Here is a 247293-nt window from a genome sequence, read left to right as displayed (position 1 = left end):
AAGGACAAGGTGTTTGCTCCATGCGCCTGCACGCACAGTAGCAGCTTAAAGGAGATGCATGTGCGTGATCCCAGGGTAGCATGACTGAAATATCCACTTCCTCCTCAAGATGAAACCTGAGAGCGAGTTTCCTGTCCTACAACCTGACTCCTCTGCTCCTCACGTTCAGACAACATCTCTCCCCATCAATGTTTCAGCAGGGGCCTTGTCAGATCAGCAGGGGCCTTGTCAGATCAGCTGGGGCCCGGGTCTGGTCAGCTGTGGACAGGTCAGCATGGCAGTAGTCAAGAGAGAGAACAGGAATCTGTGTTTACAGCAGGGGCTGTGAGCAGGGTTTTCTATGTCATTTGACAACCATATTAATCATTTGGAATTGATAGGAGGGCTTATTTTAGGTGTTTAGTGTTGTTTTTAAGGGCCCAGTGTCTTTTAATTGTTGTAAGTGTCTAGCGTAGCGTTGTAGCCTATTTTAAAGTGTCCAGTCTATTCTATTATTTTAAGTGCCTACTGTCTGGTGTGTCTAATTCTTCCCCTTTCTTTCTGTCTCTCTGCCTCTGTGCGAAAGAGGATAATTCATGTGAGTCTTCTGCATTCATGTTCTCAATTAAACAATGAAACCTCAACAGCATAACAATTCATCATGTTTTTCTCATGATTGTGCCTGAACTTCCCTCCAGCTCTATCCTGGAACCTGCAAGGAAAACAAAAAACAGTGCACCGAAAAAAACACCTGGAGGCAGGAACTAGAAGCAGATACTAAAAGATCTGACATGGGGTGGAAGTCAGTAAAACCTAAGTCAGTAAAACCTCCCCCCAGCCAATAATTACTGTATTATGGTAATTACTTACCTCCATTTGGAATGAATGGCAAATGCTTTAAATGATGTATGACACAAGTATACAGGTGATAGTACTGTGTGTTACTTTGTAAATACAGTGTCTATGTAACCCAGAGCATACACTTCGATGGACAGTAATCTATTTGATAAAATGTACACAGAAACACAAACCTGTAACATCACAAACCTGTATCAGCAAAATACAACAGACAAGGAGTTAAGTTGATCTAAAGAGTCAAAGCTTTATTAAATCTTCACAGTGAAAATGTAAGTCAATTACACCCTTCATTTAGCAATGTACACCCAGATTTCAACACACCTAAAAAAGACAACAACCCAACACCTAACCCCCCCAGCCCACAACAGAGGAACATGAAAAAGTGAAGTCCCCTTTCCTGACCGGTGGTAACTTTCCACAGGTTTATTTACTGTTGGACCTTCCAGTGAGCATAGTCTCACCTGCTGAAATTAGATATATAAGACAAAATAAAATTCCTGTGGTTGCCATACAGAAAGGAAAAAATAGTAGATTTTCTGTATCAATGGTGAATCATTGCCCACTGGGCTCTAACATGAAGCTAAATCTATCAGTCACTACTCCACTTCTGACCACTCCAGATAGAAAAAATACAGGTGTGCTGTCTCTCAGGAGTGTCCTCCCTCCCATCAACAAAGGAAGCATGGGGGAGACATGGTGTCTGTGCCACTATGTACTGGTTTGTGTGGAGACGTAAAGGGGGCTCATCCCCAAATGAATTGTAGCTCCCAATGGGGGGGGGGGGGCTCTTAAGGTGCCATTATCATCCAAATCTTTTAATGTTAGGAGTAATACGTCTGCGACGAAAGCAGGAAGGCAAACATCTCCTGTCTGACTTGGTCGGAGAACCAGGTGGTGGAGGAGAAGATGCTTGCTTCCTGAAACACAAGAAGTTTGACCAGTCAGAGATCTATAAATTGAGGTAATAATTTAACATCTACATCCTCTAAAATATTCAGAAGGTGATTGTTTTTTCATTCAATTGACAAAACAACTTACAAAACAACTACACTCTTAGAAAAAGGGGTTCCAAAAGGGTTCTCTGGCTGTCCCCATAGTAGAACCCTTTTTGGTTCCAGGTAGAACCTTTTTTTCTCAGAGTGTATCACCTACCCCGAATATAACACATTTTGACAGTGCTAGATGATACAGTGCATTCGGAAAGTATTCAGACCCTTTTAATCCACATTTTGTTACGTTACAGCCTTATTCTAAAATGTATTCAATAAATATTTTTCTTCCTCAATCTACACACAATACCCCATAATGACAAAGATTTTTTTTAAATATCATTTTAGCAAATGTATATATTTGTTTTAAACAGAAAAACCTTATTTACATAAGTATTCAGACCCTTTGCTAAGAGACCCGAAATTGAGCTCCATTGATCATCCTTGAAATGTTTCTACAACTTGATTGGAGTCCACCTGTGGTAAATTCAATTGATTGGACATGATCTGGAAAGGCACACGCCTACTATATAAGGACCCACAGTTTACAGTGCATTTCAGAGCAAAAACCAAGCCATACGGTCGAAGGAATTGTCCGTAGAGCTCCGAGACAGAATTGTGTCGAGGCACAGATCTGGGGAAGGGTACCAAAACATTTCTGCAGCATTAAAGGTCTCCAAGAACACAGTGGCCTCCATCATTCTTAAATGGAAGAAGCCTGGAAACACCAAGACTCTTCCTAGAGCGGCCCGCCAGGCCAAACTGAGCAATCGGGGGAGAAAGGCCTTGGTCAGGCAGGTGACCAAGAACCCGATGGTTACTCTGAAGGAGCTCCAAAGATCCTCTGTGGAGATGGGAGAACTTTCCAGAAGGACAACCATCTCTGCAGCACTCCACCAATCAGGCCTTTATGGTAGTGTGGACAGACGGAATCCACTCCTCAATAAAAGGCACATGATTGCCTGCTTGGAGTTTGCCAAGAGGCACCTAAAGACTCTCAGACCATGAGAAACAAGATTTTCTGGTCTTAGGAAACCAAGATTGAACTCTTTGGCCTGAATGCCAAGAGTCGCATATGACACCTCCCCATCTCAATCACCTCTGGAGAGACCAGAAAATAGCTGTGCAGTAACCCTCCCCATCCAACTTGACAGTGCTTGAGAGGCTTTGCAGAGAAGAATGGGAGAAACTCCCCAAATACAGGTGTACCAAGCTTGTAGCGTCATACCCAAGAAGACCTGAGGCTGTAATTGCTGCCAAAATGTGCTTTAACAAAGTACTGAGTAAAGGGTCTGAATACTTACAGTATGTAAATGTGATATTTCAGCTTTTAATTTTCAATAACGTTGCTAAAAATGAGAAAAACCTGTTTCAGCTTTGTCATTATAGGGTATTGTGTGTATATTGTTGAGGGGGAAAAACAATTTAATACATTTTAGTATAATGCTGTAACGTAACAAAATGTGGAGAAAGTCAAGGGATCTGAATAATTTCGGAATGCACTGTATATGCTACCTACACACACAGGACTTGAAGAGAAATAAGACTGATAACAGTGCATCCAGAGAGATGTTGCACTGTAGTACAGCAGTGGGATTTGGCCTCACCTCTTGTTGGCTGCAGCAGCAGCCTCATAACGCATCACACACAGCATTCTGTAGATCTGACGTAGGGTCAACTTAGGGGTATTGCATGCCAGACGCGGGTGGGGGTCATTACGAGGGCCGCGGTAGGCGATGAGGGACATGTAACCACACTTGGGGCCCTTCCCAAAGAGTTGGAGAGGCTGATGGAGAGTGCTGTTTCCATAACAGGAAGCAAACTGGAGGAGACATGGGGACAGAAAAATACAGGTTTTTGCTCAGCATTCTGAAGCAACACAATGTCAAGTCTATTTTGTGGATTTAAGTGCCAAAATAAAAACAAATTAGGACCCTAATCATTCAAAACTTGTTTTCAAAAGCACAAAAATAAAAAAAAGTTCTGTTCATTTTTGTTTTACACAGTGAACATTGTTTCATTCATTTCCTAATTTTCACACAATGCAAACTGTTTTGTCTCTGTCCAGAATTTCAGTAAACAGTTTGAGAAGTTGAGAAAAGAATCCCCCTCTCCATCAGAAACCCAAGACCAGCACTCACACACAGACTGGATCCTTCTTTCTACCTCACAGTGAGACTCCAGGCAAACAGATTATTTTACTTGACACCTGATCTTCATGGAGAACATTGGCTGAACATCCTCACTCTGACTACCAGACAACCTAGTCTGCTACAGACACACAGCTGAACTGAAGCCCCTCCATGGGTACAGTGACACATAGGAGTTTATCAACTGAGGCTCCTGTCCAACATTTCATATTTATTTCCCTTTGTCTATTTAACATAATAACCATCATTTCATAAAAACTTTTTTGCTGATCCAGTTCTGTTGAGGATCGTTTATAAATTCCCCACATTTTCACAAACCACTATTATGACCCAAACACATAAATAAATACTCACAGGCACTACAGTTGCCATGGACTGAGATGGAGAGGCTGCTTGATCTGTTTAAAGTGCTGTAGTTCAGCTGAGAAGGTAACTTTGAGCCACTCTGCGGACATGCCACCTTCTTATAGCTTTCTGAGACAATGATGCCGAATAGGGCAGGGCCAGTTACATTCCAGTCAATACAAAACAGACCCGACCACTTCTGACATCACCCAGTGAGCTCACTGCTCTTTATGCACCCACACTCCACACACAGAACACAGCAAAGAGGATGTCTCATGTTTCAGAAAATCAGCACCACAAAGCTTTTAATTATTAAGAAGGCTTTTGTCCCTGGGGGTAAATTTAGAAGCAGAGGGGTGTGAATTGAAGTGTAATTCTGGGAATGATGAGGGAGAAGCTTAGTAGCAGGTGCACTTTGTGTCATACTTTAATGGTTTGAATGGGCCCCTGGCACTCATTCTTGACTCTAAGTTAGAGGACTCTGTCATTACTCTGTGACCAGGGGTGCGATTCCACTGAGCCTCTGCATATACACTGCTCAAAAAAATAAAGGGAACACTAAAATAACACATCCTAGATCTGAATGAATGAAATATGCTTATTACATACTTTTTTCTTTACATAGTTGAATGTGCTGACAACAAAATCACACAAAAATTATCAATGGAAATCAAATTTATCAACTCATGGAGGTCTGGATTTGGAGTCACACTCAAAATTAAAGTGGAAAACCACACTACAGGCTGATCCAACTTTGATGTAATGTCCTTAAAACAAGTCAAAATGAGGCTCAGTAGTGTGTGTGGCCTCCACGTGCCTGTATGACCTCCCTACAACGCCTGGGCATGCTCCTGATGAGGTGGTGGATGGTCTCCTGAGGGATCTCCTCCCAGACCTGGACTAAAGCACCCGCCAACTCCTGGACAAGTCTGTGGTGCAACGTGGCGTTGGTGGATGGTGCGAGACATGATGTCTCAGATGTGCTCAATTGGATTCAGGTCTGGGGAACAGGCCCGTCCATAGCATCAATGCCTTCCTCTTGCAGGAACTGCTGACACACTCCAGCCACATGAGGTCTAGCATGGTCTTGCATTAGGGGGAACCCAGGGCCAACCGCACCAGCATATGGTCTCACAAGGGGTCTGAGGATCTCATCTCGGTACCTAATGGCAGTCAGGCTACCTCTGGCGAGCACATGGAGGGCTGTGCGGCCCCCCAATGAAATGCCACCCCACACCATGACTGACCCACCACCAAACCGGTCATGCTGGAGGATGTTGCAGGCAGCAGAGCGTTCTCCACGGCGTCTCCAGACTCTGTCACGTCTGTCACATGTGCTCAGTGTGGACCTGCTTTCATCTGAGAAGAGCACAGGGCACCAGTGGGGATTTTGCCAATCTTGGTGTTCTTTGGCAAATGCCAAACGTCCTGCACGGTGTTGGGCTGTAAGCACAACCCCCACTCTGATGACGTCGGGCCCTCATACCACCCCCATAGAGTCTGTTTCTGACCGTTTGAGCAGACACATGCACATTTGTGGCCTGCTGGAGGTAATTTTGCAGAGCTCTGGCAGTGCTCCTCCTGCTCCTCAATGCACAAAGGCGGAGGTAGCGGTCCTGCTGCTGGGTTGTTGCCCTCCTACGGCCTCCTCCACGTCTCCTGATGTACTGGCCTGTCTCCTGGTAGCGCCTCCATGCTCTGGACACTAAGCTGACAGACACAGCAAACCTTCTTGCCACAGTTCGCATTGATGTGCCATCCTGGATGAGCTGCACTACCTGAGCCACTTGTGTGGATTGTAGACTCCGTCTCATGCTACCACTAGAGTGAAAGCGCCGCCAGCATTCAAAAGTGACCAAAACATCAGCCAGGAAGCATAGGAACTGAGAAGTGGTCTGTGGTCACCACCTGCAGAACCACTCCTTTATTGGGGGTGTCTTGCTAATTGCCTATCATTTCCACCTGTTGTCGATTCCATTTGCACAACAGTATGTGACATTTATTGTCAATCAGTGTTGCTTCCTAAGTGGACAGTTTGATTTCACAGAAGTGTGATTGACTTGGAGTTACATTGTGTTGTTTAAGTGTTCCCTTTATTTTTTTGAGCAGTGTACAATGCTTCTTCATTCACAGTCTTTTCAGCCCAGCAAGTGAGTTTATGAGCTGTAGTAACAAGTGACTCTGGCATTGGCTTACATTACATAGGCACTGCACTGAAGGCTGGAAAGTCCCACCTATTTCATTGGCTGAGAGACCTGTCAATTTAACTAGGCTAGTCAGTTAAGAACTTATTCTTATTTCACAATGACTGCCTACCCCAACCAAACTGGACCAAGTGTGCGCCGCACTATGGGACTCCCAATCACGGCCAGATGTGATACTGTCTGGATTCAAATCAGGGACTGTAGTAACACGTCTTGCACTGAGATGCAGTGCATTAGACCACTGCGCCACTTGGAAGCTCAGGAGTAAAAGGTTGATGTAGCGGAATTAAAATCACTGGCAACCAGAATAAGTATGTCTTCCTTTTTGTTTATAGCCTTGTATAGTTCATTAAGTGGCAGCTTGTTATTTTTCTTGTCCTGAGGTGGAATGTATACGACACAGTCACAATAACAGCTGATAACTCCCTCTGGAGGTAGATGGGTCGTGCTTCAACCGTGCTCGAGTCAAGAGGCAAACCCCTCCCGCTCTTGATTTCCCTGACTCCACTGTCAGGTCCGCATTGGGACTGGAGAATCCATCAAATTGGATAGCCATGGGGGGTATCAAATCTGAGAGCATTTTTTCAGAAAAGCAGAGAATATTGCTGTTTCGAGAGTCCCATTGATAGCAACTCCACGATCGGAGGGCATTCATCTTATTATCAAGTGTTGAGGGAAGAGGTGCCCGGTTTTCCCTTTGCCTTAATCTCACCAGGATCCCCCATTTCTTGCCTCTGTAACACCAGCGTTTCCTCTTGGGTAGCCTGAAAATTGGATTGGAATTAAAGAAAAAATCCAGGGCAGATGAGTCGACGACGAAGTTGAACCCGGAATTGAAGTAAGTAACTGGCGATCTGATGTTCAAAAGTTCTTGTCGGTTGTAAGAAATGATAGCGGATACATTTAGTGAAAATAAGTCAAAATAATTGATGAAAGAATCACAAAATAGCTAAATTGGGTTGGAGCTTGCAAAACGGCGGCCATCCAGTATGGGGCCATCAAGGGCCATCTATTAGGCGTTTATTCACTAATCTTTCTTCTTTATCTAATAATTGTGTTTATTCATTCACAACTAGGATGCTGCTGGGCCCAGCACAGGCAGTGTGGTCCCCTGCTCTTCTGGTACCAGCGATGTGGGAAAGGATGCTGGGCTTAGCAGAAACAGCTCAGAGGTGGACGCACACACACACACACGTTACATTGACAAATGGGACACCTGCTCTTTCCAATGTATCATATGTATCTACAGATGTAGGATCTTAATTTGATCACCCTGTTGCGGGAGAGCTTTCCTGAAATGCAGGAAATGTAAAACTTGTAGTGTATTTGAGGTTTAAAAAGACTTCTGAAGTTTGTAATTTCCACTTTGAAATTTCAGACTTGATTTTCCCATACAAACAAATCTATCAACCCTTACAAATATGTTCAATAATTATAATCCACATAATAATTCACATTTCCTGTTGCTGCAGGATATTTTAATCCTTCTATAGGAAACTGGCTTAAATTAACCTCTTAAGGATCCACCACTTTTCGCCCGGTTTGGACAGTGTAGTTAGATTAACAAGAATTTAAGCTTTCTGCCAATGTCAGATATGTCTATGTCCTGGGAAATGTCCTTGTTAATTACAACCTCATGCTAATCGCATTAGCCTGTGTTAGCTCAACTGTCCCGTGGGGGACCCACCGATCCTATTTCTGTGTGGGTGAGGAAACAGCTTCTGATCCTCTCCTCTTCTTCTGCCACCTACTGGGAGACTCTTGAATTGTTATGAAACTGACTGCATGGAGTTTTCAGAGTGCAATGCCCCCTCCATGTTTATAATTAGTTTTCACAGCTCCATTTAGAATCAAAAAGATCATTGTTAAAATGGAATAGTCATGACGTGTGTGTGTCTAGTGGGGTGTTGTGTTGTAGAGCTGGAGTATGTGTCTCACTGTTTCACCAAGCGTAATAACGTGTGCACTGTGCAGCTGTAAACCATGCTACCGCTTCAGAAGCAGTGGGCCCTGTCTGGACTGTGAGAAGATCCCCAGTATGACCACACCACGCCGTAGGGACTTATTATTAGGCAACTCAGGCAATTGTTTGGGGCCTCACATCATCAGTGGCCTTGTGAACTTGGCATAGATAAAGGTAAGGACACATACAGTAAGTTACAGTGCATTCGGAAAGTATTCAGACCCCTTCACTTTTTCCACATTTTGTTACGTTACAGCCTTATTTTAAAATGGATTATAATATTTTACCTTTCTTCTAACTTTGAAACAAATATGATCATATTTAGTGACAGTACAAAATTGGCAACATTTCATATAACTAATGACAGAGTATTTTCTGCCCAGATGCCATTCAAATACCTGCTGACTAGTTACAACTTCAGCTTTAAGAAGAAGGTGATTTCGTCCCTCTGTGACCAAGAGAAAGTAGTCTTATTTAAATTCTATGACATTATTTAGTATTTTTTCATGTTGAGATCTCTAAATCCATCTGAGAGTATCACAGCGAGATGAGACTGCTTTAATCACAAGAGTCTCCTGTTTCACATGCCATATTGTAAGCCGAGCTGTGAGGTTCACAGACAGGGGATTTCAAACCTTTGTCTGGATAGGCCAGAAAATGTGACGTGTTGCTCCCTATGCAAATGAGGTGTCAGATTTCATAAACTGCAAGAACAGAATGCGAAGCCTGACAATCAGAACTGTCAAGGAGTGCACAGCAATTAATGTTGCACCCCTCACAGAGCGCTCTGTACACACAAATGTTGTTCGGAACCGGTCTAGAACCGCTCAAAATCCCCTAAATAGAGGACAACATTCTATATCCATCTCTGCTGTGTTTTCCAGGGCAGCCAAAGTGTGCGTGACCCATTCTCTGGAGATGTGTCAGTGTAGGTTGGGGCCGGACTACCAGGACTGTGCCCAGTCCCTCAACAATCTAGCTGCCCCACACACAGAGAGGATGAGAGCCCTGTCCCCTGACCACCCCTCCCTGGCCTACATCCTCAAACACCTGGCCAAGCTCCACAAACACACAGTAGGTTGAGGAGATGGAAGGTTTCTAACAAAGCTCTACAAACAAAGAGTAGGTTGAGGAGATGGAACGTTTCAAACAAAGCTCTACAAACACACAGTAGGTTGAGGAGATGGAACGTTTCTAACAAAGCTCCACAAACACATAGTAGGTTGAGGAGATGGAAAGTTTCTAACAAAGCTCTACAAACAAAGAGTAGGTTGAGGAGATGGAACGTTTCAAACAAAGCTCTACAAACACAGAGTAGGTTGAGGAGATGGAACGTTTCTAACAAAGCTCTACAAACACAGAGTAGGTTGAGGAGATGGAACGTTTCTAACAAAGCTCTACAAACACAGAGTAGGTTGAGGAGATGGAAAGTTTCTAACAAAGCTCTACAAACACAGAGTAGGTTGAGGAGATGGAAAGTTTCTAACAAAGCTCTACAAACACAGAGTAGGTTGAGGAGATGGAACATTTCAAACAAAGCTCTACAAATACAGAGTAGGTTGAGGAGATGGAACGTTTCTAACAAAGCTCTACAAACACAGAGTAGGTTGAGGAGATGGAACGTTTCAAACAAAGCTCTACAAATACAGAGTAGGTTGAGGAGATGGAAAGTTTCTAACAAAGCTCTACAAATACAGAGTAGGTTGAGGAGATGGAAAGTTTCTAACAAAGCTCTACAAATACAGAGTAGGTTGAGGAGATGGAAAGTTTCTAACAAAGCTCTACAAACACAGAGTAGGTTGAGGAGATGGAAAGTTTCTAACAAAGCTCTACAAATACAGAGTAGGTTGAGGAGATGGAACGTTTCTAACAAAGCTCTACAAATACAGAGTAGGTTGAGGAGATGGAAAGTTTCTAACATAGCTCTACAAACACAGAGTAGGTTGAGGAGATGGAACGTTTCTAACAAAGCTCTACAAACACAGAGTAGGTTGAGGAGATGGAAAGTTTCTAACAAAGCTCTACAAATACAGAGTAGGTTGAGGAGATGGAACATTTCTAACAAAGCTCTACAAATACAGAGTAGGTTGAGGAGATGGAACGTTTCTAACAAAGCTCTACAAACACAGAGTAGGTTGAGGAGATGGAACGTTTCTAACAAAGCTCTACAAACACAGAGTAGGTTGAGGAGATGGAAAGTTTCTAACAAAGCTCTACAAATACAGAGTAGGTTGAGGAGATGGAAAGTTTCTAACAAAGCTCTACAAATACAGAGTAGGTTGAGGAGATGGAACGTTTCAAAGAAAGCTCTACAAACACAGAGTAGGTTGAGGAGATGGAACGTTTCTAACAAAGCTCTACAAACACAGAGTAGGTTGAGGAGATGGAAAGTTTCTAACAAAGATCTACAAACACAGAGTAGGTTGAGGAGATGGAACGTTTCTGACAAAGCTCTACAAACACAGAGTAGGTTGAGGAGATGGAAAGTTTCTAACAAAGCTCTACAAATACAGAGTAGGTTGAAGAGATGGAACGTTTCTAACAAAGCTCTACAAATACAGAGTAGGTTGAGGAGATGGAAAGTTTCTAACAAAGCTCTACAAATACAGAGTAGGTTGAGGAGATGGAACGTTTCAAAGAAAGCTCTACAAACACAGAGTAGGTTGAGGAGATGGAACGTTTCTAACAAAGCTCTACAAATACAGAGTAGGTTGAGGAGATGGAAAGTTTCTAACAAAGCTCTACAAACACAGAGTAGGTTGAGGAGATGGAACGTTTCTAACAAAGCTCTACAAATACAGAGTAGGTTGAGGAGATGGAACGTTTCTAACAAAGCTCTACAAATACAGAGTAGGTTGAGGAGATGGAAAGTTTCTAACAAAGCTCTACAAACACAGAGTAGGTTGAGGAGATGGAACGTTTCTAACAAAGCTCTACAAATACAGAGTAGGTTGAGGAGATGGAAAGTTTCTAACAAAGCCACCAGAGGGCTGTTGCATATAATCCCATTAAGACAAGTCCTAGACAAAACATTTTTTTAAAGTTTATTTTTAAAGGAGAAGTTAACTTTTTTTTTACAACCAAATCTGCATTTTTGATGTAAATGGCATGCTATAGAAGGGTACAGACAGTTTTTTTTTGCATTTTCACATGTTTTCGCAAAACCTACCCCAACCAACCTACCCCAATGTTGTGCAAATGGGGGTGTCAAACAGAACATGAACAAAGGCCCCAAAAATACCCAAATATGTAATATTTTTAAATGGAAATGCTCTCTTTACAGTGATGCTAGTCTTAGATGTTTGTCACATGAAATTGGGTCATTCTTAACTTATCCGCAACATTATATTCCATTTTGTGTGACTCGAACGGTTTAACACAAACACACACACACACACACAAACAAAGTATTATTATTCATACAGTATATACAGTACTATGAGCTTATCCCCATATCTCTTTATGATCCTTATTTTCTCTATTCTCTGTCCATCTTCCTCTCCTGCCTCCTCCCTCTCTTTCCTCCAGCTCTGAGGAGGGGGACTTTGAGAAAGCAGAGGAGCTTGTCACGAGTCCGACCGAGGGTGTTTCCCCTTCCCGGGCGGGTGGCGCTCGGCGGTCGTCGTCACCGGCCTATTAGCTGCCACTGATTGTTTTTCCTCCCCCTCCTTGTATGTTTAGTGGTAGCACCTGTTCATGTTTAATTAGTTTGTCTTTATTAGACAGCCGGCCCGCCTGGTTGTTGTGCGGGATTATTTCAATGTAACCTTCGGCTCTGTTGTAGAGGTACGTGTTAGTGCCTGGTCGTGATTTTTTCCATTGTACTTTTTGATTCCCTGTGGTTGGGAAAGTAACTTTTGTGAGCACCCTGTGGTGCGTTGGTGCTATTAAAAGACGCACAGCATTGAACTCTGTCTCCTGCATTTGACTCCACACCCACGACACCCGGAGCATTACAGAGCTCTACAAGCCAGCCATGGACATCAAAGAGGTGGAGCCGTCTCAACACTCGTCCAGTGGGGTAACGTTTAGCCTGCAAAGGCCCGCCCCTCTCACACACGCCCCCAGGTGAACCCGCCCTCTACCGCCCCTCCCACGAACACAAGTGGTGGATCTCGTTTTGTCTTTCCTTGATCCCGTGTGTCCATTTCCTTGTCTCCTTCTAGAAATGCATTGGTGGAGAAGGTCTGAGGGTAGGGACATTGGATCTTCTCCTCTAATGCACTTTGAGAAGGAGGAAAAGAGAGAGGACATGAGGAATCAAGGAATTACAACTGAGGGTCACCCAGGGTTCACAATCTGCATTCCTGAGAAGAACAAAGTCAATCGCACTCACAATGGTTCATTATGCTGCTTTGAGATGGAACAGTGTAGTGGTGGCACCTGTCAAGTGTTCTGTAGCTGACTGCCTTTATGGAAATTTGAAGTATGCTTTATTCAATAATGTCTGTATTGTTATTTTTTTATAAGAAAAAAAATACATATTATTAATGTAATAATTTATTATTATTATTAAATAATGTGAAATTACGTCAACACCTGGTTATGAAGTTTTTTTTAGTCCGTATTCAAATCAAGTTTATTTGTTACGTGTGCCAAATACAACAGGTAGACCTTACAGTGAAATGCTTACTTACAGGCTCTAACCAACAGTGCAAAAAAGGTATCAGGTGAACAATAGGTAAGTAAAGAAATAAAACAACAGTAAAAAGACAGACTATATACAGTAGTGAGGCTACATACAGACACTGGTTAGTCAGGCTGATTGAGGTAGTATGTACATGTAGATATGGTTGTGACTATGCATATATGATCATATATGATGAACAGAGAGTAGCAGTAACGTAAAAGAGGGGTTGGTGGGTGGTGGGTGGTGGGACACAATGCAGATAGCCCGGTTAGCCAATGTGTGGGAGCACTGATTGGCCGGCCCAATTGAGGTAGTATGTACATGAATGTATTGTTAAAGTGACTATGCATATATCATAAACAGAGAGTAGCAGCAGCGTAAAAGAGGGGGGTGGCGGCGGGGGGGTTGGCACACAATGCAAATAGTCTGTGTAGCCATTTTATTATGGCCTGGGGGTGAAAACTGTTGAGGAGCCTTTTTGTCCTAGACTTGGCACTCCAGTACCGCTTGCCATGCGATAGTAGTGAGAACAGTCTATTACTGGGGTGGGCCTTCCTCTGACACCACCTGTTGTAGAGGTCCTAGATGGCAGGCAGCTTAGCCCCAGTGATGTACTTGGCCGTACACACTACCCTCTGTAGTGCATTGCGGTCAGATGCCGAGCAATTGCCGTACCAGGCAGTGATGCAACCAGTCAGGATGCTCTTGATGTTGCAGCTGTAGAACCTTTTAAGGATCTCAGGACCCATGCCAAATCTTTTTAGTTTCCTGAAGGGGAATAGGCTTTGTCGTGCCCTCTTCACGACTGTCTTGGAATGTTTGGACCGGTCTAGTTTGTTGTTAATGTGGACACCAAGGAACTTGACGCTCTCATCCTGCTCCACTACAGCCCTGTCGATGAGAATGGGGACGTGCTCTGTCCTCCTTTTCCTGTAGTCCACAATAATCTCCTTTTTCTTGGTTACGTTCACAAACGTTTCCAAATTACTATGGTTCGCTGGTACTATCTATGGATGCATGTAGCTGTCAATGTCATTTGCATTTCAAAGACCAGCTCAAATAAGCAAAGAGAAACAACAGTCCATCATTACTTTAAGACATGAAGGTCAGTCAATGCGGAAAATTTCAAGAACTTTGCAAGTTTCCTCCAACGCAGTTGCAAAAACCATCAAGTGCTATGATGAAACTGGCTCTCATGAGGACTGCCACAGGAAAGGAAGACCCAAAGTTACCTCTGCTGCAGAGGATAAGTTAATTAGAGTTAACTGCACCTCAGATTGCAGCCCAATTAAATGCTTCACAGAGTTCAAGTAACAGACACATCTCAACATCAACTGTTCAGAGGACTCTGCGTGAATCAGGCCTTCATGGTCGATTTGCTGCAAAGAAACCACTACTAAATGACTCAAATAATAAGAAGAAGAGACTTGCTTGGGTCAAGAAACACAAGCAATGGACATTAGACCGGTGGAAATCTGTCCTTTGGTCTGATGAGTCTAAATTTGAGATTTTTGTTTCCAACCGCTGTGTCTTTGTAAGACGCAGAGTAGGTGAACAGATGATATCTGCATGTGTGGTTCCCACTGTGAAGCCCTGGGTAGATGGTGTGGGGGTGCTTTGCTGGTGACACTGTCTGTGATTTATTTAGAATTCGAGGCACACTTAACCAGCATGGTTACCACAGCATTCTGCAGCAATAAGCCATCCCATCTGGTATGTGCTAAGTGGGACTATCATTTGATTCTCAACAGGACAGCGACCCAAAATACATCTCCAGGCTTCCGTAAGGGCTATTTGACCAAGGAGAGTGATGGAGTGCTGCATCAGATGACCTGGCTTCCACAATCACCTGACCTCACCCAATTGAGATGGCTTGGGATGAGTTGGACCGCAGAGTGAAGGAAAAGCAGCCAACAAGTGCTCAGCATATGTGGGAACTCCCTCAAGACTTTTGGAAAAGCACTCCTCATGAAACTGGTTGAGAGAATTCCAAGAGTGTGCAAAGCTGTCATCAAGGCAAAGGGTTGCTACTTTCAAGAATCTAAAATCTAAAATGTATCTGGATTTGTTTAACACTTTTATGATTCCATATGTGTTATTTCATAGTTTTGATGTCTTCACTATTATTACACATTGTAGAACATAGTAAAAATAAAGAAAAACCCTTGAATGAGTAGGTGTGTCCAAACTTTTGACTGGTAGTGTATATGGTTGAGTCATCAGCATACATGGACACACAGGCTGTTTTTAATGCCAGTGGCAGGTCATTGGTAAAAATATAAAATAGTAGAGGGCATAGTGAGCTGCCTTGTGGTACACAACATCCTACATGTTTGACATTAGAGAGGCTTCCATTAAAGAAAACCCCCCGAATTATATTAGATAGATTGCTCTGAATCCACGATATGGCAGAGGTTGAAAAGCCATAAAACCTACGCTTTCTCCACAAGAGGTTATGACCAATAATATTATAGGCTGCACTGAAATCTAACAGTATAGCTCCTACACCCTTTTTATTATCAATTTATTTGAACCAATCATTCATCAGTCATTTGTGTCAGTGTTGAGTGCCCTTCTCTATAAGCATGCTGAAAGTCTTGTCAATTTGTTTACAGAAAAATAGCATTGTATTTGGTCAAACACGATTTTTTCCAACAGTGTGCTCAGAACCAGTAAAGGCCGCTTTACCACTCTTGGGTAGCGGAATGACTAACTTCCCTCCATGCCTGAGGACAAACTCCTTCCTCTAGACTCAGAATAAAGATGTGACAGATAGGAGTGGTCATATCATCCTCAGTAGCTTTCCATCTAAATGATCAATGCCAAGAGGTTTGTCATTATAGATTGATAACAATCATTTTTCCACTTCTCCCACACTAACTTTACAAAATTCAAACTTACAATGTTTTTCTTTCATTATTTGATATTTTTTGCATGAATATGATGGCTCACTGTTCGTTGTTGGCATTTCCTGGCTAAGTTTGTCCACTTACACCACATACACACATACATATACAGTGCCTTGCGAAAGTATTCGGCCCCCTTGAACTTTGCGACCTTTTGCCACATTTCAGGCTTCAAACATAAAGATATAAAACTGTATTTTTTTTGTGAAGAATCAACAACAAGTGGGACACAATCATGAAGTGGAACGACATTTATTGGATATTTCAAACTTTTTTAACAAATCAAAAACTGAAAAATTGGGCGTGCAAAATGATTCAGCCCCTAAGCTTGTGTGAATGGAACATTTCTGGGATCTTTTATTTCAGCTCATGAAACATGGGACCAACACTTTACATGTTGTATTTGTATTTGTTCAGTATAAGTAGGTATAAGGGCCACATGCCTGCACATACTCTCCACTACACCACTGCCCTCCAAGAATGACTTGAATTGTCAGGCCCAAACTTACTCAACTTCAATTGCTCACATGGGCCATAACGTTAAAGATATCAACAAATGCAGTTAAAGATCTTGCAATTTATGCTGTACTACAAGTTTTTGAGAGATCAGTTTAGTGGTTTCTGAGAAGATGTTTAAAAATGTAGAAAAATGTACACCATTTACCATAACTCAAACATACTGGCCTCTATGAGCCAATGTGCTTGCATTAATGTTTCTCCTGCCCAACAGTGCCACCATGCGGCCAAACTTAAGCATACGTTTACAGCTTTACTGAACTCATATCTCTGAGCATGTGTGACAAATTCCAGCATTCTGAGTCAAACCGATCAAGATATATAAATATGTCTAATTTATAGCGCCACGGTGTGGCTGATCTGAATGTGCTTGCATTTGTTGAGTCTTGACAGCATTTCGATATAACCCGTTTTGTTACAATATGAATATTCATGTCTGATTTATATGTGTTTATGTGCCAGACCACGCCCACGTTCATTTTTATTGGTCAGTAGCGGCCATGTTGTTCGAGGTAATAGTCTGGAAAATGCGTTGAGAGAGCTTGGTCCATAGATGCCACATATCAAGTTTCTTGCAGATTGGTCATTCGGTGCTAGAGGAGTAGAATATTATGTAGTTTTCACAAAATAAAATATCGTGGAAAATCCATCATGGCAGACCTTATAGGTGGTCCTTGAGGCAAATTACTTCCTTGTGGAGAAGGGCCGAATTTCTGGACTATATGTCACACCGGGTGGGGCGTGACCTTTCAAAGTTTGCATTTTCAATTGCTTGTTATAGCACCACCATACAGCCAATTGGCATGGCATTTGCATGAGAGAATACGGCCAATGGCCCTTTACCATCATGCGATTTTGCATCATCATAGAAATGATTTTACAGGAATGTTCATGTCAGTTTTCCTTGGCAGAAGATGTCTAATAATGAACGCCAACAAATGCAATATGGTTTCACCAGATATTCTGCTTGAACCCCAACAACTACAATAGCGTTTCACCCAGCTACGCTGGCTTCAACCCCTAATTAACGTTGGAATAATTATATTAGAGCTGTAAACATTGGAGGTAAAAAGCTAGCGCGCAACAGGTAGATCAAATGCTGAGTTTAGAGCAGTCTTGAGCAGTGAATAATTCATGATATGTAAATTAGTTGATCGGGTAAAATCAGTCAGTGCTGAGATGAGCTAGAAGTCAGTACGCGGTCAGTCGGCATGCCAAGGGGGCTTGACCCAATTCCTTTAGTTATTTTTTTGTGTGCATACTTCAACATCGAAATGTCTCCATCGGAATCACCTCGGTTTTTCTCTGAGAAGGAGGTAGCCAATCATTCCACCAAAAACTCATGTTGGGTATTAACGGGGACGAGAATTTATGATGTGACGGGATTCCTTCGTATTCACCCGGGTGGAGAGGCTCTAATATTAAGCCAGTCAGGGAATGATATCAGGATGGAGATGGCGGGACCCCCACACCGGCACTCGGAGAACGCAAGGCGGTGGATGGAACAGTACTACATCGGAGAGCTGGACACAGACGCTAGTGCCGATGAAATACAGGTGCAGCCTATATGCCAATAAAGAGCCTTCAAAGAGAATAACAAGTATATCTCAGATACTTTTAACTCCAGCATAGTTTATTGTCTGTGACTGAAAGTAGACTACAGTAAAGTAGGATATGCTTAATCTTCTCATGGTAAAACGGAACTTGCTGCACATGTAGGTGTGATTTTCACATCTGCTTTGAGACGCATTTCCTGTTTGCATCTATCATTCTCTAATTTCTCCTATTTGTAAACCACATGCATGTGTTTTGTAAACATTAATGTTGATTGAACGTACAGTACATTAGATGAGTAAAGACAGTATTTTATAGGAGTGGATTTTCACAAAAATAAGTGAATTTCCTGAGTTCCAAATATATATATATATATTATTTTTGTATTGTCACTTGATGTTTGACCTATTGCATTTCTTTAATTCCTCCTAGTTTTCTTCTGTGAGGAATAAGAGCTCTGTGTAGCTCCACTTGTCTCACTCTTGGCAGGGGCAACTTTGGATACTTGGGCTTTTCTTGAAGGATAAAATTGCCTGGCTTGCTCTGCCAGCCGCAATTGCTTTCTATTGGCTGCCCGTTGAACCTGAATAAATAGAGGAGAGGCTAAGTTTGTCATTCATCATACTCTCTAATGTGGAGGCATTAGGACATGATGGCACAACAATATGTTTGTGTTAAGAATGTGAAGGAATATACTATGCCCATATACAGTGGGCATAGAAAGTCACCAACCCCATTCAAAATGTTCACATTTTGTTGCCTTACAGCCTCAAATGAAAACACAAAATGCGACTCCCCCAGCTTTATTTACAAAACAGTAAGCCACAATATCCAATTGTTAAAAAACCCCTCACATGATTTACAATTCAAACATTAAAATACCCTACTTGGATAAGTGAACACCCCCCTGAGTTAAACCTTGGTGGAACCACCTTTTGCTTGAATTACAGCCATGAGTCTCTAAGAATACGTCTCTACTAACTTTGCACACCCAGACTGTGTAATATGTGCCCATACAGAATTGTTCAAGCTCAGTCAAATTGCACAGTGACAGCTCATGGACTGCACTCTTCAAGTCATTCCACAGATTCTCGATTAGTTGGGGCTCTGACTAGGCCACTCAAAGAACATTCACCTTCTTGTCCTTCAGCCACTGTACAGTTGCTTTGGGTCATTATCATGCTGAAACGTGAACTATCTTCCCATTTTCAACTTCCTGGAATATGGCTGCAGGTTCTCCTCAAGAATCTGTCTGCATTTTGCACTGTCCATTTTCCCTTCTATCCTGACAAGTGCTCCAGTCCCTGCTGAAGAGAAACACCCCCACAACAGGATGCCGCCACCACTGTGCTTTACTTGAGGCATGGTGTTCTTTACTGTAGACATGGTGTTCTTTACTGTAGGCACGGTGTTCTTTACTGTAGGCACGGTGTTCTTTACTGTAGGCATGTTGTTCTTTACTGTAGGCACGGTGTTCTTTACTGTAGACATGGTGTTCTTTACTGTAGGCACGGTGTTCTTTACTGTAGGCACGGTGTTCTTTACTGTAGGCACGGTGTTCTTTACTGTAGGCACGGTGTTCTTTACTGTAGGCATGTTCTTTACTGTGTGTTCTTTACTGTAGGCATGGTGTTCTTTACTGTAGGCACGGTGTTCTTTACAGTAGGCATGGTGTTCTTTACTGTAGGCACGGTGTTCTTTACTGTAGGCACGTTGTTCTTTACAGTAGGCATGTTGTTCTTTACAGTAGGCATGTTGTTCTTTACAGTAGGCATGTTGTTCTTTACAGTAGGCATGTTGTTCTTTACTGTAGGCATGTTGTTCCTTACAGTAGGCATGTTGTTCTTTACTGTAGGAATGGTGTTCTTTACTGTAGGCGCAGTGTTCTTTACTGTAGGCGCGGTGTTCTTTACTGTAGGCGCGGTGTTCTTTACTGTAGGCGCGGTGTTCTTTACTGTAGGCATGGTGTTCTTTACTGTAGGCGCGGTGTTCTTTACTGTAGGCGCGGTGTTCTTTACTGTAGGCGCGGTGTGCTTTACTGTAGGCGCGGTGTGCTTTACTGTAGGCACGGTGTGCTTTACTGTAGGCACGGTGTGCTTTCCTGTAGGCACGGTGTGCTTTACTGTAGGCACGGTGTGCTTTACTGTAGGCACGGTGTGCTTTACTGTAGGCACGGTGTTCTTTACTGTAGGCACGGTGTCCTTTACTGTAGGCACGGTGTGCTTTACTGTAGGCACGGTGTGCTTTACTGTAGGCACGGTGTTCTTTACTGTAGGCACGGTGTTCTTTACTGTAGGCGCGGTGTTCTTTACTGTAGGCGCGGTGTGCTTTACTGTAGGCGCGGTGTGCTTTACTGTAGGCACGGTGTGCTTTACTGTAGGCACGGTGTGCTTTCCTGTAGGCACGGTGTGCTTTACTGTAGGCACGGTGTGCTTTACTGTAGGCACGGTGTGCTTTACTGTAGGCACGGTGTGCTTTACTGTAGGCACGGTGTTCTTTACTGTAGGCACGGTGTCCTTTACTGTAGGCACGGTGTGCTTTACTGTAGGCACGGTGTGCTTTACTGTAGGCACGGTGTGCTTTGGGTGGAAAGATTTATTGGGTTTTCGCCAGACATATCGTTTTCGTTCAGGCCAAAAAGTTCAATTTTGGTTGGTTATACCTCAGCAAGTTTGTAATTGCAATTGTAAGGTGGGGTGTTCACTTATCCAAATAGTGTGTTTTACTTTAATTCATCTTCTGAAGGTTTTTTAGATTATTCTTTTCACTTGGTTAATGTGTGTAAATAAAGCTGTGAAAAAGTCTGATTTTAGTTTTCATTTCAGGCTCGAAGGCAACAAAAGGTGAACATTTTTGAAAGGGGGTGGTTACTTTCATTACCCACTTTATAACAGAGATTTGTTGCTATCATAACAGACAGTCTATTAAAACATCCATTTGGAACGATCAATGCTTTCATGTTCTGGGTCTGATCTCATGGAGAAGGAGCCAAATGGCTCCCTATTCCCTATATAATGCACTACTTTTAACCAGGACCCATAGGATTGACGTATCTTCTGTATAGTGTTTAGTGTCTCTGTTTACGCTGTATCTTAGTTTTTGTAGACTGCATACAAGCCAGTGTTTCTTATGAGTTTACAAAAGTGGAGGCTGGTGGGCGGAGCTATAGGAGGACGGGCTGGAGGTAACGGTTGGAATGTAATTATTGGAACGGTATCAAACATATGGAAACCACACGTTTGAGTTCTTTCCTTTTATTCCATTCCAGCCATTACAATGAGCCCGTCCTCCTATAGCTCCTCCCACCGGACTCCACTGGTGTACAACACTGAACTAAACTCAGAAAAAAAATAAACGTCCCTTTTTCAGGACCCTGTCTTTCAAAGATAATTCGTAGAAATCCAAATAACTTCACAGATCTTCATTGTAAAGGGTTGAATTAAACACTGTTTCCTCTGCTTGTTCAGTGAACCATAAACAGTTACTGAACATGCACCTGTGGAACGGTCAGTAAGACACTAACAGCTTACAGACGGTAGGCAATTAAGTTCACAGTTATGAAAACTTAGGACACTGAAGAGGCCTTTCTACTGACTCTGAAAAACACCAAAACAAAGATGCCCAGGGTCCCTGCTCATCTGCGTGAACATGCCTTAGGCATGCTGCAAGGAGGCATGAGGACTGCAGATGTGGCCAGGGCAATACATTGCAATGTCCGTACTGTGAGACGCCTAAGACAGGGAGACAGGATGGACAGGTGATCGTCCTCACAGTGGTAGACTACGTGTAACAACACCTGCACAGGATTGGTACACCAGTGGAGTCCGGTGGGAGTGCTCTTCACTGACGAGTTGCGGTTTTGTCTCACCAGGGGTCATGGTCGGATTCGCGTTTATCGTCGAAGGAATGAGTTACACAAGGCCTGTACTCTGGAGCGGGACCGATTTGGTGGTGGAGGGTCCATGATGGTCTGGGGTGGTGTGTCACAGCATCAATCGGACTGAGCTTGTTGTCATTGCAGGCAATCTCAACGCTGTGTGTTACAGGGAAGACATCCTCCTCCCTCATGTGGTACCCTTCCTGCAGACTCATCCTGACATGACCCTCCAGCATGACAATGCCACCAGCCATACTGCTCGTTCTGTACGTGATTTCCTGCAAGACAGGAATGTCAGTGTTCTGCCATGGACAGTGAAGAGCCCGGATCTCAATCCCATTGAGCACGTCTGGGACCTGTTGGATTGGAGGGTGAGGGCTAGGTGCCTTGGTGGAAGAAGAGTGGGGTCACATCTCACAGTAAGAACTGGCAAATCTGGTGCAGTCCATGAGGAGATGCATTGCAGTACATAATGCAGCTTGTTGCCACACCAGATACTGACTGTTACTTTTGATTTAGCCCCCCTTGTTCAGGGACACATTCAATTTCTGTTACTCACATGTCTGTTACTCAGTTGTTGAATCTTGTTATATTCGTAAATATTTTCACGTTAAGTTTGCTGAAAATAAATGCAGTTGACATTGAGAGGACAGTTCTTTTTTGCTGAGTTTATTTAAGCTATCAGTTATCAGTGCGGAGTTGATGACATTTTAAAGAGCGTTGTCAAAGTAGAAAAAGACTCTCAGCTGAAGAGTGGAACATTTTAAAATTCAGGCATGTTACCATGACAACATAATCAAAAGAGCGAAAGATGGTGTGTGTTTTTTAAAATTATTTTTTATTTATTTAAAAAAAATGTTTTGTGTGTATTACTTGCAACAAAGGTTTTGTCAGAAAGGCAATTCCTTTCAGAATCTCACTGTGTTTGTATTTTAAAACTGGTCAATCCTGTCTGTTTGAGTCAGATTTGACCCACTATGCAAGCAGAGTACTGTATGACCCATAACATAGTCAGCGAATTTGAGAGAAACTTTCCATCACTCTAATGATGGTAGGTGACATGCAGGTTTAGTTGGAGACTGAGTTGAAATCAATGTCTTCCAGAAAATGAAGATAGGATAAAACAGATTCTCTCCTCCAGTACCTAGTGTGGGCAAAGGGGGGGCATGTGGTTTTGTCACTGTCTTGATCCCGTTTTACCACAGTTAAACACTGTGTCACTGTCTTGATCCCGTTTACCACAGTTAAACACTGTGTCACTGTCTTGAACCTGTGAACTAAAGTCAACACTGTCACTGCCTTGATCCTGTTAACTAAAGTTGAACACTGCCACAGTTACACACAGGGCTCTATTTTCGTCTGCCTTTAAGCTTATTGACTAAGGAGGTGCTTATTTACTACGTTTGGCATGTCTGTGTCCAGACTGCAATTTACAGTAGGCCTTGATCCTGTTAACCACAGTTGAACACGGTCACTGTGTTGATCCTGTTAAAGGGGCAGTGCAATTAAACACTTGATTTTCCTGTTTTTTTTATATTTCCAAACGATGAGGTCAAAATAACACTCTGAAATGTAGATTTTGTGTGTGTGTGTGTGTGTGTGTGTGTGTGTGAGCTGTTTGGAAAAAAAAAATGCCTTGCATTTTAGCCTGTTCAGGTGGGATGGAACATTCAGCCCACATCATGATGTCACAATGTCATCTGATTTATAATAGACCAATGACTGTTAATCTGGGTAAGGGGGTGGGCTCTCAACTATCCTATCAGGCAATCAGGGCGGTGTATGTAAATATCTTTAAATTTGTTTGCTAATGCCTACATGGTCAGATTGGCCCTTGAAATGCTCAAAGGAGGGCCAGGGAAATAAATGATAAAACAATATACTTTTTAGTTATTTTCATTAAACGAACACACAGTGATTTGAGACATACAGTGATGATTAAAAAAAAAAAGAATAAATAACTGCATGGGGGTTTTAACCACAGTTAAACACTTTGAACCGTTCCCTTGTGCTCGTCATTAGTTATGCCTTAGTATGTCATTTCAACCATGTTCATCTCACTGTGAAAGTCTGATTTTCTCACTTCAATTCAAACCATCGGGTTTAGTTTCAATTGACAGGCTTCTGTTTCACATGTTAACTTTCACTTGTGAAAATCTGATATTCAGTTTCAAATGTAAAAAAACATTCACATGTGGAATTGCAAGTACACATGTGAAAATCGAATTTGCAGGTTCAGATGTAAGAACTCCAACTGTGACAATCTCACTTTCACATGTGGAATTGGAGATTCACATGTGGTGTTGGAATAATGTTTTTCTCCTCACATGTGAAAAGATGGTGTTAGCATGTTGCAGTAGCAATGTTTTCACTGGTGGAATTAGGGGACCACATCTAAAATGTACATGTGTAACTTCACAAGTGTCCAAACCACGTGTCTTACTCATGAAAATAATAAATATACAGTACCATTCAAAAGTTTGGACAAACCTACTCATTCAGTGGTTTTTCTTTATTTTTTAAAACTAATTTCTACATTGTAGAATGGGTAGTGAAGACATCAACTATGAAATAACACACATGGAATCATGTAGTAACTGAGAAAGTGTTAAACAAATCACATTACTTTTTTTTGTTGGAATGACCAGTTTTTGCCCAGTGGGGGGTCCGCCATCCTCAAACCTATTGTACCAGTGATTAAGAGACTAACATCTTATGCTGAGCTAAAAGCACATAGAACATATAAAATCATCTTTCTATGCCTACTTCCTGATATTAGTGTTATTTAGGTCTACAAAGGCCCAGCATTGTCCTGGTAATTTATGATGTTCATGTGTGCTAAACTGTATATGCAGACTGGTCACAGACTAGACGTAACATAGTAAACTTAAACCCGGGAAACTGAAATGTAGTATGATAAATTAGGTTTGGTATTGTTACTTAAAGAAAAAATGAAAGGAGGGGTGGTTGGTTGGTGTGGATGGGTAGACGCATAACATGAACGTCTAGCAACCGAAAGGTTGTGTGTTTGAATCTCATCATGGACAACTTCAGAATTGTTTTTTGTAATTAGCAACTTGGCAACAACTTATTACTTTTTTGCTGCTTTGCAATTACTTTGCATATTAGCAAATCCTTCCGTTAACCGTAAACCCCAAGCCTAGCTAATGTTAGAAACCGAGCCACTTAGCTAACCTTGATTGTAATCTGTAACATATCATACAAATTGTAATTAGTAACATACAAATGTAATGATGTAACATCCACAAATGAATACATACCATACAAAATGTAAGATATACTAAATGGAGTGTCTCGGATTTACGTACAGAATAATACGAAATGCTGAGAACATGTTGGTTTACGTGGAGATACCCTTACACCTGTCTTTCCCAATCTATGAGCTTTGAATTTTCTACCTGCTAAATATGAATCTGTATACCGAAGAGTTTAATTTTTTAAATGTACCTTTATTTTACTAGGCAAGTCAGTTAAGAACAAATTCTTATTTTCAATGACGGCCTAGGAACAGTGGGTTAACTGCCTGTTCAGGGGCAGAACGACAGATTTGTACCTTGTCAGCTCGGGGATTCGAACTTGCAACCCTTCGGTTACTAGTCCAACACTCTAACCGCCCCAGTTTCCACTGCAAGAGATTTTCAGTGGTTGCCTGCTGCTCAGACTGAATCTAGCTCAACTCACTGGTCACCATGTCCATATCGTGTTTGAAATCTATAAGGGCTTTTCTGGGATATTGTGGGAACATAATGTCAGTGTCTTGTCTAACTGTGCACGTAGTAACATGATACCAAGTCTCAAACGTCTCCAGCTACAGTTTCTCTCTCTGCTTGTAGTACCATCCCTATCCACCCAACTGAAAGAAACCTCATTTGTGTGTTTGTGAATGAGAGTTAACTTGATTTCTTGCCAGTCAGGTTTGACTGGTTTTATTAGTGAGAGGAGCTGAGTTATCCTGCTATCCTAACTTAAACCTCTGTGTGTTTGAGGAGAGGGAGAGGGCTCACACCACCATACCCTGTTACTGTTTCTCTCCACAATGTCTTCCACAAGGAAAAGTCACACTTTTATAAAGACATCTTACTCCCCTAAATGGAATCATTGTTATATGGCAGACAAATTCCTAAAATTTGAAACACCCTGCCTGGGACTGTTTTTACACTTTAATAAACAGCTGAGGTGACATTTGTGCAAGGTGACTGTTGTCACTTGAATGCATGTGCCGTAAGTTACTTTAATTGTGTAATTAAGTCAACCTTAATTACTTCATTACCCACTTGCTGCAATTAGAAATTTGCAGCCGAGATGTGACAAGGTGGTAGTTTCATACCCAATAGGCCCAGGGTTGAGAAAGCGAGAGAGTCTGCTCATACACATTTCAACAGAGCCATTTCAACTGATGTGAATGAGACTTATCTGACAATGAGGTCAGTGGCGGTTGGTGCCATTTTACAACCTAGCCTAGAAATGCAAGTTTATAACGTCGGTGCACAGGTTGAGACAAATTGGAGTAATCAAGGTGACAGACAGTGAGGCATTCCATACTGCCTTGTAAACTCTTGCTTGCATCTAGCTGATCTGGTGTGTGATCATTAGTCCAAGCAGTTGAAAAATGTTCTGTTTTGCAACTTAAACTAGAGTTTCCATTGGATTTTCATTTTGCAACAGAATCGGCTGAATGAACACACCCCTGATCACCTTCACACACAGTTGACTTTCATAGCAGGCACATACAGCATCGTCACTTTGCTCGTTGTGTAGTTCCTTCTGATATCAACACACTCTCCTCCTCTCACCTTTTCCCTTTACTTGTGGACTTCAGTGCACTACACAACAGCTGTTTGTCAACAGGTGGAAAAAAAACTCCAAGCCAAATGTTCATACATCACCGCTACACAACCTACATCAATGTCATCATATTAGCTAACGTCATAGTCAACATAGCTACTAGAACTAATGTAAACTCACTCACTTTTGTACATCGCCTTGGTCCTTACAACTGACCTTATTTTAGCGCCCCAAAAACGAAATACTTCCAGATCAACTGTAATGTCAATACCATTGTAAAGCACAATTTCTCCCCTTTCCAAAATAATCAATTAGATGACCTAAACACTGCCCGTTTCTGCATAACTCAACAAGGCAATGAGCTCCGTCAGGTCTTTTTAAAAATGGTGGGCGGGGAAGCGAAATTAATGCGTGATAGTGAGGAGATATGTTGTGTGGGAAAATAGCTTTTTTTTCACTCGAGCTGTCCAACTTATCACCTAATTGCCTCTAAAATGTAAATAAAACACTATAAAGAGTTGAAGGTTTGTCGAATTTGAATCAGATTTTGAGGGCGGTGCTAAAGTGATCTTCAGAAGTAAACCGGCTTTGAGAATGATGATCACATGCAGTGATGACGCAAAAAAATGACTAGGTATCCCCCCCTTACCCCCGTCACTGTCCATTTCTTGTTTTTAAACGATGAGAGAAGTGCTACACCTGGTGGAGAGCGATTGTATGACAGAAATAGTTGCTTTATGCGTGCTGTACGTTACGACATGACACGTCACGATGTAACGGAGGGTCAGTTTAAAAAAAAAAACTTTTCTCCAATACTATAGAGCCATTACCATGTCGATCAATGCTTGAATAGAAACGTAGTTTATACCCCAGATATTGAAGTCAACACAGTCGCTACAGTCCCATTAGTTTTCTTTGCAGCGTCGTTTGAATGTTGCGGTTGCGCACATTTGTACGGAATGGGGTGAGTTTACGTTCACGGGTTAGTAAACCCACAAACCAATCCATGTGTACAATCATGCAGTACAGTGTATAGCTAGCAGTTACACCGGCGGGCCCTGGTGGCATTAAATTAATAAAACCGAAAGCTTACCTTAAGTTGGAAGAGTTGCGGTGTTGGATAGCCAGTTAGCTAACATAAATAGCATCCTCTCTGTTTGAGTCAGGTTGTTGTTTAGGCTAAAATACTTGCATTAGCTAGCTAAGTAAGTGAAATGTAAACTAAGAAGGAAAAAATTAAATGAAAACATATATATTTAAAAAAAAATGAATTAAACTGTTCTTTCTTTCTCTTTGAGTCAACTACTGACCACAGTTTAAGCACTCCAGTGCCAGTAAGCTGTAGCTTATGCTTTCAGTACTAGATTCATTCTCTGATCCTTTTGATTGCACGGACAACTTTCAATTCTTGCTGCAAGAGCTCAGATAGGTTGGATGACATTTCCGGATGTCATCATAATTACTGTGTAAGTCTATTGAAGTGGTTGAGAACCATGAGCCTCCTAGGTTTTGTATTGAAGTCAATGTACCCAGAGGAGGTCGGAAAATAACTTTCCTCCGGCTACACCATGGTGCTACCCTAGAGTGCTGTAGACCTTCATTGCAAAACAGTATGTTTTAATCAGTAATTTGGTGACGTGAATATACACTGCTCAAAAAAATAAAGGGAACACTAAAATAACACATCCTAGATCTGAATGAATTAAATATTCTTAACAAAATCACATAAATTATCAATGGAAATCAAATTTATCAACCCATGGAGGTCTGGATTTGGAGTCACACTCAAATAAAGTGGAAAACCACACTACAGGCTGATCCAACTTTGATGTAATGTCCTTAAAACAAGTCAAAATGAGGCTCAGTAGTGTGTGTGGCCTCCACGTGCCTGTATGACCTCCCTACAACACCTGGGCATGCTCCTGATGAGGTGGCGGATGGTCTCCTGAGGGATCTCCTCCCAGATCTGGACTAAAGCATCTGCCAACTCCTGGACAGTCTGTGGTGCAACGTTGGTGGATGGAGCGAGACATGATGTCTCAGATGTGCTCAATTGGATTCAGGTCTGGGGAACGGGCGGGCCAGTCCGTAGCATCAATGCCTTCCTCTTGCAGGAACTGCTGACACACTCCAGCCACATGAGGTCTAGCATTGTCTTGCATTAGGAGGAACCCAGGGCCAATCGCACCAGCATATGGTCTCACAAGGGGTCTGAGGATCTCATCTCGGTACCTAGTGGCAGTCAGGCTACCTCTGGCGAGCACATGGAGGGCTGTGCGGCCCCCCCCCCAAAGAAATGCCACCCCACACAATGACTGACCCACCGCCAAACCGGTCTTGCTGGAGGATGTTGCAGGCAGCAGAACATTCTCCACGGCTTCTCCAGACTGTCACGTCTGTCACGTGCTCAGTGTGAACCTGCTTTCATCTGTGAAGAGCACAGGGCGCCAGTGGGGATTTTGCCAATCTTGGTGTTCTCTGGCAAATGCCAAACGTCCTGCACGGTGTTGGGCTGTAAGCACAACCCCCACCTGTGGACGTTGGGCCCTCATACCACCCCCATGGAGTCTGTTTCTGACCATTTAAGCAGACACATGCACATTTGAGGGCTGCTGGAGGTCATTTTTCAGGGCTCTGGCAGTGCTCCTCCTGCTCCTTCTTGCACAAAGGCTGAGATGGCGGTCCTGCTGCTGGGTTGTTGCCCTCCTACGGCCTCCTCCACGTCTCCTGATGTACTGGCCTGTCTCCTGGTAGCGCCTCCATGCTCTGGACACTATGCTGACAGACACAGCAAACAGCTCTCATTGATGTGCCATCCTTGATGAGCTGCACTACCTGAGCCACTTGCTACCACTAGAGTGAAAGCACCGCCAGCATTCAAAAGTGACCAAAACATCAGCCAGGAAGCATAGGAACTGAGAAGTGGTCTGTGGTCACTACCTGCGAACCACTCCTTTATTGGGGGTGTCTTGCTAATTGCCTATAATTTCCATCTGTTGTCTATTCCATTTTCACAACAGCATGTGAAATTTATTGTCAATCAGTGTTGCTTCCTAAGTTGACAGTTTGATTTCACAGAAGTGTGATTGACTTGGAGTTACATTGTGTTGTTTAAGTGTTCCCTTTATTTTTTTGAGCAGTGTATTTAGCATAGTTTCATCTAAAAATTACAACTTTATGTTTCATTATTAAAACAATTCTGAAGTTCCTTGAGTAGGATGGACCACTAAGGAGCCTCCACTAAATTAGATGTATAATGATTTAGTTAACACTCAATTAAGTGTGTGTGTGTGTGTGTGTGTGTGTGTGTGTGTGTGTGTGTGTGTGTGTGTGTGTGTGTGTGTGTGTGTGTGTGTGTGTGTGTGTGTGTGTGTGTGTGTGTGTGTGTGTGTGTGTGTGTGTGTGTGTATGTGGCTTATTGCTCTCAACTATGTCGCAGTCTGACTGTTTACCCTGGCACATATATAATGGTGATGGTTAACAATTAACCAAGATGAGTCACATGACCCCAGACGACAACTATTGATGTCTGGGGGACACCTTTTTTAATGTGATATAATGATATAATGATATGCTTAATAGAGGCTTTGACTGGGTCCTCATTGCTCCTCAGATGTGCTTAATATCTTGAGGTATATGTTTATGATCTTTTTCAAGTACTCATGTATTTGAGTAATACTGAATTTGTCTTGTTACCTCTTGTTAACAAACTGCTCAGCTCAAGGACTCCAATAGTGTGAGTGTAAACTTTGAACCTGTATCCATTGGAAATGACTAAACAGCCCAACCCAGCAACTGTTTGCAAACACTTGAATAATCTGCTTGATACTGTTCTAAGAAACTCCCTGCTTTCTCTTATTGCTCCTTTAAACAACAAGCTATCCATCCATAATCTTTCACAACAGCCTGGACTTAGCATAACTATTAGTCTGTTTGTGTGATATTTTATTTAATTTTTTATTTCACCTTTATTTAACCAGGTAGGCTAGTTGAGAACAAGTTCTCATTTGCAACTGCGACCTGGCCAAGATAAAGCATAGCAGTGTGAACAGACAACACAGAGTTACACATGGAGTAAACAATTAACAAGTCAATAACACAGTAGAAAAAATGGGCAGTCTATATACAATGTGTGCAAAAGGCATGAGGAGGTAGGCGAATAATACAATTTTGCAGATTAACACTGGAGTGATAAATGATCAGATGGTCATGTACAGGTAGAGATATTGGTGTGCAAAAGAGCAGAAAAGTAAATAAAGAAAAACAGTATAAAAACAGTATGGGAATGAGGTAGGTGAAAATGGGTGGGCTATTTACCTATAGACTATGTACAGCTGCAGCGATCGGTTAGCTGCTCGGATAGCTGATGTTTGAAGTTGGTGAGGAGATAAAAGTCTCCAACTTCAGCGATTTTGCAATTCGTTCCAGTCACAGGCAGCAGAGTACTGGAACGAAAGGCGGCCAAATGAGGTGTTGGCTTTAGGGATGATCAGTGAGATACACCTGCTGGAGCGCGTGCTACGGATGGGTGTTGCCATCGTGACCAGTGAACTGAGATAAGGCGGAGCTTTACCTAGCATGGACTTGTAGATGACCTGGAGCCAGTGGGTCTGGCGACGAATATGTAGTGAGGACCAGCCGACTAGAGCATACAAGTCGCAGTGGTGGGTGGTATAAGGTGCTTTAGTGACAAAACGGATGGCACTGTGATAGACTGCATCCAGTTTGCTGAGTAGAGTGTTGGAAACTATTTTGTAGATGACATCGCCGAAGTCGAGGATCGGAAGGATAGTCAGTTTTACTAGGGTAAGCTTGGCAGCGTGAGTGAAGGAGGCTTTGTTGCGGAATAGAAAGCCGACTCTTGATTTGATTTTCGATTGGAGATGTTTGATGTGAGTCTGGAAGGAGAGTTTGCAGTCTAGCCAGACACCTAGGTACTTATAGATGTCCACATATTCAAGGTCGGAACCATCCAGGGTGGTGATGCTAGTCGGACATGCGGGTGCAGGCAGCGATCGGTTGAAAAGCATGCATTTGGTTTTACTCGCGTTTAAGAGCAGTTGGAGGCCACGGAAGGAGTGCTGTATGGCATTGAAGCTCGTTTGGAGGTTAGATAGTGTGCAATGACGAGCCGAAAGTATATAGAATGGTGTCGTCTGCGTAGAGGTGGATCAGGGAATCGCCCGCAGCAAGAGCAACATCATTGATATATACAGAGAAAAGAGTCGGCCCGAGAATTGAACCCTGTGGCACCCCCATAGAGACTGCCAGAGGACCGGACAGCATGCCCTCCGATTTGACACACTGAACTCTGTCTGCAAAGTGACCAGGCAAGGCAGTCATCCGAAAAACCGAGGCTGTTGAGTCTGCCGATAAGAATATGGTGATTGACAGAGTCGAAAGCCTTGGCAAGGTCGATGAAGACGGCTGCACAGTACTGTCTTTTATCGATGGCGGTTGTGATATCGTTTAGTACCTTGAGTGTGGCTGAGGTGCACCCATGCCCGGCTCGGAAACCAGATTGCACAGCGGAGAAGGTACGGTGGGATTCGAGATGGTCAGTGACCTGTTTGTTGACTTTGCTTTCGAAGACCTTAGATAGGCAGGGCAGGATGGATATAGGTCTGTAACAGTTTGGGTCCAGGTTGTCTCCCCCTTTGAAGAGGGGGATGACTGCGGCAGCTTTCCAATCCTTGGGGATCTCAGACGATATGAAAGAGAGGTTGAACAGGCTGGTAATAGGGGTTGCGACAATGGCGGCAGATAGTTTCAGAAATAGCGGGTCCAGATTGTCAAGCCCAGCTGATTTGTACGGGTCCAGGTTTTGCAGCTCTTTCAGAACATCTGCTATCTGGATTTGGGTAAAGGAGAACCTGGAGAGGCTTGGGTGAGGAGCTACGGGGGGGGGGGGGGCGGAGCTGTTGGCCGAGGTTGGAGTAGCCAGGCGGAAGGCATGGCCAGCCGTTGAGAAGTGCTTATTGAAGTTTTCGATAATCATGGATTTATCGGTGGAGACCGTGTTTCCTAGCCTCAGTGCAGTGGGCAGCTGGGAGGAGGTGCTCTTGTTCTCCATGGACTTCACAGTGTCCCAGAACTTTTTGGAGATGGAGCTACAGGATGCAAACTTCTGCCTGAAGAAGCTGGCCTTAGCTTTCCTGACTGACTGCGTGTATTGGTTCCTGACTTCCCTGAACAGTTGCATATCACAGGGGCTATTCGATGCTATTGCAGTCCGCCACAGGATGTTTTTGTGCTGGTCGAGGGCAGTCAGGTCTGGAGTGAACCAAGGGCTGTATCTGTTCTTGGTTCTGCATTTTTTGAACGGAGCATGCTTATCTAAAATGGAGAGGAAGTTACTTTTAAAGAATGACCATGCATCCTCAACTGACTGGATGAGGTCAATGTCCTTCCAGGATACCCGGGCCAGGTCGATTAGAAAGGCCTGCTCACAGAAGTGTTTTAGGGAGCGTTTGACAGTGATGAGGGGTGGTCGTTTGACTGCGGCTCCGTGGCGGATACAGGCAATGAGGCAGTGATCGCTGAGATCCTGGTTGAAGACAGCGGAGGTATATTTGGAGGGCCAGTTGGTCAGGATGACGTCTATGAGGGTGCCCTTGTTTACAGAGTTAGGGTTGTACCTGGTGGGTTCCTTGATGATTTGAGTGAGATTGAGGGCATCTAGCTTAGATTGTAGGACTGCCGGGGTGTTAAGCATATCCCAGTTTAGGTCACCTAACAGAACAAACTCTGAAGCTAGATGGGGGGCGATCAATTCACAAATGGTGTCCAGGGCACAGCTGGGAGCTGAGGGTGGTCGGTAGCAGGCGGCAACAGTGAGAGACTTGTTTCTGGAGAGAGTAATTTTCAAAATTAGTCGTTCAAACTGTTTGGGTATGGACCTGGAAAGTATGACATTACTTTGCAGGCTATCTCTGCAGTAGACTGCGACTCCGCCCCCTTTGGCAGTTCTATCTTGACGGAAGATGTTATAGTTTGGTATGGAAATCTCTGAATTTTTGGATAGTTGATATTGTGTCCTGATTAGGGATGCAAAGGGTCTGAAACTTTCTGGTAAATTTCCAGAATTTTTCAGGACATTTTCCATGGAAAGTTAAGCCCCGGTCTTTGGGGAATTTTGCTTAAATTAATTGAAATTAGCTTATAACATTGAGGCTTATTTGTGGGATACACAAGGAAATTCTAGGTCTTGTGACATATTTTGGTTAAACTATCCCCAATTCAATGGAATTGCAACCCTCTGCATGCACAGTGCATTCTTCCATCACATGTACAGCTGATTTTCAAGATCTTGCAGACTGAGATGCTATTGAGCCCACACTATTTCACTGTCTGAGCCAAGGACTACATGCTTTCTGGTACGTTTTAATTACAATACTGGGTGGGGTGAATATATTTTATGACATACACCATTTTTTTGTTAAATAGTAGCCTACAGCAAAGTGTGTTTTTAAATCAATTCTAACTTGTTAACTATTTCTGCTCGTTAGTTTTTTGATACCATGTGGGTTTTAGCTTACTTGAGCCTGCTACCTGAGGAGTGTTAACCTCTTGGATATATGGGGCGCTATTTAAATTTTTGGATGAAAAACGTTCCCGTTTTAAATAAGATATTTTGTCACGAAAAGATGCTCTACTATGCATATAATTGACAGCTTTGGAAAGTAAACACTCTGACGTTTCCAAAACTGCAAAGATATTGTCTGTGAGTGCCACAGAACTGATGTTACAGGCAAAACCCAGATAAAAATCCAATCAGGAAGTGCCGCATTTTTTGAAACCGCCTCATGCCAATGACTCCTTATATGGCTGTGAATGAGCTACGAATGAGCTTACGTTTTCCACGCATTCCCCAAGGTGTCTACAGCATTGTGACGTCTTTTTAGGCATTTGCATTGGAGAATGGCTGTAAGGGACCATATATTGCGAGTGGTCACATGGTGTCTCCCGGAGAAAATCTTGCGTAAAATACTGAGGTAGCCATTTTTCCAATCACTTTTATGAGAAACCAATTGCCTCAACGGATATATTATCGAATACATATGTTAAAAACACCTTGAGGATGGATCCTAAACAACGTTTGCCATGTTTCTGTCGATATTATGGAGCAAATTTTGAAAAAAGTTTGGCGTTATAGTTGAAGTATTTTTCAGTCGATTTCTCAGCCAAGTAGGATGAACAAACGGGAGCCTTTTCGCCTACAAAAATATTATTTTTGGAAAAAAGGAACATTTGCTATCTAACTGGGAGTCTCCTGAGTGAAAGCATCTGAAGTTCTTTAAAGGTAAATGATTTAATTTGGTTGCTTTTCTTATTTCCGTGAAAAGATTGCCTGCTGCCAGCAGAGCCTAGCATAGCATTATGCCATGATAAACTTACACAAATGCTTGTCTAGCGTTGGCTGTAACATATTTTGAAAATCTGAGATGAGCTTGTGTTTGAATATATTTATTTCATTTGCGATTTTCATGAATAGGAAAAGTTGCGTTATGGTAATGCGTTTCATTTTAAAACATTCTTACGAAGGAGTTGTTTTAATCTAACTGCTTAAATATTTATCTGTACATGGAATTGTTTTTACTAATTTTCTAATCTTTACAGGAAAATCCTCCTGGAATCAGAAGTTTTTTTGACAATGGAACGTAGTCAGAGAAATACTGATGAATTTCTTGCTCGAGCTGTGTAAGCAACTGGTTCACCTCTGATGCTCACAGGCAATGTGTATTGGAAGAGATTTATAATAATAATAATAATATATGCCATTTAGCAGACGTTTTTATCCAAAGCGACTTACAGTCATGTGTGCATACATTCTACGTATGGGTGGTCCCGGGAATAGAACCCACTACCCTGGCGTTACAAGCGCCATGCTCTACCAACTGAGCTACAGAAGGACCAATGTTCTTCGCCCAGCATACACCCCAGCAACCATACATGCTTTATCTACTCATTTGCTGGATGCAGAGATCAACAGAATTCAAGTGAAGGTCAAGCAAATCATAGAGAAAGCAGACTGTATTGCAATCATCTCTGATTGGTGGTCTAATGTTTGTGGGCAAGGAATAATTAACTACATAATCTCTGCCCCTCAACCAGTATTCTACAAGAGCAGGGACAACAGACACACCAGTCTCTACATTACAGATGAGCTGAAGACGGTCTTCAATGACCTTGGACCACAGAAGGTATTTGCACTGGTGACAGACAATGCTGCGAACATGAAGGCTGCTTGGTCTAAAGTGGAGGAGTCCTACCCTCACAGTACACCCATTGGCTCTGCAGCTCATGCATTGAATCTGCTCCTCAAGGACATCATGGCACTGAAAACAATGGATACACTCTACAAGAGAGCCAAGGAAATGGTTAGGTATGTGAAGGGTCATGAAGTTATAGCAGCAACCTACCTCACCAAGCGAAGTGAGAAAAATAAGAGCACCACATTGAAGCTGCCCTGCAACATCCATTGGGGTGGTGTTGTCATCATGTTTGACAGTCTCCTGGAGGGGAAGGAGTCTCTCCAAGAAATGGCCATAGCAGTTTGCAGATATGGACAGCCCCATCAAGAAGATCCTCCTGGATGATGTATTTTGGGAGGGAGTGGTAAACAGCCTGAAATCTATAGCAGTAGCCATTGCATGGATTAAGGGAGGAAATGTCATCCTGTCTGATGTTCACTTCACTGTTGCAACAAGCAGAGGATACTGCAGTTCTGAAATGCATTAAATAGCGTGAAGACTTCTGCCTGAAGCTCATACACACCACAGCTGTCATGTTGGACCCCAAGTATGCTGGCAAGAGCATCCTGTCTGGTGTAGAGATCAACAAGGCCTATGGTGTCATAACTACCGTTTCTCGCCACCTTGGCCTGGATGAGGGCATGGCTCTTGGCAGTCTGGCGAAGTACACTTCCAAGCAAGGGCTTTGGATGGAGATGTAATATGGCAGTCGTGCCAACATCTCATCAGCCACCTGGTGGAAGGGACTTTGTGGGTCTTAGGCTCTTTCCCCTGTTGCCTTCATCATCCTCCAAATCCCATCAACATCATCCGCCTCAGGGTCCTTGTTTGGAAACACACACACCAAAGCACGCAACAGGCTGACCAATACAAGGGTTGAATGATTGGTAGCCATCCGGGCAAATTTGAGTCTTTATGAACCTGACAAGGAGCCATCCTCAACAAGATTTGATTTGATTTTCAAGAGGTGGACATTGAGGAGGTCCAAGGAGAAGACATGGAAGCCTGAGAGGAAGACAACCAAAAATATAGTTTCTAGACTATCATTTTACAGATGAATGTTGAAAATGTTTTTGGGAGATACAATGAATCATTGGGGATCATTCAATGTTCCCTTTCTTTTGTTGTTCAGGGAAATCATCCCATGTGAAGAGTCAACTCAATTAAAGTTCAGTTAGTAACTAAATTGTCTTTTTATTTAATCATTTGAAATTATTTCTACTTATAAGGTAAATATTTACCATATGATATGGTAAATATATCCAATGTAAAAAAACATCTACATTTAAATGGTATTAATATGAATTTGCATATATTCCCATTAATTCCCATATAGTCCCATTAATTCCCACAGAAAGTTTCCACCTCTGAATATTCCCCAAAATGTGCAACCCTAGTCCTGATCACTTTTTTTTTTGCCAGTTACTCATCCCACTCATTATCAGAACTGCTCTCTGGATATGAGCGGCACTAGCCTGTTATGTGGTGGGTTAGCTACAGTTGAAGTCGGAAGTTTACATACACCTTAGCCAAATACATTTAAACACAGTTTTTTTCACAATTCCTGACATTTAATCCTAGGAAAAATTCCCTGTTTTAGGTCAGTTAGGATCACCACTTTATTTTAAGAATGTGAAATGTCAGAATAATAGCTTAGAGAATGATTTATTTCAGCTTTAATTTCTTTCATAACTTTCCCAGTGGGTCAGAAGTTTACATACACCCAATGAGTATTTGGTAGCATTGCCTTTAAATTGTTTAACTTGGGTCAAACGTTTCAGGTAGCCTTCCACAAGCTTCCCACAATAAGTTGGGTGAATTTTGGCCCATTCCTCGACAGAGCTGGTGTAACTGAGTCAGGTTTGTAGGCCTCCTTGCTCGCACACACTTTTTCAGTTCTGCCCACAAATTTTCTATAGGTTTGAGGTCAGGGCTTTGTGATGGCCACTCCAGTACCTTAACTTTGTTGTCCTTATTAAGCCATTTTGCCACAACTTTGGAAGTATGCTTGGGGTCATTGTCCATTTGGAAGACCCATTTGCGACCAACTTTAACTTCCTGACTGATGTCTTGAGATGTTGCTTCAGTATATCCACATAATTTTCCTCCCTCATGAAGCCATATATTTTGTGAAGTGCACCAGTCCCTCCTGCAGCAAAGCACCCCCACAACATGATGCTGTCACCCCCGTGCTTCACAGTTGTGATGGTGTTCTTCGGCTTGCAAGCATCCCCCTTTCTCCTCCAAACATAACAATGGTCATTATGGCCAAACAGTTCTATTTTTGTTTCATCAGACCAGAGGACATTTCTCCAAAAAGTACGATCTTTGTCCCCATGTGCAGTTGCAGACTGTTTTGACCTGAAAATGTTGTCTGTCCCTGCTGGCTTGTCATTTGATTGCATGGCTTTTAAAATGATATCACCCAGTTATCTCACTGTGGTACTCATGTGTCACTCCCCTTAAACAGTCTCTTTTACTACAGAGTTTTCTGAGCTGATCAACTCTCTGTGTCCTACCCTCTCCAATGTTGTTATCCCAGGTCAGGTATTCTCAAACTGGGGTATGCGTACCCCCAAGGGTACGTGCAATGCCGTTGGGGGTACGCCAAGTACAAATGTGATTCACACTTAAAATTTAAATAATTTAAAAAAATGTAACTTTTTTTCTTCACATTTTCAAGCAGTCCATTTATATTTTCCAACGGGGCTGTCCATTTGGGTCAGGTTTGAGTAGCCTCATTTCACTGCCAAAAATAAAATGAAACCATCTAGTGTTCAGCGAAATAACACCGTGTCAAATACAGGTAGCCTAGTCAAATAATTAACATTCAATTACGTTAACCGTTACTCTCTTGCGGGAATTCCACTAACGGTCCGTATGTAGCAAAGCTGCTGCTCATGTTGGTATCTGTACTGATGACGCAAAAGCCATGACAGGGAGACATAGTGGAGTGGTAACGCTCATGCAAACAGTTTCTTCCGATGCCACTTGGGTACACTGCAGCATCCACTGAGAGGCTCTTGCTGCCAAGGGAAGGCCTGACAGCTTGAAAGACGTTTTGGACACTACAGTGAAAATGGTTAACTTTGATAAAGCAAGGCCCCTGAACTCTCGTGTATTTTCTGCACTATGCAATGATATGGGCAGCGACCATGTAACACTTTTACAACATACAGAAGTGTGCTGGTTATCAAGCGTCAAAGTATTGAGAGACGAGCTGAAAGTTTCCTTTTACTGACCATAATTTTCACTTGTCTGACCGCTTGCATGATGACGAGTTTCTCACACGACTGGCATATATGGGTGATGTCTGTTCTTGCCTGAATGATCAGAATCTAGGATTACAGGGACTCTCCGCAACTATATTCAATGTGCGGGACAAAATTGAGGCTATGATAAGAAGTTGTAGCTCTTCTCTGTCTGCATTAACAAGGACAACACACACAGGTCTTTACATAATTGTACAATTTTTTTTTGTGTGCACATGAACTCAAGCTTACGGACAATGTCAAATGGGATATAGCGAAGCACCTGAGTGAGTTGGGAGAGCAATTACACAGGTACTTTCCTGAAACGGATGGCACAAACTGGATTCTTTATCCCTTTCATGCCCTGCCTCCAGTCCATCTACAGATATCTGAACAAGAGAACCTCATCGAAATTGCAACAAGCGGTTCTGTGAAAATTGAATCAGAAGCCACTGCCAGATTTCTGGATTGGGCTGAGCTCAGAGTATCCTGCCTTGGCAAATCGCGCTGTTAAGAAACTGATGCCCTTTGCAAAGATGTACCTATGTGAGAGTGGATTCTCGGCCCTCACTAGCATGAAACTAAATATAGGCACAGACTGTGTGGAAAAAGACTGAGACTCTCACCAATACAACCCAACATTGTAGAGTTATGTGCATCCTTTCAAGCACACCTTTCTCGTTAACTTGTGGTGAGTTATTCACAATGTTTGATGAACGAATAAGGTTTTATATGTAAGATGGTTAAATAAAGAGCAAGATTATTGATTAATAATAGTATTATTTGTGCCCAGTCCTATAAGAGCTCTTTGTCACTTCCCACGAGCTGGGTTGTGACAACTCACATACATTCATTAAATCTAAGAATGAATCGTATAGTGTGTGTGTGGCAGGCTTACAATGATGGCAAAAAACAACATTATGAGAGTGCGCTAACCTTTGGTGCTAGAGGGGGTATGCAGCTGGAGGTTGAATGTTTTGAAGGGGTACAGGACTATGAAAAGTTTGGGATCCACTGTCCTAGGTGATTTCAACATTCACATTGATTCATCAAAATGTTCCTCTGCTACGGACTTCCTGAACATGCTTGACTGTCTCAATCTGGTACAGCATGTCAACATCTCCACACACAATCATGAGCATACACTAGATGGGTGTACCTGGCCATGAAAATGTCTGAGTACCCCTGCAATTCAGCTCCGTACCAGGCACACTATTAAATTCAGAAACATGAATTCCCTTGACACATCCTATTCCAGGAGTCTGTTTGAAAGATTAAAACAAACTCTGAACCAACTATATTAATTTGGGGACAGGTTGAAACATTCATGGACATGTAGCTTGCTGTTGCTAGCGAATTTGTCTAGGCATATAAATATTGGGTTGTTATTTTAACTGAAATGCAAAATGTCCTTTTTTTCTGGATCTTTGTAGAATGTTGAGTCACACGCAATAAATAGTATGTTCTCTACTCTGACATTTAATCCACTGATAAAAGGGGAAATGAATAGTTTCTAGTAACCACACCTCCTTCAGTAGTATTCCTTGTCTTCTTCTGTGGACTTTATATTTCAGTTGGCAACCAACTTTAAGGTGCATTATCACCACCGAGTGTGGACCTAGTGGCAACTACACTTCAGTCACACCTCGGTGCTAACCAGCTTTGAGACTCTATGTTAGGTTCTATCCTCTTCCTGCTCTACATGCTTCCGCTTGACCAGATTGTCAGACTACACAGTGTCTAATTCCACTGCTAAGCAGACTACAGGTGTACATTAAAACAAAGCCTGACACAATAACTGCCCTGTCAACATTGTCTGGAAGAGGTCAAATCTTGGATGCAGAACAACTTCCCCCAAATCAATAGCAGCAAGACCCCCCCCAGCAGATCACCAACTCCTGCAGCTTCCGCCCTGTCATAGATGGCCACGTCATCCCCTTAATTTGAATGTGAAATTTGACCCTGCGGTCTCCTTTTAATTGCCACATTGATCACGTCTGAAAAACGTTCTTCAGGTGAAAGAATAACATCTCCCGCCTAAGTCTCTCTCTCACCACATCGGTGAAAAGCTAATCCATGCATTCATTTTCACAAGAATTGATTATGGGAATGCAGTACTTGGGGGGGGCCTGCCTGAAAATTCAATTCATAAACTACATCCAAAACAGTGCCGCAAGGATTCTGACACAAACAAAAAAGTCTGCCCATATCACCCCATCCTTGCTGATCTCCATTGCCTACCTGTTCTTAAATAAAATTGACTATAGAATGTATTATTATTAGAGGGTAAGTGAAACCATCTCGTAACACACTCATAACTTGAGCTACTGTATGTCAATAACCTTTTAGAAATGAGCATGGGTTTCTTATTGGCATATTCACCTGACATTTTACAAGAATGAATGAAGAATTCAAAAGTAGTTGTTGAATAGTAAATGATGGCAAGTTCAGTTGTTGCATATTGTCATGACGTTGGCCTGGGGGTAGGTTTATGACAGTCATAAATAACTTTTCCCCCTTCTTCCTCTCTACCCTACTGATGTGACATTTGAAAATCCCTTGGTTAACATAGAGATTCTGGGAACATCAGAAGGTGGGGGGAAATGAACTATATTCTGCTAATCCGACCAATTGAATTTATGCGGTGGTACTTAATGAATATGATGTCAGTTCGGTTGTCATCTGAGACATTCTCATCAATGATAGGATGACAAACTCTACAGTGGAAAGTCTGCACATTGTAGTTTTCGGAATTGCTATCGGAATTGTTGTTCAATTTAAATGTTTGAATATAAAATTATTGGTGAAGAGATTAAATGTAATTTTAGCTTCCAAATGAGAGATTTGGGTTTTCATAAGGTTAGGGCTCTGCTCAATCAGTGGCCTGCCCCTGTGAAGAGACCTGGGTTATAAAACTTTTCAAACACACCCTTCTCGCTCCACTATATAAAGCCTTGATGAAAATGTAACCTCCTGTTCCAAGTACGTGAGGTCTGCAGCCTCTGCGTTAAAAGGACTTGTCACATGTCATCTACAGAACTAAGCCAACCTCAGCGTGAGCTTTGGTTGTGAATGGTATGAACTTTGAACACTTATTCACTACACAAGTGATACATCCTAGCCATTGAGATAGCAACAGCAGCTGCAAACGTGGGCTAGGAAAGAACAGACAGTGTATCCCGTCTACCACACAACGACGTTACTAGAACGTATATAATTTACCACCAGAGACATTCTTCAAAGGACTTGGTTGGGCAATACGGCCTTCCATCTACCACCAACCTACCGAAGCGCAGCTCAGAGTAAATATTGATTGCATTTTCCTTTTCCAAATGGACGGTAATTTAGAATGCATAAGATACTGTATTTACGAAAGAGACATCGCTTCTCCCTTTGTTCCTCAGTCTTCCCGCTCTTTCACTCAAACACAGCCCCTTTTCTTTGTGTAACCAGCTGTCATATCTGTTCCACCCGCCAGGGACGTTTTCCTTTAGGACGTAATTTGTAATCAAGGTATGATTCATTCTGTGTATATGTAATTCTGTGTGATCAGTTAGGTATTTAGTAAATAAATAATTAAACCCAATTTTGTATTGCTGATTCTTGCAACTTGTTAGCCAGGGTTTGTGAAGACAACCAAGAATTTACAACTTTCAGATGAGACTGAAATAAGGTGACGATTAATATTGACTGCTATTGATGTAAAATATTACTAGGTCTTTAAGAGTTTATTCGGAAGACACGACAATATACTGTACTTTGTTGCTTTGTTTTAAATAATCAACACTTTTAAACGTATGCCATTGTGTAACAAGCTGAGGCATGCCTCACTGCCTGGTCGTATTAATTGTACAAACTCCTCATGTCACATATCTACAAGCTTGACAGCCTGGCTATCCAAGGATCTAGTTATCCCTCACCTCTGTAATTTTCACCCACTTAGTTTTAAGGACAACCTAGAATATAGATGATCAGCTAATAGTACTCCACTTAGAGGAGATTCCCTGGTCCTGGAGCGGCGCACAATTGGCCCAGCGTCGTCCGGGTTTGGCCGGGGCAGGCCGACATTGTAAATAAGTATTTGTTCTTAACTGACTTGCCTGGTTAAATTAAAAATAAATAAATGGGCTTGTTGATCTGGACACTTCTGACAAGTTATAAATGGCTCTTGAAGGCATGCAATGACTAACATGACAAGAGGAACTAATGGTGCACTTTGTGCATTCTATTATTACAACTTTGAAGAGTGAATAATAATAATCTGAAGTACAGCCATGAGGATGTGCAGAAACAAATACCCTGCCATGATTAGCCACAGACAAATCTTACCCACATTATATCCCCATGGTAACATTATATTGTGAATAGGTTGCTTTAATGGATATCCTGACCATGTTTTCCATTTGATTTGGAGCTCACAATCCCTTTCATTGTCTCCTGTTGTTCCACAGATGGTGAGGGAGGGGACGAAGACAGTGGATGAGGAGACTTCACCCATTAACAAATGCAGTCAAGTCAACCTGGACACGGTGAGAGAAAAACACAACCAGAGAAAGAGAGTGGGAGAGAGAGAATCAGAAAGAAAGTCTTTTTTCTTCCGGTTAAGGGACATCATCTAGATCTTTCTAAGCATTAAAACCCAACCACTGCATCAGACCAGTGATCTAATCAGGGGATGTTCTGGGGTATAACTACAAGTCAAAGTAGAGCTCAGATGCCAGAGCCGTATTGTATTTGAGACTAGTTGGCCCAACATTGTGGCACTGCGTCTCTGCTCTGTAGGAGCTGTCATTGCTGCAGGTAGGCAGGGTTTTCTACCTGTGTCTGGTCCAAGGCCCTTGAGTTCAGCGCTCCTCTGACTGAGGCCTGTGAGCTACAGTACACTCCTGCATTGACACACAGAGGGAGAAGATCGAGAGGTGACCACTTTTACGGTCATTCACCCAGCTCTGCTAAAAACTGTGTGGTCACCAATTTTCACAGCTACTCATTGGAGACCGTGTGGGAGTGGTTTCGTGGGCATTTCTGTCAGTCTATAGTAGATCGACTATGTGGCATGTTTATCCGTGTTCAGTAGAGATAGACAGCGAATGGTATGCACAGAGTGATGTCATAGTGTAAAAGTGCCATATCTCAGGGGAGATATTGCTATGTTTTCAATGACAGAACAAGGGCAGTCTTCCTCAGGCTTTAGGAATATTTTGGGATTGACTAGTGGATAGCAGCCAGTCACCTTTGCTTTGCAACAGAGGGCCGTGTGTGTGTGTGTGTGTGTGTGTGTGTGTGTGTGTGTGTGTGTGTGTGTGTGTGTGTGTGTGTGTGTGACACCTGTGTGTGTGTGTGTGACACCTGTGTGTGTGTGTGTGTGTGTGACACCTGTGTGTGTGTGTGTGTGTGTGACACCTGTGTGTGTGTGTGTGTGACACCTGTGTGTGTGTGTGTGTGTGTGACACCTGTGTGTGTGTGTGTGTGTGTGTGTGACACCTGTGTGTGTGTGTGACACCTGTGTGTGTGTGTGTGTGTGTGTGTGTGTGTGTGTGTGTGTGTGTGTGTGACACCTGTGTGTGTGTGTGTGTGTGTGTGTGTGTGTGTGTGTGTGTGTGTGTGTGTGTGTGTGTGTGTGTGCCACCTGTGTGTGTGTGTGTGTGGGACACCTGTGTGTGTGTGTGTGTGACACCTGTGTGTGTGTGTGTGTGTGTGTGTGTGTGTGGGACACCTGTGTGTGTGTGGGACACCTGTGTGTGTGGGACACCTGTGTGTGTGTGGGACACCTGTGTGTGTGTGGACACCTGTGTGTGTGTGGGACACCTGTGTGTGTGTGGGACACCTGTGTGTGTGTGTGACACCTGTGTGTGTGTGTGTGTGTGTGTGTGTGTGTGTGTGTGTGTGTGGGGACACCTGTGTGTGTGTGTGTGTGTGTGTGTGTGTGTGTGTGTGTGTGTGTGTGTGTGTGTGTGTGTGTGTGTGTGTGTGTGTGTGTGTGACACCTGTGTGTGTGTGAGGGACACCTGTGTGTGTGAGGGACACCTGTGTGTGTGAGGGACACCTGTGTGTGTGTGTGTGAGGGACACCTGTGTGTGTGTGTGTGTGTGGGGACACCTGTGTGTGTGTGTGTGTGTGCCACCTGAGTGTGTGTGTGTGTGTGTGGGCCACCTGAGTGTGTGTGGGCCACCTGAGTGTGTGTGGGCCACCTGAGAGTGTGTGTGGGCCACCTGAGAGTGTGTGTGGGGCCACCTGAGTGTGTGTGGGCCACCTGAGTGTGTGTGTGTGTGTGTGGGCCACCTGAGTGTGTGTGTGTGTGTGGTGTGTGTGTGTGTGTGTGTGAGTGGGCTGTGTGTGTGTGTGTGGGCCACCTGAGTGTGTGTGTGTGTGTGGGCCACCTGAGTGTGTGTGTGTGTGTGGGCCACCTGTGTGTGTGTGTGTGTGTGGGCCACCTGAGTGTGTGTGTGTGTGTGGGCCACCTGAGTGTGTGTGTGTGTGTGTGTGTGGTAACTAGCCTTGGGCCACCTGAGTGTGTGTGTGTGTGGGCCACCTGAGTGTTTCCTCTAGTGTGTGTGGGGACCACCTGAGTGTGTGTGTGGTGGGCCACCTGAGTGTGTGTGTGTGGGCCACCTGAGTCTGTCTGTGTGGAGAAACTGTGTGTGTGTGTGTGTGTGTGTGTGTGTGTGTGTGTGTGTGTGTGTGTGTGGGCCACCTGTTTGTGTGTGTGTGTGTGAGGGCCACCTGTGTGTGTTTATCATTGTGATACATTGGGTGAAACAAAAATGTAAACACTTATTGCACACAGTGAGTTAATGCAACTTTATGAATACTTATTGAACCAAGACATTTCAGCTTTTCACTCTTTATTAATAAAAAAAAATGTCTATAAACATAATTCCACTTTGATGTTATAGGGTATTTTGTGTAGGCCAGTGACACAAAATGTAAAATCAATCAATTTTAAATTCAGGCTGTAACACAACAACCTGGGAAAAAGTCTAGGGGTGTGAATACTTTCTGAAGGCACTGTACCTAGTGCAGCTTGTCTCCTCCTAGCTCATTCAGCCCTACATACTTACACAGTGGAGGGAATATGTGTCCTGAATACAATGACACTTGTCACTCATTGTTATCTTTTGGGGTTTCAGGTATGTTTTGAGAACCATTCTCCACTTTTAACCTACTCTCCAAGACAATCGACGTCCCCAATGAATGATTTTAGATTTCTGTTTGCCTCAATTCATCCAATATTGTCAACTATAGCAAAAAGCTATTCCATGCATGGCTCTGTGGTCTAGTTAATATAGTACCCGCCCTATAATCTATGATAATGTATAAGAGACCATGACTCTGAGAACAAGCCAATCTGTCTGCCTAGTCTTGATCTAAGGTCATGGTGAAGGAGACATTTAGTAAAAGGTATGGACAGAGATACAATCTGCATATCCTTCACAGAAATTGGGATAACTCCTTCCTCCGGCCATATGTTTCTCTACCGCCACCTGCTGGACAATTACAACACCTACAGAAGGGCCCAGACTGATTGATCACCATGTCACATAAAGCTATGACTGAAATACATTTTAGAGTCCAATTTCCATTTATCTAGATTCTACAAGAACAATATGTCCTTTGACAATTGAAGGTTTTAGGCAGAAGCAGTACTGATGAGGTTATGACACTCTACAGACATCTTGTAATGAACTGTTGTGTGCTGTAAGGCTTAAGCTACTGTATGTGCAGTGTTGAAACCTGAGCTGTGTCTCCCCTGCTATGCCTGCAGGACCTGGTGGACTGGCGGAAGCCCCTGGCCTGGCAGGTGGGAAACCTGGGAGAGAAATACGAGACCTGGGTGCACCAGCCTGTGAATCAGCCCATTCGCCTGTTTGGGAATGAGTTCATGGAGGCCAGCACCAAGACATCCTGGTAAGAGAGATGATATGTACATGCATCCCAGACACAGATTAAGTCCTGGACTTAAAGGCATTTTCAATTGAGCCTCTTAAACTCTGGGGAGGTCCCAGACATTCCCTTTAAGCATGCTTTTTATTCCAGACTAGGTTTAATCGCTGTCAGGAAAACCAGCCCATACAATGTAGGAAAGCACTTAAATTTACATAATTTAGCAGAAACTCTTATTCAGAGCCACTTTCAGGAGCAATTGGGGTTGAGTGCTCAAGGGCACATCTGCAGATTTTTTTTCATTTAGTCTGCTTGGGGATTTGAACCAGCGACCTTTTGGTTACTGGCCCAACAAGCTTAACCGCTAGGCCACCTGCCGCCCTCGCTACCTTGTTACCTGCCACCCTAACACTTGCATGTTACCTCAGAAAGTGCTGGTTGATAAGTCCCTATGATTGTCTGCGTGTAGGTATATGGTCCCTGCTGTGTGGATGCCACTGGTGTTCTATCTCAGCTGGTACTGCTACACCACCTTGGCTCAGGAGACAACCAGACTATTCGCCAGCACAGGTAACAAAGACACAATCATCAAATCTGGGTTAAAATACTATTTAGGGTAGTAAGTATTTGGAAATAAGTATTTGGGAAAATATATTTTTTGAAAATGTAAGTAGTTCAATATTTGGAAATACACATGTAAAGTATTGGCGTGTATTTGAAAATACTCAAATACACAGTATTTATACAAATTCTTAAATACACCCATGCATTTGGTATTTGAAATAATGTATTTGGAAATAAGTATTTGAAAATACTTTCAAATAGTAGACTATTTAAAACAAATCTTGTACAGTAAAATGATTAACATGCAAGCCCTATCCAACAGTGCAGTATTCAAACTCAAAATAGTATAACTAATAAAATAAAAAAACATGACAAATAAGAAGTAATAGAAGTAGTTGATTTCGGCCACATTTATTTGTTAATTCATCTGTCCAGCAAATTCATGCTTGTTCCCATGTACAGTCTAGTAGAAATATGATTCCTGTTTAAGCCTGTATCTGTCCCACCCACCTCCTCTGCAGACTATTCCTTCCTGGTGCACAAGTACAGCTTTCCGCTCATCTTTGTGATGGGCATGGTCACGTGGACCTTCATCGAATATTGCGTCCATCGCTTCGTCTTTCACATGCGCCCGCCCGCCCACAACTATTACCTCATCACCATTCACTTCCTGCTGCACGGACAGCATCATAAGGTGAGATATACATATACAGAAGAGAGTTCCAGAGCATTGTTCACTAACATTTAAAATGTATTGTCTTTTTTTAACTGATGTGTGCTCCTATACTAACACCATGGTGATTTCTCCCCTCCAGTCTCCCTACGATGGCTCCCGCCTAGTCTTTCCTCCTTGCCTGGCCTCAGTGGTGATAGGCAGCTTCTACCTGCTGCTGACCAAGTCCTTCCCTGAGGCCTTAGGGGTGTCCCTGTTTGTGGGGGGGCTGTTTGGGTACGTGGTGTACGACATGATCCATTACTACCTTCACTACGGCTCCCCCCAGAAAAACTCCTACCTGTACAGCCTCAAGGCATACCACGTCAAGCACCACTTTGAAAACCAAAGAGCAGGTGAGGAGGACCAATAAGATGGCGCCGACAGACATGACCGCTCTGCTTCTAGCTCATAAGCAACTTTGCAGTATTTTGTTGTGTCTGTTATTTCTTACATTATTCACACAGAATGTTTTTTGTGTTATTACATACAGCCAGAAAGATATCAGAGCGATGGTAATGCATGCACCAGCATTCCATTCAGGAATACCACTTTCCCCAATTGGATCCTTTGTTTGTACCCCAGGGCAATTGAACTTAACCCAGAGGCTGCTCTAAGACGCCGCCGGCGGAGAAGAGTTGTTCGGAATAGACTTCTTGTCCAACTCAGGAGGCGGGCACACCGTCCACTGCTTCCGAGTATATTACTCGCTAATCTTCAGTCTCTGGACAATAAAGTAGATGAGCTCAGGGCGAGTATCTCCTTCCAGAGGGACATCAGGGACTGTAATATACTCTGTTTCACTGAATCATGGCTCTCTTGGGATATACTGTCCCCAGCCATACAGCCAGCTGGGTTCTCAGTACATCGCACAGACAGGAATAAAGAACTCTCCAGGAAGAAGGGCGGTGTTTCATGATTAACTACAGATGGTGTGGTTCTGATAACATAGAGAAAGTCTGACGCAAACAGGAAGTACCCATGCTAAGGTCTATTCAACGCTGCTCTGACCAATCGGAATCCATGCTTCAAGGATGTTTTAATCAAATGGACTGGGATATGTTCCAGGTAGCCTCTGAGATTAACATTGACGTGGACACGGTGACTGAGTTCATCAGGAAGTGTGTAGGGGATGTTGTTCCCACTGTGACTATTAAAACCTACCCAAACCAAACACCACAGATAAATTGCAGCATTCGCGCAAAACTGAAGGCGCGACCCACCGCATTTAAGAATGGCAAGGTGACTGGGAATATGGTTGAATACAAACAGTGTAGTTATTCCCTCCATAAGGCAATCAAACAGGCAAAACAAAACCTCAGTACAGAGACCAAGTGAAGTCGCAATTCAAAGGCTCGGACGCAAGACGTATGTGGCAGGGTCTACAGACAATCATGGATTACAAAGGGAAAACTTGCCACATCGCGGACAACAACGTTTTGCTCCCGGACAAGCTAAACACCTACTTCGCCCGCTTTGAGGAGAACACAGTGCCACCGGTGCGGCCCGCTCCCGTGGACTGTGGGCTCTCGTCCTCCGTGGCCGACGTGAGTAAGACATTTAAGCGTGTTAACGCTCGCAAGGCTGCCGGCCCAGACGGCATCTCTAGCCACATCCTCACTGACCAGCTGAATGGAGTGTTTACGGACATATTCAATCTCTCCCTATCCCAGTCTGCTGTCCCCACTTGCTTCAAAATGTCCACCATTGTTCCTGTACCCAAGAAAGCAAAGGTAACTGAAATAAATTACTATCGCCCTGTAGCACTCACTTCTGTCATCATGAAGTGCTTTGAGAGGATAGTTAAGGATCATATGCCCTCTACCTTACCTGACACCCTAGACCCACTTCAATTTGCTTTCCACCCCAATAGATCCACAGACGATGCAATGTCCATCGCACTGCACACTGCCCAATCCCATCTGGACAAGAGGAATACCTATGTAAGAATGCTCAGCCTTCAATACGGGTGTACCCTCCAAGCTCATCATTAAGCTTGGGGCCCTGGGTCTGAATCCCACCCTGTGCAACTGGGTCCTTGACTTCCTGACGGGCCGCCTCCAGGTGGTGAAGGTAGGAAACAACATCTCCACTTTGCTGATCCTCAACACAGGGGCCTCACAAGGGTGTGTGCTCAGCCCCCTCCTGTACTCTCTGTTCACCCATGACTGAGGCACGCCTCCAACTCAATCACCTACTACAACAGTAGTAGGCCTGATTATCAACAATGACGAGACGGCCTACAGGGAGGAGATGAGGGCGCTGGTGGAGTGGTTCAGGAAAATAACCTCTCCCTCAACATCAACAAAACAAAGAATTATTTGTGGACTTCATGAGATAGCAGAGGGAGCATGCCCCTATCCACATCGACGGGGATGCAGTGGAGAAGGTGGAAAGCTTCAAGTTCCTTGGCGTACACATCACTGACAAACTGAAATGGTCCGCCCACACAGTGTGGTGAAGAAGGTGCAACAGATCCTCTTCAACCTCAGGAGGCTGAAGAAATTTGGCTTGTCACCTAAAACCCCCACAAATGTTTACATCACCGTATCACCGCCTGGTACGGAAACTGCACTGCCCGCAACCGCAGGGCTCTCCAGAGGGTGGTGCACGCACCACCGGGGGCACACTGCCTGCCCTACAGGACACCTACAGCACCCAATGTCACAGGAAGGCCAAAAATATCATCAAGGACATAAACCTCCTGAGCTAGGGCCTGTTCACCCCGCTATCCAGAAGGCGAGGTCAGTACAGGTGGATGAAAGCTGGGACCGGGAGACTGAAAAACAGCTTTTATCTCAAGGCCATCAGACAGTTAAATAGCCATCACTTACTGGTTCCCACCCAGTTACTCAACCTTGCACCTTAGAGGCTGCTGCCCTGTATACATAGACATGGAATCACTGGCCACTTTAATAATGGAACTCTAGTCACTTTAACAATGTTTACATACTGCTTTACTCATCTCATATGTATATACTGTATTTTATTCTACTGTATTTTAGTGAATGCCACTCCGGCATTTCTTGTTAGATACGACTGCACTGTTGGAGCTAGGAACACAAGCATTTTTCTACACCCGCAATACCAGCTGCTAAAAATGTGTATGTGACCAATACGATTTGATTTGAATATCTTCGTGTCACCATACTTCTGTTACAGTGACTTCTGATAAAGAGGATGGGGGACGAACAAGATCAAGGATTATATTCCGTGCTTGTCTTGGACTGAAATAGGTGCTGGTACTTTTGAGCTAATATTCTAGAACAGGAGCAGGATCTCAAGCAGTAGAACATTTTGAGGTGCTGGTACTCATCTCCGCTGAGCTCCTGCCCAAGTCAAGCACTGATTATATTACCTCAGACTGTCCATATGTCTCTGTAATTGCCTGTAGTTCATCTTTGTGTATGGTTCTCATAAATATTATACCTGGATTCCTGTATGTGTGCAAAAATAATTCTGACTCACTGATGGCATAAATTGGTTTCCCTCTGCAGGCTTTGGAATCAGCACCACATTGTGGGACTATCCGTTCAACACACTTATCCCTGAACAGACCTTTCAGAAGACTCAACTTACTCTACTCTCCACTGGGGGGCGACCTTCACCCATCCCTCTTAGACCTGGCAATCAACCCCTTCAATGACGCCACACCCTTTGACCCCAGCCTGTCCCTATAGTCTGTCTGTCTGTCCTTGTCTTTGTCTCTGGCTGGCTCTGGCTGCTTCGAACAAAACAAAACACAAAAACACACACTTCTCCAATATGTTCCACCTGTCAGTCAAAGAAGAAAGCTATCTTTTCAGAACTGGAGAGATGGAGGTTCGGGGTGATTCTGTACGTTTTGTTTATAATCGACAACATTATCAAATGAAGATTGTATGACTATAATGCAGTAAGGAGGATGATACATGCAGTCACAGGATATAACAGTCAACATCCCGCCAGAGACCGTATAGCATTCAAACTCAACTCTGGACCTTGAAGTCAGTTCCACTGGGTTTTTAATTGTTCCCCTCTAATAAGGGACTGATTTAGACCTGGGACACCAGGTGGGGTAAATTCATTATCAGGCAGAACAGAAAACCAGCAGGCTCCAGACCTCGTAGGGTAAGAGTTTACCAACGCTGTAGTAGAGAGAGAATAAGTGAGAGAGGGAATGTGAATGTGGAAGAGAGGATAAAGAGTGATGTTTAGGAGGGTGAAAGTTAGAGATTATAGTTGTCCTTATATACAGTTGAAGTTGTAAGTTTACATAAACTTAGTTTGGGGTCATTAACTTGTTTTTCAATCACTCCACAAATGTCTTGTTAACGAACTATAGTTTTGGCAAGTCATTTAGGACAACTACTTTGTGCATGCCACACGTCATTTTTCCAACAATTGTTTATAGACAGATTATTTCACTTATAATTCACTGTATCACACTTCCAGTGGGTCAGACGTTTACATACACTAAATTGACTGTGCCTTTTAAACAGCTTGGAAAATTCTAGAGATTGATGTCATGGCTTTAGAAGCTTCTGTTAGGCTGATTGACATCATTCGAGTCAAATGGAGGTGTACCTGTGGATGTATTTCAAGACCTACCTTCAAACTCAGTGCTTCTTTGCTTGACATCATTGGGAAATCAAAAGAAATCAGCGAAGACCTCAGGAAAAAAACTGTAGACCTCCACAAGTCTGGTTCATCCTTGTGAGCAATTTCCAAACGACTGAAGGTACCACACTCATCTGTACAAACCATAGTATGCAAGTATAAACACCATGGGACCACACAGCCATCATACCGCTCAGGAAGGAGATGCATTCTGTCTCCTAGAGATGAACGTACTTTGGTGCGAAAAGTGCAAATCTATCCCAGAACAACAGCAAAGTACCTTGTGAAGATGCTGGAGGAAACAGGTACAAACGTAACTTTCTCCACAGTAAAACGAGTCCTATATCGACATAACCAGAAAGGCCGCTCAGCAACGAAGAAGCCACTGCTCCAAAGCCGCCAGTAAAAAGCCAGACTACGGTTTGCAACTGCACATGGGGACAAAGATTGTACTTTTTGGAGAAATGTCCTCTGGTCTGATGAAACAAAAATAGAGCTGTTTGGCCATAATGACCATTGTTATGTTTGGAGGAAAAAGAGTGATGATTGCAAGCCGAAGAACACCATGTCAAACGTGAAGCATGGGGGTGGCAGCATCATGTTGTGGGGGTGCTTTGCTGCAGGAGGGACTGGTGCACTTCACAAAATAGATGACAATATGAGGAAGGGAAATTATGCGGATACATTGAAGCAACATATCAAGACATCAGTCAGGAAGTTAAAGCTTGGTTGCAAATGGGTCTTCCAAATGGACAATGACCCCAAGCATACTTCCAAAGTTGTGGCAAAATTGCTTAAGGACAACAAAGTCAAGGTATTGGAGTGGCCATCACAAAGCCCAGACCTCAATCCTATAGAAAATTTGTGGGCAAAACTGAAAAGGTGTGTGCGAGCAGCGTAGTCTAGTGGTTAGAGCGTTGGACTAGTAACCAGAAGGTTGCGAGTTCAAACCCCCGAGCTGACAAGGTACAAATCTGTCGTTCTGCCCCTGAACAGGCAGTTAACCCACTGTTCCCAGGCTGTCATTTAAAATAAGAATGTGTTCTTAACTGACTTGCCTGGTTAAATAAAGGTCAAATTAAAAAGCCTACAAACCTGACTCCGTTACACCAGCTCTGTCAGGAGGAATTCACCCAACCTATTGTGGAAAGCTAGTGGAAGGCTACCTGAAATGTTTGACCCAAGTTAAACTATTTAAAGACGATGCTACCAAATACTAATTGAGTGTATGTAAACATCTGACCCACTGGGAATGTGATGAAATAAATTAAAGTTGAAATAAATCATTCTCTCTACTATTATTCTGCAATTTCACATTCTTAAAATAAAGTAGTGATCCCAACTGACCTAAGACAGGGACATTTTCCTAGGATTAAATGTCAGGAATTGTGAAAAACTGAGTTTAAATGTATTTGGCTACGGTGTATGTAAACTTCCGACTTCAACTGTACATCTAAGCTGTCCAGGTTTATACCTTTTAAGAAAATTCAGGAAAGTCCCTTCTCTATCCCTGGAGTGTTTATGCAGCTAGAGGTCAAGAGGTAGTAATACTTTTAGTAACGCTTAGTAACATTGTTATGGGGACTTAACCCCATTCTCAACATTATATCGCAGCTATGCTGTTTTGACACAGAAAATTGCTGTTGACAGCGTGTGCCCACTGAATTCACTGATGGGTAGTCTGTAGTGTCTTTCTTAAACTGGGGCATTTCCTTTTCAAATCTGTGGGAAGGTATGGAGGGAGCTGATTTAGTCTTTCACTATGTTCAGACTCATTTATATTTCAACAATGTCTTTCTATTCAGTAATGGTATGAATAAATGTATAGAAATATTTGTACAAACAAAGGGAGACTGCATCTTTCCCTTTCCATCTCTCTCCTATACACTCTGGTTTGTTGTTGACATGACAAATGAAGCGTCAGAATGAGTTGATGTTTTACTAGGTGGAGAGAGATGGAGTGAGAGGAAGATGGATGTGTGTTGTCATGGATACAGAGACAGAACACTGAGGGCATGAGGCCAGTCTATCAGCCCTCCTGCTGAAGGGAGGAGCACATGGCTACAGAATGGAACTGATAAGGACTCCACTATAGGTTCCTGTGCCCCTCTCTGCATGTAGGATGACGATCTTGCATCAGACTAAACCACAGGGGAAGCTTTCGGTTCAGTTCCAGGCCGATCCTCGACTGTTCTGACTAGTTTTATATCCTAAAGTTTCTAGCCTTTTTACCATCTTCTGCAATCCATATGTTTTTGTTCATTCCCTTATCCCCCCTTTTAATTTGTCCTTTGGGTGAAGCTGCTAAAGATAAGCCCAAAAACTCCTACATTTCCTCAGGGGACCATGGAGAGAGGAGACTGTGACAGGGGACTGGGGCCTCACAAAGTACATGCGTCTCACAGTGATTTGAACCGTTAGGTCATAACGTAGTGTGTGTGTGTGTGTGTATATATATATATATCTCAGTGAGGGGGAAAAGTATTTGATCCCCTGCTGATTTTGTATGTTTGCCCACTGACAAAGAAATTACCCGTCTATAATTTTAATGGTAGCTTTATTTGAACAGTGAGAGACAGTATAACAACAAAAAAATCCAGAAAACGCATGTCAAAAATGTTATAAATTGATTTGCATTTTAATGAGGGGAATACTTATTTCACCCCCTCTCAATCAAAAATATTTCTGGCTCCCAGGTGACTTTTATACAGGTAACGAGCTGAGATTAGGAGCACACTCTTAAAGGGAGTGCTCCTAATCTCAGTTTGTTACCTGTATATAAGACACCTGTTCACAGAAGCAAACAATCAATCAGATTCCAAACTCTCCACCATGGCCAAGACCAAAGAGTTCTCCAAGGATGTCAGGGACAAGATTGTAGACCTTCACAAGGCTGGAATGGGCTACAAGACCATCACCAAGCAGCTTGGTGAGAAGGTGACAACAGTTGGTGTTATTATTCGCAAATGGAAGAAACACAATAGAACTGTCAATCTCCCTCGGCCTGGAGCTCCATGCAAGATCTCACCTTGTGGAGTTGCAATGATCATGAGAACGGTGAGGAATCAGCCCAGAACTACACGTGAGGATCTTATCAATGATCTCAAGGCAGCTGGGACCATAGTCACCAAGAAAACAATTGGTAACACACTATGCCGTGAAGGACTAAAATCCTGCAGCGCCCACAAGGTCCCCCTGCTTAAGAAAGCACATATACATGCCTGTCTTAAGTTTGCCAATGAACATCTGAATGATTCAGAGGACAACTGGGTGAAAGTATTGTGGTCAGATGAGACCAAAATGGAGCTCTTTGGCATCAACTCAACTCACCGTGTTTGGAGGAGGAGATATGCTACCTATGACCCCAAGAACACCATCCCCAATGTCAAACATGGAGGTGGAAAAATTATGCTTTCCGGGTGTTTTTCTGCTAAGGGGACAGGACAACTTCACCGCATCAAAGGGACGATGGACGGGGCCATGTACTGTCAAATCTTGGGTGAGAACCTCCTTCCCTCAGCCAGGGCATTGAAAATGGGTCGTGGATGGGTATTCCAGCATGACAATGACCCAAAACACACAGCCAAGGCAACAAAGGAGTGGCTCAAGAAGAAGCACCTGGCCTAGCCAGTCTCCAGATCTTAATCCCGTAGAAAATCTGTGGAGGGAGCTGAAGGTTCGAGTTGCCAATCGTCAGCCTCGAAACCTTAATGACTTGGAGAAGATCTGCAAAGAGGAGTGGGACAAAATCCCTCCTGAGATGTGTGCAAACCTGTTGGCAAACTACAATAAACGTCTGACCTCAGTACTTGGTGGCAAAACCCTTGTTGGCAATCACAAAGTCATGTTTTGCAGAGGGGTCAAATACTTATTTCCCTCATTAAAATGCAAATCAATTTATAACATTTTTGACATGTGTTTTTCTGGATTTTTTGTTGTTGTTATTCTGACTCTCACTGTTCAAATAAACCCACCATTAAAATTATAAACTGATCCTTTCTTTGTCAGTGGGCAAACGTACAAATATATATATATCACTACAGCTAAGGAGAAGTCCTGAGTCCACAGTCTCCTATCACCTCCATTGGGGCTTGATGGGGGTGATTTATATGCCAAGAGAGTAATTCTTCATCACATAAATATGTGTAATCCAGCATTTGCTTTACTGTATAAAATCCTCCTCCTTGCAGTCCTTTAAATGGGGGTGGGAGTGGTCTGTTTGGAACTCAGGTCAGGTTTGGGGTCAGGACTCAGGGTCTGGTCGTGTTCACGTTGTGTTCGGACAGAGAACTGTCAGTGGAGGATCAGTAAGATACCCTGATTAGCATCAAGAACTCATCTCACAGTAGTGACTATGCACGTTCAAGACAATATTTGTACCCGTGCTTATGACTTTTGTATGATGAACTTTTCATGACTTGATGAAGAACCAAATATTGTTATGATATGATAATAAGGATGATAATAAGGATGCTGATGGTGTTGATAAAAATGATAATAATGGCATCTGAGTTTGGCATGCCCCTCCCCCCTCCTCTGTATCAACACCCACCCGAGCCTTTGACTGGACCAAGCATCTTGCTGAGCAGGAGGCTGCCACCTGTTGTGTTAAAGTAGTATCGGCCTGTAGATACATTTTTCTAGATTTATTAACAACTTGTAAGCTTTGATTCTGACAAATGAAATTCTCTGCTCAATTATGCAATAATATTGTAAAATCGGTTTAGCACATGTTTTGCCTTTTGTTTTGGAATTTCAAATGTCTATGCAAATGAGGAATTATCAGTAAATGAATGTCTTTATATTTCTGATCACTTGTCATGTTTTGTTTTCAAATCAAATTTTATTGATCACATACACATGATTAGCAGATGTTATTGTGAGTGTAGCGAAATGCAGATTTTTACTCTAAACCTACAATTATTTATTTTTTAATAGTCATGTTGATGTACTGGACTGTAGGTCATTCTGTTATTCTTTGCCTTACTAATGGCTACTAATGAAGGTGATTTCCTACAGCATACAGTGCCGTGAAAAACAAGTTTGCCCCATTTCTGATTTTCTCTATTTTTGCATATTTTCGACACTAGTTTTTAGATCTTCAACCAAAACCTAATATTAGATAAAGGGACCTGAGTTAACAAATACAACTTTGGATCATTTTCATTTATTTTATACAGTTATGCCAAACTCAAAGGTTGTGCCACCTTTAGCTGCAATGACTGCAACCAAACATCTCTCACATCACTGTGGAAGAATTGTGGCACACTTCCATGCAGAACTGTTTTAACTCAACAATATTTGAGGGTTTTCTAGCATAAATTGTTTTCAGTCCTGCCACAACATCTCAATGGGGTTTAAGTCTGGACTTTGACTAGGCCATTCCAAAACATTACATTTTTCCAGGAGTCTTGACGATCATCCAGGTGCTTCCAGGTGCTTTTTTGGCAACACTGCTCACGTTATGTTTGGTGAAAACCAAACACTGCATTCCACAGTAAGAGCCTCATACCAACGGTCAAGCATGGTGGTAGTAGTGTGATGGTTTGGGGATGCTTTGCTACCTCAGGATCTGGGCGACTTGCCATCATTGAAGGAACCATGAATTCTGCTCTGTTTCAGAGAAAAATGTATTACTTACTAAACAAAATCTCTTTATCTGAGCAATTGTATTAGTATAAAATAATAGAATTTCCCAATTTTGGAGGGCATACAATATAGTATTGTATTTGAATGATTTATTTTATACAGTCATTTTTGCTAATCTTTATCAAGGGTGTCAATTTCAGACCCCACTGCATATGCAGCCTGCTGTGTGGGAGTAGTTCAGTACTGTGGTGGCTATGGTCTGTGACTCAGAGCTCTGTGGGACAGTAGGACCCAGGGCTGCAGACAGACAAAGGCAGACAGAGATGGGAGGTGCCTGTCAGGGAGGAAAAATAAACGCAGTGAGCAGAGCTCCACACCCTGAAGGGAAGGAGAAGTTTCACTGCATTCCTGTCCTGCAACTCAACTTTGAATCAACCATCTGCAAGGGCAGATCCGTAGTGTGTAAGTGTGTGTGTTTAGGTCTGTGTTCAGGACCCCTGACCAGGCCCCACCTTTATTTCAGGACAACTGTGTGTGTATGTTCGTGTGTGTGTTGTCTGTGCTATTGTGTGTGTTCAAACATCACACTGGAGGGGGTGTGGGCCAGCTATCCACATACGCCTATTGACCTATACCTCAGCGCCCTGTCAGGTACCGTAAACTCCTTCATACACTCATTATTCTTTACTTCCCTCCCTCCTTCCTCCTCTATCTAGCTTTCACTTTCTTCCTCTCGGCCTTGATGTTACATGTTATATATATCTCTGTTGTCAGAGGCAGAGCCCATAGGAAGCTTATCTGCTCAGATGCTGCTACCACACTGCCGTTGCTCTCTGCGGTTCCTTCTTGACGCACAACATAATTAAAGAGACAGTGAGGTGAAGCACTTAGAGCCAAGCACAAAGAAGACTATGTACTGCAGCCGGCCTGGCCCCTTGTTTCTGTTGATAACGTCTATCTCTGGCTACTGCTGCCCTCCTATGTTGACTCAGTGTTCACAACTTCAGATCTCTGCCATCTGGTCATTCCTCTCTGTCCTCTCTATGTTTTACTGCTTCCCTGCCCTCTCAGCATCACATGCAAATTGGCCTGCTCTCTAACCTACAGCCACAAACCTCTATGGCCATTTCAACTCTCCATGTAAATGTGTGGATTACAGGGTGTATAAATATATCACAGATGATGAACCAGGTAACACACACTGCCTCTCTACAGGGAGATGATGACATCACTAGGTGATAAAGGTGAAGGCCACAGGGAGACAACAGCATTGCTGGGTAATGAAGATGAAGGCTCCGTCCAAACCCAGACGAAGGTCCTGAACCAGGGCTCCTGGACGCAGGTCAGCTGTCCCTGCTGTGTGTCTGAGCAGGTGGAGCCCCTGGTCCTCATTCAGCTTTCAGACAACATCCAGCCCGTCACCAAGAGGTGGCTCATCTCCCTGATCGAGGTGTCCGAGAGAGACGGAGGTGAGAGGTCAGGTCAGATAGGATCAGCAGCAGGTCAGACGTCTTCAATGTTTGTTGTGTTTTGTTCCAGCTCAGTACTATTGAGTAATATTAGTTTATTAGTTGAGTCTCTTGTTACAAAGGAGTGTGCGTACATCCAGTTACTGCTTTATTAACGTGGGTTAAGCCTGACGAAGACCTTTGAGTCAAAACGCTGCACATTACAACTGCGGGAGCATTCATCAGTATCTAAGTTTATTAGCTGAATCAGGTGTCAGTCATTACCGGGCTGAAACTGAAGATTGTAGGACTACACCCTCAAAGAACACTGCAGTAGAGGCAATGATAATATGGTTGAACCTCTCTCTTCCTCCCTGGACTAGGCGCAGCGTTGCTGGCCCACCCTGGAGAGGATGAGTGTGGGGATGTGATCGTGGTGTCTGCTCCTCGCTGCACCCTCCTCAGAGCCACAGAGGACTTGGGGCTGTGTAAGAAATACCACAATGAAGACATGGTTGCTTTCTCCTACAATGACAGAGACAACTTCAGAAATGTTGGTAAGAATGTTGGTAATCAGCAGGGAAAGAGTAGAGGGATAGTTACGGTAATAACAGTTACTAACAGGACTAGGCAAGTTGAAATTGAACTTGTTGTGTAGATATTCAGCACTCAATACACCTTCTGTTGGAATACAATCAACACATTCACTGTGGTAATAAACTGTAGTAATAAAGATCAAATACAATATGAAATGTAATATATATGACAGTCTTGGTTGACGCCTGTCCTCTGTGTTACCAGATGACATGCAGGAGTTCCTGACGCTAGCGGAGCGTCAGTACATAGTCAAGTATGAGCTGGACTTTCTAAGGGCCCAGAAGGGGCAGAAAATCCCTGGAGTCCCTGAGTCTCAGGGGGTCCTGAAGGCCAGGGAGAACATATGTGAGTCTCTACTCTGTCTGTGTGTGTGTGTGTGTGTGTGTGTGTGTGTGTGTGTGTGTGTGTGTGTGTGTGTGTGTGTGTGTGTGTGTGTGTGTGTGTGTGTGTGTGTGTGTGTGTGTGTGTGTGCGCGCTCGTGCGCTGTTTTAAATATTCTGTTTACCTCAGCATTTTCGGTTCTCTTTGTCATTATTTTGCTTAGCTAAGCTGCTCTGCAGCAGGGCAGAGCTCCACCTCTGGTTGATAATTTCTGTGCTCTCTCCTGTCCTCCCTTACTGCTCTGAGAACTACAACACACTGTCCCTTACATATGCTGGATAGCGTTAACAGTGTAATGCATTTCTGCCGAGCTTCTGCCTATGTTACCTCCTCTTCCCTGTCTGTATGTGTAGTAATGGTAGTTGTATTGGACAGCTCTCTGTCCTGTCATAGCCTATCCCTCTTGTTTCTATATTGTAGGTCAGAAGCTAGAAAAGGCGGGAGTGATAAAGGACATCTTCCCTCTGCATGACAAGCAGAGACTGACAGACCTGTGCAGAAACTGGTACTCTGGGAAGCAGATATGGGGACAGCCTCTTGGTAAACAACAACAACATGAATATAAACATAGACACACATACCCAAACTTGTATTCCTTTATCCTACTAATGGTCTCTCTGTCCTTTATGCAGACTCTATCCAAGCCTACTTCGGAGGCACCGTGGGGTTTTACTTCAGCTTTCTGGACTTCTACACCTGGGCTCTGGTGCCCCCTGCTATCCTAGGCCTGGTGCTGACCTTTCTGCTGCCTGGAGGTGGATCAGGAGCTGGAGTTGTGAAGGAGCAGGCTGGGGGGGTGGTAGAGGTGGACGACAGCCCCTCGGTCAGCGGTCACATGGTACAGGCCGTGTTCAGCATGTTGTGGTCCACGCTGGTCATGGAGTTCTGGAAGCGACGCAGCTCCTCCCTCTCCCACCGATGGGGCTTGCTACACCTGGCCGAGCGCTTCGCTGAGCCCCGCCCTGGTTTCCACGGCACCCTGGGGATCAACCCTGTGACCGGGCGGCTGGAGCCCCTGTTCCCGGAGTGGCAGAGGCAGCTGCGTGTAGGCCTGGTGTCTGTGCCCCTGGTGGGGTTCTTCCTGGGGATGGTGGTGCTGGGTATGACAGGGTTCTACCACGGAGAGGCACTGGCACAGGGCTTCCATCAGGACAGCGGCTCCCTGTTCTCTGGAGCTCTGCTCTACCTGCCCTCTGTGGCTCACATCGTCTACACCAACATGCTGGGGAATGTGTACCGCACTGTGGCCATGCAACTCACCGAGTGGGGTGAGAAAGGGCACTGGGCGATGGAGAGGTAGATGGGTTAGATAGGGAGGAGGTGAAAAATAATCACATTGAGAAGAGGGAGAGAGACAATACGTTTGATGTTGATGAATAATTGTGGTGGGGGGTAAAATGTTTGGGAAAACAGAGCTAAGTTCACCGAAGGGCATAGGCTAATAGAATCATACAGTATGCAATTGGATACAAGGTGTCACAGATTGTTTGTCTGTAACACCTGAAAATCTGTTTATTTTCTTCTTGTAGAAAACCACAGAGAGGAGTCCTCCTTCCAGAACCATCATACCACCAAAGTCCTCCTGGTCAGTCCCACTTGTCCTTCTCCATCTGTCAGTTTATTCCTCTCCTCCTCCTCCTCTTCCTCCTTCTTCTTCCTCCTTCTCCTCCTTCTCCTCTTCAACCTTCTTCATCCTCCTCCTTCTCCTCCTCCTCCTCCTTCTCATCCTCCACCTATCCCTCTGGTCCTCCCTCTCTCTCTGTTCTTACTGAATATCTAAATCTGTTGCATTAGTCCCTGGTGCAGAGCTAACTGTATTCTGATACAGGTAGGTTTAGTGTGCAGATGGTATCATCTGTGTATGTATAAGCAGATGTGGGAGCCATTCCTTAGTCAGAGGCAAATCAGATACAGTAAAACAGGATATGTATTCAGTGTTTCTCACATGTGCATTTAGCAGCGGCGGTGTGCTATTTTACCATCCCAAATAATTTTCAGTAAAATGTTTTCAGTGTGAACTAGAACTAGATATAAAGTATGTAGAAAATATATTGGAGCAATATATTTAAAATTTAGATCACCTCTGGGAACTAACAATCACCAAAATAAAAATGTAGTCATGGCATGAGTCTCCCATTGATTTTGTTATAATGTTTGAGTCACCCAGATAGCATAAGAACATGGCATAAGCCATGGCAAAAATGTGTACTATTGCAGAAAGCTAGTTTTAAAACTGCAACTTTTCTCTCAGCCCCATGTCAAAATGTGTAAAATTGTAGGAAACTAGCTTTAAAACTGTAAAATGTTCTTTCCGCCCAATGACAAAATGTGTAGAATTGCAGGAAATTAGCTTTGAAACTGCCATTTTTCACTCAACCATATGACAAATGTAAAGATTTGCAGGAAACTAGCTTTAAAACTGTTAAATGTTTTCTCAGCCCTATGGCAAAATAAGTAGAGTTGCAGGAAACCATCTTTAAAACTGTCAAATCTTCTCAGCCCCATGACAAAATGTTTAGCATTGGTGGAAATTAGCTTTGAAACTGCAAATGTCTATTTTTCAGTTCACTTTCTTCAACTACTTTGCTGTGCTATTTCACATTGCCTTCTACAAACAAGACCTTCCACTTCTAAGGAAGGTAAGAGATTTCAGTTGGGCAGCACTGTTTGTTTATGACTGACCAGAGGAAATTAAATGACTTAAATGTAATTTACAATGTAACAGTAAAAATCGCTAATGTAAATAAATGTTTTCTTGAGCTGTTCAACAGAACACATCATGATCTCTCTGTGTGCAGTATGTACTGCACCTAAAGTAGTTGATCACAGCCTGTGTGTGTGTGTGTGTGCGTGTGCGTGTGCGGGTGCATGCATGAGTGCGTTTGTATACAGCAGGTAACTATTTGTGTGTGTTAACTATCTGTCTGTGTACGCAGAGGCTTGCGTCTCTGCTAATCGTGACCCAACTGGTGAACCAGTGTACAGAGGTGGTGGTGCCGTTCATAGTGGACCGCTTCTTCAGTGCTCCTCAGAAGAATCAGCAGGAGGATGACCCAAATGTGGACAAACTCAGAGCCCAGAGAAGCCTGCCCCCTTTTCCAGTAAGTCCATGTAAAATGTGTTTGTGTTTGAACGTTTTCCTCTGTTTCTCTTCATTGTGCTCTTGTCTGACTTTCTTTGTATCTGTATCTGGGGTTGAATTAAGGTTGAGTGTATTTGCACTGTATTTGTACTGTATGTGACTCAATGTTATGTTTTGGTGTGTAACTTATCGCATCTGTCGCTATGTTTCAGGGCCTATTTGCTGAGTACATTGAGTTGCTGGTGCAGTTTGGGTATTTGAGTCTGTTCTCCTGTGTGTACCCGCTCACCGCCGTCCTCCTGCTCCTCAACAACGTCACAGAGATCAGAGCAGATGCATACAAGATCTGTAAACTGTTCCGAAAACCCTTCTCAGCCCCTGTGTCCAACATAGGAGTGTGGCAGGTCAGGTGGTTTTTAAGAGAGGGAATGTGAAAATGTGAACAAACAAGGGAGTGCATTTTACTGCAGATGGAAATGAGCTATGTAGCTAAATCTGGTGAATAAATAGATGTGGTTAATGTCATTTTCAAATTGGTGCCAATCCATGTTGCTGTACACATGTCTGTCTTTGCTCCTGTAACTATACTTATGTATGCCTTTGTATATTTCAGACAGCGTTTGAGGTTCTGGGGTTCGTTTCAGTTATGTCTAACTGCTGGCTGTTGCTACTGTCTCCTCGGGTCCGGGAGTTCTGTCTGGAGGGAGGGATCAGCGGCAGAAACATCATTCTCTTCGCCATTCTGGTCGAGGTACAGTATGATTATAGTACAGTTCAGTATCTTGCTCATAACAGTTGTCTTATTCATAGCATATTACTCTGTCATTATCTACCCAACTGTTCATATGTTGTATGTACACTGAGTATACCAAACATTAGGAACAGCTTCCTAATATTGAGTTGCTCTGAAGTATAGCCTCAATTGATCTGTGCATGGACTCCACAACGTGCTGAAAGCGTCCCACAGGGATGCTAGGCCCATGTTGACTCCAATGCTTCCCACAGTTGTGTCAAGTTGGCTGGATGTCCTTTGGGTGGTGGACCATTCTTGATACACACAGAAAACTGTTGAGTGTGAAAAACCCAGCAGTGTTGTAGTTTTTGACACAAACCGGTGCGCTACCACCTACTAACATACCCTGTTCAAAGGTACTTAAATGTTTTGTCTTTCCCATTCACCCTCTGAATGGCACATACACAACCCATGTCTCAATTACTCCAAACACAACAGGTGTAGTAGACCTTACAGTGAAATGCTTACTTACAAGTCCTTAACCAACAATGCAGTTTTAAGAAAATACCTAAAAAAAGTAAGAGATAAGAAAAACAAATGATTAAAGAGCAGCAGTATATAACAATAGCGGGGCTATATACAGGGGGTACCGGTACAGAGTCAATGTGCAGGTGTACCTGTGTCGAGGTAATTGAGGTAATATGTACATGTACAGTTATTAAAGTGACTATGCAAAGATAATAACAGAGGGGGGCAATGCAAATAGTCTGGGTAGCCACTTGATTAGCTGTTCAGTAGTCTCATGCCTTGGAGGTAAAAGCAGTTTAGGAGCCTCTTGGACCTAGACTTGGCACTAAGGTACCGCTTTCCGTGCAGTAGCAGAGAGAACAGTCTGTGACTAGGGTTGTCAGTCATGGAAAGAGCAGGTGTTCTTCATGTATTGTATACTAATACTTAGTGTATATGTGTGTGTTTGTTTGTCAGCATGTCCTGATCCTGGTCAAGATGATTCTTGCTTTTATGATCCCAGACGAACCAGACTGGGTCAGAATCAAGAGGGAACAGATTGAGTTTCACTCCATGCAAGCTCTTGGGCAGCAGGTGAGAGAATAATCATTATAGAAAAGCCCTGACCTTACCGTAACAATCAAGTGTCTGACAATCAAACATCTCCCTTTGACTTTACAGAAGCTCTAAAGGTTGTGGAACCCCCAGTGGTGGAAAAGTACTTGATTGTCATACTTAAAAGTAAAGATACCTTAACAGAAAATGGCTCAAGTAAAAGTTACCCAGTAAAGTACTACTTGAGTAAAAGTCTAAAAGTATCTGGTTTTAAATGTACTTAAGTATAGTGGTAGAAAAAGTACTACATTGTCATACTTGCGTAAAAGTACAAAGTAAAAGTAAATGCTGTACAAAAAAATCCTTATATTAAGCAAACTAGTTGGCACTATTTTCGTGTTATTTTTAATTACGGACAGAAAGTGGCACACTTCAACACTTAGACATAAATTACAAACACAGTAGTTGTGTTTTGTGATTCTGCCAGATCAGAGGCAGTAGGGATGACAAAGTGTTATATTGATAGGTGCCATAATTCTGCTTGAGCATTCTAATTGTAACGAGTACTTTTGTGTGTCAGGAAAAATGTAAGGAGTAAAAAGTATATTATTTTATTTAGGAATGTTGTGGAGTAAAAGTAAAAGTCGTCAAAAATATAAATAGTGAAGTACAGATACCCCCAAAAACTACTTAAGTAGTACTTAAAAGTATGTTTACTTAAGTACTTTACACCACTGGGAACCCCTGAGGGGAAGTCCATAATCTGTCTCCTGTTGCCCTTCAAATGTTGGTCTGGACCTGGGGGCTCATTAGAATCAGCTGCCATGGTGATGAGGGAGAGGAGGATCCAAAGAGATGTCTGTCTGACCTCTAAACCTAAATCCTGGAGCCTGCCAGAGTCTGCCCTGAGAAGCTCTGTCAGTCTCAGTATCTCACCCTGGAGGACTGCTCAAGTCATAACTAGAGAAGTCTCTCATGTCAAGGGAGATGGCAGGGGTGTCAAACTAATTTTGGTCCGGGGGGCCATTTGGTCTTCATCGAGGTCCGGAGAGCTGCACTGAAAATGTGCTATATTTCCTCACTGTCAAAAAGTGCAAAAAATACTTCTCTATTGTTTTTGAAAATGTTACTCCTTGTCTGTCTAGCTTTCATTTCGGTGATTTTTAGGATGCTGGACACACTCAAGAAACTGTAAGAATGTAGGGTCCATTAGCATTTCTACACAGTTTCAATGTTGTTTTAGTCATTTTAAAGTATAATGAGTTTGATTCCCCCTTAAAAATGTATAATAATAATTTAAAAAGTAATATATATACAGTACCAGTCAAAAGTTTGGACACACCTACTCATTCCAGGGTTTTTCTTTATTTTTACTATTTTCTACATTGTAGTATAATAGTGAAGACATCAAAACTATGAAATAACACATATGGAATCATGTAGTAACCAAATAAGTGTTAAACAAATCAAAACATATTTTATATTTGAGATTCTTCAAAGTGGCCACCATTTGCCTTGATGACAGCTTTTTTCTACAATGTAGAAAATAGTCCAAATAAAGCAAAACCCTTGAATGAGTAGGTGTGTCCAAACTTTTGACCGGTACTGTATATATATATACATACATGCAGTGGGGCAAAAAATTATTTAGTCAGCCCCCATTGTGCAAGTTCTCCCACTGAAAAAGACGAGAGAGGCCTGTAATTTTCATCATAGGTACACTTCAACTATAACAGACAAAATGAGAAAACAAAATCAAGAAACTCACATTGTAGGATTTTAATGAATTTATTTGCAAATGATGGTGGAAAATAAGTACTTGGTCAATAACACAAGTTTATCTCAATACTTTGTTATATACCCTTTGTTGGCAATGACAGAGGTCAAATGTTTTCTGTAAGTCTTCACAAGGTTTTCACACACTGTTGCTGGTATTTTGGCCCATTCCTCCATGCAGATCTCCTCTAGAGCAGTGATGTTTTGGGGCTGTTGCTGGGCAACACGGACTTTCAACTCCCTCCAAAGATTTTCTATGGGGTTGAGATCTGGAGACTGGCTAGGCCACTCCAGGACCTTGAAATGCTTCTTACGAAGCCACTCCTTCGTTGCCCGGGCGGTGTGTTTGGGATCATTGTCATGCTGAAAGACCCAGCCACATTTAATCTTCAATGCCCTTGCTGATGGTAGGCTTTGTTACTTTGGTCCCAGCTCTCTGCAGGTCATTCACTAGGTTCCCCCCGTGTGGTTCTGGGATTTTTGCTCATTGTTCTTGTGATCATTTTGACCCCACGGGTTGAGATCTTGCGTGGAGCCCCAGATCGAGGGAGATTATCAGTGGTATTGTATGTCTTCCATTTCCTAATAATTGCTCCCACAGTTGATTTCTTCAAACCAAGCTGCTTACCTATTGCAGATTCAGTCTTCCCAGCCTGGTGCAGGTCTACAATTTTGTTTCTGGTGTCCTTTGGCAGTTCTTTGGTCTCGGCCATAGTGGAGTTTGGAGTGTGACTGTTTGAGGTTGTAGACAGGTGTCTTTTATACTGATAACAAGTTCAAACAGGTGCCATTAATACAGGTAACAAGTGGAGGACAGAGGAGCCTCTTAAAGAAGAAGTTACAGGTCTGTGAGAGCCAGAAATCTTGCTTGTTTGTAGGTGACCAAATACTTATTTTCCACCATAATCTGCAAATAAATTCATTAAAAATCCTACAATGTGATTTTCTGGATTTGCTTTTCTCATTTTGTCTGTCATAGTTGAAGTGTACCTATGATGAAAATTACAGGCCTCTCTCATCTTTTTAAGTGGGAGAACTTGCACAATTGGTGGCTGACTAAATACTTTTTTGCCCCACTGTATGTATACAGTGCATTCGAACGTATTCAGACCCCCTTTTGTTACGTTACAGCCTTATTATAAAATGGATTACATATTTTTTTCCTCATCAACCTACACACATTACCCCATAATGACAAAGCAAAAACAGGTTTGTAGAAATTTTGGCACATTTATAAAAAATGTAAAACTGTAATATCACATTTACATAAGTATCCAGACTCTTTACTCAGTACTTTGTTGAAGCATCTTTGGCAGCGATTACAGCCTTGAGTCTTCTTGGGTATGAAGCTACAAGCTTGGCATACCTTTATTTGGGGAGTTTCTCCCATTCCACTCTGCAGATCCTCTCAAGCTCTGTCAAGTTGGATGGGGAGCGTCTGACACCAATCAAGTTCTAGAAACCTCTCACGGATGGATGATCAATGGAAACAGGATGCACCTGAGCTCAATTTCGAGTCTCATAACATTTCTAAAAACCTGTTTTTGCTTTGTCATTATGGGGTATTATTACTGTAGATTGATGAGGAAAAACATGCAATTTAATACATTTTAGAATAAGGCTGTAACGTAACAAAATGTGGAAAAAGTCAAGGCGTCTGAATACTTTCCAAATGCACTGTATATGTCAACCCCCCCCATCTATCTATCTATCTATCTATCTATCTATCTATCTATCTATCTATCTATCTATCTATCTATCTATCTATCTATCTATCTATCTATCTATCTATCTATCTATCTATCTATCTATCTATCTATCTATCTATCTATCTATCTATCTATCTATCTATCTATATATATATATATATATATATATATATATATATATATATATATATATTACTTAAACCACCCGCAGGCCGGATAGGAACCTTTCGCTGGCCGAATCCAGCCCGTGGGCCATATATTTGACATCCCTGTACTAGAGTGAGAGGCAAGGCACTGATGATGAAGGAAAACCAAAGAGCAAGAGCTAAGAGCTTTTGTACGTTGTGTTAATGCAGCTTCAGCATAAGTGTGTTTGAGACTTCTTGAAATATTGGATAGCTTTGGACTTTATTGTGTGTGTGAAACATACTATGCAAGTATTTAATTTGCTGTATAATCACACAAGTGCAAATATGCATATAATTTTGTAAATTTTTCCCGACAGTGTGTTCCACGTACACTTTTAGGAAGAAAGGTGCTATCTAGCCTAAAAGGGATCTTCGGCTGCCCCCATAGGAGAACTATTTTTGGTTCCAGGTAAAGGTCTTTTGGGTTCTACCTGGAACCAAAAAGGATTCTCCTAAGGGGACTTCCCGAAGAACCCTTTTTGAACTCTTTTTTCTAAGCACGTACTTTATGAGTGTTATGTTATACGCTTCAGGCACATTGCAACACCACTGAAAGCACTTGATATCACATATCTGTGTACTTTTATTTGAAGATGACTATATTTAAACATATGGATTGATGATGAGCTTGATGTTGGAATATGTTATGATATTACATGTGCATTATCTGTATCTTTTAAAAAGGAAGAGTTTTAGAACAGATGCAGTGTTGGATGAATGTAAACAGCTGGGTTGATGGTTGTGTTTGACTAAATAAACGAAACATACCTAATCATCCAAAAAGGTACTGAAATTCATTTTGATGCATTTGTATCATTTGACTGACTAAAAAAGAAAACCATGACTGCTTCAGAGGAATAATTATTGGTTGATCATCTCTACAGCACATACAGTTGAAGTCGGAAGTTTACATACACCTTAGCCAAATACAATTAAACTAGGTTTTTCACAATTCCTGACATGTAATCCTTGTAAAAATTCCTTGTATTTGGCTAAAGTCAGAAATGTCCAAATAATAGTAGAGAGTGATTTATTTCAGCTTTTATTTCTTTCATCACATTCCCAGTAGGTCAGCAGTTTACATACACTCAATTAGTATTTGGTAGCATTGTCTTTAAATAGTTTAACTTGGGTCACGTTTTGCGTAGCCTTCTACAAGCTTCCCACAATATGTTGGGTGAATTTTGGCCCATTCCTCCTGAGAGCTGGTGTAACTGAGTCAGGTTTGAAGGCCTCCTTGCTCAAATACACTTTTTCAGTTCTGCCCACACATTTTCTATGGGATTGAGGCCAGGGCTTTGTGATGGCCACTCCAATACCTTGAATTTGTGGTCCTTAAGCCATTTTGCCACAACTTTGGAAGTATGCTTGGGGTCATTGTCCATTTAGAAGACCCATTTGCAACCAAGCTTTAACTTCCTGACTGATGTCTTGAGATGTTGCTTCAATATATCCACATAATTTTCCTACCTCATGATGCCATCTATTTTGTGAAGTGCACCAGTCCCTCCTGCAGAAAAGCACCCCCACAACATGATGCTGCCACCCCCATGCTTCACGGTTGACATGGTGTTCTTCGGCTTGCAATCCTCCCCCTTTTTCCTCCAAACATAACAATGGTCATTATGGGTTTTTTTCATGGCGGTTTTTAGAATATAGGACTCATTTTTACTGTGGATATATACTTTGTACCTGTTTCCTCCAGCATCTTCACAAGGTCCTTTGCTGTTTTTCTGGGATTGATTTGCACTTTTCGCCAAAGTACGTTCATCTCTAGGAGACAGAACGTGTCTCCTTCCTGAGCGGTATGCCGGCTGAGTGGTCCCATGGTGTTTATACTTGCGAACTATTGTTTGTACAGATGAACGTGGTACCTTCAGTCGTTTGGAAATTGCTCACAAGGATGAACCAGACTTGTGGAGGTCTACAGTTTTTGTCCTGAGGTCTTCGCTGATTTCTTTTGATTTTCCAATGATGTCAAGCAAAGAGGCACTGAGTTTGAAGGTAGGTCTTGAAATACATCCACAGGTACACCTCCAACTGACTCAAATTATGTCAATTAGCCTAATAGAAGCTTCTTAAAGCCATGACATTATTTTCTGGAATTTTCCAAACTGTTGAAAGGCACAGTAAACATAGTGTATGTAAACTTCTGACCCACTGGAATTGTGATAAAGTGAATTATAAGTGAAATAATCTGTCTGTAAACAATTGTTGGAAAAATGACTTGTGTCATGCACAAAGCAGATGTCCTTACCGACTTGCCAAAACTATAGTTTGTTAACAAGAGATTTGTGGAGTGGTTGACAAACAAGTTTTAATGACTCCAACCTAAGTGTATGTAAACTTCCGACTTCAACTGTACCCCTTAAATCATCCACATCACAACACCGTGACTGGTTTAATCCACTTTATTAAATAAATACAAAAATAAATGAATCTCATCGAGACATAGTCATAGTTTAAATCAGGGTCAATGGGCCGACAGACAGATGGACACACCTCAGCTGATTTCAGGCCAGGTGTGGAGGTGGACCAGACAGCCGGTTGGTGGAATCTAAGGCCCACCCCCATCCAATGACAGAAGAGGAAAGAAGACAGGGGAGGTGGAGTTGGCGTGTTCATATCATATATGTGCCAGCTTCTCTTCCACAACGAGGGGGCTGAGACTACGCCATTCATTCTGGTCGCATTCAGTAGCATGGGATTTCCGTGTACCACTGTTCCATGGTTCCTCTGGGCATTCCACTGATGGGAAAGAACACAGCTTTCTGAAGACACTCGTACTGTAACACTTTCCAATAACATTTGTTCCTTGCATAATAGCTAGTTCCCATCTAGACTAGAGTAGGATTTCTGATTTGATGAAGCTGTATCTCTTACAGTAGTAGCAGTACGTTCTCTCAGAAAACACTAGACAGACAAAATGTATACACAAATCACAAGGCAAATCCAACAACATTTTACAGGTATCCTCCCCCATTCAAAAAAATATATACATTTCAATATATTTAACATATGTAAAATATGTAAAATATATTTCAAATACATGTAGATACATTTGCATCTTTACTAAAATGCATGTAATGCCTGACAATATTCCCGGAAATGCATGGCTTCTAGTCTGAAGGGTGTCAAAGTGGTTCCTAATTGGGAAAAACTTTGCAAAAACTTAGGCAGTTAAATAATTTAAATTGTGATGGTGAGTGCAAAAAAACATTTGATTTCACCTAATTATTTCATTCTGTCATAAAGAGCACATGTTCAATTTCATAAAAAATATGTTTTCCCCATAAAAAAAACAAACAAACAGACTTTTAATAAGTGCCTCTCTTCAGCTTAATTAAATAATAAAAACATTGGCCATTAGGCTGTTTTTATTATTATAAAATGTTTTATCAATTCAAACAAAAACGATACATAATACAATGCTCCACAATATGTCAAAGTGTAGGTCTAGGTCTTGTGCTTCCAATGAGTGGTGTTATAATAGAGGCTCTACAGAGGATGGTTAGTGGTGCTATAGCGGCTCTACAGAGGATGGGTGTTATAGCGGCTCTACAGAGGATGGTTAGTGGTGCTATAGCGGCTCTACAGAGGATGGTTAGTGGTGTTATAATAGAGGCTCTACAGAGGATGGTTAGTGGTGCTATAGCGGCTCTACAGAGGATGGTTAGTGGTATTATAGCGGCTCTACAGAGGATGGTTAGTGGTATTATAGCGGCTCTACAGAGGATGGTTAGTGGTGCTATAGCGGCTCTACAGAGGATGGTTAGTGGTGCTATAGCGGCTCTACAGAGGATGGTTAGTGGTATTATAGCGGCTCTACAGAGGATGGTTAGTGGTGCTATAGCGGCTCTACAGAGGATGGTTAGTGGTATTATAGCGGCTCTACAGAGGATGGTTAGTGGTGTTATAGCGGCTCTACAGAGGATGGTTAGTGGTGTTATAATAGAGGCTCTACAGAGGATGGTTAGTGGTGCTATAGCGGCTCTACAGAGGATGGTTAGTGGTGTTATAGCGGCTCTACAGAGGATGGTTAGTGGTGTTATAGCGGCTCTACAGAGGATGGTTAGTGGTGTTATAGCGGCTCTACAGAGGATGGTTAGTGGTATTATAGCGGCTCTACAGAGGATGGTTAGTGGTATTATAGCGGCTCTACAGAGGATGGTTAGTGGTGTTATAGCGGCTCTACAGAGGATGGTTAGTGGTATTATAGTGGCTCTACAGAGGATGGTTAGTGGTATTATAGCGGCTCTACAGAGGATGGTTAGTGGTGCTATAGCGGCTCTACAGAGGATGGTTAGTGGTATTATAGCGGCTCTACAGAGGATGGTTAGTGGTGTTATAGCGGCTCTACAGAGGATGGTTAGTGGTGTTATAATAGAGGCTCTACAGAGGATGGTTAGTGGTGCTATAGCGGCTCTACAGAGGATGGTTAGTGGTATTATAGCGGCTCTACAGAGGATGGTTAGTGGTGCTATAGCGGCTCTACAGAGGATGGTTAGTGGTATTATAGCGGCTCTACAAAGGATGGTTAGTGGTGCTATAGCGGCTCTACAGAGGATGGTTAGTGGTGTTATAGCGGCTCTACAGAGGATGGTTAGTGGTATTATAGCGGCTCTACAGAGGACGGTTAGTGGTGTTATAGCGGCTCTACAGAGGATGGTTAGTGGTGTTATAGCGGCTCTACAGAGGATGGTTAGTGGTGTTATAGCGGCTCTACAGAGGATGGTTAGTGGTGTTATAGCGGCTCTACAGAGGATGGTTAGTGGTATTATAGCGGCTCTACAGAGGATGGTTAGTGGTATTATAGCGGCTCTACAGAGGATGGTTAGTGGTGTTATAGCGGCTCTACAGAGGATGGTTAGTGGTATTATAGCGGCTCTACAGAGGATGGTTAGTGGTATTATAGCGGCTCTACAGAGGATGGTTAGTGGTATTATAGCGGCTCTACAGAGGATGGTTAGTGGTGTTATAGCGGCTCTACAGAGGATGGTTAGTGGTATTATAGCGGCTCTACAGAGGATGGTTAGTGGTATTATAGCGGCTCTACAGAGGATGGTTAGTGGTATTATAGCGGCTCTACAGAGGATGGTTAGTGGTGTTATAGCGGCTCTACAGAGGATGGTTAGTGGTGTTATAGCGGCTCTACAGAGGACGGTTAGTGGTGCTATAGCGGCTCTACAAAGGACGGTTAGTGGTGTTATAGCGGCTCTACAGAGGATGGTTAGTGGTGTTATAGCGGCTCTACAGAGGATGGTTAGTGGTGTTATAGCGGCTCTACAGAGGATGGTTAGTGGTGTTATAGCGGCTCTACAGAGGATGGTTAGTGGTGTTATAGCGGCTCTACAGAGGATGGTTAGTGGTGTTATAGCGGCTCTACAGAGGATGGTTAGTGGTATTATAGCGGCTCTACAGAGGATGGTTAGTGGTGTTATAGCGGCTCTACAGAGGATGGTTAGTGGTATTATAGCGGCTCTACAGAGGATGGTTAGTGGTATTATAGCGGCTCTACAGAGGATGGTTAGTGGTATTATAGCGGCTCTACAGAGGATGGTTAGTGGTGTTATAGCGGCTCTACAGAGGATGGTTAGTGGTGTTATAGCGGCTCTACAGAGGATGGTTAGTGGTGTTATAGCGGCTCTACAGAGGACGGTTAGTGGTGTTATAGCGGCTCTACAAAGGACGGTTAGTGGTGCTATAGCGGCTCTACAAAGGACGGTTAGTGGTGTTATAGCGGCTCTACAGAGGACGGTTAGTGGTGTTATAGCGGCTCTACAGAGGATGGTTAGTGGTCTTATAGCGGCTCTACAAAGGATGGTTAGTGGTGTTATAGCGGTTCTACAAAGGACGGTTAGTGGTGTTATAGCGTCTCTACAAAGGATGGTTAGTGGTGTTATAGCGGCTCTACAAAGGACGGTTAGTGGTGTTATAGCGGCTCTACAGAGGACGGTTAGTGGTGTTATAGCGTCTCTACAGAGGATGGTTAGTGGTGTTATAGCGGCTCTACAGAGGATGGTTAGTGGTGTTATAGCGGCTCTACAGAGGATGGTTAGTGGTGTTATAGCGTCTCTACAGAGGATGGTTAGTGGTGTTATAGCGGCTCTACAGAGGATGGTTAGTGGTACTATAGCGGCTCTAAAGAGGATGGTTAGTGGTGTTATAGCGGCTCTACAGAGGATGGTTAGTGGTATTAAAGCGGCTCTACAGAGGATGGTTAGTGGTGTTATAGCGGCTCTACAGAGGATGGTTAGTGGTATTATAGCGGCTCTACAGAGGATGGTTAGTGGTGTTATAGCGGCTCTACAGAGAATGGTTAGTGGTGTTATAGCGGCTCTACAGAGGATGGTTAGTGGTGTTATAGCAGCTCTACAGAGGATGGTTAGTGGTGTTATGGTGCGTTCGTAACCAATTGGGAATTGACCAAATCTGGGAAAAACACACTTGAATGGCCCTCCAACTGGTAACTACTAGTTAAATCAGCCATAAATCCCCATGTGACAGGGGGATTGGAAGCTTTATTCATATTGAAAATCAGATTTATTGAATTATCCTTGTGGTCTATTTCAAAGGGCACTTAATTTCATATAACAGGCTTTAAAAATTCAATAATGGTCTATAATTTCTACTTAACATATAAAAGGGACGCAAAAAGGCACTATTTTTGTGGAACGACCCAGCACACGTTAAATTCTGCCCGTTGGACATTGGTTGCAATTGCTCTCATCAAGTTTGTTTGTTTATTTGTCATATGCACATTCACTGACCGATAATGTATCATGTTTGCAGTTATTTTTGTAGTCATTTAAATGCATGTATTTTCATGTTTGTGCTTTTGGTATGTGTCAAGTACAATAAATGGATTTTGACAAGATAGATTGTGTAATAGTGGCAGCCTATTAGAAGACTTGTTGGCTTGTTGGGGCGTGGCTAAGTCTTTTTAGTCTCTCATGTGACCAATTGACATGACACTTAATGTGTTATGTTGTGTTCTGTGCTTAAATGTTAAGCTTGTAGAATGACAGTTCTGCAGTCTTAATGAGACTCACATAACTGCATGTGATACCAAAGAGCCTACTAAAGCTTCATTGTTAAGACAGTCACCATTTTGCTGCAATATGATTTGGCATTTTTTTTTCATGTTTTTAATAAAAAAAATATATTTCTTACAAATACATTTAAATGCATGTTGGAATATATTTAACAAAACACTTCCAAATACATGTCAAAATATATTCTAAAATACATCTTTAATGTATTTCAGAGTGCATTTTAAAATACATTAAATACATTTTCTGATGACCTTAACATACATTGTGATATACATTTTATACACATTGATATAAACCTTTTAAATATATTCTGTAATTTATGTTGGAATGTATTTAAAGTGTATTCAATAAATAAAAATGCATTATTTGGCCAATTTTGTTTTTAAATTTCACATGTATCCTAAATAATTTATCAAAACATATATTTGAAATGTATTTTTTCCCCCCGTATGGTCACTCATGAGACTCATGATCACTCCAGATGAATTCTGTCACACTTACAACACAAAACAATTGTTATAATCACACACCTCTCTTCTACAACAACAAAAAATACGTTATGATAAAAGAGTTCAATAGCATTTGTAAGAATAAAGTACATATACACAAACAATCTGGAAGACCTGCATTTACTTAGTTGATACCATATCATATATATACACTGCTCAAAAAAATAAAGGGAACGCTAAAATAACACATCCTAGATCTGAATGAATTAAATATTCTTATTAAATACTTTTTTCTTTACATAGTTGAATGTGCTGACAACAAAATCACACAAAAAATATCAATAGAAATCAAATGTATCAACCCATGGAGGTCTGGATTTGGAGTCACACTCAGAATTAAAGTGGAAAACCACACTACAGGCTGATCCAACTTTGATGTAATGTCCTTAAAACAAGTCAAAATGAGGCTCAGTAGTGTGTGTGGCCTCCACGTGCCTGTATGACTTCCCTACAACGCCTGGGCATGCACCTGATGAGGTGGCGGATGCTCTCCTGAGGGATCTCCTCCCAGACCTGGACTAAAGCACCCGCCAACTCCTGGACAGTCTGTGGTGCAACGTGGCGTTGGTGGATGGAGCGAGACATGATGTCCCAGATGTGCTCAATTGGATTCAGGTCTGGGGAACGGGCGGGCCAGTCCATAGCATCAATGCCTTCCTCTTGCAGGAACTGCTGACACACTCCAGCCACATGAGGTCTAGCATTGTCTTGCATTAGGAGGAACCCAGGGCCAACCGCACCAGCATATGGTCTCACAAGGGGTCTGAGGATCTCATCTCGGTACCTAATGGCAGTCAGGCTACCTCTGGCGAGCACATGGAGAGCTGTGCGGCCCCCCAAAGAAATGCCACCCAACACCATGACTGACCCACCGCCACACCGGTCATGCTGGAGGATGTTGCAGGCAGCAGAACGTTCTCCACGGCGTCTCCAGACTCTGTCACGTCTGTCACATGTGCTCAGTGTGAACCTGCTTTCATCTGTGAAGAGCACAGGGCGCCAGTGGCGAATTTGCCAATCTTGGTGTTCTCTGGCAAATGCCAAACGTCCTGCACGGTGTTGGGCTGTAAGCACAACCCCCACCTGTGGACGTCGGGCCCTCATACCACCCTCATGGAGTCTGTTTCTGGCCGTTTGAGCAGACACATGCACATTTATGGCCTGCTGGAGGTCATTTTGCAGGGCTCTGGCAGTGCTCTTCCTGCTCCTCGTTGCACAAAGGCGGAGGTAGCGGTCCTGCTGCTGGGTTGTTGCCCTCCTAAGGCCTCCTCCACGTCTCCTGATGTACTGGCCTGTCTCCTGGTAGCGCCTCCATGCTCTGGACACTACGCTGACAGACACAGCAAACCTTCTTGCCACAGCTCGCATTGATGTCCCATCCTGGATGAGCTGTACTACCTGAGCCACTTGTGTGGGTTGTAGACTCCGGCTCATGCTACCACTAGAGTGAAAGCACCGCCAGCATTCAAAAGTGACTAAAACATCAGCCAGGAAGCATAGGAACTGAGAAATGGTCTGGTCACCACCTGCAGAACCACTCCTTTATTGGGGGTGTCTCGCTAATTGTCTATAATTTCCACCTGTTGTCTATTCCATTTGCACAACAGCATGTGAAATTTATTGTCAATCAGTGTTGCTTCCTAAGTGGACAGTTTGATTTCACAGAAGTGTGATTGACTTGGAGTTACATTGTGTTGTTTAAGTGTTCCCTTTATTTTTTTGAGCAGTGTATATTTTTAATTCTCCATTATGAAACTCTGTCCAAAAATGTTTCTCTCCCTGGGTGTTGCTCTTACATTAAGTTTAGATCCCAAGCCTTGTTACTGTAACACACGTGATATGAACCATGGTCTCCCACGGGTCCCAACACAGACCCTGATCACGTGACCATGAGCAACCAAGTCTGACAAGTCCACTACATTCACCCCCCTTTGACCTCCTCCCCCACGAGAGATCGCCTCACGTTGGGCGCCAATGTAACATACAGGATATCATCGCGGGTCTCCCTAGGGAGCAACCAGACCATTAGACCAAGAGGAAATTCCCCCATGGTCCAAGGTCAGACACTGGTTTTGAAGTTCGCAAGCGGGGCTACTTCATCACGCGACCAAGAGCAACGCTGCCCGACACATCTCCTCTGCACTACTGTGTACCACTGAGATTCAACAATGCACCCACATTAGTGCACCAACAATGTCATTGACGTAAGTAACCCCCCGCATTAAATGATACCATGCTTCCAGCTACACTGTCTAGAGCATCATCACACCTTCCATCATGCTGCTAGCGGAGCTAACCAAGGATGGCGCCTGAGGCATGGAGAGTAGCTTTCACCTATACAGCATGCATCATCTTACACATTCCAATTATAGCACTGTACTAGCAGGCCTCAGAGTGACAACATACCATATGCTAAAATGGGCTCAGTTCTAGATAAGCTAGTACAAATTGAAAAGCTATGATACAAGGGCAAATAAAATAGCAATCAATTCAAAGCTACAGTATATAGTGATAGTCTAAGAAGACCACACAAAAAGCATTTTCTATAGTCCAGTACATAGCAGCACAATGAGGTCCCGTTTTTGTCTCACAAAGAAAGCAGAAGTAGACGGTAAGTATAAAGAGGTCAGGGTGGGGGCTACACAGGTCTAACTACAATTGGCTGGAACGTGTCTGAGGTCACAGTATGATAATTCCGTTTAGGTTGGACACAGACCGGTAGTTCAGATAGGCTACATACTGTCTGCACCAGTGTTTTGTGTTGAAGTTGAAGTAGATGGAACAGTGACAGGGTCTGGGCCTGGTGTGAGGGTGTCTGGAGTGATGCCCATTCCTACCCCTTGGCAAGGGGACAGAGTGAGTAATGTGGGAGGTATAGGGTATCTACAGGTGGCCCTGCCTACAGTACATGGCAGCAGTTGTACTGGGCGAAGGGCAGAAGTTTCTCCTTGGAGGTGGGCTGGATGTTGAAGGACAGGGCCTTCTCACAGAGAGGGAACTGCAGCAGGCGGTCTCTCAGGTTCACGTTCTTCCCCTTTCCAGGATCCAGTCTGAACGTAGGGTCGGTCCCCGTCTCCCTGGGCCCAAGGCGACCCTGTGGTGCATTGTGGGATCTCTCTAATTGAAGCTCCTCCGGAGTGTCCCCTTCAGACTCCCCACCAGGCCCTCTCACCTTGCGGGTCGTCTCCACCCCGTCGGGGCCCAGGTCCACACAGTGGTTATGGGGCAGAAAGCGGGGTGAGGCGCCTGGGGTGGACCCCCCACCCTGCACCAGGAGCTTAGGCTTGGACTCTGTGGTGTTGTTGTTTTTAAGAATAGCATCTTCCCCTTCTATGATGTCTGGGCTGGGAGTTTCCTGTTGCCCACAACAACACTGCACCCCCCCGAGGCGAGGCAGGTATGGAGGGTGAGCTTTAGGGCTGATCGAACTACCATTGATTGGCTGGTCTGAAGTCAAATGACTACCTAGCCTCAGTTGGTCACATGACATGTCTCCTTCCTCCATGGGCTTCTCCCCTGACTCCATCGTACCCTGTTCTTGTTCCTGTATGGCTGCCAGCTGGTCAGGCTCCATCTCTCTGCTGTGGCTAGAAACCCTGGCCTGCAGCTCCCTGTCCCACTCCCCTCCCTCTGTCTCCAGTGCCTCCTCCACTGAGGTGGCCAACAGGCCTGTTTCCTCTCCCTGAGCTGGGACTACTCTGACTGGGCTCTGTGGAGCCTCTGGAGCTGTGAGCATGGGACTAGACTGTTCTGTAGACACAGAGGTTGATACCAAGCCTATTATATGAGGCAGTGTTTGAATATTATGAAGTCCAACAAGTGGTTTTCCTGTCTCTTCCGCCTCATCTTCCTCCTCTTCTTCCTCTTCACAGATGAGCTGCAGGGCTCCCAGGCTCTTGATCTGTGGAGGTTCGTCAGGGGGTGAAGGGCGCAGGGTGAGCCCCAGGTAGGGCTCTGTGCTGTACTCAGGGAAGGGGCTCTCTGTGCGACTTGGCTGTGGCTGAAGCAGCAGTGGCCTGTGGGTCAGGAAGTCCACAGCATCAGACACCCCTCGGCGGGGACAGCCAGCCAGCAGGCCATGGAGCCCCCTCTGCTCCAGATCCAGGGGCTCAGACCGCGGCCTCCTGCAGAAGAGAAAGATTTAGTAGAGTTCATGATCAGCTAGTTGCATTTTTACTATGACTGACTGACTGCACTGTGTGCCTTTGTGAATCATTGTGACTGACTGACTGACTGCACTGTGTGCCTTTGTGAATCATTGTGACTGACTGTACTAAATGAATGCTGAGTCTTACTGGAGTTGTGATGGTTCAGCCCACGAACTGTCGACTTTTGGGATATCGCTGGGCTGCTCCTGCTTGTCTCTCAGGATGCGCTCCCCCAGCAGGTAATACGTGGCTGTGATGTGGTTGTATTGATCCGCTTCTAGAGCCCTGGGTGTACCACAATGACACACAATTTTGTTTAAATTTAGAATAGAATATTTTAAAACAACCACATTTCAGAACTGCATCCACAAATGCATTTCACCAAGTTATCTTGCTTGAAAAGCGTTCAGATCTGAGGTAGAGTACAAAGGAAGAGGATTGAGAGAAGGAGAATATGGGGAGAAGAGGAAGATATAGGGAAGTCCTCACTGTTGGATGGCATCGCGGTCAGCGATGTTGCCGCTGGTCATGGCGTGGAGGATGATCTCGTGTTCCTCCTGGGACAGGCTGCGGTGGGAGGTGAGGGGGGCGGCACTGTGCCCTGTGGGGGAGGGGTTGACCCCCTGCAGCCAGGGGTGGTTCTCGATCTCCTCCAGGGAGGTACGACTAGACGGGTCCCTCTGCAGCATACGGGAGATCAAACTGGAAGAAAGAGAGAGAGAGACACAGTTGAGAATTCACCTTCCATAGATCAGATACTATATATACCTCTATGGCCTCTTGTTTGTAACACCGGTACACGAGTGAAGTTCTCATGCATACTGATTCAGTTATTGACAGTCAAAGCACATAACCCCATTTATCTGCGATACGAGAGTGAATGAGATCAAACTGTCAATCTAGTTCATCATCAATATTCATGAGCGCTTGCAGACATCAGACAGTCTTTAGGTGTATCCATGCAGGGCAGGTAATTTCATGAAAGGCATGGCTGAGAGGCATGGCACAGCCTGACTCTGTGCATCATCATGCAGGCTCTGACGCAGGATGGGGACTTTGTATTCCTCTCTATATGTCTGTGTGTGTGTGTGTGTGTGTGTGTGTGTGTGTGTGTGTGCAGAGAGGTAATACAAAGTCTGCATCAGACTAATCTATTTGTTATTGTGACTGTTTTAATGCACTGCAGTGAGGCTGAGAGCTGGCTCTAGTCTGGTGTAGAGGAACAAGTTCCTGTGAATGACCACCAGGGGATGCCACTGCTCCCTCTGTTTCACTGGTGTGTGTGTGTGTGTGTGTGTGTGTGTGTGTGTGTGTGTGTGTGTGTGTGTGTGTGTGTGTGTGTGTGTGTGTGTGTGTGTGTGTGTGTGTGTGTGTGTGTGTGTGTGTGTGTGTGTGTGTGTGTGTGTGTGTGTGTGTGTGTGTCATCTTGCTCTTTTATCCTCGTGGGGCCCTAAAATCTCCAAAAGTCCCCACAGGGACAGTAAAACAAGGAAAAATCTCCCTCGTGGGGCCATGGAATATGTTATTTTGAGTTTAGGGGTTACAATTAGGGTTAGCGTTGGAATTAGGGTTAGGGTAAGGGGTTATGTTTAGGGTTAAGGTTAGGTTTAGGGTTAAGGTTAGGGTTAGGGGTTAGGGAAAATATAATTTTGAATGGAAATCAATTTTAGGTCCCCACGAGGATAGAAAAACAATTGTGTGTGTGTGTGTATGTTTGCACACGCCTTTAAGTGGTTTAACCATGCAAGACCAGGATCACCATTCAGCCTAAAGGCTCTATCCTCCTTTAATAATGCCCTATTTTCCCTTATGTCCATTTACACTGTGCAAGTACCCATACTTCTCTGAACCTCCAATAATGCTCTTGTTGTTTGGTATATCCTACTCATACTACTGAAATATTAATACAAACTAATGATTTACACACTGTCTTCCTAACTGACCCATGCACATCTCACAACACTACTACGCAGTAAAGTAGAGAGAGAGAGAGAAAAAGAGCAACAGAGGGACAGCACGAGAGAAAGAGAGAGAGATAGCAGGAGAGAGAGAGAGATAGCAGGAGAAGGAGAGATAGCAGGAGAAAGAGAGCAACAGAGGGGAGAGAGAGATAGCAGGAGAAAGAGAGATAGCAGGAGAGAGGTAGAGAGATAGCAGGAGAAAGAGAGAAACAGAGGGGAGAGATAGCAGGAGAGAGGGAGAGAGAGAGAGGGTGAGAGAGAGAGCAACAGGGGGGAGAGAGAGATATCAGGAGAGAGAGAGAAAGAGAGAGGGGAGGGAGATAGTGAGAGAGAGATTGTAGGAGAGAGAGAGAGAGAGAGAGAGAGAGAGAGAGAGAGATGGAGGGTGGGTGGGTGGAGAGAGGTCTGCTTTCGCTCTGTTGATTGTGCCCACAGGACTGTTCTGTTTTGCAAGGAATCATCTTCCCATGAAAAGAGCTTTCATCAGGGCCTTGGTCATATGACCCAGGTTTTATGTTTGAAACTGTTCCTGAGCCAGTCAGTTAGATGTCTGAGGCTCATTCATCTGACTCAGAACCACAAGGTCTGGGAGGTCTGGACTGCGGTTCAGTGGCCGCAGGGGTGTTCTTGAGTCTCAAACACAAATAGCATTGGTACCAAGGGGCTTAGCTAATTCATCCCCTTTTAACACAAAGACAGTTATGTTCAGATTGAACTTTAATAGATACCAGAGCTGGGGTGAGATCTGGGGTGAGATGTAGAATGGAGTGACTAGGTATCCAGGGATTGATCCTAACCAGTGGCAGTCCAATACAGCACGGATCTGAACCAACTCACTCAGCAACTCTCAGTTTCCTAGAACTCTCATCATTTTTGGAAATCCTGATATAAACTTTCATTTCAGCCATCTCTTTATTCTACCCACTGGTTGGCTGGCCACCTCAAATCAACTTTCAATATTGTATTCCCTATTCAGTGATTGGCTTGCACCCTCTGACAAAAACAGCCAAAGAGCACAGGGTTGACTGTGTCCAAAAGGCTGTTTGCACGAGGTTCTCAGTCAGGCGTGAGGTTCAGAGTTTGGGCGATAGGAGACATGGGTTTAATAAAATCTCACCCACCTCTTTGAAGTCATGTAGATCACATCAATACGCTCCACAAACGTCTGCCTTGCCTAACATCCCTGTTAAGACTTAAAATGACAGATGATCAAGCCCGCTGGTGTCTAGAGAGTTAGGTAAATCAACCTTTCATTTTCTTGCACCTGACTTGTGGAATGATCAACAATTACAACTGGTGCCTCTAGGGCATTTCAGCCGTTTGTCAGGGGTCCTTTTTACTGACGAATGTGTCCGTTTTTTAGGATTGTTTTGCTTTTCATGTATTGTTGTGTATAATAACGTGTATTTTATTGTGCATATGAATGTGTAGTTTGATGTGTATTGTGGTGCTATACAGGGCTCATCTGGAAAACAGACCTCGGTCTCAGCACGGACTCCTTGTCAAAATAAAGGTTGGCTGGGGCTGACTGGGGTAGGGCAGGTTAGCGCCAGGCATTCAGAAACACACAGAGAGCCGACATCTGGCATCGTTGTTATTATGTGTCTGTATGTATCACTGTTGCATAACCACAGTCTATTTCTAGTGCAACTGAGAGAATGATAAAAACCATATGACATATTTAAACTGCATTGTGTGACACCGTGTTGAGGTTACTGCATGGTGTGACACCGTGTTGAGGTTACTGCATGGTGTGACACCGTGTTGAGGTTACTGCATGGTGTGACACCGTGTTGAGGTTACTGCATGGTGTGACACCGTGTTGAGGTTACTGCATGGTGTGACACCGTGTTGAGGTTACTGCATGGTGTGACACCGTGTTGAGGTTACTGCATGGTGTGACACCGTGTTGAGGTTACTGCATGGTGTGACACCGTGTTGAGGTTACTGCATGGTGTGACACCGTGTTGAGGTTACTGCATGGTGTGTGTGAGAGCTGGAGGCCCAAAGAAGAGGGTGATGCTACTCACTCTTTACAGTCTGCGGAGACATGGGTGGGGACGGTGTAGCGACAGTCCATAATCATGGTGAGTGTCTCACTGTCATTGGTCTCCTGGAATGGCGGCTGTCCACACACCAGCATGAAGAGGATCACCCCCAGTGACCAAATATCTGGAACACAAACACCATGCATACAGTCACCATAGATACATAAACACATTGTCAAAGTTCGTAATGTGAGTATGCACACACATACTATTTGATCACTAGGGCCCAGATATTTGTATGTTCAGGACTCCTTGCCCTAATAATCACTGGAACAAACCAACCAACAAACATCTACAGTATAACTGTCCCTCAGTAGTCTGGTTCCAGTGGCTGAAATGAATGATGTTGTTTACAGATCTAGGCCTTTGTCCCAGACAGCTGCTGAGTACATACAGTATGTAACTCTCCCTCCCCCAGTCAGTGTGTCATTGGCAGGGTCTGGAGCCTGGAGCAAACACACAGGCCTTGAGACACTCCGTGAAAACCTCTCACCCACACTGTGAGTGGCCCTATAAGACAGAGAGAGCCAACCTCTCACCCACACTGTGAGTGGCCCTATGAGACAGAGAGAGCCAACCTCTCACCCACACTGTGAGTGGCCCTATGAGACAGAGAGAGCCAACCTCTCACCCACACTGTGAGTGGCCCTATGAGACAGAGAGCCAACCTCTCACCCACACTGTGAGTGGCCCTATGAGACAGAGAGCCAACCTCTCACCCACACTGTGAGTGGCCCTATGAGACAGAGAGAGCCAACCTCTCACCCACACTGTGAGTGGCCCTATGAGACAGAGAGAGCCAACCTCTCACCCACACTGTGAGTGGCCCTATGAGACAGAGAGAGCCAACCTCTCACCCACACTGTGAGTGGCCCTATGAAACAGAGAGCCAACCTCTCACCCACACTGTGAGTGGCCCTATGAAACAGAGAGAGCCAACCTCTCACCCACACTGTGAGTGGCCCTATGAAACAGAGAGAGCCAACCTCTCACCCACACTGTGAGTGGCCCTATGAAACAGAGAGCCAACCTCTCACCCACACTGTGAGTGGCCCTATGAAACAGAGAGCCAACCTCTCACCCACACTGTGAGTGGCCCTATGAGACAGAGAGAGCCAACCTCTCACCCACACTGTGAGTGGCCCTATGAAACAGAGAGAGCCAACCTCTCACCCACACTGTGAGTGGCCCTATGAAACAGAGAGCCAACCTCTCACCCACACTGTGAGTGGCCCTATGAAACAGAGAGAGCCAACCTCTCACCCACACTGTGAGTGGCCCTATGAAACAGAGAGCCAACCTCTCACCCACACTGTGAGTGGCCCTATGAAACAGAGAGAGCCAACCTCTCACCCACACTGTGAGTGGCCCTATGAGACAGAGAGAGCCAACCTCTCACCCACACTGTGAGTGGCCCTATGAAACAGAGAGAGCCAACCTCTCACCCACACTGTGAGTGGCCCTATGAAACAGAGAGCCAACCTCTCACCCACACTGACACTCCGTGTCCCTATGGCGCTGCCCAGAGCCTTCTATATATCCGGCTCTGGCTATGCTCTTACTGACTGACATTCTGTTTTAGCATGCTAGCAGATACCCATAGACTTCCAGTCATTGAGCTAGCGCTAGTTAGCAATGGCTCGCAGAACTACTTCTAACTTCTGTCATACTGGACATAGAGACATAACAATGCTATCCACTGACTCTGGGGAAGTATCCCTTCAAGGTTCAGTTAATGATGTGGGGCAGCAGGTAGCCTAGTGGTTGGAGAGTTGGACTAGTAACCGAAAGGTTGCAAGATTGAATCCCTGAGCTGACAAGGTAAATATCTGTTGTTCTGCCCCTGAACAAGGCAGTTAACCCACTGTTTCTAGGCCGTCATTGTCAATAAGAATTTGTTCTTAACTGACTTGCCTAGTTATATAAAAGTAAAATGTATGTGAGAAAGCCCTGTATGAGGATAGATTTGACCCATGTGGAATCCCAGTGATTATTCTCCTGTTCTGTCTCTGTGATCTCTCTCTATATACTGTGAATACACTGAACAAAATATATAAATGCAACATGCTACAATTTATAAGATTTTACTGAGTTACAGTCAATGTAAATAAATAAATTAGGCCCAATGTAACGAGTGCGCTGAGAGTCGGGAAGCAAGTTCAGGGAGTGAGTGTTTAAATAAATAAAACAATACACGTAACACAAACAACGCACCAACATGAAAACAGAGGCAATAACACCTGAGGAAAGAACCAAGGGAAGTGACAGATATAGGGACGATAATCAAGGAGGTGATGGAGTGCAGGTGAGTGTCATGAGGCGCAGGTGCGTGAGACGATGGTGACAGGTGTGCTGGATAAACAGCAGCATGAGGTGAATGAATGGCATGACAATGGGCTTCAGGATCTCATCACGGTACCTCGTTGCATTCAAATTGCCATCAATAAAATGCAATTGTGTTTGTTGTCCATAGCTTATTCCTGCCCATACCATAACCCCACCGCCACCATGGGGCACTCATGGTGGCACACCACTCACCCACACAACGCCATACTCGCTGTCTGCCTTCTGCCCAGTACAGTTGAAACCGGGATTCATCCGTGAAGAGTAAACTTCTCCAGCATACTAGTGGTCATCGAAGGTGAGAATTTGCCCAATGAAGTTGGTTACAATGCCAAAGTACAATCAGGTCAAGACCCTGTTGAGGATGAAGAGCACACAGATGAGCTTCCCTGAGACGGTTTCTGACAGTTTATGCAGAAATTCTTCAGTTGTGCAAACCCATAGTTTCATCAGCTGTGACTGGTCTCAGATGATCCCGCAGCTGAAGAAGCTGGATGTGGAGGTCCTGGGCTGGCGTGGTTAAACGTGGTCTGTGAGGCCGGTTAGACGTATTGCCAAATTCTCTAAAATGACGCTGGAGGCGGCTTATGGTAAAGAAATAAACATGACAATATCTGGAAACAGCTCTGGTGGACATTCCTGCAGTCAGCACGCCAATTACACACTCCCTCAAACCTTGAGGGATCTGTGGCCTATTGTTTGACATTTTAGTGGTCATTTATTGTCCCCAGCACAAGGTGCACCCGTGTAATGATGATTTCATGACGTCCCTAGGAGGGGTGCGTCACTTGAGTGGGTTGAGTCACTGATGTGATCTTCCAGTCTGGGTTGGCACCCCCCCTTGGGTTCTGCCGTGGCGGAGATCTTTGTGGGCTATACTTGGCCTTGTCTCAGGATGGTAAGTTGGTGGTTGAAGAGATCCCTCTAGTGGTGTGGGGGCTGTGCTTTGGCAAAGTGGGTGAGGTTATATCCTTCCTGTTTGGCCCTGTCCGGGGGTATCATCGGATGGGGCCACAGTGTCTCCTGACCCCTCCTGTCTCAGCCTCCAGTATTTATGCTGCAGTAGTTTGTGTTGAGGGGCTAGGGTCAGTCTGTTATATCTGGAGTACTTCTCCTGTGTCCTGTGTGAATTTAAGTATATATTCCCTCTCTCTCTCTCTCTCCTCCAGTTTCAACTGTTCTGCCTGTGATTATTGTGCTGCTGCTCCAGTTTCAACTGTTCTGCCTGTGATTATTTGACCATACTGCTCATTTATGAACATTTGAACATCTTGGCCATGTTCTGTTATAATCTCCACCCGGCACAGCCGAAAGAGGACTATGCCACCCCTCATAGCCTGGTTCCTCTCTAGGTTTCTTCCTAGGTTTTGGCCTTTCTAGGGAGTTTTCCTAACCACCGTGCTTCTACACCTGCATTGCTTGCTGTTTGGGGTTTTAGGCTGGGTTTCTGTACAGCACTTTGAGATATCAGCTGATGTACGAAGGGCTATATAAATAAATTTGATTTGATGCTGTTTAATCAGCTTCTTGATATGCCACACCAGTCAGGTGGATGGATTATCTTGGCAAAGGACAAATGCTCACTAACAGGGATGTAAACACATTGCATTTTATTACAGCTCATGAAACATAGGATCAACACTTTACATGTTGCGGTTATATTTTTGTTCAATATATATTGTATACCTACCGAATGCTTTCACACACTCACACTGTGTTTTTGTGTGTGTGCATTCGTTCAAGTGTGTGAATATAAGGATCATGTGCAGACAGACATACACAGAGCTCAATGCTGCTAATTATTGACCTGCCCACAGTCTGATGTGTGCAGGTCAATGGAGTGGGCGTCTGACAGCCAAATCTCTGTACTCTCTTTCTCTGCTCTCCCCCTCTCTCTCTACCTGTGCCCCCCTCTCTCTCTCTACCTGTGCCCTCCGCCTCTCTCTCTCTCTCTCTCTGTGCCCTCTCTCTACCTGCGCCCTTCTCCCCCCTCTCTCTCTCTACCTGTGCCCTCCGTCTCTCTCTCTCTCTCTGTGCCCTCTCTCTACCTGCGCCCTTCTCCCCCCCTCTCTCTCTCTACCTGTGCCCTCCCCCTCTCTCTCCCTCTCCCTGTGCCCTCTCTCTACCTGCGCCCTTCTCCCCCTCTCTCTCTCTCCCCTCCCTCTCTCTGCACCCTCTCTCACTCCCCTCCCTCTCCCTGCGCCCTCTCTCTCTGCACCCTCTCTCTCTCCCCCTTCTGTGCCTGCATCTTCTCCTTGTGCCGTATCTTACTCTCCCCCTTCTCCCTCTTCCACTTCTCCCTGTTATCCCCCCTCCTCCTCTCCCTGCGCCCCCTCTCCGCCCTCTCTCTCTAAATATCCCAGCAGATGGTGTTTGTCTCCAGAGGAAATCCGCTCCCTCACTCAGAGGAAATACTTTGTTCTAGAGTACATAATGAGAGCTCTCTCCCATCTACATCTCTCCCTCCCTCTAAACCTCACCCCATCTGTTTATAACTCTTAGTACAAAACTCAAAACAGATCATCAAAAAGGCAGTGGTTTCAAAACTCTAAGCACATTTTCAATTGACAAAGTACAACACAAAATCATAGTCACCTTTTCACCAAACTTAATTAGTGTTTCATCTAGAAATACATGTATACAAATACATCAAATGTACTTGCTCATTTGTTAAAATATATTACTTAATCCTACTGCTCTTAATTGACGATCACTTAAATGTTTGGTAAACCTAGAGGTTTGAGAGATTTTGAGAAATACTGTCACACGAATGACGCTGGAGAGACGTTGCAGGTACGGGGAGTAAAACATTTAATAAATAACGGACATGGAACGAGACAGGAACAGCATCAGCAAACAGGTAACACAAAAAAAAGACAATTAATGCATCAGCACCGAACAGAGCTGGGAACTGACAAATATAGGGGAGGTAATAAACAGATGATGAGTGAGTCCAATATCGCTGATGCGCGTGACGAGGGAAGGCAGGTGTGCATAATAGATGATAGGAGTGCGTGATGCAGGGCAGCCTGGCGCTTGGGGGGGAAGAGCGGAAGCAGACGTGACAAATACATAATGAAAATGTCTGCCTGTGAAGTAGACTTGAATGTTAAGGCAGAACAGAGGTAGACGGACAAGTTCTAATGAAATAGCCCAGGACACAAGACAAGACAGAGGGCCTGAGATGGTATCTGACTATCTGTTCTTCCCCACTCTGCTTGGTTTGGCTTATGTAACGTTAACAGCCATGTGTTAGACACAAAAAACAGACTCCCTCTCCGATCGCCCTGGGTCTGGGACGTACCCTGTGTGACTCTGCACACACAGGCCTCTGATTGTCTCTGCCTCATCATATAACCACTGTGTTCAGACAGTCACACTGCTCTCATAATAACTAGGAGACAGACACTCAGTTCAATGACCCTGGAGGTCCATTCATAGCAGTATGCAGTACCCACCTATACAATATTCCATACAATATACAGTACACACTGTACAAATAGTCAATACATGATTCTACATGTGTGCGGGTGCATGTGTTCGTGTATATGTGTGTGTATGTGTGTATATGTGTGTGTATGTGTGTATATGTGTGTATATGTGTGTGTATGTGTGTGTATGTGTGTGTGTATGTGTGTGTGTGTATGTGTGTATATATGTGTGTGTATATGTGTATGTGTGTGTGTGTGTGTGTGTGTGTGTGTGTGTGTGTGTGTGTGTGTGTGTGTGTGTGTGTGTGTGTGTGTGTGTGTGTGTGTGTGTGTGTATATGTGTGTGTATGTGTATATATGTGTGTATATATATGTGTGTGTGTATGTGTGTGTATTTGTGTGTGTATTTGTGTGTGTATATGTGTGTGTATGTGTGTGTATATGTGTGTGTATGTGTGTGTGTATGTGTGTGTCTCTACAGCTCTTCTTCACCTGGCAGTTTGCTGCAGGGCCACGTTCTGCCCATTCAGCAGATGAAAGTCCAATCTTTCAGGTGTCATTTACCTTCAGAGTGGTTGGAAATTCAATTCACTTTCTGAATTGCCTGAATTGAAATGGAGTTGACCTCAATCCTGTGCTGTATTTTGTTATGCTTTGCACTGTTGCGTTATCATTAGCAGGGCTGTATGGCAGTGTAGTGGCGGCAGGCCTCGGTGAGCGAGCTGTCTCTCTCAGCTGGCACTCTGTCACCGAGGCCTAAAGTGTGGATTAAACCAGCACCTGATCAGTGGACCAAAATAATAGCATGCTGAGCTAAAGAATATTAATTCAGAGTCAGTCATACTGTAACTGTACACCACCAGCCAGGGAACCTGTGGAAATACTACACCACTCTGACTCAGTCTCCATCCATGGAGTTCAGGCGTCATCTGAAGACTACTGAGTCACAGAGACTAGACCATATAATGACATATATAATCCTGTAGTAATAGGATTCCCCCCCACACTCGTCAGGCCTTGTCCGAGCTTGACCTCAACACAGCCTGTCAGATTACATCAGAGACAAGTTGACACTAGACAAAGGTATCTTCTGCCACATTGCTATGTGTGTGTTTCCCAGGTTCTGTTTAGACAGGGCGCTAATCACTGGGTCATCATGACCGGGCTCAAATCAGGTTAATGCCAGAAACCTGTCCCGTGTCGTGTGTTGGTTGGGGAATGGGACCTTTCGCTGGTCAGTTCACACTGTCTCACACACAACGCTAAGGCCACCCACGTGCAATAGGCCCAAAAATATGCGATTTTATTTTATAGCAGTGCCACTGCCGTGCAAGCCAATAAACATGTTTTGATTTTTGTGTGTGTCTGTCGCAGATGTGTTTGTGGATTAACTGATACAGGATTAACTGATACATCAAGCGGATGTATTAACCAGAGGGAATGAAAGCATCCACTACAAATGTAGGTGAACACTGCCCAAACACACATTGACACACACAGGACTGATCAGAGAATATAGATCTAGGGATTCTGTCACAAATCTCCTGGGCTGGCTCGTGTAGTCTTTATTTTGGGGGCATGTTTGAGGTGTGTAGGTGCTCACGCCAGGTCCTGATTCTGCAGGTGAATAAGGTGGTTGTGGTTTTGGTTTTGGTTTCAGTGCACGTGCCTAAACCCACTGCGGTCCCTCTGCAGTGGGCGGCCCCCTTGGCTCTGGTCACCTCGTAGGCTGGTCTGGGTCTGTGTCTCAGAGGAATCTGACCCAGTTAGGGGCTTTCAATCTGGCACACTCCCAGCACAGCACCACATACAGCCCTGTACTGTAGTATTACCAGTCCTGCTTGGGTCACACTGTGCTGAAATATCAACATCAAACCGTCTCAACTAGATTTTCTAGAGTATGTACCCATAGGGGATATACTTTACTTAGTGTAGTGCTGATCTTCATGATTTCACATGGCCAATCCCATCAGCAGTTATGACCAAGGAATGTATAGAACCACACTGTGGACTAGCAGTGTGTCGTGCTGAGATGAGGTGCGAGTCTAATTAGATTCCCTCTAAGCTGTAATCCTGTCCTCCTGTATATGTGTCTGTCTGTGTCATTGAACACTCAGCTGTTCCCTGGCCGGTGGCCATTACCGAGCAGATATAATAGGTTTACTGGATTCCACACTGCTAGGAACAGAAGGAATTGCTCTACCTTCACTCACCTCTTTGGACTGTCTCTTAGTGTTCTGTTAGGGTGATAATGGCACAGCACCATAACACGCTCCACGTGTGTGTGAGGACGTCATGGTGTTTTCACAACAACAGTCCATTTTCTTAGCAACGAGGTCAGGTGAATACGGTGCAGCCAGGTGTTCATATATCTGGGGCAGGATAGAAGTGTATACTTGGGGAATGTTAAGGTCAGGAATTACTGTAGGTCTGGAGACCTAGTACATATCTTCATAGTTCATTCATTCTCCCTGCACTACTCTCCATTTGATTTAATTCGATTTAAATTGAAGAAAAAGCCCATATTACAACCATGTCTGTCTGCGGTAAACAGACCAGATTAAAAACAACATCAGTGTGTGGACACACTGAACTGTAAGTGGCAACCCACAATCTTCCTATTCTGACACAGAGACAACTATCCCCCTGACTGTGGGCTTTAAGCCCAGCATCGGCACAGCTTCAACATCCCTGGCCTAGATTAAAGCCGTGAGGATTGCTATGCCGCCTATCCATGCGCAAATTACATTTCCATTCCAGATTCTCTGCAGCCCAGAGACCATCTGTTCACGTTTGTGTGTTTGTAAGTGTGTGTGTGTAGAAAGTCTACATCCCCTTGAATTTATTTTCACATTTTGCTGCTTTACAATCTAAATAGGGATTCAATGAATATACACTTGTGTTGGGTGAGCTAGAGTAATGATTGCATCATGGACAGACCGACAGACAGTACCACAGATGAACCCATGTTCATTTCTCCAGCTTTATAATAGTCTCAGAGGATTTGTGTCAATTCTGTGGAGCTCCCAGGGTGCACGTTTTCTTTTCTGCCCTAGCTCTACACAGCGGATTCAAATGACCAACTCATCACCAAGCTTTGATTATGTTTAATCAGCTTTGTAGTGCTAGGGCAAAAACCAAAATGTGCACCGGGGGGGCACCAGGACTGAGTTTGGAAAACCCTGGCGTAGAGGGACCAGAATGTGGTCTGGACAGAATTTTTACAAAATCTGTGAATCGTTTGTCTGTAAAATGGATCACTCGCTGACTTTGTTTTCTATGGAGAATTATATAGAACTGTCTTTCCACATACAGCGCCCCTTTTAACATACAGTACCCCTTGACGTTTTACACATTTTGTTACGTTACAGCTTACTTATTTTTGTTAGTTTTTAATACTACTACATTTCAAGCACCTTTGGCTGTGATTACAGCATAGAGTCTTCTTGGGTATGATATTACAAGCTTGGCACAGCTGCATATGGGGAGTTTCTCCCATTCTTCTTTGCAGATTCTCTCAAGCTCTGTCAGGTTGGATGGGGAGCACTGCTGCACAGCTATTTTCAGGTCTCCCCAGAGTTGTTTGATCAGGTTCAAGTCGGGGCTCTGGCTGGGCCACTCAAGGATATTCAGAGACTTGTCCCGAAGCCACTCCTGCATTGTCTTGGCTGTGTGCGTCGGGTCGTTGTCCTGTTGGAAGGTGAACCTTCGCCCCAGTCTGAGGTCCTGAGCGCTCTGGAGCAGGTTTTCATCAAGGATCTCTCTGTACTTTGCGCCGTTCATCTTTCCCTCGATCCTGACTAGTCTCCCAGTCCCTGCCGCTGAAAAACATCCCCACAGCATGATGCTGCCACCACCATGCTTCACCGTAGGGATGGTGCCAGGTTTCCTCCAGATGTGATGCTTGGCATTCAGGCCAAAAAATTCCATCTTAGTTTCGTCAGACCAGAGAATCTTGTTTCTCATGGTCTGAGAGTCCCCGATTGTGCAATCTCCCCCGATTGCGCAGTTTGGCCTGGTGGGCCGCTCTAGGAAGAGTCTTGGTGGTTTCAAACTTCTTCCATTTAAGAATAATGGAGGCCACTGTGCTCTTGGGGACCTTCAATGCTGCAGAAATGTTTTGGTACCCTTCCCCAGATCTGTGCCTCGACACAATCATGTCTCAGAGCTCTACTGACAATTCCTTTGACCTCATGACTTGGTTTTTGCTCTGACATGCACTGCCAACTGTGGGACCTTATACAGACATGTGGATGCCTTTCCAAATCATGTCCAATCAATTTAATTGGACTCCAATCAAGCTGAAGAAACATCTCAATGATGATCAATGGAAACAGGATGCACCTGAGCACAATTTTGAGTCTCATAGCAAAGGGTCCGAATACTTATGTAAATAAGGTACTTCTGTAATTACATTTTTAATAAATGTACAAACATTTTAAAAAAAGGGTCTGAATATTTTCTGAAGACACTGTATATCTTTCTCTCATCTCTTGAGCCTTATGATAGAAAAAGCCATCCAGCCAGCCAGCAAGTCATCCATCCATCCAGAAAGCCAGACAGACAGAGAGAAAGTTAACCAGCCAGACATCCAGATGGACAGACAGACCCCCTGCTCATCCAGACACCCACTGTCCAGGTCCCCCATGTGTCTTACCTACAGCCGGAGCGTCATACTCATCCCCCAGCAGGATCTCTGGGGCGGAGTAAGCCAGCGAACCACAGCTGGTCATCAGCATGGTCCCGGGCTTGAAGAGGTTGCTGAAGCCGAAGTCGGTCAGCTTGACTGTACCCTGCTGCCTGAAGAACACCACATTCTCTGGCTTGAGGTCTCGGTGCACCACATGGAGCCGGTGGCAGTAGGAGATGGACTGGACGATCTGGGCGAAGTGAACTTTAGCCGTGTCCTCGGCCACTCCACCCTCGTGGCGCAGGATGTAGTCATACATGTCCCCTCCATCGCCCAGCTCCAGGATGAGGTAGAGCTTGGTGGCGGTGTCGATGACCTCATAGAGCCGCACCACGTTGGGGTGCTGCACCAGCTTCATACAGCGCACCTCCTGCAGCAGGTGACCCGTTGCCATGGTGTCCAACTTGGTCTTGTCAATCACCTTGACCGCCACCAGCTGGCCTGTGAAGACGTGGCGGGCCAGCTTGACCACGGCGAAGTGGCCTTTCCCCAGAGTGCGATCCAGGTCGTAGAGGCCGGCGATCTTGCCCTCGTAGCCACCCTTAGAAGCAGCCATGTCTGGGTGGGGCGGGGCAAGGGTGGGGTGAGGGGAGTGGTGTGTTGGTGCTGGAGACAGTCTCAGTCTGGATGAGGGGTCTCGGTATGAAGAGAGGGAGGGTCGGGCTGGAGGCTCTCTACTGATGCATTACCTGGACAAATTAAGCGATGGGAAACACAGTCAATACTTCATATCAAACAAGATGGAGGAGGGTTTTTATTATCCAGATTGTTATGGGAGATGTGGTGTTTGAAATACTATAAAAAACACTTTGATCCTAACAACATTGAAATGCACTGCAATTTCTTCAGCCCTGCAGTCTTTTGCAAGCAGCTATGTTCCTTTATTAGAGTTTGATTGCTCAGATTTTTTTATTTTACCAGGCATGTCAGTTAAGAACAAATCCTTATTTTCAATGTAGGCCTACCCGAGACGTTGCTGGGGCAATTGTGCACCACCCTATGGGACTCCCAATCACAGCCGGTTGTGATACAGCCTGGAATTGAACCAGGGTAGTGACGCCTCTTGCACTGAGATGCAGTGCCTTTGACCACTGCGCCACACAGGAGCCCCCAAGTGGTACAAGCAGAGTACTCAGTGGGTGGTCTGCCAAAAATAAAGGCTCCACTGACAGATTTACCATTACAGGGCTGCTATGGTGACAACACACATTACACAACACACATTACAGAACTTTAATGAAGCAATTCATTGTATCGGCCTTATGCCTATAGATCCCAAATACGGGCGATTCCAAGCCAGCTAAAAATATTTTGGGTATCTCAGATTGTTCTGGCAATTCTGAAATAGAAACTGAATTTACATCATATGCTCTTATCCAGAGTGACTTACAGTATTGAGTCCATACATTTTCATACTGGTCCCCCATGGGAATCAAACCCACAACTCTGGTGTTGCAAGTGCCATGCTCTACCAACTGAGCTACACATGAAGAAGGATGTTTGAAATGCTATTTACATTTGTATCACAAACCATTTTTTAACCTACTGTATACTGTATATGCCTCCTGTAAGACCCTATGATCTGTGAAACGTACATGATACAGACAACATCTTGGTGTCAGGATACTCCTTATAGTGTCCTCTAAAATATGGGGAATGTCTAGATTCTGAAATACACATTTTCACATGATTTTCGTCAACATTAAAAATATTTACATTGATATCTCGAAACTACCTTTTTAGATGCATCTTATTTTAGACATATTGTTGGTAACAACACACTCTTCAAATTAGATTTGTCACAATATCAGTGTCGCGATACTACAACACCAGATTTTCCATGGCAAAAAAGAAAACATGAATTAGACTTAATTCTATCCCCATTGAGATCGTTTCTGTGCCTTCGATCTAGATTGGGCAAAATCGCCCGTATATCGCCCGAACAGTATAGTTATTCCCTCCGCAAGGCAATCAAAAAAGCGAAATGTCGGTATAGGGACAAAGTGGAGTCGCAATTCAATGGCTCAAACACGAGACGTATGTGGCAGGGTCTACAGACAATCACGGATTACAAAAAGAATACCAGCCACGTCACGGACACCGACGTCTTGCTTCCAAGCAAACCAAACCCCTTCTTTGCCCGCTTTGAGGATAATACAGTTTCACCGACGCAGCCCGCTCCTCTCCCTCTCCGTGGCTGTCATGATTAAGACATTTAAACGTGTTAACCCTCGCAAGGCTGCTGACCCAGACGGCATCCCTCGCCACGTCTTCAGAGCATGCGCAAACCAGCTGGCTGGTGTGTTTACGGACATGCTCAATTGCTCCCTATCCCAGTCTTCTGTCCCCACATGCTTCAAGATGGCCACCATTGTTCCTGTACCAAAGAAGGAAAAGATAACTGAACTAAATCCCCGGGACCACCCATACGTAGAATGTATGCACACATGACTGTAAGTCGCTTTGGATAAAAGCGTCTGCTAAATGGCATATATTATTATTATTATATTAAATGACTATCGCCCCGTAGCACTCACTTTTGTCATCATGAAGGGCTTTGAGAGACTAGTCAAGGAACATATCACCACCACCTTACCTGCCACCCTGCCATCATCGACTCAGTGGGTTTTGTCTCTGGACCTACACATTGTCACGGTCATACCCTGGATCATACCTTTGTCCCGTGGAATAAATATTGTGAATCTTAATGTTTTTCCTCATAATCCTGGACTATCGGACTGAGTACTGAGACTGCACTCGTGAAGGTGGTAAATTACCTTTTAATGGCGTCGGACCAAAGCATCTGTCCTTGTGCTTCTAGACCGCATTTGACACCATTGATCGCCATATTCTTTTGGAGAGATTGGAAACCCTAAGGAAACCCTAATTGGTCTACGCGGACAAGTTCTTGCCTGGTTTAGATCTTATCGCTCGGAAAGATAACAGTTCAACTCTGAGGATGGTTTGTCCTCTGTCAAATCAATTGTAAGTTTCAGTGTTCCTCAAGGTTCTGTTTTAGGACCACCACTATTGTTTTCACTATATATACTAACTCTTGCTGATGGCATTCGGAAACACTATGTCAACATTCACTGCTATGCAGACGAAACACAGCTGTACATTTCGATGAAACATTGTGAAGCCCCAAAATTACCTATCCTGGAAGCCTGTGTTTCAGACATAAGGAAGCGATTGGGGGCAAATTTACTTTTAAACTCAGACAAAACAGAGATGCTTGTTATAGGTCCCAAGAAACAAAGAGATCTTCTGTTGAATCTGACAATTAATCTTGATGGTTGTACAGTCGTCTCAAATAAAACTGTGAAGGACCTTGGTGTTACTCTGGATCCGTATCTCTCTTTTGATGAACATAGCAATAATATTTCATGGGCAGCTTTTTTCCATATTCGTAACATTTAAAAAATCTGAAACTTTTGTCCAAAAATAATGCAGAAAATCTAATCCGTGCTTTTGTCACTTCTAGAGTAGACTACGGCAATGCTCTACTCTCCGGCTATCTTAGGACCATCAATAGTCGTGGTCCTAAATAAACTTCAGTTAGTGCTAAATAAGGCTGCTAGAATCTTGACTAGAAACAAAGAATCATATTACACCAGTACTAGCCTCTCGACACTGGCTTTCTGTTTGACGCTAACCTACAAAGAATTACATGGACTTGCTCCTACCTGCCGTACATACCTACACATAGGCTATGGTCACAAGACACAGGCCTCCTAATTCTCCCTAGAATTTCTAAGAAAACAGCTGAAGGCAGGGCTTTCTCCCATTGAGCTCAATTTTATGCCTCCGACTCTATTACGGGGGCTGAGTCACTGTCTTACTAGTGTTCTTCAATGCCGTCCCTAGGAGGGATGCGTCATGTCATGCCAGGCGTTTTTGCTCTATACTCAACTTGAGTTGAGTCACTGACGTGATCTTCCTGTCTGTTCTTGTGCTTGTGTGGTGGCGGAGATCTTTGTGGGCTATACTCAGCTTTGTCTCAGGGTAGTAAGTTGGTGGTCTATTGATATCCCTCTAGTGGTGTGGGGGCTGTGCTTTGGCAAAGTGGTGTCATACGGGGCCACAGCATCCCCCGACCCCGCCTTTCTTAGCCTCCAGTATATATGCTACAATGGTCTATGTTTTCAGGGGGCTAGGGTCAGTCTGTTTTATCTGGTGTAATTATCCTGTTTTATCTGGTGTCGTGTGAATTTAAGTATGCTCCCTCTAATTCTCTCTCTCCCTCCCCTCCCAGAGGACCTGAGCCCTGGGACCATGCCTCCAGACTACCTAGACCGATGCCTCCTGGCTGTCCACCTGGTCGTGCTGCTCCAGTTTCAACTGTTCTGCCTGCAGCTATGGAACCCTGACCTGTTCACCAGACATGCTACCTTGTCACGGACTTGCTGTTTTTGACTCTCCCTCCCTCCCTCTCCCTCGCTCTACCCCACCTACTGTCTCGACCTCTGAATGCCCAGCTATGAAAAGCCAACTGACACCCAAAAGAGCACCCAAATGAGAACCAAAAAGGGGTTCATGAAAGGGTTTTCCTATGGGGACAGCCAAAGAACCCTTTTATACTGTACAAAAAAATATAAACACAACATGTAAAATGTTTCATGAGCTGAAATAAAAGATCCCAGAAATGTTCAATACGCACAAAAAGCTTATTTCTCTAAAATGTTGTCCACGCTGGCGTGGAATCGGCCACATAATATTAGCAGAATCACCCTTTACAATCTTTAAACTCATTTTAGTAGTCATAGTGGCCATAGTCACCATATATGCAATAGAGACATTTAGATTCAGAACTGTTGCCAAAATTTCCTGGCTGCATTTCATTCTCATTTCCAGTTTCTCACAGACACAGGCTGACATTGAACCCACGCAGAGGGAGTTCTATTCTTGCACAGTACATAGTGACCTGACAGACAGGTTAGGGAAGTGTTCCTTCCTATAAACATAAGGGACTGGAAGCAGGAGCCAGGTGGCCTCATCGACTTCTGTCTAACAAACACAGCCAGTTGAACAACATAACATGAAAAACTACAACAACAAAAAGGCTTTTTTTGGGTAATACATGACATAAAACAATCTCAAATCCCTTAATGGCATCATAAACATTCCAGCATAAACAGTAGAGGTACACCTCTGTGCCTCAGTTACAAGTTACAACCCACTGGGCAAAAACTGGTTGAATCAATGTTGTTTCCACGTCAATACAAACCAAAAATGTGATGACATTGAATCAATGTTGTTTCCACGTCAATACAAACCAAAAATGTGATGACATTGAATCAATGTTGTTTCCACGTCAATACAAACAAAACATGTGATGACATTGAATTAATGTGAAAAAGTGATTGGATTGGAAAAAGGCATCACCATAAGGGCATTTAGTCTTTTTTTCACCCAACTTTGAACCTCAATCCACTGACATGGTGACATTTTTTGTTAATGTCATGTTGAATTCCCCTTAGTTACCAAGTCAACTACATGTAAATCAAAACTAGATGTTGAACTGACTTCTGTGACCAGTGTGAACTGTCCAAGAATCCCAGAGGACTATCGAAGGAAACAGGAAGGGAGGCAGAAAGAACAACAGAACAGGCGTCACCATAGGTGTGGATACACGTAACTGTGAGAGGATAATGGACAGGAGAGAGGAAGGGCTAGAATAAACAGAGGTAGGTGGGGAAGGACTAAATGGAGACGGGTGGCAGATACAGACAGGGTTGGTAGGAATAAAGGCTATGGATATTGAGTGCGTTCATGCAAAAATGGTATGGATTGATATCTGTAATGGGATATTATAATTTGTTTGTGTGGGTGTGTGTATCCGTGTGTGTGTGTGCTGCTGCCATGCAAGTGTGTCTGTGTCTGTGTGTGCGCTCAAGTGTGTGTTCGTGCGAGTGCTGTAACTGAATGGTTAATGTGCCAAAGAAGCAGAAGGGATGGGGAGAGAGCAGGCCTTCTCACATGTGTCTGAGTGCTGAGTCCTATGAGGAGCATGTGCTGACAGACAGACATAGAGCTCTGTTTATCTGCAGGAATCAATTCTGTGAATTATTGACCTGCCCACAGTCTGATGTGTGCAGGTCAAAGGAGTGGGCATCTGACGGCCAAGTCTCTGTACTCTCTCTGTGCTCTCTTTCTCTCTGCACACTCTTTCTGAGCTCAAGTGGAATGTTTACAAAACACTGTAAAGCTGGACAACCAAGGTTATAGTTATAGCTCATTAAAAAACAAAAAACAATGTTTTAAGTGAAGCTGAAAAAGAAAGGAAATTCAAGAGCACCACAATGCCTACTCAATCCATCACCTACCAAGGTTTTCCAGCACACAGATTTGACCTACTACAGTAGCTATGTTGTTATATTGTATTTCAAACAATGCATATGCAGGTTTCTTAGGATTCAAACCTTCTCAAACAGCCTAGTTTATACTCTTAGAGGTGCTCCCACAATAATGGGCTTCGTACCGCATACAAGTTAAATCATTCTTCACACACCACACTAATCCCATTCCTCTACCAATTCAAGCTTTTTTATTAAGCTTTGCTTTTATAATTACAAGACCATAATGCTTGATTGAGCCAGCTGTTTTGTCTTGTAGAAATGTGGTGCCTGCCTGTATTTCCTTAAATCTTTATTTTAGCTATACATGTCATTGAGAATTAAAAAAATATTTAATAACATGTTTTTTTGTTCAGTATGTCACCATCATAACAACAGGTGGTGGTCTGTTGGACACAGTTTCTCATATACAGTAGAGGTCTATAGGACCTGTCTCTATTCCTGATTTCTGTAATTGTGTAATACTGACATAAGTTCAGAAATACTTGTTTTTTTAAACATGGTCCTGTTTTATCAATTGCTGTGCTGAACAATGGGCAGTTCATTACCTCTATCAAATTAATATGCAGCTTAAAGTAATTTGTGTATTTGTGTTTATTTTTGCAATGAAGAAGGTGACGCCACAATAATACACATTTACAATAGGCCTACAGTACCTTCAGAAAGTATTCAGACCGCTTGACATCTTACGTTACAGCCTTATTCTAAACAAATCATCAGCAATCTAATACCTTGTATTGTCCATGGAAATTGTTAATAGAGCGCCGAGGCAGGATTGTGTTGAGGCACAGATCTGGGGAAGGGTACCAAAACATTTCTGCAGCATTGAAGGTCCCCAAGAGAACAGTGGCCTCCATCATTCTTAAATGGAAGAAGTTTGAAAAGTCACATGACAACTCACTTGGAGTTTGCCAAAGGGCACGCAAAGTCTCTCAGACCACGAGAAACAAGATTCTCTGGTCTGATGAAACCAATATTCAACTCTTTGGCCTGAATGCAAAGCGTCACGTCTGGAGGAAACCTGGCACCATCCTTATGTTAAAACATGGTGTTGGCAGCATCATGCTGTGGGGATGTTTTTCAGCGGCAGGGACTGGGAGACTTGTCAGGATCGAGGCAAAGATGAACGGAGCAAAGTACAGAGAGATCCTTGATGAAAACCTGCTCCAGAGCGCTCAGGACCACAGACTGGGGGCGAAGGTTCACCTTCCAACAGGCCAACGACCCTAAGCACACAGCCAAGACAATGCAGGAGTGGATTCGGGACAAGTCTCTGAATGTCCTTGAGTGTCCCAGCCAGAGCCCGGACTTGGATCCAGTCGACCATCTCTGGAAAACCTGAAACTAGCTGTGCAGCGACGCTCCCCATCCAACCTGACAGAGCTTGAGATAATCTGCAGAGAAGAATGGGAGAAACTCCCCAAATACAGCTGTGCCAAGCTTGTAGTGTCATACCCAAGAAGACTCAAGGCCGTAACGCCTGCCAAAGGTGATTCAACAAGGTACTGAGTAAAGGGTCTGAATACTTATGCACAGTAAATGTAATATATATATATTTTTTTATAAATTAGTTAATACAATTTCTCATAAAACTGTTTTTGGGGTATTGTCTGTAGATTGATGAAGGAAAAAAACAATTGAATCCATTTTAGAATAAGGCTGTAACCTAAAAAAATGTTTTTTTAAATTCAAGGGATCTGAATACTTTCCAAAATTTTTTTACCCCTTTTTCTCCCCAATTTCGTGGTATCCAATTGTTGTAGTAGCTACTATCTTGTCTCATCGCTATAACTCCCGTACGGGCTCGGGAGAGACGAAGGTTGAAAGTCATGCGTCCTCCGATACACAACCCAACCAGCCGTACTGCTTCTTAACACAGCGCGCATCCAACCCGGAAGCCAGCTGCACCAGACACCTAGGTATTTGTAGTTGTCCACATATTCTAAGTCAGAACCATCCAGAATAGTAATGCTGGAGAGGCGGGCAGGTTCGGGCAGCGATCGGTTAAAGAGCATGCAGTTCTACTTGCATTTTAGAGCAGTTGGAGGCCACGGAAGGACTTGTATGGCATTGAAGCTTGTCTGGAGGTTAGTTAACACAGTGTCCAATGAAGGGCCAGAGAATGGTGTCGTCTGCATAGAGGTGAATCAGAGAATCCCCAGCAGCAAGAGAAACATCATTGATATATACAGAGAAGAGAGTCGGCCTGAGAATTTAACCCTGTGGCACCCCCGTAGAGACTGCCTGAGGTCCGGACAACAGGCCCTCCTATTTGACACACTGAACTCTATCAGAGAATAGAGGGTGGTCTATAGCAAGCGGCAACAGTGAGAGACTTGTTTCTGGAAAGGTGGATTTTTAAAAGTAGAAGCTGGAATTGTTTGGGCACAAACCTGGATAGTAAGACAGAACTCTGCAGACTATCTCTGCAGTAGATTGCAACACCGCCCCCTTTGGCAGTTCTATCTTGTCGGAAGATGTTATAGTTCGGGATGGAAATTTCAGGGTTTTTGGTCGTCTTCCTAAGCCAGGATTCAGACACGGCTAGGACATCCGGATTGGCAGAGTGTGCTAAAGCAGTGAATAAAACAAACTTATGGAGGAGGCTTCTAATGTTAACATGCATGAAACCAAGGCTTTACGGTTACAGAAGTCAACAAATGAGAGCGTCTGGGGAGTAGGAGTGGAGCTAGGCACTTCAGGCCCTGGATTAACCTCTATATCACCAGAGAGATAGAGGACGGGTAGGATAAGGGTAAGGCTAAAGGCTTTCAGAAATGGTCATCTAGTACGTTCGGAACAGAGAGTAAAAGGAGCAGGTTTCTGGGCACTGTAGAATAGATTCAAGGCATAATTTACAGACAAAGGTATGGTAGGATGTGAATACAGTGGAGGTAAACCTATGCATTGAGTAATGATGCGAGAGATATTGTCTCTAGAGACGTTTAAACCAGGTAATGTCACCACATATGTGGGAGGTGGAACTAAATGGTTGGTTAAGGCATATTGAGCAGGGCTAGGGGCTCTACAGTGGAATAAGACAATAATCATTAACAAGGACAGTAATGGACAAGGCATATTGATATTAGGGAGAGGCATGCGTAGCCGAATCATCATGCGGTGACGTCGATAGACTAGTCATGATGGATTAATAGGGTTCAGAGTAGCAGAGGGGTCCAAGTGGCAATTATTATTATTTTTTTTACTAGGCAAGTCAGTTAAGAACAAATTCTTATTTTCAATGACTGCCTAGGAACAGTGGGTTAACTGCCTGTTCAGGGGCAGAATGACAGATTCGGGGATTTGAACTTGCAACCGTTCGGTTACTAGTCCAACGCTCTAACCACTAGGCTACCCTGCCGCCCCATAGGTATAGTGGCCCAAGAAATTGGCCGATGGATCTGTTCCGCTAACAGTCCAATATGATCTAGACAGCTAGTGGGCAGCAGGCTAGCAGCTAGCGGGCCGCGGCTAGCAGATGGTCATTTAGGGGACGTCGCGGCGTAGGGACCAGTTGAGTGTTCTCTCGAGCAGGTTACGTTGGTAGTCCAGCCGTGAAGGATCGGCCGGGTTCCGTGCCCGGTACCGGCAGTAGAAGGGGTCCGGGTATTGTAGCCCAGGAGTGGCTGATGGGCCTCTTCAGCTAGCCGGGAGAATGGGCCTTGCATGGGCTAGCTCCAGGCTAATTGGTGCTTGCTTCGGGACAGACGTTAGCTAGCTGCAATGATCCAGGTGAAAAGGTTCAGAGCTTGCGGTAGGAATCTGGGGATATGGAGAGAAAATAGGTCCGGTATGCGAGAGCTTTCCGAGCTAAAGGTTAGCTGATGGCCACTAGCAGTGGTGAGCTGACTACTAGCTAGTAGCTACTGAGCTGGCTAGCTTCTGTTAGGGGATTCCGGTTCCGAGGTAAATAAAAATACTTTAGAAAAAACAGATCCACACCACATTGGGTGAGGCGGGTTGAAGGAGTGTATTTTGAAGTTGAGGTTTAGAAAAATATTTAAAAGATATGCGAAGAAAAAGGTATATAAAGATATATACATGGGACACGACAAGACGAAGGACAAAGACGTCTGACTGCTACGCCATCTTGGATATTGAATTGCATGTGCTGCATAGACCATGCAGACTGAACGCAAATGTCTCGTGGTTGAGGAACATCAAATGCGCTCCTTGAGTGAAAGGGGCGTGGCTAGGTCTGTGGGGAAAGTGGCACGGAGAGAAAGTGCGGAGAGAGATGGATCAAGTAAAAATTGACATTACACATGGCGTATCACATTCAACAAACCAAACAATTCAAAAACTGGTATAGAAGGTAAAGTAAAAACCCAAACCAGTCGCTGCATCAATACCGGTATGTCATAAAATACAGTTTACCATCCAGCCCTAATAAGACGTAGGCGTCACGCAGACGTTATGCAGGCAGTGGTATCACGACATGTCAGTCAATGGTAGGTGACAGACAGTAGCTAATTCGGCTCATGATTGGCTCTTTTCACCAGCGATAATTCATACTGGCGTGACTACTTACTGACTGTATTGTCTCCATGGAGAAATTTTGTTGCAGTATCATGTACAGGTTTAAAGTGGTGTTTAAATACAGTAGAAAACACATTGACAATACAACACTCATAACAGGTACATACCAATAAAAAGAACCTAGCCTGCTGGCCTTACTGGGTTGATAGGAACATTAGACCGAGCTGTTAAGGAGGGATATCACACCTGGCACAAATTAGTTCAAAGTCCAGGTACAGGGGTTGGCTTGGGTCCAAAATAATTGTGTGAGCCTTGCTGAGGGCCCTGTGACCTTAAAGATCTCATCCAGGCCTGTCTGTTTGACTCCAAGTACCTTGCTTGCTGTGGTGATAATCCTTCTCAGCATATTTTTCTGGCTGACAGTGGTTTTGCCAAACCAACAAACAATACAAAAAGTTAAAATACTCTTAATGAAAGATTTGTAAACAGAATCAATATAGTAAAGTCAACATTAAAAGATCCCAGCTTTTTGAGAAAATGCAGTCTCTGTTGACTCTTTTTGTAGATCAGGTCTATACTCCACTGAAGCTTATTGTCCACACACAGATATTTGTATTCCTTTACAATCTCTATGTTCTGACGTAGATGATAGGTGGATATTGCAGAGGTAGGTGTTGTTCGCACCTATGCACATCTCTTTGGTCTTGTTGCTATTGAGGACCAAGTGTGATTCATCACACCACTCTACAAAGTCATTTAGGACCGGGCCATGGTGTTCCTCATCATATAACACAAATACAAATAGAAAGAACAAAGAAAAGGAAAGAAATCCCTCAGTTTAAAATAAGTAATACCATATGAATTTGGTACAGCAAAATAATCACATTGCAGTGAATCAGAAAAATAAGACAGGGAAAAAAGCCTTGAACTGTACATCAAGGCTGTACAGGAGAGGGGACCAAACACATCCCTGTGGGGAGCCTGTGTTGGTGGTGCATATGTCCGACACGTGGGGACCCACCTTGACCCGCTGTGACCTGTGGCTCAGGAAGTCCAACAGCCACAAAACCAGCCCCCCATCTAAGGAGAAGTTCATTATGAGTCTCTGTGCTTTAATGGCCGGATTATGTTGAAGGCAGAAGAAAAGTCAACAAACAGAAACCGGACATGGGATTTAGCGGCCTCTAGATGTCTATAGACCATGTTGAGGAGCATAAGAATGGCATCAACTCCTCTGCTGGGCTGATAGGCAAACTGAAACAGATCGAGGAGCTTCTGGGTGGCGCTGACTTTTCACAATTTTCATTACTAAGGATGTCAAGGCAACAGGGCAGTTGTCATTCAGCACAGAGGGATTAGACGCTTTAGTAATGGGTATAATTATTGCGTTTTTCCACAATACTGGCACATTTTGCTGGTCGAGCAAGGATTGTAAAATGTCTGTAAAAACACCAGCTAATTGTTCAGCACAGTGCGTCAACTCATATTCCACTTATTTTGTCTGGGCCTCAGCCTATTAACAAGTTGTTCAGGTGATGTAACGCACACAATCTACCTGAAACATTCTGGGAATCAATCATTGTTAGTTGAACTATGTATACATACCCTAGTAGTATATACACATAAAGTCTAACTCACATTTGTGCATTCAAATGCACACAGTCACACACACACATGTTTTGTGTATAGGACTTGCAAGATAGGACTTTCCTCAGAATCTGTTCTTGGGATAGAGCTTTTATGTTTCCATTTGAGAGAAACACCAGCAGTTATGCTAAACAAGGTTCGGTGCACAAGCTGTGCTGTGGTAGACTGTAAAATAGAAGAGAGATGTGAGAAAGAGATAGTGGGGAGAGATGAGAAAGGGAAAGAGAACAGAGACTGAGAGACTGAAAGAGAATGCCACCCTCCTATTCACTGTGGCTTTCACTGCCTCTCTTGTCAGCTACCAAAGCAGAACAGGCCTAAAACAGCACAGTGTGAGACCGCTGCGTCCTATAGGGAGCAGGGAGGAAACAACCCTGTTTCCTTCTGATAGTGTTCAAACAGGGACCAGGCTTCCGCTGGGGAGATGACTTTCACTGTTATAAACACACAGACACACACAACTGACAACTAACACATACTGTATATTTCTCTCATGCACATACACACACTCACAGGCACATGCACACAAACATTAATAAACAATGCTAAAGCATCAGGATTTCAGCAAACTTAGCATGTTTGTTTGCTAACATCTTCAGAAAATGAAGTGAGAATATCTATTCTTCTGCTGCATGGAGCTGAGCAGAAGGGCTGAGAACACATTGTACCTAGGTGAACATACCAGACAAACAAGCAATAGAGGTACTGCACTTAACACAAGGACCAGAGTGGATATGGACAAATCCACTGCCACACACGCACGCGCAAACATGCACACACGAGACATGGCGCTTGATTGTATAGCGTTTGTTTTACGTGCTCCTTATCAATTCTGCTATTTTGGGTGTTTCTTTTGCATTGATCGTAACTATTTTTCTACATATTGTTTCCACCATCATTTCTTATGACCGAATAGAGCTTCTGGACATTATAACAACGATCTTTGGATGAAGATTTCTACATCAATGAGTCGGAAGTGGAGGACATACTGTTCACCCCGGACGAGGTCCTAATCCCCAAAACTCAGAGAAGAAAGAACCAGCGTACAGTGAGTGAAGCCGAAGTGCGTGCACTCTGGAGAAACTACGTTGGCGAGGGAATAAACCGCCTCTACCCAGCATTCTATTGGCGTACATACAACCACTGGAGAATAAACTGGACACGCTCCGTTCAAGACTATCCTATCAACGGGACCGGAAGAACTGTAATATCCTATGTTACTCGGAATCGTGGCTGAACATGGATGATATACAGTGCCTTCAGGAAGTCTTCACACCCATCATTTTCTTCTTCACATTTTGTTACAAAGTGGGATTGAAATGGATGTAATTGTCCTTCTTTGTCAACGATCTACACAATATTAACTGCAATGTCAAAGTGGGAGAAAAGAATCTAACATCTGTAAAAAAAAAATGACATGAAAAAGAAAACACTAATATGTCTTGACCTTTGGCAGAAATTGCAGCTGTGATTCTTTCTGGGTAAGTCTCTAAGAGATTTGCATGCCTGGATTGTACAACATTTGCACATTATTCTTAAAACATTCTTAAAGTTGGCTGTTGATCATTGCTAGACAGACATTTTCAAGTCTTGCCATAGATTTTCAAGCCGACCAACTCAATTGTGTATTTGGCTTTGTGTTTTAGGTTATTGTCCTGCTGAAAGGTGAATTTGTCTCCCAGTGTCTGTTGGAAAGCAGACAGAACTAGGTTTTCCTCAAGGATTGTGCCTGTGCTTAGTTCTATTCCTTTTCTTTTTATTATAAAAAAACTCCCAAGTCCGTGCCGATGACAAGCATACCCATAACATGATGCAGCTTGAACGTGGTCTGCGGTTGTGAGGTCAGAGGACGTACCACCAAATTCTCTAAAACAACGTTGGAGGCGGCTTATGGTACAGAAATTAACATTAAATTCTCTGGCAACAGCTCTGGTGTACATTCCTGTAGTCAGAATGGCAATTGCACACTCTCTCAAAACTTGAAACAATTGTGGCATTGTGTTGTATGACAAAACTGCACATTGTAGAGTGTGACACAGACGGAAGTGTGTACGGCCCAGTACATCACTGGGGCCAAGCTCCGTGCCATCCAGGACCTCTCTACCAGGTGGTGTCAGAGGAAGGCTCAAAAAATTGTCAAAGACCTAACCCCCCAAGTCATAGAAATAATCTCTGCTACTGCACGGCATGCGGTACCGATGCACCAAGTCTGGAACCAACAGGACCCTGAACAGCTTCTACCCAGATGGACGTCTGTTTTGTCTTGTCCCGTGTATATATTTTTTTCTTCGTAAATATTTTCAATATCATTTTTATATTTTTAATCTCAATTTCCATCTATGGATTGAACATACTCTTCTGCAACCCGCCCCACCCAACAGGCTCTTCTGTTGCGACGTCCCCCGGATGCCCATCTGCTAGCCTGCTAGCCCCAGCCCGCTAGCTGTCTGATTCGCTGTGTCCAGCTTGCCTAGCTACTCACTGGACCCTATGATCACTCGGCTACACATGCCTCTCCCAAATGTCAATATGCTTTGTCTATTGCTGTTTTGGTTAGTGATTACTGTCTTATTCCACTGTAGAGCCTCCAGCCCTGCTCAATATGCCTTAGCTAGCCCTTTTGTTCCACCCCCCACACATGCGGTGACCTCACCTGGCTTAAATGGTGCCTCGAGAGACAAAACCTCTCTCATCGTCACTCAATGTCTAGGTTTACCTCCAATGTACACACATCCTACCATACCCTTGTCTGTACATTATGCCTTGTATCTATTCTTCGGCGCCCAGAAATCTGCTCCTTTTACTCTCTGTTCCAAACGCACTAGATGACCAGTTCTTATAGCATTTAGCCGTACCCTTATCCTACTCCTCCTCTGTCCCTCTGGTGATGTAGAGGTTAACCCAGGCCCTGCAGCCCCCAGCACCTCTCCCATTCCCCAGGCGCTCTCATTTGTTGAGAATTGAGAATTAAGCATTTTTCTACGGCTGGCCATGCTTTCCACCTGGTTACCCCTACCCCGATCAACAGCCCTGCACCCCCCACAGCAACTCGCCCAAGCCTACCCCATTTCTCCATCATCCAAATCCAGATAGCTGATGTTCTGAAAGAGCTGCAAAATCTGTACCCCGACAAATCAGCCGGGTTAGACAATCTGGACCCCCTCTTTCTAAAATGATCTGCCAAAATTGTTGCAACACCTATTATTATTTAATCTCTCTTTCGTATCGTCTGAGATTCCCAAAGATTGGAAAGCTGCCACGGTCATCCCCCTCTTCAAAGGGGGAGACACCCTAGACCAAACTGCTACAGACCTATGGAACGAAGTGCAAAAATCACTGAAGTTGGAGTCTTATATCTCCCTCTCTAACTTTAAGTATCAGCTGTCAGAGCACCTTACCGATCACTATCCCTGTACACAGCCAATCTATAAATAGTAAACCCAATTACCTCATCTCCATATTGTTACTTATCCTCTTGCTCTTTTGCACCACAGTATCTCTACTTGCACATCATCATCTGCACACCTATCACTCCAGTGTTAATGCTAAATTGTAATTATTTCACCTCTATGGCCTATTTATTGTCTTACCTCCCTAGTCTTCTACATTTGCACACACTGTACATAGATTTTTATATTGTGTTATTGACTGTACATTTGTTTATGTGTAACTCTGTGTTGTTGTTTTTGTCGCACTGCTTTGCTTTATCTTGGACAGGTCACAGTTGTAAATTAGAACTTGCTCTCAACTGGCCTACCTAGTTAAATAAAGGTGAAATAAATACATTACTTTTAAAAAATGACTCCAAGCTGAATCACATACGGCTGTGATTGGGAGTCCCATAGGGCGGCGCACAATTGGCCCAGCGTCGTCCGGGTTTGGCCGTGGTAGGCCGTCATTGTAAATAAGAATTGGTTCTTAACTGACTTGTCTAGTTAAATAGAGGTTAAATAAAATATATCAAATAAAATAAATAAATAACAATTCTGTCTCTTATCAAAGGAGAGTAGATCGGGATGGAAGGGGGAAAGGGGAGGGAGGAGGGTAATGGAATGAGGATAGTGATGGGGAAAGAGGAGGGAGGAGGGTAATGGAATGAGGATAGTGATGGGGAAAGAGGAGGGAGGAGGGTAATGGAATGAGGATAGTGATGGGGAAAGGGGAGGGAGGAGGGTAATGGAATGAGGATAGTGATGGGGAAAGAGGAGGGAGGAGGGTAATGGAATGAGGATAGTGATGGGGAAAGAGGAGGGAGGAGGGTAATGGAATGAGGATAGTGATGGGGAAAGAGGAGGGAGGAGGGTAATGGAATGAGGATAGTGATGGGGAAAGAGGAGGGAGGAGTTATGGGTGATGGAGGAACGGAGTGGGGTTTCCTTATGTAGGATCTCATCTCACTTGTTCCCATCATGCAATATTCAAAATGGTGAGGTCACCGTGAGAATAGGGGAGCAGAGAGACTTGAGAGAGAGAGCACTCTCTCTTCTGAATTCTTAATTCAGTCATTATCACACAGAGAATTCAATTCCACACTCCTTTCCAGCATTTAAACTCTTATCACATATTTAACTCCTCCATTTCTTCTGTCTCTCTCTTTGTATGGAGCAGCATGTTAATATTAATAGGAATTGAAATAGAATTGTAATTCTATTGGAGGAGAAGTACAGGGTTGAGTGAGTTGTGTATAAGAGCGTCTGCTAAATGACTTAAATGTAAATGTAAATGTTGTGTCTGTAGCTGCATGCTTCTCCTGTGACCTGCCTGCTCTCTCCTCTCTGACCCAGGGGACAATGTCCCGTCCTGCTCAGAATAAAGTATGGAGAGTTACAAGCAGTCACATGTACACACATATGCATTGTCTCACTCACACTCACATGCACGCTAGCTATATATACACACGCACTCTGTTAGTTCACTTTGACTTTTCTCTGCTATTCAATCACCCCATCTGTATTCTCCTCCACCCTTTCCATCTCCTCTCCCCCTTGCTCTCTATATTCCTATCTGGTTGGCAGTCCTGTGATGACTCAGAGTTGGCCCGTGCTCCCTGGGGATGGCAAGGATATAGAAAGACAAGGTGCAGGCCAGGAACCAGCTCTTTTGTTACAGTAACGAACAATAGCCTACAGAGTTATGAGAGATGGGGAGTGATCACACACTGCACTGTGAGATGCCACCAAACTTGCTACTCCCTAACAAAGGGCAACACACACAGAACAAATGGGTAAACTTAGACTTGGTCTCACAATCATTGTACTCATCATCCCCTGTACTACAAGCATTATCATCATGTCCCATTCATGGCCCAGTGCAGTCAAAAACGTGATTTTGTGTGTTGTATATATATTGTAATGAAACGGGCAGGGAGCAGGTCTTGAATTCAACAACCTTCTAATCCAAAGTCCAGAGCGCTATCGACTGTGCCCCAAAAGCATGCTCGAGCTATTCGATATCCGCGCTTATAAACCCAGGGTCGTTACAATATATATATTTCCACACTACAAGGTTGGAATTATCCTGTGAAATTGTGAAAATTGTGAAATGTCTGTTTTGGTGGGATGGAGTATTGGCTAGCCCGGTGACATCACCAGGCGGTATATGAATGAATAGACCAATAAGAAAGCTATTTTTGTGTTTTTTCGATCATTTTAATTGAAAAGAATCACAGTAAGGTACTTAACTGTTAACCATAAATGTTATAATATTGCAATGAAAACGGCTGCATTGGACCTTTAATGAATTAAGATATCCTTACCAAACAGTTACACAAATATATATCATTAACATAAACATATCTTTAAATGTATTTTAAAGCATTGTGAAAGTTTTGTATGACAGCGGTATTGGAGAGGATGGATCATAAGTTAGTCGGTATAATTTTATGTAAAAGCTGCCAGCGCATATATCTAGTTATCAAAGTACAAATTATGATCATTCTAGTCTCCACATGGACATGAATACCAGCAGTAGGCTATAACAGCCCATCGTAAACACTTGCTTTAATTTCGACTGGTAACGTTAAACTTCCACTCCGCAATCAGTCCTGAGTTCGCAGTCCCGAGTTCGTAAAATACACATATACTGACTAGCCTACGCATCTGATTAAATGCAAACATAGACTTGTCGTTCACATCTGGCACCGAAATCTGACAATAACATTATACCCAAAAATAGATCATTCTTAAATTGCTAAGAGTGGGAATATAGTTAGCTTAAAGATTTAAAAAAGAAATACTTACCATTGTTAGGAAAATGCGTTATCCTTGAGGCTAGTGGAGCGACCCACCACTGTAAACAGCAATGCACTTCTTTCTATACCAAGAATACTAGCCTACTTGATGTGTTAAAATCTTAATAACGTTATTACACAATATTTTCCCCTCGCCCTGTTGTATTGACTGTGCCAGGTGCGTAGTGTTTGCGTGCCCCGATGTCTCCGCAAATGACGAGGCAACAGGGATGCTCGATGTGAGTGCGTCTCTCTCTGCAGTAGGCTAGCCTATTCGTGCATTCACCTCCGTCTGATCGGCTCTGAGCGCTGGCCTGGGTTGGCCTGCTACTGACGTCAAAGCATTCCAGCTCACTCCGGTCTTATTCGGAGGATGTTCTCTCCTATGGCGCGCTAGGGCTGAGGCAGGCGGAAAGGCCTAGAGGAAAATGTCTGTTCTGAAGTCGAGAGAGCAGAAAACTATTATGGCCTATGCAATTGAACAGCCAGCGTGTCTATAATTAGGTATGCGGAGGAGATGAAGGAGCATAATGGGGAGAATACATTCTTCACATATTTATATATGGGTGAGGCATAGCGGTCTATAGGGGAGGCATTTCCAACCACATCACATTAGGTCAATTGTAGCGTTGACTATGATTCACAACTCCAAAGACAATGCTTTTTACAAATGTGAATTATTTAGAATGCCTTTGGAGGGAAATAGTAAAACACATTCTCTTTAGTCAGTATGGACACAGAGTTCAACCGTGCTTACGTACAAAATACACCCCAAAAGCAGGCATTTATAAAAATGTAACTTGACGTGAGAATGTGCTGACCTCCCCGCAAACTTTAGACCATGCATACGTACATTTTCTAGTGCTTGAAAATTGTATTGCAAGCTGGCAAGGAAGTATTTTGTGCAAATGGGACATATGATGAAAAGCTTTTTCACAAGAATGCAACCATTTGCCATTAGCGAGAAGAGCGAAAATCTGTGTTTTATTTTTAGAATCTAAAATAATTAGACATCGGAATCGTATCATTAGAAATAGGAATCTTTTTACTATTTTATTTTCATAACCATTCCAGAATATATTCCTCCTCTTTTCTGGCTGTGATGGTTTCATATTCCCGAAGGAGCCATACAACAAATTACCATGGGAATCTCTCATTTAATTGGACCTAATAGCCTAGTAAATACACTGAACAAAAATATAAACACAACATGCAACAGTTTTAAAAAATGTACAGTTCATATAAGGAAATCAGTCAATAAAAACATATTATGCCATTATCTATGGAGTTCACGTGACTGGGAATACAGATATGCATCTGCTGGTCACAGAGACCTTTAAAAGGTAGGTGTGTGGATCAGAAAATGAGTCAGTATCTGGTGTGGCCATCATTTGCCTCATGCAGCGCAACACATCTCCTTCGCATAGAGTTGATCAGGCTGTTCATTGTGTCCTGTGAAATTACGTCCCACTCCTCATCAATGACTGTGTGATGTGGGATATTGGAGGGAACTGGATCCAGAGCATCCAAAACATGCTCAAGGGGTGACATGTTGGATGAGTGTGCAGGCAATGGAAGAACTGGGACATTTTCAGCTTCTAGGAATTGTGTACAGATCCTGTAACATGGGGCTGTGCATTATCATGCTGAAACATGAGATGATGGTGGCGTATGAATGGCACGAGAATGGGCCTTAGGACCTTGTCACTGTATCTCTGTGCATTAAAATTGTCCATGCCTGCCTGCCCATACCATAACCCCGCCGCCACCGACACCCTGTTCACAACATTGATATCAGCAAACTGCTCGCTCACACAACGCCATACACATGGTCTGCGGTTGTGAGGCCAGTTCGACGTACTACCAAATTCTCTAAAACAACATTGGAGGTGGCTTATGGTGGACAAATTAACATTAAATTCTCTGGCACCTGCTTTGGTGGACATTCCTGCAGTCAGCAGTCAGCATGTCAATTGCATGCTCCCTCAAAACATGAGACATCTGTGGCATTATGTTGGGTGACCTGCGTGGTTTTGGTACTGGTTTCAACCCACATTTTTGCTTACAATTTGATCTGTGGACACCGTAGATCGAAGTGGCTTGCATTGAGCAATAGCCCAGGTTTCCAGCGACACAGTTGTATATTTTCTGAGTCTGTGTGATGTAGGATGTGAAATCTGAAATGACGTGAAGCTGGAATGTCCCTCCTACCATTTAATTTGCTTCTTACGACTGTCCATCAATTCCTGGCTAAATCCTACATCACAGCCACTGCACATGCCTGCAATCTTTACCCTGTAGCACAGCAGTTAGCACATTCAGAAATCAATTTATAGCCATTCATCTAAAACAATTAATAGAATTTAAACAAAAAACACTTTCTGTTTGTCATAGACACCCAAGTCTAAGGCACTGGTCTAAGGCACTGCATCTCAGTGCTAGAGGCGTCACTACAGACCCTGGTTTGATCCCAGGCTGTATCAGAACCGGCCCTGATCATGAGTCCCATAGGGAGGCACACATTTGGCCTAGCATTGTCCGAGTTATTACGGGAGGGTTTGGCTGGGGTAGGCCGTCATTGTAAAATAAGAATTTGTTCATAACTGACTTGCGTAGTTAAATAACAAAAAAATAGCCGGACAAGAGTAATATGAGATGAAAGGCGAGTTCAGGAAGCCAAGCTAGAGCTCTGTGATACGTTCACAGCAATGGGGGCAGACGTTTTGATCAGAAAATATGCACATTTTCTCTATCACTAAACATACAAATATGTATTTTACAGCTATATATATAAGGTGAAATCTTCTAGTTAGTCATTGTATAAATGGATTATTCTATCTTTAGATGCCATACAAGTCATTTCAAGCCTTATTCATACAGTGTTGTTGAATAGGAAATAAATCATATGCAGTATAATATTTCATGTATGTATGTATCATGTTTGTACTGTGCACCTCAAAAGTGACTACACCTCAGCAATGTATTACACTTTCTTACCATAAAGATGATATTTGAACCTTTCTTGGAGTATACAGCATTACTAGTTATTGTTTATGGCCATCTCATGATTAACATTTCTTTTAAATAAAGCAATTACTTTTGGGGATTAAGTCGATTACATTTTCGATTACATGTAGGTACATTTAACTGCTACTGATACAGCCAATCTTGACTTTGTAGTTGTGGTAACTCGTGGAAACTGAGGTTTGGGGTTCAGAAGTCAATGAGATAAGTGAAAAATAATTCCTTAGTTGTTAACTTTCTTGAAATCTAAAGGCACAACCGAATTTCTAGCCTATGTCTTAAGTAGTTGAACATCTTATTACTCCAACCTCGTGAAACTGACACGTTTTCATTTTAGCCAAAATAAATTTTATATAGGGTGTCCAATCAAAAACGCATATTTTATTTTTCTTATTTTTCTTTGGTAGCATGGCGTTCGCACATTTTGTTTGTGCATGCCGCCACCTACTGTGCGGTAGTGTGTAGTCAATTACGTTCTATTTCGTGATACAAAAATGTTAAAGGACGGGGGGAAAGGAAAACATTGCAACACCAACTAACCCTACGCCTATATACCACTATTCATTTCAAATTAATATCACCACCCCATTCGACTACTTTGACCCTAACTGATTCTACACCAGGCCGACAGCCTGGGAGGGCAGGACCCTTTCGTTCAACACACGTTGTTGCTCTTCTGCAGTAAAACCTCGTATACCCATGTACTATTCTGCAGCTGAGCTAGCTTCGCTGATTAAACAGTACCCGACTTCTTTTCTACCCTGGCCCGAGACTGCATATGGATCAGCCAAAAGGCAGGGATCTACTTTCTCCCAAAATCTCACTCCCACTCACCCCTTTGCATGACCATCAGGCTCGGATTTGGAGGTCGTCACAACACTTGCCACCACAGGTAATTCATCCTCACTCTTGTCAGGTTCCATTTCTGAGCCATCAGCGACAGCAGAATACGTTTTTTACTTGGCGCCATTCTTCCCCAACACACATCTTCCCACTGCATTTGGCTGTTCTCCTTCTTCCTCGTTTTCCATGACCACGTTTATGCGTTCACCACTCTTTTGCCGTGCCTTCTTCCGCTGTACACACTGATGCCGTTTCTCCAAAACCCAACTTCGGTTTCTTAACCCTATTTTTAAGTCTGGCTATTTCTGGCCTCTCTGTGCTTCTCTTATATCGTAAGCCTCATCCAGCAACCAAACGCATCTTTTGACGAATGGGTAAAATAATGAATTAATTGTGTAGATAATAAAGTTATTGGAGTTTTTATGCATGTATGATGGTCAGAATTAGGGTGACTAAATCAATGGAGGCCGGAGAAATAGTTGTCTGTCATGGTTGAAGTGTACCTATGATGAAAATTACAGGCCTCTCATCTTTTTAAGTGGGAGAACTTGCACAGTTGGTGGCTGGACATATGCAGTGCATTCGGAAAGTATTCAGACCCCTTGACTTTTTCCACATTTTGTTACATTACAGCCTAATTTTAAAATTGATTAAATTGTTTTTTCCCTCATCAATTTACACACAATACCCCATAATGGGAAAAAAACAGTTTTTTGCTTTGTTTTTGCTTGGTGAAATAGCTGTGCGTCACTGCACAGCTATTTTCAGGTCTCTCCAGCGATGTTTGATTGGGTTCAAGTTTGAGCTCTGGCAGGGCCACTCAAGGAAATTCAATGACTTATCCCGAAGCCACTCCTGCCTTGTCTTGGCTATGTGCATAGAGTTGTTGTCCTGTTGGGGGGTGAACCTTCGCCCCAGACAGAGGTCCTGAGCGCTCTGGAGCAGGTTTTCATCAAGGATCTCTCTGTACTTTGCTCCATTCGTCTTCCCCTCAACCCTGACTAGACTCTCAGTCCTGACCACTGAAAAACATCCCCACAGCATGATACTGCCACCACTAGGCTTCACCGTAGGGATGGTATTAGTCAGGTGCTGAGCGGTGCCAGGTTTCCTCCAGGTGTAACACTTGGCATTCAGGCCAAAGCCAGAGAACCTTGTTTCTCGTGATCTGAGAGTCTTTAAGTTCCTTCTAGCAAACTCCAAGCGGGCTGTCATGTGCCTTTTACTGAGTAGTGGCTTCCGCCTGGACACTCTACCATAAGGCCTGAATGGTGGAGTGCTGCAGAGATGTTTTTCCTTCTGGAAGGTTCTCCCATCTCCACAGAGGAACTCTGGAGCTCTGTCAGAGTGACCATCGGGTTCTTGGTCACCTCCCTGACCAAGGCCCTTCCCCCCGATTACTCAGTTTGGCTGGCCGGAGCTCTACACACAATACATTCCAATTAATGGCTTGGTTTTTGCTCTGACATGCACTGTCAACTGTGGGACCTTATACAGACATTGTGTGCCTTCCAAATCATGTTCAATCAATTAAATTTACCACAGGTGGACTCCAATCAAGTTGTAGAAACATCTCAAGGATGATCAATGGAAACAGGATGCACCAATTTCAAGTCTCATTGCAAAGGGTCTGAATACTTATGTAAGGCTTATAATAATATGAATACAATGTTTGTCTATGCTGTTTTTTCACCTTTCAACCTATAATGTCTATAGATGCAGGGTATACACTTGAACAATTAAGTGCAGTAAGCCTATGTGGTTTTTGTGTAGTCCCTTTGTTCAATTACGGATTAAATATTATTATGCTATTATTAGCCTAATAGAGTGGTGAGTAGGAGCAGTGATCCCTGCATTCCGCTCTGTGTGTGTTGAAGATGGAGTGTCCTTGAGTGAAGCAGTCAGGCAGCAACATGGCAGAGACGAGTCTGTGCACGTGAGCTCAGCCTTCTGGCACTGAGCAGGTGTGTCCTGTCTCACACACACACACACGCACACACACTTTATTTGAATCCACCAATCAAATGTACATTTAAAAAATATTGAAACATGCATGGTCACTCAAGGGTTCAGAAAGCACCTCCTTTTCCAAACAGCCAGGCTGTCCACGACAGCTGAAATAGAGCAATACCTAGCCAACTGCCTTGTCCTAGTCTTGGTAGGCCTGCAATCTGGAGGCCATGCACTGCAAGCCTGTGTATGTGTCCAAGACTGTAAAATATCAGCGTCGCCAGCCTGCACCTACACCCGATGCTGTCCAAGCGTGCAACGAGGGGCTGTTGTGGGCAAAGGCCTTCTCCATGTAGCCATCAAATGAGCAGCCCACTTCCAAAATGAGCACCTCCCTCTGGCCACCCCCCACAACAGCAACAACATCTGGTGTATTTGGCACACAGGAAAACACATCATTATCAACATCAAACCAGCTTCCTGTTACGCATGAATGTTTATTGATGTGTGCTGTTGGTGACCAAGACTATTCCTAGAGCTGGCAGCCCAGCCAAACTGAGCAATCGGGGGAGAAGGGCCTTGGTCAGTGAGGTGAATAAGAACCTGATGATCACTCTGACAGAGCTCCAGAGTTCATCTGTGGAGATGTGAGAATCTTCCAGCAGGACAACCAGCTATGCAGCACTCCACCAATGAGGCCTTTATGGTAGAGTTGCCAGACGGAAGCCACTTCTCAGTAAAAGGCACACGACGGCCCGCTTGGAGTTTGGCAAAAAGCACCTAAAGACTCACAGACCATGAGAAACAAGATTCTCTGGTCTGACGAAACCAAGATTGAACTCTTTGGCCTGAATGCCAAGCGTCATGTCTGGAGGAAACCTGGCACCATCCCGAACGGTGAAGCATGGTGGTGGCAGCATCATGCGGTGGAGATGTAATTCAGCGGCAGGGACTGGGAGACTAGTCAGGATCAAAGCAAAGATGAACGGAGCAAAGTACAGAGAGATCCTTGATGAAAACCTGCTCGAGAGCGCTCAGGACCTCAGACTGGGGCGAAGGTTCACCTTCCAACAGGACTACAGCTCAAAGCACACAGCCAAGACAACGCAGGAGTGGATTCGGGACAAGTCTCTGAATGTCCTTGAATGGCCCAGCCAGAGCCCGGACTTGATCGAACATCTCTGGAGAGACTAGAAAATAGCTGTGCAACGACGCTCCCCATACAAGCTGTCAGAGCTTGAAAGGATCTACAGAGAAGAATGGGAGAACTCCCCAAATGCAAGTGTGCCAAGCTTGTAACGTCATACCAAAGAAGACTCGAGGCTGCAATTGCTGCCAAAGGTGCTTCAAGAAAGTACTGAGTAAAGGGTCTGAATACTTATTAAATGTTATATTTCCGTATTTTTATTTCTTAAAACCTGTTTTTGTTTTGTCATTATGGGGAATTGTGTGTAGATTGATTTAAATCAAGTTTAGAATAGGCTGTAACCTAATAAAATGTGGAAAAAGTCAAGGGTTCTGAAAACTTTCCGAAGGCACTGTAAATCACTTGGTGCTGATATCCTAGTGTTTTTACAGTCTTTTATGTCCAACAATGAACATAAAAAAATATATTTTTAAGTTAAATAATAATAATAATATTTTGCTCAGAAAACTGGATGGGCCAAATAAAACTGCCTTCGGGCCGCTAAGTTGGGGAACTGATGTCCATGGATATGTTTGTGTGCACAGTGGTGTCTTACGGCTTCTTTCTCTCCTGAGGTCTGATTGTGGGTTATGTTGGAGATGGAAACTTACCCTGTATAATGGTTATGTACCCCTAATGACCAGGATGAGGTCACTAGAGTTCACTGAGAGACTGGCCAGGTACTGTACGTCTCTCTTTCCTCTATATTTTCTCCCTAGTTTTTCCTACCACGTCATTGATCGGCCCCTTGTACCTCACCATGGAACTCATTCTCTCTTATCCCTGTCTTCATATTTCTCTGTTTCTCTCTCACTCTGTAGAAAAGCAGTGGCACTGGACGGGACATGGACATGGAAGCACGGGGTGGGCCTGGGAAACGAGTGTTGCTTCGTGAGGAGATGGGACCCCTTGCCATGGAGGTCATGCAGGGCCTCAAGGCCACTTTGGACCCCAATAACCTAATGAATCCTGGGAAGGTTTTGAAGCTATCACCTTATCACAGAGCACTGAATAAATGAATGAAGTGTACAGTACTACTTAGGGATGCAATACCTCTGTCTGCCACCGGGTGTCAGGCGTTTGGTATTGTAATGACCTGACTCGATCATACATGAACAATTGTCCAGACAGAGGCTTGAGTTTACGAATTGACGGTTTATTACACCAACTTTACACAGGCTACTGTTTGGGCCGTAGCACACGCCAAATAGATGACAGATAACCCACAAGCCAATCGTGACCTTCTCTTGTGAAACCCAGACGTAAGAGAGAGAGAACAAAGGCTGAACCTGGTCTTAACTTCCAATGCTCCACCCCCCTGCCCAACCCCCCTCCACGCCACTCCGCCAACCACCAGGATGCCCGGCATCAGAACATTCCAGGCATTCCCGTGATTGGCAGATAGCAGGTTGATTGACAGGTCGGACCCCGCGAACACCGGGTACTGGTCAGTACAACACAACCACCTCCTAGCCTAACACATAACACACAGCTGTCTGTGCGGGTCGCTACAGTATACTTGTTTTTGTAGCGTGAGTGACTGACTAGTCCCAAGGGCAAATTGTGTATTATTGTCTGTCCTCTGTTTATCCTCTTAAGTTCCTCAGAATAAAATGCTTCTTTAGATTTTACTACAATATAACTGTATGGCTTGAAATTATTTATTGACTACTTGTAATTAACTAAATCCATCGGTTTCATTTGGTTTCTGCTCTATTTTGTGCCGTTGATATGTGCATACTGTACTTCAACTGTAAATGGCCCCTTCTGATAGAGACTTAAGTATTTATTTATATTGCAATGGTGAAGTTGCTCATGTCTCTAAAGATATCTTCTTACAATCTTATTTTCTCAGTGGTGACATGTGTTGAGACAAGCCAATGAGACTAGAGAAAAACAACCCAGGCTTTATGCAACAGAGCAGTAACACCTGTAAGTAGTCACAGGAGTGATCCCAGTTTTCTCCTCAAGATAATCCATCAATCTATTCAGGACTGAAGAGAACACAGCTTTTGCCTTTTAACATTAGCTGATGGGTCAACAAAGTAGCTTAATGACAAGCATTAGCACACCATTATTTATTGAGTAGATTTGTTAAACCTGAATCTAGTTAAGGAAATTACATGAAAAAGCATGTTTATTTTGTCATTTATTTATTATTATTATTATATATATATATTTTTTTAATATATATATATATATATATATATATATTTATATACAGTACCGGTCAAACGTTTGGACACACCTACTCATTCCAGCTTTTTTCTTTATTTTACAAATTTTCTACATTGTAGAATAATAGTGAAGACATCAAAACTATGAAATAACACATATGGAATCATGTAGTAACCAAACAAGTGATGGAAAAAAAATCTAAATATATTTGAGATTCTTCAAAGTAGCCACCCTTTTCCTTGATGGTAGTATTGCACGCTCGTGGCATTCTCTCAACCAGCTTTTCTTCATGTTTTTAATTTTTTTTTAACCTTTATTTAACTAGGCAAGTCAGTTACAAACAAATTCTTATTTACAATGACGGCCTACCCTGACCTAACCCGGACGATGCTGGGTCAATTGTGCGCCGCCCTATGGGACTCCTAATCATGGCCAGATGTGATACAGCCTAGAATCGAACCAGGGACTGTAGTGACGCCTCTTGCACTGAGATGAATTGCCTTAGACAGCTGGGCTGGAGCCCAAGCTTCATGAGGTAGTCACCTGGAATGCATTTCAATTAACAGGTGTGGAATTTCATTCCTTCTTAATGAGTTTGAGCCAATCAGTTGTGTTGTGACAAGGTAGGGGTGGTGTACAGAAGATAGCCCTATTTGGTAAAATACCAAGTTCATATTATGGCAAGAACAGCTCAAATAAGCAAAGATAAACGACAGTCCATCATTACTTTAAGTCATGAAGGTCAGTCAATCCGGAACATTTCAAGAACTTCAAGTGTAAAAACCATCAAGCATCAAATGCTTCACAGAGTTCAAGTAACAGACACATCTCAACATTAACTGTTCAGAGGAGACTGTGTGAATCAGGCCTTCATTGTCAAATTGCTGCAAAAAAAACACTACTTAAGGACACAAATAATAAGAAGAGACTTGCTTGGGCCAAGAAATATGAGCAATGAACATTAGACCAGTGGAAATCTGTCCTTTGGTTTGATGAGTCCAAATGTTTGATTTTTGGTTCCAACCGCCGTGTCCTTGTGAGATGCAGAGTAGGTGAACGGATGATCTCTGCAGGTGTGGTTCCCACTGTGAAGCATGGAGGAGGAGGTGTGATTGTGTGAGGGGGCTTTGCTGGTGACACTATCCGTGATATATTTAGAATTCAAGGCACACTTAACCAGCATGGTTTACACAGCATTCTGCAGCGATAAGCCATCCCATCTGGTTTGCGCTTAGTGGGACTATCATTTGTTTTTATAATAATAATAATTTTCAACTGGACAATGACCCAACACACCTGCAGCCTGTAAGGGCTATTTGATCAAGAAGGAGAGTGATGGAGTGCAAAGCTGTCATCAAGGCAATGGGTGGCTATTTTGAAGAATCTAAAATATACATTTACATTACATTTAAAATATAAAACATATATTGATTTATTTAACACTTGTTTGGTTACTGCATGATTCCATATGTGTTATTTGTAGGTTTTGACGTCTTCACTATTATTCTACAGTGTATAAAATAGTACAAATAAAGAAAAACCCTTGAATGAGTTGCTGTGTCCAAACTTTTGACTGGTACTGTGTATATATCATTATCAGTATTCATCCCACAGATTGCACATCAAAATCATCAAACAATTAGTTGGTACCTCCAAAACAGGCACCCATTCACATCCTTGGAAAAAAAGTCATCTCAAAACATTAAATAAAATCAAGGTATATGGCCCTTTAGCAGAGTCGGGCAGGGATACAGTTAGCAGGAGACATGAATATGTATAGTATACTCTATCATAACTGACTAGTAGTCTGTCTTCCCTGTGTTCCTTGTTCAGTTGAAGCTTGGTGGTTGTCTGCTTGCTAATGAATTGTTTATATTGGCCTCACAGGTACTATATTCTCTACATTTTCACCCTACAGAAATTGAAAAAATATTCACCCATTTGTTGAGCTATGTTCGTTGTTTTCTTCCAGAATAATCATTCTGTTATTCTTTATACACTAGAGGCATTCTGAAGAGTAATGTATGTTCTCTGACAGATTTGCGAAAACAAATCTTGTTAAATGTGAATAAATAAGTTATAACCCCGGAATAGCTCCACGATGTGACTGTCATTTAGGTCTTTAATACGTCCATTACATTAAGTCACATCAGCCAACACAACCAGAGAGGACCTGACCTATTTCATCAGAAAACATGTGGGGCACAGACAGTAGCTTAGACCAAGAGGCATCACACATACACACACATGAACACACTCAAGGCCCTTACAGGGAAATGACTAATTCTGGTCAGCGTTTCCCCATCGCAGCAAAAACCTGGTGGACAAAAACAAGGAGAAAGAGTGTGTATGTCATGTCGATTTTATGTAACTGTAAACATTAGCAAAATAAAGGGAGCAATACCACATTCACACAGGGAAAATGGACATCTAAATTGTAAACATTTCAAACACAGACCAACACATAGTATTGTCTCAGACTTCTATTTGACCCTTTAGCAAATCAGGCTCTCACACTACAGAGATGGCTGCATCATCACCCCAACCTCAACCACACCACATGTATGCTTACGGACGTCATCCTCACAGCCCCAGAACATAGAAAAACATAAACCAACGACCCTCAACAGTCCCCCACGACACATAAGCACACTCACACACATTCACCCACCACCAAGCATAAACGACGTACCCCTCCACACACTAACGCACACAGAACAAGTGTAGTCTGACTGATATTTTCACTGCCCCGACACATATAGAAGCATTGTCTACACCCCTCCCCACACCACCCCACACACACACACACACACACACACACACACACACACACACACACACACACACACACACACACACACACACACACACATAACCCAAACAGAAACCTACATAGACAGACCCTGCCTGCCACACCAATGTTGCACTTCACACATCGCTGCTCCACCTCAAAGTAAAGACTAAGACAAGTGCATGTCTCTTCAACTAATGATTGGGTGGGTGGGTGCTGTAACTGGAGGAAAGCCTTTTGTTGCATTACCAGACAACGTCCTGGGAGTCTACCCTGCCCTGGCACACAGGGTTCATCCAGCCCTATTCTTCATCTTTATCTTCATTATCCTCCTCTGTCTCTTCCTGATGAAGGCCATGAGATGGCTGGATCCAGATTAATGATATGGAGCCAGGCAGGGCCAAACTCAGGAGGCAAAATGGAAGGCAGAGCAGAGCAAGGGCCAGACCCCCGGAGGAGCCCAGAGAGGACCAGGCCATGTGGCGTGGTGACTGGCTGGCTGGGGGCCAAGCAGCCAGGTGAGGCAGTTGGCCTGGAGGGATGGTCAGCCTAGTTGGGCCAACATAGGGACTGGCAGTTAGCAGCCTTTAGGGCTAGGCGGGAGGTGGCAGGGAGGAGGGGCACTCTTTTATGCATGTGGAAGTGAAAGTATAGATTGATAGATCAATTGATAGATAGGTTGTTTTGATTGTTTAGTTTTTTGGTTACTTCAGTGTCCAGATATCCATGATAGGAACATAAAGTGTCCTGATAGATAAAGAGAGAAATGGAGGGGAGATGTTAACCATACATTAAAGTGGATACACAAAGACAGTTCAGAAGGTTATTTCGAGTGCATAATTTACGCTTACAGTATGCTCTAGCTTCAAACTGACTAAGAATGTGAGTTTTATTGAGGGTGGTCGTATGTGTGCGTACTGCGTATGCATTATGCAGCGAGTGAGTGAGCTATGTGGATCATAATGTTCTTTGAAACACCTCGTGTCACCAGTCTCCTGTGTGGAAGAAAAGGAGGTGAGGAGATGCTCTCACCTTGAACAGTAGGAGTAGGAGCACAGAGGTCAGTCAGTCTGAAGGATGCTCAGGGCAGGAACGATTGATCTCAAACCAGGAGTCTATACAGCTGAACAGAAAGAGGAGAAAACCCACCATCATCACATGAATGCACATATCTCTCTGGCCTTAGCTACAGTACATCGCTGGGGCCTAAATGTATTGCCCCACTGAGTATAATTAATCTAGTGGTCATTTCAGGCTGTGTGTAATCCTGTGAGCCTGCGTGCATATTGTACAGTCAGGATCAGGAACTGAGCTCAGTCTGAAGGTGTGTCCTAAAATGGCACCCTATTTCCTGTGGCAACCTACTTTTGACCAGAGCCCCCAATTGACCCTAATCAAAAGTAGTTCACTATATAAGGGACAGCGTGCCATTTGAGTAGTCCCACCGTCTCACCTTTTGTGGTAGATGCAGAGGCACGGCAGTCTGGCGATGGTGTTTCCTTGCTGCAGCTCCTCCAGACAGATTACACACTCCCCGGCATCCCTGGCCAGCACGTCATCTGGAACACACACACAAACACACAAACACAGGCAAGCAGGTACACATACACACAAACACACAAAAGAAAACACAAGACAACCGTGAGCGGCAATGACACATCATCAAATTGTACCTAATATGAAATAGCAAAGGCAGTGAGGCAGTGGCACATCAAGATCAACAACAAATCTGTAAATTACTATAGGCTTTACAACTACAGCAGCAATAGAACAGAAATACCAGAATAGAACAGAGCAAAAGACACACAGCTGGGGACTAGTCAGATGGAAGAGCATCTAGTCGGTGCGTCAGAAAGAAAGAAATAAACAGCAGGGGCAGCATTGAACACAGTCTAGTCTGGACCAACAAATCAAAATCAAATCACATTTTATGTCACATGCACCGAATACAACAGTGAAATGCTTACTTACAAGCCCTTAACCAACAATGCAGTTTTTAAAAAATATTTTTAAAATGCCTGAAAAGAAACAGATTATTAAAGAGCAGCAGTAACATAACAATAGTGAGGCTATGTACAGGGGGGTACCGGTACAGAGTCAATGTGCGGGGGCATCGACTACGCAAGGTAATTGAGGTAATATGTACATGTAGGTAGAGTTATTAAAGTGACTATGCATAGATAATAACAGAGAGTAGCAGCAGCGTAAAAGTAAGGGGGGGAAAGGCAAACAGTCTGGGTGGCCATTTGATTAGATGTTCAGGAGTCTTAAGGCTTGGGGAAAGAAGCTGTTTAGAAGCCTCTTGGTCCTAGACTCAACAAAAACCTCAATTGAGTTCAGATTTCTTGATTTATCTTAGAATAATTCTGACTATTTGAGGAAATCTTATTGGCTATGTGGTTGCTATAGTGCCTCAAGAGGGACAAACAGTAATATTGCTGATTTTTTCTCATTTTTCAAGCAAAGTTATTTTAAGATAGTATTTTGTATTTGTATTTATGGACTATGGATCTATGGATCCCCATTAGTTCCTGCCAAGGCAGCAGCTACTGTTCTTGCGGTCCCAAAAAATTAAGGCAGTTATACAATTTTAAAAACATTACAATACAATTCACAACAGATTTCACAACACATTAAGTGTGTGCCCTCAGGCCACTACACTATGACAGACCTCTCCCTATCTTAGCTACTGTTGCATCAAAATGTTTTGACCATGACCGTTTACAATTCAGGGTTACTCCAAGCAGTTTAGTCTCCTTAAAGTGAACTGTTAGCTAGCCAGCTAACGTTAGCTGGCTGGCTCGCTAGCTAACATTATATGTATGATCTTATTATTCGTATCTCAGTGCTATTTGCTTGGCTAGTTATAGCCTAATGTTAGCTAGCTAACATTGAACCTGGTTGGTTAGCTACCTGCAGATTCATGCAGGGTAGTAACGTCATGAATTGAGATGATGGTTTATTGTTTACCTAGCTAGCTAGCTACATGTCTTAACAAAAGACTCCACTATGCAAGTAACCATTTTGGGTGTGTTCGTAAAGTCAGTCTGGCCACCTACTCCGATTTCAGAGCACTCTCGTCTGAATGTGCCAGAGCGCAGAATATGGCCATACGGACAATCTGACAGCACAGTTGCAGTCACCAATGCTCAGGATAACATAACAACAGCCTAACCAGTTCTGCTATGGAGAGTAATGTTCAGTGAGCTATTCTCTCATTTGTGTCTGGAAGTAGCTAGCAAGTTAGCCAGTTAGCTTGGGTGCTTGTACAGAAAGCCCTGATCATCTTGGCCATGTTCTGTTATAATCTCCACCCGGCACAGCCAGAAGAGGACTGGCCACCCCACATAGCCTGGTTCCTCTCTAGGTTTCTTCCTAGGTTTTGGCCTTTCTAGGGAGTTTTTCCTAGCCACCGTGCTTCTACACCTGCATTGCTTGCTGTTTGGGGTTTTAGGCTGGGTTTCTGTACAGTACTTTGAGATATCAGCTGATGTACAAAGGGCTATATAAATACATTTGATTTGATTTGATCAACCCTTAAAGACATGGGCTGGCTAAATCTTAAGAGGGTGTGAACGATGCTGAATTGGATGTAGAGAGAGAAGAGCTCTCCAGTTGGTACCAAAACATTCAAAGGCCATTTTCTTAAAAGTGAGGTTACTAGTTTATCAACTTTCAAAGCAGAATTACTTTCCCATTGATTGTCAAATGCAGTGTATGATATAACATTTTGTAGCTCTATGTTTCTGTTTTATAAAAACAAAACACAATTTCAAATGTTTCTACATAAGACTGAATCAAGGCAGTCGGTCACACATTATGCCCATCCTTTGGAACTTTGGTTTTCCTAGATATGGCTACTCAATTATGATCACTACATCTGATGGATTTGGATACTGCTTTAGAGAGGATTTCTGCAGCATTAAAGATTTGATTAATACATGTGGATGATTTAATTCCTGTACTGTTTGTAAATACCCTAGTAGGTTGACTGATAACCCGAACCAGGTTGCAGGCACTGGTTACAGTTTGATGAAAGCCAGTCAATATTTAGGTCACCCAGAAAATATACCTCTCTGTTGATATCACATACATTATCAAGTATTTCACAGATATCATCCAGATACTGACTATTAGCACTTGGTGATCTATAGCAGCTTCCCACAAGAATGAGCTTCAGGTGAGACAGGTGAACCTCTAGCCATATTACTTCAACAGCATTTAACATGAGATCCTCTCTAAGCTTTACAGGAACATGACATGAACATACACAGCAACACCTACACTATTGGCATTCCTGTCTCTTCTGCAGATGTTATAACCATGTATTCCTACCATTGTATCATCAAAGGAATTATCTAAGTGGGCTTCAGAGATAGACAGTATATGAATGTTATCGGTTACTAGCAAGTTATCGATTTCATGAATGAGGCTCCACATGTTAATTTTAGGAATGACAGGGTCAATCAGGGGAGTTAGAGGGACATAAATTAGATTACTTACATTATGACTGCCAACGCCCCTCGGACAATGTACATTTGCAGCAGCACTATGACAACTCAGCAACACAATAGTAGGGATTATCTGAGCAGGTCTTGGGTCACAGATAAGTCATTGGCTGCATTCCAAACACTTAAAAGACACACCATCTCCCCTCAGCCCTCAAATTAAGTAGGCACTTCTGATGACGTACCATGACGTCTGACGAGTTTACACTTGCAGGGTAAGGGGTGTGGGAGGAAGGAAGGAATTTTAAATAGACCACCCTTGCCCGGAAATTCGTCCCTTGTTCGTCCCGCGACGATTGTGTTTTCAGTCACCGGTAGCTTGTGGGTGCTTTATATGTGCTACAGTCAATTATGATTGCATGTCTACTAATATTAACTATATAATTATTCATATACGCCTACTGTATGATAGCTAGCAAATTAATTAGCTAGCCTGCCTAGCTGGAACTTCTGAAGAAGGAAAATGTTTTATTTCTACAATTTCCAAAAGATAACCAAACAAAAACACAACTTTTACTAGATGTGTTTGTGCCGTCATGTGTACTAGTAGCACAATTTATTTACATTTGTTTTTACTTACACTTGTATCTTGACTTCTCCATATTGACGTTGAGGTTTTAAGTCTTAGTGGATGTACAATCATCGCAAATTTAATTATGGGCCGTTTCAGTCACCGAAGTGAACATAATTGTACACTCGCAAACTTGATTCAAAACGAGGGCTGAGGGGCTTACGTTGCGAACTTCACTTGCTTGGCTAATCATTTGGACTGACGACAAAGATGATTATGGGGATTCCCCCAATGGCATAAGTCGAGGGTAAGTGGACGAGCGTGTGTCTCTTACACGTTTGAAACGCAGCCACTGTCTCAATGCAGCCTTGAAATGCATGGACAGGGTCTAGGAGCGAAGATGATTTGGATTTACTCCTTAGTATGCGAGGCACAGACGTTCACTTCGCCTTGTCGAGTTCTGCTAGGAGCAAACCGAACCTAGTATTCAGGCGCCTTTACACAGTGCCATCACCACATCATTGTTTGGCTTGTAGACCCAACATGGCTCACAGTTATTGTCTCTGTGCACAGGAAGAACCCGGAGACTGTGCTGTGCTGTGCTGTGCTGTGCTGTGCTGTGCTGTGCTGCCCATTATAAAAAATACACATGAAAACATCACAAAAAAATAAAGAAGAAACATTTGTTGTTGAAATTTTCAAGAGTCAGATGTGGGTTGACACGTGTTAAGTTTTTCCCCTACTTCAAGCTACATCTGGTCTCCCATCCAGGGACTGACCAGGACTGCCCCTAAGTAGCTGGAGAAAAGCAAACACTCTCAAATCCATAGACTAAGCTGTGGATGCAAGGACTGACCTTCTACGATATCGAAATTCTAGTTTTAACCATCGTTATTTTACACTATACAGTGTTTGTTTACATTTACTTTACTTTGTTGCCAAACTATGTTGCCATTTGAACATGATCCATTAACCTGCCCCCCAAAATGATTCTGTCCACTGTTCCACGAATGTCCCTCAAAATCATTCCCTGGTCGTGCATTTGGGCTTTTTAGATGTTCCTACCCTAACTCCACCAGTGGAAATCATCTTTTCACATGTGGGGAGAATAACATTATTTCAACCCCACATGTGCATCTGCAATTCCACATGTGAAAGTGAGATTTTCAAGTGTGGACTTTTCTTACATGTGAAATGGAAAATTGGATTTTCACATGTGAATTTGAAAATCACAGTTATAGAATTGCAAGTTAACATATGAAAAATAATATTTGCAGTTTCACGTGTAAGAAAACTCCCTTTGAAAATCTAACTTTCACATGTGGAATTGCAGATGCACATGTGGGTTGGAATTGCAGATGCACATGTGGGTTGGAATTGCAGATGCACCTGTGGGTTTGGAATTGCAGATGCACATGTGGGTTGGAATTGCAGATGCACATGTGGGTTGGAATTGCAGATGCACCTGTGGGTTTGGAATTGCAGATGCACATGTGGGGTTGGAATTGCAGATGCACTATGTGGGTTGGAATTGCAGATGCACATGTGGGTTGGAATTGCAGATGCACCTGTGGGTTTGGAATTGCAGATGCACATGTGGGTTGGAATTGCAGATGCACATGTGGGTTGGAATTGCAGATGCACCTGTGGGTTTGGAATTGCAGATGCACATGTGGGTTGGAATTGCAGATGCACATGTGGGGTTGGAATTGCAGATGCACCTGTGGGTTTGGAATTGCAGATGCACATGTGGGGTTGGAATTGCAGATGCACATGTGGGTTGGAATTGCAGATGCACATGTGGGTTGGAATTGCAGATGCACATGTGGGTTGGAATTGCAGATGCACCTGTGGGTTTGGAATTGCAGATGCACATGTGGGTTGGAATTGCAGATGCACATGTGGGTTGGAATTGCAGATGCACCTGTGGGTTTGGAATTGCAGATGCACTTGTGGGTTGGAATTGCAGATGCACATGTGGGGTTGGAATTGCAGATGCACCTGTGGGGTTGGAATTGCAGATGCACATGTGGGTTGGAATTGCAGATGCACATGTGGGTTGGAATTGCAGATGTACATGTGGGGTTGGAATTGCAGATGCACTTGTGGGTTTGGAATTGCAGATGCACATGTGGGGTTGGAATTGCAGATGCACCATGTGGGTTTGGAATTGCAGATGTACATGTGGGTTTGGAATTGCAGATGCACCTGTGGGGTTGGAATTGCAGATGCACATGTGGGGTTGGAATTGCAGATGCACATGTGGGTTTGGAATTGCAGATGTACATGTGGGTTTGGAATTGCAGATGTACATGTGGGTTTGGAATTGCAGATGTACATGTGGGTTTGGAATTGCAGATGTACATGTGGGTTTGGAATTGCAGATGTACATGTGGGTTTGGATGTACATGTGCAGATGTACATGTGGGTTTGGAATTGCAGATGTACATGTGGGGTTGGAATTGCAGATGTACATGTGGGTTTGGAATTGCAGATGTACATGTGGGTTTGGAATTGCAGATGTACATGTGGGGAATTGCAGATGTACATGTGGGGTTGGAATTGCAGATGTACATGTGGGTTTGGAATTGCAGATGTACATGTGGGGTTGGAATTGCAGATGTACATGTGGGTTTGGAATTGCAGATGTACATGTGGGTTTGGAATTGCAGATGTACATGTGGGGTTGGAATTGCAGATGTACATGTGGGTTTGGAATTGCAGATGTACATGTGGGTTTGGAATTGCAGATGTACATGTGGGTTGGAATTGCAGATGTACATGTGGGTTTGGAATTGCAGATGTACATGTGGGTTTGGAATTGCAGATGTACATGTGGGTTTGGAATTGCAGATGTACATGTGGGTTTGGAATTGCAGATGCACCTGTGGGGTTGGAATTGCAGATGTACATGTGGGGTTGGAATTGCAGATGTACATGTGGGTTTGGAATTGCAGATGTACATGTGGGTTTGGAATTGCAGATGTACATGTGGGTTTGGAATTGCAGATGTACATGTGGGTTTGGAATTGCAGATGTACATGTGGGTTTGGAATTGCAGATGTACATGTGGGTTTGGAATTGCAGATGTACATGTGGGTTTGGAATTGCAGATGCACCTGTGGGTTGGAATTGCAGATGTACATGTGGGTTTGGAATTGCAGATGTACATGTGGGTTTGGAATTGCAGATGCACCTGTGGGTTGGAATTGCAGATGTACATGTGGGTTTGGAATTGCAGATGTACATGTGGGTTTGGAATTGCAGATGTACATGTGGGTTTGGAATTGCAGATGTACATGTGGGGTTGGAATTGCAGATGTACATGTGGGTTTGGAATTGCAGATGTACATGTGGGTTTGGAATTGCAGATGCACCTGTGGGTTGGAATTGCAGATGCACATGTGGGTTGGAATTGCAGATGCACCTGTGGGTTTGGAATTGCAGATGCACATGTGGGTTGGAATTGCAGATGCACATGTGGGTTGGAATTGCAGATGCACCTGTGGGGTTGGAATTGCAGATGTACATGTGGGTTTGGATGCACCTGTTGCAGATGTACATGTGGGTTTGGAATTGCAGATGTACATGTGGGTTTGGAATTGCAGATGTACATGTGGGTTTGGAATTGCAGATGTACATGTGGGTTTTGGAATGCAGATGTACATGTGGGTTTGTGGGTTTGGAATTGCAGATGTACATGTGGGTTTGGAATTGCAGATGTACATGTGGGTTTGGAATTGCAGATGTACATGTGGGTTTGGAATTGCACATGTGGGTTTGGAATTGCAGATGTACATGTGGGTTTGGAATTGCAGATGTACATGTGGGTTTGGAATTGCAGATGCACATGTGCAGATGTACATGTGGGTTTGGAATTGCAGATGTACATGTGGGTTTGGAATTGCAGATGTACATGTGGGGTTGGAATTGCAGATGTACATGTGGGTTGTACATGTGGGTTTGGAATTGCAGATGTACATGTGGGGGAATTGGATGTATGTGGGTTTGCAGATGTACATGTGGGTTTGGAATTGCAGATGTACATGTGGGTTTGGAATTGCAGATGTACATGTGGGGTTGGAATTGCAGATGTACATGTGGGTTTGGAATTGCAGATGTACATGTGGGTTTGGAATTGCAGATGTACATGTGGGTTTGGAATTGGATGTAATGTGGGGTTGGAATGCAGATGTACATGTGGGTTTGGAATTGCAGATGTACATGTGGGTTTGGAATTGCAGATGTACATGTGGGGTGTACATTGCAGATGCACATGTGGGTTTGGAATTGCAGATGTACATGTGGGTTTGGAATTGCAGATGTACATGTGGGTTTGGAATTGCAGATGTACATGTGGGTTTGGAATTGCAGATGTACATGTGGGTTTGGAATTGCAGATGTACATGTGGGTTTGGAATTGCAGATGTACATGTGGGTTTGGAATTGCAGATGTACATGTGGGTTTGGAATTGCAGATGTACATGTGGGTTTGGAATTGCAGATGTACATGTGGGGTTGGAATTGCAGATGTACATGTGGGGTTGGAATTGCAGATGTACATGTGGGGTTGGAATTGCAGATGTACATGTGGGTTTGGAATTGCAGATGTACATGTGGGTTTGGAATTGCAGATGTACATGTGGGGTTGGAATTGCAGATGTACATGTGAGGTTGGAATTGCAGATGTACATGTGGGGTTGGAATTGCAGATGTACATGTGGGTTTGGAATTGCAGATGTACATGTGGGGTTAAAATGTGAAAGTGACTTTTTCACATTTTTCATGTGAATGTGAAACCCGCAAATTTCATGTGAAACTACAATTCACATGGGTACTTTGTTGCTACTTTGCTACCTGCCAACTTTACGTTTTTTAAAACTTTTTAATAACCGTTTAATCAAAATCTTAGTTTTACACATTTACCAACGTCTAAAGTTTTTTTTTTCCTCGCTCAACTTTTTTCATTCAACTTTTTCACCTCAGACGCTTTATCTGGACATGGTTCTACAGGACCTCCGCCAGCCGAAGCTAAGTAGTAACATTAACATCGCTGTATTCGTAATATACAGGAAAACTATTGCCTTATGGTGAGGATAGCCATGCTGCAAGCCCAGCTTCAGACGTAATCGTTAGGCAATGGTAATTTAAGTGTAGGAAAGAATGAAACAGTGTTTGTGCCACAAATAAGCACAGACAGCAGTATAATTCCCCTCGCACAGTCCCCGCAGCCGGACTATTTTCTCATGGCTTCTGGAAAGAAATGCTGTCGGAATGCTCAAACAGTTCTCCTCATTAAGCAACGAGTCGGAGTCAGAGGCCAAGACTTCTCTGGTCTCTCCTCCACCCGTTATGGGGTCTGAGCCACCGAAGCCTCCCACCATTAGCTCTGACAAATTGAAAACCAGTCATTGGCGACTCCATTACCTGCAGTATTAGACTTAAAAATAATCATCCAGCGATCATACACTGTTTACCAGGGGGCAGGGCTACTGCAGGCTAATCTGATGAGGCTGCTGGCTAAGGCTAAATCTTGCGAGCGTAGAGAATATAGGGATATTGTTATCCACGTTCGACACCAACGATGTTCGGATGAAACAGTCAGAGGTCACCAAGCATAACATAGCTTCAGCGTGTAAATTAGCTAGAAAGATGTGTCGGCATCGAGTAATTGTCTCTGGCATCCTCCCAGTTAGGGGGAGTGATGAACTCTACAGCAGTCTCACAAATCAATCACTGGTTGAAAACTGTTTTCTAACCTTTCCAAAAGATAGAATTTGTAGATAATTGGCCCTCTTTCTGGGACTCATTCACAAACAGGACCAAGCCTGGCCTGCTGAGGAGTGACGGACTCCATCCTAGCTGGAGGGGTGCTCTCATCTTTTTAATTTTTTTTTATTTCACCTTTATTTATTTAACCAGGTAGGCTAGTTGAGAAAAGGTTCTCATTTGCAACTGCGACCTGGCCAAGATAAAGAATAGCAATTAGAGACATACAACAACACAGAGTTACACATGGAATAAACAAAACATAGTCAATAATACAGTAGAACAAAAGAAAACAAAAAGTCTATATACAGTGAGTGCAAATGAGGTAAGATAAGGGAGTTAAGGCCATAAATAGGCCATGGTGGCGAAGTAATTACAATTTAGCAATTAAACACTGGAATGGTACATGTGCAGAAGATGAATGTGCAAGTAGAGATACTGGGGTGCAAAGGAGCAAAATAAATAAATACTGTATGGGGTTGAGGTAGGTTGTTGGATGGGCAGTTTACAGGTGGGCTATGTGCAGGTAGTGATCTGTGAGCTGCTCTGACAGCTGGTGCTTAAAGCTAGTCAGGGAGATATGAATCTCCCGTTTCAGAGATTTTTGCAGTTTGTTCCAGTCATTGGCAGCAGAGAAATGGAGGAAAGGCGGCCAAAGGAGGAATTGGCTCTGGGGGTGACCAGTGAGATATACCTGCTGGAGAGCGTGCTACTAGTGGGTGCTGCTATGGTGACCAGTGAGCTGAGATAATGTGGGGCTTTACTTAGCAGAGACTTGTAGATAACCTGTAGCCAGTGGGTTTGGCGACGAGTATGAAGCGAGGGCCAAGCAACGAGAGCGTACAGGTCGCAATGGTGGGTAGTGTATGGGGCTTTGGTGACCAAACAGATGGCACTGTGATAGACTGCATCCAGTTTATGGAGTAGAGTGTTGGAGGCTATTTTATAGATGACATCACCAAAGTCAGGATCGGTAGGATGGTCAGTTTTACGAGGGTATGTTTGGCAGCATGAGTGAAGGATGCTTTGTTGCGAAATAGGAAGCCAATTCTAGATATAATGTTGGATTGGAGATGCTTAATGTGAGTCTGGAAGGAGAGTTTACAGTCTAACCAGACACCTAGGTATTTGTAGTTGTCCACGTATTCTAAGTCAGAGCCGTCCAGAGTAGTGATGCTAGTCGGGCAGGTGGGTACGGGCAGTGATCGGTTGAATGGCATGCATTTAGTTTTCCCTGCATTTAAGAGCAGTTGGAGGCCACGGAAGGAGAGTTGTATATGGCATTGAAGCTCGTCTGGAGGTTAGTTAACACAGTGTCCAAAGAGGGGCCAGAAGTATACAGAATGGTGTCGTCGGCATAGAGGTGTACCAGAGAATCACCAGCAGCAAGAGCAACATCATTGATGTATACAGAGAAGAGAGTCGGCCGAGGATTGAACCCAGTGGCACCCCCATAGAGTCTGCCAGAGGTCCGGACAACAGGCCCTCCTATTTGACACACTGAACTCTATCAGATAAGTAGTTGGTAAACCAGTCGAGCCAATCATTTGAGAAACCAAGGCTGTCGAGTCTGCCAATAAGAATGTGGTGATTGACAGAGTCGAAAGCCTTGGCCAGGTCGATGAATACGGCTGCACAGTAATGTCTCTTATCGATGCCGGTTATAGAAACTGAGGTGAGGTGCACCCATGACCAGCTCTGAAGCCAGATTGCATAGCGGAGAAGGTACGGTGGGATTCGAAATGGTCGGTAATCTGTTTGTTATTTTGGCTTTCAAAGACCTTAGAAAGACAGGGTAATATAGATATTGGTAGGTAGCAGTTTGGGTCTAGAGTGTCACTCCCTTTGAAGAGGGGGATGACCGTGGCAGCTTTCAAATCTTTGGGAATCTCAGACGATATGAAAGACATGTTGAACAGTCTAGTAATAGGGGTTGCAACAATTTTGGCAGATAATTTTAGAAAGAGAGGGTCCAGATTGTCTAGCCCGGCTGATTTGTAGGGGTCCAGATTTTGCAGCTCTTTCAGAACACCAGATATCTGGATTTGGGTAAAGGAGAAATGGTGGGGGTTTTGGCGGGTTGCTGTGGAGTGTGCCGGGCAGTTGACCGGGGTAGGGGTAACCAGGTGGAAAGCATGGCCAGCCGTAGAGAAATGCGTATTGAAATTCTCAATTATAGTGGATTTATCGGTGGTGACAGTGTTTCCTAGCTTTAGAGCAGTGGGCAGCTGGGAGGAGTTTCTCTTATTCTCCATGGACTTTACAGTGTCCCAGAACTTTTTTGAATTAGTACTACAGGATGCAAATTTCTGTTTGAAAAAGCTAGCCTTAGCTTTCCTAACTGCCTGTGTATATTTGTTCCTAACTTCCCTTAAAAGTTGCACATCACGGGGGAGATTTGATGCTAATGCAAAACGCCACATGATGTTTTTGTGCTGGTCAAGGGCAGACAGGTCTGGAGTGAACCAAGAACTATATCTATTCCTAGTTCTAATTTTTTTGAACGTGGCATGCTTATTTAAGATGGTGAGGAAGGCACTTTTAAAGAATAGCCAGGCATCATCTACTGACGGGATGAGGTCAATGTCATTCCAGGATACCACGGCCAGGTCACTTCGAAAGGCGTGCTCGCAGAAGTGTTTTAGGGAGCGTTTGACAGTGATGAGGTGTGGTCGTTTGTTCGCAGACCCATTACGGATGCAGGCAATGAGGCAGTGATCGCTGAGATCTTGATTGAAAACAGCAGAGGTGTATTTGGAGGGCGAGTTAGTTAGGATGACATCTATGAGGGTGCCAGTGTTTACGGATTTGGAGTTGTACCTGGTAGGTTCATTGATAATTTGTGTGAGATTGAGGGCATCAAGATTGTATTGTAGGATGGCCGGGGTGTTAAGCATGTCCCAGCATGGGACCATTCCTCAGGACTACCTGGCCTGATGACTCCTGGCTGTCCCCAGTCCACCTGGTCATGCTGTTGCTCTAGTTTCAACTGTTCTATTTGCGGCTATGGAACCCTGACCTGTTCACTGGACTTGCTACCTTTTTTCCGGACCTTCTGTTTTCAACTCTTTCTCTCTCTACCGCACCTGTTGTCTCGAACTCCGAATGCTCAGCTATGAAAAGCCAACTGACATTTTTCCTGAGGTGCTGACCTGTTTGTTGCACCCTCTACAACCACTTGATTACAATTATTTGACCCTGCTGTCATCTATGAACATTTGAACATCTTTGCCATGTACTGTTATTATCTCCACCTAGCACACTCAGAAGAGGACTGGCCACACCTCAGAGCCTGGTTCCTCTCTAGGTTTCTTCCTAGGTTCCTGCCTTTCTAGGGAGTTTTTCCTAGCCACCGCATTGCTTGCTGTTTGGGGTTTTAGGCTGGGTTTCAACTGATGTGTAAAGGACTTTATAAATAAATGTTATAGATGTGAAAATGTGATGTTAACATGTGAACTCTAAATTAAATTTCACTTGTGAAATGTCAGCTCAACATGTGAATGTCTTTTTTCTTAAGGGTATGCTGTACTGTGTGTGTGTCTGTGTCTGTGTGTCTGTATAGTCTGAGCTGTTACTGAAACATCCAGCCGGTTGTTCAGCAAGGTCTTGATCAGCAGGATATGACATGTTAGCTCATACTCCTACCGTGACTCACTGAAAAACATGTTGAAACAGAGTGTTCTTTGAAGACGAGGTGGTGGATTCCAGTAAACCTAGTTTTAATTTGACAGGAAATGCTGCACCGTGCCAGACCAAAGTAGGAGACCAGACCACATCCTGTTACAGCAACTCACTCACTTCTGTCACGCCCTGACCTTAGAGATCCTTTTTATGTCTGTATTTTGGTTTGGTCAGGGCGTGAGTTGGGGTGGGCAATCTATGTTTTGTGTTTCTACGATTTTCTATTTCTATGTTTTGGCCGGGTATGGTTCTCAATCAGGGACAGCTGTCTATCGTTGTCTCTGATTGGGAACCATACTTAGGTAGCTTTTTTTCCCACTGTTCTTTGTGGGAAGTTGTCTTTGTTTGTGGGCACTAATTGCCTTTAGCTTCACGGTTTGTTTTGTATGGTTTATTGTTTTTTGTCGGCATCATTCTTTAATAAAGTAATATGTACACTGCACCTTGGTCCTCATCCTTCAACAGCCGTGACAGCTTCATTATGGAGTGAGATTTGTTTCCTTATTCTGTAAATATGTCTACTACGATCTGTGCGTACATTCAACATAACTCACAAATAAAACTATGATATTTGAATATATTAAAACATTTCTTAAATAAAACCATAATCCGTAAATATGTATAAATATTTCACAAATGAAACCAAGATTCATATGCATGTTCAACATGAGTCACGATACAATCATGATCTGTAAATATATTTAATGTAGCTCACAAATAAAATAACAATTTGAACAAGTGTACAACGATGTGAGCAAATGTTTAAAAATTCCTAACATTTACAACTGTGTAATGTGTATTTGCACATCAAAAAGTGCTTGTGGATCTGTATTTTCTGCTGATTTGTGTGGTCAATCAGAGAGGAAGAGGCAAAGCAAGAGGTTTTACTCAGCACAATATTTGTCCACGAAAGTAAGCCCACGAAATGAGGAATCAATGAGAGTGTCAAATTTGCTAATTTGCTACATGAGGCTTATTTGATCGGATAGAAGTTTCATAATGGTTAGGTTGTTACGAAAGCACTGATATAAGTGGACGGACACACGTGGCATTTCGGCAACTTTAAAATACAACTTTATATCTGAGCTGTGCCCGTTGTCACACAGATATATAGAGGAGTCACCGTGGATATAACTTGTTTTAGCATGGACATTGTCATTGAGGGTTTCCACCACAATGAAGAAGAAAAGAGAGAGAAAAGAGCCACAATGGCACTGGCCATGGGGTCACAGACGTTACGATGGCCCAGATACAAAGAAGAGTCCTCCATCTATCTCTATTGCCTGTTGTTCACTTGTATCTGTCTACTCATTGGCTATAATGGTCCCACCTGATCCCGACTGACTTCCATCTTTAAGGACATGTACTTCCATTGTTAGAGCGATCACTTGACTATCTTGTCAATCTGATAGACAATTTTTGGTTAATTCCACAAATGGACAGTGCAGCTCCAGTCATTGAAATCTATGTCACGTAAGGCGCAGTGTGATGACGCCATGTCAAGGCAGGATGTTATATCCCCATGTCTTGGGACAACATTTTCTATTAGAATATTAAAAAACAACTGTATGAAATGTGAGAATTATGTTTATTTAATCAAAAAATTATCATAAAACTTTCATATGAATGTTAAATTCAATCATTAGGACATACAGTTGAAGTCGGAAGTTTTACAAACACCTTAGCCAAATACATTCCCTGAGATTTAATCCTAGTAAAAATTCCCTGTCTTAGGTCAGTTAGGATCACAACTTTATGTCAGAATAATAGTAGAGAGAATTATTTATTTAAGCTTTTATGTCTTTCATCACATTCCCAGTGGGTCAGAAGTTTACATAAACTCATTAGTATTTGGTAGCATTGCCTTTAAATTGTTTAACTTGGGTCAAACATTTCAGGTAATCTTCCATAAGCTTGCCATCTTGCCATCTTGATGTAATGTATCACTAGCCACTATAAACAATGCCATTTTTACATGTTTACATACCCTACATTACTCATCTCATATGTATATACTGTGCTCTATACCATCCACTGCATCTTGCCTATTCCGTTCTTTACCATCACTCATTCATATTTTTTTTTGGAGGCTATTTTGTAAATGACAACCCGAAGTCGAAAATTGGTAGGATGGTCAGTTTTACGAGGGTATGTTTGGCAGCATGAGTGAAGGATGCTTTGTTGTGAAATAGGAAGCCGATTCTAGATTTAATTTTGGATTGGAGATGCTTAATGTGAGTCTGGAAGGAGAGTTTATTGTCTAACAAGACACCAGACACAGGTTAAGTGGATATAGGACTCGTTTTTACTGTGGATATAGATTATTTTGTAACTGTTTCCTCCATCATCTCCACAAGGTCATTTGCTGTTGTTCTGGGATTGATTTGCACTTTTCACACCACAGTACATTCATCTCTAGGAGACAGAACGCATCTCTTTCCTGAGCGGTATGACGGCTGTGTGGTCCCATGGTGTTTATACTTGCGTACTATTGTTTGTACATATGAATGTGGTATCTTCGGCCGTTTGGAAATTGTTCACAAGGATGATCCAGACTTGTGGACGTCTACAATTTTTTTTTGAAGTAATGGCTGATTTCTTTTGATTTTCCCATGATGTCAAGCAAAGAGGCACTGAGTTTGAAGGTATGCCTTGAAATACATCAACAGGTACACCTCCAATTGACTCAAATGATGCCAATTAGCCTATCAGAAGCTTCTAAAGCCATGACATCATTTTTCTGGAATTTTCCAAGCTGTTTAAAGGCACAGTCAACTAAGCACATGTAAACTTCTGACCCCCTGGAATTGTGATACAATTAATTATAAGTGAAATTTACATTTACATTTACATTTAAGTCATTTAGCAGACGCTCTTATCCAGAGCGACTTACAAATTGGTGCATACACCTTATGACAACCAGTGGAACAGCCACTTGCATCTAAATCTTGTTGGGGGGGTAGAAGGATTACTTACCCTTACTTACCCTATCCTAGGTATTCCTTGAAGAGGTGGGGTTTCAGGTGTCTCCGGAAGGTGGTGATTGACTCCGCTGTCCTGGCGTCGTGAGGGAGTTTGTTCCACCATTGGGGGCCAGAGCAGCGAACAGTTTTGACTGGGCTGAGCGGGAACTGTACTTCCTCAGTGGTAGGGAGGCGAGCAGGCCAGAGGTGGATGAACGCAGTGCCCTTGTTTGGGTGTAGGGCCTGATCAGAGCCTGGAGGTACTGAGGTGCCGTTCCCCTCACAGCTCCGTGGCGAGCACCATGGTCTTGTAGCGGATGCGAGCTTCAACTGGAAGCCAGTGGAGAGAGCGGAGGAGCGGGGTGACGTGAGAGAACTTGGGAAGGTTGAACACCAGACGGGCTGCGGCGTTCTGGATGAGTTGTAGGGGTTTAATGGCACAGGCAGGGAGCCCAGCCAACAGCGAGTTGCAGTAATCAAGACGGGAGATGACAAGTGCCTGGATTAGGACCTGCGCCGCTTCCTGTGTGAGGCAGGGTCGTACTCTGCGGATGTTGTAGAGCATGAACCTACAGGAACGGGACACCGCCTTGATGTTAGTTGAGAACGTCAGGGTGTTGTCCAGGATCACGCCAAGGTTCTTAGCGCTCTGGGAGGAGGACACAATGGAGTTGTCAACCGTGATGGCGAGATCATGGAGCGGGCAGTCCTTCCCCGGGAGGAAGAGGAGCTCCGTCTTGCTGAGGTTCAGCTTGAGGTGGTGATCCGTCATCCACACTGATATGTCTGCCAGACATGCAGAGATGCGATTCGCCACCTGGTCATCAGAAGGGGGAAAGGAGAAGATTAATTGTGTGTCGTCTGCATAGCAATGATAGGAGAGACCATGTGAGGTTATGACAGAGCCAAGTGACTTGGTGTATAGCGAGAATAAGAGGGCCTAGAACAGAGCCCTGGGGGACACCAGTGGTGAGAGCGCGTGGTGAGGAGACAGATTCTCGCCACGCCACCTGGTAGGAGCGACCTGTCAGGTAGGACGCAATCCAAGCGTGGGCCGCGCCGGAGATGCCCAACTCGGAGAGGGTGGAGAGGAGGATCTGATGGTTCACAGTATCGAAGGCAGCCGATAGGTCTAGAAGGATGAGAGCAGAGGAGAGAGAGTTAGCTTTAGCAGTGCGGAGCGCCTCCGTGATACAGAGAAGAGCAGTCTCAGTTGAATGACTAGTCTTGAAACCTGACTGATTTGGATCAAGAAGGTCATTCTGAGAAGATAGCGGTAGAGCTGGCCAAGGACGGCACGCTCAAGAGTTTTGGAGAGAAAAGAGAGAAGGGATACTGGTCTGTAGTTGTTGACATCGGAGGGATCGAGTGTAGGTTTTTTCAGAAGGGGTGCAACTCTCGCTCTCTTGAAGACGGGAGGGACGTAGCCAGCGGTCAGGGATGAGTTGATGAGCGAGGTGAGGTAAGGGAGAAGGTCTCCGGAAATGGTCTGGAGAAGAGAGGAGGGGATAGGGTCAAGCGGGCAGGTTGTTGGGCGGCCGGCCGTCACAAGACGCGAGATTTCATCTGGAGAGAGGGGGAGAAAGAGGTCAGAGCATAGGGTAGGGCAGTGTGAGCAGAACCAGCGGTGTCGTTTGACTTAGCAAACGAGGATCGGATGTCATCGACCTTCTTTTCAAAATGGTTGACGAAGTCATCTGCAGAGAGGGAGGAGGGAGGGGGGATTCAGGAGGGAGGAGAAGGTGGCAAAGAGCTTCCTAGGGTTAGAGGCAGATGCTTGGAATTTAGAATGGTAGAAAGTGGCTTTAGCAGCAGAGACAGAGGAGGAAAATGTAGAGAGGAGGGAGTGAAAGGATGCCAGGTCCGCAGGGAGGCGAGTTTTCCTCCATTTCCGCTCGGCTGCCCGGAGCCCTGTTCTGTGAGCTCGCAATGAGTCGTCGAGCCACGGAGCGGGAGGGGAGGACCGAGCCGGCCTGGAGGATAGGGGACATAGAGAGTCAAAGGATGCAGTAAGGGAGGAGAGGAGGGTTGAGGAGGCAGAATCAGGAGATAGGTTGGAGAAAGTTTGAGCAGAGGGAAGAGATGATAGGATGGAAGAGGAGAGAGTAGCGGGGGAGAGAGAGCGAAGGTTGGGACGGCGCGATACCATCCGAGTAGGGGCAGTGTGGGAAGTGTTGGATGAGAGCGAGAGGGAAAAGGATACAAGGTAGTGGTCGGAGACTTGGAGGGGAGTTGCAATGAGGTTAGTGGAAGAACAGCATCTAGTAAAGATGAGGTCAAGCGTATTGCCTGCCTTGTGAGTAGGGGGAAGGTGAGAGGGTGAGGTCAAAAGAGGAGAGGAGTGGAAAGAAGGAGGCAGAGAGGAATGAGTCAAAGGTAGACGTGGGGAGGTTAAAGTCGCCCAGAACTGTGAGAGGTGAGCCGTCCTCAGGAAAGGAGCTTATCAAGGCATCAAGCTCATTGATGAACTCTCCGAGGAACCTGGAGGGCGATAAATGATAAGGATGTTAAGCTTGAAAGGGCTGGTAACTGTGACAGCATGGAATTCAAAGGAGGCAATAGACAGATGGGTAAGGGGAGAAAGAGAGAAAGACCACTTGGGAGAGATGAGGATCCCGGTGCCACCACCCCGCTGACCAGAAGCTCTCGGGGTGTGCGAGAACACGTGGGCGGACGAGGAGAGAGCAGTAGGAGTAGCAGTGTTATCTGTGGTGATCCATGTTTCCGTCAGTGCCAAGAAGTCAAGGGACTGGAGGGAGGCATAGGCTGAGATGAACTCTGCCTTGTTGGCCGCAGATCGGCAGTTCCAGAAGCTACCGGAGACCTGGAACTCCACGTGGGTCGTACGCGCTGGGACCACCAGGTTAGGGTGGTCGCGGCCACGCGGTGTGGAGCGTTTGTATGGTCTGTGCAGAGAGGAGAGAACAGGGATAGACAGACACATAGTTGACAGGCTACAGAAAAGGCTACGCTAATGCAAGGAAATTGGAATGACAAGTGGACTACACGTCTCGAATGTTCAGAAAGTTAAGCTTACGTAGCAAGAATCTTATTGACTAAAATTATTAAAATGATACAGTACTGCTAAAGTAGGCTAGCTGGCAGTAGCAGCGTTGTTGGCACTACACTAATCAAGTCGTTCCGTTGAGTGTAATAATTTCTACAGTGCTGCTATTCGGGGGCTAGCTGGCTAGCTAGCAGTGTTGTTTACGTTACGTTGAGTTAAAAGAACGACAATAGCTGGCTAGCTAACCTAGGAAATCGGTCTAGACTACACAATTATCTTTGAAACAAAGACGGCTATGTAGCTAGCTATGTAGCTAGCTACGATCAAACAAATCAAACCGTTGTACTGTAATGAAATGATCTGAAATAATCTGTCTGTAAACAATTGTTGGAAAAATGACTTGTGTCATGCACAAAGTAGATCCTAACCGACTTGCCAAAACTATAGTTTGTTAACAATACATTTGTGGAGTGGTTGAAAAACAAGTTTTAATGACTCCAACCTAAGTGTATGTAAACTTCCGACTTCAACTGTACAACCGATGCCAAGTAAAGCTAGCTAACTATAGCTTGCTAGCTATAACATCGGCTAGCTAACAACGTTGGATGCGATAAAGTTAGCTAACATAGATGGCAATCTCGTCATGTTTATGCTAGATGAACAACTTACGTTAAACTAACTAATTCTAACTTCAGGAATGTGTCAATTATGAAGGACCGCACAGTTTTTAAATCCTAAATTGGTGATCTTGCTAGCCAGATAGTTAGCTAGCTGATGTTTTCATTCAGGAACTAGAGGACAAGTAATTCGAGGCAGGACAAATCGCTCTTTCCCAACTGGTTTGAAGATATGAAATTTGACCATTATCTGATTAAAAAAGTAAGAAATGCTGCTAGCTGTGTTTTGCTCCATCTAGGCTTATTTGCTAGCTAGTCAAGTAGTTTGTTGTTCATTGTAACATTGATTAATATATTGTTTCCTAGTCAATGACATGCATTCTGTTTCTGTCGATTTCCTTTGTCAGTTTCCTGCCCTTTGTCTTGTGGGTTGAGGGCAATGTTACCAGTTAAATAAAAGGCTACATTTTGTAATCATACTCTACAGACTTAACTTGAGCATAAAAGCACATGATATGAATCTCACTTTAATGTCATACACCTTGTCATGGGTGTCCATGCCTCCGTGGATTGAGCTCAGCTGTGGTCCATGTTTTTCTTGGGGAGAAAAGTAGATACTGCCACTGTGGAACTATATGACTGTCTGGCCTTGGACATCCGTGAAACCAGTAAGCTGGTGTGTATATTGATAGTCTACATTATTGTCATTCTAAGAACACAATATGTATTGTGTCAATGTGTCATTATAATAGATTTACTTTATCCTGTTGTTCTGATCCTGAGACCACATATGCGGTCTTTGTTAATTCATGGTGTCTATACTATGTGTTGGTACCAATATCATGGACTGGGTGCTGCTCTAAGGCTTCACCACATGCGTTGAGAGACTACAAATATAATGCTATTTGAGACCACGTCTCTTTCTTAATTGTCATTCCTAATTGTGTTCTCGGGCGCCAAAGGCATGAATGTCGATGAAGGCAGCCCTCAGCACCTCTCTGATTCAGAGGGGTTGGGTTAAGTGCAGAAGACATATTTCAGTTGAAGGCATGGATGTCGATGAAGGCAGCCCCCAGCACCTCTCTGATTCAGAGGGGTTGGGTTAAGTGCAGAAGACATATTTCAGTTGAAGGCATGGATGTCGATGAAGGCAGCCCCCAGCACCTCTCTGATTCAGAGGGGTTGGGTTAAGTGCAGAAGACACATTTCAGTTGAAGGCATGGATGTCGATGAAGGCAGCCCCCAGCACCTCTCTGATTCAGAGGGGTTGGGTTAAGTGCAGAAGACACATTTCAGTTGAAGGCATGGATGTCGATGAAGGCAGCCCCCAGCACCTCTCTGATTCAGAGGGGTTGGGTTAAGTGCAGAAGACACATTTCAGTTGAAGGCATTCAGTTGTACAACTGACAAGGTCTCCCCCCTTTTCCTTTCACTTTTTTTGAGATTCCTCTGACATTTTTCTCACATGTTTTTTGTTGTTGTCGTGGATTCAAGGAGGTGAGGAAAACAGGAAATACAGTTGAGAAAGAGCCACGGTCTGGGATAAGACAATAGCCTATGTAGTCTCTCAACTCAAGAGGTTAAGATGCACCACTGACTCTACAGACTCTTGTTGGTTACGTTGATGTAGAAGTGGAAGTGATTAAACACAAAAGTTAAAGGGCACCTTGCTTTGTACACGTGTAAGACAGATGAGCATGCCCTGCCAGTGTGCAATGGATAATGTCGAAAATAAAATCGGTATTTATCTGTCATTTTAAGATGGTTAGTCTCGGTCAGGTCTTGTTTGTCTACATTTAAACGTGTCTTGGTCCCGACACATGGGGGCTTGAAAGCTGGGGGGTTGAAAGCTGAAACAGTGCGACTGGCCGCCCCGTGTGCAAATGTTATTGTTTTTTTGTCTTGAGGAAATTAGCATATGAAGCCAACATTTTTATAAAACCTTTAAAAACTGGTGCACTGCTTCCTCATCACCTAAGGCTTGTGTGCATTGTAGTCATGTATTTTAGGTGGTCTGACAAACAATGAGAAAGGGCCTTCAGGAGACCACCGTGTGGAACTTCCTGACATAGCGACCAGACATTGTTACATTGGTGTTTCGGTGAGAGGCAGCCGCTGTCTTAAGCCTAGAGGTATAGTGCCCTTCATAATATTTAGACATTTTAGTAAATCTATACCCTTTACCTAGCCCTGGCTGTGCATCTGGGGGCAGATCTTTGATGTTGATGGCACAATGAGTCAATAATTGGGGTGGATGTGCTTTCACTGGTTGCATCTCTCTGTCACTCAGACACTCACTCAAAACACACACACACGCACACAGCCTCTGAGCGCTGCCTCCTCGCTTTGAAAACCGTTTGTTTTCAAATTCAAACAGCAGGTCTCAACCCCCCTGGGGAAAAGAACTTGTGTGATAACCAATCAGCGCAAATGCTGTAAATCTGAGTGCACGTTCTCGCCTAACGTTCCAATGAGAAAGAGAAAAAAGGAGAATTGGGTATTTAAGGTTATGTTATACCACAGGGTCAGGATCTCAGTCTAGAGATCAGCCTAGCACTTTTTGGTCCTAGTTATTCTCAAGAGGTGCTTGAATTATTTCATTTTTTTCTATTAAATTGTGCTTGCACAAATAGTCTGGCCCCTGGACGACGATAGTGATGATAATGTTGACGAATGCCCAACAGATGCAAAATGCCTGACAACTGGATACCTCCGGCAGTTTTTTTTAAACGGGAATCAAGTTCAATAACTATGTAGACATTCAGTTTTGCTATAATAGTAGTGTGTACTATAAAAAAGTACGAACTACTAAAGTAGTGGAATGATTTTGTTCTGTTCATTATTAGCTTTAAGAGACATGCTAATGAGGCTCCTCAAATTCTGGGTTGGGTGGAAGATCCTGACTCAATCAGTGAAGGTTACAGTGAATGATGGCAGCCTTCCAAAAGCCTCAACATGCTTCCAGACCCTCCGCCTACCAGGGCACCATCACCAGTACATTCTGTAAAGACTGGATTTCTTCAATCAGCATAGCAGACACATGGTTAGTTTAGAAACCAAAATCTACCAAACAAATAGTTGGGGAGTGACTTGGGACCGGACGTAAGTGAGATTAAAAAATCCAGAAAATCACATTGTAGGATTTTTAATGAATTTATTTGCAAATTATGGTGGAAAATAAGTATTTGGTCACCTATAAACAAAAATCCCAGAACCACACGGGGGGACCTAGTGAATGACCTGCAGAGAACTGGGACCAAAGTAACAAAGCCTACCATCAGCAAGGGCATTGAAGATGAAACGTGGCTGGGTCTTTCAGCATGACAATGATCCCAAACACACCGCCCGGGCAACGAAGGAGTGGCTTCGTAAGAAGTATTTCAAGGTCCTGGAGTGGCCTAGCCAGTCTCCAGATCTCAACCCCATAGAACTCCCTCTTTGGAGGGAGTTGAAAGTCCGTGTTGCCCAGCAACAGCCCCAAAACATCACTGCTCTAGAGGAGATCTGCATGGAGGAATGGGCCAAAATACCAGCAACAGTGTGTGAAAGCCTTGTGAAGACTTACAGAAAACGTTTGATCTCTGTCATTGCTAACAAAGGGTATATAACAAATTATTGAGATAAACTTTTGTTATTGACCAAATACTTATTTTCCACCATAATTTGCAAATAAATTCATTAAAAATCCTACAATGTGATTTTCTGGATTTTTTCTCTCATTTTGTCTGTCATAGTTGAAGTGTTACCTATGATGGAAATTACAGACCTCTCTCATCTTTTTAAGTGGGAGAACTTTTGCCCCACTGTATGTGCCTCGACACAATCCTGTCTTGGAGCTCTATGGACAGTTGCTTTGATCTCGTGGTTTGTTTTTGCTCTGACATGCACTGTCAACTGTGGGACCTTATATAGACAGGTGTGTGTCTTTCCAGATCATGTCCAATCAATTGCATTTACCACAGGTGGACTCCAATCAAGTTGTACTGTGATATTAGCAAACATTTAACAGAAATCTGTTTTTGCTTTGTCATTATGGGGTATTGTGTGTAGATTGATGAGGGGGAAAAAAAACTATTAATCAATTTAGAAAAGGCTGTAACGGATTTCCTCCTCTTCGTCTGAAGAGGTGTAGCAAGGATCGGACCAATACACAGCGAGGTAAGTGTCCATGTTTTAATAGAAAAGACTGAACATGACACAAATACAAAATAACAAAGTGAAATGTAAACTAAACAGTCCCGTGTGGCACAAACACTGACAAAGGAAACAATCACCCACAAAATACCCAAAGAAGATGGCTGCCTAAATATGGTTCCCAATCAGAGACAACGATAAACACCTGCCTCTAATTGAGAACCAATCTAGGCAACCATAGACCTATATAAACACCTAGCTGGACTAAACCCCATAAATCTACAAAAAAACCTAGACAGTACAAACACCCTAGATGAGACAAAAACACACATATCGCCCATGTCACACCCTGACCTAACCAAAATAATAAAGAAAACAAAGAATACTAAGGTCAGGGCGTGACAGTAACGTATCAATGTGGAAAAAGTTAATGGGTCTGAATACTTTCCGAAGGCGCTTTATGTTGAATATACACACGGATTGTGATAAACATATTTACAGAGTTAAGAAACAAATCTCACTCCATACTTCTTCCCCTGGAAATGTGTGCTGCCTGCATGCTTTCTTGCAGTGACTGTTTTGTGTGAGTGAGTGTGTGGTTTTAAAACAAAGGGTAGCCTACTAGTTGATAGCTGCTCTGAATCTCTGATGCTCTATTCAAAGCATTCAAGGAAGAGCGTCTTTGAGAATGACTGTTAAAAATGTTTGATCCCTGGGTAAATACCGTAAGGTTGCAAAATTCTGGGAACTTTAATATTAAATTCACTGGTTTTCCAGAATCCTGGATGGAGGAATCTGGATTTCGTGCTTATTCCCTCCTGATTCCGGGAACGTCCCAGAATTTTGCAACTCTTAACTATAAGTATTGAAGCTCCTCATATGAACAAAGGAAAGCGGGAGAAGAGGGAGGAGGGAGGGAGGGAATGTGGGGCAGCTAAGGTGAAGGGAGGAGAAGACAGCGTGAAATGGAGTGAGACAGACAGAAGACATATGCTCTGAATGTAAATCAGCTTAGCTTAGCCGCCCAGTCCCATCAACCCCCTAGCTCCCCCCCTCTCCCACCCCCTTTCCTCCTCCAGCATCCTCAATCTCCAAAACTGGATCTCAGTAAGTCTATACACAGCTGTTCCCCTTCCACACTCCTCGCTAGAACAATAAGCACCCCGTCCTCCTCCCCCAGTCCACTCTCCTGCTCCTTAGCTTTATCCTCTAAGGAGCTATGGCTTCAGCAGCTTCATCTGCATTACGCCAACCAGCCGGAGGGAGGGTTGAGACAGGTTAGTTGTGAGTGAGTGTGTGTGTTTGTGTACATGCAATGTGGTCTACAGTACAATGGATGGATTTAGGTCTAGGTCAGGGCTCTCCAACCCTGTCCCTGGAGACCTACCGTCCTGTTGGTTTTCAATCCAACCCCTGTTGTAAACCAACTGGTTCACCTTATCAACCAGCTAATTACTAGAATCAGGTGAACTCAATTAGGGTTGGAGAGAACCTACAGGACAGTAGCTCTCCAGGAACAGGGTTGGAGAGCCCTGGTCTAGGTCTTCACACTGCAATGTACAGTGCATCATGCCTACAGGGCTCTCTGTATACGGCTTATGTACTATATGTTTGTGACTGTGTGGTGTGTATGTATTTTTATTTGTCTTAAATTGTTTAATTATTGTGGTTGCTAAGATAGGTTGTGTTTGTGTTTTCTAGGATTCTAGGGGTGTTCGTGAAGTGGTTGTTGAGTGAATGAATGTGCCACTGTTTTAGTGAACATGTGAGTATGAGCTGAAGAGTGAGGCCTTGGTATACGCAGTCCACGTGAGCTGACCACTGTGTCTTTTTTGGGCTACGACTTTGTATGCTTAAATATAGCCCTTGAATAGAGAGGATAGAGTTGGAGAGAAAGAGAGAGAGAGAGAGAGAGAGAACAAACTACTTTCCTCCTATTTGATGTGTTTGGGGAGAATGCCAAATCTCTGTTGGTAATATACTGTATGCAAATGACACTGAGTGTGGAAGGAGTTTATCAGCTAAATATTACATGAATAATTCAATACAGTCAAGATATTACATTGTCTCATATCATTTTGATGGAACTTCTGTTAATGCACTGCTATTTCTGTATTATCTGGGTGTAACTTACGTGTCACCCCATGTTCAATACCCACTGGGGTAGATGGGAGTTCATGGAGCTAAGCACCAGTAAATACCACAGGGTATACAACACAATAATGTTTGGCATTTCAAACCCTTAACCAATATCACAATGCAAACCTTGTTGGCCAGATACCCACACAATGTATGTATTGTCTATCTCATTATTTCTCGATAGACACACACAACTCTGTAAATGCTCCACAAACAGAAACACAGTAAGTATATAGACAGGCACACACATTTATCACGGGCCACTGCAGGCAGGGTGTGTGTGTGTGTGTGTGTGTGTGTGTGTGTGTGTGTGTGTGTGTGTGTGTGTGTGTGTGTGTGTGTGTGTGTGTGTGTGTGTGTGTGTGTGTGTGTGTGTGTGTGTGTGTGTGTGTGTGTGTGTGTGTGTGTGTGTGTGTGTACATTGGCCTTGCAGAGACGAGATCTGCTGATGTGTGACAGGCAGTGGGCCCAGCTGATTGACAATAGACCACAGAGCATTCTGGGAAATAAGATAAGCCACAGTCCTGTCCCTGTGTGTCACAAATGTAGGGGATTGCGGACAGAGGGGGGGGGGGCAAAATATGGAGAGAGAGACAGACTGTGAGAGAGAACAAAAGTGACAGAGAGAAGGAAAGAGATAATGATAGAGAGGTATAGTGGAAGAGATGGAGAGGGGGAGAAAAAGTAAGAAAAAAAAGAGTGACAGGGAAGTGGAAAACCACACAAACAAGGAGAAATGTATCTTCTTACTCCTCTCCAATCTTACTCTTTATCAGCCATCACTGTATCACTCTTCGTACTCTTCCATCAATCCCAGTCAGTTTCTCTTTTTATTTCTTCTCACTATCTCAATCAATCTTTTACCCCCATTCATTTTCAGCCTCTCATCGATCTCCTTCTCCCTCTCCCTATGTGTCCAGGCACACCTGGCCTTAAATGTGCCCCAGAAAGCAGACTGGTCATATGTGACACATAGCCCACAGGGTCACCTTCAGCCCCAGACAGACCAGACAGGCTGGGCCGGACAGTCAGTCAGTCAGTCACACAGGGCTGCCCAAGACTACAGGCAGACAGATATCTCAGCCAGCCACACTGACAATCACACAACCTGGAGCCAGGCAGGCACACAGGGAAAAGAACAGCAAACAGGCACCCATAATGTCCTGGAAAGGCTGATTGTATACCTGAATCGACTTTGAAAATACTGTGCTCAGGGAGTCAAGACAGGTATACATGTGACTCGTTTCAGGAAACTAGGTGTATGTCGTCACTACTTCACAGTAAAAGCATTTGAACGTAAACATGTATTTTTTAATCTAAATCCATTTTTTGGCAGAAATTCCTTCTGGAACATGTGAACTTTTGTGTGTCTTAATAACAAACTTGTATGCCATCTGTAAAATACAAATAAAATGGTTAAATTACGAGCCTAGTTGGTTTAGCCAAGGAAAAAGAGGGGCATCTTCCCGCTAGCCCCAAAAAAGACAGGAGCCTTCCCTCTACCATTTTCTATCTCTGTCTCTACTTTTATCCAATGTAAAAAACACAATTTCAAATGTTGCTATATACTGTAAGAATAAATCAAGTCGTTCGGTCACATTTACAGTACCAGTCAAAAGTATGGACACACCTACTCATTCCAGGGGTTTTCTTTAATTGTACTATTTTCTACATTGTAGAATAATAGTAAAGACATCAAAACTATGAAATGACACATATGGAATCATGTAGTAACCAAAAAAGTGTTAAACAAATCAAAATATATTTCATATTTGAGATTATTCGAAGTAGCCACTTTTTGCCTTGATGACAGCATTACACAAAAAACTATTGTAGCGCTAATCTATGTATTTGGCTACTGTATGGTACATGTAGATCAGGCTTTTCTTGTTTGGATACTGTGATTACTTGAGTACAAGCAGGTCAAGCCATTGATATAGAAATACAGGATTCTAATTCTATATCTACTGTATTTGACAATTATGAACTCCAGTACTATCCTATCGAGACACGCCCCTAGACAGACAGACAGACAGACAGACAGACAGACAGACAGACAGACAGACAGACTAAGTAGTGCTATGGAGAGAGTCTATGGAGGCAATAACACACCAACGTGACCCCAGCTCTGGTACTAGAGAGACGGGCCACATAGAGTTCACAGCTACATTCCTACAGTCACAGCCAGCATCATTTGAGTAAAATGGGGAAGAAAGGCTACATGAACCAGAGAGAGATGGATGGATGAAGAGATGGCAAGAATTTGAAGTAGGAAAAGAGAGAGACAGGGAAGAGGAGAAGGTTTCAGAGATTCACATGGAGGAAAAGTGGCAGACGTGAGGGGAAGGAAGCAGAGATGAGGAGGGAGGAAGCAGAGATGAGGAGGGAGGAAGCAGAGATGAGGAGAGAGGAAGCAGAGATGAGGAGGGAGGAAGCAGAGATGAGGAGGGAGGAAGCAGAGATGAGGAGGGAGGAGGCCATATTGTATGAGGAAGGGTGTCTCACCGTTGTAGGACAGGCGGGGCTTGCTTAGACACATGATGAAGTGCACCTCCATCTCATTAGACGCCACAGACTTGGAGCAGACAGGACACTTGAACCCTGTGGAGAAAGAGAGGGAGGATTGGTTAGACTTTATTGTATGCATGTTACACTGGCTCTCTGGCTCTCACTGCCACCATCCAACTCATAACAGTGAATAAGTGAACCAAATGATCCTAGATTATTACAAACCAGTGTTCCCAACTAGAATGGGGCACCACAAAAAGTGGCATCAACCATGTAGACTCACATTGAATCACTCTGTCTGTCTGTGTCTCTCTGTCTGTCTGTGTCTCTCTGTCTGTCTGTGTCTCTCTGTCTGTCTGTGTCTCTCTGTCTGTCTGTGTCTCTCTGTCTTTCTGTGCGTGTCGGTCTTTTCAAGTCATTCCCCTTTGCATGTAATACAGAGCTGTCTCTTATTCACTATGTAATAAACATGTAGTAATCTGTAAAAATGATGAATGTTAACCTGCATATTAAAAGACATTGCCGATGAAAATGAGCTATGTTGCTAAATCTGGTAAGATAATTGTTGTGCATGGTCCCTGAATAATAAAAAATGAAATGTTGATACAAATGAAAGACGTACAATGTGTATATCCCATTCCAAATAGCATACATACATTACTGCAAAGCTCTATCTTAGCTATCTCTCTTACGATGTTTGTTTTCAGCTTTGTGCATATTACAGAATTAGCAAAGCACATAAAAGGAGATTACATCAATGCCTGGCGTGGCTCTCCCTCCAACCACATGAGTTGAGTTTTGCATCATGAGTCCTCAATACTGTTTTAACACAGACACCAGTAGTGTTCAGATGGCTGCACCCAACACTACAGAACTACCATAAGCACAGACACCAGGGCTCTGTCCAAACGGCACCCTATCCCCAACCCTGGTCAAAAGTAGTGCACTATATATGGAACAGGGTGCCATTTGGGACTCAACTCAGTAGTGTTTAACTGGCCGCTGCATCAAACCCTGTACATTTACATATTTACCATCCCAGATCCCCAGCAAATGGCTGGACTTGCCAGTCTTTTTGGGCACAACAGCAGGCCATTATCACGTTGGTCATTGAACCACTCAGTCCAGGGACCACGCTGTTCTGTGTTTACATTGCCAAAAATAATCTCAGCTGTGCCAAAATCAGCTTGTTTTTGGTCCAATGTCAACTATACAGTCATAAAGGTTGTTGCTATTCATTCCTTGTTACGTATTTTCTCTTTATTCAGACAATATTGAAAGTACATGTTGGATACAGGTAGCAGAGAGATCGCATGAATGTGTCAGGGGTGGGTTTTGTACCCATATCGTTCATGTATACTTGGGAGACTGCAGCACTATTGCTGCTCCACGCTCCCGCACCAGAATGTGTGTTTTAATGTTAATGCTAAGTCAATATTTATTCATTACTTCGGTGGGATCAGAGTCTAAACTCTTACTTTGAGACTTGTCTGGTTGGTCTGAGTCTGTCTGGGGTTCACCTAGAAAGCATAAAGCAATAACCAGACAGACCAGCACAGTCAGGAAGAGATGGAGAGATGAAAAGAAAAGTGAATGAGCCAGCTTTATAAATGAGAGAAAGAGAGTAAGGGGGGGAACTGGAACGAAACAGCAAGTATGACAAAGGGATGAGGGTGGGATTGATAGATAGAGGGAGCAACTAAGAAAGATAAAAGTAAACCTAGTCAGTCAGTAAACCGAAGCCCCACCCCCCCATGACAGCTGACCCACATTTCCCCTGGCTGCTATTTTCAGCCCCCACTTAGGGACAGACAGAGAGAGGAATGGAAGACATTTGAGAAACAATAGAGGTGCAGGAGAAAGGTAGAGTGAGGACGTTCTATGAGAGATGGTAGGATGTGATGGACAGAGACAGTCCATGGATCACCTCCCAGAAGGCAAGAGGCCAAAGAGGCCCTATCTGTAAATGGCAATGCAGACAGTATATGGCAACAGCTCTATGTCCATTTCAATGATCAAAGAAATGTTCAGAGTTCACATGACGATACTGTGGACCTCTTTTTGTGTGTGTTCTCATCCATCCACTGGCAGCACTGAAAAGAAATCAGTCTCTGAGAACATACTGTAACTGAGAAATACCACTCGTTGCTTGGAACAACTAAAGTTTACAGTAAGTCATGGGGGATTCATTGTATTCTAGGAAACTGTGAGGTTAAATAGGGACCATTAAAGTAAATCACAAGACTGCATGAAAACATAAGCAAACAAAGATATCCCCTACAGTGAACACAGAGTGTTTCATGAACACAGAGCTGGCCCTTCATCAAACCACTAACAAGACATACTTCATACTGGCAGAGAGAGTACAAATATCAACACAATACAATGTCCCAACCTGAAACTAACCATCACAGCAGATTCATTATACCCTACTAAGTAATAGTACAGCCACTGTTTACTTACCCTGAACAATGTACAGTATAGTTGTCACACTGTATAGATATCAAGCCATTGGTATAGGCCTAGTAACTATGGAGTGGACATGCTCTGTTTCTACAGAAGTGAAATAGAGCCGTCACACTCTGTTAAAGTGTCACATGGCACCTCTCCACAAAGCTGACACATTTCTCAACCCAAGCCAACTGACTCAATCTTTACTCCGTGCATTTTTTATGATACCTCTGTAGTCCTGCCCCATTCCCCATGGTCAATGATTAAGAATTAAAATCCTTACAAAAATACTTGTGTCTCGGAAGCTCATAAAATGTCCATGACGGGCCACCAGCATTATGATAGCTTCCTTCCTTAGGATCATTACCCTCTCAATATATTCCCACTCCTCTCCATGTGTTAGACAGAGTAGAGAGGGAAAGCCATATCCTCTTTTAGGCAATGTTAAACAGCATTTACCGTTCTTCAGAAGTGCTTAAAATGTAAATGACTGTGATTTGAGGGTAAATTGTGAACATTACCCTCCCCATACCCACCAATGTTGTCTACACTTAGACTGAATCAATACAACAAGCTATCACAGTCTCACTGTAGATTTAGACGTTTTTTCACTTTTCTTCAAATGTGAACCGATTCAGGAAACTACGAGTATTCCGCAAGTCACGACTTCACAGTAGAGCTGTTTGAACGTAAAAAATATATTTCTTTAGCTAAATTAGTTTTTGGGCAGAAATGCCTTCTTGAACATGTGAACTTTCATGTGCCTTAATATAAAACCTGTATGCCATCTGTAAATATGAATAAAATTGTTAACTTACGAGCCTAGTTGGTTTAGCCACAGAAAAAGAGAGCAATCTTCCCACTAGCCAAGATTGGCTGAGATAATGAGTGGGCTGCACATGCCGAGAGATCGAGAGATTAGTTTGGATTGGTCTGCCATGTAGCATGTGTCTGTCTATTGGAGCTGGTCAGTATGTTTAGATAATCATGTGGAACGTGGCTTTTTAAAAAAAGTATTGTGTAGTAAAACTGTATAAACCTAATGTCAAGTTAAAGTGTACTGTTAGCTAGCTAACGTTAGCTGGCTAGCTAAGGTTATGTGCATGCTCTCCACTTTCTGGAGGACCGAGTTTTGAAATCAGTGAAATTCGAGTATGATAGCTAAGGAGATGGAGAAATCACCAGTCTGGATTACATCGTCAACCTAAGGGCAACGATGCATGGCATCAGACAGGAGACACGTCCAACCATGATGTATACTGGTATGATTTTCAGATATTACACATTTCTAATTTTGACAGAAAGTGGTTTCATTTCAAGTGTACTGTTAGCTAGCTAACGTTAGCTGGCTGTGTCGCTAGCTAACGTTATGTGTATGATCTTATAATTCGTATCTCAGACACATTTGTTTGACTAGTTAAAGCCATAGAACCTGGTTGGTTAGCTACCTGCAGATTCATGAGGGTAGTAACATCATGAGTTGATATTATGGTTCATTGTTTAGCTAGCTAGCTACATGTCTTAACAAAAGAGTCCACTCTAATGTTAGCTGGCTGGTTCGCAAACTAATGTTATGTCATGCTTTGGGATTAATTGTTTACCTAGCTAGCTATCTAGCTACATTTCTTAACAATAGACTCTCGTCTTAGTGTGCCAGAGCGCAAAATAACTGATGCATTTTTGAATGCTCAAAACCCGTTGAATATGAACGGTGTCAGTAAACGTCAGCAACAAAGTGTCATACAATTGAGTGATTTGTTCTCTCGTTATGTGTCTGGAAGTAGCTAGCCAATGTTAGCCAGTTAGCTTAGGTGCTTGACAGAGTGATAGGGCGAGTAATGTTCAGTGAGCTGTTCTCTCTCTCTCTCTCTTAGATATCTGGAAGTAGCTGGCAAGTTAGAACAGAATGGTTGGAGATGAGTGGGGCTAAGGCTTAAGAGGGTGTGAACAATGCTGAATGGGTATAGACAAAGAAGGGCTCTCCAATAGTACTACCAAAATATTGAAAGACGGTTTTCTCAAAGGTGAGTTTACAAGTTTATCAACTTTCAAAGCAGAATTACTTTCCCATTGTTTCCTCAAATGCAGTGAATGACATACAATTGTGTAGCTCTGCGTCTCTACTTTTATCCAGTGTAAAAAAACAGAAATGTAAATGTTACTACATAAGACCGAATCCAGGTGGTAAGTCAATCGATAGTAAGGCAATGGATAGTAAGGCAAGGTCATGCATCTGACAATCGTTCACTCATGTGGCACAAACACCACTGCGTAATTACAATTAATTCAACTCATTTACTCCCTAGGCCAACACTGTGAATCTCTCTTCTCATTCAAGGACAAATGTTAGCCAGATGAACCTGGGACTGAAACTTCAACTGGAAAACAAGGAAGGAAATGCAATGATATAGTTTTCTAGTTCCGAATGAATGAAGTACTAACTTTTAGACCTTAGTTTCCAGACGTTTCCAAAGACCTTCATCATGACTCATCCTCTGCTTCCAAGCCAACATACCATTTTCATTCATTGTAGCAATTCATTTAGCCAAATGTTCTGCTTCTGTCTTGAGCTTGAATTGACTTTATAGCAATCATGAATCTGTACGCTACATGAACCATGCATCTCTAGTTTAATGGAATTCCGTGTTATATCCTGAAGCATTCTGCATAAATGATACATAATATTTGATGGTTGATATAGATTAGAATATCAAAAAATAGCATGTATTCGATCAAAGGAGTCGGTTTCAGTGGGTTTAAAATCCATGGATGCCTACCCACATGTTCTCTTAAGCCTTCCATAAACATAAACATCTATAGGGAGTCTTCACATTAAGAAGACGCCCTCAGGGGCAGATCATTGGATTTTAAAGTCCCAATATCAATATTCAGATACATATTTTAATATCACTCACTTAGCTCATTGGTATCAATCTGTGACAAACCGGCTCGATTCGGTTCTAAATATCACACACTGCAGTTGAGGAACAATGGGATAGTAATTCTGCTTTGAAAGTTGATAAACTTGCAACCCCACTTTTGAAAAAATGGCCCTTGAATGTTTTGGTACACGAAGTGGAGCTCTTTGTCTACACCCATTCAGCATCGTTCACACCCTCTTAAGCCTTAGCCCCACCCATCTCTTTCACATGTGAAGTCATGTGCTGAACAGAGTGAGTAAGGAAGTGTAGAAAACAACCAATGATTTCAAGACTAAAAGTGGAGAAAGTGGTAGCAAAAACACACTTTATCTAGTCCTTGACCTACAGTATATCCTAATCTGACTTTGGTGCAGGTCATGTTGTTCTTCACATTTCCGTCTCTGGTAAACACACACTATATCAAATAAAAATCTAAGTTTGTCACATGCACAGGACACAGAATGTGTAAACAATACAGTGAAATGGTTACCTGCATATTTGCCTAGTAGCATCATCAAAAATAGAAAGTGTCCAGATAAATATTGTCTAAATATTATTAATTAAGAATTATTAGGTGATTTTTACCCAGACACACTGGGTCATTAGAAATAAAAGCTATAACCACCCCCAGCCACATCTAGCTAAGTGGATGGGTCACTATTGTCTAGACATGTACACATGTTTATGAAATACAATAGATGGCTGTAATCATCCCCAGATACACCTTTCTAACTTGATGGGGCATGTAAACATCTGGCGAAGTGGAGTCTTTTGTTCAGACATGTAGCTAGCTAGCTAAATAATTAACCTAATGGTGCTTTCAAAACATCTGGGAACTTGGAAAAATACAAGGTCAAATCATGACGTCAGTGATCTTCAGGTCGGAAAGTAGGAACTCTAGAAAGAGGCCTGAGTTCCTGAGTTAGAATTCAAAGTTGGATGACCGTTCAAAGAGATTTTTCCCAGTTGTCTTGAACGCACTGAAGTCAGAAGTCGGTGATTCTAAATTCAGAGATCCCATTTGTTTTGGACACGGCAATAATCCCAACTAGGGCTGTTATGGTGACCGTATTACCGCCACACCAGCGGTCACGAGTCATGACGGCAGTCAAATTCCACGTGACCGTTTAGTCACAGTAATTAGGCTTCTCCAAGCTCTGATGCTGCTGATGGTCATTAGTAGCCTACCTAATGTGCTAAATGCCTGATACTCAGCACACTATTGTCCCTCTAATCACTCTGACATCAATGACAACGTAATATATCTATAGGCTATGCACTTGCATGAGAAAACAGAGTGATGGCCTCCATTAAAAAGAGGAGGATCCCATCATCTTTCTACAGGCTAGGCATACTATATTTATTTATCAACTTTGCTAATATTAACCACATTGCTTCTATTTACAACAGGAGTATAGCCTACCTGGCTGGCATGAAAATGAACCACGGGAAAAGTGTCCTCAATTCCCTATTTAAGTGCACAGATTACATACATTTTTTCACTGCCCGTTTTTGAGACAGGTGCATGATAATGGACCATTCTAAATCAAAACTAATTTCACACATATATTATTTAGTATATGGAATAGTGTGATGGGTGAAAATATTATCTTGTGAATGATATATCAGCAGTTTAAGGTAAGAAACAGCGCATGCTTTTTTTCTCGACTTCAAATCACCTCATGTAGCCTAGCCCATAGGCCAATATGTTTTGATAAGGTTGTATCACAACTAAAGTGGACAAATAACTTCTTAAAATTAAGCTTAATAATCTGCTTTACAACAGGTATAGCGCCCAAATGGCATTCATAAGCAGCATGTGAGTTTCAAATTTGGGGAAGATAATTTTCACCATAAAAATGCACCTTTATAATAAAAGCATTTCATGCGTAATCACATTTGTGGTCACTTTTGAGAATGGCGTTAACGCTTATAGCCTACTGCCGTGTGCACTTTCCTGCACTTATAATGTGAAGAAATAGCCAAATAGTTTATCATGTTTTAAGCTAATTACTCTCATCTGTTGCATCAGGCTCATTCCTTAAAACAGTTTTTTTTATGCTAGTGGTTTTATTAATTTGGGATCTATCGCATCCCACAACTGTCCCAGACTATGTTTGGAATATTTATTTCTCACACAGAATAGAATAGGTCCACCTCCTATGCTATGGAGGATAGTAGATTGACATAGGCTAGGACTTTTGTAGTTCTTTACGCCTACTCATCTTGTCGGCTGACGAAAAGTAAATGTGGATAGTTCTTCCAATATCTTCAATATGCGTCTCGGAATTGGATAAGGACGTGCGCAGTTGCGTCCCTGATGTATTCGTCTTCACTTGTAGTCATGTGAGTGAGAGGTGCTTCGGCATGCAGCCGGGAGAAGGGAATTATAATTATTATATTCAGCCCAAGGGCACAATGGCCACTGGCCGCAAAAGGCATGGATTTTTTGGGGTGCATTACGGCCACACAAAGGGGATGCAGCCGGGAAATTCGAGGCATTATCAAGTCTTTGTCAAATTGTGAATGAGAGACTGATGAAGTCTGTACAGTTTCTCGCAAAACAACAAAGCAGAGCTCATGCCTTTCATGTCATCATTAGAGCTGTACCATGCAGCCTTAGAATGTATGAAAAATCAAAACATATAGCCCAACATTTTTATCACAACTAAAGTTAGATAAATAACTTTAAATTAAGCACATAGGTGGACCTGTTTCTTTGTTAACCGTTCAACACAGACTAGCCACATGTGTTCAGTCCCTCAAATCATTTGTAGAAAATATCCTTTTTATTTTATTCAGTTATATTCAACTGTATTCTTTATACTAGAAAATAATATACAAATAATGCCATGGAATTCTAAGCAAATCTTGTCCGCTAAATTAACTAGCGTAGCCCACAGCCATATGGCATAGCCAGATCAGGACCTAACATAAGGACAACTCAGAGTATGCTATTCTGTTCTTCTGAAATAGACTACATTTGCTTCATATCATGTTTCTTTAGATCTGTCTAAAATAAATCATGTATTTATTGTGATGGTGTAGGCTATATTACATGGATTTATTTGACTTTTTAAAATATAGATGTTCTAAAGGTCTGCATTATTGGCTTGTAGGCTGTGCGTGGATGCAAAATTTCATGACTGCCACAGCCCTAATCCCAACCCATACTACTAGTAATACTAACCGATTATCATAGCTAGCCACCACGCATGAATCTGCAGGTAGCTAAAGCTAACCAACTAGGTTCAATGTTAGCTAGCTAGCCAACATTAGGTTATAACTAGCAATGCAAATGGATTTCTGAAATACAAATAATATTACTAAAGAGATCACGCATGTAATGTTAGCTTGGGAGCCAGCTAGCTAACGTTAGCTAGCTAGCTAACAGTATGCTTTAACTTGCAATGAAAATGACTATCTGACAAACTTAGAAACGTGTAATATCTGAAAATGTAGCTAGCTAGACTCGTACCCATATGCATGTATGCTTCTCCCTCTCTGTCACAGATGCCATGGTTGGCCTTAGTCCAGAGATTTTCGACTCCCTCCGAAAGCAATCAAACGCTATAATTTTCTCCATCTCCTTTGCTATCATATTCTGCTTACACCGGGCATTCCACATATTTCAAAACTCAGTTCAAATTCTTCCGTGATAACAACACAAATTCAGGGCAGAAATGTTGAGAGCACTGTAGTAATACTTTTGCAGTTTTTATTGATATCTTTCAAAAAAGCTGCAGGAGAAAGTATTATCTACACATACTGAGCAGCTCATGTTATAGACCGAAGCATGCTACATGGTAGACCAATCTGAACTCATCTCTCGGCAAGTCCAACCCATCCATTCGGTCAAAAGCAGTGTACTATATGGGGAATAGGGTGCCATTTGGGATGTACACAGAGGAGAGAAGTCACCATTAAAGGTGCAGATGGGAGGTCTGTGGCTGCCTCTAGCTCCTGCTCTAATCAAATGGCAGGCAAGCAGTGTGACAGCTAGCTAGCTCCCTGTAATTCCCTGCTGTCTGGAAAGCCTCTGTCTCTCAGAAGAATAAACACCTTGCTGTTTCATGCCCTCTTTCTGTCATGTCAAGGACATCACTTGTTTACTGTCTATCACAGGTCATTAGACTAGACAACATGGATAAGCTTATTAAATGAGTGACCTTGTTTGTTAGTGTATGCCTGTGTGCATCTTCTTTCCACGTGTCTGGGCTGGATGTCCCTCTAATGATGATACTAAATGCTGGAGTGTGTCAGCATGTCTAGAGACCTGTTTAGTCCAGAATACAGGATATTATGCCCATACATGGACTGTAGCCATTTGATTACATCACATCCAACTCAATCGCAACTCAGACAACTCTTTACCTTACCGGAAGGAACAGCAGTTTCCATGGAAACAGCAGAATGAGAAAGGTAAAGACGGAGAGGGAGATGGGGAGGAGGGAGCTGTGAGAGAGACATACTGACCTATTGTTGTGTTCCTCACTAAACTCCTTGATTGCAGGAGGTAATGTGGCCTTAGATACAGGTGAAATGAGGGGTAGAGTGTGGGTTGGAGGGAGGTGTGTAATGGCATTGGGGTGTATTGTGTGGGAGAGACTAGGGTATCATTACACAGGGAATGAGACTGCTTTGCTGTGACGGGAAGCACTGGGAAACGATGTGATTTAGGTTTGTGATGCTAAATGACATAGAAAGCATCCTGTGATCAGTGTGATGCTTGCTATTCAGTGGCATCATCTGCCTTTTTGATTGACAGAGGCTAATGCCCCCTGCTACTGAAGTCAAAGGTTTATCTTTAGAAAGTCTCTGCTGTATATAGTGACAGGATTTAGTCCCTGCACCATGGCAACGGTTGCCACTGCCTTTGCCCTCACCCCCTGTCCTTTTAATTGGCCAGTTGTTTGCACTTGTGGCATCCTTTTATTAGAAAGGTCTGTCGGCTGTCACTCGACAATAGACTGACTGTGAAACACTGGTGACAGGAAGTCTGTCAGAGGAACATGTCAAGCCTCTCTCTCCCTCTCTCTCTTCCCCCTCTCCCTCCTTTCCTCCATCTCTCCCTATCTCCCTTCTTCCCTCTCTCCCTCCCTCGTCCTCTGCGTCTTGATGAAACAAGTGTGTGAGGATATTGTGAGGGTGGTATGGAGCAAGCAAGTGTTCATCTTGAAAATAGCAGTGACAAGAAACGTGGTTGTCACAGACGCAGCAACAGAAACTCCTCACTTAGCCATCCAGTGTAGAGTGTGTGTGTGTGTGTCTCGGAGTTTGTGTACACTGTGCTGAGACATTGGGAGAAGAGAGAGAGACAGAGATAGAGAAAGTGTGTGTATGAGGGGAAGGGAAAACATAAATAAATTGAGAATGACCTATATTGTTGAATTCCACTGCCAGACAGTTCAGCACAGATCTTCAGACGTTCAGTTCAGCACATCCCATCATTCTTAAAAGACTTGCCACTAAAACCCAGCCACAACACTGTGTCTACAGTAGCATGCGTGTGTATGTGTTCATGTGTGTTATCATCATTATTTACATTTAAATTAAAATGGCGGTGTACACAAGTGAATGATTGCTTATGGCTTTAATTTTAGAACAATTACATTGGCTTCTGCTCCAAAGAGAGTTCAGTCAGTGCCTCTGCTCTGCTCAAATCAGTGTGTGATTACTTATCTCTGTGATGGGTGAGTGAGCACCATGGGTCTATCACAGGAGGAGAGATTACACAGACCATTGCTAAGGGGTCTCTAATCTGAGAGTGCATAACAACAACAGTAGGTGAGCAATTTACTAAGTAACAATGTAGACGGGACTCTGTTCAGGAACTGGATCAGTGAAACTGTTTGCTCCTGGATCAAGCAGTTGGCTATCACAATGAGGTTTCCTGCCAGGATCAGACTAATCAGCAGTCATACAATATTAATTAAGAGTATTAATAAAGTATCAATAAGGCTGCATGGAAAATGGCAGGCCAAAACAGTCCAGTTGGTAAATATCAGAAGGCTCTGCAAATATTAATGCTTCCAGCCTAAAAAGTGTGTCGGCATGTATACCATTGTCATAGGGGATTTCTGATGTGACCTTGTGTCAGACTTTGGGTTTTAAAGTATGAATTACATTGTTTATTATGCTGCAGAACTGTCTACTGTCATGGTGGCACCTCACCAGAGTCTTTCATGCTTTGCAGACCGTGAGTACTGTTTTTAGTTTGACTAATCAGTTGTTGCTGTTTTTTTGTTTTTTTTACCTTTATTTTACGAGGCAAGTCAGTTAAGAACAAATTCTTATTTTCAATGACAGCCTAGGAACAGTGGGTTAACTGCCTGTTCAGGGGCAGAATGACAGATTTGTACCTTGTCAGCTCGGGGATTTGAACTTGCAACCTTCCGATTACTAGCCCAACACTCTAACCACTAGGCCCCATGTGTCAGAGTTGAAGGCAACAAGATGTCTGACCAATGCTCCACTGAGATAAGAGAAAGGCTCCAAGAAATTTCCAGAAAATAAAATGTTTTAATGGTTCTTTCAATCAATTCAAATCCATACTATGATAGGAATGTGACCACACCAGACTGGAGAGTTTGAAATTGGTCAAATGTAAGATCTGGTGTCTCTGTCTTCCTTCTACCCCCCGCCCCTCACTCCCTCACCACTTCCCAAGGGCACTTGACGGAGGCACCTGTGATCAGCCCTATTAATAGCCATTTTACAGAGAGGACAGAGAGAGACTCCATGTCTTGAGAACAGGGCTGAATTATCTACTTGAAGCAGGACCAGAGCCGTATCCGTTATGGGAGCGTCTCAGTCATCAAAAGGAACAGCAGGGTCACCTAGCAATAAAAGGCAAACAGTCTGGACGTTGACGCCTGACATTCCCTCTTGTGGGTTGCTGGATTGGGCTTTGGTAATGAGTGCCTGGGGACCTGAGCCAGTGTCGTCAGTATTCTGCAGCTCAGGCCCTGACAAGCCCAGTCAGTGAGACAGATGATAGCTGTGCATCATCTTATGTGTACATAAGGTAGATAAGGTCAGACACTCAATGAACCCCTGGTTAACTGCCCTGATGCACACACATGCGCACACACACACACACACACACACACACACACACACACACACACACACACACACACACACACACACACACACACACACACACACACACACACACACACACACACACACACACACACACACACACACACACACACACACACACACACACACACACACACTAATTCATTAATGAAGTTCCATGGATGGCAGGGAAGTTTGCTGATGACATCAAGGCCTAATGTCATTGTAATACCCTGATAACTGTGATGTGTGCAGCCAGCCATGGTTGGCTGTGTTGATACTTACCACTGTGGGCGCTAAACCACCGGGGTGCAATGTGCAGGGGCAAGGTGTCTGCCAACGACCCTCGGGAGCCCAGATAGAGCATACCATCCGTGTGATGCCCGCTGCCCGTTTCCTGGTAGCCGTTACCATGGGAGGCGTTAGTGCCAGACCCCCCTCCAGCCCTGTCCGAGTCTGTTCCTCTGGGGGTATAAAAACCAAAGGGCACCGTAGGACTATGTTCTATGCCCATCCCAGCCACAGAACTCACTGAGCGACTGCGTAACCCCATAGTGCCACTTGGTCGGTAGTGCCCAAAGTGGGCCGAGGGTGCCACTGCGCTGTCATCCGCCGAGACACCGTGAAAAGCACCCCGGGGCCGCCCTGTCGTACTCTGCTTGCCCCCCATCCAAATCGCCCGATAAAATTGGGTGGGGGCTGTTGAAACGGGGCTCCCGCAGAGAGTCGAGAGCCGTCACTGGAATCGCCCCCGACACGCCTGTCTGCAGTGCACTTGATCGCCTCTTGCCAGGGACAAAACGGCAGCTTTAAAAAATCCCGGTTGTCAAGTCTGACTAAAGCAGCTGTGTATAACAGACGCAACAGCCCATTTCCCTGACAGGAACATGAGCGACTCGAATGTTTTGATTCAGCTCAACAGAGAAAAACGATCATTTATAGGAGGATGATGTCAAATGAATGACAGAAAAACAACTCCCTTTGATGAAGATAAGCAAAACGCAAAACGTTTTCCCCTCACAACGAATGCAGGACAGCCTGCTCCAAATCACAACAGGGATGATGACAAGCACAAAGCGCAACAACGGTTCCGACAGTCGCGCTTCCCTGCAGTAGGCTAGGCTACCCCCCTTTAATGTTATTATTTTTGTCTTGAAGAGTGGTTCAGCTGATCATAACCATATCCATGACAACTGTTGCTGTCTGTCTGCCAGTCTGTCTTTCCAACGACATACGTGTGTCCGGGTCCGCTTGTTCTCCGGTTCCCGGAGATTTGGGTCAATGTATGCCGCTCCCCTGCATTCTCATATCCGCGCGCTCGCTCTCACTCCTTGCTGCTGGTAGACAATGGAGGCGTTCAGTGCGCATACTCGGATTAACAATGTAACGCGTGTGAATAGGGAATATACAGTAAGTAGTCTATATATATTCTTAATCACGAGGAATTGATTAAAATATTGTCCTAATTGTCTGTTTATCTTTTAGAAATCCAATGAAGGCTCATGTCTGGCTCGCCCCAGGCTACCAAGTCAGACGAACGCAGTGTGAGCAGAGGACAGAGATTGATATGAGCTAGTAACGCTGTCATAACCAAGTTAACATGCAGATGGCACAGCATTCATATTTTTTATGCTGAATTATTGAGATTGTTGACAAATGACAATTAGCAGCCTAAAGGTATTTCCCCCAAATAGGCCTATTGGTTATTGGCATGAATTTATCACGCAATTATCATACAACTGTTTATTATTGGTTCTTAAACTATACATTTAAAAAACAATAAACACTATTAACCATTGACAAACCCTTTATAAACGTTACGTAAATTATTACTGCCGCTGTTTGCTATTAATGAGAAAACTATTATTCATGCATGCATCAAAGTTGAAAGACAAATGATATACCATGAACACATCGTGTGTGTGGAATGTATCAGTATGATGAGGATGATCTCTTGGATTTAGGCTAATGAGCAGGTTTGAGTGACATCACAGTCGGGAGTGACAGACACCTGTCACTCCCATTCACTCCTGCAGAATAAAGCCAGTCTAACACACAGATTCTCTGATTCTCATATCTGAGATCAAATAACCCAATGCAGGACATCACTGTTGATGTATAGTTATTGCTGCTGCATTAAACATACACAGACATACTGTACAGGCACATACACACACACACACACACACACGCACGCACGCACGCACGCACGCACGCACGCACACACACACACACACACACACACACACACACACACACACACACACACACACACACACACACACACACACACACACACACACACACACACACACACACACACACACACACACTAATTAAAATGCCAATCTGGCCCTCATACCTTCATGGACACTTAATCCACAGCTTCCTATTGGCTCATTCAATCATCCCTCTCCTCTCCCTTGTAATTACTGCCCAGGTCATTGCTGTAGATGAGTACCGGTATGTGTTCTCAGTCAACGTACCTGTTAAAATAAGAGTCAAATAAATCAAAACAATTAGGGAAATCTACCAACTGCTTTTTAAGAAGGGGCAATTCCATGGTAACAGAATGATGCTGAGACTCGAATTCTTTCACTGTAAAATGTATGTCAAAATGCAGATACAACGTTTGGTAACAGAATCATGGCACAAAGAGCACAACCCATCATTATGTTACCAATCTTTGAATCTGCACGGTTCTTCAAGTGATTTTGTAAAATCTTCTGTGGAAATTGTTCAAAGTAGTCCTTGTTTATAGAGTTGTATGGTTTGTTTAACCTTGCAATCATTGTTTTTTGTTTGACATACATTTAAAGTGAGAAATCTGAGTCTGAGGATCATTCTGTTATCATGGAACGGCTCAAAGGTAACCCAACGGGGCCGCAAGATGGTGCTATTATTCATTTGAAGTTGTTTGTCATAGGGTTGTTGACAATATTCTGTTGTTTTTTTGCTTGTCAAAATTATAATACAATTTGTTTTTTATTCCCATAATGATACTAGCATACTCCTGTCTGAACATACTGGAATAAAATAATTTAAAACACTATACCAGAGAGCATCATTTAGCCACAGAGGATCAGTAGCCGCTAAGAAATAGCTGTGGAAAACATTTTATAGTAAGCACTTACTGTCATGAAGGCTGCAATTTGGGCAGCGCTTGCCAAACATAGAACAGCTTGTTGCATTGTGGCCATAGTCATATAATCCATAGAAGGATTTTGGAACCTTTAACCCCGGCACTTTGACTGTTAAACTGATGTTTACCCTAGAAATGGTTGCCAATCCTGATTGGAATGGAAACTGCATCTATGGATTATATTTCTATGGTTGGTTGTGGCTGTCAATGTATTTTGAAATTTGCAAAAAGCTAAATCACGAGAAAATCATAGCCATACAGTTTGGAAAGCAAATGCCTGCTGCTGAAAATGAATTACTAATCTGTCTGGAGAAGCTAACCACAATTTTTTAAATGATTCTGAGCGAACAGCGCTGTTTTTCAAAGTAGCTTATTTTAAGATAGGCTATTGATTTGCACGAGCGCATCGGCCATGACAGGTGAGTAGCCTAGGGTTCATCTTCATCATTGGGTGAGTCAGTGCCACTGGAAAGTCTATTTTGTAGCCTACTGCAACCTATAATATATACTGTATATATTTACTGAGTATAGCAAACATTAGGAACACCTTCCAAATATTGAGTTTCCCTCAGAACAGCCTCAATTCGTCAGGGACATGGACTTTACAAGGTGTCGAAAGTGTTCCACAGGGATCCTGGCCCATGACTCCAAGGCTTCCCACAGTTGTATCAAGTTGGCTGGGTGTCCTTTGGGTGGTGGACCATTCTTGATACACACTGGAAAATGTTGAGCGTGAAAAAACCAGCAGCATTGCAGTTCTTGACACAAACCAGTGCCCCTGGCAACTTTTACCATACCCCATTCAAAGGCACTTAAATATTTTGTCTTGCCCATTCACGCTCTGAATGGCACACATACACCATCAAATCAAGCCAAGCTTTATTTATACAGCACATTTCAGACATGGAATGCAACGCAATGTGATTTACAGGAAAAAAATGAATAAAAAACAATGAAAATAAAAGCAAAAACTTTACTACACAACAAACATAAGATAATACATAATTTACTGACACAAACTGAACTAAAAAGCACCCTAAGGAAAGTCACTGTTTTAAGATGTATTTTAAATACTGTATATCCACAGTTTCAGCCCCTCTCAGGTTCTCTGGCAGGCTATTCCAGAGACTGGGCGCATATTAACTGAAGGCTGCCTCTCCATGCCTCTTGGTCCTAGGCATTGAGATAGTTAAAAGGCCTTTGCAGCCTGAATGGAGGATGTTTTATGTACGAGCCGGTCCATAAGGGACGCTAATGTATTACTGGCTGGGCTGACTGCGTCAATACCAACAGGTATTACAACATCAGGAAAATTACGCCCTCTAGGGGTCTCGGCGCTAGCTCAAAAGCAACCTTGGGCCCTCCACTGGATAAGTGACTAATTGCAAATGAAATCACTCACCTCCACTGAAACTTTTATTGTTGTTGCAAAGGAATACAAGTCACCTAAGATAAACATGCTGTCTACTTTATCTTCAGAATTTAATATCGAGAATGTGTTTAATGAGACAGGTGAGCCTATTTATTCTGTGAAAATGTAGCAAGTCTGCTATATATATTTTAAAGGATTAAGCTAAGCACACGTCTCTCATGTGCTCTTCTCATAATACCATGTAACTACAGGCCAAATGTTTACAAAGCTCTCTATTTTATCCAATTGTTTTGACTGTTGGAAATCGATTGCTCTCGATTGACTCAATAGCCAACTGTTGCGCCATTTCTAAGTTTCGTGCCAAACCAGGGAAGCAAAGTGTAAACACACCAGGGAAGCAAAGTGTAAACACACCAGGGAAGCAAAGTGTAAACACACCAGGGAAGCAAAGTGTAAACACACCAGGGAAGCAAAGTGTAAACACACCAGGGAAGCAAAGTGTAAACACACCAGGGAAGCAAATTGTAAACACACCAGGGAAGCAAAGTGTAAACACACCAGGGAAGCAAAGTGTAAACACACCATGGAAGCAAAGTGTAAACACACAGCAGAAGCTAGTAGCTAGCTAATGACTTGTTACTTGGCGGGTATCTACTTTTTAACTACAGTGACTTTTTTAATGGAGACAGTCGGACCTTCCCCTGCCTCCCTCTTCTCCCTTGAAGATATTTTGCTTCCTCACGAGAGGCTGCCTAGCCGGACAGAACGCACGTTTCCCTGACTTGAATTCCTGGAGAAATCTAGTGACCTGCGGGGCATCCAAGAGGTCGGTCACAAATGTGAAACAATGTACAGTGCATTCGGAAACTATTCAGGCCCCTTAAATTTCTCCACATGATCTTATTCTAAAATAGATCAAATTGTTTTTTTCCCCTCATCAATCTACACACAATACCCCATAATGACAAAGCAAAAAGTGAAATATCACACGTACATAAGTATACAGACCCTTTACACAGTTGAAGCACCTTTGGCAGCGATTGCAGCTGCCAACCATTTTTGGGTATGACGCTACAAGCTTGGCACATATGTATTTGGGGAGTTTCTACCATTCCTCTCTGCAGATCTTCTCCAGCACTTTATATTTTGACTTTATTTTATTTAGTAAATATTTTCTTAACTTTTTCTTGAACTGTACTGTAGGTTTAGGGGTTTTAAGTGAGCATTTCCCAGTAAGGTTGCATTCGACGCATCTACAGATGAGACTCAATATAAATTGCACTTCACACTGCCCTCTCCCACCTGGACAAGATGGGAAATAACTATGTGACAATGTTGTTTATAGACTACAGCTCAGCATTCAATACCACAGTCCACTCCGAGCTGATCACCAAGCTGCGGACCTTGGGACAAAATCCCTACCTCTGCAACTGAATCCTGGACTTCCTGACTGGCCACCCCCAGGTGGTGAGGGTAGGCAACAATACCTCCTCCACGCTGATCATCAACACAGGGACCCCTCAGGGGTGTGTGCGTAGTCCCCTCCTGTACTTCTTGTCACCCACAACTGCGTGGCCACACACGACTCTAACACCACCATCAAGTTTGCTGACCACATGACTGTGGTAGGCCTGATCCCCGATGGCGACTTAGCAGTGTGGTGCCAGGACAGCAACCTCTCCCTCAATGTAAGTAAGGCCAAGGAGCTGATCGTGGATTTTAGAAGAAAGAGGGGAGAGCATGCCCCCATCCACATTGATGGGGCTGATGTGGAATCGGAGTCCTGAAAAGGGCAAGGCAGTGCCTCGTCCCCTTCAGGAGACTGAAAAGATTTGGCATGGGCCCTCGGATCCTCAGAAAGTTATACAGCTTCACCATCGAGAGTATCTTAACTGGCTGAATCACCGCTTGATATGGCAAATGTATGGCCTTCGACTGCAAAGCGCTACAGAGGGTGGTGTGGATAGCCCAGTACATCACTGGGGCTGAGCTCCCTGCCATCCTGGAGCTCTATATCAGACGGTGTCAGAGGAAGGCCCAAAGAATTGCCAAAGACTCCAGCCACCCAAGCCATAGACTGTTAACGGTACAGCAGCATCGGCTCTAGGACCAACAAGCTCTGAGACATCAAAAAGAAAGAAGGACCAATGCACTCTTCATATTAATTCATTCAAATGCCTTTATTTGTATGGCAAGTTCAATGGAACAAAGAATTTAAAACTTCATGGCCTTCATCAGGGAGTTCAAATCCAAATAAAATAAAATAAAATTGTATTTGTCACATACACATGGTTAGCAGATGTTAATGCGAGTGTAGCGAAATGCTTGTGCTTCTAGTTCCGACAATGCAGTAATAACCAACAAGTAATCTAACTAACAATTCCAAAACTGCTGTCTTATACACAGTGTAAGGGGATAAAGAATATGTACATAAGGATATATGAATAAGTGATGGTACAGAGCAGCATACAGTAGATGGTATCGAGTACAGTATATACATATGAGATGAGTATGTAAACAAAGTGGCATAGTTAAAGTGGCTAGTGATACATGTATTACATAAGGATGCAGTCGATGATATAGAGTACAGTATATACGTATGCATATGAGATGAATAATGTAGGGTAAGTAACATTATATAAGGTAGCATTGTTTAAAGTGGCTAGTGATATATTTACATAATTTCCCATCAATTCCCATTATTAAAGTGGCTGGAGTTGAGTCAGTGTCAGTGTCAGTGTGTTGGCAGCAGCCACTCAATGTTAGTGGTGGCTGTTTAACAGTCTGATGGCCTTGAGATAGAAGCTGTTTTTCAGTCTCTCGGTCCCAGCTTTGATGCACCTGTACTGACCTCGCCTTCTGGATGATAGCGGGGTGAACAGGCAGTGGCTCGGGTGGTTGATGTCCTTGATGATCTTTATGGCCTTCCTGTAACATCGGGTGGTGTAGGTGTCTTGGAGGGCAGGTAGTTGGTAGTAGGTGTAGGTGTCTTGGAGGGCAGGTAGGCCCCCGGTGATGCGATGTGCAGACCTCACTACCCTCTGGAGAGCCTTACGGTTGAGGGCGGAGCAGTTGCCATGCCAGGCGGTGATACAGCCCGCCAGGATGCTCTCGATTGTGCATCTGTAGAAGTTTGTGAGTGCTTTTGGTGACAAGCCGCATTTCTTCAGCCTCCTGAGGTTGAAGAGGCGCTGCTGCGCCTTCTTCACGACGCTGTCTGTGTGAGTGGACCAATTCAGTTTGTCTGTGATGTGTATGCCGAGGAACTTAAAACTTGCTACCCTCTCCACTACTGTTCCATCGATGTAGATAGGGGGGTGTTCCCTCTGCTGTTTCCTGAAGTCCACAATCATCTCCTTAGTTTTGTTGACGTTGAGTGTGAGGTTATTTTCCTGACACCACACTCAGAGGGCCCTCACCTCCTCCCTGTAGGCCGTCTCATCGTTGTTGGTAATCAAGCCTACCACTGTTGTGTCGTCCACAAACTTGATGATTGAGTTGGAGGCGTGCGTGGCCACGCAGTCGTGGGTGAACAGGGAGTACAGGAGAGGGCTCAGAACGCACCTTTGTGGGGCCCCAGTGTTGAGGATCAGCGGGGAGGAGTTTAAAGATAAGATGATACGTCTTATTTTTTAACAAAACATTTTCCAATCAATTCTGATTGAAGAGGGAGTGGTTACAGAATAGTTAATAGTCAATATTCATTGGAGTAAACAAGAGACCGCCTGAAACCCCAAAGCCAGGAGACTGCTAAATTCCTAGACCACTAAATAGCCAGACTGCTAAATAGCCAGATTACTAAATAGCCAGACTACTAAATAGCCAGACTGCAACATAGTCAATTAATGGTACCCAAAATATCTGCACTGACCCTACCTTGCACTGACCCTACGCACACACACTAACTACAGTATATACTGTATACACACCATATACTACTCACTCACACACACTACATTGACACAAAGCCCACACAAATTCACATACACTACATACGCACACACACATAAACACACACGCATAACGACACAACACGAACACACATAAATGCACACACACACACACATACAGTGCCTTCTGAAAGTATTCACACCCCTTTACTTTTTCCACATTCTGATGTGTTACAGCCTGAATTTAAAATGAATTAAGTTGAGATATTGTGACACTGATTCACATATAATACTACATAATGTCACAGTTGAATTTAGTTTTTAGAAATGTTTACAAATAAATGAGAAATTAACAGCTGAAATGTGTTGAGTCAAGTATTCAACCCCTTTTGTTATGGCAAGTTCAGGAGTACAAATTTTGCTTAAGAAGTCACATAATATGTTGCATGGACCCACTCTGTGTGCAATAATAATGGTTAACATTATTTTTGAATGACTACTCCATCTCTGTACCCCACACATACAGTTATCTGGTAGGTCCCTCAGTTGTGTAGTGCATTTCAAACACAGATTAAATCCACAAGGACTATGGAGGTTTTCCAATGCCTCACAAAGAAGGGCACCTATTTATAGATGGGTAAAACAAGGTTCAAGGTGAAGTTATCAATTACGCTTCGGACCGTGTATCAAAACACCCAGCCGCTACAAAGATACAGGCGTCCTCCCTAATTCAGTTGCCAGAGTAATACTGCAAAAACTGTGGCAAAGTTGTTGTTTTTTAATCCCTGAATACAAAGCGTTATATTTGGGGCATATCCAACACAACACGTCACTGATTACCACTTCATATTTTCAACCATGGTGGTGGTTGCATACTGTTATGGGTATGCTTGTCATCGGCAAGAACTAGGGAGTTTTTTAGTCTCCCAGATGCTGCACTTCGACAGCCCTGAGAATCCGAAGATTTCACAGGTGGTGCTTCAGGATACAAGTAGGTCTACAGAATGCCCTCAAACACACAATGCACCTACTCCCTGCTAGTATTTTTGTGTTGAAGAGCACCCTGTCTGCCACTACACGAAGGAGTGTGTGTCAGTTGGTGGGACATGGCACTTGCAATGGTCACCCTTACGAATGCATTTTTATGCACACACTAATGTAGGTCGCTTTGGGTCAAAGCATCTGCCGTATAAGCTTATATGAAACAGCTAATTTTATAGATTTTTTGTTGTTGCTGCCATCGGAATCTACTGCATGTAGGCTATATTGATCCTGAACTGCTTAATGTGCTTTGTGCAGCACATGATCAATTAACTAGACTACAGGATTTCATACCACTCAGCTATTTACCTTTCAAAACCCTGTCGCATAGAGTAGGCCAGAAGGCTATACTGGAAAACCTGATCTCTGTCAAAATAAAAAGATGGCGGAGCCACAAAAGTTATTCTGTGCTTCAGGGTGTTTATTTACAAAGTGATTTCAGAACAAAAACAACAGTACTGCCATCAAACATATACCTTATGGGACAGCTAAAAACAATGCTGCCCCATTCACAGCTCAATCCAAAATGGCTTCCCATGAACCGAAAGAGAGGCTCCTTTTGTAGGGCTAGCACCTCCCCTCAGAACAATTAACACCAATTAATTAAGCAATTAATTACCTAGTCAAACCTACATTTCCATTAACTAAACATACTAAAGTATATACAGTGGGGCAAAAAAGTATTTAGTCAGCCGCCAATTGTGCAAATTCTCCCACTTAAAAAGATGAGAGAGGCCTGTAATTTTCATCATAGGTACACTTCAACTATGACAGACAAAATGAGAGAAAAATCCAGAAAATCACATTGTATGATTTTTTATGAATTTATTTGCAAATTATGGTAGAAAATAAGTATTTGGTCAATAACAAAAGTTTATCTCAATACTTTGTTATATACCCTTTGTTGGCAAGGACAGAGGTCAAACGTTTTCTGTAAGTCTTCACAAGGTTTTCACACACTGTTGCTGGTATTTTGGCCCATTCCTCCATGCAGATTTAAGCCACTCCTTCGTTGCTCGGGCGGTGTGTTTGGGATCATTGTCATGCTGAAAGACCCAGCCACGTTTCATCTTCAATGCCCTTGCTGATGGAAGGAGGTTTTCACTCAAAATCTCAAGATACATGGCCCCATTCATTCTTTCCTTTAAACGGATCAGTCGTCCAGGTCCCTTTGCAGAAAAACAGGCCCAAAGCATGATGTTTCCACCCCCATGCTTCACAGTAGGTATGGTGTTCTTTGGATGCAACTCAGCATTATTTGTCCTCCAAATGCATCCAAATGCTCTCTAGCAAACTTCAGACGGGCCTGGACATGTACTGGCTTAAGCAGGGGGACACGTCAGGCACTGCAGGATTTGAGTCCCTGTGGCGTAGTGTGTTACTGATGGTAGGCTTTGTTACTTTGGTCCCAGCTCTCTGCAGGTCATTCACTAGGTCGCCCCGTGTGTTTCTGGGATTTTTGCTCACCGTCTTTCAATATGCCCATTTACATTAATGAGCCATTTGGGACAGGCACTACAAAGTCAGCCCGATTCCCTTTGCTCGGGTCCTTATCCAGCATACCTGGAATCTACAGAGATAGAGAGAGAGAGGAACAGAACAAACAAACAAACATACACACTCATCCACAACATAGATAAGTAAAATACATATTGCTTGTATTAAATATGAACATTGACATGAGTGTGAAATGTATGTACTAAGACAGAAAAGTTCACTTGTGTGTCGACCCACATTGTTACCTTATCTGATAATGGAGCAGGGAGGAGTGATGAATGTGTGCGTGCGTTACGTCGCAATAGCTCTTATGTAATCTTATTTATTACTATTTCTCATTTGTTGTTGCATTGTCGAGAAGAAACCTGCAAGTGAGCAATGTGTACCATACATATCCCGTGCATACAACTAATACAACTTGAAACGTGATATCTGTCCATGAACAACTCATTCAGTGTTATGTCCCATAGGTGGCCACTAGAGGGTGCCATCTGATCATGTTGTCCTCATTGGGCAAATTTGTTTAGCATGTTCCAGTGCCCAAGAAAAGTTAAGATTTATTTATTAAAGGACAATGGAATGGTTTAAAGAATAAAAAATACAATTAAACTCACCCGGGGCACCGAGCCATGTAAAACGAACTTGCCCGTTGACTAATGTAGGCTACTGTGTTGTTTTTTCGCTGGGCAAATCACATCACAGTCATCTTTGAAAAACAACAAACAAGTGAATTCAACAGGACTATTAGTAGATTAATTTGTGTTTCATCATGTTTTTATTAACCTTTTCTTCTTGAGGTATGTACACTCCCCTACGTATTTGTTTGGACAGTGAAGATGAAACATTTAATTTGGCTCTATACTGCTGCATTTTGGATTTGAGATCAAATATTTTTGAGGCAACAATACAGAATGTCACCTTTTATTTGAGGGTATTTTCATACGTATCTGTTTACCGTTTTAGTAATGAAAGCACTTTATGTATCTAGGTGCTCCATTTGAACATGTCATAAATATTTGGTCCCATATCCCTGCCACACATTGATTACATCAAGCTTGTGACTCGTCAGAGGCTTTTGCCGTTTGTTTTGGTTGTGTTTAGGAGTATGTTGTGCCCACTAGAAATGGATGGTAAACAATGTATTTTGGAGTAAATTTGATTGTAAAAAAAATTGAATATGTTTCTCTACACATTAATGGTTACAAATAAGCATGAATGAAGGATGATTGAGAAGTTACAGATGCACAAAGATCATGCCCGCAAAACATGCTAACCTCTCAACATTACCAATAACTGAGGAGATTAGCATTTTTGGTGGGGTATGATAGTTAAGGGGGGAAATCAGAATTGGGCTCCTTGTCTAAATGCGGCCAATATTACAGTGTAAGCGTGTGTTTGATTTCTGAGATCTTCACACATGCAGTACACGTGTTTTTCAAAGGCTTTGTTTCATGTTATGGAAGTCAGTCTTTGAATTGGATGTTGTCCTTGTTCTTATGTAACGAATGAATGTTGGGGGGAAAACGGAGAGGTTTTGTGAGATCTCATTTTGAAAAGTGTGTGGTTTGCAGATGATCAGAGATGATGTAGGCCAAATAACTTTAAAATGGTTGTGTAACATGTATTTATTACCATAGTCTAGCTCTGCATGTGTAATGAATATAATCTACCCTTTCTCCATAAATGTAACTTCTACAGCAACTTCATGTAAATATGCCATAACTGATTTACATCTAATGAGTCCATTTGAACCCCATCTACAGTACATTAACATTAGGCTGCAGAAGAGGTTGGATCTGCATTAGAGTCCATAGCGTCAATACAGTAAATGGGGCAGCAAGTAACCTAGCAGTTAAGAGCGTTGGGCCAGTAACTGAAAGGTCGCTGATTCCAATCCCCGAGCTAGGTGAAAACCTGTCTATTTGCCCTTGAGCAAGGCACTTTACCATCATTTCTCCTGTAAGTCACACTGGCTAAAAATGTGAACGGCACAGAGAGGTTGATGCTGCTTCATTTGTGCCTTTTCATGACACTGATACTGTCATAATGTATTGCCTAGTTAAGAATAGATCTCTGTGTCGACTGTGTCTTCACCAAGTTTCAGCCTGTGAAAGAAATGAAGCACAAGGTGTGATTCTTGACTAAAACACGTGTAACAAACTCATTCTCACATTTGTTTACCTGTAATGTTGACATTTAATAATAATGACATCTGATTTGATCCTCTCTGTACAGTATATATTCATGAGATGCAGTGTCTCCATATATATATGTATGTCTGTCATGTCTATGTTACTGTTTTAAATATACGTAAATTGTAAAGTATTTTTTTCTGTATTGTCTTTTTCGTTGCGTGTTGGACCCCGGGAAGACTAGCTGTCACTAATGGGGATCCTAATAAATATCATGAATCATGTCTGCAGTCAGGGAGCCCTACGGAGATGTTATAGCCGGCTGAGGGCACATGGTTACAATGTCCACGTTTAATGGTTTATTTGGAGGAGAAGTGTTTTAGTGTGAGATACATGTTTTAATGTGAGATACATGAATGTGAGTGTGTTGACCTTTCACTGCTTGTCATTCACTAGCCTTAGTGTTAATGTTGACTGCCTGTTTCCCAGAGGTGACATTGACACACACGTCACATTTCTGTGTGTGAGAAATCAAAAGCTCCATCTACGTCATTATGCACAAGGGCAAATCTCAGCACTTCACACACACACACACACACACACACACACACACACACACACACACACACACACACACACACACACACACACACACACACACACACACACACACACACACACACACACACACACACACACACACACACACACACACACACACACACACACACACACACACACACTCAAATGAAAGACCTGTAGGAATTTTATAGGACCTATAGAAGTTTACTAAGGAGACTGAGTGCAGCACATTTTCTATTGTCAAACTATTGAACTTCATCCCTGTTGGGAGGAAATGCACATACCATTTGTGAGGTATACAGGAGGTTGGTGGCACCTTAATTGGGGAGGACGGGCTCATGGTAATGACAAGTGGAATAGGTGGAATGGCATAAAATGCATCAAACAGCTGGTTTCCAGGTGTCCGATGCCACTCTATTTGCATCGTTCTGGACATTATTATGGTGTTGTAGTTAATCGGAGTGTGTTTGTTTAGTGCAGTGAAAGTCCTAGCTGTTCTCTCATGTGTTAAATGTGGGTCAGCTGATGGCTGTCCTGTTAGTGAGTTGGTGATGTGATGGACCCTATTGATGTTCCCCTCTGGGGTCTAGACATTGATCCTGGGGGGACTGCCCTCTGTGGGGAGGGGAGTGGTTGAAGAATATGATTAAACTTTACCTCGTGATGGTCCTACATCACAATGTACTGTAACTTTTTATGCTGGACCATCAGGAATCTTACCAGTCCAGACCATTTGGAGGGACAATGCAGTATGGATGGAAGAGGAAGCGAGATATCCCACTCCCTTATGTTTAGATGAAAGTCAATGACCTTAACAGACTGCTATCGCATTGGTGTCTATGGCATAGCCACCCCCTTAAGCAGACAATGGTAAATGGCCTGAGTGAGCTATCTTCATTTATTCACCATTTTTGTCTGCAGTTCTGGTAATGGTAGAAGTGTGTTGTCATTGATTGGGTAAAGAGTGTTTCCTGACCATATGACCTGACCAGGAAAACTTCTGGTTCCAGTCATTGATGCAGAAGAAATGTTCTTAGCTCTAGCACAGGATCTATTTCTCCATGGTCTTGAGGTGAGAGTGAGACTATCATGGCTTGGCTTGAGTAGCTGTCAATCAATGATCCGACAGACTGAGCCAGGGTTGTCTATCAGGGATTCCCAGTCCTGGGGCCTCCCCTGGGTGCACGTTTTGGTTCTTTCCCTAGCACTACACAGCTGATTTAAATAACCAACTCATTATCAAGCTTTGATTATTTGAATCAGCTGTGTAGTGCTTGGGCAAGAACCAAAACATGCACCCAGGGGAGGTCCCAGGACTGAGTTTGGGAAACCCTGGTCTAGAGCACTGGTTTTCAACACGGGTGTTCAACACGGGTTTTCAACACGGGTGTTCAACACGGGTTTTCAACACGGATGTTCAACACGGGTTTTCAACACGGGTGTTCAACACGGGTTTTCAACACGGGTGTTCAACACGGGTTTTCAACACGGGTTTTCAACACGGGTGTTCAACACGGGTTTTCAACACGGGTTTTCAACACGGGTTTTCAACACGGGTGTTCAACACGGGTTTTCAACACGGATGTTCAACACGGATGTTCAACACGGGTTTTCAACACGGGTGTTCAACACGGGTGTTCTGCGGGGTTACTGTAAGTGGGCCGCATTTAAACATAAAAAATAAAAATAAACATCCAAAACTAACATTTGGGAGTATTAATCTTTAATATAAGCAATCATTTTGATCTACAAGTTATTTTTAATGGTGTTCCTCAAGCTTTTGGCAGTGAATTGGTGGTCTCCGGAAGGTAAAAGTTTGGGAACTGCTCATCTAGATATCTGAAGATTGTAATGCAATGTGTGTGTGATTGTAATGTATGGCTGATTTGCAGACGTCTAGAATGTTCTGGTCTGCTCTTGTCTAGTGCTGTGACGGCTGTCAGAGCTCTCCCTGAAGCCAATTAGAGACTATACTTGGCCAAAAGATTATAAATAAAAAGGGTAGAGTTGCAGATGGAGTCCAGGAACTGACACACACCACCCCATACAGCAGCCTCTGCTTTCTGTTTAGTTTAAGGGTCTCTGACAGGGACATTTAAAACAAACCTATTTATGTACTCTTGCTGTGTTGAAGTAAACTTCCGTCTAATTTTCTAGATGTTATGCAGGCAGAGTTGGGCTTTTATTATGACTGTGGTTGTCAATACTACTACAGCACTTCTCATTAAAGTTGTTGTCCTTATTTGAATAATAGTGGAAGTGGACGAGTACCTTTTCTGCGATAACACTATTCGTCGAAAGATGTGTATTCTCACCTTTCTACTTTCTGATTGTCTTCTGTGGGGTGTCTGCCCTTCTTACCCACATGACTTCACAGATCAAATAAAGGTAACACCAGCATAAAGTACCTTAATAGGTCTTTGGGTCACCACGAGCCAGAACAGTTCCAATGCACTTTGGCACAGATTCTACACGTCTGGAACGTTTTAAAAATTACTTATTATTCTTTCTTCTTTTTTTTAACTATGTAGAATAGTCTGTATACATACAAGAAGTACACAAATAGACAAATAGTCTGGAACTTTACTACCATTCTTCCAAGAGAAATTCCATTATTTGGTGTTTTGTTGATGGTGGTGGAAAATGCTGTCTCAGGCACTGCTCCAGAATCTCCCATAAGTGTTCAATTGGGTTGAGATCTGATGACTGAGACGGTCATGGCATTTGTTTTTCATCATTTTCATGCACATCATACCATTCAGTGATCACTCATGCACTGTGGATGGGGACATTGTCATCCCAACCATGGTAGCCAAAATAATGGCCTGCCCACAGTGCTCGGCATTTTTATGCATGACCCTATGGGATGTTAATTGCTTCATTAACTCAAGAACCACACCTGCGTGGAAGCACCTGCTTTCAATATACTTCATATTCATCATTTACTTAAGTGTTTCCATAATTTATGCAGTTACCTGCATTCTAACATATGGAAATGGTTTCAGTGCATCACATGGCTGAATAGGAGAACTGCACAAAAAGGTGAACAATACCCTACACACTAGAGTTTTATAAGAAGGTATTATCATGAATTTTAAGGAGATATAATGTCAAATTGTACTCATGTACGTTATGTGTTTGTAATCTTGTGTATAACACTTATGCTACTTTCTTGGAACTTTATAAAAATGGATGCCCACCACAATGTGAACTTCCTGGTTAAATAAATGATAAGATAATTTTTTAATGAAATGTTCAATACCTGACAGCTGTCTCTGTTCATGCTTTGAACTACACTACCCAGCAGCATAAAGTATCTTGTTTAATCAGTACCATGACTTCAGCGAGGTGAAACTTTAACACAAGCAACTAAAAGTCAACTTTTGATGTGGTGAGAGATGACACCTTCCTCTCATCCTCACCACAGGGAGCATGTAGCCTAGCTACATCAATAGAACTATCGCTGCATCTGTCTGCTTTCTCCTCTTCCTCTCTGTCTCCTCAGACTCCATGTCTGTGTGAGTGCTCTGCAAGAAGCTGAGGCGAACAGAGGCTCCCTGCCTGAAGGCATAGTGGGGGAGAGGAGCTGAGGCGAACAGAGGCTCCCTGCCTGAAGGCATAGTGAGGGAGAGGAGCTGAGGCGAACAGAGGCTCCCTGCCTGAAGGCATAGTGAGGGAGAGGAGCTGAGGTGAACAGAGGCTCCCTGCCTGAAGGCATAGTGAGGGAGAGGAGCTGAGGTGAACAGAGGCTCCCTGCCTGAAGGCATAGTGAGGGAGAGGAGCTGAGGCGAACAGAGGCTCCCTGCCTGAAGGCATAGTGAGGGAGAGGAGCTGAGGCGAACAGAGGCTCCCTGCCTGAAGGCATAGTGAGGGAGAGGGGCTGAGGCGAACAGAGGCTCCCTGCCTGAAGGCATAGTGAGGGAGAGGAGCTGAGGTGAACAGAGGCTCCCTGCCTGAAGGCATAGTGAGGGAGAGGAGCTGAGGCGAACAGAGGCTCCCTGCCTGAAGGCATAGTGAGGGAGAGGAGCTGAGGTGAACAGAGGCTCCCTGCCTGAAGGCATAGTGAGGGAGAAGAGCTGAGGCGAACAGAGGCTCCCTGCCTGAAGGCATAGTGAGGGAGAGGGGCTGAGGCGAACAGAGGCTCCCTGCCTGAAGGCATAGTGAGGGAGAGGAGCTGAATGCAACAGAGGCTCCCTGCCTGAAGGCATAGTGAGGGAGAGGAGCTGAGGTGAACAGAGGCTCCCTGCCTGAAGGCATAGTGAGGGAGAGGAGCTGAGGCGAACAGAGGTTCCCTGCCTGAAGGCATAGTGAGGGAGAGGAGCTGAGGCGAACAGAGGCTCCCTGCCTGAAGGCATAGTGAGGGAGAGGAGCTGAGGCGAACAGAGGCTCCCTGCCTGAAGGCATAGTGAGGGAGAGGAGCTGAGGCGAACAGAGGCTCCCTGCCTGAAGGCATAGTGAGGGAGAGGAGCTGAGGCGAACAGAGGCTCCCTGCCTGAAGGCATAGTCAGGGAGAGGAGCTGAGGCGAACAGAGACTCCCTGCCTGAAGGCATAGTGAGGGAGAGGAGCTGAGGCGAACAGAGGCTCCCTGCCTGAAGGCATAGTGAGGGAGAGGAGCTGAGGCGAACAGAGGCTCCCTGCCTGAAGGCATAGTGAGGGAGAGGAGCTGAGGCGAACAGAGGCTCCCTGCCTGAAGGCATAGTGAGGGAGAGGGGCTGAGGCGAACAGAGGCTCCTGCCTGAAGGCATAGTGAGGGAGAGGAGCTGAGGCGAACAGAGGCTCCCTGCCTGAAGGCATAGTGAGGGAGAGGAGCTGAGGCGAACAGAGGCTCCCTGCCTGAAGGCATAGTGAGGGAGAGGAGCTGAGGCGAACAGAGGCTCCCTGCCTGAAGGCATAGTGAGGGAGAGGAGCTGAGGCGAACAGAGGCTCCCTGCCTGAAGGCATAGTGAGGGAGAGGAGCTGAGGCGAACAGAGGCTCCCTGCCTGAAGGCATAGTGAGGGAGAGGAGCTGAGGCGAACAGAGGCTCCCTGCCTGAAGGCATAGTGAGGGAGAGGAGCTGAGGCGAACAGAGGCTCCCTGCCTGAAGGCATAGTGAGGGAGAAGAGCTGAATGCAACAGAGGCTCCCTGCCTGAAGGCATAGTGAGGGAGAGGAGCTGAGGTGAACAGAGGCTCCCTGCCTGAAGGCATAGTGAGGGAGAGGAGCTGAGGCGAACAGAGGTTCCCTGCCTGAAGGCATAGTGAGGGAGAGGAGCTGAGGCGAACAGAGGCTCCCTGCCTGAAGGCATAGTGAGGGAGAGGAGCTGAGGCTGAGGGCGTGAGGGAGAGGAGCTGAACAGAGGCTCCCTGCCTGAAGGCATAGTGAGGGAGAGGAGCTGAGGCGAACAGAGGCTCCCTGCCTGAAGGCATAGTGAGGGAGAGGAGCTGAGGCGAACAGAGGCTCCCTGCCTGAAGGCATAGTGAGGGAGAGGAGCTGAGGCGAACAGAGGCTCCCTGCCTGAAGGCATAGTGAGGGAGAGGGGCTGAGGCGAACAGAGGCTCCCTGCCTGAAGGCATAGTGAGGGAGAGGAGCTGAGGCGAACAGAGGCTCCCTGCCTGAAGGCATAGTGAGGGAGAGGAGCTGAGGCGAACAGAGGCTCCCTGCCTGAAGGCATAGTGAGGGAGAGGAGCTGAGGCGAACAGAGGCTCCCTGCCTGAAGGCATAGTGAGGGAGAGGGGCTGAGGCGAACAGAGGCTCCCTGCCTGAAGGCATAGTGAGGGAGAGGAGCTGAGGCGAACAGAGGCTCCCTGCCTGAAGGCATAGTGAGGGAGAGGAGCTGAGGCGAACAGAGGCTCCCTGCCTGAAGGCATAGTGAGGGAGAGGAGCTGAGGCGAACAGAGGCTCCCTGCCTGAAGGCATAGTGAGGGAGAGGAGCTGAGGCGAACAGAGGCTCCCTGCCTGAAGGCATAGTGAGGGAGAGTTGCTGAGGCGAACAGAGGCTCCCTGCCTGAAGGCATAGTGAGGGAGAGGAGCTGAGGCGAACATTGCAGCCACAGTGATGAGGTGTCAGGATTAGGTATATCTGAGCGAACACCCCCACAATGCTCTTCAAATGGTTATAATCTCCCCCCACTTCGCACTCATTGGTACTGATGCAACAGCCCAACAACGCCATGGGCTGGAGGTGGGAGGATAGAGAGAGAGGAACGTATTCTTCCCAATATTATGCGGCAAACACTGGTTTTGTAATAGGTTGGTAACAGCTAGGTAGTGGTAATGGAAAAACTGTGATACAGAACCATTGTTTGCCTACAGTAGGTGATGACACACAGCATGGCTAAACTACCTATACACGCTCTATAAAGTATACCTTAATGTACAGTACTGGTCAAAAGTTTGAACACACCTACTCATTCAAGGGTTTTTCTTTATTTTTACTATTTTCTACATTGTAGAATAATAGTGAAGATATCGAGACTATGAAATAACACAGAATAATTTAGTAACCAAAAAAGTGTTATATATTTATAAATGTATTTATATACTTGAGAAAATATATTGGCGCAGTTGTCTAAGGCACTACATCTCAGTGCAAGAGGACTCACTGCAGTACCTGGTTCAAATCCAGGCTGTATCACATTCGCCTGTGATTGGGAATCCCATAGGGCGGCGCACAATTGGCCCAACGTCTGGCTGAGGTAGGCCGTCGTAAGAATTTCTTCTTAACTGACTTGCCTAGTTAAGTAAACATTTCTAAAAAAATCTTGGCCCAAGCAAGTCTCTTCTTATTGGTGTCCTTTAGTAGTGGTTTCTTTGCAGCAATTCGACCATGAAGGCCTGATTCACGCAGTCTCCTCTGAACTGTTGATGTTGAGATGTGTCTGTTACTTGAACTCTGTGTGGCATTTATTTGGGCTGCAATTTCTGAGGCTGGTAACTCTAATAAACGTATCCTCTGCAGCAGAAGTTACTCTGGGTCTTTCCTATGGCGGTCCTCATGAGAGCCAGTATCATCATATTGCTTGATGGTTTTTGTGACTGCACTTGAAGAAACTTTAAGTTCTGGAAATGTTCCACATGATGTCTGTCATTTCGTTTCTCTTTGCTTATTTGAGCTGTTGTAACGATATTCGTCGTCGGAAGATGAGGAATCATCGGACGAAAGCACAGCGTGGTAAGTGTTCATACTTTTATTTCAGCTGAACACTAAATAACAAAAATCACAAAGAGAATGAACGGAAACTGAAACAGTCCTGTCAGGTGCAGAAACACAAAACAGAAAATAACTACCCACAAAAACCCTGTGGGGTAAAGCTACCTAAGTATGGTTCCCGATCAGAGACAACGATAGACAGCTGTCCCTGATTGAGAACAATACCCGGCCAAAACAAAGAAATAGAAAAATGTTGAAAAAAGAACATAGAATCACCACCCAAATCACACCCTGACCAAACCAAAATAGAGACAAATAAAAACGCTCTGACAGCTGTTCTTGCCATAATATGGACTTGGTATTTTACCAAATAGGGCCATCTTCTGTATACCACCCTGTCACAACACAACTGATTGTCTCAAATGCATTAAGAAGGACAGAAATTAAAATGAACTTTTAACAAGGCACACCTGTTAATTTAAATGCATTCCAGGTGACTACCTCATGAACCTGGATGAGAGAATGCCAAGAGTGTGTAAAGCTGTCATCAAGGCAAAGGGGTGGCTACTTTGAAGAATCTCAAATCGCAACAATATTTTTATTTATTTAACACTTTTTTTGGTTACTACATGACTCCATATGTGTTATTTCATAGTATTGATGTCGTCACTACTATTCTCCAACATAGAAAATAGTAAAAATAAAGAAAAGCCCTTGAATGAGTGTCCAAACTTTTGACTGGCACTGTACATGTAAAGTGTTACCACTCATCCATCTCCCTTTCTGTCTTGATTGACTCTCTCTGCCTTGATCCCTGGTTCTCTCTGTGTTCTATTACCTCTCTGTTGGTGGATTGAATGTAGCACTGGGTGGTCTGTCAATGGACAAGGGAGCGTTTCCATAAATACATCAGAGGAGAGTCACCCTCGCTGTCTGAGAGCTGCCCAATCTCAGCATAACACACAGATGAGTCATTACTCAGATCCACTCTGGCACTCTGGGTACCTGTCGCCACCACAGCCCCTCGACTGGCACAGTAGCATTAGTGGTGAAAATTAGGGTCTCTTACTGTGGGCCATAGATGAGCAGATAAGAGTGTTGCAATTGATATACTGTTTAAGGCATGTAGTTGTCAACGTGCAGCACAATGAGAGGACATGTTGCTACCCACTAGGGAGATGGCGGGTGTGATCGATTGTGAAATTGGGAGTGTTAGCGATTGGGCAAACAAATGGAATCAAAGTGAGATCAATAAGCATGCAGAACTAAACCACAACTAACCCACAAAGGCTGTTCACCACTCCACAGTGTGTCTCAAATGGAACCATATTCCTTATTAGTGAACTACTTTTGACCAGAGCCCTGGGCACTATAAAAGGAGTAGGTTTGCAATTTGGGACACAGTCCCTCAGTGTGCCAGGTCTCCCCTCAGCTTCTCAGCTGCCCACGCCCCTTCGGCTATCGCCTGTTCTCTACTCAAGTCTACTCTCCTGTCTACAACCCAATAAAGTCTCTGACCTGTTTACTGTACCGGACCATCAAAACCAGTATCCCTGCACAGAGACAAATTAGGGCCAATTGGTTCCTGTTTGTGAACACTGTGTATACTAATCTGTCTGGTGAAGACTGAGCATTTTGTTCAGACTGAACATGTCAGCGTAGAACTGTGACTCACCCTGCTAACTTGGCTTTTCTTGGACATTCTCTCTCTGGCCCCAAAACATACATGGCACTGGTCCCAGCAGTGGATTGTGAGTTATCTTTCTTAAGAGCATGGTCCCCTATTTGTATATCTGCTCCTGTCAAATGTACTTATGTTTGGTCTTGCTGTTAATAAATCTGAACGAAGCAATGGCCCAAAGGAGATATTTTTCTAGTAAAGTGGGCTCTGGCGAAGGGCTGTGTCCAAGATGACCGCCCTGACAGCCTCAGGATGCTAGATAGATTATTTATGAGACTTTGATATTACATCTTGTGACACATGTCACTCCATAAGTGTATAATAATTTTAAAAAATGACACTCCTCACTCATGGTGGTGGTCAACAACCAGGCTGTGGTGGTACACTCTGCCAATCTGTACAACTGTATGCACTCCATACTCAAAACAGTAACCTCACTGACCCTAAAATAAATGAGAACTACTGTGTGTAGCTAGTGTAGATATACAGGTTACGGCCAAAACAAAGGAAACACCAACATTGTGTCTTCATAGGGCGTCGGGCCACCACGAGACAAAACAGCTTCAATGCACATAGCATAGATTGTGTTGTCTGGAACTCTATTGGAGGGATGCGACACCATTCCTCCACGAGGAGAACTTCCATAATTTGGTGTTTTGTTGATGGTGGTGGAAAACACTGTCTCAGGCTCCAGAATCTTCCATAAGTGTTCAATTGGGTTGAGAGCTGGTGACTGAGACGGCCATGGCATATGGTTTAAATCATTTTCATACTCAACAAACCATTCAGTGACCACTCCACTCGTGCCCTTTGGATGGGGGCATTGTCATCCTATGGGCGCATAGCCATGGTTGACAACATAATGGCCAGCCCAGCATTTTTATACATGACCATAAGCATGATGGGATGAAGGTTGCTTAATTAACTCAGAAACCTGTGTGGAAGCACCTGCTTTCAATATACTTTGTATCCCTCATTTACTCAAGTCACATCACACCCACTATACTACTACCATCTTTCTCACAAATGCATACAATTGTACAGACATGTCCTGCATACCTCTTTAAAGTGCACATCCTCATCTGTGAGCAACCGATTGAGTCTGACAGCCTGTCAGGAGCTGCATGAGACATTTCTGAGGTGTCTGCCTCAGTCAAAACAGACTGTAGAGCCATAGCAACGCAATACCATTCTCAGACATTTTACATTTACATTTACATTTGAGTTATTAAGCAAATGCTCTTATCCAGTGTGACTTACAATTAGTGCATTCATCTCAAGAGTCAAGATACTGTAGCTGGGTGAGACAACCACATATCACATTGGTAGCAAGTACATTTTCCCTTAATAAAGTCGTTTTCAGGAAAGCTAGGGATAGTAGGAAAATACTCTTTGAAAAGGTAAGGTTTCAGACGTTTTTGGAAGATGGGCAGTGAGTCTGCTGTCCTAGCTTCAGGGGAAGCAGATTCCACCATTGGGGTGCCAGGAGAGCTGTTCAATTGTGTTGAAGAGCTTTGACTGGGCTGAGCGGGAGCTGAAAACCCACAGGGATGGGGCGGCCAAGAGACCAGAGGTGGCAGAACAGTGCTCGAGTTGGGGTGTAGGGTTTGAGCATAGCCTGAAGGTAGGGAGGGGCAGTTACCCTTGCTGCTCTATCGGCAAGCACAATATTCTTGTGGTAGATGCCAGTGAAGTTTGCGGAGGAGCGTGGTGACATGGGAGAACTTGGGAAGGTTGAATACGCTGCAGAGTTCTGGATAAGTTGCAGGGGTTTGACGGCACAAGCGGGGAGCCCAGCCAACAGAGATTTTCAGTAGTCTACAGTAGATGGGAGACAACAGCCTGGATTAGGACCTGCACCACTTCCTGTGTGAGGTAGGGTTGTACTCTACAGATGTTGTAGAGCATGAACCTGCAGGAGTGTGTCACTGCTTTGATGATAGCAGAGAATGACAGGGTGTCGTCCAGGGTCACGCCAAGGTTCTATGCACTCTGGGAGGGGGACACCGTGAAGTTGTTAACCGTGATGAAGAGGTCTTGGAGCTGGCAGGCCTTCCCAGGAGGAAGAGCAGCTTCGTCTTGTCGAGGTTGAGCTTGAAGTGGTGAGCCGACATCCAAGTTGAGATGTCTGCCAGGCACACAGAGGGATGACTCAATAACCAGGACACATTGATTCAATAGGCTGGTCATCGTGCCACAGTCTAACTGATCGCCCAGGTTAAGCTGACTGTGTAGACCTATCTCTAGATAGCTTATGATTGATATATATCTTAAGAGAGATACCATACAATAACAAAACACATTTGTGATTTATCTCAATTAATGCACCAGTTTACCTCCACTTACAAGGAGAAAAATACATAGAATATAATTTACAGTAATGATTACCTTTCATGAACATAAATTCTCATACGTTAGACATAAGCATATTTGAAACCAGGGGCGTAACTTTCACTGGGGACGAGGGGGACATGTCCCCCCCACATTCTAAAATTGCATTCCCCCCACAGTTTTATCACTGGAATGTGATACAAAACGAGGTAACGATGTGCTTTTGGACCATGCGAAAGCCTCCGACCGATTTATTAATGAAATAAAGTATGTCCCCCCACTTCTAAAACCAAAGTTGCACCCCTATTATTGCATACAAACAGTCTCCTCTTAGCTGAGATAAACAAGGTATGAAAGAGATTTTGGCAATCACTCCATCTGGTCTGATACCACTGTGTCTAGTCAGTCTGATAACACTCTGTGTCTAGTCAGTCTGATAACACTCTGTGTCTAGTCAGTCTGATAACACTCTGTCTAGTCAGTCTGATAACACTCTGTGTCTAGTCAGTCTGATAACACTCTGTGTCTAGTCAGTCTGATTACACTCTGTGTCTAGTCAGTCTGATAACACTGTGTCTAGTCAGTCTGATAACACTCTGTGTCTAGTCAGTCTGATAACACTCTGTGTCTAGTCAGTCTGATCTACACTCTGTGTCTAGTCAGTCTCTGTGTCTAGTCAGTCTGATAACACTCTGTGTCTAGTCAGTCTGATAACACTGTGTCTAGTCAGTCTGATTACACTCTGTGTCTAGTCAGTCTGATAACACTCTGTGTCTAGTCAGTCTGATAACACTCTGTGTCTAGTCAGTCTGATAACACTGTGTCTAGTCAGTCTGATTACACTCTGTGTCTAGTCAGTCTGATAACACTCTGTGTCTAGTCAGTCTGATAACACTCTGTCTAGTCAGTCTGATAACACTCTGTGTCTAGTCAGTCTGATAACACTCTGTGTCTAGTCAGTCTGATAACACTCTGTGTCTAGTCAGTCTGATAACACTCTGTGTCTAGTCAGTCTGATAACACTCTGTGTCTAGTCAGTCTGATAACACTCTGTCTAGTCAGTCTGATAACACTCTGTGTCTAGTCAGTCTGATAACACTCTGTGTCTAGTCAGTCTGATAACACTCTGTGTCTAGTCAGTCTGATAACACTGTCAGTCTGATAACACTCTGTCTAGTCTGATTAACACTCTGTGTCTAGTCAGTCTGATAACACTCTGTGTCTAGTCAGTCTGATAACACTCTAGTCAGTCTGATACACTCTGTGTCTAGTCAGTCTGATAACACTCTGTGTCTAGTCAGTCTGATAACACTCTGTGTCTAGTCAGTCTGATAACACTCTAGTGTCTAGTCAGTCTGATTACACTCTAGTCAGTCTAGTCAGTCAGTCTGATAACACTCTGTGTCTAGTCAGTCTGATAACACTGTGTCTAGTCAGTCAGTCTGATAACACTCTGTGTCTAGTCAGTCTGATAACACTCTGTGTCTAGTCAGTCTGATAACACTCTGTGTCTAGTCAGTCTAGTCAGTCTGATAACACTCTGTGTCTAGTCAGTCTGATAACACTCTAGTCAGTCTGATAAGTCTGATACTAGTCAGTCTGATAACACTCTGTGTCTAGTCAGTCTGATAACACTCTGTGTCTAGTCAGTCTGATAACACTCTGTGTCTAGTCAGTCTGATAACACTCTGTGTCTAGTCAGTCTGATAACACTCTGTGTCTAGTCAGTCTGATAACACTCTGTGTCTAGTCAGTCTGATAACACTCTGTGTCTAGTCAGTCTGATAACACTCTGTGTCTAGTCAGTCTGATAACACTCTGTGTCTAGTCAGTCTGATAACACTGTGTCTAGTCAGTCTGATTACACTCTGTGTCTAGTCAGTCTGATAACACTCTGTGTCTAGTCAGTCTGATAACACTCTGTGTCTAGTCAGTCTGATAACACTCTGTGTCTAGTCAGTCTGATAACACTCTGTGTCTAGTCAGTCTGATAACACTCTAGTCAGTCTAACACTCTGTGTCTAGTCTGATAACACTGTGTCTAGTCAGTCTGATTACACTCTGTGTCTAGTCAGTCTGATAACACTCTGTGTCTAGTCAGTCTGATAACACTGTGTCTAGTCAGTCTGATAACACTCTGTGTGTCTAGTGTCTAGTCAGTCTGATAACACTCTGTGTCTAGTCAGTCTGATAACACTCTGTGTCTAGTCAGTCTGATAACACTCTGTGTCTAGTCAGTCTGATAACACTCTGTCAGTCTGATAACACTCTGTGTCAGTCAGTCTGATAACACTCTGTGTCTAGTCAGTCTGATAACACTGTGTCTAGTCAGTCTGATTACACTCTGTGTCTAGTCAGTCTGATAACACTCTGTGTCTAGTCAGTCTGATAACACTCTGTGTCTAGTCAGTCTGATAACACTCTGTGTCTAGTCAGTCTGATTACACTCTGTGTCTAGTCAGTCTGATAACACTCTGTGTCTAGTCAGTCTGATAAGTCTGTGTAACACTGATAACACTGTGTCTAGTCAGTCTGATTACATAACACTCTGTGTCTAGTCAGTCTGATAACACTCTGTGTCTGATAACACTGTGTCAGTCTGATAACACTCTGTGTCTAGTCAGTCTGATAACACTCGGTGTCTAGTCAGTCTGATAACACTCTGTGTCTAGTCAGTCTGATAACACTCTGTGTCTAGTCAGTCTGATAACACTCTGTGTCTAGTCAGTCTGATAACACTCTGTGTCTAGTCAGTCTGATAACACTCTGTGTCTAGTCAGTCACACAGTGATGTTCTAAAGTAGGTCACTTTGTCACTGTGAAATGAAGAAAACAGACGTTAATCTAGACGTAAGGGACAACAGAGTGCGTAGAGAGAGGGGAGAGATGTGATGGGGCTCACTGGATTCAGCAACAAACACAGATCCAGTGTTGTCTGCATGATGTCCACTGTGTTTTGATATCATAGGATAAAAAAAATCATGTTCAAAAGTAAACCATCTGATCCCCGGTAGCCATTGTATTGGTATATGCCTGTGTGGGTGTGAGGGAGCCTGAGAGAGGCTGACTAGAGTTGAAATGTGTCAAAGGGAATGATAAATCCATTATGTACTATATTCTTTGTGTCATTTTGTGGGTGCTGTTAAAAATAGTATTCTGAAGCTCATGATTGTGAACTTACTGGTGCAGTGGAAGCTTCACTCTTCTGTTTTCAAGAGCAATAATTGTTACCCCAAAATGATCTATCCTTTATCTTCTATCACTCTAAATCTAATTTGTATGACCATATCCTTCTCTCAAGCAGGCTCTCAGCATCTCTCCTTATCTCTATCCTCTATTTAATTTACCTCCCATTCACTTTCACTCTTCCCTGTTTAATTTCATCACCCTCTCCCCTCCTCTCTCCTCCCTCGCCTCTGATCTGTCAGTGTGGTGGCGCTCTCATGCTGCATCATCGGGGATAACACGTGCTCTCTGTTTATTATCAGGGAGGGAGGGAGTTGGAGGGAGGATGAGAGGGTAGCAGAGAACCCATAGAGTAGACAGCCTTTCTCTGTAGCACACACAGACACACAGACCAGAACAGACTGGGGGGAAGAGAGAGGGAAACAGACGCACTGCAAAATCCAGAGGCATCAACAGCCACCCTAGCAGCTCAAACCACCACAGCAGGTAAGTTCTTATCTGTTTGTATGTTCACTGTGCTCAGTTTGGATCAGATAACAAAAGACCTACATGAGATAGAATGACAGAACTCATTTCTGCAAAGCTTGACTTAACTCTTTTGTTTGTGCATAAAGGATGTTATATTACATAGATGACTGGAGAGGGAATTGAATGCACATACAGTACAGAGACATTAGCCCCCCAGATCCTCTACTGTCTCCTCCGAGCTGTATAAGTGAGACTCTGACTGTGTCCCAGTGCTGTAGGACAGTGTGCCAGCCTCTGCATTGGCGTGAGTATGAGGTCGTCAGGTTGAATTGATTAACCCTAGAAACAGGAGTGCGTCATATAGATCAGTCCTGCCTTTAGTCGTCCCTGGCAGCCTGCGTATTAACAAGTCATGTAGAGAATATACAGACAACTTTCTTACCTGGTGCAGGCCTTCTGCTTTCCAGTTAAAGGGACTAGCGAACTGCTTTGAGTTGTTGTGTTCAGTTGTGTGTCAGCCGTAGAACACGGTTTACGTTCTACCCTACCCTTCAATAAACAGCAGCCACACAAATCACAAAAGAACCACACTTCATATCTGAGGCCATTGTATGTGGCAGAGTTAGAGATAGAGGCAAGACAGTTGATATTCTGGTCCAAATAGACTGTTACAAGTTTTACAGTCTCAATAAAGAGTTCATCAGAGGACATTTAAATTGTATATCTGTTGCCTCTCCTTTGATGCCTGTGTGTGTCTGTAGATGTTCATTTACATGCTGTGTGTGCACGGCCGCCTGCCTTGTTGAATGGTAGTTTCACACTGGGACCTGTAGGAAAAACATAGCGATTTGAGGCTGAATGTTAGGCCTGACATGTTGTGAGTGATCACCATCTGTCAGAAAAAGGATGGCAAGCTGAAGGTAAATGCTGATATGTATGATTTTCACCCTGTGAGAAATATGTCCTGTTCATTTGTACAGTTTCTGTCGACAAGATAATATGAAATCATATTGGTGCAGCACCAATTCATTGTATTATATAAGACTGGTGCAGAACCCTAATACTGTACATTTGATTATAGGATCAAACGCTTTAACAATTGGACATTAGACACAATGTTCCTGTTATTTAAATCACGCTGTTTATTAGGTTGTATTCTCACCCTGTACAGTGTAAAAATAACAGTTATGAGGTTCACTTTTTGTCCTTTAGCATATGCAAGCTCAACAAAGCCCACTGTACGGAACCAGGTCTGTTTCTCTGCTGCTTCTGGGTATGAATAAAACCACAAAGAGCAATATACCAGGTCTGTTTCTCTGCTGCTTCTGGGTATGAATAAAACCACAAAGAGCAATATACCAGGTCTGTTTCTCTGCTGCTTCTGGGTATGAATAAAACCACAAAGAGCAATATACCAGGTCTGTTTCTCTGCTGCTTCTGGGTATGAATAAAACCACAAAGAGCAATATACCAGGTGTGTTTGTTCCTCCATGTAAAGCTGCTCTGCTCCTGTCACTGTAAAAATCCACCTATGAGTCATGATGATATGGCTTAAACTTTGCTGTTCACTTTTTCCCCTCTTTCTTTCAATTGCCACTGGATGATTTTATTTTGTGGTGATAGATGGGGCCCGGATTGTTTTGGAACTTCTCTTCAAAGGCTAACTGCTCGGTGCCGCAGAGCCTGCTGCAGACCATGTACGTAGTGCCTTCTGGAATGGACTTCATGTACTGTATATAGCTTCCTTAACTTATGTTTTTGGCATCTAGTACATCACTCCTTCCATTCACTGTCTGTCCTTCTTAAAGTCATGGGCTGATGACTGCAGTGTTCCACACCAAGGCCTAGCTTGTGGACCGTAACTCATTGTGCTGGAGTACAAGCCAATGGCCAATCACTGCAGAGCATTGGACCACAACTCATGAATCTGATTGCTGCTCGGTGTCGGAACATGTCTTTTGAGTCATTCAGCACTTTTTGGCAAAGTTGAAAGAGACTCATGAGCCATGGACCAATCACAGCAGAGCACTGGACCAAGACATCATTTGATGAATCGTATCTCACTATCACCCCATTAAGGCCCCATTAATGATAGTCAGAAGAGCTGTAGCCAATCATCACAGCACACATTCTCTATGTGTGTTATATTACCATCCATCAACTTTGAACCCCAGCCATGGCTGTTTCTGTACTGTGTTGTATTAGTCTGGACGGAACTGCATGTTCCACACATCTTGCATGCTAATCATGTCCTTGCTTTAGGGTTTGTGGGTATAGTCTAAAAACTCAGTATTATCATCTCCTTGATAGTCTTTTGGCATAAGGTATCAAGTGGTTGAAACCTGTTCCATATTTTCTCTGTTTAGGCTTTTGGATTTGTTTCCTGAGACTAACCACCATACTTACTACTTTTAGTTTTCAATATCTCAAGTACAAATTGTGCGGCTCAATCAAACAACCCGAGTTTGGGGGGCAATAAAGAGACATTGCGTGCTATAGGTCAAACGGTTGTGGATGTTTAGCTTAGAATAGACAGAGAATGGGTGATTTCATTGAAGGGGATGATGTAGCTAGTTGACGTATTGGTCATTGAGTGTGCCTTCACTGGGCGAGGCTGTTGTCACTAACGGCTGACATCTGACATCTAATGTAGGGCCTGGCAGCATACTGTACCATGACATAAAACAGGATTTTCTGGCAGGTGTAGGTATCCACCGCTATGTAACCTTTAATAAAACAGTCAGGTGGAAGAACAGGGCTGGATTTCTAAGAGATTCCAAGAAGCTTCCAAGATCAGGGCAGTCAATGTAGGGCAGATACTTCTACATCTACCTACAATACTTATAGTACTTTCTATTGGCTCGTTTACAGTAGGCCTATCGCATGTAATATTAAAATCATTAAGAGATCCATCTTTTGCTATACAAGTGCGAATGCAGCCATAAAAAATGAAGTCTTCTGAAACAGTAGTGGTCAGTCGGGAAGATTTGAAGAGCTCCCCTGCCTCTTCCTTCTCTGTTTTGCACGGGTCCCATTGAGAGTCATATGCCGTATCCTTCTGTCCAGCTTGCTCTGACCCATAGCATGGGGTACCTAGTGACAGGAGGCAGGGCCAAGCCAGGTCATGCAGGCTGTAGCGACAGCCCTGTGGATTCCTCAGTGGCCACTGTTCTATCAGGCTGTCTCTGATGCCAGCTCTGAGAGCAGCACATACATGGAGATAGAGATAGAGATAGAGATAGATAGAGATAGAGATAGAGATAGAGATAGAGATAGAGATAGAGATAGATAGAGATCGAGATAGATAGAGATAGAGATCGAGATAGATAGAGATAGAGATCGAGATATAGATAGAGATAGATAGATATAGATAGATAGAGATAGATAGAGATAGAGATAGATAGAGATGGAGATAGATAGATAGAGATAGAGATAGAGATAGATGGAGATGGAGATAGATAGATAGATAGAGATAGAGATAGATATAGATATAGATGGAGATGGAGATGGAGATATAGATAGAGATAGAGAGAGATATAGATAGAGATAGATAGAGATAGATAGATAGAGATAGAGATAGATATAGATAGAGATAGAGATAGATGGAGATGGAGATAGATAGATAGAGATAGATATAGATAGAGATGGAGATGGAGATAGAGATAGATAGAGATAGGGTTTGCCTCCCAAATGGAACCCTATTCCCTTTATAGTGCACCACTTTCGGCCAGTCCTGTAGGAATATGTCCCATAGGTGAGCGCAAAGCCTCAGGCATGACCAGTGTTCTTGTTTGTGCTTCCTTCCTCTCTTTCTCCAATATTAATTTGTTAGTGTGTTTAATTGATTTAGTTTCTTGGGTTGTTAGATTCCACAAGCGTGAAGGTGTTGTCTGTGCTCTCTGCTGCTGAGCGCAAAAGGGCAATTTTCTCCTTTGGATGAGTTGGCCTTTAATCCTCTCTAATGTTATCGTCCATATGGCTAATTAATCAGCCGGACCAGAGTTAATTATGTTACTGACAGCAAGAAGGCTTAAAAAACATGAATCAAGTTGCAGTACCTTTCTGGATGTTTTTTAGGGATCACCGCTGGGTCAGGTTTACTCGATTTATGGGAAAAACAAACTGTTCAAACACACATACACACACACACACACACTGCACACACACTGCACACACACACACTGTACACACACACACACACACACACACTGTATACAAACATAACACAGAGCTGAACCTGGCCCAGTTTCCAGGTATTGATTCTGAATTTGTGCATTTGGTCTGATGCTTCCCCCCACATACACATCCCATTGATTTCCTGTCCAGCAGAATGCTTTTCCCACAGCCTTGTCATCCCCATCTCCCCATAGCCTCTTTCAGACCCTGGCTGTGTCTATCTCCCTCCCTCACACTCAGCCTCACTCACTCTCTATCACAGATATAAGTCACACAGAATGGACCTTATCCGCCTGTGAGGGAGATTCTCAGTAACCCTCCAGCTCTGCACCCTATGAACTCCATGAGAGTGGGAGAGTGCTGTTACACTAGATATACATAATGGGGTGGGAATGGAGCATTGCCAGCCAGACTGAGATAGCTGGGGGGGGACCAGCTGGTGGAAATGAGATGACGTTAAAAGGAAAAGAGAAGCTGAACCAGATCCTGTTAGAACCCAGCCGGGCTGGGCCGACAGCGCTGCTGGTAGTTGTCATGGCAACAAAGTCTGGGGTCTGGGTAGAACCGAGTCCCGATTAAAGAACAGAGGAGAGGGAGAGAGGGGGATGAGAAAGGAGGACAGATTTATTTTACCCTCCTTGACCAAATACTGTAAAAGGAAGATCTTCAACCTCACGGAGAAAAATAAACTTCACCTCATCTTCTTTTTACTGGGAGAGAGCAGATTCAGAGATCAGATTCAGAGATCAGATTCATGGAGCAGATTCAGAGAGCAGATTCAGAGATCAGATTCAGAGAGCAGATTCAGAGATCAGATTCAGAGAGCAGATTCAGAGATCAGATTCAGAGAGCAGATTCAGAGAGCAGATTCAGAGAGCAGACCCCGGCCCACACTGGATGAAAAGAGACCTGGAAGTAGCACTTGGCCCTTTTGACTCCATAGACCATGGATGCACACACACATACCACCTGCACCACTGAAAAGTGAAGTTGATGTTTCCGATCAGACTCATTTTAGGTAAATGAAGTTCCACTCATTTCATTTCATTAGTACGATGAATAGTTCCTCAGAGAAAATCTAAAATCATATTTGTGGATTTAGGGAATATGAAATAAAGCAGCAGCTAGCAAATAAAAGTAATGAGTCATCTAAACCAATATCAGTGGGTTTGAAACAGCGTCAACAGGGACAAATATAGACTGTGTAATGATAATTGATTTCACAGTGAGCAATCTTATATAAGGCGGGAGGGAGGGAGGGAGGGAGGGAGGGAGGGAGGGAGGGAGGGAGGGAGGGAGGGAGGGAGGAGAGAGAGAGAGAGAGAGAGAGCGAGAGAGAGAGAGTTAAGCAGGCAGATTGATGAGGCTGGTGGCTGGTTAGATCCTAATTAAAACTGATCATGGGCTCATTGTCATGCTTATAAGCAAAGGTCACTTTCAAACAGAGAACAGCAACAGTGTTGTCACAAATTACTTTTATTTTGGATTGTCTGCATCTGGGTTTTGTCGGTTTAAGGGTGTTCATGCTACACAAAGACAGGTTTGGAAACTGCTGCTGGCAGAGAGAGAGAGAGAGAGAGAGAGAGAGAGAGAGAGAGAGAGAGAGAGAGAGAGAGAGAGAGAGAGAGAGAGAGAGAGAGCTGTCCAGCTGTTGTTTTTACTGCATCCCAGTCATTAAACAACCTGTCACAGTGTGAAGAAGGGAGGGAGAGTCAAACAGAAAATCTTTTGGTGATACCTGAGTCTACATTTCTGCCAGTAAGGTATTTAATCCAGGAAGGACTAGTTGTTAGTCTCATAGGTTTCCATATTACCCATACTGTAGATGCTTATTGTGCTGGCAGCCTCTCATTACTGCTTCTTTACCTTTATGTCTTGCTCATCTGTAAATGTTTTATTCAATAAGCTTTCTTTTATCTTGTTGCATTTGTTTTACTAGACAATGAACACGTTGATGTGTCTGTGTGTGCATGCACAATGTGTATATGCAATGTCTACCTGCAACTGTGAGTGTGTGTGTGCACTCGCATATTTGTGCTTGAGTGTGTGCGTCCGTGTGTGCATTGGCTGTATTTCAGGCTGTTTCACACCTGGCCGTGATTGGAGTCCCCATACGGCAGCGCACAATTGGTACTGCGTCGTCCGGGTTTGGCCAGTGTCGGCCATCATTGTAAATAAGAATTTGTTCTTACAGTTTTTAACAATCACTGTGGCACTAATTTCAGAACCTTGGGTCATTTTTCAAAACTCTAGACACAAAACTCAAAACGGTCATCACTTGTAACACAGGCTGTCCAATGTTCAAAACATTGCATTGTGCATTCATATTTTTAAAGAAACCTTGCACTTGCAGAATCAGTGGTTCAAATAACTTATTTATCATGAAATACCATATGAACATTCATTTAGATCACCCACACACAAGATACCGATAGATTCACTGTGTAGTTGTTCGTACAATCTGTAGCTCAGTTGGTAGAGCATGGCGCTTGTAACGCCAGGGTAGTGGGTTCGATTCCCGGGACCACCCATACGTAGAATGTATGCACACATGACTGTAAGTCGCTTTGGATAAAAGCGTCTGCTAAATGGCATATATTATTATTTATTATATTATTAAATATTGTAGTACAAAATATGTGATACATGTTTCTTTATGCTACTACATGTAAATACATCACTGTAAAAGGACAAGTAGAGAGAATACTACAGACACATTGAACAAAATATGAAATGTATTGATGAAATACAATAAAATCACAACAGGTTTCTTTGAATCAAAGCAAAAATAATTAGCAACAAAAAAAGAAAAAACAGTTAAAGGTCAACTGCAGTGTTCCTCACCTGGCTTACTGTAAAACATCACTGCAGTGTTCCTCACCTGGCTTACTGTAAAACATCACTGCAGTGTTCCTCACCTGGCTTACTGTAAAACATCACTGCAGTGTTCCTCACCTGACTTACTGTAAAACATCACTGTAGTGTTCCTCACCTGGCTTACTGTAAAACATCACTGCAGTGTTCCTCACCTGGCTTACTGTAAAACATCACTGCAGTGTTCCTCACCTGACTTACTGTAAAACATCACTGCAGTGTTCCTCACCTGGCTTACTGTAAAACATCACTGCAGTGTTCCTCACCTGGCTTACTGTAAAACATCACTGCAGTGTTCCTCATCTGGCTTACTGTAAAACATCACTGCAGTGTTCCTCACCTGGCTTACTGTAAAACATCACTGCAGTGTTCCTCACCTGGCTTACTGTAAAACATCACTGCAGTGTTCCTCACCTGACTTACTGTAAAACATCACTGCAGTGTTCCTCACCTGGCTTACTGTAAAACATCACTGCAGTGTTCCTCACCTGGCTTACTGTAAAACATCACTGCAGTGTTCCTCACCTGGCTTACTGTAAAAAACAAAACATTGATTACTGTACTTCTACATTTCCATCAATTCTGTCTTGTGGATTTGGCCACAGGTTCTCTTCCACATCACAATGGTTGTTTTCATTAGCCAAACATCTTGGGAAGAATCTTTGGGCGAATCCAGGCCTGACACTGGTCTGCCGTGATGTCATTGCATGCCTCATCCATGGCCTGGAGAAGGGTGGCTTGTTCGTGAGGGCGCCTATCATATACCTTCCACCTCCATGTGGAGAAAACTTCCTCAATCGGGTTAAGGAAAGGAGAGTATGGGGGTAAGTACAGGGTGGTCAATTGTGGATGGGCCTGAAACCATGCTTGCACCATTTGAGCATGGTGGAACCTGACATTATCCCACACAGTGACAGAGGTCATGTCATCAGCTCTACAGACCTGATTTAGCTCATCAAGGAAGGTTACATTCGAACAGCGAATCATGTGGCTGCCTGCAACTCAATATATAGAGTATATAGAGTAGAGAGCTTTAGATGTTGTTCGACCAAACAGTAGAACGGGCAAGATGCGTAATCTAAGCAACTTTGACCGTGGTATGATTGTTGATGCCACACATGGTGATTCCAGCACCTCAGAAACAGCTGCCTTCCTGGGATTTTTACGCACAACAATCTCTAGAGTTTACAGACTGACAGAGAATGGTACGATAAACAAAACACATTCAGTGAGAGGCGGTTCTGTGGGAAAAACACCTTGTTAATGAGAGAGGTCAGAGGACATCCAGACTCATTCAAGCTAACAGAAAGGCCACAAATGCTCAAATAACAGCTGTTTAAAACAGTGGTGTGCAGAAGGGCATCTCTTAACATACAACACCGTGAATAATTCAGGCTGTTGTGGAGGCAAAAGGGGGTCCTACCCAGTACTAGATAGGTGTACCTAATAAAGTGGCCGGTGAGTGTACAGTAATGTCAAATCTGAAAACATGGTCTGGAAAAGTGATACATTGGACCATAGAAACAGTGTCTGATAAAGAATGATGATGAAATATTACATCCATAGATAATGTAGTCCAATCGGTTCATGTTCCACGGTAATTGGTGTCAATGGATCTCGTTATCCTGAAACTTTCATCATCTTAACATGGAATATTGTTCGTCAGTTTCCATAAAACTATGCATTAAGAGTAATGCAACAGTTACTTATCATTTTGAGCAGTTGTATCAATTGATAGTTAAATCATTGTAATGAAATGAATAGACAGTCATTTCAGATGTAATGTGTGAATTGCATTTTGAAATGGTAATACTTTGATGTTAAGTTGTGTCATTTTGAACAGGTGATTTTAGTTCAATGAACAGATGATCTTTGCTGTATGTGTATTGTATCCAAGCAGTTGGAAAAAGTGTCTAGAGTTTTGAAAAATGACATTAAGGTTCCAAAATTAGTTTCAAAGTGATTGTAAAAAACTGTAACTGGCTTGCCTAGTTAAATAAAGGTTACATTCTGCTCTGTTCTAAATGGGTTTAGCGGTGCCTCTGTGTCCACTGACATCAGCCACACTGCTGGAGTTGAATTATATCCTAATGGGGAAGCTCACTGTCTGACTGTCTGGCTGGGTCCTCAGACCTGCTGTCTTCAACAGTCTATGACCCAATCCATGAGCTGAAACCACTGGAGACCCAAAGAGATCAGACTACTACTGTTAAATCTGTTTTCCACCAGAATGTATTCTCTAATGTACACCAGAATGTATTCTCTAATGTACACCAGAATGTATTCTCTAATGTACACCAGAATGTATTCTCTAATGTACACCAGAATGTATTCTCTAATGTACACCAGAATGTATTCTCTAATGTACACTAGAATGTATTCTCTAATGTACACCAGAATGTATTCTCTAATGTACACCAGAATGTATTCTCTAATGTACACCAGAATGTATTCCCTAATGTACACCAGAATGTATTATCTAATGTACAACAGAATGTATTCTCTAATGTACACCAGAATGTATTCTCTAATGTACACCAGAATGTATTCTCTAATGTACACCAGAATGTATTCCCTAATGTACACCAGAATGTATTCTCTAATGTACACCAGAATGTATTCTCTAATGTACACCAGAATGTATTCCCTAATGTACACCAGAATGTATTATCTAATGTACACCAGAATGTATTCTCTAATGTACACCAGAATGTATTCTCTAATGTACACCAGAATGTATTCTCTAATGTACACCAGAATGTATTCTCTAATGTACACCAGAATGTATTCTCTAATGTACACCAGAATGTATTCTCTAATGTACACCAGAATGTATTCCCTAATGTACACCAGAATGTATTCTCTAATGTACACCAGAATGTATTCTCTAATGTACACCAGAATGTATTCTCTAATGTACACCAGAATGTATTCTCTAATGTACACCAGAATGTATTCTCTAATGTACACCAGAATGTATTCTCTAATGTACACCAAAATGTATTCTCTAATGTACACCAGAATGTATTCTCCATTCAGATACTGTGCATCCGTGCACCTCCCTTTACATGTCCAACCTAAAGGGACTAAGGAAGCATTGGGAGGCTGGTGAATCAATTATATTGGAAAAAGTAGAAAATGGACTCGCCCAGCCACAGAAACCATGATTGATATATTGTAGATAATTATTGGGGGAAGAAACCTTATGATAGGGGTTTGCTGCAGGGATTTGAGTTGGTGGATGGATTTAAGAGGTTTTACTAAAGTAACAAAGTGGGCTATGTAATCTCAGGTGTGCACATTGCTATGGTGATTGCAGGTTGCTCTCCAGGATGGCTGGGATGAAGGAGCAGCAATTTACTGAGGAGAAACCCCTACTGCAAGAACAAAGAGGACAAGACACTGAGATGGTGAGCATTTTCTTTATGTGTGTGTGTGTGTGTGTGTGTGTGTGTGTGTGTGTGTGTGTCTGTTTGTTAGTTTTTTGTTGTTGTTTTGTTGTTGAATTTTACCCCTTTTTCTCCCCAATTTCGTGGTATCCAATTGTTTTTAGTAGCTACTATCTTGTCTCATCGCTACAACTCCCGTAAGGGCTCGGGAGAGATGAAGGTTGAAAGTCATGCGTCCTCCGATACACAACCCAACCAAGCCGCACTGCTTCTTAACACAACGCCATCCAACCCGGAAGCCAGCCGCACCAATGTGTCGGAGGAAACACCGTGCACCTGGCAACCTTGGTTAGCGCGCACTGCGCCCAGCCTGCCACAGGAGTCGCTGGTGCGTGATGAGACAAGGATTTCCCTACTGGCCAAACCCTCCCTAACCCGGACAACGCTAGGCCAATTGTGCATCGCCCCAAGGACCTCCCGGTTGCGGCCGGTTACGACAGAGCCTGGGCGCGAACCCAGAGTCTCTGGTGGCCCAGCTGGCGCTGCAGTACAGCGCCCTTAACCACTGCGGGAGGCCCTTTGTTAGTTATTTTGTGCGTGCATGCATTGGAATGCTCATTTATTTTTGTGCCTTTGTGCGAGTGTGTGTAGTTGATATAATAGTGTATTTGTGTGTGTCCTGGGTGGGAAACAGAAAATGTGTTTAATTGTGTAGGAGGGATTCATCATACGCTGCATTAATATTCACATTTAGGAGTGTGAAAGGATGGGGGAGTTGAGAGGCTGCAAGGTCTTACAAGAACCAGTGACTGCAACAGTATACTTCTCTTAGCATAATAAGTCATTCAGTAAACTCTTGAATGCTGTGACTGAACATGAGGAGCAGAAGAGAGGTGGCATCAGTCGAGAAAAGAAGTGCTAATCACATTGATTAAAATGCCAACTGTCTGAGAGGATATGTCACAGTCATTTATACACTTCACTGACATTCTTGATAATGATTGACAGAGTGGAGAAACTGATTACTCAGACAATATCAAGACAGTGGCCGTTAAAACACAAGTAAAAATGTGTTAATCAAAGCAATGTTGATTATTGCTGATTATTACGTAGTGGTAATTAACCATGAGGACTTGCAGTGCATATTGAAGTAAAGAGCTATGTGGAGTGGATGTGTGACCCAGATTCAGTTGTTTCCTTTAAAAGACTGTGTTCTGATCTGATCAGGATGACATCATGACAGCAGCTTATCCAGACAGCCTTGCCTCTCTTGTCCTCCTCTACGTGGGTCATGACCTCCCAGTTCTGTTAGGGACAGATGTAGTATCTTAATTTGATATCTTTTGTTGATGAGAATGTTCCTCCACAACAGGAAATGCAAACGTGTAGTGTATTTAAGGTTTTCCACTTTAAAATGTCATATTTGATTTGCCCTAAACTTCAAATGTATTACCATACAAAAATTGGCCATTAATTATAATCCACAAAATAAATCACATTTCCTTTTGCTGCAGGTTTATTTTACTGCTGCAGGATTATTTTCCTGCTGTAGCAAACTGGCTCAAATTAAGATCCAACATCACCCCTCCAGGTCTCTCCCGATCTGGACCTCTGAGGTGGACTGATCAGTCATTGTAACACAGCTCTGTTTGTGTTTATGACACAGAGAGACCAAGGGTGGTGTAAGAACGCACTCTCCTGTGCAAACCCTGCACCCCTCACCGCCCCCTCTTCCTCAAGCCACCCCCAACAACAATGGCATGTGATCAGGCGGCACTGGCTCAGTCCAGTGGGTGCATAATTACACACCCAGAACACGCCCTGCAGGGGGACAGGTCCCCTCGCCCAGTGGGGCACCAAATCTCGGATTCCTTCAGCTGTGCTGTTGGTTGCTCCTTTACATAGCTTATCCTCACCTGCAACACATGCTGAGTCACATAAATATGGAGGCCTACAGCCAATAGTAATAGAATCAGCAGGGTGTCAAACTTCCAGATAATCACACAGGATCATTTCATATAGAGAAATGTTCAACTTCCTTAAGAACAACATGCATCCAGCCACCACCAGCACAGTGCCACAGCTCCCTCCCCCACCATGCTGTGCTACTGCAGTCACATCTGGGTTCCAGAGGACAAGAGTGACACCTGCTGGTCCGACCGCCCCACTGAAGCACTTAACCTGCTGTCTCTCTAAGAACAAGTGCATGACATACCGATTCTCTCTAGTCGTGTCTCTGATCTTAATGGCATCACCCTCTATCAATGGACTGCTGAAGTGTTCTGATAATAATGCAACCATGTGACAACTTTCTTCTTTTTTCACCTCATCTGTGTTTTTATGTATAATCCTTTTGTTTCCTGAAACCACTGTATATGAATGCACTAGGATTGCACCTTCAGGATCTCTAAGGGTTAGGGGACTTTTTTTCTTAAACCACTCTAATGATGCTTGTTCTGATTCAACTACAGTATACCCTATATATATCATCTCTCTGTTATATACAACCTCTCTATATATAACCTCTATATATATATATATAACTTCTCTCTATATATCCTCTCTATTTATAACCTCTACATATAACCTTATAACCTTTACATATAACACTTATATATAACCTCTCAATATATATAACCTCAATATATATAACCTCTATATATAACCTCTATAGATATAACCTCTATAGATATAACCTCTATATATAAATTACCTCTATAGATATAACCTCCATAGATATACCCTCTCTATATAAATAACCTCTATATACATAACCTCTATATACATAACCTCTATATATATAACCTCTATATACAAAACCTCTATAGATATAACCTCTATATACATAACCTCTATGTACATAACCTCTATATACATAACCTCTATAGATATAACCTCTATACCTATAACCTCTCTAGATATAACCTCTATATACAACACCTCTATAGATATAACCTCTATATACATAACCTCTATGTACATAACCTCTATATACATAACCTCTATAGATATAACCTCTATATATAAATGACCTCTATATACATAACCCCTATATATATAACCTCTATATACAAAACCTCTATAGATATAACCTCTATATACATAACCTATATGTACATAACCTTTATATACATAACCTCTATATATATAACCTCTATATACATAACCTCTATATATATAACCTCTATATACAAAACCTCTATACATATAACCTCTATATACATAACCTCTATGTACATAACCTCTATATACATAACCTCTATAGATATAACCTCTATATATAAATGACCTCTATATACATAACCCCTATATATATAACCTCTATATACAAAACCTCTATAGATATAACCTCTATATACATAACCTATATGTACATAACCTCTATATACATAACATCTATATATATAACCTCTATATACATAACCTCTATATATATAACCTCTATATACAAAACCTCTATAGATATAACCTCTATATACATAACCTCTATGTACATAACCTCTATATACATAACCTCTATAGATATAACCTCTGTATACATAACCTCTATATATATAACCTCTATATACAAAACCTCTATAGATATAACCTCTATATACATAACCTCTATGTACATAACCTCTATATACATAACCTCTATAGATATAATCTCTATATATAAATACCCTCTATATATAACCTCTATATACAAAACCTGTATATATAACCTCTATAGATATAACCTCTATATACATAACCTATATGTACATAACCTCTATATACATAACATCTATATATATAACCTCTATATACATAACCTCTATATATATAACCTCTATATACAAAACCTCTATAGATATAACCTCTATATACATAACCTCTATGTACATAACCTCTATATACATAACCTCTATAGATATAACCTCTGTATACATAACCTCTATATATATAACCTCTATATACAAAACCTCTATAGATATAACCTCTATATACATAACCTCTATGTACATAACCTCTATATACATAACCTCTATAGATATAATCTCTATATATAAATACCCTCTATATATAACCTCTATATACAAAACCTGTATATATAACCTCTATAGATATAGCCTCTGTATATAACCTCTATATACAGAATCTCTAAATATAACCTCTATAGATATAACCTCTATATATACATAACCTCTATATATAAATCATTTCTATATAACCTATATATATAACCTCTATATATATATCTTTAACCTCTATAGATATAACCTCTATTTATATCCTCTATATATAATATCTAGAGAGGTTATATATATATATAGGTTAAATCTGTAGATAGTATATATATAGAGGTTATATCTACAGGGGATATATCTATATATAGAGAGATTATATCTATAGAGATTATATATAGAGATTATATATAGAGGTTATATCTACAGGGGATATATCTATATATAGAGAGATTATATCTACAGAGGTTATATATAGAGGTTATATGTATAGGGGATATATCTATATATAGAGAGATTATATATACAGAGGTTATATATACATGTTATATCTATAGAGATTATATATAGAGGTTATATCTACAGGGGATATATCTATATATAGAGAGATTATATCTATAGAGATTATATATAGAGGTTATATCTACAGGGGATATATCTATATATAGAGAGATTATATCTACAGAGGTTATATATACATGTTATATCTATAGAGATTATATATAGAGGTTATATCTACAGGGGATATATCTATATATAGAGAGATTATATCTACAGAGGTTATATATACATGTTATATCTATAGAGATTATATATAGAGGTTATATCTACAGGGGATATATCTATATATAGAGAGATTATATCTACAGAGGTTATATATACATGTTATATCTATAGAGATTATATATAGAGTTATATCTACAGGGGATATATCTATATATAGAGAGATTATATCTACAGAGGTTATATATACATGTTATATCTATAGAGATTATATATAGAGGTTATATCTACAGGGGATATATCTATATATAGAGAGATTATATCTACAGAGGTTATATATACATGTTATATCTATAGAGATTATATATAGAGGTTATATCTACAGGGGATATATCTATATATAGAGAGATTATATCTATAGAGATTATATATAGAGGTTATATCTACAGGGGATATATCTATATATAGAGAGATTATATCTACAGAGGTTATATATACATGTTATATCTATAGAGATTATATATAGAGGTTATATCTACAGGGGATATATCTATATATAGAGAGATTATATCTACAGAGGTTATATATACAGAGGTTATATATACATGTTATATCTATAGAGATTATATATAGAGGTTATATCTACAGGGGAAATATCTATATATAGAGAGATTATATCTACAGAGGTTATATATACATGTTATATCTATAGAGATTATATATAGAGGTTATATCTACAGGGGATATATCTATATATAGAGAGATTATATCTATAGAGATTATATATACATGTTATATCTATAGAGATTATATATAGAGGTTATATCTACAGGGGATATATCTATATATAGAGAGATTATATCTATAGAGATTATATATAGAGGTTATATCTACAGGGGATATATCTATATATAGAGAGATTATATCTACAGAGGTTATATATACATGTTATATCTATAGAGATTATATATAGAGGTTATATCTATAGATATAACCTCTGTAGATATAACCTCTACTTATAACCTCTATAGATATAACCTCTACTTATAACCTCTATTGATATAACCTCTACTTATAACCTCTATTGATATAACCTCTACTTATAACCTCTATTGATATAACCTCTATTGATATAACCTGTCACGACTTCCGCTGAAGTTGGCTCTCCTGCCTGTTCGGGCGGTGCTCGGCGATCGTCGTCACCGTCCTACTAGCCACTACCGATCCCTTTTTCCTTTGTCTGTTGGTTTTGTCTTATTAGTTTCACCTGTGTGTATTTTAGTTTAATTAGCGTCCTTATATATAGTAGGTTGTCCCGCCCTTGTTTTGTGCGGGATTGTTTTTGTATTCATGTCATTTGGTGTAGTGCTTGTGTTTTATTCTCCGGTCTATTTTTGATCCTGTGATGGATTATTCACCCTGTGTGTTGGGTTGACTGTGTTTTTTGTGCACCGGAGAATAAACTGTCAAATATCTGAAACCTGCTCTCTGCGCCTGATTCCACCCACCTTGATAAAATGTGACATAACCTCTATATATATATATAGATATAACCTCTGTAGATATAACCTCTATAGATATAACCTATATATAACCTCTGTAGATATAATCTCTCTATATATAGATATATCCCCAGTAGATATAACCTCTATAGATATAATCTCTACAGATTTAACCTATATATATAACCTCTCTAGATATAACCTCTATAGATATAACCTCTATTTATAACCTATATTGATATAACCTCTCTATATATAGGTTTAACCTCTATAGATATAACCTCTATAGATATAACCTATATATATAACCTATATATATATAGATTTAACCTCTATAGATATAACCTCTATTTATAACCTGTATAGATATAGCCTCTATATATTGTCTCTCTAGATATAACCTCTCTATATATAGCTTTAACCTCTGTAGATATAGCCTCTATATGTTTAATCTATATAGATATAACCTATCTATATATAATCTCTATAGATATAACCTCTATAGACATAACCTCTATATATAACCTCTATAGATATAACCTCTATAGACATAACCTCTATATATAACCTCTATAGATATAACCTCTATATATTGTCTCTCCATATATAACCTCTATAGACATAACCTCTATAGACATAACCTCTATAGATATAGCCTCTATATATTGTCTCTCCATATATAACTTCTATAGATATAACCTCTATAGATATAACCTCTATGATAACCTATATAAATATAGATTTAACCTCTATAGATATAACCTCTATTTATAACCTATATATAACCTCTATAGATATAACCTATATATATATAACCTCTGTATGTATAACCTCTATATATATAGATATAACTGCTATATATATAACCTCTATATATATAGATATAACCTCTATTTATAACCTTTATTGATATAACCTCTCTATATATATATATATATATATAGATATAACCTCTATAGATATAACCTATATATAACCTCTGTAGATATCATCTCTCTATATATAGATATTCCCCTGTAGATATAACCTGTATAGATACAATCCCTACAGATTTAACCTATATACAGTGTATAACCTCTCTAGATATAACCTCTATAGATATAACCTCTATTTATAACCTCTATTGATATAATCTCTATAGATATAACCTCTATAGGTATAACCTATATATATAGAGAGATTTAACCTCTATAGATATAACCTCTATTTATAACCTCTATATATAATCTCTATAGGTATAACCTATATATAACCTCTGTAGATATAACCTCTATATATATACATATAACCGCTATAGATATAACCTCTGTAGATATAACCTCTATATATATAGATATAACCGCTATAGACATAACCTTTATTTATAACCTCTATTGATATAACCTCTATATATATAGATATAACCTCTGCAGATATAACCTCTATAGATATAACTTATATTTAACATCTATAGATATAATCTCTCTATATATAGATATATCCTCTGTAGATATAACCTCTATATATAACCTCTATAGATAAAACCTCTATATATTGTCTATATATATATATATATATATATGACTTCTATAGATATAACCTCTATAGATATAACCTCTCTGTATATAACCTCTATTGATATAACCTCTATATATATAACCTCTCTAGATATAACCTCTCTAGATATAACCTCTATATTATCTCTATAGATATAAATGCAATAGATATAACCTCTATAGATATAACCTCTCTATATATATATAACCTCTCTAGATATAACCTCTATAGATATAACCTTTATATTATCTCTATAGATATAACCTCTATAGATATAACCTCTATATTATCTCTATAGATATAACCTCAATAGACATAACCTCAATAGACATAACCTCTATATATAACCTCTCTCTATATAACCTCCATAGATATAACCTCTATTAATAACCTCTATAGATATCAAATCAAATCAAATGTATTTATATAGCCTTCGTACATCAGCTGATATCTCAAAGTGCTGTACATGAACTCAGCCTAAAACCCCAAACAGCAAGCAATGCAGGTGTAGAAGCACGGTGGCTAGGAAAAACTCCCTAGAAAGGGATATAACCTCTATATATAACCTCTATAGATATAACCTCTTCATATAACCTCTATATGCAGTATTTAACCTCTATAGAGCATGTCCTTCTTGTTGCACTGACGTCTAGGGGAATGCTAGGGTTCTGGTTTGACTCTTCGGGCAGGGAAAGGCATCTTTCTGTCTCTCCTTTCCCTGAGCCTTCTCTTTCCTGCTCTCTAACTACTGTCTGTTTTGTTTGGACCCACACAGCATCTATCTATGTTACTCTCTGGATCCATCCCTTCATCTCGAACAGCCTTCTCAGCCCTGTGGCGTCTCATAGGTTTAACCAGAGTGACTGTGTCATAATGAGCGCCAGTTGACATTGTGTTTCTGTTCTCTCTCTCTCTCTCTCTCTCTCTCTCTCTCTCTCTCTCTCTCTCTCTCTAGGAGAACTGTGAGACCCTGATGCCCATTGGAGACTGGAAGGTACTGAAACGGTATTCTATATTTTCAAAGTACCGTACTCTCTTTGTCTCTCTATCCTTCTCTGGTTGTTGTTATTACTGTCCATCACAGGAGGCTGCTGAGGGGGAAACGGCTCATAATAATGACCACAACGCAGCAAATAAAATGGCATCAGACACCTGGAAACCATGTGTTTAAACTATTTGATACCATTGCACAACTTCCGCTCCTCACCACTAGCCAGTCCTCCCCAATTAAGGTGCCACCAACCTCCTGTGCTCTACACTCACCCATGTAATCATCGTGACTCATTGGGAGGAGAAGAGGGAAGAAGATGGGGAGAAGGAGAAGTGGCAGAGCCTAATATGAGTTGGGACTAATATGAGTTGGGACTAATATGAGTTGGGACTAATATGAGTTGGGACTAATATGAGTTGGGACGACTACATACTGATGGAATCATTCACTATCACACAGCAGCTCTCACACAGTGCAGAACCACAGTAGTTTTGAAGTCCTTAGAAGTTGATTTCTGTACCGTGATGCTCAGAGTCTATTTTAACATGAATCCACGTAGCGATGAAATCAGAGACATGACTAATCCTTTCTCCCCTCTGTCTGATACCTCCAGTGTCACCTCCCCCCTCTCTCACCTCCCCCTCTGCCCCCCTCTTTCCCCCTCTCTCACCCTCTCAACTCAGTTCATTTCAAAGCAAGTGAAATTGATAATAAACAAAAGTGAAATAAACAATCGAAAATTTACAGTAAACATTACTCACAAAAGTTTCAAAGGAATAAAGACATTTCAAATGTCATATTATGGCTATGTACAGTGTTGTAACTATGTGGATATAGTTAAAGTACAAAAGGGAAAATAAATAAACATTAATATGGGTTTGTTCTTCAATGGGCGCCCTTTTCTTGTGGTTTGTTCTTCAATGGGCGCCCTTTTCTTGTGGTTTGTTCTTCACTGGGCGCCCTTTTCTTGTGGTTTGTTCTTCAATGGGCGCCCTTTTCTTGTGGTTTGTTCTTCAATGGGCGCCCTTTTCTTGTGGTTTGTTCTTCAATGGGCGCCCTTTTCTTGTGGTTTGTTCTTCAATGGGCGCCCTTTTCTTGTGGTTTGTTCTTCAATGGGCGCCCTTTTCTTGTGGTTTGTTCTTCACCGGTTGCCCTTTTCTTGTGGTTTGTTCTTCACCGGTTGCCCTTTTCTTGTGGTTTGTTCTTCACCGGTTGCCCTTTTCTTGTGGTTTGTTCTTCAATGGGCGCCCTTTTCTTGTGGTTTGTTCTTCAATGGGCGCCCTTTTCTTGTGGTTTGTTCTTCACCGGTTGCCCTTTTCTTGTGGTTTGTTCTTCACTGGTTGCCCTTTTCTTGTGGTTTGTTCTTCAATGGGTGCCCTTTTCTTGTGGTTTGTTCTTCACCGGTTGCCCTTTTCTTGTGGTTTGTTCTTCAATGGGCGCCCTTTTCTTGTGGTTTGTTCTTCACCGGTTGCCCTTTTCTTGTGGTTTGTTCTTCAATGGGCGCCCTTTTCTTGTGGTTTGTTCTTCACCGGTTGCCCTTTTCTTGTGGTTTGTTCTTCAATGGGCGCCCTTTTCTTGTGGTTTGTTCTTCAATGGGCGCCCTTTTCTTGTGGTTTGTTCTTCAATGGGCGCCCTTTTCTTGTGGTTTGTTCTTCAATGGGCGCCCTTTTCTTGTGGTTTGTTCTTCACCGATTGCCCTTTTCTTGTGGTTTGTTCTTCACCGGTTGCCCTTTTCTTGTGGTTTGTTCTTCACCGGTTGCCCTTTTCTTGTGGTTTGTTCTTCAATGGGCGCCCTTTTTGTTCTTCAATGGGCGCCCTTTTCTTGTGGTTTGTTCTTCACAGGTTGCCCTTTTCTTGTGGTTTGTTCTTCACCGGTTGCCCTTTTCTTGTGGTTTGTTCTTCACCGGTTGCCCTTTTCTTGTGGTTTGTTCTTCAATGGGCGCCCTTTTCTTGTGGTTTGTTCTTCACCGGTTGCCCTTTTCTTGTGGTTTGTTCTTCAATGGGTGCCCTTTTCTTGTGGTTTGTTCTTCACCGGTTGCCGTTTTCGTGTGGCAACAGGTCACAAATATTGCTGCTGTGATGGCACACTATGGTATTTCACCTAATAGATATGGGAGTTTGTCAAATTTAGATTTTTTTTCAAATTCTTTGTGGGTCTGTGTAATCTGAGGGAAATATGTCTCTAATATGGTCATACATTTGACAGGAGGTTAGGAAGTGCAGCTCAGTTTCCACCTCATTTTGTGGGCAGTGTGCACATAGCCTGTCTTCTCTTGAGAGCCAGGTCTTTGTTTGTACCATTTTGTGAATTATACGTTGGTGAGCGGCGTTCTTCGTTTGTCGAAAGAGAGTCGGACCGAAATGCAGCGTGGTGGTTACTCATGTCTTTAATGAAGGAAAAAAGCGATACATGAAATAACTAAACAAAAGCAAAACAACAAACGGAACGTGAAACCTAATTACAGCCTATCTGGTGAAACTACACAGAGACAGGAACAATCACCCACCAAATACACAGAGAAACCAGGCTACCTAAATACGGTTCCCAATCAGAGACAACGAGAATCACCTGACTCTGATTGAGAACCGCCTCAGGCAGCCAAGCCTATACAACACCCCTACTCAGCCGTAATCCCAATAATACAAAAACCCCAATACGAAAATACAACAACATAAACCCATGTCACACCCTGGCCTGACCAAATATATAACGAAAACACAAAATACAATGACCAAGGCGTGACACGGCCACAGACCTCACAACCATAAACGGCAATGGGTTCTATAACTGATTCAAGTATTTTTTAGCTAGATCCTAATTGGGATGTCAAATTTTATGTTCCTTTTAATGGCGTAGAGCCCTTCTTGCCTTGTCTCTCAGATCTTTCACAGCTTTGTGGAAGTTACCTGTGGTGCTGATGTTCAGGCCGAGGTCTGTATGGCTTTTTGTGTGCTCTTGGGCAACGGTTGTCTAGATGGAAATTGAATTTGTGTTCCTGGCAACTGGATCTTTTTTTGGAACACCATTTCCTGTCAGGGCCCAAGTCTGACATAATCTGTGCAGAAGATCTAGGTGCTGTTGTAAATGTTTGTATGTGTGTTTTTCTGAGGGTGTCCTTGCATGTGTGTGTGATGACAGTGCATATGATTATGGGTGAGAGAACGAGGTTGTGTATTTAATGAAGACTGGAAATGTTGAGTCAGCCGGGGAGTGGGTTAATCCCTCTCTTCCGCAGAAAAGGGGGACCGAGCTAGAAAGAGACATGGAGAGTTTCCAGTTGAGTCAGCTTGCTAAGTTCTCTGTACACAGGAAAGGCGGAGACCGACGAGAGAAAGAACAAATGGATGTTGTGGAGAATATGGACAATGGCTGCTGGTGTGAATAAATGTAACCTACAGCAGAGAGAGCCACTGCTGCCATACTGATCTGTAGTCAGCACTGTTCCATTATCCCCTGCTTTCTGAGTAGACGCACGCACATACAGTACTCTGCTCCGCTCTACTGGTGACCTATGGCCACTTACTGTCCCATCAATGTCCCATTACACAGAGGCATTGATGGCAGCTGCTGCACAGAGACAGAAAGACACGTCACTGTTCTCTGTTGAATTTTTCTATGTAAAAATAAATCTCACTGCATGTCAAGCATTTGTTTATGCATCACCGCCCATGACTGTTAAGGAGCGATAAGAGGGATGGGAAAGGAAAGGAGACAGGGAGGACAGGGTCAATGAGGGAGCGAAAGAGAGAGGGAGATAAGCCATCTTCTCCTGAAACAGAGCAATGGTGCTGATGAGAGAGCAAAACAAGAGCAGAGTTCTCTGCTGTGACTGACAGAGCAGCCAACCAATCATGTGCAGAGAGGCAGCACTGGTAGCGAATAGGCTTGAGTTCGGCACGCCCTCATGGTGGGGTTTATAAGGTGTCGGGGGAAGAGAGGGGGCACAGCACTGCAGCGCTCAGCCCCATAGCAGTACGAGGCTAGACGAGACAAGACAAGACGAGACAAAGAGACCACCAGCAGAATCGCCCAGCAGGCTCTGCTCTAAAGCCAGGACCTAGTCCCACTACAGGAGAGGACTGGCTCTGTCTGTTTGTCTGTCTGTCTGTCTCGTCTCCACTGGCTGCTCCTCCTCCTCCTCCTCCTGCCATTCTTCCTCCTCTTTCTCCTCCACCACTGAGCACGCTTACTGAGGCACCATGCCTGAATGCTGGGACGGGGTGAGTGACAGTATAATGTATCTACAGGTTTATACTGTGTGACTGCTTGAGTGTGTTCAATGTTTCTGCCGGCGTGTGGATGACTCGCCATATTTTGATTGATAGAGTGAGGATATTTTGATGAAGGGGAAGTGAATCCACTACCATAGTATGTCTCATTTATAAACACCTTTGTTCATGGATATGTATGTCATGCACATACACACCCACCTATTACCTTATTCATCTTCTCATATCATGTTAATACCTTATCAAAATAACTAGCTACATCTATGATGTACCCTGCTGTTGTAATACTCTGGAATAATTGTGCATTGGATAAGATCATCTGTAAAAGATTCATGTTGAAATATTAGTTCTTTAGTTGTGCTTATATGTAATGTTTTATGAACTAATTGAATGTACGGGGTACTCATGCATACTGCAATGGTTGTTGTACTGTAATTGTGTTCCTCTAATGATCAGTCATGTAATGTATGAGTCTTCGTGGAGACAAGCTGACACACTAATGCTGCGACAAACAATAATGCATTCTGCCACACATGCATGTCTAAACAGGGAAATAGACCTGAGAGTGAGTGTGTATCTGAGATGCCTGTAAGTCTTGTGAGTTGCCTAATTATTCTGTACTAGGACAAACGTCTCTCTGACCTTGGGAGCCAGAAGGAAGGGAGTGAGAGAGGAAGATGAGAGAGAGGGACTGAGAGAAGAAGTGAGCGAGAGAGGAAGATGAGTGAGAGAGAAAGGGAGCATGGAAGGGACTGAGAGAGGAAGGGATGGAGGGAGTGTTTGCAGTATGTGATACAGGCGCTGTTTTTACCTGCAGTCTATTGTTCCCCACCGAGGTGGTCTTTGTCTATGATATTTCAGACAGGCAGCCATACAGAAAATACCAAATCATTTTTACCCATTCTATCAACCCCTATCATACTGCAGTCGTGTGTCGCATAATCTTTAGCGCCCGATATGACCTTGTTGACCTACATTGTACCTGTCAATCGTTCACGTAAGCAATTCATGTTCAACAAAGACAAAAGAGACAACAGGTGATTAACTGTACTGCAGAACCTGCAAATGTATAGCTTCACTGCAGAATACTGTCAGATATATTGGGTGCCAGAATGTTGCGTGGTTAGGGTGCACTTTCCATGACAGACTATGTCTGCATCCATAATGGCACCCTATTCCTTATTTAGTGCTACTACTACTACTTCTGACCAGGGCCCATAGAGATCTTGTCAAAGGTATATAGGGAATAGGATGCCATTTTGGACGTTTCACTACACATGTCTTTGCAGTACTCTATATACACTGTGTTGTCAGTCACCTCTATCAGCATTCCCATGTGAATCCATAAAGCTTTTATGTTGATCAGAGGCAGACAGTTGGGTATGCAGCCTATTATATCAGTCATAGTTATTGGGTGATAGTAACTCTCTATGCTCATCAGTGAACCCAAGATTGTATGTCTGAAGGTACAGTATGTCTCTGTGAGTGTAAATCTATACATTCCCATTAGAAATAAGCATTTGTATGTTTCAGGAACATGACATTGAGACTCCTTATGGGATGCTTCATGTGGTGATCCGTGGTGCACCCAAAGGAAACAAGCCTGCCATCGTCACCTACCACGATGTTGGGCTTAACCGTGAGTACACATTGGCTCTCTATCTGTGTGTGTGTGTGTATGTTTTGTGGGTGTGCTCCATTTTGGGCTTAACCGTGAGTACACATTGTCCCTCTACCTGTGTGTGTGTGTGTGTGTGTGTGTGTGTGTGTGTGTGTGTGTGTGTGTGTGTGTGTGTGTGTGTGTGTGTGTGTGTGTGTGTGTGTGTGTGTGTGTGTGTGTGTGTGTGTGTGTGTGTGTGTGTGTGTGTGTGTGTGTGTGTGTGTGTGTGTGTGTGTGTGTGTGCCTGTGTGTTTTGTGGGTGTGCTCCATGTGTGCGTGATCATGTCTGTGTTGCACCATCATCAGTCACACGACAGTGACCTGCAGCTGGTTCCAGGAAGCGTCACTCCACACTTCCTCAGAGTGTTGTTCATGGTGTGACCTGGCAGAGATATCAGTGGAGCTGTCAGCCTGTTATCTGAGGTGATAATGGGACTCCATTCTGGGAGCTATATCATTCCCTGACAGCCATCCAGCCAGCCCACTGCAGATTGCAGACAGACAGTATGAATCTCTCTCTGTACTGTACCAAACGAGTATGCGTACGCACAGCAGTGTTCTAGAATATTGGACCATTGGCATTCTTACTTTTCAAAGTGAAAAGCTCAAGCAATTTCTCCAACAATCAACACATTGAAATGAATAGAGGACGTGTACCAGAGATGCGTTGGTTTGGAATTGTAGGGAGGTGCATGTGCGTGCTGTATGTCTCCCGCAGATGGTGGTCTCAGAGCGTGTAGCTACAGTATGTTACAATCAGACGCCAGACACTTTACCCAAAATGTCTGTTACTACCTCCCCACAGAGCCTGCTCGTTTGCTCCTCTAATTGGTGGATGGGGACGACTTTTCAATATTGCTGCAGTAAACACAATATTTCTTCTACATTACAACAAAATGACATTACCAGCTAACTGCAATTTGAAATACGTTCCCACAAAAGATCCAGTGTGTCTATTGAAATTGCCAACACAACCTGCATTCCACAAGATAACACTGTCTGTCAGAGTGGTCCATAATTCAATAAAGGATTGGATAATTAAAGGATGATGGAGAGAGAAAAAGAGAAAGAGCAACAGAAAGGGAGGGAGAGGGAGAAATGTAGGTCAGAAAAACATCCCTATCCCATACATCCCATACAGTGTTAAAGCGAGGGGAGGGAGGGCGGGCAGGAAGGCAGGCAGGGTGGGGTTGTTGTTGGGGGATAATCAGCATTGCGGCGCTGTAGATCAGCTGCTCTACTGCATGCCTCCTTCCCTCTGCAGCTGCAGCTGGGGTATTAGTATGCACTGCCAGGAACCACAACGCTGCAGCCTGACTCAGTCTACACAGACACAGGGGGGCAGAGGAGAGAAGGAGACAGAATAGAGGAGACACTGGCCTATATATGGCTCTGTTGCTCCTGTACTGTGTCCTTCTGCGGTGTTGGGGAGGAGATGGGTCAAGTTTCCACAGGGAGACAATACGCGTGTGGAAGATGAAGACTAGTGGTCTTCTATTGCTGACTGTGTGTGGGCGAATCAGAATCACCTCGCTGCCATTGCTGCCAGGTAAATTCAATAGCACAGAACACATTAGCTTCATCACATTTAAGCTTTTTAATTTCTGTCCGGTTATTGGTTAATTAGCCTGTGTAATGATGTTTGTTGGTTTTTGATGAGATGGCATGAATGTCTCAGTGTTTTTATCACCTTCTTAGCTCCATGGAGTAGAACAGTGCTGTTTTTGACTGACTCACCACAAACAGAAGACAAGAAGGACATCAGCGGTGGGGGGAGGGGGGAAACAGAGTTGTTGAGAGAAGAGTTGTTGAGAGAAGAGTTGTTGGTATCAGAGTTGTTGAGAGAAGAGTTGTTGGTATCAGAGTTGTTGAGAGAAGAGTTGTTGGTATCAGAGTTGTTGAGAGAAGAGTTGTTGGTATCAGAGTTGTTGAGAGAAGAGTTGTTGGTATCAGAGTTGTTGAGAGAAGAGTTGTTGGTATCAGAGTTGTTGAGAGAAGAGTTGTTGGTATCAGAGTTGTTGAGAGAAGAGTTGTTGGTATCAGAGTTGTTGAGAGAAGAGTTGTTGGTATCAGAGTTGTTGAGAGAAGAGTTGTTGGTATCAGAGTTGTTGAGAGAAGAGTTGTTGGTATCAGAGTTGTTGAGAGAAGAGTTGTTGGTATCAGAGTTGTTGAGAGAAGAGTTGTTTACATAAGAGTTGAAGATATAAGAGTGGTTGATATCAGAGTTGTTGATATCAGAGTTGTTGATATCAGAGTTGTTGATATCAGAGTTGTTGATATCAGAGTTGTTGATATAAGAGTTGTTGATATAAGAGTTGTTGATATAAGAGTTGTTGATATCAGAGGTGTTGATATCAGAATTGTTGATACAGTTGCAGATTTTAAGAGGTACTATATAAATGTTAAATGTCTCAGTTTAAGTGCAGTATATCAAAATAGATTGGTTTATATTTACTCTGACTTACTGGAAGACTTCTCAAGCATCCAGATGATGATGATGGAATGAGTCCCAGTGAAACCTGATTGCCCATTCTTTCATACCTGTCACATATATTCTCCCTGTCAATGACACAGATGGCCACCTTCAAGGTTCTCTCTCTTTAGTGCACATTTCATGTGTTTCGCCTCTCTGTCTCTCCCTCTGTCTCTGCCCTCCACAGACAAGCTGTGCTTCAACAGCTTCTTCCACAATGAGGACATGCAGGAGATCACCAAGCACTTTGTGGTGTGTCATGTGGATGCTCCTGGACAGCAGATTGGAGCCTCTCAGATGCCACAGGGGTAATATATAGTACCTCCACATTCACATGCACACACGTTAGACACACAGACACACACAAGTATGCATGTTTCCTTACACCTCCGTTGTTGTATTGTATTGACTGGAATATGCATATAGACAATCATTTCTACAGTGATGTCTCTCTCTGCCATGTCACTGTTTAACTAAAGGTCCTTACCTCTCCACAGGTACCAGTACCCCACCATGGACCAGCTGGCAGGCATGCTGCCCAGCGTAGTGCAGCACTTTGGGTGAGTGGGCCTCCCCTTCCTTTCTCTCCTACTAAACAGTACATTCATCATCCATACACTCTTGGAAAAAAGGGTTCCAAAAGGGTTATTCTGCTGTCCCCATAGGAGAACCCTTTTGGTTCCATGTAGAACCCTTTACACAGAGGACTCAAAAGGGTTCTACCTGGAACCAAAAGGGTTCCACCTGGAACCAGAAAGTGTTACTCAGAGGGTTCTCCTATGGGGACAGCAGAATAACCCTTTTAAGTTCTAGATTGCACCTTTTTTTTACAAGACTGTATAGTTGAACTTTGAATGAATTAATACAACTGATAAACCTTTAAAGTAATTCAAACCATTCTAATTTTCCAGATTCAAGAGCATCTTGGGCATTGGAGTTGGAGCAGGCGCCTACATCCTGGCCAAATTTGCTGTAAGTTATTCCCTGTTGTTGTTCTTTGCTTGTCCATATATTTCATATTTATGTTGCCTGATGATCCCAGGTGTATCTAACATAACAGACCCCTGCTCTGCTCTGTCCTCAGCTGATCTTCCCTGACCTGGTGGAGGGCCTGGTGCTGCTCAACATCGACCCCAACGGGAAGGGCTGGATCGACTGGGCCACTGGCAAGGTAGCAGACACTGCACCTCTGTGGAAAACACGTGAACATAGTTACCTTTAAAACAGCCATTTTATCCCAACTATCAAAATGGCTGCTCTTGTTGCAATGGGTGCAAGGAAATAATATCTCTCTGTCATCCTCCCTCCCTCCCTCCTCTCTTTCTCTGTCTCTTCTCTGTCTCTGTCCCTCCTCTCTCTCTCTCTCTCTCTCTCTCTCCCTCTCTCTCTCTCTCTCTCTCTCTCTCTCTCTCTCTCTCTCTCTCTCTCTCTCTCTCTCTCTCTCTCTCTCTCTCTCTCTCTCCAGCTGTCTGGTTTCACCAGTGCTCTTCCAGACACTGTGCTGCCCCACCTCTTTAGCCAGGTGAGCTCTCAGTCCAGATAAATCATTACCCACCTACAACAGTTTGTGGCAACACATGGTACTGCATACAACAACAACACTAGCCTACGGGGTTTTTTATCCTCATAAACCTTTCAGAGACACCAGTCTCTCAGTGTACCTGTGTTAATAGTTGATGGTTGCACAGGAGGAGCTGATGAACAACACAGAGCTGGTCCAGAGTTACCGTCAACAGATCAACAACACTGTCAACCAGGTCAACCTGCAGCTCTTCTGGAACATGTACAACAGGTAACACACAAACACAAACTTCAGACTGTGTGTGTGTGGCAGATGGGAAGAGTTCTATATTCTGTGAGAGAATGTAAGCAGTGTGTCCCACAGTTTTCTTCCCCTTCTCAGCCGTAGGGATCTGGAGATGAACCGCACCGGGACCATCATCAATGCCAAGACCCTGAAGTGAGTCTCTCTACTACACTAGACAATTCTCCATGGTCCTTCATGTCATTGGCGAATAGTGTTTAAGTACCCTTATCATTCATAACAGGATACATAGGATGTGCCATGTTTACTGTTTGTGTACATGTGTTTGTGTTGTTTGCTGATCTGTGCTCTGTGTTTCTAGGTGCCCCGTCATGCTGGTTGTTGGTGACAACGCTCCAGCTGAGGAGGGAGTGGTGAGTCCTCTTCCTTCTACACCTTCTCTCCATTTCTATCTCTTCCTTCTCTACCACCTACTTCCTCCCCTCTCTGTCTCATCTCCCTCACTCCCTGTCTCATCTCCCTCACTCCCTGTCTCATCTCCCTCACTCCCTGTCTCATCTCCCTCACTCCCTGTCTCATCTCCCTCACTCCCTGTCTCATCTCCCTCACTCCCTGTCTCATCTCCCTCACTCCCTGTCTCATCTCCCTCACTCCCTATCTCACCTCCCTCACTCCCTGTCTCATCTCCCTCACTCCCTGTCTCATCTCCCTCACTCCCTGTCTCATCTCCCTCACTCCCTATCTCACCTCCCTCACTCCCTGTCTCCTCTCCCTCACTCCCTGTCTCATCTCCCTCACTCCCTGTCTCATCTCCCTCACTCCCTGTCTCATCTCCCTCACTCCCTGTCTCTGTCTCCCCTCAATCCCTGTCTCATCTCCCCTCACTCCCTGTCTCATCTCCTCTCATCTCCCTTTCTCGTCTCCCTCACTTCCTGTCTCATCTCCCTCACTCCCTATCTCACCTCCCTCACTCCCTGTCTCATCTCCCTCACTCCCTGTCTCATCTCCCTCACTCCCTGTCTCACCTCCCTCACTCCCTGTCTCATCTCCCTCCCTGTCTCATCTCCCTCACTCCCTGTCTCATCTCCCTCACTCCCTGTCTCATCTCCCTCACTCCCTGTCTCATCTCCCTCACTCCCTGTCTCCTCTCCCTCACTCCCTGTCCCACCTCCCTCACTCCCTGTCTCATCTCCCTCACCCTCCTGCACCCTCCCCTGCTGTTTATGATATCCCGCCCTGCCTGCCCCTCCTTAATCCCCTCCCTCTATGTGGCTCTGTGCTGCACTTGGCATGCTGAGAGGTAAATGTTTGCCCTCACTGAGAGAAACAGAAGTAGGTCAGTAAATTGAGGAAATATGTAGTGATGGGAGGAGGGGAAGGGGAGAGGAGTAGAATGAGTTAGTTAGGGAGGGAGGGCGGGCGGAAGGTCAGGAAGGTGGGTGGGATACCAAAAACAGAAGGAGGAGGTGGGGTGAGAGAGAGTGAGAGAGAGATATGAAGACAGAGATATGACAGATGGAGGTCACTTTAATATTTGATGCTATTTGGTGCACCCTGCTGCTCATTTCATCTGGAGAGGGAGAGAGAGAGAGAGAGAGAGAGAGAGAGAGAGAGAGAGAGAGAGAGAGAGAGAGAGAGAGAGAGAGAGAGAGAGAGAGAGAGAGAGAGAGAGAGAGAGAGAGAGAGAGAGAGAGAGAGAGAGAGAGAGAGACACAGGAGAGAACAGAGAGAGAGAGAGAGGAGAGAGAGAGAGAGAGAGAGAGAGAGAGAGAGAGAGAGATTAAAAACAGATGGAGTTCACTTTAATATTTCATGCTATTTGATGTGAAGAACCCTGCTGCTCATTTCATCTTGAGTGAGAGAGAGGGAGAGGAGAGGGAGAGGGAGAAAGAGGATAGAGGATAGAGGGTCAGGGACCTGTTTTCACCTAGAAAGCCATCTCTCCATTTCTTTGTTATTGTTCTGAGAGATGGGCGTGTGCCAGCGCACATCTGTACACACCCCTGGCTGTGACTTCGTAGCCTCAAATGTGTTGGAATGACTCATCACTGCAGCAGACTGCATTATATGGGTCATCCCTCCCTCCCTCCAAGCGTCTCTTCCATTCACAACATCTACATCCCTGAAATCCTATTGATTTCAATTTTTTTGTTAAATCTGAGAACATTAATATCCAAGCAGCTTGGCCCTCGTCGTTTAATATGTTGTTGTTTTTCTCAAGGTCGAATGCAATTCCAAACTTGACCCAACCAACACCACCTTCTTAAAGGTATGAGTGCAAAGTAATGTTGAAGATTATTCTTCGTTATTGGATTGTCTTTATTGATTCAAATCATTCATTAATTAGTTAATTAATTGGATTTTACATTCTGTAGTTTCTTAAACCATTTGAAATAAAGATTTAGCATATGACTAACTATGGTTCTGTTCCTGTTCTCACCTTCAGATGGCTGACTCTGGTGGACTCCCTCAGCTCACACAGGTCAGAACACTGCCTTCAGATGGCTCTTTGCATCTTCTCATTTAACATTCAAATACTTCTTCCTCTCTGCTCCACCTCCATTTCCCCTTTACTTCCTCTAGTTTCTCTTCTGACACAACTCTCAGATGACCCCTAACTTCCTCTTTAAAACGCCCCTCAACCTCTACATGGTGCCTCCCTATAACCCTCTACCGACCCTCAAGTTCCTTTTTTATAAAACGTTCTGCCACCATGAGAGGGTTATCTCTATAGGACTCACCACAGCACTCCACAGAGGTCATTGACCTCATCTGGGGTCAGGGTTTCACAGAGTCTAAGGAGGTCAAGTTTCTTACAGTATTCTCCTTGTTGTTTTATAGCCTGGAAAACTGTCCGAAGCATTCAAGTACTTCCTCCAGGGGATGGGCTACAGTAAGTATCTAGAACCAGATTCAAATCCTTTGTCACATATGAGTGAGTGTATGAGACTGTGTGTGTGTGGGTTTGTGGTCTCTCAGAAACTAGGCATCACTACCTTGATTGAGTTTATCTCTCCATACTGTACCTTTAGAAATACATTGTTCATCCCCCTTGTGTGTTTTAATCCTCTGTTTAGACACTGTCTGTATGTTGCGTTGTTCTGAATGGGAGATCGTGTTCTGACTTTGTTGTGAATATGTTGTGAATACAGTATGTTGTTTGGTTTGGTGTGATGTGATGTCTATTGCAGGGACCTGTTGTGTTAATCTTGCCCTCTGTTTTCCTGACTTCTCTCAGTTGCGTATGTGAAGGATCGGAGGTTGAGTGGTGGGCCAGGTACTTCCTGTTTGCTGTTCACCTCTGACCTCTGACCTCCTCTCTTTTTCCCCTACATGTGCAGTGATGATGATCACATATCTATCTGCCTTTTGACTTATTATAAAAATGTTATTTGTTTTAGCGCTTGATTTCTGGTCTTTGGCAATCTTAAAGATTTTATTACATTTTGTATTTATTTTCTAAATGTGTTTTTCCTCAGCCTAAGGAAAAATATGCTATTGCTACTTTTTTTCCCATCCCTGCCATTGCATTCCCTATCTTGCTCTTTGCATGGCATACAGCTATTTATGATCCAGTGTTCAACACTCATTGGCACATTGTAGTGTCCAAGTGAAGCAACTTTTTTAGAAATATTAGCATGGAAACGACTAGGATAGAACTTGTCATATTTTAAATGGAGAATTACAGCCAATAGGCATGTTTTGAAGTACCTGCCTTTACTGCAGCTAAATGTATGAGCATGTGCACTGGGATTATGTGCCTCAATGGAAAACATACCTTCAGACAGAGCTCCCAATGTGTTGGAACTGCTACTTCCCAAGATTTTTGGTAATTGTTACTCAAGGTTCATGTTTTCTACGCAATAAAATGGTCATAGCTCTACAATTGCAAAATCTTCACAGATAAGTTCAGGAGCAGGATAACGCTTGCAGGATGGGGAGCTGACGGAGATCAACTCCTCTGCAGCGTTCAGACTTTCCTCACAGTCCCATTGCATGGTCCTGCTGTACTGTAGCAGGGGGAATGTGTCTGCATGCAGAGTTGCAGGCACATGTTGATGGCTTTACAGAAACTCTCAAGCATCCATAGCTAGCAGGAATGTTTGTTACAGCTAGCTGCCTTGCCGCACTAGCGGCTTAGGTGTTACTTTTCAGTTTACACATTGGCATGTTGTCCCATTTCTCCCAGTGGTTAGCTCATATTGACTTAGCTTTGCCATTGTTTAAATTCAAATATTGTCTTCCCCACTTTTGTTCTTTCTTTCTCTCTCTTTCTTTCTCTTTCCATCCATCCACCCCCCTCTTTCTCTTTCTCTCATTCTCTCCCACCCCTCTCTCTCTCCCTCCATCCATCCACCCCCCTCTCTCTCTCTCTCTCTCATTCTCTCCCATCCCCCTCTCTCTCTCTCTCTCTCCCCTCTCTCTCTCTCTCCCCCTCCCTCTCTCTCCCTCTTTCTCCTCTCTCTCTCTCCCCCTCCCTCTCTCTCTCTCTCTCTCTCTCTCCCCCCTCTCTCTCTCTCTCTCTCTCTCTCTCTCTCTCTCTCTCTCTCTCTCTCTCTCTCTCTCTCTCTCTCTCTCTCTCTCTCTCTCTCTCTCCCCCCTCCTCTCTCTCTCTCTTTCTCTCAGTGCCCTCTGCCAGTATGACCCGTCTGGCCCGCTCCCGGACGGCCTCCCTCACCAGTGGCAGCTCAATTGAGAGTTCTCGTATCCGGGGTTTTACACACTCTGACAGCAATGAGGGCCAGGTCAGCCACACCATGGAAGTGTCTTGCTGAACCCCCACACACACAGACAGACGTGGGTTGGAGATAGGGACGTTTAGAGAGAGAGAGAGGGAGAGAGAGAGTGAGGGAGAGAGAGAGAGAGAGAGAGAGAGAGAGAGAGAGAGAGAGAGAGAGAGAGAGAGAGAGAGAGAGAGAGAGAGAGAGAGAGAGAGAGAGAGAGAGAGAGAGAGAGGGGGTAGAGAGAGAGAGAGAGAGAGAGAGAGAGAGAGAGAGAGAGAGAGAGAGAGAGGGGGGAGAGACAGAGAGAGGGAGGGGGAGAGAGAGAGCGAGAGAGGAGTTTCTACTTTTAAATGGTAGGTGGAGGATGTCTTCTCTATCTATCTCTCTATGTCTTTGTTGTAGTATTGCCCCAAATCCCTCAGTATTTGACAACTTCTGTCACCTCCTCCCCTCATTGTAAAAACTGACACCAACGTATTACTATTTCCCTTAAACTTTGTAAGCAGTTTTGCTTTTGTGTGTCATTTGTGTTTTGCTCAGTGTCTTCTCCCCTCTTTGCCTTTTCCCTGCTCCCCTTGACCTAAACCTGCTCCTCCTTCCACTCAGACCCATCTGCCCCCTGGCACCCCTCCACTCAGGTCCCTCCCACACTCATCCGCTTGTCTGATGACAATCTCTGTGAGGTGATCAATGATGGTAGTTAAGTGGGTTGTATGTAGTCAGTGAAGGTAGTTTGTCATTGGAGAGAAGACATGCTAGCAAGAGGACATCTTGTTGTAGTTGGTACTATTCATCCTATTTGTCTTGAACAATAGGACAGCAGCGATTATAAGCCTTTGTCTGGGAGGTCCCAGATTTGACAGAAAGCAGCACACAACCTACTATATTTTAGAGAGTTTTACATCACACAGTGGATATTCCTCTCTACCTGAAGGATGTATCTGTGTCACAGGCACTAGTATTCCCACTCCACATCCCCTGCCATGTGCTTTTCCCAGGGATTGTCATACAGAAGCATTAATGAACGTAGTGTGATTCTATATACCCTATAGCCACTAGTAGGAGCATCCATTCCTATATAGTTAGTGTGGCCACGGTCATCTCCACCTCCCCAACATGGAAGTGGTTCTGCTGGGGATCGGTTCTTAGTGGTCTCCCAAATGACAATCACATTTTGACCCAAACCAAACCAAACCTAGGAGCCAAGGCAGAACCCGTTACATATGAGATGTTCTTCTCTCATGTCAGCACCACAAGACGGAACTACAGCTGGCCTCTCCTTCTACAGCACTCAGCCCCACACAAAGAATATACCAAAGCTACACACACACACTTACCTATGAGGGCTGGGCTCTGTAAGGGAACCGAGCCAAAGTATATTGGCACTTATTGACACACAGTAGCACAAAACACACGCGTGCCCACACAAACGTACGCATACACGCAAACACAGTGTCAATGTGTCATCACAAAACAAATGTTATTGTATTTACATGCATACCCATGCATAACTTACACAGAGAATCAATATCCTTTTTCACAATGCTATTGAGATGGAATACTGGTCGTTGTGACTGGAGAGACTAGGTGTGTGCTGCTAGCTGCTGAGATGGACTACCCATTGAGTCAGGCTGGTCCTTTGAGGAACTGGGGTCCCTGACAATTTGCACTGTAATAATTTTCTACATTTGATTTGCATTCCTTATTTTCAGTAACAACTGCTGCTTGTCATCTATTTGAATGTCAATCTCTCTGTTTCCCCCAACAGGGGTGAAGTGGGATAACTACTACCGCAGGGGTGCTTCCTGGGACTGTCTGTAAGGGGCAGGGCTTTTTTGGAGCCCATTGCTCCAAGCTCTGAATGTAGGGCAACACCCACCCCAACCACCCCCAACCACCCCCAACCACCTCCAACCACCTCCAACCACCCCCATCCACCCCCAACCACCACCACCACCACCAACCACCCCAACCACCACCAACCACCACCAACCACCCCCAACCACCCCAACCACCTCCAACCAAAACCACAAGCTTCCCCGCCCCTCACAGACACATCCAGTCGCCCCAAAAGGGCTATCAGCTGAGGTCACTTTTCTGTTCATAGTGCTGCCTAGCAACAGTGTACCAATGTGCAAGGGACCCCAGGGGGGCTGCAGCCAAGATTGTAGGAAAGAGCAGAGATTCTATCTGGATGAATGAGGCATTTTCATTTGTGAAGATGCAGAGTGTGAGAGCGAAGGGTCTACAAAATGTTCTGAAAAGGGGATAATAGAGGGGTGCTAAAACGTGTAAATTGGGCTTCGGTGAGAGGATATTAGGACTAGTCAGAACAACAAACACTCCTTTCTACTCCTCCAATCTGTTTTCATGCAGTATGATATTCAACGTTGTTGCCATGCATTTTCTCTCTGTAAGACTACTGTTGCTGTCAGCTCTGTGCCGACCTGATTCTTCCCCCCTCCTCAGTCTCAAACATACTGCCTAGGGGGCCCTGAATGTAATTTGTCCCTTTGAAATGCTGTACAGTATAGTCAAAGTGCCCCCTTCCACCCACCCACCGCCATTACCCCCTAGGGCTTGTACCTGCTAACCTGACCACCCTACAGCCCAACTCCTTCCACGTCTTCCCTGCGCTGTAGATAATCACTGTTTTTAGAGCAGGTTAACTGCAAGAGGACTCCAACACTATTGTATTGTGACACATTCCGCATTTTGGTTCCTCGTTCCTTGAGTTCCTCTTTTTATATAACAATAGAATGGAGTTATCTGTGGTATTACTGGTCCCCGTGTATTATCATTACTATAGTATTATTGATTGATTTATATTGAGGAAAAAGTTGTTTTCAGACTGTTTGGTTTCACAGGAGTCTCCCAGCATTGTTTCTGTTCACAGAGATAGTAGGGTTGAATCTTACCTGCTTCGTCATAAAATGTGAAATGTAAAGTTGAAATATATGTACTGTAAGTGGTCTCTGTCCATGTATTGAACATGTAATGAAAACAAATAAAAACTGTCAGTATAGTCACATGTTTAATCAATGCATTTCTTTGCAACGCTGGTTTTATAAAAAAATGATTGACAATGTGTTTTACTCTTGCTTCCACTGATGCTGGAGGTGGTAAAGATCTGCACACAGCAAAATACACACTGTCAAGTTGTATAAAGTTTACCCAAAATTAACCTTGTAGGAAACAACCATCGAATCACTGTAGGCATACAGCATGTGGTCAACGGGGCTGTAGTTGAGGGACTGGATGTTGGTGGACATCTTCTTGATCTCCATACCGATGTCATAACGCTCCCGGCCGGTAACAGTATCAAAGGAGTAGAAGATCTCCTCTGCTTCCTTACTCAGGTACCGCGTGGCGTAGAGCACACCGCACGCCATAAAGGTGTTGGTCACAGCACGCTTGTGAGCTGAAGTGGTCCAGGTCCGGCCCAGGGTGGGAGGACTGTCAGGGATCACCTCAGCGAGGACCAGGTTACCAAAGTTATCAGGGGTGCTGTAGATCACCCAGACACCAGACTCATCAGTAGCCAGGTCCATGTCAGTGTAACCATAACAAGCATCCAGATGGCAGAAGTTGAACTTGCTGTTGAACCCAGTACCTTTGGGCAGGCCCACGGTGGTGACTGTTTTTGCTGTGATGTTGAAGCGGCAGACAGCGTCCTTGTTGTAGCAGTTGTAGTAGAGGGCGTCCCCATACATTACAACGTTAGGCCCCTGGATGGTGTTGGTGGTGGGGTTGGAGGAGTGAATCGCCACAGTGCCTGGAACACTGACCCCCACAACCAGAGAGCTCAGGCTGCTATAAAGTCTCACAAAGTTAGAGAAGACATTGCTTGAAGTCAAAGGCACTATCCAAAACCAGCTCTCCTTCCCTGCAGCAGGTTTGGGGTCGCGACCCCAGGAGCCATAAGCATATGAGGCACCATATTCAGTGACTGAATATGTGTTGGGACCAGTCACGCTCCGGAGGTGTCCCAGGGGACAGTTTCCTACATGAGACACAGAATGAACATGATGACAGTGACACCAGAGTATCAAAAAACTATTCAAATACAGAAGGTTTTAGATTTCAATACATGTGGGAGAAGGCATGAGAAGACGAACCAGGTGCAGGTTCAGGGGGTGGGGCAGTAGGATGGTGGCCATTCTGGCACTGGTCCAAGTCCCTCCTCAGACGTTTGTTAACCTCCTTTCCACTGACCACCTGCATGTTGTCAAATTTCTCCAGCTTCCCCATCTCTTCTTTGAGCTCCTGCAGCTGGGAAGAAGAGCACCTGATCATTCCTCAGCACATATAATCAAACTGAGCATTGACCCTTCTCTACAACACCTCTAAAGTCATATGTATATGGTAGTCATACATGTTCATACAGTATATGATCTAACTATAATGCATTTTTAATCCGATGTGGCATGACCATTGCTAAGGTAAAGTATTTTAGGCAACTTCTTGAGTAAAATAGAGTTTGATCTCCAGTAAGGCTCCTTACCTGTTCAGCAGTGTCTGTGTTGAGGCGTTGGTGGCTGTGAGTGGTACTGTTGAGTTTGGCGATGAGGTTCTGGATCTCCGACAGTTCATTCTCTATGACCTGAAGAGACACCGTCCCATACAGATCCCCATCGTCTTCCTGCTCCAGCACTGACACGTCAGCCTCCAGCTGGGGAAGACGCCTCTTCAGACCCAGCAACAGACCCTCCACCTCCATAGTCTACAGGTGAACAGGAGATACACTCTTTGGAAAAAAAGGTACTGTGTAGAATCTAAAATGGTTCTTTGGCTGTCCCCACAGGAGAACCCTTTGAAGAACCCTTGTTAGTTCCAGATAGAACCCTTTTGGTTCCAAGTAGAATTGTTTGGGGTTCCATGTAGAACCCTTTCCACAGCATGGAACCCATAATGGTTCTACCTGGAACCAAAAATGGTTTTACCTGGAACCAAAAAGGCTTCTCATTTGGGGACAGCAGAATGACCCTTTTATAGGGAACATCCAATATTACTTGATTTACTTTTATACACAATGAAAGGTGAAATATCTGCTTCTTCTTATTTGATTCACAATTAAATTATGTGAAATATCAGAGATCTGTTTCTCACTATTTGTAGTAATGGTTTTAGAGAAAGTGGGAATTTAGAAATAGGATTTTCGAAGCATGTCTCTTACCTGCTGTGGAGTGATGTTTTTAGTGCACTTTGAGGCACTGTTCTCTACAGTCTGCAGCTTGTCATGAGGGAAGGGGTGCTCAGAGTTCTTCAGGTCACACACACAGTCACTGGGCAAAGACTGGGCGAAATGAGAGAGCAAACAATATTATAGTACACATCTGCAGAACAATATTGACATTTATTTTTGTAAAGATTTTGCTGTTGCTTATTGTTCCTACATGTCATGTAGAAAACATGTATTCTGGGCTGAGCAGGACAGTGTCCTTACCTGAGGGAAGATGGAGACAAGACCAGTGAACATCAACATGAACACCAGAGAGGACTTCATGTTTGACCAGAGGACAGTGTGGATGTGAGACCAGTTGCTCTAAGAACCATGTAAATATGCAAGGGGATCTGTGACTCTCTCTTGTGCAATACGCCACAAGGCATGTGGTGGTGCTGCTGAGGAGAATAACGGTAAGAGAAGAAAAATAGGGAAGAAAAAATGATGAGAATTTCATTTTTGGTGTATGTCTTGTGTGTGGTAAGGAAGAAATCAGGAACGGAAACTAAACATGTTTGTGTGACATGACAGCTACTTCTGTTCAAGAAGAAGACGACAGGAGAGATGATAACCTAAACCTGATTATTCAAGAGCTTAACATAACTTACTCTCAGTTCCACTGTTTGCCACACTTGGTTTGTGCAATTAAATGATGGGCTCTTCAGTGCGGGCCGTTCTACTGCCAGTGTTCGTCTGTGGAGATTGGATGGCTGTGTGCTCGTGTCTGCACCTGTCAGCACCTGTCAGCAACGGGGTGTCCACATACTTTGCCTTCCATAAAATGAAGAATGCCTGTTCTTTATCAATCCCATCTGATCTTTGGAGAGGACAGATTCTAGCTATACACTTTAGTGATTAGCTTTATGTCTAGGTTCAGTAGAGATGTGAGGCCATATGAGCCATTTTAGTGTTAAAGGAGAATCACTTTTAAAATATGAGGTAGTAGTGGGGTTAGCTTATCTGGAAACCATCTGGGGCTAAGGCCTTTCCCACTACACAAGACACATAATGCTTGGGTGATTGCATTACTTGACAATGTTTCCTCAAACTCTGCATCCAGCTCAGAATCACTGTAGATATGCTGGTGTGTAAATGTATCCACAATGCACAGCATGTTTCATACCATCATTCTGGTGAAATGTGGATCTCAGCAAAGCTGGTTGTGCAGTAAGGGAAATGTGAATTGCACAGAGGTAAAAATATGGAACATTGTTCCCGTCACTGATTCCACCACAAACCCAGCACATGTCCATATGTTGGTTTGATGGTTTCATAACCTCTGAATTTACAAAGACGGAACTGCCTTCCACAGCAAAAGTATTAACATCTGTGAATGTGTGTGTGCTTAAAAATACAATGTTGTTCCTTTTCATTTCAGTGTGCCATGGGAACTCTAATGCTGCAGTTCTACTCTTTGTCCACACTGCCTGTCTACTGTTTTATGTTTCCTATCTCATCTAATACATTTTTTTAAACTTCCACAGGTTTATGTTTGTTGTTACTAAAGAACCTCAACTGTTCTTATTCTTACATGCCATGTATTAATGACTTATTTCTAAAGGATTGATAGTGTTTTTTGTTGATGTAGATGTTTTTATTTGGGTGTATGCAAATAGAATAGCATGCTTTTCTATGCATACTGTGCATGTGTACTCAAAGGGTAATGGTGATGACCAGCACATCCCTGGCCTCCAACAGGATGACTTGTATTCATGCCAGGTGAACAGTGTCTAGGCACAGGTTCTCCAACAGGACCCAAGTCATTCTGAAAGTACATGCAATTTTTGCATGTGTCCCATTGCAAACTGTCATAAACATAAAGCTATCGGCTACTAGTGCAAGCCTCTCTACTCTGGCTTCCTGTTAAGGCTAGGGCTGATTTCAAGGTTTTACTGCTAAGCATTACATGAGCGTGCTCCTACCTATCTTTACGATTTGGTCCTGCCGTACATACGTACACGTACGCTACGGTCACAAGACACAGGAATCACATTACCGTCCCTAGAATTTCTAAGCAAACAGCCAGAGGCAGGGCTTTCTCCTATAGAGCCTCATTTTTATGGAATGGGCTGCCAATCCATGTGAGAGACGCAGACTCGGTCTCAACCTTTAAGTCTTTATTGAAGACTCATCTCTTCAGTAGGTCCTGTGATTGAGTGTAGTCTGGCCCAGGAGTGTGAAGGTGAACGAAAAGGCACTTGAGCAACAAACCGCCCTTGCTGTCTCTGCCTTGCCGGTTCCCCTCTCTCCACTGCGATTCTCTGCCTCTAACCTTATTACAGGGGCTGAGTCACTGGCTTACTGGTGCTCTTCCATGCCATCCCTAAGAGGGGTGTGTCACTTGAGTGGGTTGAGTCAACCCCTCTTGGGTTATGCTGTGGGGGAGATCTTCGTGGGCTATACTCGACCTTGTCTCAGGATGGTAAGTTGGTGGTTGAAGATATCCTTCTAGTGGTGTGGGGGCTGTGCTTTGGTAAAGTGGGTGGGATTATAACCTGCCTGTTTGGCACTGTCCGGGGGTATCGTTTGACGGGGCCGCAGTATCTCCCGACCCTTCCTGTCTCAGCCTCCAGTATTTATGCTGTAATAGTTTATGGTGTCGGGGGGGGGGGTTAGGGTCAGTCTGTTATATCTGGAGTATTTATCCTGTCTTATCCGGTGTCCTGTGTGAATTTAAGTATGCTCTCTCTAACTCTCGCTCTCTTTTTTCTCTTTCTCTTTTTCTCTATTTCTTTCTTTCTCTCTCTCTCTCGGAGGACCTGAGCCCTAGAACCATGCCTCGGGACTACCTGGCCTGATGACTCCTTGCTGCCCCCAGTCCACCTGGCTGTGCTGCTGCTCCAGTTTAACTGTTCTGCCTGCGTCTATGGAACCCTGACCTGTTCACCGGATGTTCTACCTTGGCCCAAACCTGCTGTTTTCAACTCTCTAGAGACAGCAGGAGCTGTAGAGATACTCTGAATGTTCGGCTATGAGAAACGCCAACTGACATTTACTCCTGAGGTGCTGACCTGTTGCACCCTCGACAACCACTGTGATTATCATTATTTGACCCTGCTGGTCATCTATGAACATCTGAACATCTTGTTCCATGTTCTGTTATAATCTCCACTCGGCACAGCCAGAAGAGGACTGGCCACCACCATAACCTGGTTCCTCTCTAGGTTTCTTCCTAGGTTCTGGCCTTTGTAGGGAGTTTTTCCTAGCCACCGTGCTTCTACACCTGCATTGCTTGCTGTTTGGGATTTTAGGCTGTCAAGTTGTGACATCAGCTGATGTAAGAAGGGCTTTATAAATACATTTGATTGATTGATACTATCCAATCAGAGCCACTTTGACATGACTGCTAGCCAGGAGCCGTACCAGTACCTGAACGACCAGGGTCTGTACACCTCCCTGCACCTGCGTCAGCTAGCCAAGGAACTGAGGGAGCTGGAGGCTTCATACACCAAGACAAGCCAAGTGATCAAACTCAAACATGGACCAAAGAGGTACATACAGTATAGTTCACTTTATTATACGTCATCTTGGACAATCTTTTTTTGTACGATTTTATTTGACCTTTTATAAACAATACAAAAAATTCACATCATACAAACATCAACTACCACACCCCTGTCTCCAGCTCCCGCCTCACTTTCCGCCACAAAGCCTCAAACTGCACCATTTTATTTTTCTCTCCGTCGCCCACACACTTTACATTTTTACATAATAAAGCATTTGACCTTTCCATTGCATTAACAACGGAGGATTGGTTGATTTCCAGTTTTTTAAGTATACATTTTTTAAAGATCTTGCCCCAATCTAACACATTATATCAACACCAACCCTGCCTCTCAACCTAAAATGATATAGCTTTATTACAACATGTAATACAATCTAGCCGAAGCGGTTATCAATGCATCTCAGATGGGTAAGAAATGAGAGCTTGCAAAGGCCCTTCTCTGGGTACTCTAATGTGTCATGTGCTAATAATGTCTCTTCACTGTGTGTCTCCCAGATCGATGTGGTGTGTAAGGAGATAGATACTGTAGGATGCATTTGTCAAACACCTTTAACATGAAGATGCTGAAAGAAAAGTGCAGCTTTCTGAAGAATGGCATGGAGTCCTGTAGGACAATCCCAGATCAGTTCATAAATGAGTGTCAATGTGTGTTTTTGAGAGACAGCTCAGATATCTTAGGCCAGGAGGGCAGTGAGGACTTCTACTATATTCAGCCCCTTGTGAACGGCCACAGACTGGGGAACATCGTTCGCTGTTACAGCCCCTATGACAACTTCATGACCTCCAAGAACCATGAGGATGTGTCCGTGGCACCGTCCCCCAGCCTTGCTAATTCCATCCAGGGCTTCGGCACCGTGGTATGGTGAGGCAGTGTTCTATAACTGCTGCGACTCCGCTGAGCTGGCCCACTATGACCTACAGACCAAGGTCACAAGTCGTGTGAAGATACCTGACGTCGGCTACAACAACCAGTTCCTCTACTGCTACTACATGAGACTGGGTTATCTACAGCACTACTGTGGCCATGGTGCTGAGCCAGCTAGATAGTTTCTAATATTCTGTACACTCAGTGTAGAAACAGTGTGTGTGCTGTTTTTCTGCTTATCTTTATAATGTTGACTTCTTCCTAAAGAAATTAAATCACAACGGTGTTAAATAAGGGTTGGCTAGAATTAGATTTGAAATGTCTTGAAGTGCTATAAACATGATAAACACACTGAATTGGGCTCTAATTATTTAATTCAGTCAGGCATTCACTTTTATGTCCTCAAAGCTACTGAGGTAGACACAGTGCAGCACAATAGTCTGAATTAAATATGGTTAAATTACACACAGGCACACACACATACGTACACACAAGCGCCCTATGTAAGCCTTGAAGTATCCATAATAATGCTCTTGTTTCCTGCAAAAATATATTTACATTTTAAAACTAGTTATGAGCCCTTTGTCCAAAATAGAAAGTCATATTTCAATAACTTTGTTCTGTAAATATTGTACCAGAATCTTCTGAGGCTTGACTCCATTTACAGCTTCAATCCCCTACATCTCTGCATCCAATGACAGGCCTAAAGGACTGGGAGGTGAGCTGATAGGTTCACAGGGAGATTCTGGGTCATTCTGGTCAGAATCATCTAAAAACAGAACACCCTTATAGCAAAGTAATACTGTTTAATGTCACATTCAAACATAGTTATACAGTAATGTATAAAAACTGCTTCTCAGTAACCGATATCAGTAACCTAGTATGGTCAGCAGAGGGTGCTGGAGGAACTAATAACAGGGAACAAAAGAACACACATTAGAACATGTATTCAAAGCTATAAACACTGACCTGAATCGCAAATCACCTGCCTCTCTAGGAGCTGTCGTGTCTTCCTTAGTTTATACTCCAACAACTGCTGTTCTATACACATAAACAGAACACATGAATGAATACCGTATAATTCTATACAGCATTGTGGATAAGTCTGATCACAACTACCGTAAGTAGGGCCTGACACTGACAGACACACACTACTGTGGCCAAGAAACCAATGTGAAACAGACCTACTCTGTGCCGTCGCTCTCTCTCCTTGTCCAACTCATTGTTTAGGGTGTCCACTTCCCTCCTCTGTAGCTCCAACTGAATGTGTTAACACAGATGTATTGAATGTACAGTTATCTATCCATAAAATATCCTCTTATGGCTGGTTACTCTCACCTGTTCTCTAAGGGTCTTGACCTCTCTGACCAGCCTTGTCACACACACACTGCCTGCTGCTGGTAGGCTGCCAGGACCTTGGTCCTCCTGACAGAGATAAAGACACAACAATTAGTATCTGACAGGGTACAACCCTGACAAGCATGGCACATCGTAATGTGTGGTCTTATGTTATGATGACACTCTCTCAGTGTACGATGACACTCTCTCAGAGAAACATTTTTATTTTTTATTTTACTTTTATTTTACGAGGCAGGTCAATTAAGCTCAAAGTACGGCCTGGCACAAGGCAAAAAAAAAGGCAGTAATAATACTGAGACATTTCTGTGTAATCTATGTGTTACTTTATATACTCTCTGCTCTAATAAATAATGTTAACCAGGGGTGGTCTGTATGAGCACAGCGGGAGAGCACCATGCTGTGTGCTCAACTCACGCCATCTCCACCTCCAGCTCAAGCTCCAGCAGCATCAAGGAAAACCCTGGGTTACGGCTCTCTGACTCTGAAGAACGAGAGGAGAGAGGACATGTTACGGCTTCATTGATATGGCCTGTACTGAGCTCCCTGTGTGGTTCATGTGAGGTGGCTCACCGGTGGTGGAGGGAGGTAGGTAACTCTCCGGTGGTGGAGGGAGGTAGGTAACTCACCGGTGGTGGAGGGAGGTAGGTAACTCACCGGTGGTGGAGGGAGGTAGGTAACTCACCGGTGGTGGAGGGAGGTAGGTAACTCACCGGTGGTGGAGGGAGGTAGGTAACTCACCGGTGGTGGAGGGAGGTAGGTAACTCACCGGTGGTGGAGGGAGGTAGGTAACTCACCGGTGGTGGAGGGAGGTAGGTAACTCACCGGTGGTGGAGGGAGGTAGGTAACTCACCGGTGGTGGAGGGAGGTAGGTAGGTAACTCACCGGTGGTGGAGGGAGGTAGGTAACTCACCGGTGGTGGGGGAGGTAGGTAACTCACCAGTGGTGGGGGAGGTAGGTAACTCACCGGTGGTGGGGGAGGTAGGTAACTCACCGGTGGTGGTGGAGGGAGGTAGGTAACTCACCGGTGGTGGAGGGAGGTAGGTAACTCACCGGTGGTGGTGGAGGGAGGTAGGTAACTCACCGGTGGTGGAGGGAGGTAGGTAACTCACCGGTGGTGGAGGGAGGTAGGTAACTCACCGGTGGTGGAGGGAGGTAGGTAACTCACCGGTGGTGGAGGGAGGTAGGTAACTCACCGGTGGTGGAGGGAGGTAGGTAACTCACCGGTGGTGGAGGGAGGTAGGTAACTCACCGGTGGTGGTGGAGGGAGGTAGGTAACTCACCGGTGGTGGTGGAGGGAGGTAGGTAACTCACCGGTGGTGGAGGGAGGTAGGTAACTCACCGGTGGTGGAGGGAGGTAGGTAACTCACCGGTGGTGGTGGAGGGAGGTAGGTAACTCACCGGTGGTGGTGGAGGGAGGTAGGTAACTCACCGGTGGTGGAGGGAGGTAGGTAACTCACCGGTGGTGGTGGAGGGAGGTAGGTAGGTAACTCACCGGTGGTGGAGGGAGGTAGGTAACTCACCGGTGGTGAAGGGAGGTAGGTAACTCACCGGTGGTGGTGGAGGGAGGTAGGTAACTCACCGGTGGTGGAGGGAGGTAGGTAACTCACCGGTGGTGGAGGGAGGTAGGTAACTCACCGGTGGTGGAGGGAGGTAGGTAACTCACCGGTGGTGGAGGGAGGTAGGTAACTCACCGGTGGTGGAGGGAGGTAGGTAACTCACCGGTGGTGGAGGGAGGTAGGTAACTCACCGGTGGTGGGGGGAGGTAGGTAACTCACCAGTGGTGGGGGGGAGGTAGGTAACTCACCGGTGGTGGGGGAGGTAGGTAACTCACCGGTGGTGGAGGGAGGTAGGTAACTCACCGGTGGTGGAGGGAGGTAGGTAACTCACCGGTGGTGGAGGGAGGTAGGTAACTCACCGGTGGTGGAGGGAGGTAGGTAACTCACCGGTGGTGGAGGGAGGTAGGTAACTCACCGGTGGTAGAGGAGAGGTAGGTAACTCACCGGTGGTGGAGGGAGGTAGGTAACTCACCGGTGGTGGAGGAAGGTAGGTAACTCACCGGTGGTGGAGGGAGGTAGGTAACTCACCGGTGGTGGAGGGAGGTAGGTAACTCACCGGTGGTGGAGGGAGGTAGGTAACTCACCGGTGGTGGAGGGAGGTAGGTAACTCACCGGTGGTGGAGGGAGGTAGGTAACTCACCGGTGGTGGAGGGAGGTAGGTAACTCACCGGTGGTGGAGGGAGGTAGGTAACTCACCGGTGGTGGTGGAGGGAGGTAGGTAACTCACCGGTGGTGGTGGAGGGAGGTAGGTAACTCACCGGTGGTGGAGGGAGGTAGGTAACTCACCGGTGGTGGAGGGAGGTAGGTAACTCACCGGTGGTGGAGGGAGGTAGGTAACTCACCGGTGGTGGAGGGAGGTAGGTAACTCACCGGTGGTGGAGGGAGGTAGGTAACTCACCGGTGGTGGTGGAGGGAGGTAGGTAACTCACCGGTGGTGGTGGAGGGAGGTAGGTAACTCACCGGTGGTGGTGGAGGGAGGTAGGTAACTCACCGGTGGTGGAGGGAGGTAGGTAACTCACCGGTGGTGGTGGAGGGAGGTAGGTAACTCACCGGTGGTGGTGGAGGGAGGTAGGTAACTCACCGGTGGTGGAGGGAGGTAGGTAACTCACCGGTGGTGGAGGGAGGTAGGTAACTCACCGGTGGTGGAGGGAGGTAGGTAACTCACCGGTGGTGGAGGGAGGTAGGTAACTCACCGGTGGTGGGGGGAGGTAGGTAACTCACCAGTGGTGGGGGGAGGTAGGTAACTCACCGGTGGTGGGGGGAGGTAGGTAACTCACCGGTGGTGGAGGGAGGTAGGTAACTCACCGGTGGTGGAGGGAGGTAGGTAACTCACCGGTGGTGGAGGGAGGTAGGTAACTCACCGGTGGTGGGGGGAGGTAGGTAACTCACCGGTGGTGGAGGGAGGTAGGTAACTCACCGGTGGTGGAGGGAGGTAGGTAACTCACCGGTGGTGGGGGGAGGTAGGTAACTCACCGGTGGTGGAGGGAGGTAGGTAACTCACCGGTGGTGGAGGGAGGTAGGTAACTCACCGGTGGTGGAGGGAGGTAGGTAACTCACCGGTGGTGGAGGTAGGTAGGTAACTCACCGGTGGTGGTGGGAGGTAGGTAACTCACCAGTGGTGGAGGGAGGTAGGTAACTCACCGGTGGTGGAGGGGAGGTAGGTAACTCACCGGTGGTGGAGGGAGGTAGGTAACTCACCAGTAGTGGAGGGAGGTAGGTAACTCACCGGTGGTGGAGGGAGGTAGGTAACTCACCGGTGGTGGAGGGAGGTAGGTAACTCACCGGTGGTGGAGGAGGTAGGTAACTCACCGGTGGTGGGGGGAGGTAGGTAACTCACCAGTGGTGGGGGGAGGTAGGTAACTCACCGGTGGTGGGGGGAGGTAGGTAACTCACCGGTGGTGGAGGGAGGTAGGTAACTCACCGGTGGTGGAGGGAGGTAGGTAACTCACCGGTGGTGGAGGGAGGTAGTAGGTAACTCACCGGTGGTGGGGGAGGTAGGTAACTCACCGGTGGTGGAGGGAGGTAGGTAACTCACCGGTGGTGGAGGGAGGTAGGTAACTCACCGGTGGTGGGGGGAGGTAGGTAACTCACCGGTGGTGGGGGGAGGTAGGTAACTCACCGGTGGTGGAGGGAGGTAGGTAACTCACCGGTGGTGGAGGGAGGTAGGTAACTCACCGGTGGTGGAGGTAGGTAGGTAACTCACCGGTGGTGGAGGGAGGTAGGTAACTCACCAGTAGTGGAGGGAGGTAGGTAACTCACCGGTGGTGGAGGTAGGTAGGTAACTCACCGGTGGTGGAGGGAGGTAGGTAACTCACCGGTGGTGGAGGTAGGTAGGTAGGTAACTCACCGGTGGTGGAGGGAGGTAGGTAACTCACCAGTAGTGGAGGGAGGTAGGTAACTCACCGGTGGTGGAGGGACGTAGGTTACTCATTAGCGTGGTGTTGGTCCATTCATCCCTCACTCCTCTGATGAAAGACAGAAAGAGGTCGATGTAAACAACACCTGCAACACCATGGACTGGTGGTGGTGATGTGTTTCAGTACCGGAAGTTGTCATTGAGCAGGGCATCGTCAGTGAGTCCACAGCATGAGAAGAAGTCCACCGCGTCTGTGTCAGCGTGAGCGAGGAACGCATCGTAGGCCCCACACACAGACTGGGTCTTTAGTAGCTAACCACCACAGAGGGACACAGAGAGCAAAAGTAAGCTTTTGAAATACTGCACCATCATCACAAACAGATGTTGATGGTAGAACCGGGATTGACATTTACAACCATGTGAAATATTTCTGTGTGAAAAGCTGTAAGCCCTCTCATGGCCAGCAGGGGAGCTCTAACCACACACAGAGACAGAGCAGATCAGAGATGATGAGGGACTGTGGCGGCAGCCAGTGCGCTGCCCTGATTTGGCTGACACACCCTAGCTCCTGACATAATAACAGACTGCTGGTCCATAGTTCAAGAAAATGTACATTATGTATAGTTCACTCTCTATGGTTACAGTAAACTGACCTTTCATTATGTATCACTTTTAGTTAGTAGTATTATTTTTAACTGGATTTGCCTACTTTTCTTTCATCTTGCTCCTTCCTATTTTTCAAACCATAGCCCAACATTACAGAGATAATATATTCTAATTTCAGGTTCTCACTAAAGCAGGGGTTTACATAGCTACTGGGAAATGATATGTCCCACTGAGCTGAGAAACACATGCCCCAGCCCCACTCTACCTCTATGATGTGGCGACCCACTCCACAGTTCCGATAGCGCTTCCTGGTAACCATTAGAGATAACTGTAGCACCTTCTCTCCTGTTGACCTGAAAGGTAAAGGTTTTTGTTTTTCAGTTAGTGTTATTTTTTGCTTTCACTCAATGTTGTCTTCCTGACTCATGTCCTTATTTCTGCCAAAAGCCATTACTATAGCGGTAATGCACATGATGACCACTACTATCATCCCCATTACCAGTAATGCTCTTATTCTCTGTATCGTGTGCATTAGTGATGACCCCCACCAGTAATGGTCATTAGCTAGC

The 247293-nt window shown here is 43.5% G+C and overlaps 6 protein-coding genes and 5 long non-coding RNA genes across 26 annotated transcripts; 8 read left to right on the top strand and 3 right to left on the bottom strand.

Annotated features, from left to right (window-relative positions):
* The first annotated feature begins 17395 nt into the window (after nt 1–17395).
* On the top strand, nt 17396–57852 carry LOC118401352 (fatty acid 2-hydroxylase-like). 2 transcript variants are annotated; one of them, XM_052475032.1, is made up of 7 exons: nt 17396–18096; nt 43734–43811; nt 47048–47190; nt 47636–47736; nt 48252–48424; nt 48546–48679; nt 51940–57852. In XM_052475032.1, exons 1-7 carry the CDS (start codon nt 17752–17754, stop codon nt 51992–51994), a joined length of 1029 nt encoding a protein of 342 aa, XP_052330992.1. In that variant the 5' UTR covers nt 17396–17751; the 3' UTR covers nt 51995–57852. The 2 variants fall into 2 exon arrangements, with proteins under 2 accessions (XP_052330992.1, XP_035654671.1); XM_035798778.2 differs by having other exon boundaries at nt 17440–18096; nt 48546–48798.
* Nucleotides 57853–58949: 1097 nt separating this feature from the next.
* Nucleotides 58950–70381, top strand: LOC118401351 (anoctamin-10-like). 2 transcript variants are annotated; one of them, XM_035798777.2, is made up of 13 exons: nt 58950–59092; nt 59846–60099; nt 60462–60635; nt 60880–61020; nt 61477–61596; nt 61689–62324; nt 62586–62641; nt 63621–63695; nt 63993–64157; nt 64351–64542; nt 64752–64889; nt 65856–65972; nt 66060–70381. In XM_035798777.2, exons 2-13 carry the CDS (start codon nt 59850–59852, stop codon nt 66066–66068), a joined length of 2073 nt encoding a protein of 690 aa, XP_035654670.1. In that variant the 5' UTR covers nt 58950–59092; nt 59846–59849; the 3' UTR covers nt 66069–70381. The 2 variants fall into 2 exon arrangements, with proteins under 2 accessions (XP_035654670.1, XP_035654669.1); XM_035798776.2 differs by having other exon boundaries at nt 58960–59281.
* Nucleotides 70382–80057: 9676 nt separating this feature from the next.
* On the bottom strand, nt 80058–120317 carry LOC118400860 (SNF-related serine/threonine-protein kinase-like). Of its 2 annotated transcripts, none has more exons than XM_052475030.1 (6): nt 118361–120317; nt 95759–96480; nt 85310–85451; nt 81808–82020; nt 81466–81603; nt 80058–81294 (listed from the first exon to the last, which is right to left on the bottom strand). In XM_052475030.1, the coding sequence occupies exons 2-6, from the start codon at nt 96345–96347 to the stop codon at nt 80070–80072; spliced, it is 2307 nt and encodes a 768-aa protein (XP_052330990.1). In that variant the 5' UTR covers nt 96348–96480; nt 118361–120317; the 3' UTR covers nt 80058–80069. The 2 variants fall into 2 exon arrangements, with proteins under 2 accessions (XP_052330990.1, XP_052330989.1); XM_052475029.1 differs by lacking the exon at nt 118361–120317 and adding an exon at nt 114513–115044.
* On the top strand, nt 117964–123545 carry LOC118401350 (uncharacterized). The gene is made up of 3 exons (XR_004829235.2): nt 117964–118418; nt 122081–122185; nt 122327–123545. It is a non-coding gene; the product is annotated as an uncharacterized LOC118401350 (long non-coding RNA).
* A 184-nt stretch (nt 123546–123729) lies between these two features.
* Nucleotides 123730–170267, bottom strand: LOC118401348 (E3 ubiquitin-protein ligase znrf1-like). Of its 2 annotated transcripts, XR_008075521.1 has the most exons (6): nt 169055–170267; nt 156309–156404; nt 127928–128033; nt 127507–127597; nt 126724–127221; nt 123730–126000 (listed from the first exon to the last, which is right to left on the bottom strand). XR_008075521.1 is itself a non-coding variant. In XM_035798775.2 (5 exons), exons 1-4 carry the CDS (start codon nt 169437–169439, stop codon nt 127540–127542), a joined length of 645 nt encoding a protein of 214 aa, XP_035654668.1. In that variant the 5' UTR covers nt 169440–170267; the 3' UTR covers nt 126030–127221; nt 127507–127539. The 2 variants fall into 2 exon arrangements, 1 of the variants encoding a protein (XP_035654668.1); XM_035798775.2 differs by lacking the exon at nt 123730–126000 and having other exon boundaries at nt 126030–127221.
* On the top strand, nt 170043–170573 carry LOC118401349 (uncharacterized). The gene is made up of 2 exons (XR_004829234.2): nt 170043–170179; nt 170255–170573. It is a non-coding gene; the product is annotated as an uncharacterized LOC118401349 (long non-coding RNA).
* A 26504-nt stretch (nt 170574–197077) lies between these two features.
* On the top strand, nt 197078–234282 carry LOC118400859 (protein NDRG4-like). Of its 9 annotated transcripts, XM_052475020.1 has the most exons (19): nt 197078–197239; nt 198845–198918; nt 207591–207681; nt 216366–216404; nt 222165–222270; nt 224952–225072; nt 225262–225324; nt 225676–225736; nt 225849–225935; nt 226230–226286; nt 226453–226556; nt 226668–226724; nt 226891–226942; nt 228751–228798; nt 228976–229011; nt 229371–229422; nt 229768–229806; nt 231156–231274; nt 233022–234282. In XM_052475020.1, the coding sequence occupies exons 2-19, from the start codon at nt 198845–198847 to the stop codon at nt 233025–233027; spliced, it is 1212 nt and encodes a 403-aa protein (XP_052330980.1). In that variant the 5' UTR covers nt 197078–197239; the 3' UTR covers nt 233028–234282. The 9 variants fall into 9 exon arrangements, with proteins under 9 accessions (XP_052330980.1, XP_052330982.1, XP_052330979.1 ...); XM_052475022.1 differs by lacking the exon at nt 229768–229806 and having other exon boundaries at nt 197079–197239; XM_052475019.1 differs by lacking the exon at nt 233022–234282 and having other exon boundaries at nt 197079–197239; nt 231156–231431.
* LOC127910626 (uncharacterized) lies at nt 211444–213843 on the top strand. 4 transcript variants are annotated; one of them, XR_008075517.1, is made up of 4 exons: nt 211444–212116; nt 212181–212520; nt 212612–213099; nt 213192–213843. It is a non-coding gene; the product is annotated as an uncharacterized LOC127910626 (long non-coding RNA). The 4 variants fall into 4 exon arrangements; XR_008075519.1 differs by having other exon boundaries at nt 211444–212221; nt 212286–212520; XR_008075518.1 differs by having other exon boundaries at nt 211444–212520; nt 212612–212900.
* Nucleotides 234269–236868, bottom strand: LOC118401347 (olfactomedin-4-like). Its single transcript, XM_035798774.2, has 5 exons — nt 236700–236868; nt 236430–236549; nt 235758–235976; nt 235372–235525; nt 234269–235256 (listed from the first exon to the last, which is right to left on the bottom strand). Exons 1-5 carry the CDS (start codon nt 236757–236759, stop codon nt 234424–234426), a joined length of 1386 nt encoding a protein of 461 aa, XP_035654667.1. The 5' UTR covers nt 236760–236868; the 3' UTR covers nt 234269–234423.
* Nucleotides 236869–236981: 113 nt separating this feature from the next.
* Nucleotides 236982–241203, top strand: LOC127910627 (uncharacterized). Its single transcript, XR_008075520.1, has 2 exons — nt 236982–239968; nt 240478–241203. It is a non-coding gene; the product is annotated as an uncharacterized LOC127910627 (long non-coding RNA).
* A 2113-nt stretch (nt 241204–243316) lies between these two features.
* Nucleotides 243317–244932, top strand: LOC127910828 (uncharacterized). Its single transcript, XR_008076281.1, has 4 exons — nt 243317–243626; nt 243746–243804; nt 244481–244511; nt 244652–244932. It is a non-coding gene; the product is annotated as an uncharacterized LOC127910828 (long non-coding RNA).
* The last annotated feature ends 2361 nt before the right edge of the window (nt 244933–247293 follow it).

The sequence above is a fragment of the Oncorhynchus keta genome, chromosome 22, assembly GCF_023373465.1.
Source record: "Oncorhynchus keta strain PuntledgeMale-10-30-2019 chromosome 22, Oket_V2, whole genome shotgun sequence".
Lineage (NCBI taxonomy): Eukaryota > Metazoa > Chordata > Actinopteri > Salmoniformes > Salmonidae > Oncorhynchus > Oncorhynchus keta.
Note: the sequence above shows the minus strand (reverse complement) of the source record. Positions and strands in the feature narration are given on the sequence as shown.

Coding starts and splice junctions, on each gene's coding strand:
- LOC118401352 (XM_035798778.2), top strand. CDS start 17,752: ATGCCAAGGGGGCTTGACCCAATTCCTTTAGTTATTTTTTTGTGTGCA. Junction 18,097..43,733: donor CTAGTGCCGATGAAATACAG/GTGCAGCCTATA, acceptor GTTGTTCCACAG/ATGGTGAGGGAGGGGACGAA. Junction 48,425..48,545: donor TGCACGGACAGCATCATAAG/GTGAGATATACA, acceptor TCTCCCCTCCAG/TCTCCCTACGATGGCTCCCG.
- LOC118401351 (XM_035798777.2), top strand. CDS start 59,850: ATGATGACATCACTAGGTGATAAAGGTGAAGGCCACAGGGAGACAACA. Junction 60,100..60,461: donor GGTGTCCGAGAGAGACGGAG/GTGAGAGGTCAG, acceptor TCCCTGGACTAG/GCGCAGCGTTGCTGGCCCAC. Junction 62,642..63,620: donor ATACCACCAAAGTCCTCCTG/GTCAGTCCCACT, acceptor TCTATTTTTCAG/TTCACTTTCTTCAACTACTT.
- LOC118400860 (XM_052475030.1), bottom strand. CDS start 96,347: ATGGCTGCTTCTAAGGGTGGCTACGAGGGCAAGATCGCCGGCCTCTAC. Junction 82,021..85,309: donor GTCTCCGCAGACTGTAAAGA/GTGAGTAGCATC, acceptor TCTTTCTTCCAG/TTTGATCTCCCGTATGCTGC. Junction 81,295..81,465: donor GCTGAACCATCACAACTCCA/GTAAGACTCAGC, acceptor TCTCTTCTGCAG/GAGGCCGCGGTCTGAGCCCC.
- LOC118401348 (XM_035798775.2), bottom strand. CDS start 169,439: ATGGGGGGCAAGCAGAGTACGACAGGGCGGCCCCGGGGTGCTTTTCAC. Junction 156,405..169,054: donor GTGGTTTAGCGCCCACAGTG/GTAAGTATCAAC, acceptor CTTTCTCCACAG/GGTTCAAGTGTCCTGTCTGC. Junction 127,598..127,927: donor CTCTGCATCTACCACAAAAG/GTGAGACGGTGG, acceptor CTTTCTGTTCAG/CTGTATAGACTCCTGGTTTG.
- LOC118400859 (XM_052475019.1), top strand. CDS start 198,845: ATGGGGCCCGGATTGTTTTGGAACTTCTCTTCAAAGGCTAACTGCTCG. Junction 225,737..225,848: donor ACATCCTGGCCAAATTTGCT/GTAAGTTATTCC, acceptor CTCTGTCCTCAG/CTGATCTTCCCTGACCTGGT. Junction 226,725..226,890: donor ATCAATGCCAAGACCCTGAA/GTGAGTCTCTCT, acceptor CTGTGTTTCTAG/GTGCCCCGTCATGCTGGTTG.
- LOC118401347 (XM_035798774.2), bottom strand. CDS start 236,759: ATGAAGTCCTCTCTGGTGTTCATGTTGATGTTCACTGGTCTTGTCTCC. Junction 236,550..236,699: donor TTGTCTCCATCTTCCCTCAG/GTAAGGACACTG, acceptor CATTTCGCCCAG/TCTTTGCCCAGTGACTGTGT. Junction 235,526..235,757: donor ACACAGACACTGCTGAACAG/GTAAGGAGCCTT, acceptor TCTTCTTCCCAG/CTGCAGGAGCTCAAAGAAGA.